Source organism: Lepidochelys kempii, chromosome 11, assembly GCF_965140285.1.
Source record: "Lepidochelys kempii isolate rLepKem1 chromosome 11, rLepKem1.hap1, whole genome shotgun sequence".
NCBI lineage: Eukaryota > Metazoa > Chordata > Testudines > Cheloniidae > Lepidochelys > Lepidochelys kempii.
The window spans coordinates 44,110,079-44,398,436 of record NC_136390.1 but is presented as its reverse complement, the minus strand read 5'-3'; the positions used below and the strand labels follow the sequence as shown (position 1 = coordinate 44,398,436).

The window sequence follows — 288,358 nt, the reverse complement described above, 5'->3', positions numbered from 1 at the left end:
ATTTTCTCTTATTTTATGAGAGGACTGTTTCCCTCTCAATAGTCTAACAAAATAATCCCTTTCTAGTCAGATATGCACAAAGCTGCATCTTTCTGTCACCTGCTTAGTCAACCTCGGTCTTTTAGAACTGATGAAGGAGACCGAATGCCAGCATTGCTTAAAAAATACAAACAGCATTCACATATTTTTATATGTTCTATCCTAATTTGACACTTGAGACCATTTCACTCATCCCAGTTCCTTTCAGAGGAGAAAAGCAAACTCGCATTTACATTAGAAGGGTATTAGCAATTCAGATTTTTTGAGATGTGGGAATTACTACATAATACTATAATCTATCCTTAATAACTCATTGCAGTCAATCTACACACTGGCCCAGCTCAAACCTGCACTTCCCTGACACTTTTCTTCTCTATTCAACATAATCATACTCCACTTGCCTCTCCCCAGGCCCTCACCCAGACTCTCTTCCTCTATTTCTATTGCTGCTTATGTCTCTTTCTTTCCCAGCAGTATCTCTGCAGGAGTTTTACTCCCTCTCTTAGGTCCACCGAATCATAGAAACACAGGGCTGGAAGACACCTTGAGAGATCATCTAGTCCAGTGCTACTCAAAGTGGTGGTCCACGGACCGGTGCCAGTCCGCGAGCCATTGGCTGCCAGTCTGTGCACACATTGGGAAAAAAAATTGCTGGTCCCTCATATCAGATAGCTTGAGAAGCACTGATCTAGTCCATCACCTGAGCTGAGGCAAGGCATGTCATGCACAAACAGAAGACATTTTGACTGAGTTTTATCTAGGGTGACCAGATGTCCTGATTTTATAGGGACAGTCCCAGTTTTTGGGTCTTTTTCTTATATAAGCTCCTATTACCACCACCACCCCCATCCCGATTTTTCACATTTGCTGTCTGGTCACCCTAGTTTTATCAGTTTTATTTTACTGCACTTTGTATCTGCTGGCCAGGAGAACAGAATTGGCTAACATTCAAACACTTCTGTGGGGGGAACACCTTTCACAAAACATCCTTCCTCCCTAATGTAAAAATAACATCTTTAATTTTTCAGAAATCAATTTTGTTTATCCGCCATGAAGCTATTTATTTCATTGTCCTCTGATTCATTGCAGTTCAAACGGGCTAGACAAGTAGACATGTAAAAGCTCACACATACTGTGTCTGATTTTACTGATATGGTGATAGTATTTATCACTGTAGCTCCTACTTGGATTCAAGGGATCTGCTTTTCCATCAAAGTCCTGGGATAAGGTTTTTTCAGAGGGCAAATAAATCCTCACTATACCCACTGCATTTTATGTTGAAACAAAAAGCCATATCTTCATGTTGACTATTATCTAATGAGGATAATAAAGAAGTAACCAGTATCTTCAGTGTATTCCATAGAATTACAACTGACTCAGTCACAGACAAAACAGTTGTAGAGAGAGCTTCATTAGAAAATATTACCTGATTTCTGTGTGTGACTTTATCCTTATCCAGGCAGCACATGCCTTTGTGTAACCTTCAGAGATAGCTACATTTAGACAGATACATGCCATTCTCAGGAGTTGCTACAGAGGGTGCTGTTAAGCCACAGTTTGCCATATAAACCACCACCCTGTTCTACCACAGGAGGTCAGCACTCTGACATTGGATCCGAATGCTGCAGTCTGCTAGGAAACCACTTCATGTGTGAAAGATGAGAGGTGCAGAGTGGAAGGAACAGCAGCTGCATTCACTAATGAAACACCGAAACAGAAAATTCCAACCACAAAATCATGAATAAGGGAGGAATGGGCTGGGCATATAAAATGTACATGATTCTGCAAGATGCTGCATTCCATCAACTGCCACTGGACCACAGTAGTTGAAAGTACACAACATTGCTCAGGGGAAGCTCAGCGCCTCCCAGGACTGGGCCCAAGCAGTGGATCTGTGAAATACAGTATTAACAATGAGATCAACAGGAACAAGAGAGAAACAAATGAATGGCTAATATTTAAACCGGACAGCCAGAGTGAAAGGGAGCTCAGCTCTCACGCTGCCAGCACAGAGCCTTTCCTCCAGATCCAGGCAAGAGTCACTCCCTCTCTCAACATTTGCCAGTCATTTTATATGAGGAGAAAAAACAATGAAGCCCAAAATGTTTGCATAAATGTAAAAAATAATGACACTGTCCCGCACAGGAGGGCTGTGCTCCTTCAGGACCAGGTTCTGCTTGCCTTTCTAGGGTACAGAGCAGGGGAAGGGGACAAGGAGTCTCAAATAAATTGGTTAGTCTCTAAGGTGCCACAAGTACTCCTTTTCTTCTTGCAGTGTGAGGCCCACATAAGGGCCTGACAGAATTGCAGACCCTGCATTCCAGGGAGCATAGTGGCCACCTCCTGGTGCTTTCTCAGGGTGATGCTGCTCTGCACTGCCTCTAAAGCGTATGCCTCTATGGCATGAGCTATATTCATGGTTAGATCAGAACTTTTCTGGTACATCAGTGCAAATTTGGAGTGACACCACTGATTTCATTGCTGTTACTCTGGATTTGCAGAGATTTAACTGTAATCTGCATTGAGTTAGAGGCATTGGTATGACACTCACTACCACAGTATCTGAGCACCTCACAAACATTAATGAATTAAAGTCTTACAACACCCCTGTAAAATAAGGAAGTACCTCTTATTTATACATGGGGAAATTGAGGCAGGGAGACAAGGTAAGAAGTTAGTGATAAAACTGAGAAGAGAATCCAGAGCTCCTATCTCAGTCCTGTGCTTTACCTACAAGAATATTAGCATGCTCCTGAGAGAGAATCACATGAATACTTTGGAGGATCTAACATGCAAATAACAAGAGTTAATAACTACAACACACACAATGGAAAATTAAGTTGTTATAGAAGCATTGGGCCTCTGAAAATGAAGCAGGAAGAGTTTTCGGCCTTTATGCTTACTCTTAGTCATGCTTAGTCCTGGACATGAAATACGGAGGTGCATGTTTGACCTTGTAAAATGCATGCAAGTTAGCATGAGTACTGTACTATATGGTTTTGTGAATTGCTGGTATAAAGCTGGGTATAGAAGGATTAAATAAAAAAGGAAAACAGTTTATTTCTTTTTGATAATCTCTCTGAGGCTTCAAGAAAAGGAGTACTTGTGGCACCTTAGAGACTAACCAATTTATTTGAGCATGAGCTACAGCTTACTTCATCGGATTCTCATTCATCGGATTCATCAGTTTCTCATTCTGGTCTCTTCTGCATGCCTAGAGAGGTGATCCTAATATTCAGTGTAAAATGTAAGAGATTTCCTAAAGAAAGCTCAAAAGAAATTCTCTGCTTCAAATTCAAACCTGATGGTACATATCACATCAGGGGATCCTTTTTATCAGCAGGATACTCAGAAGGGATGAATGATTTACTCACATAATCTCTTAAACCTTCTACTTGCAGATTCTAGTATAGAATTTATGGCATTTTTATCTTTTGGTCCTAACCCCTCCCCAGCAAAATTCTTCTATGAAATCTGAAACACTAGTCATCGATTTTCTAGCTGATGAAATTTCAAAGGCATGTGTTCTTCTGTGATAGAGTCACAGCAGGCCTCTGTCTTAGCTTTGGTGTTCCCTCCTGTTAGAAATCAGAGAAAGACTCCCTAGGGACGCATGTTAGATGGATACCTCCCATCTTTTGCATTTGGAAACACTAAGGATTTGTATTAACCTCCCATAATTTAAGACTGCATCAAGTTCTAGGGGATTTATTTCTCCAATATTCTTTTTTGTTTTTTCCAAATAGAGATAAATTTACATGGAAAGCCTAAACACCTAATGGCTTAATTTTGAGTTTTAACCTAAGTAACCAACTCTGAGTCAAGGATGAGGAGGATAGGAATTTATGTAGCCAACATTTGCCTTGTAAAATTATTCTGTGTACTGCAGGCAAACAGTATTAAAATGAAACCAAAACTGAGCTATCCGTGTTTTTATTTTCCTGTTTAAAGTTTTTAAATCCATCCGCGTTCTCTCTTACTTGATAAAATATATATTAGGGCCTGATTCTAAATTTTGCTTATGCTGGTTTTACACTGGTGAAACACTTTTTACTCTGGTGTAATTAATCCTGAATGATACTAGTGTAAATAAAATCAGAATGAGGCCTGTTGAGTTGAAACAAACTTTTTTTTTTTTTTTTTACTCTCTCCTAATTAGTTTCCTATCACTGTTTTTTGTTCTGTGTTTGTACAGCACCAAGCACGACAGGGTCAAGGTCAGTGACTGGGACTCCTACAAGCTGAAGCAATACAAATAATAAATACTACTGATATCCTGTTTCTTTGTTTGATCTTAAACTGTTAAATCCAGGAACAAATGTGCACAGCTAGAATGCTGATGAGCACAGTGTAATACCTAGAAAGACAAATCTGATTTTAGAAGACTTATATTCAGTTCTGATCTCATTGAACATGACCATAGTGGTGCCCTTAAAACAGGCATATCGTGTGACCTGCACTACAGTATGTCATTTCTAAAGAAAGCAGAGAATCAACTTTGGACTGTACAGTGTCTGATTGCCCCCTCACACCATTTTTACACAAGTATAATTCCACTTATCTCATGGCACAAATCCCGATTTACATGTAACATGACAGTAGAACCAGGCTTTAGGGTTCTAAAAAAGACATGGGAAGATCAGTTTATACAATCACAATAGCTCCATTTACATCAAGGGAGCTAAGCAGATTTCTGTCAGCTGAGGGTCTAGAGCCCAGGGCCATATCAAGAAAATATTTAATTGGCTCAATTACTCCCAAGAAATTCAGAGTACTTTGGATTTGTTCACCAGAGTATTTCCCTTTACTTAAAAAGTGGTCATTAATTTACTAAGACTGGGGAAAAAATACTGAACTAAAAAAACACAGCTCTAGGGGGAAATGTTTGACTCCTGTTTCTTAATCCCTGATAGTAAATACAGTCCTGAGTGTCTCTGGGCACTACCAGACAGCCAATAATAACTAGAAAGGGACAGATCCTTGTTTGGTCTAAATTAGTGCTTATTTACACCAGCTGGGGATCTGGCCCATGCACATCAAATAATTCTGACAACTTTATATAAATAGTAGTTAGCGCTTTGATTTCCTCTTATAATGTCACTACTTTCAGTAGATATAGAGAAGGGTTGGGGACCTTGCATGTGGGTTATCTAGTCCAGTGATTTTCAACCCGTGGTCCACAGACCCCTGGGACTCCACAGACTATTATCTAAGATTTCTAAAGGGGTCTGCATCTCCATTCAAAATTTGTTAGGGGTCTGCAAATTAAAAAGATTGAAAACCACTGATCTAGTGCATCCCTCTGCACTGATACAGGACAGTACAGGAAAGCTTATGCTATGCTGTCCAGTGAGCTATTATATATACACATTGTGACTTGCTTAATGACCGTTCTTCCACCTTCTTTAAAAAGACAATTTGTCCATAGCAAAAACTCACACAAAACTACTGTCTTTTCTAATGTTACCCACACTCTCCCCAAGGTAACAGAACAAACGTCTTCTTAGTAATCACATCAAACACCATTGCTGGTAGACTTAGACTGAGTCCAACAGACAATATGTGTCTGACCTGCACAGTGAAAAATAGTCTATCCCTTGAACCACAAACAATGAAATGTGACCTGAGAGTGCATCAGGATAGATGGAGCTATCAATGTGGGCGCCTCAATGGACATAAGGCAGGATCAGCCTGAGGAGTATCATTCTGGAAGGAATGGCCTCAATGGGAGCAGAGGATCTCTTTGCTATCAAGTTGGCCCTCTTTGGAGCAGGGGGTATCTGTGCCAGCAATGGCCTCAGCAGCTGCATGGGAGGATTAGAAAAGGACTGAGGAATCTCTCCAAGGATGGTGGGGTTCAGCTGGACTGGAAAAGATGTTCTGTAAGGCATCCAGCTGAACACTGAACTGGGAGCTGTGAGAGAGCCAAATTACCGATGTTCCCTCCATTGCTGTTTACATACAGAAGCTGATTTCATTCCATGACAAGGGGCTGAAGTGGGGTGAATTAATTGTGGCTTCATTGGATTTCTTCAAAAAGTCTGAGAAAATAATCCTTGATTTCTTAATTCAAAACTATCTGCTTCCCACTCTCCACTCCTTCTTTTACTCTCTCTTGGTATTTGTTTTTTTCCTGTTTCATTCACTCTGCTCCAGCTTTCACCCTATTTTTTGCTACTGATTTTTTTACTCTCCCCTTTTATTCACATTTTTATCAAAATGAAATCTGAACCCAGTGATAAAGATGAGTTATTGTCAAAATTTCAAACCCATGATACCTGAGTCAAAATGAGATGACATGAGTTCATTGCATTACTGATAAAACAATAAAAAGCAATGTAACATCCAGGTCTATACAACTGTGCACAACAAATGTAACAATGCCTGGCAGGAATGGAAATCCACACACACTAACACCCTTGCCCCGCACTTCCCCTGTAAACATACTGCTGGTTTTCAGTAATTCTTTCCATTTCTCAGGATATTAAGTTTGAGCACAAGAAAACCCAGATAGCATGTAATCTCACTGTGACATTATAGTGAAGTTAATAAAAGTCCACAAAACTTGCCAAAGCCTGAGAATTTTAAGAGGCATGTGTTTATGTTTGGGACCAGAGTGAGGTCCGGAGGGAGGGAGAGAGAGATCAGACCAAGAACCTGATTAGGGCAGGACCTTTTTGGGGAAATCCAAGTACTTTTAAAGAAGTGGTGGCCAAAGTTTGACTCTAGGCAGAATGTAACCCAGATTTCTATTGCACACCTTTAATATGGAGGCTCAGTTATACGAATGCCCCTGAGCAGAGGGTCTCCTTGGCTGGTGTACAACTTGGAGGAGGGCTCTGCAATGGTTAGGGAATGCACTGGAGGTTTGTTGAGGTATGTCTGTTCTGTGGTCAGAGAGCACTGCATTATAGCTCTCCTCTATGTTCCAGGAGCCATAGGGAACCATGGGAAGCAGAGTGAGAGTTAGAGTGGATGCTGAAGGTTAGGCAGGTGCCTGCATGGTCCCAGAGTACAGGGAGCACAAAAATGGCTTAAAACCATTTTAATGCCCTTCAAATCATTTCAGTCCCTGACCCAAACACAAGAATGGAATAACTGAGAATTAAGCCCCTAGTTTCCAAAGCGTAGGGGACAATTTCCTGGCGCAAGTGCTAGAGGAGCCAACTAGGGGGGGTGCTTTTCTTGACCTGCTGCTCACAAACCGGGTAGAATTAGTGGGGGAAGCAAAAGTGGATGGGAATCTGGGAGGCAGTGACCATGAGTTGGTTGAGTTCAGGATCCTGACGCAGGGAACAAAGGTAAGCAGCAGGATACGGACCCTGGACTTCAGGAAAGCAGACTTCGACTCCCTCAGGGAACGGATGGCCAGGATCCCCTGGGGGACTAACTTGAAGGGGAAAGGAGTCCAGGAGAGCTGGCTGTATTTCAAGGAATCCCTGTTGAGGTTACAGGGACAAACCATCCCGATGAGTCGAAAGAATAGTAAATATGGCAGGCAACCAACTTGGCTTAATGGTGAAATCCTAGCGGATCTTAAACATAAAAAAGAAGCTTACAAGAAGTGGAAGGTTGGACATATGACCAGGGAAGAGTATAAAAATATTGCTCGGGCATGTAGGAATGTTATCAGGAGGGCCAAATCGCACCTGGAGCTGCAGCTAGCCAGAGATGTCAAGAGTAACAAGAAGGGTTTCTTCAGGTATGTTGGCAACAAGAAGAAAGCCAAGGAATGTGTGGGCCCCTTACTGAATGAGGGAGGCAACCTAGTGACAGAGGATGTGGAAAAAGCTAATGTACTCAATGCTTTTTTTGCCTCTGTTTTCACTAACAAGGTCAGCTCCCAGACTGCTGCGCTGGGCATCACAAAATGCGGAAGAGATGGCCAGCCCTCTGTGGAGATAGAGGCGGTTAGGGACTATTTAGAAAAGCTGGACGTGCACAAGTCCATGGGGCCGGACGAGTTGCATCCGAGAGTGCTGAAGGAATTGGCGGCTGTGATTGCAGAGCCACTGGCCATTATCTTTGAAAACTCGTGGCGAACCGGGGAAGTCCCGGATGACTGGAAAAAGGCTAATGTAGTGCCAATCTTTAAAAAAGGGAAGAAGGAAGATCCTGGGAACTACAGGCCAGTCAGCCTCACCTCAGTCCCTGGAAAAATCATGGAGCAGGTCCTCAAAGAATCAATCCTGAAGCACTTGCATGAGAGGAAAGTGATCAGGAACAGCCAGCATGGATTCACCAAGGGAAGGTCATGCCTGACTAATCTAATCGCCTTTTATGATGAGATTACTGGTTCTGTGGATGAAGGGAAAGCAGTGGATGTATTGTTTCTTGACTTTAGCAAAGCTTTTGACACCGTCTCCCATAGTATTCTTGTCAGCAAGTTAAGGAAGTATGGGCTGGATGAATGCACTATAAGGTGGGTAGAAAGCTGGCTAAATTGTCGGGCTCAACGGGTAGTGATCAATGGCTCCATGTCTAGTTGGCAGCCGGTATCAAGTGGAGTGCCCCAAGGGTCGGTCCTGGGGCCGGTTTTATTCAATATCTTCATAAATGATCTGGAGGATGGTGTGGATTGCACTCTCAGCAAATTTGCGGATGATACTAAACTGGGAGGAGTGGTAGATACGCTGGAGGGGAGGGATAGGATACAGAAGGACCTAGACCAATTGGAAGATTGGGCCAAAAGGAATCTGATGAGGTTCAATAAGGATAAGTGCAGGGTCCTGCACTTAGGACGGAAGAACCCAATGCACAGCTACAGACTAGGGACCGAATGGCTAGGCAGCAGTTCTGCAGAAAAGGACCTAGGGGTGACAGTGGACGAGAAGCTGGATATGAGTCAGCAGTGTGCCCTTGTTGCCAAGAAGGCCAATGGCATTTTGGGATGTATAAGTAGGGGCATAGCGAGCAGATCGAGGGACGTGATCGTTCCCCTCTATTCGACATTGGTGAGGCCTCATCTGGAGTACTGTGTCCAGTTTTGGGCCCCACACTTCAAGAAGGATGTGGATAAATTGGAGAGAGTCCAGCGAAGGGCAACAAAAATGATTAGGGGACTGGAACACATGAGTTATGAGGAGAGGCTGAGGGAGCTGGGATTGTTTAGCCTGCAGAAGAGAAGAATGAGGGGGGATTTGATAGCTGCTTTCAACTACCTGAAAGGGGGTTCCAAAGAGGATGGCTCTAGACTGTTCTCAGTGGTAGCAGATGACAGAACGAGGAGTAATGGTCTCAAGTTGCAGTGAGGGAGGTTTAGATTGGATATTAGGAAAAACTTTTTCACTAAGAGGGTGGTGAAACACTGGAATGCGTTACCTAGGGAGGTGGTAGAATCTCCTTCCTTAGAGGTTTTTAAGGTCAGGCTTGACAAAGCCCTGGCTGGGATGATTTAACTGGGAATTGGTCCTGCTTTGAGCAGGGGGTTGGACTAGATGACCTTCTGGGGTCCCTTCCAACCCTGATATTCTATGATTCTATGATTCTATGAGTATGTATTTTAGAATGCAGTGTAGATGCTCAGATTAAGATAGAACAGCTCACTGCATGCTGGAATTTATAGCCTCTCTATATATTTATAGCCTCTCTGCTTATTAAGAATGCAGGAGTTTACAGGCTACTCCATTTAATGAAGCACCCATACACCTGGCAAGCTACCTCACTTTGGCAAAGATTGGATATTACTGTTTTAAATAGCTTCAATCTGCTATCTTCCCTTTAGTGTAGTGACTCTTCCTGTTTACATGGGTTGTAGATTTCAGAAATGATGTGTGAACAAGACAAGTTTTCCTTTCTAAAAGGTTTCAGCAATTCATTATTATTTTTCAGTATACCCTGTATAAGTCTAGGGAGTGGTGGGGCACCATGCTGCGGGATGAGGCGTTTTAGTCAAGGTTCTAATCCCGGCCATTCCAAAAAACTCACTATGTGACACGGGGCAGAGTACAATCTCTTGTTGCCTCAGTTTCCTCATTCTTAAAATGGGAATAATTATACCTACTCTCCTTTGTAAAGGGCTTTGCAATCTCTGCGTGGAAGGCACTAGATACAGTAAGTGCAAAGCACTACCATTATATGAAAGGGGACACAGAAATTTTTGTTGGCTTTAATGGGAGGTCTAAAAGCCTGTGCAGTGCTTTGAAATGTAGGGGAAAGATTCTACTCTGCTGTTAGGATTTTTTTTGTCCTTTGACCAGAAATTTTCTTCCTTCTTTGTGACACTTCTATTACACTGGAGGGTTATTTGGCTAACTGGACCATATGAAAAACACAACTCTGTATCAACCAAGGCAATATTGGCAGAGTGTCTACTTAAATGCAAGGACAAGAATAGAGACTTTGGTTTCGCTCATATAGAAGGGAAGCCCATGAAGTCATGACGGAACATACAATAGGTGTTTGCCTTAGAGTTATTGCCCAACATTTCCCCTCCCTTACTTCTGTGTATTGGAAGATTGCTGTCCTCTTCCCCAGAAATAGCTGCATTTTAGTAGTTTTAGCTATAGTGTTGTAAATAAAATAACCAGGAACTCCAGTTCTAATCCCACCTCTGCTATTGGCTCACTGCACCTATATATCATTGTTCCCCAGGCCAACAATTCTAATCTCTAAACCACCCCACTCAATTCCCAAAAATACACAAAATGCAAGACCAGCACCTAAAATGTCAATATACTGGTCAGCAGGAAGAACCAATCAGAAACAGCAAGCAGCTAGATCACTACAGATCTGTGCGTAGAATTAGCAGACTAACTTATCACAGGGAAATGTGCAAAACTAAGACAGACGCTTAATAAATACAGACCCACCAATGATCACACACTAGAGGAGAAAAAGTGCAAGTACAATCTAAACCCAGAGAGGAATGACTATGCACCTAGTGCACCAGAGGAGAAACTTAGCCAGAGATGCACTTGCTACACAAATGTCCCAAATATGAGGAAACCTAAGAACATTTCCTTAAATGATCAGGAATCATAAGAGACATCACATCAAATTGTTCTGAGGGAAGTTGTGTTTGACTGAGATAAAGGAAGGAGATGGTGTATCCATTGGACCAGGACTGGACAGTAATTTCAAACGGACAGATCAAACCACACAACACAGAGTCGGACCCTATCTGGGATGTGTCACACCTGCTCCTGATAGATACCTGAGGGGTTGTCCTTTTCTTAGACTTTGGCAACACACGTATAGCTTGTCATATCAATCAAGACTCACTGAAGTTAACTGAATTGTGTAGCCTTGGGAACATCTTGTGCCTTGTTTCTTTATCTGCTTAACGAGAATAGCTTTCATCACCAAGGTACACTTCCTGCCCTCATTTATACCCCCATGTAAGCTTGTTGATTACTATCAGGTTATGTGAGGTGTTTGGGCAGAATTTGAACCAAGGGCATTTGGGATATTAATGTTTTTAACAGCAAATATAACATCCCACAGAGGTGCTATGTATAATCATTCCTTGCTCATTTACAATAAATAAATCAGCTTTTTCTAACTTTCTATATAGTGAAACTGCAACTGCTGCAACCCATCACAAATAGCAATGTGTGTGCATGGACACACATGTGTCCGTCCATCCATCCTTGCAGAGTGAAAATTCCCTGTTTGGAGACAAACACTAATTTGCTATGTTTGATGGGAGAATTTGGCACGATGTGTATATTTCACCTCGGAATCATGACATCCTAAGATTTTAACAAGGAAACCTATTGACACACACAAGCGTTCAGGAGTTAAAAATGTTGTGGGGCATTTGACGATTTTACAGGGCTGCTGGCAGGGCTTGGAGTAAGGGGAATCCCACTGGTGATTTGTATTTTTGAAACAGGAGGACCTGAGCTGCCTCATTGCCAGGAATTTGATTTCTGGCAGCAGCTGTTTATTCCATCCTGGCACTGCTCCCCAAGCAATGCAAACCCAAGCCTTCTGCAGAGGCTGTACAGGCGCTGCTTATTTTTATCACAGCGCGGACCCTCCTCATGCTGCTTTGCTCTTTTTACATTTTTTTTATACTTGCCAATTCTCACACCTAGGAAATAAGACTTTCATCTCACTCTGCACTCAGCTTTCTCTTTTTAATTTGATTTCTCCCCTAGCAACTGAACTTACCCAAAAGTATTTCTCTGAGAAAAACTCCTCTTGTCTCAACAAACTAGAAAACCTTGGCTCTGCTTGATATACACCCTAGTTAAAACAAACAATAACATTCATATTTTCCTTCAGGCTGCACCAGAGCACTGGTCAACCATTCAGTAACTGGCTCATATTTCTTCTTTCAATTTATGGCCTCGTAGATGGACATTCGCTAATGTAATGTCCTAAGGTTTTGTGAGGGATGGTGCAGGGTGTATAATGGCTTTCTAGCTACCTACATTGAACCTCTTCATTGCAGATACACAGTTCAGTGATCTGTTAAGCACTTTTGAGATGATGCAGTGTGTAAAAAATACTACATGCTTGTAAATGTCAAGAGGAGTTACTGGTATTTATAGAAAAGTAACTGTTTTACTATTTCCAGTTCTGCAGAACAAATATGCTGTATACTTTAGGGTTCAGCTCTAGTAGCTCAGTGGTTCTGTGTGGTTACGATTTTTAAGGTCCTAAATAGATTAAGATGACCCAGGCAATCCAGCATTGTCTCTGGCCCTTTTAAAATACTAAAACCCCAGAAAAAAGCAAATGACTTTTGGGAGAAAATACAAAGAAATAGGAATGAGTAGCTTTGGAATATGAAATTTGAAGCCTTGTAATACTTTAGGTTGCATCTCACAAAGGGACTAATATTGCTCTGATTTGCAGTGAATGACTGGGTGCAAGAAAAATTCATCTTTAGAGCATGTTGTGGTCTGTAACTCAAAATAATTTGTTAGCTGAGTTTGCTAAACTCAGATTTGAGTCAAGGTGTTTTTTTTTTGTTTTTTTTTTTAAAAAGACCACATAGGCCACATCTGACAATAAACACAGAGTCTGCAAAGCAAGATTCCATAATTTAATGCACCATACAAAAAGCTTTGCATTTTAATCTATCCATTTATTTTTAATTGACCCAATTAATTATTCCCAGCTTGCCCTTTGGCAGGTAGGTCACTGTTCCTTTTCACAGTATTAATGAACTAATTCAGATTTTCCCCTCGTAATTAAGAGTGTGAGTTACAGAGACCACATTTATAAAATCAGTTTAGCGTGCAGTTAAATTCACTCTTTAATAAAGAAAATATACGACAACAGTTATTTCTCATTTCAAAAGGAATTTAGTTTCTATTGCATTATCCCCCTCTTTTTAGGCTGGCAATAAATAGGGATACAATTTAATTACAGACCAAATCCTAAATAGTGCCCAATGCCCACAAAATGTGGAATGCTCATTCCATTCCTACACCAAGCTTCTTAGTTGCTGCCATTCAGTTGATCCTAGTCTGCAAATTTAAAGGCAGCTGATAGATTCAAGTTGATTTAATTACATATTTTAACCAATGTTCTAAATTCTCCTCAAGGTCTTTCATGATTAGTTAAAAAAAAAATTTAGAGCACACTACTGTGGTAGTTTAAGGAAGATAAAGCTAATGGGACAATTGAAATGTATTTTTGTTTTCTTTTAGAGGAACATTAAAACTTCTGTGACTGTGTCCGTCCCAGGATATTACAGAGCTTGTCTCTTTCACCAACAGAAGTTGATCCAATAAAAGATATTACCTCACCAACCTTGTTTCTTTAGTGTAATCAACCCAGTAATTTAACTCTCTGGGGTAGACTTGTTTGTGGGTCTATAACACATTCAAAAGCTTGTCTGAATTCTTGTCTTGTCCTTCACATCACTGTATTTAAATGAGAGTTTTTATGTCTTTATGTACAATGCCAGCTGTTTTCCCAGAGAACGTGTGTGTGCCATCTGAGCTCTCTCTCTGGTGGCAATGATTGGAGATACAGGGGGCAGGGAGACAGGAATGGAATTGTTGGGGAGGAGAAGGAAGAGGCTAGGGAGATTTGTGCGGGAATAGAACTGGACAAATAATAAACAATTATCCATGGACATTCTTTTGCATGTAATTAATTAATTCACTTCAGCCAGGTTGAAGGCCCTTTTGTGTTTGCTTTCAATGAACCTCTAGGTGATGAATTTTGCTGCCAAAAATGTTCATGGAAAACAAATTTCAGAGTCACATGCATTTGTATTCATGGAATCCCATAGACTCTGGATTTTAAATTCACACATGCAAGTGCTGATGCTGGACATGCTTGTGCATGCGTCCAATCAGGGAACTGAAACAATCCCTTTTGACTTATCTGACCATTCATAACTAACCAATGCAACTCACATGTAAAGTGTTTAAGATCAAACTGCAGAGTAAAGCATTCCAAATGATATTCATCAAATGTATTTGAATAATGAAACAATAGCAGTAAGAAGGAATCTGCCCATGGGTGTTCCAGAAACTGAAAAACAGGCTAAATGCATTGAAAACGAATGTCATGTTGAATTATTTGCCTTACTTTAGTGGGAGAGATTGGATACCGGAGTGCTTAGATAGGAGGTGGTGGGCATAATAAAAAGGCCAAAGCTGATAGAGAAAAGGTAAGGTAACAGAGTTTAAAGGGATTTATGAGATTCAGGGGAGACAGATTAACAGTTGAACTGGGGACCCCTGAATCCTAATATTGGCCCTGGAAAATAGGGATCCTGTTGAGTAAATAGTTAGAGATTTCCCCCCTCCCTCCCCAAGTCTTAATGTGCCATATGCATTTGAGGCAAGGCTGTGGGGAACATTCCTGGGTTGATCTCTGTGGGTCTCACTTTCCACAAAGAAAGAATGGACAAACGCTGTATAAAAAGATGTTTGGAATGGCTCTCAGAGCATGAGAGTGATCTTAATTCAACAGGACTGTGAATAAAAACACAGCAATTGGTATTTCTAATTCCATTTCTCAGTGGAAAGCTTCCAGTAACAGCTAATAACTAAGTCATACTAATCAACTCAGTGACAAAACCGCTAAACTATGTAATATCACATAATTTTTTTTTAAAGGAACCTACATGTTACAATCTCCTACGCAACAGCTGTAAAATTTTATATTGTGCTCTTTTGTCTACTGAGAGTTCAGGTGTTTAACCACTGCTTTCTATCCAAAAAAATCCAAAGCAACAATAATGCTATCCATGTGCTATAATAAATGAATATTTCAACTTGGCTAGCAGTTATCGTTTTTAGACACACACCAGTCTAACTTCTGCTTTGAGTAACAGTGATGTAAATCCACAGTAACTTCACTAAAGTCAGTTGAGTCACTCCTGATTTACATCAATGTAGCTAAGAACAGAATTTGGCTCAGTTTGTATATGTGCAAGACTAAAAGGGCAGCTTTCTGTTCTTGTTTAATGTGTAGCAGGCACAACAGTGTTGGTGAGGAAAAGCATACATGCCTTGATTGTGGCTGACAGTGGTGTTACAGTATTCCATAGTCATATGGTTCTTAAAAGGGGTTGGAAGTTCGGTACCTTGCTCACTGTCTGTAGGACGGAGACATTTTACAGGATTTACATGTAAGTGACTTTTCAATTCAACCTTAGCCCACAGATAACTCTGGAAGGACAGCAGTGGAGGTGAAGAGGGACAGTGTATGTGAATTTGAAGGAATTAAAACTGTTGTGGGCCCTCCTAGTCAGAATGGCTTTGTCTATATGCTGTCTTGTGTTATGCTGGAACCTGGGTCTCTGGAAAGGGCAGTAATAAAAGACACAGCAGTTCAATGAAATAAGTTCTCCAGTCTTAAAAATCTAATGAAACTAGGGAGCCGCCTAAATTCATTACCAACCCTGACAGGCCTTAGTTCGCTGCAATGATAGAGATTCATTACAAATGACTGCAATTGAGTTTTCATATCTTACCCAATAAAAACAGTCCAGGGACCATTCCAGTAAGTTCAATCCCATTGGCCATAGGGAAATCATCACTTACAAAAGTTCTCTGCTTTCCCTTCAGTCTGGTTTTCCTTTTGGGCAGTAATAAAATGCAGCAGCAACAACAGCATTCATGGAGCTGTTCTGTATTATTGTGGTGCCTGCTAGTGCTGCTACAGTTAAAGATCTAGCAGTATTTTCAATAAAATAACCTATTTTCAGGGGTTTATTACTTGGTTATAAAAATTCATTCCAGGCTGAAACTTGGCACTCCAGGGTTCTGCCTGGAGCAAATCGGGCAAATCATTATCATCATAAAAAAAAAAAATCAGTTTGGCAATTTTGAGATTAGAGTGGGAGAGTGAAGAGGAAGAAAGCAGAGACAAGAGCAAGCTGCAAAGTGCAGATCCAATTTTGCAAGGTTCAGGGATCTGTTTTCTTGGTTCAATCGATGGCAAGGGTAAAAGCCAGCTGTGGAGCTGGACTTCCCTCCAAAACCGGGGGAATTTATATCTGTTGTAATTGTTTGGACCGATCTTACAGACATGCAAGTTTCTACAAGCAGTATTTTCATGGTGGTGAGGTGGGGTGGTTAATTACCCTAATTAAAAAATGATTCTTTTAAACAAAAACATTCTGGTTATTCCAACACAGGGACAGCCTGTGCCCTCTTGCTGATATATATATTTTAGATTTTTATTTCAAATTATTAGTATTATTTATTTGCTAAGCACCAGCAATGTGTAACATGAAGGCAGTCTCTGTACCATCAAGTTTACAGTCAAATAGACAAAATCCAGAGAAGGAAGAGAAGCCCTGGGAACTGGGGCGTGTACAAGGGAGGACAAGCAGGGGCATGGGCCCCCCCAAAGTTGGTGGGGACACAGAACTCCTCTGGCTCCCGGACCGCGGTAGGAGCTGACAGCTCCTCCGGCCCAGGGCTGCAGTGGGGCATGGATCATGAGCCTTCGAAAGCCATTAATTTTTATTCCTGAATTTGCCCCTGCCTGGGAAGCCCAGAGGAAACTTTATATTTGAGTTTTAACACACCCCCACCCACCCACCCACCCCCCATCTCTTCTTGTGGGCATCACCACAGAGTTAATGTTTCAGAGGGGCTTGAACACAGTGTCTTGGCAAACTGGTCTACAAATTGATATTTGAAAACAGAGCTCTATGTCGACATAACAACTCCCCCTTGTGCACACACATGCTCCATAGTGGTTTTCACCATCTGTTAGTGACTCTTAGTTGCTTCTGACACCAATGAAGATGTGAACAGCCAAAGTCTCTCTACCCCACTCTCAACAAAGAACACATGCAAGTGCACATGTACGTATATATGTACATACACCCTCTCCTGGGGTTTGCCTTTACTGTTAACTTGGACAACAACCACCCTTACCCAAAGTTTCCCCCAAACTTTCAAAGGAAATTTTGTTCCTTCTCCCTGGATCGAGTTCCTTTGCTTAAATGGTATTTTTCATTTGCAGATTTAATTGCACTTTACAAATGTGTTTTTAAACTGATTTAAATTAATTATACTGGTGCAAACTCCTGAGAGGACAGTCTTATTTTGGTTTAAGAGTGGCATATTTCAATTTAAACATATTCCTAATTGGCTTAAACTAAATCAAAATAGGTTTAAACCAGAATAAGAGAGCGTCCACAGAAGGGCTTGACCAGTTTAACTAAATCATTTCAAATTCACACCTTTAGTTAAATCAATACAACTTTTCAAATAGATAAGACTTGAGACAAAACTGAGCCAGTAATAAAACCTGGGCTCCTGGAAGGGAAAGGAGTTCTTCATTCCTAGAAAACAAAACAAAACCCTGTGTGGGCTGCCCTGCAAAGTCATATCAACAGGCAGAAAGTGAGGATGAGTGAATTGCCAGTTAAAGGATAATTAAACAGTCTAAGACAGGGATTCTCAAACTGGGGGTCATGAGGTTATTATGTGGGAGTTGCAAGCTGTCAGCTTCCACCCCCAAACCCCACTTCACTTCCAGCATTTATAATAGTGTTAAATATAAAAAATGTGTTTTAATGTATAAATGAGGTCACACTCAGAGGCTTCCTGTATGAAAGGGGTCACCAGTGCAAAAGTTTGAGAACCGCTGGTCTAAGATTTAACAAGAAAATATTCACATGTGCTCTGATTACAGGGATTCATAGAAAAAACAAACGTTAGGCCACAAGATTAATAAGAAAAAAAACAGAAGGTGTGTTGAGCTCCTTCAACTCCTGCAAAAGTCAACCTGAAAACACCATACAGGGCTGGGATCTTTAAACTGAGTGCTCCTGGGCTGATGGTTGGATGGCAGTTTAACAGTACCGCAGTGCACTGCTGTACAGAGAATCCGTGTTAGTTACATTTCCTCCTTAATAGCCACTACTTGGAATAGCTACTTTTAGAGCACACAAAAGGAGGGCCTACACTCTAGTTAGTCCAAAATAACTCAGTTAAAAGGTGGTCCAAGGAGAAACTATAGTTGATACTCTAAGTAATAGTGACCATAGTATAATAAAGTTCAACATCCATGGGAAGGAAATAATACCACTGTGACATTAAACTACTGAAAGGAAATTTTTTTTAAAAAATGTGGAAACCAGTAAAAACAGACCCTAAATTCAAAAGCAAGAAAATTAATATTTTTAGACTCCGCATGGAAGCTATTTAAGCAACTTTAATGTAGTCAAAGACGACACACATAACCCTAACCAACAAAGGGGGCGGGAAGGCCAGAGGGAAGCCAATATGGTTAAATGGGAAGATGCTATTCAAGCCAAACAGGTGTTCTTAAAAAAATGAAAATCCAGACCAACTGAAGCCAATAGAAAAAGAAAATATGCTATACCAAATAAAATGTCAGCTGATGCAAGTAAGGATGGCTCAGAGGGATTCTGAAAAGCCATTAATGGAAAATATAAAAACATAAGAAATTCTTTAGGAATATCAGAAGCAGGCCTGGAGGGAATTGGTAGCTCACCTGATTTGCCAGAGGGTAACAAGCAATTAAGAAGAAGAATTGGGGCATTGAATAGGAGCACATGATTTCTTTGTATCAGAGGGGTAGGGTGATCAGATGTCCCGTTTTTGGGGGCTTTTTCTTATATAGGTGCCTATTACCCCTCACCCACATCCCATTTTTTCACAGCTGCTATCTAGTAACCCTACAGAAGGGGGTTAGGGGATACCTATAGGGGATACCTATCGCACCTCTATTCTTTTCAGGTATTAATGTTGAGAAGCAGTCAGTGATTGAGGTGTCAGAAGAATATGTAATGGGACAAAGTGAAAAATTAAACAGAAGGGGACAATTCCCTCTAAGGGAAGGCAAATTATTGATAAAGCTTGTCTAACACATGCAGAGCCAAATTCACCTCTGCTGCACCAAAAATGAATATACGTTTGGTGGCTTGAACTAGAAGGGTCCCAGTGATGGTTTGTAGGTGAAATGATTCACAACAACACACTCATGGCAGCACTAAGTGCCCAGGCAAGAAGAATAATTTCCATCAAATGCTGATCCATCATATATACCCAAAAGTACACATCTCTCTTCTCATGCCCCATCTACTAGAGCTTCAGCAGGCAGCCCCTTGCAGCCCTTAAAATGTGACCAGAATAGTTTAAATGTTGTATCCCACCAATCACTACACTTAGTGCCAACTCAAAAAACAAATAAGCACAAGATCTCAGTTTCCAGTATAGACAACAAAGCTGGGTACTAGACATCTTACATTATAGTTTCATTTAATTGTCTACATACGTCTGGCAACATTTAGTTCATCTATGAATTCCTACCATGGTGAGTTCAGCCACCAAGTTGACTGCATTGTATAAGTTTTAATGTGCCTCATGTTTCCTTTAAACGGTCCAGTTATCAATTATATTAAGCAAAGCAATATGAATTCATAGATGAACTAAATATTGCCAGACACATGCAGACAGACATGCTTTATATCCACTGTCACACTGATTTAAAACAAGATGAAATGAGAGTAAAGGTGAAACAGACAGAACATTTGGTCGGTGTATTCGGAGCAAATAAGCCTTTCTGCATAATAACTTAAGTTCCTCAGACTTTCAGAGTTTGGAATGAGTTGTGGTGCCACAAGGTGTGATTCAATTTGTTTTTAAATTCAGTTTTGCTACACTGTAAATGCAGGCTCTATAAAAATCAAGAGTGAGTGAGTAGGTGGACAAGGGGGTAGAATATTCCCCTTGGAGCTATAAACGCAGGGATTGGATCCAAAAAGCATTACAGGAGAAAGCCATCTAAATAGAGACACCCCATGAAACTGCATGTAATATTTAAGAGTAGACAGCTCCTATGACCTAACTGTATCAACCTTAAGGCTAGCACAGAAAACAGAGGTCCAGAACCTCTCCTCTCTACTGGTAAAATTGTACAGCCTGATCCACAAATGTTCATCTTTGAAAACGGACTGAAGTGATGTCAGCTGTGGACTGAAATGCTTAGCTGAGGTATTTTGTGATTCTTCCACATGCTCAGCTAAGCTGAGCTCCTGGCCCATATGCCTGCCATGTTTCAGATGGTAGTGTAGAAAAAAGAGGTGGGTCAAAAAGAGGTTAGGCCAAAAAAGAGAGTGTTCATAGCTCATGTGTCAGATGTTAAATTCCAGAGATCACTTAACTGAAGTCCATTTCAGAAAGGCAAATTTATTCCATTCATTAGATGAAATTATCCTTTGCATCTTTTGCCGATGGGAGCTGGCTGGTCACTAGTATTTGCAGGAACAGATAATCAAATGTAAATATCCTACTGAAAAACCCTGCCATTAAAATCCTTATTTGTATCCTGGGGGAAGTAAAGAAACCAAAGGCCAGATTCTCTGCTAGCAAAGGGTCCTGAATCTACCAGAATATAAATCCAAAATACTTATATGCCAGTACGTGCATGCTTTCATCTTTAGTATGAGAATTTTAACTCTTGTGACTGTGGTCTCCCCATATTCTTTTAATGTGCTCATTAGTTTAAAACATACCTTAAACTACTCAAAAATAAATTTTAAACAGAAAGTACATTACTAAGAAACATCCATTTTTAAAGCAAGTGTTATTGGGACTTAATCATTTCTTACTCCTGTGGAAACTGTTTTCTGATTATAATATGCATTCACCAATGTATACAGAATGGGCCAAATTCTGCCCTCAGTTAAAACCATGTAGTTCCATTCAAGTCAAGTGAGGGCAGAATTTAATGTGTGTGTATATATCAAAGCAAACAAGAACGACACCCTTATTCTGAGATTGCTAAATTTTCTGTGCTAATGTGGTAACAGAAGAACAGTAACACTACATTAATGGAAAAGGATTCTCCAAAGACACATTCCTTCAGGAAAATAAATAAAGCATCATTCTGATGTACTTTAGAAGTTCTTTGTGAACGTGAAGTGTGTTATAAAATAGAGCCCTATTTCCCTCACTGCAGAATATCAGTAATCCAAATCAGTGGGTTTATCAGTATTTTGCAGCGGAAAAACAGGCTCAAACTTTTTTGTTGCTACAAATTCAAGGTTTTGTGGTTTATTCTGACTGGCCAATGCCTAGTTACCTCTAAGGTTATCTGGAAGCTACAAGTACTGAACGACTCAAGTGCAGTGGAGATAGTTTTAAGGGATCACCAAGCATGCAAGTAAATACACAAGACAAAGGAGTAGGTTTGGTCACTTAAATCCTTTCTGTCTGTTTTCCATCCAAAGGGCTTGATCTTGAAACACTTATTCAGGCAAAACTCACATTGCCATCAGTGGGAATTTTGTTTGGGTGAGGAGTTCAAGAGTGGACCTCTAGGATATTAGTGAGAAATCCATCATCTTCATGCACTGACCAGACTATGAGCAAACTAGTATTTGCCATCCTCTGTGGCAAGAGGTGTTAGCGGATGTGATTTAATTAAATATGTAATTAGGGTGCATACAGATTCTTGTGATGCACCTGACTATACTATTGTGAGGTCTTTCTCCTTTTCAAATAGTAGTTCAAGGTCTCACTTAACTAGGTGAGGGACCAACAATGACAGGATTCTGAGGGGCTAGGTCTCTTGTTGAAGTAGTTCTGGCTCAAAGGCTCTTGACATGGCACACACACACTAATCAAAGTAGTGGAGCATTATCAACCCCATTTTACAGAAGGGTATAATTTGCTCCTCTAAAATATAAACATCTGCAAAACCCAGAATGAATTAAGTGTACAGGGTTTATTTGGAGTATATGCTAATATGGGCCCACACATACACTCTGGATCTGCACAGCCCAAACTGTTCAATATGGGAAAGTCAAACATCACAGTTGTTCCCATATTTACTGTACTCCTGTACACAGGATGTAATTTAGCAGTTAGCTCCATGCAATCTGTTGTCTTAAGCAGCAGTGTTTGCAGAGGTGACACTGGCTCCTGAGAAACCATTCAGGCTCTGATTGCATGAAGTGTACCTGGAAAGCAAATTAAGCTTGGATTAACAGTACATTTTCTTTTTAAGTAGCTCAGAAAAACCTTTCAGCTATTTTAAAAGTATCACACATATACTGCAAGACTTAATGGAAAAGAATCAGATAAAGGAGATCTTGTCAAGCCTATGAACTCGAAGAATTGCCCAGGCACTCAAAGAGAAATCTGAGACAGCAGCATCTGTAAAATATGTGCATATAACTAGAAAATTCCTGAGATAAAGTGTCAGGCATGTCTTCAGGCTAACACATTGCCACTGGCACATGTGCATCTCAAGGAATCCAGTCAACTCATGCTGAGTGAGAGAGATCCGTTATAAAGTGTGTGCAAAGATGCTCAAGAAAGAACTCGGTTGTTGTAGAGCAGTTAACCAGCATTACAAGCTGCTAGTGGCAGACAGTGATTCAAACGGTACCAAAAGACTGGTGGAAAACTCATGTAACTGACTGGTCTCTCCCGTCCATAATGCACCATCACTGCCACTAGTGGCAGATTAGCCACTGGGCTGATGGGGCTTGTGCCTAGGGACCCTGGCCAACTGGAGGGCCCTGAAAAAAATCTACTGCCGGGTGCAGAAGCCCGGAGACCCATTCGCCGGACAGGAGAAGCCCCCGTGCCCCAACCCTGCTCCACTCCACTCAGACAGAAGTGCTGGGCGGGCAAAAGATGGCCCAGCGCCCAAACCCTAGCTGCAGCCCTAGGCCTGAAGGAGCTCTTGTTCCCTGCCATGGCCTCAGGCCTGGGGGAGCTCTCACTCCACGCTGTGGCCACGGTGGGGGGTGGGAAAGAGAGCTTCTCTGGTCTTTGGATGGCAGAAAGGAGCAAACGGGTTGTGGGGCTGCAGTGGGGGGGGGGAGGGAAGTGGGGCAGGGCCTGCAGGTGTAAGGGGTGGAATAGGGGCAGAACCGTAGGCAGAAGGGGTGGGGTGCCCGCCCCCACTTTTTCTGGTCCAGGGCCCCATGAAACCTTAATATGCCTCAGACTGCCACTCCCACTTGAAACATATAAAAATGACATTTCCAATCCATCTAGCTCCATTCTAATATTTTTGAGCATGGCATTCTCAATAGAAGCTGCTCTTATGCTAGATAGCTGTACTTTGGTAGATTCCATGCACAGTGTTAATAAGCCCTTGCTGATTTGTTAACTAATGCTGTACTTCCATCAGTCAATCCTGTTATGCAAAACCTTCTGGATTGGAACCTGCCAAATCACTACTACGTTCACATTTCAGATGCACATGATGCATTTATACCACTCATGAGACATGCTCTCCACTCCATTAATAACAACATTTGTAGTTATGCTAAAGTAGGGGTAATCAAATCTCATGCTTCGTGGTGTAAAATGATCATTAAGTGTAAGGAAGGAATTATTTCCCTCACTGCAGCATTGCAAAACATGTTCGTTCCTGACAGAGGCAGATTTGGTTTGAAAGATTAGCGGTCTGCTTCATTGCAAATTCTATACTCCTAACCTGCAAATCACTCAGCCCAGGGTAACCAAAATATAATCTCCCTTGTCTGGGTAATACCCAGCTCCAAACCTTGGAGGAATTGGGGATCTAAATCTGGGTCCAGATCCAATTTCTGCATCTGTATCTACTGCTAGAATGGGCTGAATCAACCTCCCACGCCCCCCATCCCTAATACTCCTCAGGTTTGAGAGTTTCCCAAATCTCAGTGTGAGTTTTGCTATTTGGGCTCATCTGAAACACTGTTATATTGAATCTAGAATCCTTTAATGCTCTCCATGACTGGTCCAAAAAAAAAAAAAAAAAAAAAAAAAGCTGTGAAACCAACTGCCTTTGGGCAATTTGAATTTGTATCACTGAGTTCATTTTCTATGGTCCATTGCTGCTACGATCACTTCCAGTGCAATTAATGCTGCAGAATGACCACCCCAGGAAATAGGCTAACACTATGATAATCTGGAGCTGTGGTGGGAGCAGATTGCTGACCCAAAGACACATTGTACACCTCACATAACCTTTGTTTAGTAATGATGGGTTTTATATATATATATATATATATATATATACACACACACACACACACACACACAGACAAGAGGATTCAAAGATTCTTTCCCAGTTGATGGAGATAGAAATTGTGTCGTTTCATTATTGCTGTCTCCGTAGTGTAGATGCTAGTTTTTGACTCCATTCCTGGATTAATGCTAGAGAGAGGCTGGCATTTTCAATGACTTGAGGATTATTATTGGTCTGACAGAATTTGAGCATGCTGTGTGGTCTCCCAATAGATTGGCATTTTTTGCAAACCTGCCACTCCAGGCCTGAGCCTGAGGAATTGCCCGACGACACTGTCATAATTATAAAAATTAAAATATATTGCTAATGCTTGAAAATGCTATCAGAGATGGCATTTTAAATTATCCTGGCTCTTCTTGCCTCAGTTGGCTGGTATTTCAAATCACCTTGGCCCCCAAACTCTGGCCTGGCTGGTGTTTCAAATCACTCTGGCATCAATAGGCTGGAAATGGCACTTTTAAATAAATGACCCCAGCACCAATAGTGGCATAAAATTGGACACTAAAATGTTTTCTTTTCAAGAAACAACTCAGCCTCATGCTCTCTGTTTCAGTGTCTCTCCCTTTCCTCCCTTGTCCCCGCTTTCTCGCTTCAGTGCCTTTCAGACTCTACTCAGAATTTTATTCACCACTTAATTTCTCCCTTCCACTTTGAGGTCCCATGTTGAGGAAGGCTGGCCAAGACTCCACAGAATCCATCATCGCTCCATACTCAACTGGAGAGGTAGTTGTCAAGCAACTTGAAGTCCTCCTTCCTCTCCTGAAGCAAGAATCTCAGACTGGGAAATGAACCCAGATGTCTGATATGCCAGCACAGAGCAATTTGAAAAGGTCTGGATCCCCAGACTAGTGTCATGAGCTCTCTTCAGAGAGGTCTTGTAAAGAACACCCAATCAGAGACTCATGGAAGACAGACAAGGCCCATGCCCTGATTCTCAGAGGTACTGAGCACCCTAGCACTACAAGTCCTCCAACCCAGCACCAAAGCCTCATTCAGCTACCAGCACGCCACCGGTCCCACTAATCCAACCAGTCCGACGCAGATTCCCAGCATCCCCTCACCATCCTCATTTTTCAAGCACTGAAAATCGTACCTTTGTTTCTTCCTGTGACTCAACGGGGTGGATTATGCCTGAAAACAGCATCCTTCTTTTTATAGACCACCTGTGACTGCAGATGATGGCAGCGCTCCTTCTTTCTTTATCTTTCCTCCTCTAATGAGGCCTTGCTAGTAGCCCTCATTGCTGTGGATCCAGGATGCCTGGACTAAGTCAGCTTCAGACCATATAGGTGTAGCACAGACACGGTGAAATGCTATGTGAGTTCTGTATGGAAGTTCCAGTGGTACTGGAGCCCAGAACATGCTGACTTCCAAAGGGACACACCTTCCAGCTTCTATTACTCCAGCCCAGTGCTGACTCACTTTTCTGGCATCCCGAAGAAATTGCTGGTGTGGGAAGGCCAAAAACTACTGCAGCTTCAGCTGACCATTAGAGAACAAAGTAAAAGAGAACTGAAGAAAAGGCCCCCTATCCAGACACAGTCAACAACAAAGGACACTTTGATTTGTGATTTAAATGAGTCTGACACAAACTGATAAGGTTGGATTATTTTTTTTGTGCTGGTGCTTCATTGTAATGCAAAACCTGAGCCCCTCCTGGCACATGTATAATATATATCAAACTATAATAAAAAAAACTACATTCAGGCATAATTATTTGCATGTTTCTTGCTTCTACTGGAAAGAAAATGGAGAATGGCATACCAGCTCTGTTGGCTCTCCTTCCAGCCCTGATTAAGACCCTTTCAACTGCTGGATGGCGGAAAATTTTTTAACTTTGGGCCAGTTCCTCAGCTGGTGTGAATCTGTGTAACTTCACTGAAATACCTGGAACTATGGCTGATTTACACCAGCTAAGGATCTAGCTCTTTGGGTCTATAACAGAAGTTCTATAACAAACTAGCATTCGGGATCAGCTTTGAGGACTAGAACACACTTAGCTTTAAAAGGACAAAGGAAAATATCAAAAAGGAACTGAGATCCCAGGAAGGCAAAGAAGCACAATGCAATGGTGCATGTTCAATTAGCAGACAGGGTCTGATGTCAAGAGTGTTCAAAGCCAACATAATTCATTAGCCAACACATTCCAATAGTCAACGCGATACACTGCTGACACAAACCAAAAAACTGATTGGAGGCAGTAGTTTTTAGTTTATGGACTATGTAAACCATTGGTGTTATGATTGCTACAATCTGTGGTGCATTTTAAACAAAGAAATATGATGAGCAGAAGCTCTGGGCTTTGAGGATCTGGTTTTGTCAGAAAGTTCCTGGGCTTCTGGGGTCTGGCTGGTTCTATCCTGCAGCAGGATCTGTTTAATCAGTTGCAGATTTAGCAAATCTTTTTGTCCTTAATCTAAGAATGTCTTTTATTAAAAGCTGTTTGTTAGCTCTGTGTTTCTGCAGAGCAGGTAGCTGAACATTGAGTCTTCGGAGGTCTGCCAAAAAAGGACATCACTGCCACCCCAAAACCAACATTTTCTCCTCCTCACTTTTTTATTGCTTCATCTCAAAAGAATAAATTCTGCAAACTGAAACTATAGCTGGCATTTAAATTGCAAGTTTAGCCTGACAGATAAGTATTAAATGTCAAGGGATAAGAGTCTTTGAGCTTTTAATTCTAGTTTTGTAATACAATGAATAAAGGCACTGAAAATGCTGAGTTTTAAAAGATTTTCTATTAATTTTAATCTATAAGTACTTGCAAATATTCCTTGATCCATCTGCAAATAATTTAATCAATTTCTTCTCTCCCAAAACACTCACTTCTGACTAGAACACCAAGAATCTTCAGTATTTCCCAGCCCAATTTGAAAATAAGCTAGTCAATAATAATTCTCAGCAACTTACAGTAGATAGTGCTTTTCAACCATAGTCTCAAAGACTTTTACAGGGTAGATTCAGTAAGTACCATTCTCCCCATTTTACAGATGAGGTAACTGAGGCACAGTGAAGTTAAGGGGCAGACACACTACAATGATAAAGACCTCGTAAGCATATGAACAAACAGAAGCTAGACAAAGGCCAACATTTTCAGATTGGGGTACCTCATGTAAGACACCTAATTCAATAGGTTTTCAGGGATGGTGAGTGCTTACATCTCCCATTGTCCTGCACGGAAACTGCAGGTGCTATGAAAATCCAGTCACTTATTTAGCTGCATACATATGGATTTAGGTATATAATTTCAGTCACCCAAGTGACTGAGAGAACTAGAATTAGAACCCAGGTCTCCTGACTCTGTAGCTATTGCTTAGCCCAAGACCATAGCAGCATTACTGCATGTTATGTGCTATGGTACAATAGGTAAGTCTTACACAGCAGTACAGTCTATCTACACTTTTAAAACTGCAACACTATCCTGTCAGCCCACCCACACTGGTCAGAGTCAGTAATTACACAAAATACCATTTGATTAATAGTTAAAGGAGTGAAAAATATAACATGTTCAACATATAAAACCATAATTCTGTGAGATTTACAACGTATCTGGTCAGGATGGGAGGCAAAAGTTTATTTCTTCTGTTGGAGGTACACCCTCCATTTTTAATTTTCCCTGTCATTTCACCCCAATATGCTCTCAGCCAATTCACAGGGAGCGAATTAAGCACAATCTCCATAGCAAACATTGCTAGAATGTCTGGAAATATTAAGACAAAGTTGGAGTATGTGCACACTTGACAGAACAAACACTGTAAATCTTTAATAAAATAGAGCCCTCTCTGGCACAGGCACCACTGGGACGGCTACAGGAAGTTTAGTGGATTAGAATGCCAGATGAGACGCTTGTTTCTCTTGTTGTTCTTAGGGAATTTAGTGAACAATTTCATTTCTTGGCGAGGGTTAGCAAAAAGGGTGGTTTCTGTTCACACAGATTCTGATCAACCTTAGTTGGAGGGATAGCTGTCACTGCACAGAGAGAATGTTTCATTCTAGTTGCGAGTTCACCAAAACCTGAAAACTCAAATTGAACTTTTGTGCTCAAAGGTGTTGACAAAGTGAGTTTTGTTTGGTTGTGAAACAGACAAAACTGGCTATAGTCTCTTCCACACATGCCACTGCTCCTCAACAGGTTTTCTCCTGCCTGAAGCCTTTAGTGTTCATGCAGTTAACAGTGTCTAGGGCAACCAACCAGACAGAAAATGTGAAAAATCAGGACGGGAGTGGGGGGTAATAGGAGCCTATATAAGAAAAAGACCCAAAAATCAGGACTGTCCCTATAAAATCAGGACATCTGGTCACCCCAACAGTCTCTCTCATTGCTACTTAGTTCAGGCCAGGATTCAACCCTATAGGCTCAGAAACCAAAAGGCAAATAAAAGGATTCCAAAACGTATTATTTTAAAAAGTGTCATGATTTTGGGGGGCCTGACTCAATGTTTGAATGCTTGGGCCTGGCAATATTGCAGACCTGGAAGTAGCACTACAGGCTGTGGCCCTCAGCGTGGCAGCCAGAGAGCCGGGATGAAATATCAGGTCTCAGCCTGGATACAACCACCTAACTGAAGCGATAGCCCCTTTTCTATATGGCACGTGTACACTTCATTGCTTTTAAGGGCATGAGGAGCACCACTCTACACTCCCAGAGGGTAACTACCAATAAAAATACTTACCTGAGGGTGAAACAGGATTGCCAGTAACCACATCACTCCCCCACAGCCAAACAAAAGTTCAGTGGCCACCTCCTAATGGTCCTGAGGGGTTGTAGGTTAGAAAATATGAAGAGCCAGCTTCCTCTGGGAAAAAAAACCAAACAGACGTGGGAGTAGAAGGCTTCCTTCCTCAGAAGCCAGCTAAAGAGAAGGAGGGAAAGTTCAGAGCTTTTCAAAGAGAGTGGGGCCCAAGAAGGTCCTGGCTTGGCCAGCCCAGCTGGAAAACAGATGGAACTTTACTAGTTTGGCGCCTAGTCTAAAACTTTCTTACATTTGCTAAAAAGTTATTGAAGATCAGTGAATGATGGGTTAATGACTAAAAATGAAGCCTCACATTTCCACTTACTTGACTTCCCCCTTCACATATAGACTTTAGCCATGAAAAAGCTTGACACAACATTTAACCTAACAAGTGAGCTTATATATACACTCACACTTGATTCATTAGGAGTAGGAGTTCGTTATTCTTCAGCTATTCCCAGTCTCCCTAGCTATGTTTCCAATGTCCGGGATTTCTCTTTATAACTATTACCTGGCAGCAGGAACAGGAGCAGAAGGCTTATTGATAGTTGCATCTTTTTCATGTGCATTCTCTCTGGAATTCATTTTTTCTGTGGGTTTGTGGTTACTGCTCTAATGTATGGGACAAAACTCGTGTGGCATTCTCAGAGAGCTGAAAGACATTTTCCCATTCATTTATATACAACACATTGAGCCAGAACCTCAGCTGGTATAAATTAGAATACTGTAGCTCCCATTCAGCCAATGGAGCGACACCAATTTACACTAGAAGATGACAACCTGGCCCATTGTCTGCAATAGAGACAAACAGGGGGACATAATACTACACAGAATATGTGGTGAAAGCCAAAACAGAACTTCAAGCACTTTCTAGTCAGTTCCTAGTGCCTGGGGCCACAGACAGTAGTAGAAAAAAGGAAAGCTAAATGTGTGACCAGCCTAAACTTTCTAAATATCAAAGCAAACCCTTATGGAGAATGGAAAGAGCAGAAGCCAACATTCCTTAAAAGGTTTCAGAGTAGCAGCCGTGTTAGTCTGTATTCGCAAAAAGAAAAGGAGTACTTGTGGCACCTTAGAGACTAACCAATTTATTTGAGCATAAGCTTTCATGAGCTACAGCTCACTTCATCGGATGCATAAAGTGGAAAATACAGTGAGGAGATTTATATACACACAGACCATGAAAAAATGGGTGTTTATCATACATATTGTAAGGACAGTGATCACTTAAGATGAGCTATTACCAGCAGGAGAGTGGGGTGAGTGGAGAGAAAACCTTTTGAAGTGATAATCAAGGTGGGCCATTTCCAGCACATTTCCAGGAGTTAACAAGAATGTCTGAGGAACAGTGGGGTGTGGGGGGGGGGGAATAAACAAGGGGAAATAGTTTTACTTTGTATAATGACTCAACCACTCCCAGTCTCTATTCAAGCCTAAGTTAATTGTAATTTCCAATTTGCAAATTAATTCCAATTCAGCAGTCTCTCGTTGGAGTCTGTTTTCAAAGTTTTTTTGTTGAAGAATAGTCACTTTTAGATCAAAAGTCGAGTGATCAGAGAGATTGAAGTGTTCTCCAACTGGTTTTTGAATGTTATAATTCTTGACATCTGATTTGTGTCCATTTATTCTTTTACATAGAGACTGTCCAGTTTGACCAATGTACATGGCAGAGGGGCACTGCTGGCACATGATGGCATATATCACATTGGTAGATGTGCAGGTGAACGAGCCTCTGATAGCGTGGCTGATGTGATTAGGCCCTATGATGGTGTCCCCTGAATAGATATGTGGGCACAGTTGGCAACAGGCTTTGTTGCAAGGATAGGTTCCTGGGTTAGTGGTTCTGTTGTGTGGTGTGTGGTTGCTGGTGAGTATGTGCTTCAGGTTGGGGGGCTGTCTGTAGGCAAGGACTGGCTTGTCTCCCAAGATTTGTGAGAGTGATGGGTCATCCTTCAGGATAGGTTGTAGATCCTTGATAATGCGTTGGAGAGGTTTTAGTTGGGGGCTGAAGGTGATGGCTAGTGTTGTTCTGTTATTTTCTTTGTTGGGCCTGTCCTGTAGTAGGTGACTTCTGGGTACTCTTCTGGCTCTGTCAATCTGTTTCTTCACTTCAGCAGGTGGGTATTGTAGTTGTAAGAATGCTTGATAGAGATCTTGTAAGTGTTTGTCTCTGTCTGAGGGGTTGGAGCTAACCCAGGAACTTATCCTTGCCACAAAGCCCGCTGCCAACTGTGCCCACATATCTATTCAGGGGACACCATCATAGGGCCTAATCACATCAGCCACACTATCAGAGGCTCGTTCACCTGCACATCTACCAATGTGATATAAATCTCCTCACTGTATTTTCCACTTTATGCATCCGATGAAGTGAGCTGTAGCTCACGAAAGCTTATGCTCAAATAAATTGATTAGTCTCTAACATTTCTTAAAAGGAATTAATGGCAAGAAATCTGCTGATATTAATAAACCTAAATAAGCAACAAAGTTACAATCAAAATGGTTCAGCCTTTAACATGGGGGAAAAACAACATTTATAATCAGAAATCAAACTACCAGAAACTCCATTCCAAAATTCCACAAGGCAAAGTCTGTAATACTTATCAGCCTGGCAGGATAGAGAAGGAAGCCAGCAAAAGTGATGGAACAGAAATAAAGCCAAATAGCAAACAAGCACACATTCAAGTGGTCAGGAAACAAAGCCACTGATCAAACCCTCACACCTTCCAGCCCATGAGTGCTCTGCTAGACACCCATTAACACTTCATAGCAGTAAATCTGCATGCAGAGAAGGAATTAGTATTCTATAAAAAACACCAAAACGTAATCAAAATAATCAGTGGAAATCAAACTCCATTCTTCTCCAAAAGGATGTGATCTGAAGTGGGAAAGCAAGCCCCAAGCATCTGAATGGCCACTATAATGTCAATGTATGGCTTCTCAAAGGTGTTCTAGATCTTCTGTAGCACAGGGCCAACCGTGAGCACAGCTGCTTCCCTGGGGTTCCCACTCTCAGGGGAATGTGGCGGGGGCAAGTTGTGTGGACTCTGCAGTTCACTGACTGGCATATCCATTTCTGGCAGTGGAACCAAAGTGTGTGGGAGAGAACAGAAAACAAATCAAAACCTGACCAGAGGCAAATGAAGAACTCAACATAAGATATCACTTCCCTCTGGCAGAGTTACCAGAAAGAGAGAAGCAACTCATGGCATGGCCTGATTCCTTCTTCCAGCAGCCTTGAGCCCAAGCTTGCATGTGTACATTCTTTGGCTGAACAAACTTCTCTATTTGTGAGAGGGTCCCTGCAGTCTCCAGGGTCCTCAATCTGGAACCTTGCAAGGCATTCAGTGCTTCCTGTCTTTTGCTAGAAAGCCACGCCAAGCTTATTTTCAACATGTCTTATGGAAAGAGCGTTTATGACAGTTCTTATTAAAATATCTAAGAACGATTTTCTCACCCTCCCCACCTTGTAAAATTTAAAGAGATCCACACAAGAACCCAACACAAGGTTTGTGCTTACTGCAGGGAATTGCTAATGGTATGTGAAGTTTTGCACCTCCATGCTGTCTGAATCTGGTCTAGGTCATTAGTGATTAGAGCTATACTTTAGCTGCAAAATTTGGATCTGGATTTTGAATGCCTGGTATTTGGAGCTGAGGTTTTGATTTAATCCACCATCGGAGATAAAGATCTGCAAGGTTGAGGATCAGACTGAATCTCCCTGCCTATCTCAGTGAGAGACCAAACTCTTTGCCCATATGATGGCTAGGCAGTGGCCTGCGGTTGCTAGTGGACAAGTGTCCACCTGACCTCTCAGACACTAACACCACTAATGAGCATCTTGCTGTCAGTGTCCACAGAGAGAGCAAAGGTTGTATGAACAAAATAGTTATTCTCTCTTCTTACCCGTAGAAGTGGTTTCTCCAGGTCAAAATCAAGGCATCGTGCACAATTGATCAAAACATTTTACCAACACAGACAGACCTTTCTAAGATACACTCTGTATTTAACACGAACATATGATGCAATCAACTTGTTTAGTTTCACATGTTATAACTACTGCTGTGCTCCTCAATACCAGAGGATGTATCATAAGGATTGTATTATATGCATACAGTAAGAAAACAGGCAAAAGGACTTTTTAAAACTTTACCTTTTTAAAAAGAGTAGTCTTTAAATTGTTGCAAATAAAGATCAGAAATTTATCAACCTTAACTTATTTGTGAACGGCGAAAGCTTTTAACACTCCTAATGCTCACATGGCTCCATGGTGGCGGCAAAATGTGGGAACAAATACTTCAAGGAGAACCCAAGCAAGTGTAAGTAAATACACTATCATGCTGGCTACTCTAATTAGTTTCTAAATACTTATCTTCTTAGCATTCAAGTCTACACCATCTGGCTCCGAAGTGCAAGTTAACTTTCTTCACAGTCATACGATAATCTTTTATCTAGAGTTATAATTGAGATTTACTGTATTTCCAGACAATTCTTGACTTGTTAAAAAAAAACAGAGGTGACAGATCCACTTGTCCAATGTGTCATTTTAAACATTGGAGGTAAGGAAAAAGCAGCAGCTTTATTTATCACTAAGCATTTTGCTTGAATGCAAGTAAATTGGATTTCTTACTCTGTCAATAAGCACTTTAAGTTTATATTCTACAAAACTTGGAGCTTTACATGGCGACTCAGGATGGAGACAGACCAAATTACAGGCTTGTGAAGTGCTTACAACAATGGTCACTTTTAGAAAAGTGACCAGAAACATCAGCTTAGTCCATTGTGCCAATCAGAAAATAACTATACATATGCACAATGAGGAGGGAGCAGAGTTTAGGATGACATGGGAAATTTAACACTGACTGCATTGGCTTATGGATCTGATCCCCAGTTCCTTAGACAGATGGTGTGCGTTGATCACTTCTGATCATGCTGATTAGATTGTCCCATAGTTACATTATACATGTTCCTTTTCCTCCTAAAAAAAGGGCAGTGAAATGGAGAGAGATCAAAAAGAAAGATGAGACCATAAGGTTTCTTAACCACTCTACAATAGATGTATACATTACCTAGCTAGCAGAGCTCACACCTTTTACTCTTGCTGAGCTCTGATCACCTCCCTTGTCTGAAAACACCTGCTCAATTTAACAGTAAATGTTTATCAACAGCACAGCTGTGTAGACATTTATCAGCATGATTTAAACAAACAACAACAACAAAATTAACACAAATAGCAGATGTGATTACTGGCAAGAATAAATTAGGTGAATTTACTTAAGTTATGAGTTGGGGTTTGCAGGTCAGAATTAAGTGAAAAGATTGTTCCCATTAGATACTTATTCACTTGTTAAGAACCCATCCCAGATGGTACTTGAATGGGGACTCTTCTAAATACAAAACCATAGTGCTAACTGTAGCACTAAGAGAGTCTCCTTAGTGAGTAGTAGAGCTGACCTGAGCTCATTTGAGATCCAAGTTCAGCTGTAGATATTTAGATCAGTTTTCCTCCCAAAGGTCATAAGGTCAAGGGGTTCTCAAATTATTTCACAGTATGGACCATGTCTTAATAGAGATTCTCTTTTGATTCACCTATCGTATTCATGATTGCCTGAGCCACATCTTCTCAGTCAATCACCTGGGCCAGTTCTCCTCCCATTCACATTTGCCTGAACCATGTCCTTCCCTATGTGTGACTGAGTAACATCTCTGCAACAGTATCACAACTTGCATGGAGGAGAGCATTTCATGTATTTTTAACTTCTTTTAATGGACAATTAATTTACCAATGGGAAACAAGTAAGAGACCCAGCATCACATGGCCAGCAACTCTACAAGCCACCAGCATGTACTCTTTGGAGTGCCAGTGGTCCACCCCTCTTGAGAATTGCCACTGTAGGGAATTTGTGAATTACTCTGCTGAATCCATTCAAAATGGGATAATTCTATTGAGAAATTGCAGTGAGATATACATGCCTGTTTGGTAGGGCCAATGCTACAAATGTAACCAAATAATGAACTCTGCTATGGGGTTGGTTTATTAAGTAGACCCCTTTAGATTATGTAGTTCAGATATCTCCATTGTCTCAATCATAATTGATTATTGAAACAACCCTGCGCACCCACCCTTCTTTCTGCATCCTGCACCATACGTTAGAAATTACCATTTCCAGTCTTAGATTTATTACATATTTTGGAATTACTTTGGCACATAGAACCAAATTCTGCCCAGCCTTGCCCACCTTGCAACCCCATTGGCTTCAGTACTACATTAACTTTGTAGCTGTAATTTACTATCAATGCAGCTCGAATGATACTAGCAACAGTGCAGATAAAACTCAGGCATTTTTACCACTGTGTTTCCAAACCCTTGGAGCTACACCTACAGTGGATTATGTCTATAAAGCTAGCGTAGGTTACATAAGGTCATTATTTTTGGGTAACACTTTATTTCCCTGAAATATGCAAAGCATATATTGAATATTAGCAGCCATCACTCCATCAATGCAACCTTAGCAAAACTTCAGTAGCCCATTTAATCTGGACAAGTAATTTATTTTTCATGGGCAAATGAAACCGTTTTCTCATCATGGCAGTTTGGACAATTGTGGTGCCTGTATATCTTCATGATGATGATTTTACTATGTATTTTGATGTAGACTAAACGAAAAATAATGCCGAGCCCAAAGTTCTGGGCTCCCTTGACAATCGTTAAGTATACAGTAATAAAGTTAATTTAACGACTCCCTCACTGACACCCAGATGGCATTTTGCTGGCAACAGCAAAAATTTAAACGAAGTTTACCCTCCTTCCCAGATAGTATCCCACACATCTTACAGCCCTCCTCCATTCTAAGATCTGACCGGGGGTGGTGAAATGGGCTTGCATATACAGGGCCTAGGATTGCAAGGGATGTGAAACAGGCCAGAATTTCATCCTGTGTGTCAAAGTAAATCTAGAAGATGGACTCTCCCTCTTTCCATACAGCCAGAGGGGAAAATGAACCTTGCAAGGCTATGCTAGACAGTACAATTTCTGAGTAATGTTCATGTTAGTTACACACATAATAAAGATTCAGGACTTGTTTTTCCTGCCCCCGCCCTTTAATTAGTCCAATTGAAATAAGCGAAACCATTCCCCCCATTAATTTTTCAAATTTTGCCAAATCACTGAAATCCCTCTTTGAATGAAATTAGGTGTGACAATCAGCCTGAGAATTTTTGTCCCACCTGAAAAATCAATGTTTTGTGGAGCTGTGCCAGTTCAAGTCCAACTTTAGTGGCACTAACTTCAAACTGCAGTAATGCTACCCAGACATCCTACACCATGTCTAGAACCAAAGGACCTGGCTCTGTCAGTGTATAGTATGCATTGGAACCCCAGGCAGGAGAGCTCTATATTACGACTTTACTCAGATTGGGGGGTGCCACTTCTGATGGCCTAACATCTTCTGTGAGGCCCCACATTCCCTGCTAGTGACTGCATTATAGGAATAGGGCCAGTCTGGATATTCATTTACCAAGAAGTGGAAAATAAATTAATGTGCACAAAAGCAACTCTAGTACCCATGCAGGTGACTAACATTACCAGCTGCTAGCAGTTTAAAAAACACACATGGTTTTCGAACAGTATCTCGGACTGAATTGTTCTCCAGGGATACTGCCATAAGAAGGGCAGAGGGAGATTCTGTTCTATTGCTTGCAACATGTGGGCCTGATCCTGTAAGATTAAGTCATCTTTGAAGGCAATGGGAAGGTGCTCAGCAGGTTGCAGGATTGGGCCCTCTGCTTCAAAAACAAAAGATGGAAAGCAGAAAACCAATCTCCTTTTTGTTAAAGTAAAGTGTGTGAATGGGACTACATGGGTTTGCTAAATTCAGATTTCTGGTCTGTGTAGGTTCTTATACTGCTCATCACAGTGGTATCTGAGCAGCTCCTTCTATTCATATTCATGACTAAAACGAGTTCCTTTTGGGCATAGGCAGAGGTGAAAGTGGGCCGGTATGGGCTGGTACTGGCCCGTACACAGCCGACATTAACGTCACTGCCCCCGTGGGGGGAGGGGCTCCTGCCCCAGGACCCAGCAATTTAAAAGGATCCAGCAGCGGCTGGAGGCCCGAGCCCTTTAAATTGCCACCAGAGCCCTGGGCGGCGCAGGCCAGGCAGCGTGGAAAGGCTAGCTGGGGAGGCTGACCCCCCCCCAACCCCACCCCTTCTGCCCGAGGCCCCACCCCTTCCAGGAGCCCAGAGCCAGGCCCCCATACCAGTAAGTCTTATCTTACTTTCACCCCGGGCTTAGACACATTCAGTGCTCACTTAAACAAACCTCCTCCCCCTCTACCTCCTACGGCCTTCTTCTTTCACTGCTCATTCAGTAGTCCAGAGAAATGTTATTTTACAGGACTTATCCATTACTTCATCATACAAAGAACATACAATATAGAAGGGTCTAGGCAGAAAAGGTCTCTCCCCTCCCTCCACAAAAGAAATAAAATTAATAACCAGACAAGCAACTTAGAATTGCAACTAAAAACAGTAACATGCCGGATCCTCAGCTGGTGTAAACTGGATTAGATCCATTGATTTATAAAGAGGCACTATTGCCTAGTGGAGAGAGCATTAAACTAGGACTCAGTAGACCCAGGTTCTAGCCCTGACTCTGCTACTGGCTGGCTGGATGACCTTGGGCAAGCCACTTCATTCCTCAGATCCCCCATCTGTAAAACGGGGAAGATAATGATACTGACCCCACTTTGAGATACACTGATGAAAAGCCCTACATAAAAGAGTAAGGTATTATTATTGTATAATGACATCATACAGTAGATCAAACAACTCCTCCGAGCCCTCACCAGAACAACCCTGAACCTTTGGCAGGTTTTAATCTATGAATATGCAGTGCATGCTGATTGTCACCAGTGTCCACAAATAATATCATCACCCTCCTACATATATTCTATTGACGGTGTGTGCGCGCTCACAGCTGGTAGATTTTTTTTATAGATGTATACAAGATCTGTAAAAATCTATTTATAACTGGGGTGGAAGGCAGTTACTTGCTATCGTGGTCATCTCTCACTTATGCAGGGAAAATGCAATGGGCTGGACTCTCTGGTTGCCTAAGACCACTTTGTATTACGTAAGCATAAGAAACACAAAGTAGTCTGAAAGGGAGCGGATAATTTTCCCTGAGCCAAAGAACTCTCCCCTGGCATAAATTTGATAGCAGTGGCTATGCTGCCTTCTGATCCAAGCAGCCTCTTATCCCTATATTATAGGGAAGAAGGGGGCATGCTGGGAGGTGGGAGTGGGGCATAGACAGGAGAGGGAAGGGAGGAGACATGGCTGAATAGAGTTTTGGGACTTTCCGCTGTAGTATAAGTTAGGACTGCACAGAGACATATTCCTAACTTGGGGTGCTGTTGGGCAGCTCTGAATTAGGGTGCTGCAACCAACACCCTGCACTGCCTCTTTCCACTATGGCTCATGTACCTCCCCCATGCCAACCCAAAAGCCAGTGGCATCACAAATACACAAACCACACTATTAGGAGAACACAGAAATGCTATTTCAGGAAATAGAACACAGTTAAACACACACAACTAACAAACAGCATAAAACATATAACATTATTAAATTGCAATTTTTATAAGTTCATTTATATTATCTCACTCTTTAAAATAAATCCAGGGGCCTAATTTACTATTAAAGTTTAATTTCATGTCTTGATTTCTGTTCTCTACTCTTAATTTATTCTACAGCCAGCCAGCCTTCCAAAAGGAAAAGAGTTAGAACAGCTGGAAAGTTTTACAGCAAGGCTATGTCTAAATTGCTATGGCTAAAAAATAAATTCAGTTGTAGCCTCTACTTTCAGGGAACTGCTTTATTCATTTTTAAAATATATTTACTGTTCTATGAAAAGCACAACATAACCATAGCAGAATCCAGTGATCATAATATTGGTATAATATTTTAAACAGGTCTTAACACAGATTTCCACCAGTCCTGGGTTTCGCAGGACTGTCCTACTTTGACCCCCACAAACCTCCTATCCCACTCAATGCAGATTTTCTGCATTCAGGGCTGCCCAGAAGTCTGGCCTGACCACCCCTCCCGCCTCCATCTAGGGAGGGACAGACAGGTCAAACCTGAGTGGCGCCACATCTCGCTTTAGCTACTCAAAATGCAGGGAGATATGGTAACACGTCGAGCAAAATTGGAAATCACAATTCTTTCGCTTACAGCTCCTTTTATCCATGGATCTAGACTTCTCTTAGAGCAGAAAAGGGGATAAATATTACTACCCTGGCTTTTCAGATGAGGAAACTGAGGCTTAGAGTGGATAAGTAATATAGCAAGCCGGTAGCAGAACTAGGAGTAGAATTTAGGTCTCCTAAATTAGCCCCATATGCTAAACACTAGATGGTGCTGCCTCCCGTGAACTTTATAGCAACCACCTAATAGGAATCTCCACACTGCTCCAGGTCCTTAATTACTTCAGAGTCATTAACATATTGGTAGGTATGATCATATTGGACTGTTAAAGCCTTAGCCTGAAGAAAATAGCCCCCATGGCTGCCAGTCATCAAAGCTCCTTGGGCTTCCTTGGCCATCCAGTTGTGTAAGCTGCTCCATATTTACAGAAGGTATTTCCTACTCAGAAGTACAGTAACTACGTAACAGCCTTACAAATGACATGTCTACACTACCACTTATATCAGCAAAACTTGTCTTTCAGGGGTGTGAAAAAACCACACCCCTGAGCAACATAAAAGTTTCAGCAGCATAAGTGGTAGTGTGCACAGCACTATGTTGGTGGGAGAGTCTTTCCCATGGGCATAGAGCAGCTACACGAACCATCTTACAGCCATGCAGCTGCTGCATCGGTGCAGCTGCTGCATCGGTACAGCTGTGCCACTGTAAACTCACTAGTGTAGACATGGCCACAAACCCCTAATTCTGCCACTTTTCCAGGGGCAGAGTCACAGACTTAACCCAGCTGTGCTATCATGTAATTATGGGAAGGAGGCTGGGAATGTTCAGTGTTGCCTACTGGGCCAGCACGTGGAAGGCTTGAATTCTTGTCTGGCTGATGGAAGAGTCTTTCCCACTCATCTATGCAGCTGAGGTGTGAGAGGCTCTTTCCAGTCCCCACACCAGGAGTGAGATCCCGATCCTATGGAAGTCAAGGGAACTTTTTTCCCATTAACTTCAGTAGGGACAGGAGTTCAACCCACGTACTTACCTCCTCCCACCAAGCAAACCAGTCCATCACCCCCCACTTCCCATCCCAGTAGAGCTGCAGATAGATAAGTATCCAGTAATTCCCACAGAGTATATAGTGTCACCAAGAGAAGGGGAGACACATGGGGAAAAGACCAAGAGAAAACAGAGTTGCAGAGCATACCAGGCGGGATATTTCCCAGAGGTTCTCCTCCTAACTGGTCTGCCACTGTCGGGCACAAAGAAAGTTTTGATGGGGGTGACTGTTGATCTGGAGAACACTAACCATTCCCTTGAGTATGCTGCCAATATCCTTAGCCTGTCCAGGTCAGAATGCTGCAGAAACTGTGTTTTATAGGGCTCCGAGTTTAAAGTGTGGTTTTAATCAGAAAAGTAAGTAAAAAAAGCAGCTTCTTACTCAATAAATCTCTTCTCCTTGTGTGTTCAGTCACATCTGCTCACTAGTGCCCAAACCAAGGTTTTCGTTTAATATTGCACAGCCCAGACAACTAAAAACAAGGAAGCGGAGATCTACTCCTTGTTTATGAATTCTGCTTACTTCTACTCCTATAAATAACTTCATGTGTTCCCATCAGTTACATGTTTCAAACTCACTGAAGCCAGAGGGTTGGCACAGCTGTTATGGAAGGCAGTGAAATGGGGGCAGAATGAGTCTTGCAGAACCTTTTATTTCTGGTTAATATTATTGTTTGTAGTGCCTAGGAATTGGGTACTGTAAACTTTCAGCCTGGTGTTGTCAGCAGGAAAAAGGGCCAGGTTCAATTTTCTAGGAAGTCCCTCTGAAAAATTAAGTTACATGGACTCAACAGAAACATAGGAAACTATATGTATGACCCTGGGTGCCCCTGACAGGGAATGCTTTCCACTCACAAGCAGTGACTCCAGGGGTTTGAAACAAAGAATTTTATCATGGGGGTAAAAAAGGGGACAACAGAATAAACTTGATAAAGCCACCAATTAAAATATTAGCAATCTCTATTAGATAAGACTCCACCCCCTGACCTCACCCCCTAACCCCACTCCTACTCCCCAGCATGCCTTAACAATAATCCCACCTTCAGTTCTCCTCTGGCAGAAGAGAGTGACTGATGGGTTCTGGCCACTTCCCACCTCCCCACTCACAGTTAGGTATCCTGAGTCAGTGGAGTCCAAGGATGCTGGCAGGTCAGTGCTGCCTGGAAGGCTCCGGGGCCTCTACCACCTGGTCTAGCTGAGATGGATTCAGCTTTGATTGCTGGGTAGGGAGGAGAGCACCAGAGTACCTCAGGTGAGCTGTCATTACCTGAGACTTCAGCTCAAGCCACCTCACTGCCAACACCAGTGTCAGTGCCACGTCTGTGCTGTCTGCCGCCTCAAAAGCGTCTCTGACCTGCACCATCCACTGTCTCAGCTCCACCGCTGTCTGACACGTGAGCTCTGCGCCATCTGCTATTTTGTAGCTGCCTTAGCTCAGCATTTTCAAGAGGGGTCAGTGGTCTACAGGACTCTTAACAGAGACCCAGCAGAAGGTAGAAGTCTCACTCTTCTTTTAAACCATGCAGCTTCCCCTACCAACTGTGCCTGACCATGGTCTTGGCAAGGGTGACCCCATGCATATTTTGTGTAGATCTCCTATCCATTAGGATCAATAGGATTTTATTGCCCCCAAGCTCAAAAACTGTAGTTTAGTCCAAATGTCCCCAACTGTCACCTGAAGAAGAGCTCTGTGAAAGCTCAAAAGCTTGTCTCTCACTACAACAGATGTTGGTCCAATAAAAGGCATTACCTCTCCCGCTTTATCCCACACATACTGTAAGTGAAATGCAAATAAGGCCTGGCTCATTCAGTCATTTCCTCTTGTCACCAACACATGCCAACAGAGAGCCTCATCCCCAGTGGAGTCCCTATCCACTTGGAGTTCTGTCAGTCAATCGGTCACTTCTTTCTTTTCACCAATAGGTGTCAGTAGTGAATTCCCTACTCTTTAGGGCTTCAGGCCACAGGGCTTAGGGTAGTATTCCTTTAAATAGTTTGGGAGCCCATGGGCATTCCTGTCCTCGATTGCAGAAGCCACCAGAACCCATTAAGAGCAAGGTATATGTATGTAATGAGGCCTTGTATGTTTGCATATAGTTAGTTAACAGTTATCTGGAACCCAACCAGGTCCCTGTGTTTGCCTCACATTATTAATGGTGGGTAGAGAGCAAAGACACAGCACCCTTTATACTGTGGTAGTTCATGAAGACAGAGGAAGATACTCCCTTATCCTGAAGGGCATAGAGAAGAAGGGAAGATCCCTTCATTGGTGTATTTCAGATTAAGTTAGCAGGTCTGGAAATACTGGGTGTGGGGTAGGATCTCTTTTCTTGTAATGAGAGCATTTTTTGTGGAGATTGCGACACAATCATGGAGCTTCACAATGCCATTTTTACAGAGTAGAACTGCACTTTAGAAAGCAGGACATGATGCTTAATGCCATAAACAGAAGTTGTGAATACTATTTGACTATCAATGTAACAGGCTATTTCTCTTCTGTTGAAAGCTCTTATTCAGGGCCTCTTCTAACCTGCCAAGTTTTTGAGAAGTTGGACTACAAGTATTTACTTTGCACCATATGGCAACCTCAGTGCACTGAATTTGGAGAGGGGGTGGAATAGAAAAGAGAACAGTTTTACCATTCCAAAGCAATAAAATGGAAAAATAAGCAAGCAAATATGAACCGTGCAACAATGACAATTGGGTTTGGCCCCTGTTATAGACTTCCCTTTCGGAGCTGAGAACAGTAGGTAAACTCAGTGACAGAACAGCTTCTTCAATATTTATTCATAGGAACATAGTAACAGAACCCTTCAAAGAGAAAAGGGTTAATATAACAAAAGGTCTACCAACATACGGGCTTAGCTAACGCTTTATACCCCCTCAAGACCTAGGTAGGTCCAACTTATCCTTGGTGCTCCTGCTGTTCTGGGGACTAAGGCTTTGTCTACACTAGCACTTTCTCAGTACAACTTTTGTCAGTCAGTGCTGTGAAAAAAAACACACACCCTTGACCGACATAAGTTTTACCAACAAAAGCACCGGTGCGGACAGCACTACATCAGTGGCAAATGCTCCGACTAACATAGCTATGGCCGCTTGTTGGGGGTGCTTTAATATGCCGGCGGGAGAGCTTTCTCCCATCTGCATAGAATGGCTACAAAGGAGGTCTTACAGAGGTGCAGCTGCAGCCATACAGCTGTGCTGCTGTAAGGTCTGTAGTGTAGAGACAGTCCATTTCCTGCAGACTCTGCCTCTGTCTCAGCTTCGGGGTTGAAGCATTTAATCCCTCCCAAAACCTTTGTTTCATTTTCTCTGCTTGGATTCCCCATGTCCAGGGTCACCAGACAGCCTATAGATCAGAGCATTGTGGCGATAAGAATTGACACCTGTATTGTTTCTTAAGCATCAACAGCCATTGACTTTGCAGACCTGAAGAAGGCAGCCAGGATTGAGTTAATGCATTGCACCCATGTACCCAATAGTAATCAGATAGACAGACAAAGGGACAATATTCATAAAAACACGGTACAGATCTCATTCCTTGCAGCTCCAAAAGTATCTGAGCACCTCACAATCTGGAATTTATTTACCCTCATAAACCCTCCAGTGAGGTAGAGCAGTGCTATCATTCCCATTTTACAAATGAGGCCCTGGAGACTAAGGGTATGTCTAACTACTGCAGTGGTGCATGTCCACACCACCCTGCGTGGGTCAGGGGTGCATCCTCACCAGGAGCACTTCCACTGACCTAAAAGGAGCAATGTGGGGAGCTGAGCTCCCAGTGGGCTGCCGCCCCCCACCTCGGCTCCCCATTCCCTGGTGGGAGTGGGGGGGGAAGCTGCCTGGGGCTTCTTGCCCTCAGGGAACAGGGCCCAGCCATCCAGGCTCCTCATCCCAGCTGGGAGAGAGGTCCATTCTTACCCCAGATCCCACCCAGGGGTGGGGTCCAGCCACCCAGCTCTCCAGTGGAGTGGGGGGCAGCTGGGCTCTAGCTGTGCAGCTTTCTTACCAATTTCACAAAGAGAGCTAACAACCGATTTAAGTCAGGCAGTGTCTACACAGACCCTGCGTCACCCTAACTACCCTGACAAACCTTATGCCTCTCGTCAGTTATGTCAGTGTAGCAGGGCACTTACATCGGCAGGACAAGGCTGTAGTGTAGACACTGACAAATTAGGTCGACCTGTGTAGTGTGTACACAGTACTCCAACTGAGGCCTTACCCATGCAGTTTAAAGCGGGACAATTACCTCCCATGTTTTACACAACACTGGTATTAATACATCCCAAAATAGTAGCCTTTTTTGCAACTGTGTTACATTGTTGACTCATTCAATTTTGTGATCCACTATGACCCCCAGATCCTTTTTACAAGTACTAACTTCTAGTCAGTTATTCCCCATTTTGTAGTTGTGCAGTTGATTTTTTCCTTCCTAAATGAAGCACTTTGCACTTATCTTTAGATGTATTCTTGTTGAAGTCAGACTAATTCTCCAATTTGTCAAGACTGTTTTAAATTCTAATCCAGTCCTCCAAAGTACTTCCAACCCCTCCCAGGCTGGTGTCATTATGCAAATTTTGTAAGCACACTCTCCATTCTATTATCCATGTCATTAATGAAAACATTGAACTGGAATATTGTCCAGTACTGACTTCTGCAGGAGTCCACAAGATACACCCCACTGGTTTGACAGCAAACCATTGATAACTATTCTTTGAGTATGGTTTTTCAACCAGTTGTGGACCAACTTTATAGTAATTTCATCTAGACCACATTTCCCTACTGTGCTCATGAGAATGTCATGTGGAACTCTGTCAAAAGCTTTCCTAAAATCAAGATATATTACATCTACTGCTTCCTCTCATCCACTAGGCCAGTCTCCCTGTCAAAGAAATCAGGTTGGTTTAGCACGAGTTGTTCTTGACAAATCCATGCTGACTATTTCTTTTAACCCTATTATCCTCTAGAAGCTTACAAATTGATTGATTAATAATTAGCCCCTGTATTTTTCATTGTTGATGATTGCAATGTGCGTGGTATGAATGTAGCCATGATTGCTTACACAAGAATCACACATACCACTTTGTTCACAGCCCCCAGCTTCAGCTAAAAATTGTGAAAATGGGTTAACTTTGCTGTGCATTATTCTGTGTGGGTAGCCCTTACACTGTTTAATACTATACAGCTTCAAAGCATTATAAAAATTTACTAACATTCTGTTTAACCCCAATGAATGCAATTCTTGCTTTAATATTGTAAATAACATTGGAGAAAGGAGGGCAGCGTGATAGGTGTTGCATGGAAGATCCTTGAGCTTGGCAGGATGGTTCAGAGGGCCAGGATACAAATGTGTTCAGCAGTTGTCATCACTTAGCGGTTTAAAGCTCAGGTGTGTAGCACATCCTTCCAAAATATACTGCAAAGGGCAAGAAATCACAGCAAATCATTAACTACCATGTCCAGGTAGCAGCATATTGTTCTACCCCTGAGGAGACATTCTGAGGCTTTAAAATAAGTACTAAATTTAAGGTAAGGCCGCAGACTTGTTGCCATCTTAAAAAGATTTCTCCATAGCAATCAAATTCCTACTGCCTGATGTTAGTTTCAGTGTAATTTAGCTGTAGTGTCAGGCATTATACCCTGCTGGCTTAAACTGGCCTTGCTCTGCTTCCTGGTCATTGGTTCACAAACAGTAACTGATGAAACAGAGCCAGGCATAGTTGTAGGACAGAAATCTCAAGCAATGCTCAGGCTCTAGAGTTTGAATGCCAGCAGCCTGTGCCCCTGTTTGCATTCCTGCCCCCTGGTGCCAATTCAATCTCTGTTGGAACCTGGCCTCCTTTTTCTAATGCCACTCAACATAGTAACAGGTTTCAGAGTAACAGCCGTGTTAGTCTGTATTCGCAAAAAGAAAAGGAGTACTTGTGGCACCTTAGAGACTAACCAGCAGGATAGTGAGTTTGTGTGTCTGGTTTTTGGGAGGGGGGTGAGGGGGTGAGAGAACCTGGATTTGTGCAGGAAATGGCCCAACTTTATTATCATGCACATTGTGTAAAGAGTTGTCACTTTGGATGGGCTATCACCAGCAGGAGAGTGAATCTGTGTGTGGGGGGGTGGAGGGTGAGAAAACCTGGATTTGTGCTGGAAATGGCCCACCTGGTGATCACTTTAGATAAGCTATTACCAGCTGGACAGTGGGGTGGGAGGAGGTATTTTTTCATATTCTCTGTGTATATATAAAGTCTGCTACAGTTTCCACGGCATGCATCCGATGAAGTGAGCTGTAGCTCACGAAAGCTCATGCTCAAATAAATTGGTTAGTCTCTAAGGTGCCACAAGTACTCCTTTTCTTTCAACATAGTAAGTTACTGTCACTCATACTGCTAGGCTTACCCATACTTTCAGGATACCTCCTGGCTTTTTTAAATATATCCATCTATCTCTATCGATCAGGCTAGCTGGGCATACATTCTTGGGGCAGTAGTACAGAGCTGGACATGTTAGTTGGGCCTCTGCATAACACTCAAAGCATTAAGTCTCTGTTCTTCCATGTTCTCGTGCAAGGGCTTGATGAAACTCCAGAACAGCACCTGAAGCAAGGGAAGCCCCACTGTCATTACAACCAAGTCAGGGAGTTGGTCATAAGCTTAAAAGCAGTAGTGTTGACAGGACCTAAACTGTCCCCATAGTATTATGTGGAGAATAAAGTAGTTTGATTTAAAAAAAAAAAACAAAAAACTAAACATTCACCTCGGTTTGCCTGTTTGATGTTACTCTGCCTGACTGCTTAGAGTTAATCAAAAGAAGCAAATATATGAAATAATCAGAGATAAGGCTCCTTAAATGAACAACAGGGGGAGCTATGAGTTGGGGAGTGCTTCTGCCTGATTCCATTCAGGCTAGCAAGGTTTACTATTCCCAGGTCTGAGCTTAGGATCAAAGGGGATACTAAACCTCAAGGGACCTGGCCTAGGGAAAAGAAGGGGTTGAGTGGGTTATCTGCAGCAGCTAGAAAGGAGTCTGAGACAAGCTGCAGCAAGCAAATGGTCATACCAGCTCAGAGAAGGAAGCAAGCAGGGTGACAGTTGCAAGGAAAGATGAAAGTTTAGGTAAGGGGAAATGTGCATACAGGTCATAATTGTTTTATCCCTTTACTCAGGGATAAGTAATGCGATGTACCTTCAAGTGAAAGAACACTGCTTTGTTTTGAAGAAACTGTTTTTGCAGTTTTAATTGGCTACTGGTCATAGGTCCCTAGGGGAAAAGGTTTACAGATGCCTAACAGCTGGGCAACAGGGGAGCTGCCACCAAGAGATTCAGTTCTAGAGTGATGGAACCAGGCATTTCAACCTTTGAGAGAGATGAAATCCAGGCCTATCACCTGAGGAATGGACTTACAAAAGACAGAAAGGGAAATAAAGCACACCTCACACTGTAACAGTGACGTATTCTGTATTATTGCCCAAGGCCTGACAGCAAGTGGCATTCTGAAGCCATGATTTTAATGTTTTTTCTTTTAAATAAGAAAGGCTGGAGTGAAGCGAATGTTAACTCTATTTCCTAACATTAGCCAGATTTGCTTTCTTAAATGAATGGCATTTATTCCCTGATCCTAATATTTATTTACCCAGCTGCTGTGTATTTTGACTTTCAGAACAGCCTTTAAAACCTTTGCCTGCAGGCAGTCAGTGGATTTCCTGGCCAGCAACTCTAATAGACTTTATGTCAGGAAATGGTGATGGCTTCTACCATTTGATAAAGGAATAAAGGTCAATCACTGTATTCGTCCCTTCTCGTTATTCCTATGTCCCTAGGGTTGCATCTATTCAGATTGATGACTTACTGGACAGCAAGGGCATTGTCCTATGTACACACACTAAGCTTTTGCATTTTCTTCAGCATTTACTAGGATAGTCAATCGAATCCATTACATCAGTATTACCATTACTATTGTTTTAGGTTTCCTATTTGTCTATTGCCACTGCCTTTATCCAACATTCAGCAGTAGTTTTAAAAACAGCTGACATTACCCATATCATTCAACAGTTTCATACATTATCAGGCCAGAAGGGAGTACTGTGATAATCTAAACTGACCTCTTACATAACAGACCATAAGACTTCCCTGAATTAACTCCTGTTGAACTACAGCATATCTTTTAGAAAAATATCCAGTCTTGATTTAAAAGTTAGTGACTGAGAATCCACCACAACCTTTATGATGTTCCAAAGTTAATTACTGTCCCTGTTAAAAAAACAAAACCTAAAAATCACCTTATTTCTAGTCTGAATTCGTCCAGGTTCATCTTCCAGCCCTTGGCTCTTGCAATACTGTTTGTTGTCTGCTAGACTGAAGAGCCCTCATCACATTTTTGTTCCTCATGCGAGTACTTATTGGCAAGTCACTCCTTAACCTTCTCTTTGTTAAACTAAAACCAGATTAAGCTCCTTAAGTCTATCACTAAAGATAGGTTTTCCAATCCTTGATTTATTCCTGTGGCTCCTCTCCCATACCTCTTCAAGAATGATGTTGATAAACTGGATTTTTGACACCAGAACTGGACACAGTATTCCAGCAGCAGTCACACAAGTGCCAAATAGAGAGGTAATACAACCTCACTACTTCTACTCATGAATCTCCTGTTTACACATCTCAGGATCACATTTGCCTTTTTGGCCACAGCATCACAGCTCATGGTCAGCTGATTATCCACCATGACCCTCAATTCCTTTCCAGAGTGTCTGCTTCTCAGTACAGAGGTTCCCATCCTGTAAGTATGTCCTACATTCTTTGTTCCTAGATCACTTTACATTAGCAGTATTAAAACACAGTTTGCTTGAGGCTAAGTTATTAGTAATCAAGATCAATCTGTATCAGTTACCTGTCATTATTTACCACTCCTCCAATCTGTGTTTTATCAGCAAGCTTTTAGTATAAATTTTCTTTTGTATTATTTATTCAAATTTTAAATAATAGGACTCCACTAGAAAGACAGTCAATGATTCCCCATTTACAATTACTTTAAGACCTACCAGTTAGCCAGTTTTTAATCCATTTACTGTGTTCCATCTTGATTTTGTATCATTCTAGTTTCTAATAAAAATGTCATGCAGTGTCATGTAAAATGCCTTACAGGAATCTATTACATTAACACTTACCTTTATCAACCAAACTTGTAATCACATCAAAAAATACACTATGGCAGGATTTATTTTCCATGAACACATGTTGATTGGCATTAATTATTATGTATAAATTGTCCATGCAGCTAATGCTGCATAACCCTTCTCCCAACAAAACTCTAGTGTCAGATGTATGGCAGAGAAGTCCAGGCTCTTCAGGTCTCTTCGTTTTATCATTGGTATTGCAGTAGCACGTAGAGCCCAGCCTCATTGTGGTAAGCAGTATAAAACTGAACTGCAAAACTTTAAAAAATTGTTTAACATCCTTGATCATTGAAGATGTAAGCTTCAAATACACATTTAAGTGTTAAAACAAGGGCAGTTTGAAAATCTGTGGTTTCATCTGAAGTGCTGGAAGAGTCAGATTATACTTTACAATCACAGTCTCAGGAGACAGCTTGTTTGAGTTGGTCTGATTTTTGTAGATATAAGTCTCGTTACTTGAATTAACAAATACTTTTATATAGTATCCTTAAAAGGGATGCCATGGGATGCTTTATGGCATTATGAAAAAAAGTTATTAAAAAGCAGTGGCATATCCACACACCCTTCGTGTTGAAGTAGTAGACTGGGTACTCCAAAACAGAATGAAGTCTACAGTTATGGAACATATCTCTTAAAGGCCCATCTCAAAGGTCCCTATGGTGTTAAGGTGTAACTTGAACAAACCAATGATTTGCCAATTCTGAGCTCAACAGAAGGTCTAGGATATTACACATTAATACATGTAATTATTCATTAAAATTTTAAATAGTGGGACTCTATTAGAAAAGATGGATTAGATATAAAAGACTGTAACCATTAATTCTCTTAAAATCAAGTAACAATTTCAAGTCCACATAGAATTTGATGGGAGCCAACATGGGAAGTAAAACATGGGTCATATTCTATCAACTGGGAACCTGTAAGGCATTTATCAGGCCCTCTGCCCATGGACTAGCCTATTTAATGTGTTTATCCAGCTGCAAAGATGGATTCAACTACTATAGAATGTATGCTTTCATTTAAAGTAAAATGAATGATGTTGGCTTTGATGGGAGTTGGATCAGGTCTTAGGAGAGCTATGAAGTGTCTTCTAGTATTTGCTTAATGTGGTATGTATTTAGATTTCAATTTAATGAAAACATTAATTTTTTCCAAGTAACTTAGAAGAATGGTATGCTTAATTTGCAGATTCAGTTTCCCCTCCCCAGGAGCAATCCTGGATGCAACTAAAGTTACTAATTAAAAGTGTACAGTGTTTACATAACAGTTTAAACAAATTAAACCATGTAATTTAGAAGCCTTTTCCATCTTTCCCACTAAAATTTTATAGTTTTAAAGTAATTTTTAACATGCACTCATAGAATTACATTAAAAATAGATCTTTCCTAAGCATCTTCCCAGCAAAGAATTTTTTGTATGATGTGTAAATCAGATTTTAACCTATTAAAGGGCCCACACCAAAACTTTACATGAGTGATACAAAGATCCTTTAGAAAATGAATTTGCTCAGGTGCACATATGGTTCATAACTGCATGTGCATGCCTTCAAATATAGGGGCACAAACAGTTTTGAGAATGTATCTCATCCGCACAAAGTAGCAAGGGACTGAACAGTACTCAGAACCTGTAAACAAAGGGAATACAGTTGGCATTTTGGAGTGACAAGGGACAGCTAGGAGAGAAAAGACTAGAGAAACAGAAGAATCCTTGTACCTTATTTTCCAGCAATGACTTTCAAGGGACTAATACTACAGTCAGTGAAAATGGTTCATCATCTACAAGAGGTGATGAAAACACCAGATAGTTTCCTGAAGAGCTTAAGCTGTTCACAGGAGCTGGCTGTTGCTTTGCCTATCTTCTCAAAACAGTGATTACAGAAGTGCTCTTCTGGTTCCTGGAATCCTACCTTATTTGAAATGCAAGGTAAAAGTGCAAAGCCTTCATTACTATATTTTCTTATTTTTCTGATTCAGCCTTAGAAATTTGCATCAGACGGAGGTCATTCTCGATAAATGTCTAAAGCATCTCAGCAAATTTGTGTCTCTAGAAAAAGGACAAAAGTTTAAAAAAGTGTTAATTTGAACAGCCTCATGAGAAAGAAAAAGCAGGATAGTTTAGGCCCATTTTCTTTTTATTAATAATATAAGTTCTATAATCTCTTAACATTACAACTGGAGTTTTACAGTTAATTTCACACTAAATGACACACACTGTTTGGCTTAATTAGCAGAAAGTTGAACCTTGAAAGATACTAATTTCAAAGACTGAGAAACAGTTTACGTTTTCTGGATTTCAGTATTTATGCATCCTTGCTCTTTTGATTAGGTTGGTTTCAGTTAATTAGCATTATTATGGAAGAACTATTTAACTTGGTCTCTGTTCACAGCTGTAAGGAAAAGGGGACATCTTTATATGTATCCTATCAAAATAAGCAACGTGCACAGTACTGACAAAGCCATGAAGAGACCCGATGTTCTTTCTGGCCTTCCAAGCCGTAAACCTGTACATGTTACTTCTTAAAAGAAGTTCCCTGTAATGACATTACACCCAAACTTCTGTAAGAGTGACTGAATGGTATATCCTAGTTGTAAAGAGATATAACAGTCAACACCCTCATTCTAGAGCTTTGAATTTTACTGAAAACCAGAGAAAACTAACAGTTTCTTTTAAATACAAGTGGTGACAAAGTTAGCTAAAACTGCTTGTTCTGTACTAGAAACATGGCCAAGGTACATCAAACAACGAAAAGTAATGCGCATTGCCAAGACTACACAGACGATCTGCATAGACCAAGCTCCATCTTTGAACAGACTGCAGCTACACTAAGTGAAGCCTGTGTGAAAGAAGAGAGAATAGGGGAGGAAAAATGTTGGAAGACTTAATTTAACATTAAAAATAGTCTTTTTTACAATTGGTTGTGCTTCCTTTTTGTACTTTTGTCTCCAGTAGACGTGTTACAAGAATATAACCAACACTTTTTATTTGGTATGCTGATTTTCAAAAAGTACTGAAACGCTGAATCTCTCACTTTTTGAACTACTAGAGTTATGTATATTTTACAGATGCAGGGTTTTAAATTAGGCTTTGAACAATCCATAAGACACTGTTTAAGAAAAGAAAATTAAGAAGAAACTAAGCAAAATGGCTGTAAGAAGTGTACTAATTAGAATTTGTTCATATTAATTTGCGATTTACCATTTTCTCAGGCCTGTCCACTGCTATTACTGCATGTAGGAGCTCCAAGTTATTTCACTTTATTACACAAGACAAGACTAACTGATGTAAATTTTTACTTTGTGATATCAACTTCACATCCGGTTATAATCACAGATTTATGGCTGCATAGACGACTGCATGAGAAGAGATTTACCTGTACAACTTCCATTAACATATAAAGGATGGGGAAACATGGTTAGGAAGGTAACACTGGGAGGGGAAACCGTAGCATTTGTAGTGCCAGATAGTACTTTAAATCAAATGAGCCAACAAGACTTTGGAGACAGCACAACTTGCTCATATTGAGTAAAACTGCCATAAGGAAACCCAGTCCTTCTTACTGTAATTCTACTTGTGTTGTCATATTCCAAAAAGAAAATGGTTTTCATGTATCCATTCATTCATAAATCTGATTCTTCATAGTTAGACATGCTGTGTATATTGAGGCACATATTTACTGACTTCTAGCAGAGTGATACTAGTAGTCAGCAGGATTCCAGCAGTAGACATGTAACCACCATTTGCACAGTATGCAAAATTGAGAAATCCTCAGCATAAAAAAGAAAGATTACAGATTCACCTTGTTGAAAAGTACATGCTGTACATGTTGAATAAGGAACACTTACCCATATAGTGCTGGAAGTCAGAGCTTTCTAACACTAACTATGATTGCAAATTTTTCGGTGCTGCTGAAACATGAACTCCATGGGCCAAAACTTTAAAAGTAAAATACAGGAAGGCTGGATTCACTTTTTAAACTAAAATGTCATGAAACACATTAAAAAAATTCTAGCTGCATTAAAAATACCACAGTAACTTCCTATTTTATGACTCAGACCATAATGAATTGTTTTAATTTGTTATCTTTTGAATTCATATATTTGAAAGTGCTATTTGGGTAGTCATGGTCTTTTAGGTGATTTTTAATCAGCTATTAAGAACATAAGAATGGCCACACTGGGTCAGATCAAAGGTCCATCCAGCCCAGTATCCTGTCTGCCGACAGTGGCCAATGCCAGGTGGCCCAAAGGGAGTGAACCTAACAGGTAAGGATCAAGTGATCTCTCTCCTGCCATCCATCTCCAGCCTCTGACAAACAGAGGCTAGGGACACCATTCCTTACCATCCTGGCTAATAGCCATTAATGGACTTAACCTCCATGAATTTATCAAGTTCTCTTTTAAACCCTATTGTTGTCCTAGCCTTCACAACCTCCTCAGGCAAGGAGTTCCACAGGCTGACTGTGCGCTGAGTGAAGAACTTCCTTTTCTTTGTTTTAAACCTGCTACCCATTAATTTCATTTGGTGGCCCCTACTTCTTATATTATGGGAACAAGTAAATAACTTTTCCTTATTCACTTTCTCCACACCACTCATGATTTTGTATACCTCTATCATATCCCCCTTTAGTCTCCTCTTTTCCAAGCTGAAAAGTCCTAACCTCTTTAATCTCTCCTCATTTGGGAACCGTTCCAAACCCCTAATCATTTTAGTTGCCCTTTTCTGAACCTTTTCTAATGCCAGTAAATCTTTTTTGAGATGACATCTGTAAGCAGTATTCAAGATGTGGGCGTACCATGGATTTACATAAGGGCAACAAGATATTCTCAGTCTTATTCTCTATCCCTTTTTTAAGGATTCCTAACATCCCATTTTCCTTTTTGACTGCTGCTGCACGCTGCATGGACATCTTCAGAGAACTATCCACGATGACTCCAAGATCTTTCTCCTGATTAGTTGTAGTTAAATTAGCCTCCATCATATTGTATGTATAGTTGGGGTTATTTTTTCCCAATGTGCATTACTTTACATTTATCCACATTAAATTTCATTTGCCATTTTGTTGCCCAGTCACTTAGTTTTGTGAGATCTTTTTGAAGTTCTTCACAGTCTGCTTTGGTCTTAACTATCTTGAGCAGTTTAATATCTGCAAACTTTGCCACCTCACTGTTTACCCCTTTCTCCAGATCATTTATGAAAAAGTTGAATAGGATTGGTCCTAGGACGGACCCTTGGGGAACACCACTAGTTACCCCTTTCCATTCTGAAAATTTACCATTTATTCCGACCCTTTGTTCCCCATCTTTTAACTAGGTCTCAATCCATGAAAGGATCTTCCCTCTTATCCCATGAGAGCTTAATTTACTAAGAGCCTTTGGTGAAGAACCTCGTCAAAAGGCTTTCCGGAAATCTAAGTACACTATGTCCACTGGATCCCCCTTGTCCACATGTTTGTTGACCCCCCGCAAAGAACTCTTAGATTAGTAAGACATGATCTCCCTTTACAGAAACCATGTTGACTTTTGCACAACAATTTATGTTCTATGTGTCTGACAATTTTATTCTTTACTATTATCTCAACTAGTTTGCCCGGTACTGACGTTAGACTTACCGGTCTGTAATTGCCAGAATCACCTCTAGAGCCCTTCTTAAACAATGGCGTTACATTAGATATCTTCCAGTCACTGGGTACAGTAGCTGATTTAAAGGAGAGGTTACAAACCATAGTTAACAGTTCCGCAATTTCACATTTGAGTTCTTTCAGAATTCTTGGGTGAATGCCATCTGGTCCCAGTTACTTGTTACTGTTAAGTTTCTTAATTCCAAAACCTCCGCTAGTGACACTTCAATCTGTGACAATTCTTCAGATATTCTAAATTAGTTATAAAATAGCTTCCAAGTTTTGGTTAGATATGCAGTATTTTTCAAGCAATAGGATGATAGAGTGTGGTCAATTTAAAATAAAATGAGTTTTAAATTATGTTGTCAGACTATGGTGTTATAATCTGTTAATTTATAGATTATAAAATTATAATCTTTAATGTTTTATTACTAAAATTGACAGCTAATTATTTTAAAATAGTTTAAAAACACAAATGCCTCGATTTTAAATTTAGGTTTTTCATGTGAAGGTTACTTCTATAAAGGTGTCCAAACTGCCCACATAGAGTTGTATAGCAGTTAGCTAATTAGACAGTATGTCCTCGTAAAGATAGTTTACATTTTGAGTTACTACCCTATATGATTAAATACTTTAAATATCAAAAGTTGGATTATTAGCTTTAAGAAAAGAATCCATGTCAAAATATGAATCATGAATATTGACAAACAGTTTTAAATTTTAATTTCACTTGTTTTAAGATCCTGGTTTTAATGTAAAATTGTTTCAGGACTGATACTGTTTTACAGATTGTTTAAGAAAATAAATTCCATATTTTTGATTATATGGAGGACTACATTTGCAGCTCCTAGTTACGTAAACCAGTAATTCAGAAAGGCCAATAAAGAAATTAAAATTGGAAACTTCATTTTCAGACAGTATATTCTCCATTTTAGATTAATAAAACTGTTTCAACCTTGAAACTGTTGAGACCTGTTTCAAGATACAGTGCTGGACAAAGTTTTATTTTAAAATAGCCAAAACATTTGCTATTGGGGAAAAAAGGATTATTTTGCATCTACACAAAAATAAAGTGAAACTAGACACATTAGGAATGCAGTGTTCATGAAGGCAATAATTTTATGTAACAAACCTGTTAATATACAATGAGAAATGTCTGCTGTTCTGTACAAAACTTATGACTGACTGACTAGCATATTAAAGAAGATTATCCCAGCAATGCAAATACAACTCAGGCTACACTTTAGTTAAGTGTTCTTCTCAAAGATTTTAAATTTTTCAATGCTGAAAGAGAGACCGACAAGCCAAACTTCCTACAGAACTATGTTGCATCTTTTAAACAGAAAGCCTACATTTATACTGCTACTTGCTTAACCCTTCAGCACACAGAAGTATTCCCTTAGTGTAATCCACCTCTCATGTGCTTCCCAGCAACTTTCCTCTAGCAAGAGGCTGAGTGAGCAGCTGTTTATGTAGACAACACCAACGTCAGTCTTTGTTCTTCTTGCAGGGGATGCTTTAATAAAGAACAGCTGGCTTCATCCAGCATGGAAACAACAATCATTGGCAGTACTGCTTAACCAAACTTGGAATGCTATATCTGCATTTGCAAGCTGGTATATACCTTGATGTGCCTCTGCCAGGTTGTGTTTTAAGAGAGGTTTAGGAGTAGAGTCAGTAAATCTGTGAATGTTAATAGTGAATGTTTACATTTTATTGGAGGAAAACCAATATAAGAAAGATATTAGCTTTTGAAGTTCAGTCCATGTTATATTTGATTACTGGGATAACAGTACAATGAGGCTAGAAATCGTAATTTTGAAATTTTCAGATAGTAAGGGTTTTATAAAAGGTTCCTGTTTCCAAAGATGTTATTGGGGTCCACATATTCTTTGACAGACTTAAGCATCCCCAAGCCAACGTCAGAGATACTCTCCTTCATCCACTGCTTTCGCAACTTGCCCACTGGAAAAACAAAAACAAAAATGCTTCAATATGTGGCATGATACTAGGAGCCAATCAATCTTACGACCATGAATGAATAAACACTGTGTGATAAATGCTTTTATTCAAAAATGAGAAATGTTTTGCTTTATTTGATTTATTGAGCCTACCAGACTATCAAGCTCATTAAGCTCAGTGTACTCCCAGAGGAAGCTTGTGTTCTACGCTGTCTACTTTCTTTGCAAACTATGAAATTTAGATGAAGTTTAGGTTGAAATCATGTGTCAGATTACAAATAGTGAAATGGTAATTGCATACATTTTTAAAAGAGCCCCAGATCCTCATCTTATTAAGAAATTTAAAAATGTTAGGAGAAAATAAATAAAAATAAAACATATCAAGAATTGTTCTGCTTAGCCTGTGCAGGAAACAGTAAGTTTTAACCACTAAGTAAATATGTTAAAAGTGACCTTCAGGTTTAAAATAGGATCAGCCTAAAAACCCATGGAAATCTCTAACGGAGAAATTAAAACTCGTAAAGTATAAAATGTAATATTCACTCACCTAAAAGTGGCATGTTTCAGTTTAGAAAAATCTCTACATAAAATACATTCTCGGTAGTTGTGAATATAAATTCACAATGTGGAAGCCTAATTTTCAGAGGTTTTTTAACGTAGAGTTTTTTCTAAATTATATATGACAGAAATTTACATTTGTTGGATAAAACAGCAATTTATCTCAACTTCTCTCACATAAACAAGTTATTTTAATGGTTAACTTAAATGGACACTTTATGGGAATGTTATTTATTAATTAACCAAGTAATCAACCCTGATTTAATAGGTCAATCAAAATAGGGGACATTCTTTCATTACAGGATAGCATTTAGCTTGCCAGCCTAAGATACAATCCATTTGTCAGGAGGAGGTGATATACTATAGTATCTGCCTCTTGGAAATCTTTAAGAGTATCTGAAGCTAAATTCCAACCATCTTTTGTGTCCCATTCTCAGGGTAGCCATCAAACTGTCATCAGAAAAATGAATGATGGGGACATCACTGGAGAACAGAATATTTTTGCTTATACCTTAAGGAATATAAACTAGCTACAGTGCTGACTGAAAGAAAGCAGTGTAAAATATTGCAAAACATGCTGAAAACCCAATCCTGAAATGTAGTAAAAATGACTATTTGTACATGTGTATTAAGTGTGTAGTAGAGATATTAAAATTCATATGCAATAAGAGTAACTGCCAGTCTTATTTCATAGTCTTCCCATAAGAAATCCCCCTCTATAATATCTTGTCATTATAATTCTATTGTCTCCTAAGCAAAGTGATATTTTTGCCTAGTTAAATTAATAAAAAACTATAAAGACGGTGGATATGGCTTGACCATCACTTCAAGCAATCTACACTTTGGCAGTTAGAGACAAGGAGTTGAACGCTCATTGCCATTTTCAACCGTTATCTGTAATATAGTTTCAGTGAATGTGTCCTGTGGTTACGGATGTAATTGTCCTGAAAAGACTGCAAACAACTGCTCCAACAAGATGGAGCACATTAGAACCACAGCAGGATGCCCAACAGCTAGCATGCCTGCCTCTTTTTACACCTCTAGTAATAATGCAATTCCATGAGGAACTGAACTACCGTCTGAGCAGACACCAAACAGCCATTGCATATTTAATGAAGTCACTCACCAAGTGCTAGAAAACAGAAGGTGCTTGGAGTGCATCATTAGTTCTGTCAGAGTGATAATTTACACATCTATCTTGTCAAATTTTCTATGGTTTATACTTTTACAATAATAAATCTAACATACATTTGATTAGTGAACTGGAAAGTAAAAAAGCTGTACAGAAGATATATCAGTGGTCCTCCATGAACATATCTGATAAAAGAATTTTAACCCCTTGGTAGCATTGGGCTGTGAGCTCCTGCTGTCCAGGGCTAATGAGTTTTACATAGTCTTGTCAGCTATTGCAATTAATTTTTTTATCTAGAGGTTAAAAACGGAAAGTTAAAGCAATTGTTTACTTAGCAAATTTAAATTGTTCTATTTACCATCTTACATGTAACTACAAGGGCATATAATTCAAGAAAAACGCTACACAAAATAATAAGACTTGTGTAGAAGATTCTGGTGTCATTCATACAGAAAGGCAGTACTAATTTTAGTATCTCACTAAGTTTGCTTCCACCTTGTGAATATTCCATTTGTTTTATCTACACAGGATACCCCATTACATATTAAAGAAATTAACCATCTTCATATATATTAAATATTCAAGGGCCTGGATCTCAGAAGTTTTTAGAGTCTGTGTAGATATATATTCATTCTTTCAAGGGCAGGAAAAAGGAACAAGATTCCTTGAAATGTTTTAGAGAAAAAAGTAATTAAGCTTCTTAAAATTACTGGAGCAGCTTAGAGAGACACACAGAGTTGTGAAAAAACTAACTACAAGACAACATGGATCTGAAAGAAAGACTACCTTCCAAAACAAAAAACAGATCCATTTTTGAGCCTAAACGATTAAGAATGACAATAGCTTACTTCTGAATAGAGGAAAATCTCCAGATATCAGGTTTCTGTATTTTAAAAGTTATATTTAAAAGCCACTAAAATTGAACTGACATGTGCATCTTTAGCTACATAGCAGCTGTTTATATATGCTTTTATATCTCACCACAATAGTCGTACTTTGGGGCTGCTACTCTTTTCCCTATTAGTCCTATCAGAATAAACTCTATTCGTGGGATCATGTTGCCTCACCACAATGCAACATCATAATATCCTTCATAAGACATTTGAGACTAATTATCCAAGGTGAAAAATATGGGACTGACTAAGATTTTAAAACTAATGGCAAATGCCCAATCCCAACAAACGTGCTAACAATTGATTATACTGGTGCATAAATAAGTAATCAAAACCAGTCATGTAATTTCAAGCACCATTAGAAACAGGAAAAAGAGATCCACTGTTTGCAAAATGGAACAGGACAAATTCAGCGAGAAAACAAACGTTATTTTTAAGATCCCTATATGTTATAGAAGAGATGAAAGCTGCCATGCAGCTCATTTAGGTCTATACATCTATGTGCAATCTTTATACTGCATTTTCCTCATAAATATGGTTAAGATCTATAAACTATGTGTATAAAATTTTAAAAGTGTATCCTAGGATTCTAACCCTTTAACTAGGTTATAAATAACCAAAGTACAATGAACTTCCAAGCAAATATGCACTTATTCTCTTCCTAAATGGACAGTGTACTGACACATTTGGACATTTCACTGATTTCAACTGAAATAGGATGAAAACAGAAGGATTTCTTAATAAATGAACTAGTGACTGGGAGGGGGCAAGGTGTGTCTTTTCCTGTTCAGTGATGCATGAAGAAAATGATTAAATTTTTTCATGAATTGGATTTTTTTTTAAATATGGGAAGGGAGATGTACATACATCAATTGGAAGTGCATATCCAACTTTTGCCAATATGATTCACATTCTCATCACATCAGATCCATTGCTAGAATGCCTCAAGCAACAGTACTTGTTCAGCTGTGATTGTTCATGCATCTTGACATAGTAATCCAGGTTCTTGAAACCTGAAGGCTAGATCACCATCATGTGCTCTATTTGGAACTCTGCCTCAAAAATACCTAGAAGCTTCAGCTAATGCAGTAGTCCAATCTCCAATGAGGCAAGTGGTTACCACATAATGCTGATGTTCCACATGGTATGCACTGACAACTCTTTTGGTCAAGAGAGTAGCTGAAAGTGTTGGTTATGGTCTATGGCAGGGGTCAGTAACCTTTCAGAAGTGGTGTGCCGAGTCTTCATTTATTCACTCTAATTTAAGGTTTCGCATGCCAGTAATACATTTTAATGTTTTCAGAAGGTCTCTTTTTGTAAGTCTATAATATATAACTAAACTATTGTTGTATGTAAAATAAATAAGATTTTTAAAATGTTTAAGCAGCTTCATTTAAAATTAAATTAAAATGCAGAGCCCTCTGGACTGGTGGCCAGGACCCAGGCAGTGTGAGTGCCACTGAAAATCAGCTTGCATGCCGCCTTTGGCGCGCGTCCCATAGGTTGCCTACCCCTCTTCTATGGGTATCCTAAATAGTTTGGAACCCACTTTTGTGTGACATTATCTCATGTTTTATCATGAGAGTTGTGATTTTATGGATCATTTTACTTTGTGCTTGGGGTGAAGCACTCCAGGACAGATGGGCAGGACACTCTCAATGGAGTGTCCATGCCTAGGGAACCTGCTCTCTGGTGATCCACCAAAGCTAAGGTTAGGCAAACTTCAGGTCAAAGACCTGTTTATTCAGGACCTTTGACTGACTTACTAATACCTACAATTCTGTTATTAAATGTATTCTGAAGAACTTTTGTTAATAGCCATTTTTGATGATGTAAGATGCCAGGTGTTATGCAGCAGATGGAATGACAAATTTCTGACTGTAAAGATAATGGGAAATGCTCACAATTTAGCATTTTTAATACAATGTAAATGATAAAGCTGGTGTTGCAGAACAATGAAAGTAAAAAATAATGAGTAGTTTAAAGAAGTGAGTCCTGAACAGTAAGTTTCTTAGACCAGAGATTCTCAAACTGTGGACCAAGCTCCATTCGGGTGGTTTGCAGATAGTTCCCTCTAAGGAATGGAGACCCAAGTTAAAACCCAGGGTACTGCATGAATTGGGGCTGGTGATGCAGCACTGTATTAACTCTGTAGCATGCTGTTATAAGACAATATTTCAACTGAGATACAGAACAGAGGCCTGACCACTGGTGGCTTTCAGAGGTGGCCTGACACTTAACAGGAGTAGGGATCCTTGTTCCTGTGGCCATCATGACGTTTGATCTTCAGCAATTTCACTCTACCTACTTAAGAATAAACCCCCCTGTTGCATCAACTGGATGAATAGATGGGTCTGTTCCTGTCCTGAAAACACTAGTGTGACACTCGTGATGTAGAATAGCTGCTCTATCCAAACCCAGAAGAGACTGATTTTCAAAGCTGTGTGAAATGATCCCTGTATTGTATACAGTACCCCACGTGTTCTGCATTTCTGCATGTGTGGAATTTTGCCAAACTGCCAAAAAATGCCGTATTTCGACTGTGAAATATGCCATTTTGTTGTAACCAGGCACCTAACATTGTGCTCCTTGCGCTACCAGCACTCGGCTGTAGCTTCTCCTTTGTGCTGCTTTCAGCAGAAGGAGGGGTGCATTACATAGGCAGCACAAGCCCTGTTGCCCAGTGGAACCAGACAGAGGGACAACAGCTCTCCTGGCCCATCAGGACCATCCTTAATACCTTTGAAGATATGTGACTGGGGGAGGAGCAGGTGTTGGTGAAATGTGGCAGCTGGCGTATAGTGAATAGGCAGAGCTTTGTCTCATTGGGGATGCAAAATGTGTGACTGGAGGGGTGAGGACGGGGACTGAGTGGGACTGCAGAGAAAAGGCTATGGTAGAGAGGCCAGGTGGTTGAGCAGTGGGTGCCAGGCATAAATCCATCCCACTGGACTGCTTTAAGTTAATCTAGGGACCCCAATGCCACTGCACTGTAGCCCTACTGTAGCCACACCTCTTCATTTGCGTGGTGTTGGATCTCCTACTCACTCAGAAAGCAAGGACAGCAATATGGGACCCATGGAGAAAGGAGCTTTCTCCAACTGTCACATACTCCTCCTAGCAGCTGGATGCTGTTTCTACAGGGACCTAAATATCTAGCCTTACTGGGAGTAATTTTTCCCATGAAACATATATCCTAGAGAAACAAGACACTGAACACTAAGATAAAAAGTAGGCCACTGGATAAAGTAAAAAGGACAGAGTGAAGTATACCATACATCTGCTAGGAACAGTCCAATATTTGTAGGTTACTTATGTGACTTTTTCTGTACCTTTACTGGAATGCCTTACAGTACCCAACAATAAGATAATCAGAGTCCAAAGCATGATATTCTACAACAGAGAAAAGGAGGCACTCTTTGGAACAGCCTCCCTACCTCAAATTCCTACTTCAGTTCAGCAGTGTGGTGTCTCACACTTAGTCCATTAAGAATTTCTCTCCACTTGGAGATATTTCTTATTCTAGAGATAGGCATATTTTAAGTAAAATAAAAATGATTTTTTTTTGTTTTGTTTTGCTCACACTGGTTGCGGAAGGAAACATTGTCTTGGGCTTTGTTTTAAACTTAAATTAAAATATTTGTAACATTACTTTTTATAACTTGAGTTTATCAAGATTTGAATTTTCACTGCAAGTGGTTGACTGTGTGATTTGGGTCCATACACAAGTTATAGCTATAAAGATTTTTAGTATAAACTTGTTTTATAACCTGACCAGTTCTTCCATTACAACAAGCACTATGAGGATTGAGTTAAGCAGGCTTTATATTTCCTATAGCCTCAAGTCCCAGACTACATCTGTTTTCTTTGATACACAAAACCAGAGTTAAAATAGCTCCATTTATCACAACATGATTGTAGGCAGACAAACCAGCCTGTCTGTTTCCAGATAGGGAAAGCAACCGTTATTAATCACAATTACAGGACAAACACTAAGAGAAATTGCATCAATATTCTCCCTTTCCCCACACAAGAACTCAAAAGCAGTGCTGAGAATGTCAAGACAAGGCCTGAAGGTCAGTAAATAAAATGGATACTGTTAGGCTAATTCTCAACAGTAAGTCTGTGTAGCACAAGAGACAAAAATCCCATCTTGCATATTATATAAAACACAATATTACATATATTACATAATACACCCCCCTCTGACAAGACAAAAATACTTAAAATTGAGTTGAGGTAGAGAAATATATATCAGTAATTCAGGAATTAATAAAACATTTCAGAGATGTTGTAATGAACCCAAAACTAAGCATTAGAAACCCAAGAAATTCAGAGTCAGTGTTAAAGTTAAAAGAAATACAAACAGACAAGGGTATGGAAATACAATTGAGGCACCCACTCACACAACCTTAGTCTGCTCAATAGTGATGCCATGCAATATTCACACAATTATGATTAAGGCATTTCAGTATTTGTTGTCCCAGATTAATGACACTTTTTTTTTTTTTAAAAAGGTGGTTTTTTTTCCATACTTTGTTTCCCCTCATTCTATAGCAGCCATGCTTCCCACATCCAAGGGCTCCTGTGTCCAGGCTGTGGAAAGCGCCCTTTGGAGCAGTGGGCAATCAACTACAACTTAGAGCAGCCCTGGAGTTAGCACGGGAATTTGGAGTGACTCCCAAAGATCAGGGAGCTATCAAGGTGGTGTAAACCCAACTTTGCACTCCCCCACACCTTATGTCTTTCAATTTTCACAAAGAGCTCAATTTCAACTTCAAAATTAAGAGTTTTCTTTTAGGTTATATTTCCCCTTTTCTTCATTCTGACTCAGTTTCTTGACAATCCCCCAAGAGAGTGGAGCTAGGGGAAGGGAAAGATAATGCAATTAAACAATTCATTTCAAAATCTGAACTCAAATCAAGAGCTAGAAACTTTAAAACAACTGCATTTCTATTCTAGGTGGTCTTGGAATTTAAAAAGAGCGGACATAGGGGAGAAACACATTTCTATCAAGTTTACATAGCTAAATTAACTTTACTCTACACACGTGGAAGGTTTGTCAGCAGGTTACACATATACATGATGGATCTTTGCTTCGACATGCATCTTCATTCACAAGGAGACTAAAAACTCATTAAAAGACTGAGAATCCATAACAAATTATTCCCCATTTCCTTATTCAGGATGTGAAGTGTCAAAATCAGCATACTGAGTGAGAGAGACATGTATACATAAAGTATACACAAAGATTTTATATGGATGTTTCTCATGTAGCAAATAAAGGATTTGTCCATTCCCAATGTCTATTGAATTCAGTTTTTCATCTTTACCAGAAATATATAAAATTCCACAAAAAAAGACTGTTAAAAGAACATTAAGATTGCAAAGTCAAGCACTCAAAAGTTTAGGAGATGCCAGAATTAAGGTTTCCTGTGAAGTGACTTACCTAAGATCACTTAAGAACTCAGTGGCAAAGGCAGAGAGAGAATCCATTTCTCTAGGGCAGCATTCAACTACCTTAACCATGAAACGGTCCTCTTCCTGCTATCCCGTGCCTCATTTTCTACACATCTTCTAGCTTCTGAAGAGATGAGGTAGGGGGTCCTTTAGACAACAGCCTCCTAATTCACAACCCTAATTCATCCCCAGAGCAGGTCCATCCTGTGCAGTGAATGAGGCAGGGATCTTGTGGAAAAAATAATGGGATCGTGTAATTTTAAGGACTACATCAAAATCTACAGAACTACAGAAAATCTAAAGAACTATCACCTGATCTGCATGCTTTTGCATATCTGTAAGTTGTTCAGTAAAACAACAACAAATCAACTGTCGCAAAACCTGGATGAACAGCAACCTAGAGAGCAGGCTGGCTTCCGAAGGAATTACAGCGCGATAGACCACATCTTCATTCTAAACCAACTATTAGAGCATTCAAGGGAATACAAGTTCCCTTTGTGCATTGCCTTCGTGGACTACGAGAAGGCGTTCAACAGTTTAGAGACTAACGCCGTGATTGAAGCTCAAGAAAGGTGTGAAACAAGGAGATACAGTTTCACCAAAATTATTCGCAGCCTGTCGTGAATTGGTTTTTCGACGAGCAGACTTGAAAGGAGGGATTAATATCAATGGCGAGCGGCTAAACCATCTCAGGTTTCCAAATGATATAGTGCTGATAGCCGAAAATACAGCCCAGCTTGAGAGAATGCTTAAAGAACTGAACGCGAAAAGCAGTCAAGTCGGATTAAAAATGAACAAGTCAAAAACGAAATACATGAGATCAGATGTTCTGCCAAGAACCCAAATAACTCTTGGAGGAGAGCAGATCCAAGAGGTTGATAAATACATTTATTTGGGCCAGGAAATCAACATGTGCCACAATCAGAAAGGCGAACTGTCACACAGAAAAAAAAGTGGGATGGTGCGCACTCAATGACATCAAGGACATCCTCCAAGGAAAGATCAGAGAAACAACTTGTGTGAATCTTTTTAACTCTACCGTGCTTCCAGGGATGTTATATGGCAGCGAAACATGGTCGCTGACAAAGATTGAACATCAACTGTCTGTTACACAGAGAGCGATGGAACGAACATTTTTGGGCATTTCGCTCCGTGATCACATCCCCAATGAAATAATTAGGCAGCAGTCTGGAGTGCGAGACGTTGTTGTTGAAAGTAGGCTCAGCAAAATGCGGTGCGCGGGACATGTGGCCCAACTCAGCGACAACAGATGGACCGCAGCTATATCCGAGTGGTATCTGCGAGAACAAAAATGGCCACGCAGTCGGCCTCCAAAGAGGTGGGATGATTTCCTAACAAGGAGATATGGACAAGCATGGCAAAAGATGGCCAGAGTGAGAGAAGACTGGAAGACTTGTTGTTATAGGCTCAGTTTCAACTGATGAAGGACCGACAGTCTGCATAGTCTATGCACATCATAATGCATAAGCATATGGGGTCCAAATTAAAGTTGTACAGGTGACCTTAATTCTGGCATTTCCAAACTTTTCAGTGCTTGACTTTGCAACCTTAATAATGTTCTTTCAACATTGTTTGTGTATAATCTCCTAGAAGTTTAAAAAAGTAAATTGTAAAAACAAAATTCCATCATGTGGCATCAAATTGACACGCATATGGTTCATCAGCGGGGTGGAACCTTTAGAACCACAGAACAGACCTCTGACACTTGAACTAACGGAGTAACTGATATCAGTAGTGAGTTGTCATCCTCTGTTGGACCAGCACTAGAGGGAGATGAGACATACTTTGTCAGTGGTTTCAGTGATTTTTGCTGACAGCAGAGGAATGGCAAGACTCAATTTTGGGTTTCATTCCAAGCTCTTGGGACACTGGGAGATTGTGCACTTGTGTGCAGACTTGTGTTTCCCCACAGGCTTGACCCCTTATGCCCTGTCCCTCTTCCCCAAGCTTGGCTCCTTGCCCCACTCCCATTCTCCTTGCTACCCCAGCTTGCTTACCCAATCAGTCTGTCTCCCTCCAGCGCCTCACTGTCAAAGTCCCAATCCTCTCCAATTCTCAGTATCATTCTTCCCACATCCACTCTCCTTGCCCAGGCAGTCCCACTTCCCCTCTTTCAGCTCCTCATCTGATCAGTCTCTTCTTCCAGTACTTGTCTCCTTCACTGGGCTCTTCATCCAATCTCAATCTTCCCTTCCCCATGGTTCTTTGTTCTAGTAATTTTGCCCAGCCAATCTCTGATTCTCTCCCTGCACCTTCTCAGGTGTCTCCCCTCTCTCCCCATGCTGCTTCTCAGCCCAGCCTCCTGGTCCAGCCAGACCCAGTCTTGCTCTCTCCCCTTAGCCCCTCATTCAATCTCACTGTCGACCCCAATCCCATGCTTCTATTGTTTCCTTCACAGGCTCCCAGTCTGAGTTTTCCTCCTCCCCACCCCAGCTCTCAGTTCCAGTCTCAGTCCTTTCCCCCCATGTCCAGTTCCAGGCTACTCTTTTCCCTCCTACCGGCCAGGCTCTTGTCCCCCTGCATTCAAAATCAGATTGCTTCCTCCTCCACGCTGCCTGGGCACCAGCAGGGGAAGGTCACTGAGAACACAGGAGAGACTCCCTGCTCTAAGATCTGGTGACCAGCCTCATCCCAGCCTGGAGCAGTTGAGAGTAGTCATTACAGACAAAAATCCAGCTTTGCTCTTGTAGCCCTGGGCTGGAGCGTGCCAGGTTGCACTATGGGAATGGCACGTGCACAGTCCAGTCACAGGCAGCAGGTGGGAGGGAATAAAACATGCTCAGTCGCTCCATGGGGATAGTGCATATGCAGTCTGGTCAGCATTAAGAGCTGTGAGAGGCTCAAAAATGCTCACCAAGGATAGAATCTTTGGAGACTTTAGCAAATAAAATCGAAGAAATCTCTACTAAGCATCCACAAACTGAGATTTCTAAGGCTTGTAACTTCAGCAAATTTGGGAGGTGTTTTATGAAGATACCAAAAGGCACATCTATGACACAAAGGACAACCCCCTGCCAAGTTTCAAATCCCTGTATCAAAGTATGTGGGCATTAGAGAATTTCAAAGTAAAAGTCTCCAGAATTTAACACTGGCAAAATATTTTTTTCTACCCTTGTTCTTAAGTGTCTTAACCATTTGGCTGAATTGTTAAAAAAAGAAAAAACCTCAAAAGCCTTTAGCTTGAAGAAGATGCCAGCCCAGAAAATTTCAACCCAAATGATTAAAATTTGGCAAAATTATAACCAACTGAATACAGGGTCTATTAGGTTGGGAAATATTGGGCAATCTTAATAATAGGGGGCACTATTAGTTCCACCAATAAGTAGAACGCCAAACAACATTAAATGTTTGAAACAGTTTAAGTGCTCTTAATAAATAAGAGTCCTGTTAAGCAGAAGAATTATTATATAAAGATACAAGTTGAGCAGGTTTTAAGATCTTATTATACCTAGAAAAAATGGTTACTAGCCTTCCATAACTGCTGTTCTTTGAGATATGTTGCACATGCCCATTCCAATATAGCTGTGTTTGTGCCCTGAGCATAGTCAGAGAATTTTCCCTCGGTGGTATCTGTTGCGTCAGCTCTGGTGCCCTCTGGTGCCACACACTGGTAATGCCGTTATAAAGGGGCTGGCCAACCCCAGGCCCATTCAGTTCCTTCTTTTTGGCCAACTCCGATAAGAGGGGTAACAAGGGCAGGTCTTGGAATGGACATGTGCAACATCTCGAAGAACAGTTATGGAAGGTTAGTAACCATTTTTTCTTCAAGTGATTGGACATGTCCATTCCAATGTAGGTGGCTCCCAACCAGTTAAATAAATGGGCTCAGAGTTCACAGACATGCTTGACCGCAACACAGCTCGACTAAATCTGGCATCATCCCTGGCCTGCTGGGCAATAGCATAATGAGAAGAGATTGCGTGCACCTATGATCAAGTTGCAGCTTTGTAAGTGTCCTGAATAGGAATCTGTGCCAGAAATGTCATTGAGGATGCCTGTACCCTCGTGGAGTGAGCAGCTGGGCTAGGTGAGGGTGGAACACCCGCTAGTTCACAACATGTGAAAATACTTGATGTGATCTATGAGGAAATTCTTTGAACAGACAGGGGAAAACCTTTCATCCTGTCTGCTACTGCTACAAATAGCTGGATGGACTTCCAGAACAGTTTGGTCCTTTCTATGTAGAATGCTAGCATATATTTAACATCCAATGAGTGAGGCTCTTACTCTTTCCTGTTTGCATGTGGCTTCTGATAGAAAACGGACAAGACGATAGCTTGATCGTTATGGAACTGAGAAACCACTTTCAGGAGGAATGTGCGGTGAGGACGCAACTGTACCTTATCTCTAAGGAAAAGAGTGTATGGCGGTTCTGAAGTGGGAGCCCAGATCTCTGGAATCTCTCCTAGTGGAAGTGATGGCCAGTAAGGCAGCCACTTTCCAGCAGAGAGATAGCAAGAAACATGATGCTATCAGCTCAAATGGTGGGCCCATAAGCTTTAATAAGACCAGATTGAGGTCCAAGGATGGATGGGCTCTCTTACTTGGGGGTACATCCTCTCTAGGCCCCTTAAAGAAACACAGACATCTCATGTGAGAACACAAAGGGCGAAACATGAGGGTGAAAAGCCAATTTTGCTGTCAGGTGAACCTGTTAGTCTCTGAGGTGCCACAAGTACTCCTTTTCTTTTTGCGGATACAGACTAACACGGCTGCTACTCTGAAACCTTGATTGAGGAGATATTCAAACCAAGCTGTTTCAGGTATAGTAGGTAGTCCAGAATAAGCTGCAGTGACGAAACTGTTGGCAAGACCGCCTGGCTGGGAAGACCAGAGGGAGAATCACTTCCATTTAGTGGGGTAAGCAGCCCTGGTATAGGGTTTCCTACTACCTAAGAGGATCTGTCAAATCTGCTCTGACCAGGCCCATGCTCCTGGTTTCAGCCATGAAGCTTTCAGGCCACCAGGTCAAGGGAGACAAGGTTTAGGTGGAGATCACCATGGTCCTGAGAGATCAGGTGCAGAGGAAGTGGGTTGCCATAGAGAGATCTAGCAGGGTGGCAAACCAATGCTGGTGGGGCCATGCTGGGCTATCAGGCTGACCCATACTCAGTCTCATTTGATCTTTAGCAGGACCTTATATATGACCGGAATAGGACAGAACACATAGTACAGGTGACCCTTCCACAAAAGAAGGAAGGCAGCTGTAAGCAACCCCAGGCTGTTACCTTGCAGCAAGCATAACTGATGATACTTCCTGTTGTACCAGGTCAAACAGTCTACTAGGCAAGTCCCCACTACTAGAAAGTGTCCTTCATGATATCCAGCAGAAGTGACCACTTGTGATGATCGAAGACCTGCTGAGGCGCTCCGCCAGCTTGTTCTGTGCTCCTGGTAGGAAGGAAGCCTCAAAATGAAATAGGCTATGCAAAATTCCCACAGCCAAACTACCTCTTGACTTGGTGTGCGGGGAAACAAGCCCCTCCCTGTTTGTTGATATAGAACATGGCTGTCCTGTTGTCTGTGAGATGGACACAAATCAGACGTCAAGAATTATAACATTCAAAAATCAGTTGGAGAACACTTCAATCTCTTTGGTCACTTGATTACAGACCTAAAAGTGGCAATTCTTCAACCAAAAAACTTCAAAAACAGACTCCAATGAGAGACTGCTGAATTGGAATTAATTTGCAAACTGGATACAATTAACCTAGGCTTGAATAAAGACTGGGAGTGGATGGGTCATTACACAAAGTAAAATTATTTCCCCATGTTTATTCCCACACCACCGTTCCTCATACGTTCTTGACAACTGCTGGAAATGGCCCACCTTGATTATCACTACAAAAGGTTCCCCCCCTATCCCCCGCTCTCCTGCTGGTAATAGCTCACCTTACCTGATCATAGAATCATAGAATATCAGGGTTGGAAGGGACCCCAGAAGGTCATCTAGTCCAACCCCCTGCTCGAAGCAGGACCAATTCCCAGTTAAATCATCCCAGCCAGGACTTTGTCAAGCCTGACCTTAAAAACCTCTAAGGAAGGAGATTCTACCACCTCCCTAGGTAACGCATTCCAGTGTTTCACCACCCTCTTAGTGAAAAAGTTTTTCCTAATATCCAATCTAAACCTCCCCCACTGCAACTTGAGACCATTACTCCTCGTTCTGTCATCTGCTACCATTGAGAACAGTCTAGAGCCATCCTCTTTGGAACCCCCTTTCAGGTAGTTGAAAGCAGCTATCAAATCCCCCCTCATTCTTCTCTTCTGCAGGCTAAACAATCCCAGCTCCCTCAGCCTCTCCTCATAACTCATGTGTTCCAGTCCCCTAATCATTTTTGTTGCCCTTCGCTGGACTCTCTCCAATTTATCCACATCCTTCTTGAAGTGTGGGGCCCAAAACTGGACACAGTACTCCAGATGAGGCCTCACCAATGTCGAATAGAGGGGAACGATCACGTCCCTCGATCTGCTCGCTATGCCCCTACTTATACATCCCAAAATGCCATTGGCCTTCTTGGCAACAAGGGCACACTGCTGACTCATATCCAGCTTCTCGTCCACTGTCACCCCTAGGTCCTTTTCCGCAGAACTGCTGCCTAGCCATTCGGTCCCTAGTCTGTAGCTGTGCATTGGGTTCTTCCGTCCTAAGTGCAGGACCCTGCACTTATCCTTATTGAACCTCATCAGATTTCTTTTGGCCCAATCCTCCAATTTGTCTAGGTCCTTCTGTATCCTATCCCTCCCCTCCAGCGTATCTACCAGTCCTCCCAGTTTAGTATCATCCGCAAATTTGCTGAGTGCGCAATCCACACCATCCTCCAGATCATTTATGAAGATATTGAACAAAACCGGCCCCAGGACCGACCCTTTGGGCACTCCACTTGATACCGGCTGCCAACTAGACATGGAGCCATTGATCCTGAGACCAAAGGCCACAGGTGAGCTCCCTAGCCTAGCACTGACACATTAGAGACCACAGAAAGTTATAGTTGGGGCCAAGAAAACAGGATGCCTGCACAGAGCAAGGGGAACAGTTCCATCAACCATCACAGGCAGTAAGAAGGAACTGAAGCAATGTGGGGTCAGCTGGCCCCTTTATAGTGTCGCTGAGCACTAGAGAGCACCAGACCTGATGGATACCACCGAGGGAAAAACTTCCGGCGATTGTGCTCTAGGTCTGCACACACCTACATTGGAATGGACATGTGCAATCACTTGAACCTATAACCTAAGCCTCATTTTCTTTCACTGTTACAATATACTATATACCCAAAGCAGAAAATATTTTCTACACTATAATCATAACTGTTCTAGCCATAAAAAGGTCTGCCAGTAAATTTGCCACCATCGACAAATATTCTAGGGGGATTTAGGACTCAACAGCATTAATGTAGATAACAAAAGCAAGAGGTTTTGTAATAGCTTTCAAGAAAAACAAATTATAATCTTACTACTTTATTTTGAGATTCTATGTACATGAACCTAAAAATCTTTACGTGTGCTTGATCAGCATAAGCCACTTACAAAAATACGGGCCAGTCAAATATGAATGTTATTCTCAATCATATGGGAAATCTCTTATCAAATGTTCTGGGTTCCCAAGAATGTACTGCATGTAAAATGTGTAGCACCATGGTCCAGCAGCAAGGCAGCCAAGACCAGCCAGGTTTCCCGTGGAACTCTTATAAAGGAGCAGGGTATGGCCTACAAGGAGGATTTTGTGGGATAATTTCAAGTAATGTCCCTGAAAAATTCTTCCAAGTTAAAAAATAAAAACTATCCAGAAAATATTTTGTATGGTTTATAATAAAATAGATAAACATTGAGAACTAGAAACAATACCTCCATGGTGATGTGACAGACTTCCTCCATTGGCAAGGATTTCCTCTCTAGCAGCTGTCTAAATTGAAGGAAACATTAAAAACGTTAGTTAAATGCAAAGTTTGGTACATTATATGATTCTGACAAGTATTGTATACTAATTATTAATATACGGTACACATAAGAGTGTCTTTTCCTGATTAAACTTAATCCACTTTTCCCCTAACTGGAAAAAGGCACTTGTATTCCAGACTAAGAATATCCAAATGGGGTTTATACAATATAGTTATTCTGGAATTTATTTTACATATTCTGGAATAGCTATTCTGGAGAAAAACTGAGCTATATTATGATAAATTTCCAAGTCTAGACAAGATTTTAGAGTCTTTGTATTATTCTCTACAGCTCAGCAACTGGAATGCAATTTTACTGATAGAGCAGGCAGACATATTATCTGGTAGTAGGGAACAGGAATACTAATAGATGGGAAGAAAACTCCAAGGCTAGGAAGGTGCCTTGCAAACAGTGCGAAGTAAGATCATAGTGCCTCCCTGCATGAGAAGCCAAGGAGCCAATTATCAGAGCCATAATACACTCTGCTAATCCTCTTATTCAAATTGGATTTAACACTTAAGATAAAAAATGAAGTTGTACATATGTACATTACCTCAATTTGTTCATAGACACGTATAGGGTCACTAATTCCCCTGTAGTTAAAGGCAAAATAGAAATAGACACATGCACCTGCGTCGTAAGTCTGTGTCACCCTGTTGAAGAAAAAATGCGTTGTAAGTAGTACAACACTGTCGTATAAGCAACCCAGCGTTTAATATTAGCTGATTCACAATATTACTCTAGATCTCACTAATTCCTATGCTAATTATTGAACAATGCTTTGTCTCATTTTTATATTTTTATTGGGAAGAATCTGGATCTATTAAAACTACCTTTGCCACCTCTGCCAAACAGATGGATGAGAAGGCATAAGGGAAAAGCTTACACTGTACAGTTTTAACCACTATTTCTAATTACATTTAATTTCCTCTCCCCTCCCTTTTTTTTAAAACCAAAACTACCAAAAATTTCTGTTGAGAAATAAATCCTTTACAATGCTTAATTTTGGCATTTTCACAGCACTTGCAGCAGTTCTTATATAACAATAAGACGACTTATTAGGTTCCTAGTTGGTGATGGCATTATGTTGGTACACAAGCATCAAATATGGAATGCCAATTTTTATTGTAAGCAGAAGACACTAATAAAAATCCATGTGCTAGAAACAAGTTTGTAGCCTGAAGAGTAAGGTTTCATTTCCTTTTCTTCAGGACAGATAACTCTATGCATCAACTAGCAAGTGAAATTCATCTAGTGACATTAGGGTTTATGCACTTAGGAAAAACATAGTAAGTGGACACTGCTAGATCCAAAACGGACAAAATCTATAGACTCAAGAAGAGCACATACTTTCCACAAAATTGAATGAAGGGCATAATTGAAATATCACATTCTCGGTAATGAATGAATGGTCAACAAACATGTAGTTTATACTGCATCTCCACCTAACTCATGGTATTCATCTAATGTACAAATTAGGAAAGCACTTAACTGACAAGTATGTCAAAGATCAAGGATATGGCTCTGGTTAAGGAGGATTTAATGTCCCCCTAGGTCAAGAATCTTTAATTGAAAAGAAGAGACTCTTAATTAATCAAATATGTAAGCCAGATAAAGTTCCAACAAACTATATTATAGCAAGCATGACACTAATGCAGAGGAAATACTTCTTAAACCATAAGACATAAATCAAGTCTAATCTAGAACAAATATTTTTCAAGCCAAATGGAAGGAATCTTGCAACAGAAGAGACAGACTATTTAAGTGTTTCATTTGGTCTTGTAACCACTTCTCAGGCATTCATTGCAAATATTAATTCATGCCCATTTTTAAAAAACGCAGAAGCACTATGATGGTGTGTCTACAATGCAAGTGTACATGGTTACATGTGTGTTGTTGTGCCATTACCCCCCCTACCGTCCTGAAGCACTTCCTGAGGGACAGTCTAATGTGAGAAAGCTAGCATTCATGAGGGGTGTGGGTATGTACATGCCTCCACTGTGGCATGGCTTTGTTCCTGTTGTACAGTGCAGCATAGACGGGGGCAAGGAGCGCACAGCAGGTCACAGTTATTGATAGCCTTCCAGGCCCATTTCCACAATGCATTGATCGCTTGGATGCCTGACCCTCACCCAAAATTATAAAAGGTCTCTGACTCACTGTTGCCAGAGGTACTAGCAGCGTGCATTGAGCACTTTCAATTCTCCTTTGAACTGTACTGATTAGCACCAGTGATCATGGAGCATGTTCCAAAAGCTGCCACGTGGTCTTTAGAGCACATCTGGGTGCTGAACACTGCATGTTCAGTGTACACTGTCCTCTATGACTTCACAAGTACCAGCAGAAACATTCCCCTCTACTGGGAGGTTTCATGGAGGCTGGAGAAGGCAAATTTTTATATTTTTATTGGGAAGAATCTGGATCTATTAAAACTACCTTTGCCACCTCTGCCAAACAGATGGATGAGAAGGCATAAGGGAAAAGCTTACACTGTACAGTTTTAACCACTATTTCTATGTCCCACTCTGATACAGGAGCCTGAGATCCTTCATGCACTCCTGGGACATAGAGCAGTTGGACTTCCTTAGGACAAGGGAGGACTGGGCTCTGAGGAAGGATGAGCCATTCCTGCAAACGGACAGACAACACAGGCAATGGAAGCATGCAAAAAGGGAAGGGGATCATGCACTCACTTAGTCCAACTGGTGGCAGAATGCTCTCTGCTATTCCTCTTTCAGAGCAGGCACCACCACCACCTCCCACTTCTCTTCCTTCAGCAGCTGGCCAAGTTGCTGCTGAGGCCCTGGATCCCCTTCACTCCTCCCCACTGCCAGGGAGGAGCATGCTCAACACCAGGCACAATATGCTCTGCCACCACCACTTGCAGGGGAACCCCTCCCTTCTCCATGCTCTGGGGAAGAGCCTCATCCTGTCCCTGTAGTTCAGCTTGAGCTCAACTCCCAAACCCCATGCAGAAGACATTCCGTTTGTCCCCCTGCACAATAATCCACAGCCATTCCCTCTCTCAGGGCAAGGGAATGGAGAGGAGACATTTCCACAGACTTTAATGTTTGCCCATTTCCCTGGTGGGAATTTTTTTTGTTCAGTTTTTCCTGTTAAAATTTTAGATTCTAGGTTCAATATATGTAAATAAAAGTTACTGTGCATTTCACTTGTGTGCACCTTGTTTCCTGAGTATGATCAATGTGATACTCCCTAGAGGTTTGGGATGGAGTAGGAAAAGTCTGATGCCATGGAAATGCAAACAATTTTATCTGTCCCATAAACCCATTCCTCCCACTACTTATGAATTTGCTGATTTTAAAAAAAAAAGGGGGTTCTTGACAATGAAGTAAGCCATGAAATAACTGTTGCCGTCCAAAGAAAAACAGAGGCTAATTTAACTGAAATATCTTTATGACTTTGTTAATAAGTGACAATACAGAGGAAGGAAACAAAAGTAAAACAATACTGAAGATATCTGACACTGACGGTGCTTTTACGACCCCCACTCCACCCGACCATTACCATTGGAGTGCTAATGCATAGCACTTGATAAGTGCTGTGAGCAACACTGCCAGAAAACATTGTGAGGAAGGAATATGTAAATTCCCTCCCAAAACTTTAGATTTTTAAAAAATTACTTTAACAATGCCTAAACGGGATCAAGTTGCATGTACAAGCTTGGGGAAGTAGTTCTGTCCTGTGCACACTTGCTGTGGAAGTATTCCCCTTTAACCTCACATGAACTATACAAAGCACTGCACACCATTTTAATCTGATTTGCATTAGCCACACTGGCATCCAGATGGGAAGGTGGCATTGTCAATGGGATTTCAGACACCAAATGCAGTCAACCACCATTGTGTAGTTGAATTCCCTTTTATGTGGTTTGGCAATGTTGGGGTAAGGCTTCACAAACTCTGGCAGGAGAGAACATGCAGGGTCCCCGCCACAGTTATGTCATCTTGGGGGAATAAAGTCCTTTCTTCCACCCGCCAACCTCCAACCTCTTGAGCACCCTGGCATCATGAACCAAACCCTGTGGTCCACTAAGCCCTGAAGAACAAGTGAATGGTAACCATTGCAGTTCATGTATTCATTGGCCCCTTTCAGTGGCTTAAGCATAGGGATGTGTGTTCCGTTGATGGCTCCGGCATCCTCTGAAATTCTGCTATCATTTCAGGGTCTTCGGTTATGGTAACCACCTGTTGGTAGATCTCAGTATTGATAACCTCACAAATCTGTACAACCACCACCCTGACAGTTGGCTTTCCAACCCTGAGCTGGATTGCAACTGACTGGCAGCTGTTGGGTCTTGGCAGCTTCCAAAGGGTAATAACCACCCACTTCTGTACCGGTATGGGTTTCTGAAAATGAGTGGTCTAGCACTGGAGCGTTGGTGCAAGCTCTTTGCAGAACTTGATTAACGTCTGCTTCCTCATTCCAAATTCTGCAACTATGGTTGTCATGCCAGGTTTCCAAGATGATTTTCCAGGACAAGAAGCAGCAGTCCACCCTGGGCATACTGTTGTGGTCCTGGCATCCAAAACACCTGTTCCAAGGGATCCAAGTGGATTTTCATTCCCCCTTCGGGCCAGCGATTTGCACCATCTGAAATCTCTCCACACCAATTCCATCCGGTATCTGGTACTGCGCTGCATGAATATTTGTCCAGCAAGTGATAGCATGAGCAGATCATCCTCATTATGGACGTGCTCCATGTCTCCAATGCAGTTTGGCAGAAGGGAGAGATGACAGGGAGCTGACATCATCAAACGTGTGATGGCAGCATACAGTTCCAGCAACATGCAGAAAGGCACTTTCTAGAGAGTGTTTCTTGTGATGCACAAGATTCTGGGATACTGCCCCAAAATGTTGTGTACCACCAACATCATGTAATGAAAAGGTGTAGTGTGGATGAAGGACTACGCCAGTGCACAGCATATATCCATGCTCAGCTCAGCATACGTGAACACTCACTGCAGGTACGGGGTACACACTCGAACTGTTCATGGACAAGTAACTGTGTTCACTCGCAAGTGTTGACATAGACTAAGTGTTTAATGTTGGACAAAGGTGGTCATGGTCTCAGCCCCAAGGAGGTCATAGTTTAAACTGGACAATACAATTAAGAGTCATTAATGACAGGAATTGGAAGGCCCACTCTCCAGGTGATGCAGATGTATAACTAAGTTTCTCTGATGGGTTACCGTTGTAGATGCCTTGTAAAAGGATTGTATTATGGAGGGACTGGCATGAAGAGATACTGAATGGTATCCTAGAATAGGCATAAGCAAGCATATTCTAAGCATAAGGGCAGCAGTAGAAAAGTAGGGTAATGATGCTTGGAGGAACGTTTGGCCATGTCAGGAAGAAGTGAGAAAGATTTGGGGGGAACTGAGCACATCAATAAAGCTTCTCTCTATCTAGGTTATTATGCCCAGTTTATCACCTTGGCTTAATCTGAATGCCTTGAATGTAAGGCAAAAGGAAGTCAGTAAAAGGATTTGAATAAGAGACTGACAGGAGCTCAACAGCAGTAGATAAAGATGACTGCAGTATCACAACTCTGGATGGACTCTAGGATAATAAAAAAATACATTCTAAAACTTAAAAATCATATAGGACAAGTTATGATTAACAGAATCAGAACTGAGGATCTTTGTTAATATTGAACCACCAGATGTGGAGCAGCTTTGGGTGGTTAAAATGAAAGTAAAGGCAAGGGGACAGGCTAAGCTGGTTTTTAAGATGTAGCTAGAATACCCAATACAGGCAATAATTATTACTACTGTTTACAAAGGATATACCAAGTTAACAAGGATGCACTGGTGACAAGAAAACGTGAAGGGTATAGGGTTAAAGCATAAAGTTTGTTGTCTGCTCTACATGAAGACAATACTAGGTCTCATTATCTTAGGAAAAGTCTAGAATGCAAGTCAGAAATGGGATAATGCCATTTTCTACTAAATTAACTAACTAATACATTTGATGTTTTGCTACCAGTTGTCCAGATTCAAGCTAACTTGGTCAACCTCTTCCATCCTTTTTTCAAAATTTAAGACCTAGTGTGTTTACTATAAAACTGAGTGCAATGTGGTTAATTACATCTTTACTTTACATGACCACAAGAAATGTGTAAGTTTTGAGACTTTCAGCACAGAAGCTAAATTAAATTCAGGGAGTGGTGAGGAACCCTCACAAATCCTCTTGGCTCTTTCTAGTTTGCTGAACATTTTGCAGGATGCAATGCGCGACATCAAGACAATGGGTTACAATGACACTTCTGGTATCACAGAACAATCAACTCTGCAATATTTTCAGCAAAATTGGGAAGTGACAAGAGGACTGCAATGATTCCCCCCCTTCAATTGTACTTGCTTCTGCACTAACTATCCCTCTTAACCTGGCTACTGGGGCAGTAAGCACAATCTGTGCTTAAGTCAATTTTCATTTCAGCTTTTCAATTCATGATTGTAGATTCACACTTGGCATACCTAGGAAAAGATGCAAAGACAATTAACTAGTTTCTCAACTTATTTTCCCAAAAGCCATCATATCTCATGAACATTGGGCCCAGCCCATGATTGATGGAATGTAATTAACTTATTATCTAGTTACTGAAATCAGGGCTGTAAGAATACGGTAAAAACACAGATTCCTGTATATGTAAGTCACAAGGTGCAAAAGAGTGGCTATATAAAAAACTGAGAAACAATCTTGCTTTTTAAACATCCACTTACAGGTAAATACTGGAGGCTGTCTGAACTGAGAACATTTACAAAAAAATCACCTGTGCTAACAGAAGGTCAGTGGAATCAACATTAGTACCTCTGGGAACCCTACTGAAGACAATACTCCCACAGACAAACCCATTTTAATTAGCTCAGTTGAAAGTTTAATAAAAACGGTTGAAAAAAACAAGTCTAACGACGTGAGCGTTGCATTCCTTTGTCATATTCCATGGGAACTAACAGTTATGAATTGTCCATGATAACTATAGAGAGATGGTTGATACGGCTATCAGAGTGCTACACAACATAGCCCTTTATTTCAGCCCCTTGATATTCTCAGGTTGCTAGCATTTTAGAAAGGATAGAACACTAACAATCTGCATATAATATGCAAACACTAAGCGTGGGCTGTATCACTTGCAGGTATTCACTTTAAATATATAATCTGCTTTACATCACTTCATTAAAAGCAGTTGAGACAAATGATTTAACAGAACAGTTCAAGTTAACATTTCCCCTTAGAAAAAATGTTTATCAGTTTTAAATACCTATTTTCATAGCTTGTTATCATTTTTAATTTTAAAGTAATTTAACTTCTTGTTCATTGAAATTTGTTTTCTCACACGATTTACATTCATTTCTAACAACTAGTCTTAAACATTTTGACCTGTCTTCTACTTATTCTTCATGTCAATCAATCTTATGACTATTAGAGAGTTTAAGGGCTCAAGTCTATCTGGTTATACCTAGCTGCCTGGTGGATATACAGAAAATATATGTCAGAAGACTAACCAAGTGCCACTATAAACTCTTGAAGTGATAACTCTAGTGAACAGGTTAGAGAGCAAGAGCAAGATCATTAGTGGACGCACTTTAAACTGTGCCACTTGGATAAACTAGTAGTAGGTTAAGTTATCTATTGTGTATGGAAGTATTGGTAAAAATATAGTACTAGTAAAATTTACTTCAGCTGCTAAAAAAACATCCCAGAACTATGAAAACAAAGTTGATGTGTCTCTCACCTGCAGGTGGAAAACGGAGCAAACTGGACACCTTTTTCTTTGCATTCTCTCACTATTCTTTCCTTTACATTCCTGCAGAGGTCTATAACCCTGTAACAGAATATATAGTTAAAAAAAATAAAACAAATTTAAAACATTTCCTATGCAGCACTCTATGCACTAATTTGCCTTCAACTAGCAATATTCCCTTTTTATTACATTTATGCCTCTAGTTTAAAACTCACATACAACTACAACAATCTTCCTCACTAGTCCAAAACAATACACTTTAAATGAAACCAAACCTAAACTGTGATTATTAAAAAAAAAAAGCATAAGAAAAAATAATGCCCATCAGACCTCTATAAAAATAGTACTATTCCTCTTCTGGGCATCTATTGGGTGACAAGTTTATAATTTTGATTGTACATGTTAGCTCCTGAGACTATTGTTTTTTCAGAGGACATAAGAGAGCACTGTACTATCAGTGAAGAGGAATGTGTTGGATATTTTCTTCTGAGCTGAAGTGGGGCAAAGGTGTTTGGCACAGTAGCTTAGAAAACAATTCAAAATAGAAGCATGTACATGTACACTATGCAATACAACATCCTTTTGATTTGAGCTAGAAGAAATTCCTCCAGATGTTGAAGATGTGTATTAATTTACCAGCTAGAATCTTATTAAAATTATAATTTGGCACTAAACTATTAAAATAAGTCATAAAACCAGTGATATTTATTTAATTTTATTATTGCATTTCTCTGGGACTAATCCAGGGGCATTCAAAACTTTGAAACACAGTTTGAAAGGTGGGTTTTTTCATTTAATTTAAACCACTCCAGGTAGGCTCTCACACAGAACTAGAGAAATGCTATTTAACAATTGTTTAAGTTTAGAAGTTTTATACAGATCTGTATTTGGAAAAAAACATTTGGATTTGGAGGGAGGAACATTTGAAATTAAAATAATTTTCCTCAAAATGTCTTATCAGCTAATCTACAGTGACATGCTGGTAGAGACTCTGAAGGAAGGTAAAGGCCCCAAAGCCAAATCCGGAAATGAGTTAGTAAGTGAGCAGAATGAGTGAAAAATAGGTTTGAATCAACAGGTGTAAAAACCTGTTCACTCTGCTCACCAAACTGTAAAGGGGAAAGTGAGAAAAATCTAACTCAAGTGACTGGATACTTTGACACTAGCTGAAAATTAAATTTCTATAAGGGAGATAATAATTAACTAAATTTCAGTTGTTTTAAAATCCTTCCACCGACACATTTTGGAGAAGGAAGCAGCAGCCTCTAAAACAAGGACTGAAACAGTGTTCTAGCAGCTGCTAAATCCAAGGGCCAGGACGCTGGGTTTGTTGGGATTCTGAACACACGCAAGTCATTTCAAACTTAATTTCCTATCAACTCTATAATCATAAGCTACCAGGGGACCAAAACTGATAAGAATCTGTTTAACGTGTGGGGTAAACAGGAATTTTAAAAAAAGAAAATGAACAGAGCAAATAGGTTACATAGCACTTGAGATCTCCAGAATTTGACCGATTTAAATATGTTTAGGACTTGATTCTCAGTTGTGGTGGAGAGCTGAGGTAAAGCTTAGAATAGAGAGATAATAATACTGGGGGCATCTGCACTGAGCTAAACCCCTGATGTAAATGTAATTTGAATCAGCTGCCCAAGGGGATATCTGGCAGCCAAGGATCAGCAGGGTCTAAGGACATCCTATCCATGCTCCCTGGTTGGGCTGTAGGAAGGGGTGCTCTCCCCTGTGCAGGGGAACTCCAGCTAGCCAAACTGGCTTCAAGGCCATTTTGCGCTGCCCCATTGCAGGGGAAGAGCTGGTATACAAACCTTAAACCACATGATTGTTTAAGATTAGGTAATACAAAATGAAGCCTACTTCCTTCCCCTGCTGGCTAGCTCACTTCTCTGCAAGCATCTTACTCACAATTCTGTCCCTGCTTAGCCAAGTACAACTTTAGAAAAGCAGCAAGCAAGAAGGGGAGATGCTGAGCATCTGCCTGCCACCGAGTGGCTGAGATAGCAGTTTTTCATGCTGGTTTTAAAATACGGGACATGTCCTCTCCAAATCTGGACTACCACCAGATATGTTGGCACTTTTCCACCACTCCCAACAAAGGGATCCATTCAGAGAGCAAGGTTTCATGATGCCTTAGATCAAGATATCTCGTGTGCTCCTGTGGGGAGCAGAGAAGAGGCATATACCTGGATGGCTATTCAAAGAGAACAAGTAGAGAAGTCAGGCAGCTAAAAAGAGTAAGCTACTACTGTGCTCATCAACTTCAACCCCTGCTAAGAATTGCTTCTGCAGTAAAGGCAGATGCACACCTGGTACTGTTGTACTGTACCATACCACAACCCCAGAAGAGATCTTACATCCACAGGAAGGGAGCTCACCCAACAAGTTGGGAAACATTTAGCTCCTTCAGGAATTCTTCACAACACTACATAGTTTTAATAATTTAAACTGTAAAATCATCAAGTGTCATCAGCTCATTCACTCAACCTCTTAAGAATGATTTTTCAAAGAGCAGTTTAAAGACCAGAATTGTCACATTGCAAACCCACAATAAAAAAAAGTTACAATCCTAAGCAAGCAACATAAGCATATTGTAAAGTATTTATTCTGCATGGAATGGTTATGTATATGAAGTTTGAAACAGAATATGGCTCTGATTCTACATTTTACTTTTAACATTTCATTAATTTTTCAAGCCCAGTGCCACTTCTAATTCAACAGTACCAAAAGGGACTACACTTCTGACCACAGAATTCATATAATTCATGCTTCACAATGGCTCAGAAGTACACATTAACATAGCTTGGCGTGTTTTCGTGCTTAAGTAAATATAACGGTTTATTCTTTATGTTTTATGTATACACACTTTCAAATTCCTATCAATGTCTCAAATTAAAGAAAAAAATACTCAAAGACAAACTGAATAGATATCCATTACAAGATAACCAAGTTTTAATAGAAGTTTTGAACAAAAGACTACTACAATTATTTTACCTATCCCAGGGAACAGAAGTCTCAAATGATTCTCCTATTACATAGTAATCCAGGCCCAGGTCCTATTAAAGAACGAAAAGAAAGGAAAGGACCAGTGAATTAGTGTCCTAATTAATGTACATCTTTAGCTTCAGGATTCCAATTTACTTTAGGCAGCTGCTAGACTGAGAATCACTGTTTTGTGTGATTTTTACCTCGAAGACAGATTTGGCAATCTACACTTATAAGATTTACATATCTCAAAAATCAAAGAATATATATACTGGGACCAAACCTAAGTTTTAAATATTAGGAAAAATGCTGAAAGGGACTGGTAGTGGGATGCAACGCTTTTCATTTTTCGGCAAATAGTACAAATCTGACCCTAACGGATAGCTACCAAACATTGTTACCACGGACGCATGTTTAATAATCTATGTTAAACACCTGGGGCATTGTTCCTGTCTCTTAGTGAAGAAGTATTTATATCACAAAAACTGCCGCTATTCACAAAAGCACACTTCTTGTCTGTCTCAACAGTGGCTGACTGAATGGGCATGGAAACAATCAGCCACCTTCCCCATGCTTAGAAATGGTTCCTTCAGTTTATAACTTCACAAAGTTGCCAGTACCTGTGCTGTATCTGTTTAGTGGTTAGAAGACTTCAGTTTTCCCAGACTATCAATCCAGCAGCTTTTATAGCATCATATTAAGTAAAACAGATTTTTAAAATAGTCATATGTATATCTGTCTACAATCATAACTTTCAAATGGGTTACTTGCAGTGTTATCAGGTAACATTGTTTTTGTAAACATTACATTTCAGCAACACTATTCAGATATGTTAGCAAACTTAAGTGATTACTCAATAACTCAAGGAGACTATTAACATGTTTAAAGTTAAGCACCAGCATAAATCTTTGGAGGATTGAGGCCTAACATTGGTTTTGATAGTGAAACTATCACACAAATATATGTATCAGTTCCCTAAAAATGACACCATACAGAAAAACAGGTTACAAACTACAATTTTGCAATGAACCTGAAATACCAAAAAAGCCACCAAAATTATATGCTAAGTAAAAAGATAGGCTTTTATGTACTCTTCGGAGAATAAAATAATGAATTCTGAGATAAAACACCATTGGAAACAAACAAGAAACTTTTCACAGTAATAAATCTAATGGCAAAATAACTGAGAAACAAGTAAAATATTTGAGTAATTTTAAAAGAATTTGAATCTTTAAGTGTGTTGAAAGCCATTAGGATATCTGAAAATAAGTTCACTGGTTCTTCAAATCAGATGTACTATATAATTTTGAACAGCCTGCATCTGAGACTTTAAGAGACCACAGGATGTAAAGAAAAAATGTGACTAGAGTATAAAAACATAATAAAAAAATCACAAATACATAGCACTCACTCACGGAATACAAAAATAAATCTGAATCAAGATTCAACGGAAGAAATATGATTTTATTAGATACCACCTTCCCTTTTTGCCCAAGACAAGAAAGTTAGCAACGAAGTGAACATAATGATAAAACTAAGTGATGCTACCATAGAATCAGACTAACAGTTGGACAACAATTGGCAAGGAAACAGTATTCCTTTAGTAGACTCAAATCAATACAAAAGTTTAGAGAGAGAAATCAAGTGGGCCAACTCCATGAGAGAAGGGCCTAGAAGGGAAATTGCCATAAAAATGAGAAAATACTACAGGAGTGGAGAAAAAGGGATAGCAATGCCTAGGAGATAAACAGTCAAGACGACTTAGAGGTCATAATTTAACATGTGGTTTAATGAAGTCCAAAAAAGCAAAAAACAAAACAAAAACCCACCAAACAAATAAGACAACCCCCAACCTGCCAGTTAGTAAAAAGAAATGATTACCTTCAAAAATTAAATGTGAAAAGTGGGATCAGGACTGAAAGTGATTGAAAGTATTACTGGAGAGATATAAAGAAAGCCAAGAGAAATATTCTCCAATTAGGTCTTTGAAAAAGGAAGACAGAATAGAAGCAAGAACTAGATAAAGAAGTGGGGAAGACAGAAGCAGCCCAACTGTGACTATTCTAAAAGCTTCAGAACATTTACCACCACAAAGATAGTCACAACACCTGTCCTATGAAGTTTAAGAGTTGTTATTGACTGGACAACAATGTGACAATGGGGCTCATTAAGTGTCATTATTCACCACATTATAAACAGAAGAAAGGACAAATGAAAGGATGAACTAAAATGCTGATAAAGTAAAAGTGGACTAAATTCATGTTGATTCAAGTATATATTATAGTATATATTGATATAAAGATTGCACATTTTATATTATGCACACCGAAACCAACATTATAAAATGCGCTTCTGCTTGCAGAAGGTTTAAGTCTACCATAAAGATTATGGGATACAATATCACAAATGGGAAACAATGTTACACGGTACAAGTGTGTTTGCAATTTTGAAACCATGGAATCATAATGTAAAGGAAAACTATTCCCAAAATGCTGGTGCAATTTACTAGCCATTTTGTGAAGAAGGCTCAGAGACTGCTCATAATTCTGAATGGGAAACTTGAGACACACGTATTTGAAACTTATTTTTTTAAATCTCTGAATCATTGTATTTTAGGCATTTCTACTAGAACCATGGCTGAGTATTTGAACACCCACAATATTTAGTATTTTGTCCAGCTGTATACCTCCAAACATATGCACAGCTCTAAGTAACAATAGCAGCTATACATGTGTATCCAAGGCCAGATACTGGCTCATCATATTGAATTATTGGCAATGTGAACAGAAAAAGAGGATTATAAAGTATCCTAATCTTTAAACATGGAGTATATCTTGTCTAAGGAGTTCTCTTGTGGCTTACAAAGAAGTTCCCTGCACTGTGTCACATGAACACACTGATTCCTGGTCTTATTCCCCAGCCCAGAGTTCTATCGAAGATAGGAACTTAACTGCTCAGAAGAGCACCATGCACTGCTTAAATGACTCCTTTGGAGAAACAAGAAGTGGCAGCAATAAGCCATGGAGAAAGTCCATCCTGTCATCCCAGCTGAAAGAATGCTGGCTATAACATGGGATCTTGAAGTCAAGTAGTTTATAGTGGAGGTAATGAGATAGATCTTCCAGGATGCAGATGACCTCATTGAGAAACGCAAACAAAAAAGTGCATTTCTATGGTGGAAAGGCCTGCCAAATTACTGGTGTGCATATACATCAAATAATTATTGCTGACTGGTTAGTATTACAGCAGCACCCAGAGGCTCCAACCAAGATTTGGGCCCCATTGTGCTAGGCACCGTACAAACAGTCCCTGCCTCTAAGAGCTTACCATTTAAACAAACAAGACAAAGGGTAGTAGAAAGGATGCATTTATCCCCATTTTATAGATGGAGAACTGAAGCACAGAGAAATTAAGTGACTTGCCCAAAGTCATACAGAAAGTCAGAAGCTTGAAACTGAACATAGAACTCTCTAGTCCCAATCCAGAGACTTAACCACACAAAGTCTTCCTTCCTTGCTGAATGATTGCCTTTTAAAACACGCTTAAGTCCTACAATTAAAAACAGCATTGAGTACTGAGTTTGTAGATTGGAGCCAGGAACTCCTGGGTGCTAATCCTGGTTCTGTCACTTACTCAGTTTGTGGCCTGGGGAAAGTCACTTATGGCCTGATTTTCAGAGGTAAAGAGCATCTGCATCTCCCAAAAGGTCAGTGGGACACCTGGATGTTTAGCACCTCTAAAGATCAGTCCATTAGGATTTACAATTCAATTTCTTTATCTGTCTGGAAAAAAACTTGCCATAAAAGGGGGTGCAAATTAATGTTTGTACAGTTTTTTAAAGGTGAAAATCACAAATAAATGCCAAATTTATGTACATGCAGTATTGTTGTAGCTGTGCTGGTCCTAAAATATTAGGAAGAGAGAGAAGGTGGGTGAGGTAATATCTTTTATGGGACCAACTTCTGTTGGTGAGAGAAGCTTTTGAGCTTACACAGGACTCTTCTTCAGGTCTTGGAAACTAACTGAAAGCGTCACTGCAAGGGCCCTACCAAATTCATGGCCATGAAAAACACGTCATGGACCATGAAATCTGGTCTCCCCCTGTGAAATCTGGTCTTGTGTGTGTTTTTACCTATACTACACAGATTTCACAGGGGAAAACAGCATTTCTCAAATTGGGGGTCCTGACCCAAAAGGGAGTTGCAGGGGAGGTTGCAGTATTGCCACCCTTACTTTTGCGCTGCTGCATTCAGAGCTGGGTGGCCGGAGAGTGGCAGCTGCTGACTGAGGGCCCAGCTCTGCAGGCAGCAGCACAGAAGTAAGGGTGTCAATACCATACCATGTCATCCTTACTTCTGTGCTGCTGCTGGTGGCGAGACTGCCTTCAGAGCTGGACTCCCAGCCAGCAGCTGCTGCTGCTCTCCAGCTGCCAAGCTCTGAAGGCAGAGCTGCCGCCAGCAGCAGTGCAGAAGTAAGGGTAGCAGTACCACAACCCCCTACAATAACCATGCAACACCTCAACACCTTTTTTTGGGTCAGGACCCCTACAATTACAACACCGTGAAATTTTAGATTTAAATAGCTGAAATAATGAAATTTACAATTTTAAAAATCCTATGACTGTTAAATTGACCAAAATGGACCGTGAATTTGGTAGGACCCTGGTCATTGCTAAATACAAGGTGGAACACATTTCAAGTAGTTAGCACATTTCAAGGGACCATTTAGGGTGAAGTTTCCCATGAACACACAGAGTCATAAGGAGGACAGGAAGGGGGTGGGGAACCAACCTGAGGGCGGGGGGTTGTTCGTGGGTTACAGATTGTTGTAATAAGCCCTAAATCCAGTGTCTCTATTCGTTCCATGATTTAAAAAGATAGGCCTGTGAGCTTAAATTCATTAAACTTTGGCAGCCATTAAAAAAGTGTTGTGCAGGTTTCCTTTGAGGAAGGGGACTGAGAGGTCAGATATGGAGTGATTGCTTTGTGAAAAAAAGAGTGTTCACTTACACATGATCAGATGTTTTTATCTTTTATCATGCTCCTGTGTGAATTCATTTGAGAGCGCAGTGATTGTCTGGTTTCATCCACATAGTTGCTCTTGGGACATTTAGTGCACTGGATGAGGTCCACTGCATGTTGTGATAGGCATGTGTCTAGCAAAACTTTGCCAGACAGTAAAAATCATGGATTTTTACCTTATTTAGTTAGCAGTGACATACTGAGTTAGTTTCCCAGAAGCTGAAGAAGAGCTCTGTATAAGCTCGAAAGCTTGTCTCTCTCATTAACAGAAGCTTGTCCAATAAAAGATTACCTCACTCAACTTCTCTCTAAATTTATGTACATGTAAAAAAAGGCACAGCCCCAACAGAGAGTTTTGATTAATCTTTTCAAGTCTAAAGAAAGTTTGCATAAAGAATTTGAAAAAAAATCTTTATGGTTTCTATATGATTCGTTGGGTACGGAAATAGTCATACCAGAGCAGCAGAGAATAAAAGAGTGACCTACCCGAAGGTAAGCGATGACAAATGTCAGCATGTAACCTCTCTGTCCATTATCTTCTCCAGCTGCCAGACCACTGCAATTGATGACAGTTAATTATTAACATGGATTTCAAGTGAACTGTTTTTCACAGCTTTCCAATAAAAATAATAAAATACTTTGGGTCAAGAAATTTATATGCAAATAGATCAGCAACAACTTCAACCTGAAATGGTTTCCAGTTTAAACCAGAGTTGAAATTTGTTTCAGGTCACCTAGCAGAAATCCTCCTATTTTTTAAAAACAATGTTTTATCCCTGGTTGTTGAAAGGCCCACACGAAGAAGGGGAACTGATCATACAGACCGGGTAAACAGTGAAACTCGCTATACATGGAATAGTTATGTACAAAATTAACAATCTGGGGCGGGGGTGGGGGGAGTATTTCTCAGTGATGCTAAGCATAGACATTACTTGTAAAAATCGTAGGTAAAAAATTCCATCAGAAGTGTGATTTTTTTTTAATGTGACTGAAGCTTTTAGAAGACAGTAAACTGCTAGTGTTAAAAATGTGTCCACTACACACTTTTAAATCTATTCTGTTTGTAAAACCCGAAATTTCATCTTATTTTAAGTTGGATACAGAATTTGGGTAATCAAGATGATAGTCTAAAAAGTTTAATATTAAAAATTATATATGTAAACCTAAAACTATCAAAAGGTATGTATTCTTACTAGATGTTTGTACAGGGTCTAGAACAATGGGGCCCACACCATCACTGGGGCCTCTAACTGCCACTATAATACAAGTTATTACTACTAATCATGCAATTGTCATGACTTCCAGATAAGGAGGTTTCAACCAGGAATTAAGGTTGAAAGACCCGATGATTAATTCAGGGTAACGTATTACAGAGATTGTGCAATTATCCCGAAGTCTAGCACTATAATCCCAGGAAATTCAGAGTTAAGATTAAACAAAAGAAATGCAAACATATAGGGAAGTGCACAGTTAGCACACCAGAACTCTGTCTCATAACAATACCATGTAATAAAACATAATTATGATTAGCGTGTACAATAGACTATATTAAGCAGATTTTAAAAGACAATAGGTTTTTTTTTTTCCTCATTTTTTCCACTCTTCATGTCACGAAGGCAGCACTAAAGTTGTTGGATGCCTTCATTGTGCATTTCCACATCTTAACATGTTTGTCTTTCAAATTAAGCTTAAACTCTGGATTTCCTGCATTTTCATAGATTTTTCAGGGCAGAAGGAACCATTACATCATATAGTCTGGCCCCCAAATTGTGTTTGACTGAAGTGCATCATCCAGAAAGCCTTCTAATCTTGATTTGAAGATATCATGAGATGGAGAATCCACCATTGCATTTAGTTGTTTGTTCCAAGTGTCATTCAACCTCACCATTAAAAATCTGTGCCTTATTTCTAATTGGAATTTATCTGGCTTTAGCTTCCAGCCATTGATTCTGGTTATGCCTTTCTCTGCTAGACTAAAGAGCCCTTGGGCATCTAGTATGTTCTCCCCACAAAATTAATGATACATTGTAATCAAGTAATCTCTCAATCTTCTATTTGACAAGATTAACAGACAGACCTCTATGTTTCTCACTGTAAGGCATTTTCTCCAACCTTCAAATAGTTTTTGTGGTTCTTTTCTGCACTCATTCCAATATTTTGACATCCTTTTAAAAATGTGGGAACCAGAACGGGACACAGCATTCTAGTGTATGTATCATCAGTGTAATATACAAAGGTAAAAACCACTTTCCTACTCCCCTGATTATACATCCAACTATTTCATTAGCCCTTTTAACCATAGCATTGCTCTGGGAGCTCTTGTCCATTATGTCCCCTAAATCCTTTTCAGAATCCGTGCTATCCAGGATGCATTACCCAATTATGTAAGCATGACCTTCCTTCTTTGTTCCTAGATGTAAGACTTCAAAATTTGGTTATTTTAAAATACATTTTGTTTGACTAGACCTAGCTTAACTAAGCAATCCAGATCACACTGTATGACTACCTTGTCCATAGTTATAATGCTTGTTGGGTTTTTTTGAATAATTACACCATTACCTTACCTTCAATTTAATATAATTTTATATCGAGGAATTTCTTTCTTTCTTCCTTTTTTTTTTTTTTTAAGATTAAAAACTACATACATGAGCAGTTAACAAAAAATGAAGAGAGAGCGTTACTATGTGATATTTATAATTATCTGAACACATGTAATATCAGTTTGAAATCTTTTTGGGCCAGATTCACCAGTGTGTTCTGCCTGCTTTACTCCAGTCTGGAGCAGCATAAAAGTCAGTTTCTACCAGCTCCTGTTCTCCCCCCCCCCCCCATACACACACAGTTTACCCCTCGATAAAATTCCATCCAAACTCTCCCAGTTTCCTCAGTTTGTGCCTGTCCTTCCCTTCCTTCCTGTTCTCCCTCTTGAATAGGTCTGGTGCAATGGACAGATTTGGAAAATAAACATTTAGGATTAATGGTTTTGCCATTCTTCGTAACTAAAAGTTTCTTCTCCAACAGGGGATTATGGACAACAATCTTCTACAAAGAATTCCAGTAAGAACTGTTTTCTTGAAAAATGGCTGCCCTCTCCTTTTATCATCAACTTAAATGGACCCAATTTTCAGAAAGTATTGAGCATCTGCCCTCTGAAAATCAAGCTCCTTTATTGTGTCTCAAAGTGAGCACACAAAAATGGAAGCACCCCATATTATTTGTATTACCATAGTGCCTAGGTCTAGAACCTCATTGTGTTAAGACTCTGCACAAACAGAACAAATAAACCACTGTCCCTGCCCCATTTGTTAGTTTTGAAAAGATAGGCCTGAGTGTAAGATGTTCCTGATTCCTTTTCAATATTTTCTCACCAGAGGTTTATTAACCCCAACTTTTTTTCTGTATCAGTGCTACAACCACCAGCTTTAAGAACTGAACAAGAAAACGTAGAATGAAACAAGTCATAACACTGAGCTGGAGATGAAACCGCTTAAATCTTCATGACTCCATTTAAAAAAAAAACTTCTACTTATCTATATTGTTCTTTAATAGACTCCACATGTGTCAAGAGAATATAAAAGGTTGACCATAGTTCCAAAGTTAAGAGGATTGCCATAAGAAGAGGTAAAAATTAAATGAAGTTAAGCTTTTCTTAGTAGATTCCACACAGTTCCTAGATAAAAAAAATCCTCTAAATCAATCACTGGTGTTTCTAAAATAATTCACATTGAAAATGGAGAGTTCAAAGAACATTTTCCTCAAAACTAAAGGAATGCAGCCGGAAAATCTCAGAACAGCTTGTAAAACTTTAGCCTACTCTCCATATGTTTGATTAAACTACTAAATTTGGCTTTGCCTCTCCCCTACAGTCAATGGGATAGTGTCCTCCTGAACACTCGCCTTGCTCTTCTCTCAATACACAAAAAGCATTCCATACAATCAGGAATATAAGGTAAGAGTTTTGGACAGGTGAACTTTGCTTTTCTGTTAATTTTAAGTTATTTTCCATAAGCAAGATTTATACTTCATTATATACTTTCTGCAGTCATGTAGTAAAAAGCTCATCAGTGTGAAGTAATGTGAAAAGCAAACAATCTCTCTAAACAGCATCAGTTAAAATAAAGATCTCTGCCTATTTGTTGTTGTTCACTTGGAGATTTAGTAAAAAGCTAGGAATGTGAGTCTCAGTGATCAAATATGATCAAAACAAATGTTAGTAGCTTAACATCAATATTTCTTCAAGTGATTAATGACTTGATTAGCCCATAGCTGAACAGACTATGAAGCGAAAATGAGATTTAAATTTTAAGCCCTGAATGTAAAAAGATGCTTGAATCAGGTGCTTGAATCAAACTGCATTTACAACAAAACCTGACTCATTACCATCACTGCAATGTCCTTGATGCTACGTACTTTTGCTTCCTTAGATGTGAATGGGACTTAATTCCTGGTTGTTTTTTCCTAGACAAAAATGGACAAGATTTAACTGATCTCATCTATGTTAATATTGAAATTTTAAGTGGTCATAGTTCTACGGGTTTTTTTTACATAATACTTCATTCAGCTCTGCTAGATCAATCAGTTTTTCATGATCAATCTTTCTATTAGATTTAGTTCAGATTGCATAACTCCCTAGTTTCAGTTTTGTATGAACCAAAAAACCTCAAATTCTGATTGGCTAAAAATTACTGGGTTTGACCATTACAAAACTGCTGAATCTTGGTGCTTTTGTAGCTAAATAGCTTAAGGTTGCTAGCGTAACAAAACAACACTGATTGCTAGTTTCAGGAAAACTTCTCCCTGATACCGAGAAAACAAAGATTCAGCAACAGGTTTATGGGAACCTTTTGACATATTAAACCTGAGAGTCAGAATAAAACCTGGCAACATTTGAGGTTTCTCAGGTTCTAGTTTTAGACTGAAGATTTCCTCTCGGAGAAAGACCATATCTGTGTGTGTTTTGGATAACACCGAATACTGTTTGTGTTTAACAAATTATTATAACATTCTTGAATCAGATCATGTTTGTTCAAGGGCTGTCAAGTGATTAAAAAAATTAATCACGATTAATCGCACTGTTAAATAGAATATCATTTATTTAAATATTTTTGGGTATTTTCTACATTTTCAAATATATTGATTTAAATTACAACAATACAAAGTGTACAGTGCTCACTTTTGCTTTTTACAGTGCAAATATTTGTAATAAAAAATATAAAGAAATAGTATTTTTCAATTCACCTAATAAAAAGGTTGCACTACAGTACTTGTCTCATGAAAGTTGAGCTTTTAAAAATAGAATTATGTACCAAAAAAACTGCATTCAAAAATAAAACAATGTAAAACTTTAGAGCTTACAAGTCCACTCAGTCCTACTTCAGCCAATCACTCGGACAAACAAGTTTGTTTACAATTTGCAGGAGATAATGCTGCCTGCTTCTTGTTTACAATGTCACCTGAAAGTGAGAAGAGGCATTCACATGGCACTATTGTAGCTGGTGTTGCAAGATATTTATGTGCCAGATGTGCTAAAAATTCATATGTCCCTTCATGCTTCAACCACCATTCCAAAGGACATTCATCCATGCTGACGATGGGTTCTGCTTGATAATGATCCAAAGCAGAACAGACCGACGCATGTTCATTTTCATCATTTGAGTCAGATGCCATCAGCAGAAGGTTGATTTTCTTTTTTGATGGTTCAGGTTCTGTAGTTTCTGCATCTGAGTGTTGCTCTTTTAACACTTCTGAAAGCATGCTCCACACCTCATCCCTCTTAGATTTTGGATGGTGCTTCAGTTTCTTAAAGCTTGTGTGAGTGCTGTAGCTACTTTTAGAAATCTTGTATGGTATCTTCTTTGCGTTTTACCTTCAAATTTTCTGTGAAAGTATTCTTAAAACAAACATGTGCAGGGTCATCATCCAAGACTGCTATAACATGAAATATATGGCAGAATGCGGGTAAAACAGAAAAGGAGACATACAATTCTCCCCAAGGAGTTCAGTCACAAATTTAAACTAACACATTTTGTTAACAGGTTTCAGAGTAGCAGCCGTGTTAGTCAGTATCCGCAAAAAGAACAGGAGTACTTGTGGCACCTTAGAGACTAACAAATTTATTTGAGCACAAGCTTTCGTGAATGCATCTGATGAAATGAGCTGTAGCTCACGAAAGCTTATGCTCAAATAAATTGGTTAGTCTCTAAAGTGCCACAAGTACTCCTTTTCTTTTAACTTACGGTTTCAGAGTCAAAGTAAACAAGTGCAATGGATTATGTCAACTGTACAAATGTGAAAAGAAAAGGAGTACTTGTGGCACCTTAGAGACTAACCAATTTATTTGAGCATAAGCTTTTGTGAGCTACAGCTCACTTCATCGGATGCATACTGTGGAAAGTGTAGAAGATCTTTTTATACACACAAAGCATGAAAAAATACCTCCCCCCACCCCACTCTCCTGCTGGTAATAGCTTATCTAAAGTGATCACTCTCCTTACAATGTGTATGATAATCAAGTTGGGCCATTTCCAGCACAAATCCAGGTTTTCTCCCACCCCCCACACAAACCTACTCTCCTGTTGGTAATAGCTTATCTAAAGTGATCACTCTCCTTACAGTGTGTATGATAATCAAGGTGGGATTATCTTATTAAACTGGAGTCTGTTTCTGAAGCTTTTCTGTTGCAAAATTGCCACCTTTAAGTCTGTTACTCAGTGACCAGAGAGGTTGAAGTGTTGTCCTACCGGTTTTTGAATGTTATGATTCCTGAGATCAGATTTGTGTCCATTTATTCTTTTGCGTAGAGACTGTCCGGTTTGGCCAATATACATGGCATTGTACAGGGGCATTGCTGGCACGATGGCATATATCACATTGGTAGATGTGCAGCATGTCATCTGGAATGCTGACCAAAGCATGAAGGGGCATATGAATGTTTAGCATATCTAGCTTGTAAATACCTTGCAATGCCAGCCACAAAAATACCATGCGAACGCCTTTTCTCATTTTCAGGTGACACTGTAAATAAGAAGCAGGCAGCAGTATTTCCCATAAATGTAAACAAACTTGTTTGTCTTAGTTATTGGCTGCACAAGTAGCAGCACTTAGTGGACTTGTAGGCTCTAAAGTTTTACACTGTTTTGTTTTTGAGTGCAGTTATGTAACAAAAAAGATCTACATTTGTAAGTTACACTTTCATGATAAAGAGATTGCACAACATTACTTGTATGGGATGAACTGAAAAATACTATTTCTTTTGTCATTTTTACAGTGCAAATATTTGTCATAAAATATAAAGTGAGCACTGTACACTTTGTATTCTGTGTTGTAACAGAAATCTATATTTGAATATTTAGAAAAACCAAAAATATTTAATAAATTTCAATTGGTATTCTATTGTTTAACAGTGCTATTAATCGCAATTAATTTTTTTAAGTTAATCGCATGAGTTAACTGTGATTAATTGAGAGCCTTAGTGTTTTTTTTTTGTTTGGTTGGTTTTTTTTAAGTCTTTTTACAAATAATTTCTACCATCAAATTACTACTATGGAAAAATAACTGAAAAGACCTGGACTGATTAACCACTGGTCTTAATGTTTTTTTTTTTTTTTTAATTATCTAAATATTTCCTAATTCTGAACTAATTAACTCACTCTCTCTCCACAGTTCTATTTCCATTTTAAAAATGAAAGTAAACTTCTAAGGAGTATTATTTAAACAAATATTTCAGCACATATATGTTTTTATGCAATGTGATATGATCCAAAATTATGAGAATTCCATCTTAGCTCTTCCACAAAGTTCTGAGAAAATAAGTAGTATGTGCAGGACATCTCAGCAGAATACAGATGTGTTCAAATATATGAAATTACACCATTCCACAGATATCTTAATAGTGGCTCCTTGAATTCATAACTAAGAGATATAGGTTGGATTTACATACTCTTGTATTCACCAGGTGAGCAAAACTGGAATGGCTCTAATAGTAGACTATTAAGTCGCAAAGGTGCTTTGGGCATGAGTGAGCAAAGACATTGGGGCCACTGAGAAGGCAAGAGATGGGGAGACTTGTATTGCTCAGCAGCAACACAAACCCACCAATAGAGGAACAGTGCTGAAAGAGGTGTCTTATTTTTCGTTGGCTTGAATCTTATGGCTGCAACAAAGGGCATCATAATTGTTTTAGTGGCATGAGACCTGAGGACTCTGGTCTAGAAAAGAAACCCCCCAATGAAGAGGGATAAAAATGAAAGTAATTTACAAATAAAAATGGAGCTAGAAGCTTAAACTGATCAAAATTAAGCCTCACTTTTATTACTATATGCAGAACGGGTAGCTCCACCTATAGGTAAGATTGCCTAATACTTTCCATTTATAACACCCTGTTTTCAATGCAGTGAATGAAACAGGGATCCTGTGGAAAAAGTCGTATGTGATCATGTTATTAAAGAGTTATTATATATACACACAGGGGGATGATTTATGGTTGCACTAGCAGCTTTAATTCTGGCGTTTGTTAACGTCTGAGTGCTTGTCTTTGCCACCTTATGTTCTTGTGTATTTTTATATGTAATAGAAAAAAAGCTAATAAAGTGCACTTAAAAAAAAAATCACGGGAATTTTATATATTCAAGAGTGACCAAAGGATACCATATTGTTTGTTAAACATGCTTTTCCGAACCACCTATGGAAAATTTGGTTTACAGTGCGAGTTCAAAAAGATGGTCTAGAAGCACAGAAAAACTTAATATGAATTTATAAAGTACAGCACTGACTGCTTAATTCAAAACATATGAAAAGTGAAACTGAGAATTAGAATTAAAAGTGTTAGTAAGGAGAGTAAATAATAGCAAAGAGTTTGTTTAAAAAGGAAATAAAAATGCAGTTCTGACAAATGAGATCTTCACCATGATTTTCATCAATCAGTCTTGTAATCAATCAAGCCAGATGGACAGAAACCACCCTATCATTACTCAGCCTGTTACTGAAGTGAAATGTTTTCTGTCCCTTTGTAACAGCACAACACAATCAGTGACAAGGGGTGGGATGCAGCTAATTCATCAAATTCCTTTGATTAAACACAATTTCCCCTTAAAACAAGCTTCCTTTTTTTATATGCTCTAGTCATTATTTCCAAATATTAACCTTATAATTTTGTCTCCCTCCTCTGTGCTTTAGGAAGGACGCTACTCTAGTGTCACAAAATAGCAGCCAGTTTCCAGGTCTACAAGTCTGAACACTATGACTAGCATGAAAGAAAGCTTTAACAACATTTCAGATTCTATATTTAGTCAGATACTGTAGTAAACTGTATATCTAACCTGCAGTTTCTCAAATTAAAATGTTAATCAGAAAATTAAATGGCTTTTAACTGTAAAGGGAACATTATATATTTAATTCTACAGATTTTCATTTTAACTTTATAAAATGGTTTAAGGACATAAAACACATAAAATTTCCATTTTGTTTTTGTCTTAAAAATGCAGTAGCCTAATTTTAATTGGGAAATTTAACAGACACTCCATATCAGAAATAAAATGCCTTGAAAATCATACCTAAATTTGGCAGCAATATCATAAACTTGCTTTTCATGCTGAAGAACCTTCTCTCTGTCACCCTCAAAGAGTAATGTAGCTACACACAGTTCGTTGGGATCAAATCCTTTAAACTGTGAAAAGAAAATATCTGTATCATGTTATAGTCCACATGGCAGAATCCAGGCTTAAGTAAATCTACTTTTTCCTTTTCCTTCAACTACACATAGGTACAATGTACTCAAAGTCACTTTGGGTTAGCAAGTATTCTTGTGGGATAGGAATAGAACAGTAACTAAAGAAAACAAGTTGCACAGAATGTTTCAGATATTTCCTAGTCTATTTTCAAGCACTCTTGACATCATTCATAGAAATTTTTGTGCACTATACTGAACAACTGAAGAAGAATACAGACATTTGAAATGTTATATGACAAATTACTAAGTGGAGGTGTTTTACACAGCACAGGAACAAGGGAATTTAATGTTCCTCTTAGAAATTCTTCCATATGAAAATTATGCCCTTAATGTTACTGCTTTCACCTCAACACCACTGGGAGGTGGCAGTGACGTGATCCCAGACAGTTTCATTCTACTGGACTTGCAGAGGGAAAGCTTCTGCACTGTTAAAGGCACTTTGAATAGAAGGGCAGAGAGGAAAGATGAACCTATCTGTTTGGAGTCTTGATTCTCCAAGCTGTTAGAAGGAAACATGTGAACCCTTCTGTTCCTACTTAATATTACTCTACAAAAATGATAAAGAAAAGCAACCAGAAGCATGAGTCACTATGCTGGTCAAGCACTGTTGCCAGAAGCATTATCATTCATGCAATCCTGGACCGGGGAGTGCACTATAAGGAAAGGAGGAAAATAAACAAGGAAGAAGAATTTAAAAAGTAGGGGAGGAGTATACCACAAGTGCAAAAGCAGAAGGGGAAGAAACTTCATCAAGGGGTTTGATATTATCTTGGACTGGAAGTGCATTTAGTCTCTTGTTCCAAGAATGAGAGTTTGGAGCTTTGGTAGGTGCAGGGTCAAAGATCAATGAAGATATTCCAAGAGAGGGACAGGCTTGCATATTGCTCTTTAATAGTCACTGAAAGCGTATTCACTGACTCCAGAAAGCTTTCACCAAGTAGAGAATTTTAGGAAAGGAGTGGGGAAGAATATAAAGTAGGAGGAGGTTGCAGAAGGCCCTTCCTATTGTCCAAGTGGAAAGGGTCAAAGAAATGGGTATCGACTAAGAAGTGTGTTGTATAAGGAAAAGAGAGAGCTAAGCACACAAACAGAAACAAAACGGGAACAAAAAGAGGTACATGAAAAGAGAATAACTTTACTGTCAGGGCAGAACTGATAAAAACAATCAAATTAATAATGGACTTTAGCTTAGGTATGCATATAAGAGATACATAAAAATATACATTATTACATACAAACCAACATGTTACCTAGGCGGTAAAGAAAGGCATCCAAAAGTTTGCAAATGCCAGAACTAAAGTTACCTGTGAAGTCTTAATTAAGCTCTCAAGTGCATGCATTAGGATACACTAACTACGTGATCATTACTATTTTTTCCACAGCACACTGCCTCGTTTACTGCATGGAATAAACAAGTTCACTGAATAAGCAGCTATTCAATATTTTGCTTTATGCTGATCGTTCAAGCTCCTAGGCCTTATATACTTCACACTGATCAAACCCTTATTTGGATACAAGATTACTAATTTCCTTATGGAAATTTCTATGGTGCTCACTGTAGCATCTGAATGTGTCACAAACATGAATTTATTTTCACAACATAGCTATGATGCAAGTTATTATTCCAGTTACATAGATGGGAAACTAAGATAGACATTTGTGATAGATGTATACTAATGCAAGAAGTATGGAGAATAAGCAAGAAGAACTCGAAATGGTAGTAAACAAAACACAACTATGACATACTTGGCATCACAGAGACTCGGTGGGATAATATGCATGACTGGAATATTGCTATAGAAGGGTATAGCTTTCTCACAAAGGACAAGAGGGAAAAAAGGAGGCGGTGGTGTCATATATATAAAAAAATGTATACACTTGGACTGAAGTTCAGATGGAAATAAGAGACAGCCTTGTTCAAGGTCTCTGGGTAAGGCTAAAAGGGCAAAAAACAAAGGTGATGTCATGGAAGGGGGTCTACTACAGACCACCTAACCAGGAGGAAGAGGTGGATGAGGCTTTTTTAAAGCAACTAACAAAATCATCCAAAGCACAAGACTTGGTAGTAATGGGGGACTTCAACTACCTAGACATCTGTTGAGAAAATAACATAGCAAAGCACAACAAATCCAACAAGTTCTTAGAATATATTGGAGACAATTTTTTATTTCAAAAGGTGGAGAAAGCTACTGGGGACAGGCTGTTCTAGATTTGATTTTAACAAATAGGGAGGAACTAGCTGAGATTTTGAAAGTGGAAGACACCAACTTTTTGGGTGAAAGTGATCATGAAATGGTAGAGTTCATGATTTTAAGGAACAGTAGGAGGGAGAATAGCGAAATAAAGACAATGGATTTCAAGAAGGCAGACTTTAGCAAACTCAGGGAGCTGGTAGGTAAGATCCCATGGGAAGCAAGTCTAAGGGGGAAAGGAATTGAAGACTGTTGGCAATTTTTCAAAGAGACATTATTACCGGCATATCCCACTGCGTAGGAAAGATAGGAAGTAGGGCAAGAGACCACCCTGGCTTACCCAGGAGATCGTCAATGATCGGAAACAAACAAACAAAAGTCCCACAAAAAGTGGAAACTAGGTCAAATTACAAAGGATGAATATAAACAACACAAGTATGTAGGGACAAAATTAGAAAAGCCAAGGCACAAAATGAGATCAAGAGACATAAAAGAGTAACAAGAAAACATTCTACAAATACATTAGAAGGAAGAGGAAGACTAAAGAAAGGGTAGGCCCGTTACTCATGGCGGCTTGGGGGTGGGGGAGGTAAACAATAACAAAAAATGTGGAAATGGCAGAGGTGCTTAATTACTTCTTTGTTTCGGTTTTCACCAAGAAGGTTAGCGGTGACTGGATGTCTAACATAGTGAACGCCAGTGAAAATGAGGTAGGATCAGAGGCTAAAATAGGGAAACAAATTAAAAATTACTTAGAAAAGTTAGATGTATTCAAATCACCAGGGCCTGATTAAATGTACCCTAGAATACTCAAGGAGCTGATTGAGGAGATATCTGAGCCATTAACAATTATGTTTGAAAAGTCATAGAAGATGGGAGAGATTCCAGAAGACTGGAAAAGGGCAAATATAGTGCCAATCTACAAAAAGGGAAATAAGGACAATCCAGGGAATTATAGACTAGCCATCTTAACTTTTATACCTGGAAAGATAATGGAGAAAATAATTATGCAATCAATTTGTAAGTAAGTCAGCATGGATTTGTCAAGAACAAATCATGTCAAACCAACCTGATAGCTTTCTTTGACAGAGTAACAGGCCTTGTGGATAGAGGGGGAAGTGGTAGACGTGGTATATCTTGACTTTACTAAAGCTTTTGATACTGTCGCGCACGACCTTCTCATAAACTAGGGAAAGGCAACCTAGATGGAGCTCCTATAAGGTGGGTGCATAACTGGTTGGAAAACCATTCCCAGAGAGTAGTTATTAGTGGTTCACAGTCATGCTGGAAGGGCAAAACGAATGGAGTCCCGCAAGGATCAGTTCTGGGTCCGGTTCTTTTCAATATCTTCATCAATGATTTAGATAATGGCATACAGAGTACACTTATAAAGTTTGCAGACGATAGCAATCTGGGAGGGGTTGCAAGTGTTTTGGAGGATAGGATTATAATTCTAAATGATCATTGTTAAAAAGTGCCAGGGGTGGGAGGGGAGAGAGACACAATAAGAAGGCATTTTCAGAACATAAACAGCCATACTGGGACAGACTAATGGTCCATCTAGCCCAGTATCCTGTCTTCTGACAGTGGCCAATGCCAGATGCTTCAGAGGGAATGAACAAAACAGGGCAATTATTGAGTGATCCATCCCCCATCATCCAACCCCAGCTTCTGGCAGTCAGAGGTTTAGAGACACCCAAAGCATGGGGTTGCATCCCTGACCATTCTAGCTAATAGCCATTGATGGAACTATCCTCCACGAATTTATCTAATCCTTTTTTGAACCCAGTTATATTTTTGGCCTTCTCAACATTCCCTGGCAAAGAGTTCCAAAAGTTGACTGGGAGAATGAAGTAGTACTTTTGTTTTAAATCTGCTGCCTATTAACTTCATTTTGTGACCTTTGTTCTTGTATTATGGGAATGGGTAAACGGCATTTCATTATTGACTCTCTCCACACCATTCATGATTTTATAGATGTCTATCATATCTGTCTCTTTTATAAACTGAACAGTCCCAGTCTCTTTAATCTCTCCTTTTATGGAACTGTTCTGCACCCTTAAATCATTTTTGTTGCGCTTCTCTGTACCTTTTCCAATTTGAATATATATTTTTTTGAGTTGGGGCAATTGAACTGCATGAAGTATTCAAGGTGTGGCATATCACGGATTTATATAGTGGCGTTATATTTTCTGTCAGTATCTATCCCTTTCCTAATGGTTCCTAACATTGTTAGCTTTTTTTCACTGCTGCACATTGAACAGCTGTTTTCAGAGAACTACCCAAGATCTTTCTCAAGTGGTAACAGCCAGTTTAGATCCCATCAGTTTGTATATATAGTTGGGATTATGTTTTCCAACACGCATGATGTTGCATTTATTGCTATAGAATTTCATCTGCCATTTTGTTGCCAAATCCCTCTGTTTTGTAAGTTCCCTTTTTAACTCTTTGCAGTCAGCTTTGGTCTTAATCATCCTGAGTAATTTTATATTGTCTGCCAATTTTGCCATTTCAGTGTTCACTCTTTTTTCCAGATCATTTATGAATATGTTGGAGAACAGGTCCCAGTACAGACCCTAGCAGGATCCTGCTATTTACCTCTCTCCATTCTGAAAACTGACTATTTTTTCCTACCCTTTGTTTCCCATCTTTTAACCAGTTCCTGATCCACGAGAGGACATTCCTACTTATGACTAGGGCCCTACCAAATTCACGGTCCATTTTGGTCAATTTCACAGTCATAGGATTTAAAAATAATAAAATTACATTATTTCAGCTATTTAAATCTGAAATTTCACGGTGTGGTAATTGTAGGGGTCCTGACTCAAAAAGAAGTTGTGAAGGATTTGCAAGGTTGTTGTGTGTGTGTGTGTGGGGGGGGGGGGGCGGGGTGTTGCGGTACTGCTACCCTTGTGCGCTGCTGCTCGCGGTGGCCCTGCCTTCAGAGCTGGGCAACTGGAGAGCAGCGCAGCTGGACAGCAGCAGCTGCTGGCCAAGAGCCCAGCTCTGAAGGCAGAGCTGCCACCAGCACAGTGCAAAAGTAAGGAGGGCATGGTATGGGATTGCTACCCTTACTTCTGCGCTGCTGCTGGAGGGGTGCTGCCTTCAGAGCTGGGCGTCCAGCCAACAGCCGCCACTCTCCAGCTACCTGGCTCTGAAATCAAAGCAGAAATAAAGGTGTCAATACCATAACCCCCCTAAAATAACCTTGCCCCCCCCCCGCAACTCCCTTTGGGTCAAGATCCCCAATTTGAGAAACACTAGTCTCCCCTGTAAAATCTGTATAGTATAGGGTAAAAGCACACAAAAGACCAGATTTCACGGTGGGAGATCAGATTTCAAGGTCCATGATGCATTTTTCATGGTCGTGAATATGGTAGAGCCCTACTTCAGACTCCTGACTTTTCTTAAGGGCCTTTGGTGAGAGACCATGTCAAAGGCTTTCAGAAAATCAATTACATTGACTAAGTCATCCTTGTCCACATGCTTGTTCAGACTCTCACATAACAGATTGGTGAGGCATGATTTCCCTTTACAAAACCATGCTGACTCTTCCCCAACATATTGTGTTCATCTAGGTGTCTGATAATTCTGTTCTTTACTACAGTTTCAACCAATTTGTCTTAAGTATATTAAAAGCAAATATAGTCTTAACGGTATTGGTCCATTAGTGGATGGAAATGGTAGATTTCTCAATAATGCAGAAGCATAAGAGTTCAATAAACATTTCTGTTCTGTTTTTGGGAAAAAACAGATGTAGTCTTATATGATAACATTCTTTCCATTCCACTGGTATCTCTGGAATTACCAAAAGTTAGGCATTTTAAAATCAGTATGTCTGGATAACTTGCATCCAAGAGTTTTAAAAGAGCTGGCAAAGGATCTTGCTGGACTGTTAATGTTGATTTTCATTAAGTCTTGCAACACTGGGTAAGTCCCAGAAGACTGAAAAAAAGCTTATATTGTGCCAGTATTAAAAATGGTAAACGGGACGACCTGGCTAATTATAGGCCTCTCACTCGGACATAGATTCCAGATAAGATAATGGAGCAGCTGATACATGACTCAATTAATCAAGAATAAAAGGGGGTAATAGAATTAATGCCAATCACACGGGTTTATGGAAAACAGATCCTGTCTAGCTTGGTATCTTTTTTTTTTTTTTTTTTTGAGATTACAAGTTTGGCTGATAAAAGGTAACAATGTTGATGTAATAGACTTCCGTAAAACATATGACTTGGTACTCTGAAACCTGTCATTTTGATGAAAAAACTAGAAAGATATAAAATTAACATGGCACATATAAAATGGATTAAAAGATGACTGATAGGTCTCAAAAGATAATTGTAAACAGTGAATCATCATCGAACAAGTGCGTTTCTAGTGAGGTCCCACATAATTCGGTTTTTGGTCCTACATTAACATTTTTATTCATGACTTGGAAGAAAACAAAATCACTGATAAGTTTGCAAATGACACAAAAAATTGAGAAATTGGTAAATGAAGAGGACAGGTCATTGATACAGAGCAATCTCGATCACTTTGTAAGCTGGGTGCAAGCAAACAATGTGTGTTTTAATATGGCTAAATATAAACATATACCACTAGGAACGAAGAACGTTATGTCACACTTACAGAATGAGGGACTCTATCCATCACAGCTCCCACATCTGTTGCAGTCACTGCTTCCCTGAATAATCTGCTGAACATGAGCTCCCAAGGTGACAATGTGGTCAAAAGGACTCATGTGACTCTTGGATGCATGAACAGGGGAATCTTGAGTAGAAATACAGAGGTTATTTTACCTCTGTATTTGGCACTGGCGTGACTGTTGCTGGAACACTGTGTCCAGTACTGGTGTCCACAGTTCAAGAAGGATGTTGATTAATTGGAGGGGGTTCAGACCAAAGCCATGAGAATGGCTAAAGGATTAGAAAATATGCCCTATAATGATTGAGCTCCTGGAGTCTATCTATTGAGGTTAACAAAGGGAAGATTAAAGGGTGACTTGATTACAACCTACAATTACCCATAGAGAACAAATATTTAATAACAAGCTCTTCAATCTATCAGGAAAAGGTACAGCATGATCAAAGGCCTGAAAGTTGAAGCTAGACTAATTCAGACAGGAAATAAAGCATACATTTTTAACAGTGAGAGTAATTACTCACTGAGGGGAAAACAATAACAAAACACGCAGCAATGGCTGAAGTGCTAAATGCCTTTTTTGTTTCAGTTTTCACCAAAAAAGTTAGCAGTGACTGGACAACTAACATAGTGAACATCAATGTAATGGGATAGAAGCTGAGGCTAATATACAAAAAGAATAAGTTAAGAATTACTTAGACAATCTAGATGTCTTCAAGTCAGCAGGGCCTAATGAAATAAATCGTAAAACACTTAAAGAACTGGCAGAAGAGATCTCAGAGCCATTATCTTTGCAAACTTGTGGAGAACAAGAACGGTCCCCATGGACTGGAAAAGGGCAAATACAGTACCTATCTATAAAATGGGAATAAGGACAACCAAGGAATTATAGTCTAGTCAGCTTAATATTGGTACCTGGAAAGATCATGAAGCAAACAATCAATTTGGAAGCACCTAGAGCAGAGATTGGCAACCTTTGGCACATGGCCCATCAGGGTTATCCACTGGTGGGCTGCGAGACATTTTGTTTACATTGACCATCTTCAGGCACAGCCCCCCGCAGCTCCCAGTGGCCGCAGTTCGCCATTCCCGGCCAATGGGAGTAACTTCAGGTTTTTGAGATAGCCGTTGAGAAGGCACGGGTCTAAAATGAGTCAGAGACCCCTATTGGCCTTTGGAATTAGGAAATATCAGTAGTAAACCCCCTTCTCTCTTAAATCCCAAGGAACCTCCTCCACGGCTAGGAGAAGAGCTTGCACCTGCTGGCCGAGAAGTTGCTTGTGAGAAGGCTTTCTGAAGAAGGATGGGGAAGGGAGGTGTGGAAATTAACTGGAGCGTATAACCCCTTTTCACAGCCTTCAGCAACCAGTGGTCTGGTGGTGATAAGAGACCAGGCCGAGCTGAAGTGAGATAGGCGGTCCAAAGACAAAGGAGGGACAGAAACCAGTGGCATGGGAATTGCTATAATGCTTTTGGGCATCCCATCAAAAAGTTCTGTTTGGCTACCTCCAAATATCTGTCTGGGCCAACCAGGAACTGAGGCAGATGGGGGCAGTTGTCAGCTGTCTAAATCCCTTCAAGGGGCCTCGATACCGCATGGGAATTTGGAACATGTTCCCTTTCTGCTCACCAGCACAGACACCACCAACTCTTGTATTCCCGGCAGCTGCGGTACCGAAAGCGCCAGCAAGTTAATGGTCGCAACAAATGCCTCTGGGGTAGACGCTACCATGATCCTGCTGGTGCCACACTGTCCTTCCGGTGCTGTAGGTTGGTCTGGGACCGGACTCAGAGCCTGCACACTGGATGGAGTCCGATGGTATTGCCGTCGGAACGAGGGCAGAAGAGTGGCCAGACTTAGGTCGCACTCTGCTGTGCTCCCAGTGCTTGGTTTTCTTTAGAGTTGGGGAACGCCCCCTCTCATCCAGCAGCTTCTTATGGTTTTTTCCTTGACACCAGTGAAGGGGAACAGGTCTGAGAGACTCTCAGAGCAGGAGGAGCACCCCGCACCAACGACAAGGTACTCAGTGCTGAGTCTGACCAGCCTGGCTCTGACACGGGTCAAGCACTGCCTCCATCAGAAAAGATTTCAACCTGGCCTCCTGGTCTTTCTTAGTATGGGACTTCAAGTCCCAGCAGATCTGGCAGAGATCCCAGATATGAGTCTCTCCCAGCACATCAGACAACTGGAGTGCAGGTTACGCTTGAAACCCAGAGACCGAGGCATTCCCCGACACCAGGAGTGGATGAAGACTGATAAAGTGAAACATGCCAACTAACAAATGTACATCAAATTGACAACAGTTCAAATGAGAAATAAAGAACCGGGGTGAAAGAAAGTAAACCAAGACCACTAAGAAGAGTTCGCCACAGCAAGAGGAGCAGTTCCAGCGACCGTCACAGGTAGTAAGAAGGAACAGAGGGTGGGGGTTTTGCTGGACCCCTTGTGCCAGTGTGTGGCACCGGGGTGGTGGTGCTGGGGCCAACCCAATGGATGTTACTGGGAGAAAAATTTCTGGTGACTGCAAGCAGCTCGTGCACACTTAACGTAAAATGGACACATAATAGCACTCGAAGAAGAAATATAGCCTACATGAACCTATTATAAGGTGCGTGCACAACTGGTTGGAAAAGTATACTCAGTAGTTATCAATGGTTCAAAATCAAGCTAGAAGGGCAAACCATGTAGGGTGCCACAGGGTTGTGTCCTAGGTCCGGTTCTATTCACTATCTTCATAAATGATTTGGATAATGGTATAGAAAATACACTTAAAGTTTGTGGACAATACAAAGCTGGGAGGGGTTGCAAATGCTTTGGAGACCAGGATTAGAATTCAAAATGATCTTGACAAATTGGAGACACGGTCTGAAATAAATAGGATGAAATTCAATAAGGACAAAATGTAAAGTACTACACTTAAGAAGGAATAATCAATTGCACAAATAGAAAATGAGAAATGACTGCCAACGAAGGAGTAGCACAGAAAAGGATAGGAGTTTTATCGTAGATCACAAACTAAATTTGAGTCAACAATGTAATACTGTTGCAAATAAAGCAAACATCATTCTGGGATGAATTAGCAGGAGTGTTGTGAGCAAGACATGAGAAGCACTACTCAGCATTGATAAGGCCTCAACTGGAGTCTGCATCTAAACTTCATTTGAAGAATTGGTGTTTTACCCATGAAAGCTTATGCCCAAATAAATCTGTTAGTCTTTAAGGTGCCATCAGACTCCTTGATGTTTTTGTGGATACAGACTAACACGGCTACCCCCGATACTTGACACCAACTGGAGTATTGTGTCTAGTTCTGGACATCACACTTCACGAACAATGTGGACAAACTGGAGAAAGTCCAGAGGAGAGCAACAAAAATTATTATGGTCTAGAGAAAACACGGCCTACAAGGAAAGATTGAAAAAAATTGGGCTGTTTATTCCAAAGAGAAGAGAAGACTGAGTGGGGACATGGTGATAATCTTCAAGTTCCTGAAAGGTTGGTATAAAAAGGGGGGCATGATAAATTGATCTAAACTACTGAGGACAGGATAAGAATTAAAGGGCTTAAATTGCAGCAAGGGATATTTAGGTTAGGCATTAGGAAAAACTCCCTAACTGTAAGAGTAGTTAAGCACTGGAAAATTGCCTAGGGAGGCTGTGGAATCTTCATCACTGGAAGTTTTAAAGAATACGGTAGACAAAAGACCTGTCATACTTAGTTCTGCCTCAGTGCAGGGGACTGGACTAGATGGCCTATTGAGGTTCCTTCTAGTCCTACATTTCTATGATTAACCGTTGTGACAACTAATAAAAGGGTCATGGTGGATTCCCCATCACTGACCATTTCTAAATCAAGCCTGGATGTTTTTCTAAAAGATATGCTCTGGGAATTATTTTGGGGGAAGTTCTATGGACTATGTAATAAAGTAGGTAAGACTAGATGATCACAATGGTCCCTTCTGGCCTTGGAAACCACGAATCTATGCATCTTATCCCATATTACACTGTGAGTAGTAGAAAGACAACACCTATTTCATATGGGAGTTATGAGGACTAGTTAATGTTTGTGCAAAACTGAACATAAAGTAGTGCAAGTATTTAGTTTTTATACTTTAAAATGAATATTATTGCACAGAAAAAGTCAATTTAATTTGCTGCAGTGTAGCATTCAGAATGGGAATCCTGATAGCAAAACAAGCTATCTCCACACCATTTCCTTGAGATCCTTGAACCATTATGTGAAATTTCTGCACTGTTACACTTGTTACATTTCGAGAGCACCTCAAATCATGAGACAATGTACTAGAAACTTTCTGAATCCTTAAACTGCTAAATAGCATTACATTAAATATTAAATACCTTTGTGATGTAGAATTTTTTCAGCCCATCCAAAAATGATGTAAAAATTGAAGCAACCTGTGGTTTAAGAGCATGCCCTTTGGGGGATGGGAAAAAGAGGAAACAATAAGTTAACAAGTCAATAATAGCAGCAAGATTTTCAGAATTCTGATCTTATTTCATCATGTAATGAACTCTGATAAGGGAATTTATAGGTAAAGCTCTGAGAAAGGACTTTGAACATTTTAGTTTTTGTAACCTAAAATTTAATAATGAAGAAATCTCCTTTATGAGATTTTAGAGAAATGTTTTTCATTAATTGTTATTCAAAAGGAATATGTGGCGAATAGCGTGTTAAATTTATCCCAATACCATATCTTCATTCAGACATGTAATTCTGATTAATCTTCGTTCAGGTCATCACAAGTATATGGCACACAGAAAGTTTAAACCACACTCCATTTTTTAATGGAACAGAAATTAGTCGTTGCTGGTTTTATTTCTTTTTTAAGTTATGCCAAACCATTGAAACAGATATCCAAAAATGAAGTAAAGTGTATAGAGTTTTTCCCCTTCTTGGTTATATCACTTGTGCAGATTTCTCTACATAAAACTAGTAATTGCTTCCTTAATCACATACACAGAATTAAAATTACCAGAATACATAAATGGCATCTTGGAGTCTGTTAAATTAACATCTATGCCTCAGGACTGGGTTGAATTGAGATGAAAGCCTTTTACTGTGCTTTCCATTGTTTTCAGTTACTAGCAATGTCTGAATTCCCACAACTGCTTCATTTTAATAGCCTTACATCTGGCTTACATGCTGTGAGCCCAATTCATAAAAAAGTTATGCACTATTACATGATATTTCCAAATACTTCCTTGTAAAATACTTCAAAGTATTTTCTCCTGAATAAAGCATGAACTTCAGTAATTCATTAGCCTTCTTTCCTCTTCACTAAAAAGAACAACTCTCCTTCGCATAGTAAGATAAGAACAAGTTGCAAAAAGTACACCTCTATATACATTTGATAAATGACAAATGTGCATGGAAAATTGACAAACACAAAAAGGCTGCATCAGTTAAGGCAATAAAGGACAATAATTTACTCAACCACAACCTTTAAAAGAAACTGGAAGATGTTTTGCATGCTTAAGAAATAGGTTCAGGGTTTATGTTTTTCCAGCAGCCATTAACTATCTCACAAACACTTAAAACAATGGAGAGAGCTGTTTAAAAGTACTTGAAGTTGATAAGAATAAGTGAAACAACCCTAAACTCAGGTCTAAGCCTGAGTGGAAGACCAGTTTTCAAATCATTTCAACTATGTTAGTAAATTTTAAATCTAAACTTGCAATTTCAAATTTTAAAAATGCATCTGTCCTTTGCTATAGGTACACATTCACTATAATAGAATACAGAAGATATCAAAGATCTAAGTCCTTAAGAACTATGTATTTCCCCTCCCCCCCATTCCTGTTATTGGGACTAGTCCATAGGTGGGCAAACTATGGACCGTGGGCCACATTCTGCCCGTGGGACCTTCCTGGCCCCTGAGCGCCTGGTCGGGGAGACTACCCCCCGGCCCCTTCCCCACTGTCCCCCATCCCCCGCAGCAACGCTGCTGCGCTGCCAGCACTCTGGCCAGCCACTCCTGCCGGGCAGCGTGGGTGGCGTGACTGGCTCTGGTGGGGCTGTGAGCTCCTGCTGCTCTGAGCAGCATGGTAACAGGGTGGAAAGGTTGAATAAGAGGCAGAGGGTCCCGGGGGTGGACAGGGAGCAGTTAGATGGGGTGGGGTCCTGGGAGGGGGAGGGAAATGGGAGGGGGGCGGAAGCCAGGCTGTTTGGGGAGGTGATTCTTCGCAACCCTGATGTGGCCCTCGGGCCAAAAAGTTTGCCCACCCCTGGACTAGTCATTACTACTCCCCCACTTCATTTACCCCTCAAAGCACTCTTCCTCAAAAACCTGGGAGGGACCGGCAGACCTTGCTACATACCCTAAAGTTCCACACACCCTGAGTTTGTTGGACTCAAGGATAAGTGACTTCCAGGACTTAAGTCCCTCACTGAAAGCATGTTGCCATCAGCATCCTCCTATTTAAATCGGGAGATTGATACCTTCATGATAGGTCTCAAGCTAACTGTCATGCTATCACTTCAATGAAAAATCTCAGGTAGTCAGCATCTAAACTAAGTCTTCATATGTCAATCACATTGCATTGATTCACATCCATAAACAAACAGTACCAAATGTAATGTGCTCTCTGCAAGATACCCTAGTACGCAAAGGGGCTGGTTTATTCTATAACCGTTTAATTTTCTGTATTGTGTTCAGAAACTGTCATAATACATTACAGAACTTCCATTTTGAAAAGGTAAAAATATGGGTTAGCTACAAAAAAAGACAGTAACTGAAGACTATTAAACACTGAAGTCTAGCACGCAAATCACAATGCATTCACTCATTTTCATTTCCTCACTACACAATGCATACACAACTCCATAAGGAATGCATATGCTTTTACTTTAACTGGAAATAGCTTTCTAGAGTAGATTTGCATACCAATGCCCATTGTCAAGGTTCCTTCCCCACTCTGAACTCTAGGGTACAGATGTGGGGACCTGCATGAAAAACCCCCTAAGCTTATTTTTACCAGCTTAAGTTAAAACTTCCCCAAGGTACAAACTATTTTACCTTTTGCCCTGGGACTTTATTGCTGCCACCACCAAGTGTCTAACAAAAACAACAAGGAAAGCGCCCACTTGGAAACGTCTTTCCCCCCCAAAATCCCCCCAAGCCCTACACCCCCTTTCCTGGGGAAGGCTTGATAAAAATCCTCACCAATTTGCATAGGTGAACACAGACCCAAACCCTTGGATCTTAAGAACAATGAAAAAGCAATCAGGTTCTTAAAAGAAGAATTTTAATTGAAGAAAAAGTAAAAAAATCACCTCCGTAAAATCAGGATGGTAAATACCTTACAGGGTAATCAGATTCAAAACAGAGAATCCCTTTAGGCAAAACCTTAAGTTACAAAAAGACACAAAAACAGGAATATACATTCCATTCAGCACAACTTATTTTATCAACCTTTTAAACAAAACAGAATCAAACGCATATCTAGCTAGATTACTTACTAAGTTCTAAGACTCCATTCCTTTTCTGTTCCCGGCAAAAGCATCACACAGATCGAGAGAACCTTTGCTTTTCCCACCTCCAGCTTTGAAAAGTATCTTGTCTCCTCATTGGTCATTTTGGTCAGGTGCCAGCAAGTTTATCCTAGCTTCTTAACCCCTTACAGGTGAAAGGGTTTTTCTTCTGGCCAGGAGGGATTTTAAAGGTGTTTACCCTTCCCTTTATATTTATGACACGCCCCCCAAATCACAGATAGGGTGAAACGCTGGCTGTGATTTCTTCCTGGAGCTCTAGGAGAAAACAGAGTAAATGCACCTCTTAATATACTACCAAGTATATAAAGACTAACAATATTTTCCACATCTCAAGGACGATTTTAACCAGTTGATTCTGGGAAACTTTCACGGGAGAGTGCATCAGCCACTTTGTTAGAACTTCCCAAGATGTGTTGGATGTCGAAATCAAAATCTTGGAGAGCTAAACTCCACCGAAGAAGTTTTTTGTTATTTCCCGTGGCGGTATGAAGCCACTGTAGCGCAGCATGGTTGGTTTGCAGGTGGAAACGCCGTCCCCAAACATATGGGCGTAGCTTTTCCAGAGCATAGACAATGGCGTAACATTCTTTTTCAGTGACTGACCAGTTGCTTTCTCTCTCAGACAGCTTCTTGCTGAGAAACACTACAGGATGGAATTCTTGATCAGGTCCTTCCTGTATTAAAACTGCTCCCACATCACGCTCGGACGCATCTGTGGTTACTAGGAACGGTTTGTCAAAGTCTGGGGCCCTTAGCACAGGGTCAGACATGAGTGTCGCTTTCAGCTGGTTAAAGGCCTTCTGACACTCTTCAGTCCACTGAACGGCATTTGGCTGTTTCTTTTTGGTTAGGTCTGTCAGTGGGGCAGCGATTTGGCTGTATTGTGGTACAAATCGCCTGTAATAACCGGCCAAGCCTAAGGAGGATTGGACCTGTTTCTTTGACTTTGGGACATGCCACTTTTGGATAGCATCCACTTTGGCCTGTAAGGGGTTGATAGTTCCTTGACCCACCTGGTGTCCAAGGTCAGTCACTCTGTTTAGGCCTATTTGACACTTCTTAGCCTTAACAGTTAGTCCTGCTTCCCTTATGCGCTCGAAGACTTTTTGTAGATGTTCCAGGTGTTCTGCCCAGGAATCCGAAAATATGGCCACGTCGTCAAGGTAGGCAACTGCATATTCTCCAAATCCTGCTCGGAGACCATCTACAAGGCTTTGGAAGGTGGCGGGTTCATTCCGCAGCCCGAAAGGGAGTACATTAAATTCATACAGCCCGACATGTGTGGTGAAGGCTGACCTTTCCTTGGGGATTAATCTAGCGGTACCTGCCAGTAACCCTTGGTTAAATCCACGGTAGAGATGAACTGGGCCCGTCCCAGTTTCTCTAATAGTTCATCTGTGCATGGCATTAGATAGTTGTCTGGATGAGTTACAGCATTTAGCTTACGGTAGTCCACGCAAAAACGTATCTCCCCATCTGGTTTGGGAACTAGAACCACTGGAGATGCCCATGCACTGCCAGAGGGGTGGATTACCCCCATCTGTAGCATATCCTGGATCTCCCGTTCTATAGCAGTTTTAGCTTGAGGAGACACCCGATAAGGTTGGACTTTAATTGGGTGAGCATTACCTGTGTCAATGGAGTGGTATGCCCCTTCAGTCAGTCCTGGGGTGGCTGAGAACGTCGGCGTGTAGCTAATGCACAGCTCCTTGATCTGCTGTCGCTGCATACGCCCAAGGGTCATGGAGAGGTTCACCTCTTCCACGCCACCAGCACGTTTCCCTTTGTAGTAGACACCTTCGGGCCACTCAGCGTCATCTCCTCCCTGGGCTGTAAACTGACAAACCTTTAATTCTCTGGAATAAAAGGGCTTTAGAGAATTAATATGGTACACCTTAGGCTTTCGGTTGGAGGTGGGGAATGCCGTGAGATAATTAACAGCTCCCAGGAGCTCCTGGACTGTGAATGGCCCTTCCCACGATGCTTCCATTTTATGGGCCTGGAGCGCCTTTAAGACCATGATCTGGTCCCCTAGTTTGAAGGAATGCTCTCTGGCATGTTTATCATACCAAGTTTTTTGCTCTTTTTGAGCATCCTTTAGGTTTTCTTTAGCAAGGGCTAAAGAGGTTCGGAGGGTGTTCTGTAGGTTGGGTGTTCTGGACTAACAAAGTCCAGAATGTTAGTTCCTGGAGAAGATGTAAACCCCTCCCATTGCTGCTTCACCAATTGTAATGGCCCCTTAACCTCACGGCCATATACAAATTCAAATGGTGAAAACCCTAAACTGGGATGTGGTACAGCTCTGTAGGCAAAGAGCAACTGCTGCAACACTAGGTCCCAATCATTGGAGTGCTCATTTACAAATTTAGGTACCATGGCCCCCAAAGTCCCATTAAATTTCTCCCCCAGGCCATTTGTTTGATGATGGTAAGGGGTGGCAACCAAGTGATTCACCCCATGAGCTTCCCAAAGGCTTTCCATAGTTCCTGCCAGGAAATTAGTTCCTGCATCTGTGAGGATATCGGAGGGCCAACCTACCCTGGCAAAAATGTCTGCTAGTGCCTGGCACACACTTTTAGCCAGGGTGTTGCTTAGAGCTACTGCTTCTGGCCATCGGGTGGCAAAATACATAAAAGTCAGTATGTACTGCTTTCCTCTGGGTGTCTTTTTCGGAAAAGGACCCAGAATATCCACAGCTACTCGCTGAAATGGAACTTCAATGATGGGGAGTGGCTGGAGGGAGGCTTTGACCTGGTCTTGGGGTTTTCCCACTCTTTGGCATACCTCACAAGACCGGACATAAGTAGAAACATCCTTGCCCATTCCCTCCCAGTGGAATGACCTCCCCAAACGGTCTTTGGTCCTGTGCACCCCAGCATGGCTACTAGGATGATCGTGGGCCAAGCTCAAGAGCTTTACCTGGGTACTTAGTTGAAACTACCAACTGTCTCTGAGGATGCCAGTCTTCCTGGTCTCCACCAGAAAGAGTTTCCTTGTATAAAAGTCCTCTTTCTACAACAAACCTGGATCGATTAGAAGAGCTGAGAGGCGGTGGGTTGCTCCGTGCCGCCGTCCAAGCTCTCTGGAGGCTTTCATCTGCTTCCTGTTTGGTCTGGAACTGTTCCCTTGATGTTGGAGACATCAGTTCCTCATTGGATTGTGGACCTAGGCTTGGTCCCTCTGGAAGTGATGTAGGGGATGGGGCTGTTTCCATTTACTGTGAACCACTCTCCGCTGGTGCACTATGTTGGGTTCAGGCTCTGGCTGAGCCTCTCGTGTAGGGTTATCGGCTGCTGCCGGTTCTGGTTCTGGGACTGGCTCTGTCTGGGTCTCTGGGACTGGATCCACTACTGCTGTTGTAGATGTTGGCATGGGGTCCGGGTCCATCACCTCTGACCAGTTCCTGGCAGAAGTTTCCAGAACAGAGCTAGGTGGGACGGCTTGTTTAACCAGGCTGAGGGTGACCATTCCCACCCTCTTGGCTAGCTTCACATGATTGGCCAAGTCTTCCTCCAACAGCATGGGGATGGGATAATCATCATAGACTGCAAAAGTCCACGTTCCTGACCAACCCTTGTACTGGACAGGCAACTTGGCTGTAGGCAAATTGAAAGAGTTGGACTTGAAGGGCTGAATTGTCACTTGCATCTCTGGGTCGATTAAATTGGGGTCCACTAAGGAAGCATGGATAGCCGACACCTGTGCTCCGGTGTCCCTCCACGCGGTGACCTTCTGCCCGCCCACACTCACAGTTTCCCTCCACTCTGAGGGTGTCTGGGAGGTATCTGGGCCTGAAGACCTCTGGTATGATTCTGGTGCAATGAACTGTAATCTGTTGGGGTTCTTGGGGCAGATGGCCTTCACATGCCCCGGCTCATTACATTTAAAACATCGTCCAGCTGATGGGTCACTGGGGCGAGGTGGGTTGCTGGAGAACAGTGTGGCAGGACGATAAGGTGTCTGGAGCATTCCTTGGTGTGTAGTTGGGGCCTTGGGCTGCCCCCGGTAGTAGGGGGTGGTCTGAGGGTGTCCCTTCTGGTATCCGCTCCAACTGCGACCAGGGTTGTTCCTCTCTCCTCCCTCCACCCATTTTGTTCCGGCTTGCCCCGCTTCTCTGGCCGTCTGGGACTGCTCGTATCGATCAGCATAAGCAGCAAGACTTTCTGCTGAGTCCATTTCCTTATCCCATAAACACTGTTTTATTTTCTCCATGGACATATTCAGGAATTGCTCCTGAGCTATCAAATCACACTTTCCGTCAAAACTAGTGACACCCCTTCCTTGGACCCATTTATCTAAAAGATCCTTCATCTGGTTTAGATAAGCCACATTACTTAGTCCAGGGCCTCTCTTAAGGGTTTGAAATTTTACTCTGTACGTTTCAGATGTAATTTGAAATTGCTTTAAAACCAAATCCTTGAACTGATTATAGTCAGAAGACTCATCAATAGGCATCTTATTGAATATGTCCAGAGCTCTTCCAGTCAATTTTGCAACCAATGTGGTCATCTTGTGAGCTTCAGGAATTTTATGGAGAGTGCACAGTCTCTCAAAGGTGAGAAAATATTCAGCAATATCACTGGATTTATCATACTGTGGACACAGTTGCTCCCATTTGTGGACTGTTGGGGAAGGATGGTTAGGGTTATCCAGTAGATTCCGCTCAGCCTTTGCCTTCTCCATCTCCACTGCCTTCTCTTCCTCTCTTTTTCTTTTTCCTCCATAGCTCTCCTGTGAGCAGCCTCTTGTTGTTTTTCTGTCTCTCTCACTGCCTCCAGTTCTCTCCTGTGGGCAGCCTCTTTGGCTGTTTCTGCCTTGGGCTCTGTCATGTTTGCCTCTCTGTTTTTAACTAACTTTACACCCGAGAGTTAGAACTAAAAACAAAACAAACAAAAAAACTTGGCTTCTCAAAACAAAAATAGGTTGTGCTGTACCGGATATATATGTTCTCTGATAGTGATTGTCAGCCTACAGAAAAATCCTTTAAAAAAAAAAAACAAAAAAAACCTAACACCTTTGTCTCCAGGCAAATAGACAGAAAACCTCTCTAGTTGCTCTTAGGTAAAAAACAACTTCAGGTCTGTGAAGACTTGTGAATTTCCCTGCAGGAGGTTAACCACCCTGCCTTTAGATAGAGAAAGCTCCAGCTCACAAAAGAAAATTACCTTTTGTCTCTGCTCTGGCCCCCAAGCAGAGACAAAAAAACCTCTAACTGCTTTCAGCTTAAAACCTGCTTTCCAGAGCCCAAAGGAAAAAAAATATTTCCTTTTAAAAACATCTGTGCTTCTGGTTCAAAAAAAAAATCTCAAAATGATTTCAAGTTAATCCCACCGCTCTGACACCATGTCAAGGTTCCTTCCTCACTCTGAACTCTAGGGTACAGATGTGGGGACCTGCATGAAAAACCCCCTAAGCTTATTTTTACCAGCTTAAGTTAAAACTTCCCCAAGGTACAAACTATTTTACCTTTTGCCCTGGGACTTTATTGCTGCCACCACCAAGCGTCTAACAAATATAGAACAGGGAAAGAGCCTGCTTGGAAATGTCTTTCCCCCCAAAATCCTCCCAAACCCTACACCCCCTTTCCTGGGGAAGGCTTGATAAAAATCCTCACCAATTTGCATAGGTGAACACAGACCCAAACCCTTGGATCTTAAGAACAATGAAAAAGCAATCAGGTTCTTAAAAGAAGAATTTTAATTGAAGAAAAAGTAAAAAAATCACCTCTGTAAAATCAGGATGGTAAATACCTTACAGGGTAATCAGATTCAAAACAGAGAATCCCTTTAGGCAAAACCTTAAGTTACAAAAAGACACAAAAACAGGAATATACATTCCATTCAGCACAACTTATTTTATCAACCTTTTAAACAAAACAGAATCAAACGCATATCTAGCTAGATTACTTACTAAGTTCTAAGACTCCATTCCTTTTCTGTTCCCGGCAAAAGCATCACACAGATCGAGAGAACCTTTGTTTTTCCCCCCTCCAGCTTTGAAAGTATCTAGTCTCCTCATTGGTCATTTTGGTCAGGTACCATCAAGTTTATCCTAGCTTCTTAACCCTTTACAGGTGAAAGGCTTTTTCCTCTGGCCAGGAGGGATTTTAAAGGTGTTTACCCTTCCCTTTATATTTATGACACCCATAGATTTATATACGATTAAAACTGACTGTAGTTATGTGCACATGTCCCTATACACTGAATTACGACTATATTCCTTAGCGCATAACTTACTAGGAAAGTGCTGTTGACAGCTTTGTGGACCAAGCAACAGTAATGATGATCTTTTCCTTATTCTTAAACTAATGCTGGCTATCATTTAATTACACCCCAAATTTAAATTTACATTAATAGTACGGGGCAGCAGGACCAATCCTATACTAACACTTTAATGTTTCTTGCCTGTGGAGAATAACATTGTTAGCTTATGTAGCTTCTGAGCACCACACTTCAGGAAAGATGTAGACAAACTGGAGAAAGTCCAGAGAAGAGCAACAAAAATGATTAGAGGTGTAGAAAACATGACCTATGATGGAAGATTGAAAAAATTGGGTTTGTTTAGTCTGGAAAAGAGAAGACAGAGGGGACGTGATAAGTTTTCAAGTATATAAAAGGTTGTGTGGTAAACCCAGGACTAACAGCTACGGGGGAGGGGGGGGTAGTAATTAGTCCCAGGGGATTAAAAGGCCCCTCCCTATCCATTGAGGAGTGATAACCACTGGGCAATAAGGTTCAGCTGGAAAAGGGGTTGCTAGGGAACCAATTAGGTTCAGCTGACTCCAACTGCGTGGGAACTTTTTAAATCCTCCCCTGAGTGGAAGGAGGGAGAGAGTGAGGGAGCGAGAGGAGCAGGGAAGCTGCCAGTAGGCGGTTTGCAGCAAGACACCAAGCCTTCCCAGTAGCGAAGCTGCACTCGCTCCCCAGAAGGGAAGGAAAACAAGCACAAGGGACTGACTGAGGAGAGGAGTAGAGTAGCAGGACCCTGTGCCACCTATAAGGATTCGTCTTGCCCCAAACCTGAGTCTCCAAGGCTAAAAAGGACTGAGCCTACTGAGGCGAACAAGGTATTTTGCCACAGTTGTTACAAGAAGGAGGGAGAATTGTTGTTAACCTCAACCTCCGAGGATAGGACAAGAAGCAATGGGCTTAAATTGCAGCAAGGGAGGTTTAGGTTGGACATTAGGAAAAACTATCAGGGTGGTTAAGCACTAGAATGAATTGCCTAGGGAGGCTGTGGAATCTCCATCACTGGAGATTTTTCAGAGCAGGTTAGATAAATACCTGACAGGGATGGTCTACTCTAGATAATACTTAGTCCTGCCATGAATGCAGGGGACTGGACTAGATGACCTCTCGAGGTCCCTGCGAGTCTTATGATTCTATGATACATTCAAAAGGGGATTCCACATCAGTTTTGAAGATTTTTTTAAAATCAAAATGTGTTAAAATAAAGCCAAAAGTTTTACCCTAAGATTCACACACGCAACTCCCATTACACAATGCATACCAGAGGGAAGAACTGGACCCCAAATCATTTGAATATATAATCCCAATAGCATGTTTTACCTATCAGACACCCACAAAATACCATTAAGTATCGCTTTAATACTGAGGGAACGTCTACACTTACTGTGAATCAACGCTGAGGCGATCGATCCACCATTGGGGTCGATTTAGCGCGTCTATTGAAGACCCGCTAAAGAAACCGCAGATCGTTCTCCTGTCAACTCTAGTACTCCACCGGAACAAAAAGCTTAAGGTAAGTCGGTGGGAGAAACTCGTAGACACCGCAAAAAGTCGACCTAAGCTAAGTCGACTCCAGCTACGTTATTCACGTAGCAGGAGTTGTATAACTTAGGTCAACTTAACCCTGTAGTGTAGACCTGCCCTGAGTGCATTACACAATCAGGACTGAGATGCACTGGCAGAAGTTCATGGACCATGCGGCTTCCCTGCACTATAGTCAGCTCTAGACATTATCATCAATCTCATTTTCATACTCATTGCCCCTTTACTTCCAAAGGGTATCAGTCACCATAAAATAAAAGCACATGTTGATATACTGCATAGAATATGCAACTTGTTCATTTCATTAGTCAATAAGCTTTATGAACTGTTACTGTTACAAGCACTGTACTCTAAAGTTGTCCACTAGCTACAGTAGCTATGTGAAATTTTGTAGGAATTATTTTCAGAACACACACCGATGCATTTCTATAAGGACTCCCAGAAGAAGTCCATCAAAAAGATTTGAACCTAGACTTTTAGCACCAAAGCATAAACTTCTACTGCTTAAGACAAAGGATAAACTCCATTATTTGATAGCAAGGAGTAGGAAGAGTAGCCTACTATAATAGTCACATTTCCTAAAAGGCAAAACGATTCAAACTAGAAATAAGACACAGACAAGCAGTCTGGATTTTAAGCCTGGATATGTCACTTCAGACAAGGCACTCTAAAAATAGAATATAAATACTAATTTTGGACACAATATTTGTGAACTTACCAAACTGAAATTGTGCATTGTCCACAAGGCGAATTGATGCAGGAGCACACCTCTAAAAAAGAAAAAAAAAAATCAATTTGTAAATAAAATTGTGCTGAAGTGGTTTAAACTATGAGAGTCATGTTTTCATATAAAAAACCCAGCATATATAAAAGGCGTTAGTACCCTATTTCTATTTCCTTTATCTTCAGCATATATTCACTGAAAGGATAGATATTAATGTGTACATTTGACAAATTCATAAATCTCAGATTTAATGTACATTAACTCTTCAGCATCAGGCCAAAATCTGGCTTTAGGCTTAATTGTGTTTATAAACAAACACGCATACATTAACATAGCCCAAAGAAATCCAGCATTATTTTAAGGTAATGTCCTGTGCTATAAACAAAGAACCCTCTGCAGAGAATTCCAAATGGAACTAATCTGCACTGGCAGGGACATATACAGGGCTGAGCTTTTCTAGTCTTAAAAATATGGTTATACTCCTTATGCTTGAGCTTTGCTCTGGAATGTTTTTCAATAGCTGTGGCTATAGAGGGCACGTGAAGACACACTGTATACTAGTTTAAAAGGGAAATTCAGGGTGAATAGTTTCTGCCCTATCCTTCTTCTCCTGAAGAGTGTTTTGTGAATTCTTAGAGGATCAACTCAAGCTAGTATCTGGCTCAACATATTTATTACACGTTTTAAGGGGAAAACGTATTTACCTGTATAGTAACTGTTGTTCAAGAGGTGATGCAGACATATATTCCACATAGGTGTGTGTGCACCCAGCGCACCAAAGCCAGAGAACTTTGTCTAGCAGTACTCATAGGGGCAGCATTCATGCCCTGTGGCCCTAACCCCTCCCTGGCTATATAAGGGCAACACCGCCCTGATCCCCCTCACTTTCTTTGCATTAAACGTCAAGAGCTACAGACTCTGAGGCAAAGGGGATGGAGGGTGGGTTGTGGAATACATATCTGCATTGCATCTTGAAGACCAATAGATGGAATAAGGGTAAGTAACTGTTTTTAATTTGAGTAGATTCAGCCCTGTATTCCATGTAGGTGACTCAAGCTGTACTCTCAGGAGGTGGAATTCAGAGAGTGTATTTAAACAAGGACTGCAGGATTGCCTTCCCAAAGTTTGCATCTGATCTGGATGCAGTAGTAATGGCATAGTGGTTGAAAACAAATGTACCTAGGACCAAGTGGCAGCCCTGCAAATGTCCAATATAGGAACATCTTTTAGAAATGTGATCAACACTGCCAGGGCCCTCGCAGAATGAGCTTGCACCCACTGATTAGGTGCAGTCTGGATGCTACTTTGTATGCGGTCATGATATTGGAAGTTATCCACCTCGAGATTGTCTGAAGAGGCTGCTTGCCCTTTCATTTTTTCTGCATCTGAAACAGATGAGATGAAGAACAGGAAGATTGAGCCCCACCTAGGTAAAAAGCCAAACATCGCTTGACATCCAACATGTGAGGATGCTACTCATCTGGGGTTGAATGTGGCTTAAGAACAAACACCAACAGATACATAACTTGGTTCAAATGAAACTGAGATGCCACTTTAGATAAAAACTTAGGGTGAGACTGCACGGTTACTTTGTCTTTGGAAGAGTGTGTGTAAGGAGGCTTTGCCATCAAAGCCTGCAACTTACACACACACTCCTTGCATGTTATTGCCACAAGGAGAGCAATTTTCTGACACAGAAGGGAGAAAAGTTGCCAGAAGCTCAAATGGATGTCTGATAAGAACTGCTCAGACCATATTAAGAACCCACAAGGGAACCAGTTCTTCCACCAGTGGTAGAGAAGAGTAACTCCTTTCCAGAGCCTCACTACCACAGAGCTCGGAAACACGGATGGACGGACGGATGGAATGCCAAAATTACCACCAGGTGCACTCTCAACTGAGTGCAGGACCAGAAGACTGTAGGTGTAACAGACAACCCATGACATCCTGGATACAAGTGATCGCTGGTTGAATTCTTTGGCCTAAAGACCACATTGAGAAACACTTCCATTTGGTCAAATAGGCTGCTCTAGAGGAGGGCTTTCTACTATTAAGAAAGATTTGCCGGACCACCTCCAAACATTGTTCTTCCTCCTCGTCCTCCAACCATGCAGCATCCACTCTATGAGATGCAGGGGAGCTGAGCACTGGATGCAAAATCTGACCATGATGCAGAGTCATGAGCTTGGGATGAAGAAGGAGAGATATGGGAAGACAAATCAACAATGCAAGAACGTCAAAGGACCAACGCGGTCTTGGCCACATTGGAGCAAAGAGAATGAGTGTGGCACAATCCCATTTCAGCTTGAGAATGACATGTCAGATGATTGCAATTGGAACAAAGGCATGCAAGAGTGCTGATTCGCAGCTCCGGTGAGAAGCATTGTCAGGGAGCCCAGATTGAGACACCTTCGAGAGCAAAACAGACAGCACTTCTTCTGTCTCCTGTGGCAAACAGGTCTATCATTAAAATGCTCCACACCACAAAGACGGACCAAATGATACCGGGCTTTAGAGACCATTCATGATTTGGGGAGAAATTTCTGCTGAGGTGATCCACCAGATGATTCTGGATCCCTTGTAGGAGATTGGCCAGAGGGGTAACACTTTCCCCAATGCAAACCTTCCAAAGTCGGATTACCTCACGACACTGAATATTGGAGTATGCGCCCTATCTGTTCCCATAATACATCAGTGGTATTTTCATTAAGGATGTGCACTGCTGAGTCCCTGATAAGATATGGAAAGGCCTTACTGGCATTGTAGATGGCATGGAACTCCAGGATACTGATATGCAAAAAAACTTCCAGTTCCAACCACAGGTCTTGAACTTTTAGTGAGCCCAGGTGTGCTCTGTAACCTATTAAGGAGGCATTGGTGACAATAGTCCTGGTTGGTGGGGACTAAGCAAAGCGAACACCCTGACACACATTGCCCTGAAACCATCCACCACCGTAAGTAGTCCTGGACTGGCAGAGGAAAGAGGACCAGTCTGTCCAAGGGATAACGATCTGAGACCAACTTCAGCCACTTGGGAAGAGGACAAAGGCACAACCTGGCAAACTAGAGTACCTTTGTGCATGCAGCCATATGGCCTATCAACCTCAGGCATACTCAGGCTGTGGTTGAGGGCTGAGACTGTAGTTCCAAACATAGGTGGCAAATTGCATGCAATTGGTCAGTCAGCAGAAACATTCTCAAACTTGTACAGTCTATTAGGGCCCCAATGAACTCAGTTCTTTGAGTTGGGACCACTGTTTAGGATAAGACGTAGACAAGTCAAAAGCATAGTGTGAACTGAACATGAAAGAAGTCTGCTTCTCTGGACTTCCCCTCAGTAACCACTCATGAGAAGATATGAATTCCCCTCTTCCTGAGGTATGCTGTCACTACAATCATGCATATGTTAAAAACTCAGGGAGCAGAAGACAGACTAAGAGGAAGCATGGTGTATTGATAGTGCCAGTCCGTCACAACAAACTGGAGAAAACGTCTGTGGCTTGGGAGAATTGCGATGTAGAAATAAGTGCCCTGAAGATCCAGGGCAGCAAACCGGTCTGCAAACCTCTGACATCTGGCGCTGGCCATTGTTGGAAGCCTGAATACTGGACTAGATGGACCATTGGTCTGACCCAGTATGGCCATTCTTATGTGATTTCATGAGGGGAGGTCAGTTCATAGGGTGACCATCTGGAATCCCCTGAATCTGGTGTATTTGTTGAGGTTGTGCCCGCCCTTCGATTTGGGAACCAAGAAATACTGGGAATAGAATCCCTGTCCCCAATGCTGCAGGAAAACTTCCTCTACAGCCCCCAGAGCCATTAGAGACTGAACTTGCTAGAGGAGCAGCGTCTAGTTAGAGGTGTCCCTGAAGAGGGACAGGGTACAGGAGTGGGGAGGAGGGATGGAGAGAACTGTATGACATAACTCAATCTGACGGTGCTTAGGATCCAGCTGTCCATAGTAATTGAGTCCTAAACACTGTAAAAATGAGCCAACCTGTAGCCAAACAGGGATGGAGAGGTCACCACCAGTTCACTACCCTGGACACACAAGTCAAGATGGATACTTGCTGGATGCTGATGGAGGAGGAGCTGGCTGGCTAAAATCTGGAACCAGAGGTCCTTCGTCTCGGGGATCTATGCCCCTTTCTGGGGTAGTGCCGCTGCCTTACAAGAGGCTGCCTGAAGAAATGCTGCGAGTGGCATTGCCATTGTTACAGCTGACTGCTATAGCAGTGTCTCTAAAGCCAGAGTATAAACTCCCAAGGAACACAAAATAGCTTGGGAATTATTAAAAAAAAAATAAAAAAATCCAAGGTTTCCTTTGTCTTTTCCAAAAACAATACCCAACCATAAGGTAAGTCCTCAATAGTCTGCTGCACACATTCAGGGTGTAATGCCTGAATTCTGCAGCAGTAAGGCCCTCAGAGTCACCGCTGATGCCATAATTCTGGCCAAAGCAACCACCACAGCCAGAGCCGACTGTAATGTAGTTTTGGTTACCAAACAGCCTTCTGCAATGAACACCTTAAATTCTTCCCTGAAGGCTTCTGGAAATTTGTCTGCAAACTTAGCCATGGCTGCCCAATTAAAGTTGTATTTATAGAGCAATGCCTGTTGGTTTGCAATGTAAATCTGCAGGGAAGAGAAGGTATAAATATTCCTCACCATCAAGTCCTCTTTTTGGGCTCTCTGTCGTTAGGCATAGGTTTTTAAATTCTCTGTCATGCATTGTCACTTGCTGCAGTTACCCCAAGACAGTTAGTGTCCAGGTGGGAGTAGAAACTCTCAAAACCCTGGATGGAGACAAAGTACCACTTCCCCACACACTTAGCCATGGGAGGTAATGAAGTGTGAGTATTCCAGGGGGTCAGGCCTTTCCAGGCTCCAAGAGAAACTCATTTATTGGGAAGGCTACTCTCCCTGGATCTGGTGGTCAGAGAATATCAAGCAGTTTATCCATATTCTCCTGCAGAAATTCAGTCTGGATGTCTAAGTAACAGCCACATGCCTCAGGAGGTCCTGATATGCCTTAAAGTCCTCAGGCACTGAGGGAGAGAAGGAGCCTGGCATGGCAGAGTCATCTGGAGAGGATGAAGAGGCAGTTTGTAGTGCCAACAATGGAGTCTGTTCTTGAACCACAGGATCCAGAGATTTTCCTTAGATCATCATTGCTATGGACATCAGCATCATTCCCACAGTAGGGATTCCCACCAATGCCATATCCTTTTGCCCAGTGGCCTCCTTGGGGTGCTCCTCAATTTTTGAGTTCCTGCTTTTCAACCTGCTCCAGAGCGAGATTATCAGTCCTGTAATTGGCTCTCATTCCCAAACCACCACAGCTATAAGCACCTGCTGAGCCTGTAGCCTCTGACCACTGGGAGCTGAGGAGCCGTCATCACAATTAGATCTCTGGCAGCATCAGAAGTATTCAGGGTGGAGTGTAGCTAACTCCTCCACCTGGCACACCTGCCCAGGGGAGTCACTGAGCGGCAGACTCGACAGTCCCTTCATGGGAACTGAAGTCAATGGCACCGACTCTTGCTTTCTGGGCACTGAGTGCTCCTTCATAGGACGCACTGCTGTTGCACCTTTTGGCTCAGCTGTCTTCAAGACCGGGGAATAATCCCTTTCAGTCTTCCTGTGCCGCTTGTGTGGCACTGGTGAATGAGAGCGGTGCAGGCTGCCTCTGCAATTTGCGGTGCTAGGGAGCACTGATGCAGAGGGTCTCTTAGGTCAGAGTCCTTCCTTGGCATCGTGTCACATACCGAGGCCGGGACACTCCATACGGATGCGCTCAGTGCTGGATCCTGACTGTCCGTGGCAGGCAGAGGACAAAGACAGGATTCCAATCAGGAGTGGTTTCAGACAATCTGTCTCCTTTCTGGTCCTAAGTTGGAAAGCTCTGCAGATCTTGCACCTCTCTGCTTGGTGCACTTCCCCCAGACACTTCAGACACATGTTGTGGGGGGTCGCCAGTTGGCATAGGCCAGCTGTAGGTTCCGCAGGGTTTAAACCTGTTGCTCAGAGGCATGCCCTGGAACCCAAGGGGAAGGTAAGGAGATTGGGGAAAAACCCCGCTCCCTAAACCTTATCAGCTATATACACAATATACACTAAACTAACTAACTAAGACTTAAACTACAAATACAACTAGAAAGAATGCTAAAGGAAGCATTTGCTAGGCAACGACCACAGTTCCAATGACAGTCACTGGCGGTAAGAAGGAACTGAGGAGGAGAAGTGTCAGCAGGGGCATACATCCAGTGCCGTGAAGGTGCCACTCCAGGGGGCTCCACAGCCAACCTGACGGGAGCTGCTACAGAACATTGATGACTGTGCACATGGCGCGCACACACCTAATCAGAATCGATATGAGCAATCACACGAAGAAGAAACAGTTTATTATTTTTCAAGTGCACAGAAGTGTGCTAGGTACCTAAAAAAACATTTTAAAAGTGACACACAGGGACTTGCAGTTTCACTCTATATTAGAGATTTTACTTTGTACATGGAAAGTAAATCAGTTTACTCACAGTCAGATCCAAATAGATATATAATTGTATTTCACTCACAATACAGTACAACCTGTGTAAAGCACTTAGTAGATTCCAAGGCCAGAAAGAACCATTGTGGTAATCTAGTTGGACTTTCTGTATAATGTAGGTCATAGACGTTCCCCCAAAATACTTCCTAAAGTGATTCTTTTTGATAAACATCTACCCTTGATTAAACAAGTCAGTGATGGAGAATTGCCCTTGGTAAATTGTTCCTATAGTTAATTACCCTCCCTCTTAAAAATTTGTGTCTTTATTTCCAGTCTGAATTTTTGTAGTTTCAACCAACAGGCATTGGATCGTGTTTTACTTTTCTACGCTAGACTGAAGAGCCAAATATAAAATATTTGTTCCCCATGTAAGTACAGACTAATCAAATCACCCCTTAACCTTCTGTTTATCAAGCTAAATACATTGAGCTCTTTCAGTCAATTTCTAAGGCATGTTTTCAATTCTTTAATCATTCTCATGACATCTCTGAACCTTCTCCAATTTTTTTTTGTATTTATTATTTAATTTTTCCTAAATACAACAAATATACCAAAATACCAGATACATCATAATACACTACGTAAACAAACAGTGAAGATAAAAGGAGTGGAGTGGAAGTGACATATATATCTTCGGGTCTCCATTAATCATAGACATCTAAGAAGTCAGCACAAACTGCTTTGCATTTTTTGGGCATTCCCTTTCTGCGACATGCCAGTCATTCGTTAGCTGTGAGGTCAGCCTTATATCACTGACCCAGACATCAATATTTGGTGAGGACTGACTTTTCCATTTTTGCAGGTTTAATTTTTTAGCGACCAAAGCTGCTCATACGAGCCACACTGCCTTGTTACGAGGTAGTCTCCAGGTATCAGGAATATATCCAAAAATGAAACTTAAGCAGGGGCTGGGGGGTGGGCTCCAACTTAGCATTCAATATCAAATTGGTCCTTTGACTCCCCTCATACCAGAAATTCTTGATACATAAGCACTACCCAAACATGAGCTAATGTAACTCCCTTGGTGATACATTTCCAATAGCAGTCAGCATTTATGAAGACCATTACCATTAGCCTATGTGGGGACCAGTATACTTGAAGTGTATTTTGGTGAATAAGCCGTAGTCTCAGGACTATAGTTGTTTAACATTACATACATTATATTCCATCGGGTCAGAGATAGTTATGTATCCAAATCTCTATTTCAAGCAACTCTGAAATTATCAATCTTTGGCAGAGTTTTTTGGGCCAGAAAATTGTAAAAGGATACTGCTGGCCAAGTAAATCCAGGAAATTGCCTCCAAAATAATAAAAGCTCTGGAGCTCCCAAAGAATCCGATCCAAATACGTTCATAAGGAAACACTTTAATATGAGATATTTCCATGCAGGGCAAACCAAATTGTTGCTGAAGATGTACAAATGGTTTAAATTTATCATTGTCAATTCGCTTCGACAGTCATAATTCCTCTGTCCATCCAATCCCTCCACATCCAGGTTTTGCCACCAAATTTAAGGATACAATTGCTCCATAGGACTGCCTCTACATGGAAGAATGGATGAAGAAGTTAACCAAGTTTGACCAAGCTTGCCTCACAGCTGTTATGTAGGAGCTTTGGAGCCACCAAATCTACAATAATTTGATCCTACAATGCCTGAAAGTGGGAGTGGGTATACCAATTCTTGTTCAATCTGAACCTAAGGTGGGGGTCTCTGTGGTCATGTGGAATAGCCAGAAAGATGCCTGGTTTAACAAAAAGGAGATATGATAATTTTCCAAATCCACCCCAGAGATACAGGGGATCTGTAATTTGCTCAGAGCCAGTCTAGGTTTCTTGCCAGCACCCCAAAGGAATATTTTAAAATGACTGAATTTCTAAAAACATATTTGAGGAACAGAAATAGGCAGACCTGCCAGGACATACAAAATTCTGAGAAGGACATTAATTTTAGTATATTAATTTTACCCCACAAACTGAGGGTTAAACTCTGTCTCCCCAAATTGTTACCCACTTGAGAAATAAGTGGTTCTGTATTTATCTTAGGCATGTTCTGAAAATTTTTGGGAATCAGTGTTCCTAAATATTTCATACAAGAGGATTGCCACTGAAGGTTCCAATTTGAGAAGAAGCTTTCCTGTGCATATTTTTTTTAATGCCTAAGATTTCTGATTTACCCCCAATGAATTATATATCCTGAGATGAGTCCAAACTTATTAATAGTGGCTAAAAGGTCAAGAATAGTATCCCCGTGCTTAGATACAAATACAAGAGCATCACCACAAACAGCATAATTTTGTGCTCTGTTTGGCCCATCCTGATACCATGAATATGTTGATTTGCTCATCTGACAATGACTGAATCTAAAAGAAAAGGAGAAAGGGGGCAGCCCTCCCACATATTTCTACCGCATTTTCATTAGAGAGAGGTAATACCCTTGGTAATTATTCAGTGAATTGGGTTAGAGTATAAAGGATTAATCCAAGCAATAAATTTTTATCAAACCCAAATTTTGCTATGATATGAAAAAGATAGTCCCAGGCTATGCAGGCAAAGGCCTTTTTGGCATCTAAAGAAATGTCAGCTAAGGATTTTTTAGAAGCTCTTGATCTGGCAATAATATCAGTTGACACATTATCTGAGTCATGTCCATTAAGAGGGACGCTTACCTGCTGTGAGTACAATGTCATAGAACTTTGTCTAGTATCACTGCAAGAGCTTTAGCTACAATTAGAGTGACCAGGTGTCTGTTTTTCTTGGGGGGGGGGGAGGCAGTGCCCATGGGTGAAAGCAGCACGCAAAGCCGCCTGTCTGCACCTTCGCCTAGGAGCCTGCTGTTGACCGCTTTCGGGGCGCAGCACAGAGTCAGGACAGGCAGGAACCCTGCTTTAGCCTCCTTGCTGTGCCGCAGACGGAGAGGTAAGCCTGTGCCCCAACCCCCTACCCAGAGTCCCCTCCCGCACCCCAACTCCCTGCCCCAGCACAGTGAAAGTGACTGAGGGTTGGAGGAGAGTGAGCCACCAAGGGAGGGGGAATGTAGTGAGTAGGGCCTCAGGAAAGGGACAGGGCTAGGGCGTTCAGTTTTGTACAGTTAGAAAGTTGCCAACCCTAGCTACAATCTTAGCATTACACCTGATTAAAGAAATTGTCCTGTAATTACCACAGTTCAAGTTTTTTCCCAGATTTAGAAATAACTGAAATTACAGCTTCTTGGAGTAGGTGGGAGAGTTTGCTCATTCTTGGCCTCACTGAACATGTTCAATAATCTAGGTGTTAAAGTTTGAGAACTTTTTGTAAAATTCAATTGAGAAATCATCTGAGACAGAAGTCTTTCGGACCTTCATTTCTTTTATAGCCTGAGTCAGGTCCATGATTTTAGAGAGGCACCTAAAAGTTCCTTTGGAGAGTCAGGGATCTGAGGCAGTTTAGAGACAATTCACTAAAAAAAGTTATCTAGGCATCTTTACAGATTTCCTTTTCAGCAAAATATGGTTTTGAATAAAACTGATGAAGTTGTTTATTAATATCTGTGTTGTGTATAATTTATTGCTTCTATTGCAAATTACAGCAATCTTGTTTGTTAGCCTTTTGGTTAAATCTATATGCCAACAGCCTGCGAGCTCTCTTGCCGGATGCCTGGTAGTTTCGTTTCAAAGTGAATAAAGCAATCTCAACCATTTGGGACAGAAGTTTGTTGATTTCATGTCTTAGATTGATAAGTGTTCTCAGTTTCTCTGGGTAGGGGGCAGAAGCAGAGTCTACATCCAAGGCTTTACTTTCCTTCAAAAGGAGGTCAATTCTATGTTCTCTCAATTTCTTTTTAAAGGTGGCATATGAGATGATACAGCTTCTGTTGAAGGCTTAAAAGACTTCCCAAAGCATAGAAGCAGATGAAGCGGTGGGGGTATTTGTTTTTAAAAATAAAAAAAAAAAGTCCTAACTCCTGCTGCACAAAGTTAACAAATGATGTATCCCCACATTTTCTGAGGGCCTAAGAGATATGTAGAGAAACATGGTCAGATATAACAATAGTACCAATGCCACAACAAGTGGTAGAATTGATCAAATCTAGAGACACTAAAAGAAATAATCCAATCTTGAATATGTTGAATGAGCTCCGGGGGGCGGGGGAGGAGGAGTTGCAGGGGAGGTGCCTGCGGATGGGGCAGACGCCTGGCAGCACCTTCATGTAGGAGCCGGAAGGGGGCATGCTGCTTGTTCCGGGAGCTGCTTGAGGTAAGCATCTGCCTGACTAAAAGCTGCCCTCACTGCAACCGCAACACATGCATAATCTTGAAAGAGCAGTATTTTAATTGCTGGTTCTTGCCGTAACAGCTCCTTCTCCTCCCCCTCTGGATTTCTGCAATATAAGCTCCTTAGTGGTAAACTTCAGGAACTTCACACTAATGCTCTAAGCTGACCTTCTGGAGCTGGTTTAGGGACAAGGGCCCAATCTGCCTGTTCTGTATCAAAACAAAAAAACAAACAAAAAATCTACCAGCAGATTCATCAATTCTGTAGTTTAGGGACAAATTCAGAGGATTTACCTTTCTCTATTCCCTCAGGAACATCTACAATCCTGACGTTACATTGTTATGAGTGGCCTTTTAGATGAATTAACATGGTCTTAGAGTCTTGATATGTAACTAATTTGTTCTCGTTCTTCATAAACTAATTTGTTCTCGTTGAAATCCCACTTCAGAAATTCTGTGTTCTGCTTCACTCATTCATCTGGATTTTGCTTGTAGTGCACTCTGAATTTCAGTCATGGTGGTCTGTAGGGTGGAAACTGTAGATTTAATTTCAACAGTATCTGTGGCCACCTGCTGCAGTAAAGCCATCTGCTGCGCTCCATAATGTGCAGGAACCATTCTGTTGAAGGCAGATCTCCTCTGTGTTTTCAGTGCTTTCAGATTTGGAAAGGAAGAAGCAGTGCTAGAGGGCATCTAGGGGGTTTCAGTAGTCGGGTGCTATATTCCTCGACATTGGATGGTGAGGTTTAGGAGACTATGTTTGGGGCTTCCCTGTGGGCTGCTTCAGAGCTCAAGCAACCTGCATCCATTTTGGTCATAGCACTCTCGGATGGCTCTCAACATCCTTCCCGAATGGAGGACACCAGAACTGGACACTGTATTCCAGCAGCAGTTCCACCAGTGCCAAATATAGAAGTAAAATAACTTCTCCACTTCTATGGGAAATTCCCCCTGTTTATACATCCCAGGATCACAATAGCTTTTTTGGCCATAGCATCACAGTGGGAGCTTACATTCAGCTGATTATCCACCATGACTCCCAAATCTTTTTTAGACTCACCGCTTCCCAAGATAGAGTCCTCCATCCTGTAAGTATGGCCTACATTCTTTGTTGCCAAATGTATACATTTAACCTTATTAAAATAATCTGCACTGTTTATCAAGCAATCCAGACTATTCTGAATCAGTGACTTGTCCTCTATGTTATTTACCACCACCACCCCCCAATTTTGGGTCGTCTGCAAACCTTATCAGTGATTATTTTGTTTTCTTCTGGGTCATTGAGTAAAATGTTAAATAGCATAGGATCCAGAACTGATCTCTGTGGAACCCCATTGGAAACACACTTGCTTGATGATGATTCCCTGTTTACTATTATATTTTGAGACCTATCACTTAGCCAGTTTTAATCCATTTAGTGTGTGCCATGTTAATTTTATATCATTTTAGTTTTTCAATCCAAATGCCATGTGGTACCAAGCCAAATGCCTTACAGAGGTCTAAGTATAGTAGGGCAACATTATTCCTTTTATCAACCAAACTTGTCATCTCATCAGAAAATATCACGTTAGTATGACAAGATTTATTTTCCATAAACCCATGTTGATTGGCCATTACACTTCTTGAATTCTTTAAAAAAATCAGGTCTCCTATCAGCCATTCCATTATCTTTCCTGGGATCATTGTCAGGCTGACAAGCTAATAATAATCATCCTGGCACATTAGCTTTCTTCCAGTTTTCTGGAACTTCTCCAGTTCTCCAAGACTTATTAAAAAAAAATCAACATTTACGTCCAGCAAGCTGCTCAGCAGCTATTTTAAAACTCCCGGATACAAGTTATCTGGATCTGCTGATTTAAAAATTCCTAACATTACTACCTTCTGTTTAACATCCTCCAGAGATACTAGTGGAATGCAAAGAGTTATCACCACCATATGATGAGACTCATCTGTTTTTTCCTCCAAATGCGGCACAAAAATATTAACTGAACTTCATTGCCTTTTCTGCATGTTGATTGATAATTCTACAATTTCCATCTAGTAATGGCCCAATACCATTGTCACTAATCTTTTTTTATTCCTAATATATTAAAAATGTATTGTCTTTATCTGTGCTGGTGATAGATTTCTCCTTATTTCCCTTTGCTTCCCTTATAGATTTCTCCTTATTTCCCTTTGCTTCCCTTATCCATTTTCTACAATTCCTAGCTTCGGATTCATTGCTATTAACTTCCCCTTTCTTCCATTTGTATGTGTGTGGTGCTTCAGTAGGGCCAATTTCACACAGCTGAAAACAACTGAGCCAAGTCAGCTGGGAGGAAGCAATTATATCTACATCTACCTGGTCTGACTTTATCCTGCTTGTACATTATAAATGTGATCAACTCATGATCATTACTTGTACCTAAGCTACCATTAATTTTTAGTTCTCTGATCAGTTTCTCTTTAGCTGTTAGGACAAATCTAACTGTGATGGCACCAACACTTTGAGTTAGGAAACTCATCTCTAACATTTAGAAATTTCAAACATGTTTCAGTACGGGAAGCATGAGACCTCCAAATTTAAGTACCCCATGATCTTGCTGGGCTTTTTTCCCAACACATTATAGATAGATGCATAAGAAGGTGGCCATCCTGTTCCCTATTGTGACTGGATGGTCAGTAGCAGACAACTTATACCATATCTTGTGATTTATCTATTAGGACATTGATCCATAAGCATTCAAGATCATTTTCTTCCAAGTTATCAGTGACTTGAAAACAGGTAATGCCATTTTTGAGAGTGTGCCAGGAAACCATAGATCCACACTATAATACTTCTGATCCACTATTATCCATCCATGCTACTTTTCTCACTGCAGATTTATTCTGACATTAAATTGTGCATAAAACAAGATGTAATTGACAGTTCAACACAAGAGAAGAGAAAGTATATCACAAGAAAAAGTTAAAATGGCTATTTCAGAGCTTCACCAAAAATAGTCTGTCATATGTATCTTATGCTATATTTACTGTGCAGCAGTAAGCTAGCTTTAGTGCAGGTTACAGTGAAGGTGATATCAACTCATTTACTATTTTTAAACAGTACTATAATACTTTTTTCTTATATAGTGCTTTTTCTTCGTAATGTATATTTAGAATCCACCCCATGAGAATTATCCATTATTAAGGGGTTTTTTGGAGGAATAATTTTTTTTATTTTTTTTTGCGCTGCTCCGATAAACATCCTAGGATTGTGAAGACCTTTGTGAAAACTAGCCTGGGAATGTGCATGCTGAACACTACCTTGAGAACTCTCCAGGCCGATACTACCAGCTACAGAACTTTCCAAGGAAAACTGAAACAGTCCCAGGGTAGCTATGGAGGATAAAGACCACTTCAACCTGTAGCACCCCAAATACTGCTAGCTACTGCCCCGCACTTTCTGGTAGACACATCTCTAGCAGATAGAAGAAAACAATTGATTCAGTTACTAAAAAGTGAACTATGGAGAGTTCACGTATCTTCCAAAACAGCACATGAGCGTATCACCATGCTGGCGCATATGAATAGCAAGTGCCACAAATGTGTACAACTCCCTTAGTCTACATAGGAACAACACAAAAATAAGTTTTATAAACTTTGCTAAAATCTGATTTGTAAATTACACTGAGGTTTCTAAGATGTTAAAATTGATACTGTCCCTTTAAGCCCACTTACCAACTACAAAAATATCCAGAGGCAAACCAGAGCATTACTGTGACACCTAATGTTGGAATACAGATACTACATGCATGAAACAAACAAGTGTAATAGAATTCAAAACCAAATTTTCTCCTTACCTGCTTTGCTATTTCTCTTAAACAGGCCACTCCTCGTTCAAAGTTAGGAAATACTACAGAGCCATACTTCTGGTATTCAGGGATTGGTCGGATTTTTATTGTAACTTCTGTAACCACGCCAAGGGTCCCTTTAAAAAGGAAAATGATCATCATTTCAATGTCACAAAAATCTCTTGCTTTCTGACTTAACATATATGATTTTGAGTATTTTCATACTATTCCATAAGTGAGATATCTTAAGAAAATTAAGTCACATTTGTTAAATGTATTTTAAAGCCTGGAGTAGCATTTTTATTGGGTATCATTTCACTAGAAATTTATTTTTTCTTTCTACATAAACCTCCAACTAGAAGTTGACAGTTAAGGCAACATTTCTCAAACCGTGGATCAGATTTTTTTCAGAAAATGATCAAAGCTCAAGATGTCTAAAAACTAATAGTTTTAATGCAGTATTCTGCAAAAGCTCAGCTGGTTTAGACAGGCTCTAAATAGAACTGTCAAGTAAGGAAAACAGGTTGCCATATCCAGCTGTGCAAGATAATGAGGTTTAAAAATGAATATTTTCCCCATTCTACGCAGTGATTTGTAGTGGGGGAGATCAGGGTGGGTTTTTTATTATTAAAAGATTTGGATTAGGAAAATTAGATTAGATTAGATTAAAGACAGTTTGAAAATCCTTTAACATTAGGACTCTAAACAATTTAGGACAGAAAAGATTTCTTCAGGTAACAAGTTAACTAGTTCAAATTACTGAAGTTAACCTGAAGATCATACAAGAGATACTGGAGGTCTGGTAGACTAGTAATGACATAACTTTTCAAGTCTTTAAACTGGTTATGGGGAAGCCATCACAGAGTGTGACTAACTGTTAATGGGGGGTTAGTCAATGTTAGAATGCCATGATAAAATGGCAATATGTGATGCTAAAATCTACTCAGACTAGTGTTGTAAGTATGGTTTTAGTGTCTTCAAACAAATTGAAAAAGTTTAAAAACCATGTAAGTGTATCTGCATCCAATGCACTTGAGTCAGAAACTTGTCAGCACATGTGCCTCAGCTATCTTTGTTCCTGGAGGCAAGGCCATAAAAGGGGTGTAACCACCGCCCCTCTCTCTCCATTTTTTTACACCATCTAATACCTCAAATAGTGGGGGAAGGTGGAATAGTCATGGAATGTATCTGCATACAATACATCACAAAGAACAAAAAAGTTACTGTACAGGTAAGTAACAGTTTTTCCCCTTTGAGTGATTGTGCACATATATATTCCACTGTGACTCACCAACAGTTTCCTTACAGGTGATGGGACTTTTGATTATTTGAAGAGACTGCAGTCAGAAGCACTGCTATACTGACTTGCTGAAGTTGGCACTGTCCCAGGAAGCTTGAGTAAATGCAGAGTGTCTGAAAAAGGTAGGTACTGGCAACTGCACTGTTGGTTTGCAAATGTCAACTATTGGTATGTTACTGATGAAACAAAATAGGTCCTAGTGGGCTGTTATTCTCACAGGAGGAGAAAATTTAGCTAGATTATAGCAGAGCTTAATGCACTCAAATACAGTGAGATATATATTGGGTTTAATGGGTTGCTCTTTAATCCTTTCAGCAAAGGCCATAAAAATTCTAGGAAATGATCTGAAAGACTTTGTGAAGTCCAGGTAAACGGACAGAGCCCTCTCAACATCCAAAGTATGAAGCTCCGCTAAAAAGAGGTTTTGGAAAAATACACCAGAAGGTGAGTTGTCTGAGGTGGAAACAGATACATAAACTTCAAGTGTGGCCTAAGAGAAACCTTGTCTTTGTGAAACATTGGGGGGGGAGAGGGGGGAAGGGTTGGGGGGGGGGGTTGGCTTACAGTGCCTGGAGCTCCAGTACCCTTCTTGCATAACTAATTGCTAGCAGAAATGCAGTTTTCATTCTTCTCGTCAGATATGGACCTTGCCATGCCAATTTGCTGCAGCCTCATCAGTGAAGTGCAGAGCCCTCAGACAACCACCAAATCTGGTCAGAGGGCAGTCATTAGTGATGTGAGACATGGGTCTTTGGCCACAGCTGCATGTGGGATCCTCTCATTGGCCCCAACGGTTGGAAGGCTGCCTGCACATTGACCCTGTTCTGGACTGGTCTGTTCAAAATCCCTTCAGAACAGCCCATAAATGGGGGAAATCAAAGCTGGGTACACACATGGTTGGGTCAATTATAAGCGACTGGTTTCTGATGTCAGCCGCAGATGGCCCAACGGTTGGAAGGCTGCCTGCACATTGACCCTGTTCTGGACTGGTCTGTTCAAAATCCCTTCAGAACAGCCCATAAATGGGGGAAATCAAAGCTGGGTACACACATGGTTGGGTCAATTATAAGCGACTGGTTTCTGATGTCAGCCGCAGATCATTCTTCACACCACATCAATACCTCAGAGAAATCTGGGTAGGGCAAGTGGGCCTACAACAGCATGCTTTTGGGTCGTTGAAGAGGTCTGTGTATAGTGATAGTGGTAGACTTGGGTTTGCCCTGATCTTTCCAACAATTCTGGCTGTAGCAACCAGAGGGCTGTGTGGAAGAGTGATGTGGCTTAACACAGGGAGCAACGTGTGTAATCACCCCAGTTATGATGTGCATGGTTGAGTGCAGTTGTGTGCCAACCACCTTTACATAAGACAGATGGAGTCAGACCAGAGCACAGTATTCTGCTGCAGAGTAAGAGAGGGCTAAACCAGATGATTGGCGATTTTGAGCATTTGCTCCCTATAAAGTGCTGGCCAATTTGCCTAAAAGGTTGTTACACCTCTTCACCTTAGTCACAGTTTTCCTCGGGTAGATAAGATAGGTGAGAAATCTATCAAGGGTTACTCCAAGGTAATCAGCAAACCGCATTCAAAGTGCTTTCTAGAGCTGAATCTTGGGTTGCCTGAAAACTGGCAATGCCAAACAGTAAGTTGATGGTGCCAATGCAGACTGCAGTGAAGATACAGGAAGAACTGATCACGTTTTGGTGGCAGGTGATGCAGACAATGCCGATGAAGCTGAGGCGGCTACAATTAGAATCAGACAACGCAGAGTGCGGCAAAGGCAGACAAATCCTTTGCTGCATGAAAGGCTTGTGGCATTGATGGCACTAACAATGGAGGTAAGTGTACAGCCACTGGAGATGGAACCAGATCCAATAATGCTGCTAGGGTTGAAGATCTCTCCAGTAAAGCAGAAGGCACGAGTCTCAACAACCCTGGCGGATGTGGAGTCTGAGTGTTGGTGCTTCTGACCAGACCTCACAGAATTAGATGACTTTTTAAGTGCTTTTTTGTGGGACGAGGAGCACGCTCTATCAATCTCAAACAGTTCTGAACACTGCAAGGAGGCCACACGACAGCAAGATTTCTCACCCAAAATTGTCTTTGGCGCCTTGGCAGCTGAACATGAACTACTCATGAAAACTTTCAGTCATGGTCAGCCTCTGAGGAGGCAGATGTTGCCATTTCGAGAAGATAAAATTTAAGACAAAACTTCTTATATTTCTTTGTCCTAGTGGGGAACAATCTACAGCTAGGACATATGTCCCTCACCTAAACAAATTAAGCAACTTTTATGCTTATCGGTGACAGGGATAACAGCCCTGCACATATCGTTTAAATCCAGGGGATTCTGCCATGGCAAAAAACCTACTAAAACAGTTCTTAGCTAGAATTGCAGTAAAGTGAACTATAACTATACAAAGGAGAAAATCTCTTTTCTGAGCTGGCTAACTGAAGCTCAAAGGCAACAGGGAGATCCAACTCTTGCTACAGGTGGTAAGAACAAATAGAGGGAGGCCACAGCCACTCCCATTTTATGCCTTCTGCTCCACACACGAGGATGGCAGAGGCCATGCCCTACCGAATGGTACTGATGTCAAAAGTCTCTGACTTGAGTACAGTAGCCGCACACACCTGTATAGTGTGAAATATATATGTGCACAGTTACTTGAAGGAGAAGTGGCTTTTAACCTGCAGTTTCAACAAATTTAGTAATTAATTAAATTGCAAACTCTTCAGGACAGCAACTATGTGTCTCTATATATTTGTGCAGTGCCTAGCACAGTAGGGATATAATTCTGATGGGGCCTTTTGGAGCAACTGCATGACAAATAATGAACAAACTGGAAAATGTGGAGCATGCAGTGACAAGTCTATGGTGTAAGCAGATGGCAAGTTTATCAAAATCCCACAAAAAGGTTAATAACTAGACTAAGTTTGAATGTTTTTGGAACTTCTCTCCACCCGATATGAGTAGCTTACATTCACCCTGATTAAGAGTTATAACAGACAAAGGGGATGATAGTGCACTTCTTACGACTTAAAAAGTAGTCAGTATGAACTTACATAAAGATGGAAACAGAAGTGATAGAGTTGGGGAACTTTTAGATCATGTATGGAATTTGAAGAAAGTGTGTTTTGTTCTAAGAACTTAAACCCTTCAGTTCTCAGAAATCCAAGCAGCTACAAGGAGTTCTAAAGACTATTATTTGAAACAGTCACCTCCTCTGTATAACATCTGAAAAAGATTCTCTTTCACTGTAACTTATGGCAATTTTTTTCTGTGCAAAAATTTAACAGCATTTGCAATAGGTGTTCCTCAGGAACTTTTAATTTAAAAAGCTTTTCAGAGTTTTTGGTTACCTACGGGACTAGTATGGACACCACCTCATGGAGGAAATCCTGCAGGAGTAATTAATATGTACCAACTTTACCTTATATTAGGCTGTTTAAAAGATTACTTTTTGAAAAACAAAAACAAGGAGAATAAATAAAAGGATACCGAACAGGAAAAGAATGCACTACTGGACAATTTTATTCATCTGCCGATGTGAACACTTCATTTTAAGTTAAATTTTTGAGTACAAATTTTTCTCTATGCACATGTGTAATATATTACTTACTTCCACTTATGCATGAAAATGGAAATTATTCAACACAGCAACCTGCTTGAACAAAGCCAACTAGAATGATTTAAATAATTATAAAGAGATACAAACCCAAAGGACACAACATATTAAGAACTTTTGGAAATGTATTGCATGAATTTGGCACCATGTTTCACTTAAATGTGTAAGCCAAAATTTAACTATGAACATTTGATTACTCCCAAGCAATTTTAAATATGAATAGAGTCAGTTACATCAAATTTCTTTAAAAAAAACAATACGTCCTGCATTAAGTAACATGGTAACAGCAGGTTAAAATAGAGATTTCATTACTGCATGACAAACACAAACAAGAAGATAAGCTCAGTATTGTAATGATTAACATTTTTTCAGATGTGTATCTGACAATGATTTGTAAACCTATTAGAATTTCCTAAAAGCTTGAGTTCAAAAATAAATTTATTATAGTTAGAGACACGAGGCTTGTTTTGAGCATGCTTTTTTGTGTGTTTGTGCAACACAACAATAAGGCTGTGACGAGAGCCACAAAGTGGTACCAAAATAAAGGAAGGTTCTTGCACAGTAGTACTTACTACCCATTAAGTGAAAAACAATGTTTTGAATAAATAAGATTGTTTTGAAAAACAATGTTTTAATAAATAAATCCCAAAGGCTTTCAAACCATTACAGAAACTGATGTAATCTCACAAACTGCATCTTAATATTACTTTTGTTTATACCTTCAGATCCCATAATGAAATGATGGATGTCAGGTCCTGTTGACATGCGAGGTACTTGACAGCTTTTTTCTATTATTCCTCTTGGGGTTACCATTTTTATATGAACCACCTGTTTAACACATTATATAGTGATGACTATACATTCATTCAGTATTTAACACTCAAGTAATTAACATATATTGATTAATATATTCATATTAAAATTTCCATTTACCACAAAATACAATTTAAACTTGATGTAATTATACTACAAAATTTGGAAATCCTATAAATCACCCCCTAGAAATTTTGTGACGTAACCTGCTAGCAACTAATAAATCTAATACAATTCAGTTAGCCAGTGAAAGCACAGATTCTTCTCATTTTTTGCCAAATCAAACTTTTCTCTTTTGTCCCTTGTGTATGCCACAGTAAATCTACAATTAAACATTTTGTTGGATTTCTCATGATATCCTAGCCTATATCTTCCTTTTGTTTATGTCTCATGATTGCATTGGTTAACTCTCACATATAAATACTTACTATATCACAGGAAAATAGTAGAGAGAATGAATTTTTAAATTTAGAATCCCAAAATCATTCTCCATCAGATATAGCAATTTTAACATAGTTAACTTTGGCTTACAGAGGAGAGTATCACCATAAAAAATTATTTCCAGTGGAAATGAAAAAAAAATCCACATTTATTGCAAATGCATTTTTACATAGCAGCTTGACTACAAAGCAGAAGAACTCCACTCCCTGTAAACATTTGAACACTTATTTTAAGTCTACCATGATAGCAGGAAATTGACAATCCAGATACAGTGCTAAAAATCCTCTTTAACCTCACTATATTTGTTTCTACTCTAATGTGTCCAGATTGCTTACTGTACACCTGTATTTTTTATATAAATTTTTTATTTCTTGCTATATCAGAATTAAATAATGGAGATAAATTTTTACTGTAAGAGTTTTCAAAGCCAATAAAATAGGAAATTTGAAAGCATCTTAAATTCAACAAACTGCATTGAAGCCTCAATGCAAATTTAAGACTCTTGAAATGTACGTGCGGCTCAACAATATAACCCGATGGCTTCTCCTGAGCTCTTCATAAGACCATGAAGACTGTTTCATAACATGCATATTTACATAGTAAACTGCACTTTTATTTAAGCAGTTTGTATAACACAGCAAAAACATTTAGATATTTAGATAGCTCAGAAACAGAAAATAGACTCAAAATGAAATTTATCTGAAGATTTCACTACATGCAAATAATACGTCATTATTAAATATTTGTTATGCAAAGTACCAAAAAAGTGATTAAGCCACATCAGCCAACTGGCTATTATTAAACATACCACATTCACCAATGTTTTAATGGACTACCAACCCAGCAGGTAGGTTGCAGGACCATCATCAAAAAAAGTTAAGAACTAATTGTTTACCATTTTTAAAGATAAGTACATAATTCAAATATCAAGTCAATATACATCTGCTGCTGAACTATATTTACATTTTAATGGATTAAAATGGATTTGAAAGTTATTCTTCCTCCTATGAAAGATGGTTTCACATGCCAAAGTTTAGCTTGATGCAAATTAAGGTCTAGAGATACCCAACCATTTGGCATAACCCTTCCCTGCACATGTAAGTTAAATAGAAGGACGCCTCAGTTACCAGGGCACAATCAGATGTCATATCTTGATAAAAAATCATCTTTGTTCGGATACCCTAGATGTTTCAGTCCTGTAAGGCACTACTAGACAAAAAATTTTGGCAGCTACAGACTATGTAAGCCATCAAAATATTTAACCTCATCTTGTACAAAACGTTTTTCCACCTCCACTCTCCCTGCCCCCATGCCTACCAAAATCCCAGTTAGTTACATATTGGTCCATTGGTATGAAAGATATTCTGTTCTAAAAGTGACTTTTTTAAAAAATAGGGCAAGGACTCTGGCCAGCTGAGATTGACAGGAACATATCCTTCTTTAAAAAAAAAAAAAGACAACCCCCTCTCCCCAAGAAAGCTGTTTTTCTTTCACAACACGTAACACAGCAGCAATGACAAAGAAATTCAATGAAGCTTCAAAACGGAAGGTGACAATACTTTTTATAAAGAGTTTAGTCTGCCTAATTTTTCTCTCCCTCACACACACATACACCCGTATATATAGCAGAGAGAGAGTGGGAGATGCATAGTAGTTTTTAAATTACCCTTATATTAAGGCTGCTTCAAATTTGAAATAAGGCACTTCCCTTTAGTAAGCAATGAAGCCATAATACGATTCTGGTGTCACTACTGTAAATGTTTACTAACATTTTATTTATGAGAAAATTTACAGTAATGATGACAGAATGATATTATAGTTCCACTGTTTGCTAAAAGGGAGTGCTTTATTACAAATGTTAAGCAGCCTTAATATAAAGGTAATTTAAAAGAACTGCTATACACACACCCCACTTTCTCTGTCCCAATTAGGACTAATTTACAGAAGCCAGAACCGAACGTTCCAAATTGGAGGGGAAATACTAGATAAAAGGAAATATTTATAAAAAATTACCAGATCTTCAATGTTTCCGTAGATGTTCTTTTTCATGCCTGATGCGCGTGTGGCCACCCATCCTCCAAGGGAGCTAAATTCCATAGAATCTGGTTCATGGCCTGTACAGTAACCACTCTCACCAAGCTAAAGATAGAAAGCAATACTCCACTGGTGTAAGATAATATGTTGATTACTAAACAAAAACAGACTAATTTTTTAAAACATTTTAGATTAAAAACCTACTAACGATAGGAAGAAAAAAAATAAGTACCTTGAACCAATATTATTCAGGTACAGAGAGCCAACTCTTTTGAGATTTAAGTATAAATTTGATACAATGAAGTGGTTCTGTTTCTACTGTGCATATGCTAAGCAGCATATCATACTATGAGGCCGGTTTTCTCATCAGCCCCCCTCACCCCCACACATTTTAAAACAAAGACCGCTATTGTTTGCAAAGATGTGATTCAAATACATGTGTAGAAAGATAACTAAGTAACTTCCAACTTCACTTAAACATTTCCAATAAATAAAGCACTTAATCTTTTGTTCTTTCTATCCTAATGTGATGTGCAGTAGAGGTCTGCAGAAGTTCTGAGCAAATTGCTTGTATTTAATTCTCTCACGAAGGAATGTGTTAATGCACAGCCATCTGGTTGGGCTTCCTGTATGCAACACCAATGACAAATCTGTAATGCAGATCATGCATTCCTGTACATTAAACAGTTACTTGTTTCTCATTTTTCTATATTAGCTTGGCTCTGCCATTTGTACAACACGTGAGTGTGATTGAATCCCCTTAAAAATGCAACACCAAAGCTGTCCCCCTGAAATAATGTAAAAAGCCAAGCAATCTTGTGTTGAATGGTACAGACCCCACCAACTGCATTTACTAGACTTGAGACCATCTATTTGTGTTGACCAATTTGATAATGATCCAGTTAAATGTTTGCCATTTTCAAGTATGCTATCTAGGCAACGGACAGCAGCTATATTTGTACACACATATGTGTGCATGTGCACACGCACATGCTTGTGCACACACACTATTCTGTTTGAAAACACTTTAAAAACATTAAGGTTGCAAAGTTAACCACTCAAAAGTGGCACTCAATGCCAGAATTTATTTTGCCTGCACAACCTTAATTTGACCTCCCCCTTGTGTGTATGCTTTATTTTAGTCTTTAATTACATGAACAAACTATTTTTCCCCCACAGGACTGCTGTCTCAATGCACAGCTGTTTGGACAGTGCTCAGTGAATGAGCAGCTATTCAATGGATGATATAGGAACTGAGGCAGAGAGAGATTAGGGTCAACTCTTAACACTAATTTTGGGTGCCCTATTTGAGACGCCAATGGCCTTATTTTTCAGAGAAATTAGCATTTTATAGCACATCATTTGTTCAGAGCACAGCTTTCAATGACTTTAGATGTGGTGCTGAGCACTCGGCACTGCAAGCCAGAACCTGTGTCAAGTTGGGAACTCCCAGAAGATGAGGAACACACTATTAGTGGTCATTAGTGAAAATTTTGGTTTAAGTGACTTGAGTACCGTCACACAGGAACTCTGTGGTGGAAGCAGAAGGCAGTTTTCCAAGGTGGCATTCAACTACCTTAACCACAGGACCATCCTCTCTCTTCCTCATATCCCCTGCCTCATTTCACTGCATACTTTCCAACTAATAAGATGAGGGTCCTTCAGACAAATAGCTTCCATCAACTGTACAACTAAATAAGGCAGAAGTCTTGGGAAAAAGTGTGATTATTCATTACGATGGCCTTTAATTACATATACGTGGAGTGGGTGGGGGAAGGGGCAAGTTAAGGTCAAAAAGCAACTTTAATTCTGGTATTTCCTAATTTTTGTTTACTTGAGTTTGCAATCTCAACGTTTTTTAATGTAGTTTATTGCATGTAGTCCAAGTTGTTTTTCAAAACCATAGTGAAAAAACAATCTATGTTTGTTCAACAAAGTTGGAACCTTTAAATCCATGAGCTCTGCCACTTGAGCCAACAGAGCAAGTAATAGCAGTAGTAGGTTGTCACCCACTAGAGGAAGGTAAGGCATGTTTTGCACTATGCTTCACAGCTATTTGTATATCCCTGTGGAATTTTTTTTAATAAATATAACAATTTTATTTTTCTGGAATTTCATGTTATTTTTCTGGAATTTTATTTGATCCAGCAAAGAGTGAGGGATGAGGGTGGGAGGGGAGAGAAGATGGTTCCTACACCCAGGGGAGAGTGGCGTGGCAGGCCCTGGGGGGGTGAGGGGATTGCAAACCAAATCCACCTCACATGATGGGGGTATGGGCAGGTCAAATCTGAGTGGTGCTGCAACCCTGCTATCTGGTCCTATTATCCCCTGAGGACAGGGATAATAGGACCAGATAGCAGGGTTGCAGCACCACACAGGTTTAACCTGCCCACACCCCCATCATGATGATGGGAAGGTGGCCAGGCCAAACTTGAGCAGTGCTGCAACTTCATGTGCCAGGTCACAACATCCGGTACGGGAAGCCAGGCCCAGCACCAAGCCACAGGAGCCACTGCTGAGGGGTGAATTTTTTTAATTAATTTTGTTTTATATTCTTCTTTTCTTTTTATTGAGTGTTGTTTTGTATTTGCTATAAAACCCAGGGCTCTAGCTATTGGCAGAGAAGCACTGAGACTCCAGAATCTTGGGTTCTATTCCAGGTTCTAAAGGGATCATAGGCTAATTGCTAAACCTTCTCTCTGACCCCCTTCAGCATGTCTTCCTCCCGATATTAGGAGGAGGGAAGGATGGTAACACCTCTCCATGCCTGGCTCCTCACCCCCCTCTTTATTTCATTCAAGTTGTTCCAATCCTCCTCCTCCTCACTGGGTGCCAGCAGGGGGTACTTTAAGCACACGGGAAAGTCTCCCTGCGCTCCGCTCCAGTGCCACATGGCTCCTGGGTACCTGGAGGTGCAATGGAAGGCACAGTCCTGCTGCGCCCATGCAGTCCTGGGATTGACCGTGCTCAGAGCGTGCTCAGCAAAAGTGGCAAAACAAACAGGTCTCTACTGAGTATGTGCAAACTGTCATTCAGCAACTCGTAACTTGGTCAAATTTGACCAACTCTGATGCAAGGAAAAACCCCTCACCAAATTTCAAGTCCCTGCTCCAAAGCAAGGAAGCTCCACAGCTTCTCAACAAAATGGTTAAGATTTTTTTTTAAATGGGCACAACAATGATTTTTTCCCTAACTTGTTCCGAGAAACAGATGAATCCTTTTTGCTGACATTTTCCAGAATAATTAAATTTCAGCCCAAACAGTTAAAAGTTTGGCAGAGTAATAAGCAACTGAGAACAGGGTCTTGTAATAGAAAGTGTTAGACAACTTAATATTTTAAGAAATCTGCCTTGCTCATTAACAGATCTGCTACAAAGCCAAAGTCATTTTAATGGATTATATAAAAATAATTTTAAAAAACCCTATAAAGTCACATCTTTCTATTCCAGCATTTGAGTTTCAATATTTTCAGTTTCAATACAGGTTTGACTTGGCACACAGGTTTTCAGCTCCATTCAGGTTTCTTCTGCCCTTATCTAGATAAGCATTGCCACATCTGTCAGCCTGTTCATTCTGGTTCTAAAGATTTTAGCTCTAAGCTAAAAATAATTAATTTAGGAATTAAGTTTGAAAAGTAGTTTCCTTTAAGAATGAAGCCATTCTAATATTCAAAAATTGTTATTCTGAAATGGCAGCTATTTAAGCCACACAACATTATGAATGCAAGTTAGCGACTTTTTTTTTTTTTTAAAGTATGACATATTCCAACTCCTCATTAATTAAAATCACAACCATGAAAATTGCATTATTAGACTCCAAAAAGGTACCTAACTTTCTCTTTTTATAGAGCCAAAAGGTAGCACTATTTCTAATACTTTTGCATAGAACTTTCAGGCAATTACGCATACAATCAAAAAGGGAAATTAAACTCAAAATTCTGACACTGTGGGTTTGGTGTACCCATTGCCACCCTTTGGGTGCACATCTGTGTATCAGACTCCTCTACCCTGATCATTTTTGAATATGCAGACCCTGTGGAAATTTTTCAAATGTGTTTAAGTTACTTAAGCATGTTAGAAAAATGTACCTCATGTCAAGCCATGGAAGACTCCAGACAAGGTTGAAAAAAAGGAGAGATGGTGCCGCACTACATTGTCCCTTCCACCCCCTCCAAGTCCAACAGCCACGAAGTGTAGATGGAAAGTGTGGATCTGTACTAAAACTCTATTTGAAGAGCTACAGTTCCCAGGTGAGTAACTTTGCTCCTTCAAATACAGATCTGCATTCTTGGGAGATTCCCATGTAGGTGTGGACTGAGCTGCAGGCAGAGCATTTCCATAAACTGGGACATTCTGAAGGCATGCCTTGGATCTAGCCAAGTATGCCATGTTTCTACCCAGGATTCTAAGCACTTGGACAAGCATTGGGAGGAAACAGCATGGCCCTCTGCCCACCATAACCATAAATAATCCAGGGGATTTATAGAATGTTTTGTCCTATTACGGCCCCTTTCAGCATCTAGCTTGCATAACCTGACTTCCCTAGCTGCCAATGCATCTTTAAGGAAGACTATTATAGATAATCTGATTCAGACAAAAGTCAGTGACCGCACTAGGGATTAATTTGGTGTCAGGTTGTACAGAACTAACGTACACTTAAAGAGGACTGTATAAGAAAGGTCAGCAAAGAAAGGATGGAGCTTGCTGGCTCTCCTAACTGAAGTTATTGTTTCAAGGAACAGTCTACAGACACAGGTGACAGAACAGTTTCCTAATGACCCAAGAGTCCCATCATTTGCCAATATCTCACCTGCTCTGCACCTCCAATCCCTCCATCTGTCCCCTTACCCCATTCCCTCTCAAGATCCTCTTTCACTCTTCTTCAGTCTCTGCTCTCGCTTCTTCCTTTCAAACTACAAGCAAGATCTAGTAGATACATCCTGAGAAAGGCCCTTGATTCCATCTTCAAGTATTGTCCCACATATCTTCTTTCATTCACTTTAAAATAATCAAACAGGCCATTTACAACTTCCAAGTTTCCCCTCCTCTAACTCAGTTTTGGATACACTCTAATCAAGCTTCTGTTCTCTCCACTCTACTGAAAATTCTCTCCAAGGTCTTCAATGATTTCTACCGAGCTAAATCTTAAGGCTTTACCCCACATTTGATCTTTTTGCTGTTTTTGATAACTGAACACTCCCTCCCTCCTAATTCTGTTGTTCTTTGGCACTATTTCTTTTACCCTCCTCTCACCACTTTCTCTTTCACCATCCATCTCCTTCTGCAGTTCCTCTTTAGGAGTCCCTCAAGGCTATCTCATCTGCTCACAAGGATTCAAGTTTCAGAGTGGTAGCTGTGTTAGTCTATCAGCAAAAACAAGTCCTTGTGGCACCTTAGAGACTAACAAATTTATTTGGGCATAAGCTTTCGTGGGCTAGAACCCACTTCATCAGATGCATGGAGTGGAAAATACAGTAGAAGGTGTCTCTCTCTCTCTCACACACACACACACACACACACACACACGAAAAGATGGGAGTTGCCTTACCAAATGGGGAGGGGGTCAGTGCTAATCAGAATACAATGAACAGTAGAATATCATGGGAGGGGGGAAAAAAATCACTTTTGTAATCATTCATACTGTTAATTGAATTTTTTTCCTGGGATGGCTCACTGGCATCTAAAGCATAACAAGAAATTATCTCCACTTTCCCCCATTCCTCTATTGCTGTTTACTCAACCAAGCCCTATAAACTGAGAGTCAAACTCCTCTCTCCCTTTCTCCCCACATATCTCAGCCATGACCACATATGCTGTTTTGCCTCCTCAAGAATCCAACCCTTTCTCTCTGGCTTGATAGGTAAGATGTTGATTGATTCTCTGGCCATCTCCTATATTGATTACTGCATCTTTTTTCCTCTCCATCCTCCTAAACCCCGATCAGTCACCCTCCAATTCATCCAAACTACAGCCAACTCTATTTTCCACTGCATGCATCCGATGAAGTGAACTGTAGCTCACGAAAGCTTATGCTCAAATAAATTTGTTAGTCTCTACGGTGCCACAAGTACTCCTTTTCTTTTTGTGGATACAGACTAACACGACTGCTACTCTGAAACCTAAAATTATATAGTCTTCACCCACTGTTCTAACACTCACCACCCCATGCTAAACTTGATTTCACCCACTGGTTCCACCTTGCACGCTGCATTACATTTGATCTTGTCTTTACTTTCCAGGACTTCACTGCAGCCTACATTTTCAGAACTTTTCACCAACTCTCAGATCTGCTACAGTAGAGATACCAGCTTTAACGCCTTTTAACGTTCATTTCCATCTCCCATCGTTTTTTCATGCTGCCCTTTTCATGTGGTTGCCATCCTACCATTTCCTAAAACTTCTGCCAAAGACTTACTTTCTGCAATGCTGAGTAGTAGTGAATAAAAACTCTGTTATTCCCTCCTCTGTGTTGCTCAGTGCTTCTTCCCCCACCCCACATCTGCCCTTCAGAGTGTAAGCTCTTGTGGGCATGGACTATTTATATATCGGGTACAATGCTGAGCACATTGTGCTTAAATTAAAAATAATCACAACCAGAACATCTTGGTTTTAGCGGTCTCCCCCTTTAGTATTTTCTGTTATTAACTTAATCACTGATATTTTAATAAGCATTTTTATTAAACAACTTGATTGCAAGTTTAACACATTGCCTAATTCTGTATTCCTTCATACCCTTGAAATCATAGTGAAGTCCCTAACATATATTTAATGTGCCCAAATATATTTAATGTGCTAAAACCTTACCACGAATACAAATTTATATTCAGCACTGACCAGATTGTCAGCCAGAGCCTTATATTACTGTGAGGAAAATTTCCATTGAAAGGTCAATTCAAAATTCCATTTCCTAGTCAAGAAGCAGCTCTGAAGGAAAAACTGCAAGAATTTTAAGTTTAATGTACTATTTCAATTTGGCAGCTGCAGCAGGAGAGGGATTATGATGCCATATTCTAGAAGGAGGAAAAATTGTATGGCATTTAAAGGATGGAATAGTTGGTGAAATATCAGAAGTTACTAGCCTAGAAAAATGTCATTTAAATTAAGGGAATATGCTCTGTGCATTTTAATTCTACCCTTTAAAAAAAACCCAGAGATTTGAAAAGGTTAAAATATTACATCAAGTGATAAAAGAGGATATAAAATAAGAGGCATGAAAGGCCAACTCTCTCACCAGCAACAGTTCTGTTGGTAAAGTCTGACACACATCTCTTTGGTAAAAGCTATAGTACCCTTTACCCCTTAATAAAAAGATGCTCTTCAATTAAATTATTAAATTCCTTTATCAGAAGTCTTATTGCTTCAGAATCTTTTCTTACAGGTGTACTGAAGAATGCATTTATGCCTTAAAAGGGTGGGTTTCTTAAGTCAGCAATTAGTCCATTCCATGGCATACCTGTAGTTCATTGCTCTCTTCCATGTTAGGAAGGTTCGGCAGCTAGCTTTGGACTCCCACTTGCTTTATCATTGGAAGTCAGAGTACCCCCAGAAGGTGTTAAGCAAACATCTACCACCAGCTGTACATAGTTGAACACAGAGCTTGAAGGGTGCTGCGGCTTCTCAGAAAACATTGCTACAGTTACATCTTTATTAAGATTAAGACCAACCTTCTGTTTAAACAGACTCTTAAATGCTCTAAAATCCACATGATTACTTGGATTGCCTTGAAATATGGTGTGCCTCGTGGGAGAATGGGACTTGACGACTGAGCAAATTTTGGAGCCATTTAACCTCCAGGTTCCCAAGATACAGCTGCCCCCCCCCCCCAAAAAAAAAAAAAAAAAAAAACCACACACCACCCTAGTTTTAAGTTGATACATTTTGGCAACTTTTTTCATGTATAGATAGAGATGAAGCCAGGACTGAGATTATTGCACCAGGGCAATATTGGAACATTATTTTTTGAAAAGAAAATAAATTACACCCGCAAATCCTCAGGGAGAGGGGTGGGTGATATGGTCGGGGGGCGCATCCGGTGATGGGCAGGACACCAGGAAGGGGGACATGGGGGTCTGTGTGATAGGGGGTACAGGGAAGGACAGGGGCCACTGTAAACCCCACATTCTCCCCTCTGGTGTGTGCCACAATATGGGAGCCTTCTGAGCCCTTCTCCCTGTGTGCACACACCAGAATCTCAGTGACCCCTGCCCATCTATTGGAGCCTGACCAGGTGTGGGCTAGGGCAGGGACTGCCTTTCAGCGGGTCCAAGATTCTCTTCCTACCCTTCCACTGTGATCTGGGAGCTGTGGATCCCTGCCCGTGGGGGTGCCTGAATCCCTCCCCATACCCGTCTCATGTGAGCAGAGATCTGTGGGCCTTATCTAGGGAGATCAGAACCCCACTTCCTGTGTGTACCAGGATCCAGATGGCCCCAGCCCATCTATTAGGGTCTACTGATCTACTTGAGATATAGTGAAGAAAAGCTGTATGTAAGAACTAGGTATTATCGCTACTTGTCCAAAGGAGCATCTGAACTGAGAGAAATGAGTTAACTTATAAAGCAAGGCCAAAACTCCACCCAGGAACAATATTACAATCTACCCCTGGAAAGAGTTCTCCACTTGCCCTATGACTACTTCAGAATCATTTCCAGACATTAGAATGAGGAAAACTTCTCTCCATTACAAGAGAGTGCAAAGACAACTAATTCCCAGACCCAGGATTAGTTTACTGGGATTAGTTAACTAATTCCCAGACCCAGGATTAGTTTACTGGGATTAGTTAACTAATTCCCAGACCCAGGATTAGTTTACTGGGATTAGTTAACTAATTCCCAGACCCAGGATTAGTTTACTGGGATTAGTTAACTAATTCCCAGACCCAGGATTAGTTTACTGGGATTAGTTAACTAATTCCCAGACCCAGGATTAGTTTACTGGGATTAGTTAACTAATTCCCAGACCCAGGATTAGTTGAGATTAAATCTAACCTTAAATTTGACAGCACATATCAGTAGCTTAAAGTTAAACATTCTTACAAGAAACTTAATTAGTAAGATCACCATTAAAAAGCCAAGAAGGGTAGAGTTTAGGTTAACTTTACAAGAAACTCAAATATCTGAAAATGTGTTTATCTTAACTATGTATTTCCAAACTACCTTAATTTTCTCCCTCAGAATCACCAAATCTCCCATCTACCTGGCTGGATATCAGAAATGTGTAATGCAGATTTATATATTTAGTTTCATACTTATATGTATTTGATACTAAGTGTGATGCTTTGCAACCACACTTTCGCTCAAATGGAAGCACATATTGCATGCTAAAAATTGACAGCTCACTTTTGGGATACTTCACATGGGATTTGCATCTAAGGTTAGTAAGGATTTTTCCAATTAAAATTTAACAAATATCCAGGGTTAGACACAGTCCATAACTTCAGATATAATTCTTACAAATTTGGTAAGCATAAATGGTAAGCAAAAGTGGGCATGAAAATTTGTGTAAGGATTAGAATACAATTCAATGACTTAGATCAGACACCTAAAACAACTTTAATTAGGTAGGAATAATCAACCTGAAACAAGAAATATTGCAAATTTAATAAGAAATTGAGAATACCTGTCTTTCCAAATCTTGTCCAATAATGCCAGCCTCTATATGAGCAGTTAAGTTCTTCTCATCTATCCAGAGAATTCGATTCTGTTGGTAAAAAAAAATAAATAAATAAATAAAATCAGATGTTAGAACACTACAGTTCTGGAATTTACTTATAAGTGACCGTGCTTCACAAAGGATGTTTATACATTAGCAAACTTGTAAGTTGTAATTTCCCAACAGTGTAGCTCCACCTATGGTGGCAGCAGCAGAAGCTGAGCAGACAAGACTCAGGCATTTTTACCTTCATGTCATGTAGTCTTGTCTACAATACTGTTTTCACGGTTGCTACTGTAAATGAAGATGCATCAGCGGTAAATTATGGCTGAAAAGTTTGCTTGTGTAGGCACAGCAATGTGAAGCAGAAAAACCAGAGAGAATGAGGTGTCACAAAATTCTGGAGGAAGAGGAGTGTCCAGGAGTTTCATATCTGGCATACAAGGATTTAATTATCTTGAACGATCTAAATTTCAGCACCTAAGAATAAAAAAAATTCTGGTGCAGCCCAGGATTAAAAAGCTAATTCAATTTGGAAGCTCAAATTTCATTCCTTCATGCCCCTGCCCTCTTGTATTTTACATCAAGACGACAAAACTATTTGTGAGGTATTTAACAAGGTAAGTTCAAGCCTAGCTCAGTTTAACTTAAATTTAAATATTTAAATCACTGAGCACTATAGTTACTACTTCAACTGGTGGACCATGCTCTACATTCACTCCAGAATGCACAAATGAACGTGAGAAGAAGAGAGAATGCCTCAGTACAAATTCATTAAACTCTAAACTAGCTAGTCTGACAAAAGAAAGGATTGGGAAAAAATAACCAGAGGTAAGAATCAGAAGTCTAGGCCAAGCCAGAAGAGTTGGTGGAGAAAAAACTGGATCAGCAAATTCAGTCAGACAGCCCCCCTTACAGGAGGAATGGTATCACAAGAGCTTTGCCCCTCCTCCCCCCCCCCGACCCTTCACCTAACAATACGAAATGTAAGCCCATTGTCCAGGATGGCAGAGAAAAACATATGAGGAGTAACATCATGAAGATGATTTGAAGACACAGAAAACGGTAATTTTTTTTAATCATTTGCTTCAAGATGTCAAATATACCGGTCTCTAGTACATTACAATACATGTAGATGACTTAATAGTTCAATAAAAATGAAAATAAAAATCTAAGTAGTAATTGTACTAAGTGTGTGTCTGTTGATCACCTGAATGAAATTAGATTGTTTCTGTAACTGAATATTTTAAGGATAGTAACATTGCATCTTTGCCATACACACAGGGAATATCTACCAGACTCTGTACCACACAGTGTCAATGTGTCATGGCCCGAAGCTTTATTATTTTTTTTTAATTTTTTTAGTTTTATGTAAAAATTAGTTCTGATGACCAAAAAATCAGATGTGGCCCAGAGGTTAAATCTATAGGCTTTCTTGGAGGTGTGGGGATCTCAGCACTGCTGAGCCCCAGGAATCCTCTGAAAACCAGTCCCTTTTTGAGCCAGCAAACCTTTGTAACAGAGGTAAAGGGGGCTGAACTGCCCCAGCCACCTCAAGCTCCTTCCACGAAACCCCACTTTCTACTGAAGTCAAACTCTAAGGAAAAGGGAAAGGTGATCAGACAGTGTGAATATGCAGAGAACACTCTTGAAGAACCAGTTGCTTACCATAGTAACTTTTCTCTCCCCAAGCTGGCTCTATGTATTCACACTTGTGGAAGTCTAGAGAGAATGACAGGCCTTAAGAAAGGTGGGCTGAGGAGTTCTCATTAAACAAGGACTGGGGAACTGCTCTCTCAAAAAAAGCATCAGATCCACCCAACTGTGTTGATTTGCAGCTTTCTATGGTAGAAACATTACTGAGGCAGGTCTTCAACATTGCTTTAGCTTTAAGACCATGAGGTACTTTGGCACTACAAGAAATTGCCATTTTTTAGACAGATACCCAAAGGCTACAAATATCTTGCTGACTTCTTGATTTCCTAAGTGCTTTGGTTTTATCCAGATAACTCAAAGCCTTTTTGACGTCTTCAATAAGGAACGTGGCACCCCAGGCCAGTAAGTTTTCTTCCAAAATCTGTGATTGTGAACACAGGGTTCGATTCACATGGGTCTCTCACCACTTTGAGAAAGACATTAAGCATGACAGGATAAGGACACAGTACTGCACCAGAATGTAGTTGCCCTGTATGTGGCTTTGGAACCTTCGAAGGGCTTCACCACTCTTATCTGCAAGAGGTTGATGCTGATTCCTTTCTATGCAGTTCTATGTGACCTGCACTGTTCGCTATTTCAGATATGCTCCCCACCTCATCAGGCTGCCTGAGTATGTCGGTCTGGAAGAGCTATAGGAAGACCCTTGTGGACATTCTCTGGGATCATCCACCATCCAAGGGAGTCCAGGACCTGGTTTGGGATCAGCATCTATCTTGCATACATTCCTGTTGTGGTTCCTCACCATGAGGAGAACCTTCTGGAGACGCTTGATATGGGATTTTGCCAGGGGGTCATTTCTATATATTAAACTAGGAAGCCCAGTGGCTGGAGATACTAAGCTGTGGATAGCTGTGTATTCCTTAACAGATATCAGGTTCTGGATTTTCTCTCATCTGTCCAGTGATGGGTAAACTTTGGCCACATATGCCTATATCCATCCCAGCTGAGCTATCTCTGTGGAAGGGATCAATGAGCTTTTCTTGGTGTTTATCACAAAGCAATGCAGTTGAAGCAGCTCCACTATCCATGTTGTGGCACTGTATGCTGCTTCTTTGGTGGGAGCTCTGTTCAAAATGTCATCCAGGAAAAGACTGAGGAGAGTGCTCAGAGATGCGAGTCTGGTCCTGACCAGACGAAAGGCCGAATGGCAGTATTTTATACAGGTAGTGGGCCATCCAATACGCAAATCTTCACGGACATTGGTGACATGGATGTATGAGGATATGTAGATCTGCTATGTCCACTGAGGCAAGGAATCACCTTGGATGGGGTGCTACTTGTTGAGGCTAGGATCTCCATGCTGAATCTGATCATTTTCATCCATTTGTTCAGTCATTAGACATTTAGGAGGGCTCTGACTCCTCCATCCCCGTGTATGTTTCTAGATGATGAATATGGAGTACAGCCCTAAAAACCTTTCTTCTGAGGATATCAATTCTGTTGCTCCTGTGTTTGCAAGTTGTGAGATCTTGTTTAGCACTAGTTTGCATTTGGTAGGGTTGCTTGAAATAGGTGATTGGATAAGGTGAGGTTCTTTACACATGCAGCTTAGTTAACTGATCCGAGGAGCTTAAGTTAATTGAATCATTCAGTGCCTCAGAAAACAGATCTTTATGCATGTTATATCATTGTTCCTCTACAGTGGTACTCTTTGAAACAAACAGTGTTTAAGTTCTCTTTAAATGGTGTTTATTGCAATGTGTCCTTACCAGGATAACAGGCACCTATTACATGTTCAGAGTAGGGCTGTCAAGCCATTAAAAAAATTAATCACAATTAATTGCACTGTTAAACAATAGAATACCATTTAAATATTTTTGGATGTTTTCTACATTTTCAAATATATGGATTTCAATTACAACACAGAATACTAAGTATACAGTGCTCACTTTATATTTTTGATTACAAGTATTTGCACTGTAAAAAAACAGTATTTTTCAATTCACCTCATGCCAGTACTGTAGTGCAATCTCTTTATTATGAAAGATAATCTCACAAACGTAGAATTATGTACAAAAAATAACTGCATTCAAAAATAAAACAATGTAAAACTTTAGAGCCTACAAGTCCACTCAGTTCTACTTCTTGTTCAGACACTCATTCAGACAAACAAGTTTGTTTACATTACATTACAGGAGATAATGCTGCCCGCTTGTTATTTACAAGGTCACCTGAAAGTGAGAACGGACGGTCACATGGCACTGTTGTAGCTGGCATTACAAGGTATTTACGTGCCAGATGCATTAAAGATTCATATGTCCCTTCGTCTTCAGCCACCATTCCAGAGGACATGCATCCATGCTGATGACTGGTTCTGCTCGATAACTATCCAAAGCAGTGCAGACTGACGCATGTTCACTTTCATCATCTGAGTCACATGCCACCAGCAGAAGGTTGATTTTCTTTTTTGATGGTTCGGGTTCTGTAGTTTCCACTTCGGAGTGTTGCTCTTTTAAGACTTCTGAAAGCATGCTCCACACCTCATCCCTCTCAGATTTTGAAAGGCACTTCAGATTCTTAAACCTTGGGTTGAATGCTGTTGCTATCTTTAGAAATCTCACATTGGTACCTTCTTTGTGTTTTGTCAAATCTGCAGTGAAAGTGGTCTTAAAATGAACAACATGTGCTGGATCATCATCCGAGACTGCTATAAAATGAATATATGGCAGAATGCAGGTAAAACAGAGCAGGAAACATACTATTTGCCCCTAGGGAGTTCAGTCAAAATGTAATTAACACATTTTTTTTTAACAAGCGTCATCAACATGGAATCATGTCCTCCAGAATGGTCGCCAAAGCATAAAGGGGCATATGAATGTTTAGCATATCTGGCATGTAAATACCTTGCAATGCCAGCTACAAAAATGCCATGCAAACACCTGTTCTCACTTTCAGGTGACATTGTAAATAAGAAGCCGGCAGCATTATCTCCTGTAAATGTAAATAAACTTGTTTGTCTTACCAATTGGCTGAATAAGAAGTAGGACTGAGTGGACTTGTAGGTTCTAAAGGTTTACATTGTTTTGTTTTTGAGTGCAGTTATGTAACAAAAAAAAATCTACATTTGTCAGTTGCACTTACACAATAAAGAGATTTCATTATGGTACATGTACGAGGTGAATTGAAAAATATTATTCCTTTTGTTTATCGTTTTATAGTGCAAATATTTGTAATAAAAATAAAGTGAGTACTGTACACTTTGTATTCTGTGTTGTAATTTAAATCAATATATTTAAAAATGTAGAAAACCATCCAAATAGTTAAATTTCAATTGGTATTCTACTGTTTAACAGTGCAATTAATAGTGATTAATGTTTTTAACCGTGATTAATTTTTGAGTTAATCGCGAGTTAACTGCGATTAATCGACAGCCCTAGTTCAGAGGGATGTCCAGTTTGTAGTTCAGACAACAATATTTTTCACCTTACTCTCCTGTTTCACTAATGATATCCGAGGTCTATATCAGATTTTCTATATTTTAAACAGATATGTTAACTAATCAAGTCACAGTAAATTCATTTACAACCTGTAGTTCTCATTTACTGTTAATGCAACTGGATGACTGAGAAGAGCATCATAGCACAATTATTGACTTAAAGTTGCTTTTTTTCCTTGACCAGAGGTTCCCAAACTGTGGGCCACAGATCACTTCTGGTCCGCGTACGTGAGCACTGCTGTCTCTGCTCCTCAATTCCACTCCATTCAGGATGCCTGTGAAAGCAAGGAGCAGCTGCCACTAGGAGCAGCTCTTTTAAAAGAGAAATTCTCTCAGCCAGGTTGAAAGAGAAAGCTGCAAGCTTCCCTGCCATCCGAAGTGTCATAGAAAAGGAGTCAAAACCCAGTCTTTGCTCCCAGGCCAATGAAGTGCTCTGAGGAGTGATGGAGAATGGAGAAGCAAGCCAACACAGCTTTGCAAAATGTTACAGAATACAATACTAGATTAAAAATAGGATGTCTTTTCTGAAAGGTAGCATTTGATTATTGAACATCCACAAAACTGTTTTTACAAGTGTACAATCCCTCCTACCAATGGAAAAGTAGTAAATACAGAAAACAAAGTTTCAATAGCACTAAGCATGTGACAAACTTGAAGTCTCCTTGTAATTCTGCAACATAGCATATAATACATACACTCACTGATTTAAAGGGACACTGTCAACTTGAAATCTAGTCAATTTAAAGATAGTTTAGTTCAAAGTACTACCACGGACCATGCCTGAGTCCTCCCCTCCCAACCTGTGTTTTGTAAATGTTACTGTGCAAAAAACACTGCAGTGAAACTGACTCTACGCAAAGTGCACTCAAATGCAAGTAGTAAACAATGAATATCTCCCTCTAATATTTCACTTACAATAATCTTGGTTTCAGAGTAACAGCTGTGTTAGTCTGTATTCGCAAAAAGAAAAGGAGTACTTGTGGCACCTTAGAGACTAACCAATTTATTTGAGCATAAGCTTTCGTGAGCTACAGCTCACTTCATTGGATGCATAAAAGTGGAAAATGCAGTGAGGATATTTTTATACACACAGACCATGAAAAAATGGGTGTTTATCACTTCAAAAGGTTTTCTCTCCCCTCACCCCACTCTCCTGCTGGTAATAGCTTATCTAAAGTGATCACACTCCTTACAATGTGTATGATAATCAAGGTGGGCCATTTCCCAATAATCTTGGGTGTTGTTACTGCAGCAAGCAAAAACTGTTGTCCCTTTAAGACCCCTGTAACTATGCTAAGAGTCTTAACACTTTTTTTTTGGCATTTGTCTATTTGTAACAAATTTATGTATACTGCTATTTTAAACAGTAACCTGCACATTCACATGTCATTAGCAAGAATACAAGAGGCATTCAATAGAAAAGAAAATGTACTGCTATTTTGTTAGGTTCCTTCACAATGGTCATCATGAAGTATACACTAACAAACACCAGCAACAGAACAATACTGGACCTCTCTCTCTGAACAGGGTGTGCTTCCAATGACCAGTAGTCTACGTCTATGATACAGCTTTTTAAAGTTGCATTCCACTTGCTTTTGGATATATAATAAAATATTGAAGCTATTTAAAAAAAATTGTGGGCAAACTTCTTTTCCCCCTTTTTCACTCTTGCAGCATCAGGTAACGACCAAATACTACAGCAATTTGTTAACTTTTAAAACATTCAGTACACTTAAACGTTGCATCCTCTGAGGTTTCCCCTAAAATTTGTATTACATACCATTTGTGACGTATCCAATGAAACAATAGTTCTTCTCTCATCTGCAGGACATTCAAGAGCACTAGAAACACTTGTTCCTCCTGCAAATGTTGGAGATATCAACTTAGATTGAAATAGTTTCCCTTGATCTTTGTTATCCACATTTAACTAAGACATACATTTTAGGTATGAGGTATGTGTCACTTTAAAAAGTTGCGTAACACTAACTGTTTCTGTGAGAGTGCATTACATTTGCACATTCACATTTGCGGGATGTTCCCCTGGCGTTTCAGAATTTCTTGAAAGTTCACAAAAGGAGTACCTGTTCAATTGCATAAATTTCACTTTGTCATGCCAAACATTCAGAGCACAGGCTAAAGGAGGCCATCAATTTCCCCAACCATTTCATTCCCTTCTTTTAAACCCCAGAATAGAAGTTTAAAGAGGGAAAAGGTGGGTGTGGTGCAAATATAGAGAAGCACCACCCTCAAAGAACCACAGTTACTGGTAAGTAAGCTTTCTTCCTTCAAGTGGCCTCTACATGTTCCCCCTCATGAGAGTCTTACTAGTAGTACAATGCCCCAGGAAAGTGGGCTGAGGAGTTTAGTTAAACAAGAATAGCAAAGCTGTCATCCTAAAGCAAGCATCAAATCTAGATGCCTAGTTGAGAGAGCAGAACTGCATGAGTGTGTGAATAAAACCAAAGGTCACACCTCTTTTGACCAAGATATCAATCTAAAGCACTTTTGTCATATACTGCATAGCAGCCAGCTCAAGACCTCAGACTTCTCAAAGGCTAGAGAGAGCACATAAGAACCTAGAGATGAGTATATGAAATACCTGTTGCGGAATCCGACCAGAGGTGGGGTAAAAGACAGGTTCTACAAATGGATGTAGCAAAGGAAGTTGAATCTGAAATTAAACCCTTTTGGAAGAGGCAGATATCTCAGCTACCCTTTTAATGGTTCTCTGATCCTCACGAAGTTGAGGAAGGTCTCTATTAATATGGCTACATTATTCACAGATTAAGTGAGGATAAGAAAAACGAGTCTGAATCAAGTTACTCCAGGGAATTGAGAGCAAGCTCTTCATGTAATGTTCACTCTTGGTAGGTGAAGTTGCCTTGTTCCTTGAGCTGTCCAGGTAAACCTGGAAGACCAAGCCAGTCAGCACATAGGCCAACCCAAATAGCACCAAAAAAAAAATTTTCAAATCAAGAGACTCTGGAATATCCTCTGATCAGGGGTTCTCAAAGTAGGGCCGCCATTTGTTCAGGAAACCCCCCCGGTGGGCCGGGCCAGTTTGTTTACCTGCTGAGTCTGCAGGTTCGGCCTATCACGGCTCCCACTGGCCACGGTTCACCGCTCCAGGCCAATGGGGGCTGTGGGAAGCGGCGTAGGCCGAGGGATGTGCTGGCTGCCCTTCCTGCAGCCCCCATTGGCCTGGAGCAGCGAACCGCGGCCAGTAGGAGCGGCGATCGGCCGAACCTGCGGATGCGGCAGGTAAACAAACCGGCCCGGCCTGCCAGGGGCTTTCCCTGAACAAGCAGTGGCCCTAGTTTGAGAACCACTGCTCTAGATCAGGGGTGGCTAACCTGTGGCTCCGGAGCCACATGCGGCTCTTCAGAAGTTAATAGGCGGCTCCTTGTATAGACACTGGCTCCAGGGCTGGAGCTACAGGTGCCAACTTTCCAACATGCCAGGGGGTGCTCACTGCTCAACCCCTGGCTCTGCCACAGGCCCTGCCCCCACTCCACCCCTCCCAAGCCTGCTGTGCCCTCGCTCCTCCCCACCCCCAGAGCCTCTTGCACACCACGAAACAGCTGATCAGGAGGTGCGGGGAGGGAAGGGGAGGTACTGATCCACAGGGCTGCCAATGGGTGGGAGGCTCTGGGAGCTGGCGGGGGGGGGGGGGGGGGAGGGAAGAGGTACTGCTGGCCCTTTGGAAATGTACACTGGTAAATTCTGGCTCCTTCTCAGGCTGGCCACTCCTGCTCTAGATCTATATATGGATCTCCACTAGATCATTCTGGCACAGAATGAGTCCTATGTTGAAAGACACAGGCTCACTGACAGTTGTCACCTACATGGTCACCAAAGAAGGGTGAAGTCTGATTGAATCCTCGAGTTCTGCAATAATTAAAGAGAGTCACCATTGGAATTAAGAGAGGCAGAAAAGGGGCTTCCAATCTGCCTACTGCACTCCCTGGATATGGGATAACTTTTCTCTTTTGTAATGGCACAGAATGCTCCAAGGCAGAGATTCTCTCCTAGCCCCATTTTCTTACCCTGATATGCTTAAGGGCAAAGAAGAGCACAACTGAGATCTCCAAAAACGTCAAGCCCAACCAAGACCCTGTTTCTCGGTTCTGTTTGGCATGAATAGAAGCAAGCTCAGCTAGAGGCTTCCACAGAGCTGAAAGACTTCAGAAATTGGGAGTCCGTACAAACACACTGACTCCCTTGAGGACAGAGGCACTTTTGAAGTCTCCAGCACTGAAAAACCTAGGCACCAGACAGATGATGATGGAAGTGGTTTCCTCAATGCCAGAACTGCCCTCCGGATACTGCCACTGCTCTGACTTGGAGCTTACAAAAGGTGTCAGTTCCAGAACTGGAAAGTCTTCTGTTTCCCCACACAGGACCTGAAAGGCCTCTCCATCTCTGTACTGAGGACAAATCTGAGGGGGTTGGGCCACAAGACCTTCCCTCATGAGAAATGTCAGGATCTGAATGTGCCTGTCCTTTTGAGCCTATTGTGTAAAAGGCCCAACGTGTAAAACGCTATACCAAGGAATGTTTTTCTCTGAGGCACATCAAATGCTTGGGCTCAGATGTCAGGAATCTGAACTGACTTGATGCTTCAGAAATGAGCCAAGAATATAACTGAGCAATGAACTATCTAAAGTTCACTGTCTAAAAAGCCTCAACAAGATTGATGAAATTACCAAGAGAAAAATATATGCCCACAGCTAACTGCCAAAAAAAGGAGGAACTGCCTGCATGTCTTCTTGTAACTTCTGCTCCCAATGTTTGGTGCTGCATGCTCATTCAGGCCCAAATGGAAACTGCTCTTCTAGAAGGTACCCAAAGTGCAGCAGTGCTAGTGGGAATATGCAGATGCCACCTCAAAGAATAAATTGCTCCTCTTGTATAGTGAAACATTCAAGTGCTGACAGATGTAAAAAGGCTTCCACTAGATTTCAGTGAACCAAGCACAGCAAATAAGATTATAAATTCTATGGGATCTATTTGTCTTCAAAATTAAATTAGTTATTAACCTTGCCAAAGTCTTGACATATGACTACTTCTTTAAACAGTACTTTATAAATATATACTCAACATCTCTAAACGCTCAAGACACACCTGTGTAGAGTTGGCAGATTTATTGGCATGACCTCATGCCACTAGCACTAGTCCCTTGAATTGAACTTAAAGAAATATGTAACTTTATAGTTTAAATTTACCCTGCCAAAATTTTTAAAGGTACAATACTCACCACCAAATGGTATTATGCAAAGATTATGTTTGCAGGCTAGTTCCACAATTTTAACTACGTCATCATGGCAACCTAATTAAGAATAAATAGATTCCAGTTAGAACAGGCTTTTGAACAGTTAGCTTCAATTTAAGCACACTTACTAGTTGCCTGCTAATTCTTTAGGGCTTGATTGGTACTTTCAAGCATTCTAGTAGTGCAGTAGCCCATTTTCAAAGTGAGAGCAGAGACATCCAAGAAGAATAAATGGGCTCAAATAGACAAAATTGAAGTGAAACAATACCACAAATATACTGAGGCTGTGGAGTTATTCCAGGCTGAAAACAATGTCAGGTTTAAATTATACAGAAAGCACAAGACTCCTGGCCTACCCAGGGATCATCAACAGCGGGAACTTCCAGAGCAAAAGAGACGGACAGACAATTCAAATTATTCATTGTGTAAACTTTACAGGTATATTTTTCAATTTAATTTTTAAATAGGTATCTCAACTACATCGAGCTGAAAACTAGATCCAATTTAACTGAGATGAAAAATAGCTGCAGTTTTGAAAGAGGGCAGTTCTTAGTGGATTTCTCTGAAGGAAAGGCTTTTTTTATGCCTCACACTCTGGAAAAAAGTTTTCAATTATTATAAGCCCAACTACTTCTTTTCAGAAGCTACCCTTTGTACCATGCCTCTGCAACAGAAAAGACAGGAGGGTGAAATTAGGGGCCATGTGTGAATGCGCAAGAGAATAGAAGGAATGCCAGAAAAAGGGTGAAACTAGGGTGGGTACACACAGTGTGGAGGACAAGGAGGGATTTGAGCATGCATATGGAGGGGAACGTAGGGAGGTGCAAAAAGGCAGGAGGAATTTGGAGAGCAGAAGACAGAGAAACGGGGGGTATGATTTCTGGATTGCAAAGCAGCTGTAAACCTAGTTAACTGGTCAGTAAGCTCTGGCTGCTTTCATGCTGCTCCAGAACAATAAAGCAGCCACAGCATACTTGTGAATAGGACCATAAAAAGTTAAAATAAAAGATTTAAATTGATACTTGGCATCATCAATTTAGAAATATTACATGGCATCATCCTCTTTTGGTTTCGTGTATATGGTTCACGCATGAAACTTTTAATTAAAAAAACACCTAGGAAATTCCCAGATAAATGGTGTTAAAATGGTATTAAGGTTGAGAGTACAGATCAGTAATTCAGGGATGTACTTAAATGAATTAAGATGCACACGCACACACTGTGCACGTGCATCTTCAAAACCTGTAAAAATGTTAGCAAAGACAAGCTAGCCAGGATTTGTTTTCCAGGAGTTATTTCTTTCCATCTTTAGATTCTAAGTTTTGCCAAAAATTAAAAATATACAAGCTCTATTTTCTTTTCTATTTTCTTTAATTCTTCCTTTTAGCTTTTTCTGTTTGTCACTTTCATAAGCATGCTTAGGACTCTTATTACCTCTATGACATTATAATTGGAACCTACTAATTCTCACTACAATTAGTTTCCAAGCCCTGTCCTCAATTTTCACATGCTCATCTTCTAGAAAATTTAGTGTATGGGCTGAAATTTTCCATGCTTGTTCCCCATGAAGATTAATTTTATTTTTGAGCAAAAGCTCCTTCAGCTGTTTTTGAGTACAGTGAGTGAAAAGTACAGTTGTTACAAGCATTTTGACCATACTGTTTTAGACACAGTAAAATAAAAATGACTGAAGCTTGAACTTTCGTCTGGATATAGTCTTTAAGGACTAGCACCTTTGCTTGGTTTCCAAGGGAAACAATTGGCTTTGATTAACCAGAAGTTCTGAGCATTTGAAAACGATGTGCTGAAGAGGTGTGTTAGATTTTTTCCATTAAGCCTGTATATGTGCACATGCATGCATAGCTAAATAGTAATACTTAGTGGTGTGTGACATAAAACATTCCTAGCTTTTAAAATGACTGAATTGGTTTCCTTCAAACTGGACTGGAATTCTGGATCTGTGAGATCTGCAAAACTATCCAAGTTTGACCAAGCCAAGACTATAACAGGGTTCAAAAAAGAACTAGATAAATTCATGGAGGATAGCTCCATCAATGGCTAATAGCCAGGATAGGCAGCGATGGTATCCCTAGCCTCTGTTTGGGAATGGGTGATGGGGGATAGATCATTTGATGATTACCTGTTCATTCCCTCTGAACCACCTGGCACTGGTCAGTGTCAGAAGACAGGATACTGGGCTAGATGGACCTTTGGTCTGACCCAGTATGGCCGTTCTTATGAATTACAGGAATGTTGTAATTATCCCCAAGCAAGTGCTGAAACCCCAGGAAATTCAGGAGAAACAGTATGCGTGATATGGGCTGGTCATCAGTACAAAAAGGCACACAGCACCAAGACAATGTTTAATCCTTTATTAAAAATTGAGAAGTTGTATATAATCAGTTGATTATAACTATGAGCATTAACCTTACAATGAAAGACCATTACTTAGAACTATTAACTGAAATTAAAGTCCTTAGGATAAATCTAACACTGCATTGAATACCCCATGGTAACATATAGAGATGAGAACATATAGATTGCAAAGTAAAAAAGTAAAAATGACTACTCTTAAAAGGCGAGACTGAAGCCATTTTTGATTCCTTGGTACTAACAATTTCAGTTTATTTATTGCAAACAAATGACAAAGTGAGAGATATCCAACTAGTGTGACAGGACTGCTTCCCAAACTACTACCTTTCATCAGTTGTCACGGGAAGCTACAGCCTCCAGAGCAAAGAAAAAAATAAATTTAAAAGTTTTTACCTGGCCATACAACTATATCAGGAATTCGTTTAAACATTCCTTCCCTTAGCACAAATATCTCGTGTAGGCAGTGACCTGAAGTACAAAAAAAATCAAGTTACAAGGATTTTTTAAAATCATATATACTTCTAAAAGTGTAATTACACATTGGACTTGATCTTACCATGAGCTCTGAACACCCTATCTTCTGCTTCCCGTGAATATGAAATTGTAGTGGCTCTAAGATCCTGAAGAAATTCTTCATTTACAATTGATGGGGGTACATCACTAGTATTTAAGAAAGCCTACAATAAAAGAAAAAAAAATCACTACTACTAGGGAGTCCCCTAAATCGTGCTGGTCTCTCATGACAACCCCAACTACCCAGATTAGAGTTAGCAGTTGATAAACTCAACAAAATATGGGTATTTGAATTTAACCCAATTAAAGTTGTCTTCATTATCATCCCTGGCCTCAATTCTAACTACACTACCTACGAGTCTCTTTTCATTCCTCCACTCAGTTGCATTCTCTTCTGTAGACTGGACCCCTCATTGATCCCTCTAACCCTTATTTTTCAGATAAATTGTTCAGTATGTCACGGTCAAAGCCAATGATCTGTTCAGTACAATAGTCCAGAGCTTCACAAAAACCATGCCAAGTCCTTTCCCATTTTGTATTTGTGCAACTGATTGTTCCTTCCTAAGTGGAGTACTTTGCTTTCCTCTTTATTGAATTTCATCCTATTTACTTCAGACCATCTCTCCAGAGATCTTTTCCAGATCATTTTGAATTTTAATCCTATCATTCAAAGTACCTGCAACCCCTCCCAGTTTGGTATCGTCCGCAAACTTTATTTGTGTACTCTCTACGGCATTAGTTAAATCACTGATGAAGATATTGAAGAAAACCAGAACCAGGACCAATCCCTGTGGGACCCCACTTGATATGCCCTTCTAGCTTGACTGTGAACCACTGATAACTACTCTCTGGGAACAGTTTTCCAACCAGTTATGCACCCACCTAAACATAGTCTTACTCCCAGGCACTGTGAGAATAAGGAAAGATCACAAAGCAGATAGCTGAAACAGGGCGAACTACAGGATTTAGCCCTTCACCAAAGACAAGACACAAAGAAAGATCTTTACAGACTAAGTGCAGTTCAACTCTGAAAAGAAACTAAAAATGGCAGTGGGGGTTCCATCTTCTGTTTTTCAATGATTGCTGAGCAATTTTGTTATGTTACAAGTAAAAAGTTACTTTCCAATAAACTGGGCTTTTCCCATTTTACACAAGTTTTAATAATTCTCCAAGCAAAACTATAACTTCACTTACAGGTGTATCCTAAAGAGGATCAATTTGATTGAATACTCAAAATTTCAGTCTTTAAACTTTTCTGAGCTATGATTGGCTGAAATTTCTAATCCTGATACTCCACAATTGACTTCCATTAAAAAAAAATCAAATGAGAAAGGAGGAAAACAGGAGGAAAAAAGATTTCCAATTGGAAGGATTTTTAGAAATATTAAAAAAATTAAGGATTGCTTGAATTTAAAAAAAATAAGGGAAAACTGTCAGTTTAAGACCCACATATATGTTTTGCTTTAAGAACTTTCACAAAACTTAACAGAACAGTTTCCACATGATTATTCCAAATTAAGTTAGTTTGGGTGTTAGTTTTCCCTGCTAGGTCTGCAACCCAAATGCAGGTACATCCTTACACTTTTATTTTAAGCTCTTCAGGGAAGGGACCATCTTTTTGTTACCTATCTGTATGGTGCCTAGCATATTCGGGCCTTTATCTGGCTCCCCAGGCACTCCTATCATACAAATAATAAATAATTGTGCATGTGAACTAAAGAGAAACACTTAATAGCTTCTTTGACTAGTCTATGCTCATTGTCCAAGTCACGTTCAAAAGTAAATAAAAAAAGTGTAAATGGTGAAAGGTGAATTTGATTTTAAAAATGGATTTAAAATTTTCAAAGTTGAATTTTTGTTAAGTGTTATAACACCAAATGATTTTAAACATTAATGTTCCATAAACTGAACGCAATTATTAGGTATGCTTTAGAACCCTAAAGATCTATTAAAGCTTTTGCTGCAACTTTCAAGAAAACATCAGTTTAATATCCTAGTTACCCTGGAAAGCCAAAATCTTCAGTGCATAGAGACACATGCAAATATTATACAATCTCAAACAGATTATATACATTGGCAATTTAACAAGTAGGTTCAATAGACACTGTCATTCTGCAGAAATTATTTAAAACTGTATGTAACAGTTTAACTATTATATTTTCTGTATTTTGCTTCTCATTGCAAATAGTAATTAAAATATTTACTCCGATGTGAAAGTTCTCTCCTTTCTGGGTAGGCTCCTCCATTCAGCAGTCTGTTTGAGACAATATATCACCATGCAAAAGTAACCCCAATATTCCCTGTACAAGTAGCTAATCTTTTGATTAAAGTAGTGTGACATTACAGCAATTTGGACTTTCAGTAATTTTAAGTCACCCAGCTTTTGATATACAATATAGTCTATAAGGAGGCATGACATTTCAAAATAAATATATTGTATTAATACTAAGGCACTCAACCATATGCAAGGGCATACTGAGGGTAACAGCATGAGTCATGTCTAATAGATGAATGGTTATGTCATCATGAGCGTAATATGTTTGAAGGAACTGCCTTTTCAGCTATTTACTTACTCTAGAGGTAATTTTGTGCTCCAGACTTGCTCCTAAGGTTTTTTCCATCCATTCCTTCAAAACAGGTAACACCATACCACTCAACCTGTACCTGAAACAAAGTCTATATTACATGGGTTCTTCTTAATATGAAATATTATGTAAATCAGATAAATGTCTTAGTTATTTGTACTTATGCAGAACAAGGGAAAAATTTATTAGATTTAAATTCATATCCAGGTCTGCAAAATTATGCATATTTAGTGTTAAATATAAAACAATTATACAGAAATGTTAAGACTGTGCATCTTAAAAATGGATTCAATTGTATGTAATGGAAATGTCAATATTTCCACCTACACACGTGTAATTTTTGAATCCTACTAGTTTTTGACCTTAATGATATTTTGTGCCAATGAGTTCCATGTGGTAACTATGTAATGTGCAAAAATGTATTTCCTTTGACCAATTTAAAATTTATCTTTCATTTCTCTTGAATGTTATCTTTTGTATTATGGGAAATAGCACTCATTTTCACTGGGCTGGGGCAGGGAGTTGGAGCATGGGAGGGGGTGAGAGCTCCAGATAGCACTTACCTCAGGCAGCTCCCAAAAACGGCCAGCATGTCCCTGTGCCCCCTAGGCAGAGATGCAGTCAGGTGACTCTGAGCACTGCCATGCCGGACGCAGGCGCCGCCCTTGCAACTCCCACTGGCCATGGTTCCCAGCCAATGGGAGCTGCAGAGCCAGCACTCGGGACAGGGGCAGCGCACAGAGCCTCCTTGGACGCCCTTGTGCCTAGAGGCTGCAGGGACATACCAGTCACTTCTGGGAGCCGGGCAGAGCCAGAGCAGGGAGCCTGCCTTAGCCCCGCTGTGCTACTAACCAGACTTTTAATGGCCCGGTTAGTGGTGCTGACTGGAGTCACCACAGTCCTTTTTCAAGCAGGCATTCCAGTCGAAAAACAGACGCCTGACAACCCTAATTGGGTACTTATATTGCCCCCTCCCTCTCATTACAGCAGTATCTGGGCATCTCACAATCTAATGTATTTATCCTCACCACAACCCTGATCCAAGAAACGTTTTATGATCACCAATGGAAGTTCTATACATGAATACAGGTTTCCTCATAAAAGACAAACTGGCATTTAACTAATCAGTAAAATTACATGCTTGTTCTCGCATGAGATTCTTAGAACCGAAGAATACTCAAGAATGCTGCATACTGACCAAACCTTAGATAAATGAGTGTTATAATGGAGACTCAAGATCAAGTTAAATCGTGAGCAGGGTGACTACTTGGAATTATGGGGAAGACTAATTTTGCTTAAGTTGTCCTATATCATTTTAAGCTTTTAATAAGGCATGCAATGAATTAACCCTCAGTGAAGGTTTATTTTACTATCCACACTAGTAAAGTACTATTTTATAACTCAGTAAAGTTGTTAAAAATGCAGACAGAACATTTTAAGCTTATTCTAGAGGATGTGCCAAAAAAGCAATCATCTTTCATATAGACTGTGTAGTGTTTTAAATCAAATACAGATTCTCAAAAATAAAATACTTAAAAACAAGAAACTTCATAATATTAGCTACACAGTGATGCCAGAAATTTCATTTACCTTTTCCCTGTGAATTCTGCTTGTCCCTTCTTATTAAATATAAATTTGGAGTCATTGTATCCCCATCCATTCCACTTCAGAATTTCTTGCCTAAAAGGGAAAAAAGTTTTTAATACAAGTTAGTAGATTGTTGACTTCCATTGTTTTGGCTTTTGCAACAATTTTAAGATTAACTCTACTCTCTCCCTCCACTAGTTCAGAATTTGAAGAGTCAAATGCATAGCATAAAGATATATTTCTAGTTGTGTAGAATTCTATTTAGCTTCACAAATGTTATACCTTCCATATAAAAGAAAATAGTACAACAAAGCTAGTATATGAAAGATAATTATGTGAACAAAAACCAGCCTACAGCAGACAGATCTTTTATGCATACAGTATATGGTGCCAGCAATCAAGAAAAATGTAAAATTTGTAAGATTTTCTGTGTTAAATTTAAGATAGTTTGTTATTTAACAATTTAGCATCAGTATTTAAATCTGTGAACTTAATTTTCCAAAGTAAAGATTTTCACCAAAGAAAGTGAAAAACCAATGATTGTTTAATCATTAGTCCCAGATAAAAATAAACTTAACTCCAGTATAATATAGTTAACAGCACATACAGTAATTTAAGAGTAAAACAGGATGACAACCTTCTTCTAATGCTGTAGCCCAAATCAGTCCAAACAAAGAAAATTCAGAATAAAGGTTAAATGTAAAGAAAATCAAACAGGCTCAGGCATGGAAATCAGTTAAGGTGCCCAAAGAACTTGAACTCTGCCTTGTAGTATTGACACTATGTAGCTGAGGGGTAGCAGGGGGGGGGAAGAGAAAAAACCTGTCATGTTTCCTCTAAAATGGAACCACAAAACTATAATACCTCAATTGTAACTGAAGGGTATCCCCACAGGGCAAAATTTCTTTTGATGCCTTAATACATTTAATGTATTTAAAATGAAACACAATACACAAGAATGTCTCAGAAATCTACCTAGTGATACTACATATCTTCAACTAATTACAAGTAACCAACCTTAACTATTTTTCAATTTTAAAGGGCAAATTTACTGATATACTCTGGCTGCTCTGCACCATTCAGCTGGTACTAGCTCACGTGTGCACCATGCACTAAACAGCCATCCACCAGACCAAATCGCCACAGTGCAGCTCACTAAGATGGTGTCCCTGTACAATATGTTGTAGCCTAGTGAACAAAGATCCGCAAACCCAAAGACCAAGAGTGCAAGTCTCCTCCCTTTGCTATCTCTTGTTAATATTCATGTACACCTGACAGGGCCTAAAAGTTTGTAGCTAAGTAACTGCGGTTGCACACAGTCAAATCAGGCAGATCTGGAATTAGAATCCAGGTTTCTGGTAAGGCAGGCTCTCGCATTCACTGAGCCATGCTGCCTTTTGAGCAACAAGCCCTTCTTTCGAAAGGCATGTGCCAAATGAAATCAGGCACAACATCAGTGTAGTGATTAGAGCAGGACAGGAATTTTCCTGTTAAATTATTTTTGGCAGAAAATCCAATTACCCCAAACCAAAAGTTTTCATGAGAACATCTCAGTTTCACAACTTTCATCAAGAAGGTTTCTCAGATTCAGGATGGACTTTTTGGCCAAAGCCAGAAAGGAACCCACTGACTGTGTAGGGCAAAAGATAACCACTATGCTAATGAGATGGACTAGGGATGCAGAAGATCTGGGTTCCGTTCAAGGTTCAGACTGCAGATGGATGGTCTTATGGTTAATGGAATGGCCTGTGTCTCAGACACTGGTTCTATTGCTGACTGTGCGACCTCCCAAATTGCTTAATTGTTTTTAAAAAAAGCCTCTGTCTCCCCAGATGTCGGGTATTTGGCCTCTACAAGGGCCTAACGAATCTATTTTGGTTTGCAAAGAACTTGGGCAAATTCTGGCTGATTTGGTGCTGAGAAGCTTTGAGACTTAGGGAAAGGGGGCAGGTGGAAAAATCAACATCCAATCACACCTTCCTGGAAGGGGAAAAGGGAGCCAAAAGGAGGAGATGTAAGAGGGATGTTTGGGGAAGTAGCAGGCCTGGAGCCAGTGTTATGCTTGCTGTGAAATATTTATAGATTGTACCTGAACTTCTTATGGCAGGAGCAGGCACTAAGGAACCTCACAATCCCATGCCACCCACCCTAATTGAGGACTTCCTATGGCACACACATTACTCAGACCAAGGTGAGCTAAGCACAGGAAAACTTACTGCATGTCACAAGCACAGAGAGAGTGGAGGAATTGATCAGGAAGAATCTCATCGATTACTCTTCAGTTTCCGGGGATTCCTCATTCTGTATTACCGTATCTTGCTTACGGGGGACATCAGGAGACAGAACTGATGTTTTGGAAGGCTACAAAAGCCCAGGGGCCAGTTTTTATAATGCAGTTGTGATCCTCCTCAGCAGTAGGAAAGGGGGAGCCTGCAATCCCACCCTCCTGCCCTCCCCCCTCAAATAGGAAACTCCCCAAGCTTGTACTTAGTGCTTGATGGGAGAATCAGAGAGCTCTGCATGCCACAGACAGAGCTGAGAACAGAGCACATGAAAATTCTGCATACCACAAGCATGAATTCCTGAGTTGGCCCTCAACCTGGTCCCTCTGCTACCCCAACCTTCTCAAACAAGAGAAAAGGAGTACTTGTGGCACCTTAGAGACTAACCAATTTATTTGAGCATGAGCTGTAGCTCACGAAAGCTCATGCTCAAATAAATTGGTTAGTCTCTAAGGTGCCACAAGTACTCCTTTTCTTTTTGCGAATACAGACTAACACGGCTGTTACTCTGAAATCAAACAAGAGAAGCTCACAAGCAAAATCTTTAAGGTGAAGTTAAGATTGTAGGCTTTCAGAACTGCCCTTTGCTTCTTCCAGAACATGAGAATTTAATTTCTGGAACTGAAAATTGGAAAACCGGGAAATAGAGTGTTGACATTTCCCAGTCATCCAATCTACACTACCTAACTCTGCCCTTCCTTCCCCTCCCATATGTGGATGGCAATAGAAATTGGGAATATGACAATATTTTATCTTTCCCCTAACCAAATCTCTCATGTTCTCTATGCCAACCTAAACTCCAGTTCAGGACTTCTATTAATACAGATCTTCAGATCCTCACTGGCCTCTATACAGCACCACTGATCTATTTACTACTGGTTGGCAGACACAGAGGGACATATGGTACTGTAATCTCCCCAAAGGAATTCTTAGGGCAGGAATCAAAGGGGACAGAATTAAGATTATGTGGAAAGCTTCTCCTTAAAATTCTGTGCATTTCCTGATTTACCAAAGTTTAACTTTTGAGAATTAAACTCATTTTCTGAAAGGGTACGAATAGCACAAGGTCATGCCTATCACCAATCATTTTAACTTCAGGTTAAAGTTTTTTGGACACAAATATGTAAAGCCTCTTTAAGAGGAAAAATAGATCTCATGCAGCCTTAATTTGAGCTGCAACTACGATCTTCATAATACCCAGGTACTGTAGTACGAGTTATATACAGGTAGGGTGACCAGATATCCTGTTTTTAATTGGACAGTCCCGTATTTAAGGCCTCCAACAGGTGTCCTGACTTTTTCTTAAAAATGGGCAAATTGTCCCATATTTTCTGCTTTCCCTCCCCCCAGTCAGTACCAGCAGGTCCTGCTGCTGGCTGGATTCCTGCTCACCAACTGCCCACCCACCAGTAGTGAGTGGGGGATCCAGTGGCAGACAATGAGGGTGGGGGTGCAAGACTGGTGGCAGGGTGAAGTTGCAGCATGCGGGGCCAGCTGCTCCTCTTGCCAGTCTATCAGCGCAGCCCCCTCTGAGTGCTGGCTCGGGTGGGGGGGGGGGGAAGCAGGCTCCACAGCAGCCCCCCCGGGCAGGGGCTTAAGCACCCTCTTCACCCACCCCATCCTCCACAGCTCTGGGTCCTGCTCCCAGGGAGTGCAGAGCTGCTCCGCCCCTAGGCGCCCTCTCCCGCTGAGCCACCTCACTGGCCAGGCTCTGTGGCCGCTGAAGCCCCTGCAGTCAGGTTCCCTGGACCATGGTGCACAATGTGTCCCTAGAGCTTAACCCCTTCCTGCCCGCGCAGTAGCCGGGAGACAGGAGGCAGACAGGTTATGTCAGTGGCCAGCTGCTTTTCCGCACGGTGTGGGCAGGAAGGGATGAACTCTGCAAAGACATAGGCCAGGTCATCCCTTCCCCCATTTCTCCTCCCCCACGGCTGGAAGCAGTTCCCATCCCTTCCCTCCCACAAAAGGGTAATGCTGGCCATGTTCTGGTGTGACTCTTGTGTATTTTTTAAAAAGCATTCTGCTCTTCAGTGCAGATGAAATTCTGAATTCAAGAGATAGCATGCTCTTGGATATGTATAAGAATATTGCCTGAAGAGAAAACATCTGGAAAGAAACCAAGTTACTATGACAACACTGACAACAGGGACTAGAGTTCTGAAAATAGCATAGTAAATAGGGTCTTAAGTAATTTTAAATATTTTACTTTCATTGACATGATATAAAATTCAAGTTTTTAAAAGCTATACTGCAGTCAGAGATGCCAAACTTATTCTGAGACTTTTAGGAATGTTTATGAAAAAAAATCCTGAGGAATTAAAGAGTGTGCTTGGACCTCCTGTCTCTGCCCCTAGAAACCAGAGTCTTTTCTTCCCTCCCTTCTGTTGTCTATGGCGAAGAGGAGAGGGCTTGGGCTCTCCCCTGCCCATTATGCCCCTGAACCCCACTCCCAAACTAGGAGATGGAAAAGACTTGCCCTAGGAAAGCTGCCCTCCTAGGCCCAAGGTGGCATTTAATTACCTTGGCCAGTCCGAGGCCTGGACATCATTCCCAGGATGATCCTCCTCTTCTCCCACCTGTGTTGCATTTCCCCCCCACTTCCTCCATCACCACAGTCTCCTCCTCCACCGATTGCCCAGTGAAAGTCTAGTGGAGTCAAGCCATGGCAATTGTTAGTGGGGTTTGGAGTGCTGCTGGATTCAATGCCCAAGTTACAGGCTGCGCGTTGTGCTCTAAATACAACATGCAGCCTGTGGCTTGGGCACTGATTCCAGCAGTGTTGCACAACCAATTCAAAATTGCTGTGGCTTACCTCCTATCAGGCCCCCTCTGTGCAGTCTGGGCATGTCCCATAGAAGTGATGGAGAAGAACGCCCCCATGGCTGTGCCATTATTTGCTGTATTCATCGGACCCGAGTGGTGGAGAGACAAACCGTATGTGTGTGCATGCACACACTTGCAAAATTAGTAGATTTAAGCCTGAATTAGTAATTTTGTAATTATGTGTAAAAACCAGAATTATGGAAAATTAGGGAGGGTTGGCATCTCTGTTGGAACTACCATTTCTTTCAAAGTCAAAGACTGTATTTTTATATCTTGCTGAAAAAACAAACAAAACCCCCCAAAGAAATAGGTTCTCTCCTCTCCCCATGGAGCTACTTGCTATCGAATGATGGCAGCCATTCAGATTATAGCACAAAATGCAGTAGAGTGCCCTAGAAATGTTACAAGAGAAAATGGTGTCTCAAAATTGCAAGACATGCCCACAAGGTGGCAGTAGTCCACCACCACAGTAAAACAACTTCATAGCCCTTTATTAAGAAATGTGAGCTTTTCTTAGGAGGGTGCCATGTATATTAGAGTAAAACAGAAGTGACTTACGCTTCTGGTTCATTTGCTTGGTACAGTAAATTTCAAAAAAAAATCTTATAATAATCCACAAATAAAACGGACCTCAAAATGTATTCTTAAATAGCAGTTATCAAAGCAAAGTACACTTTTACTGCTAGAGTAACAAGATTATTTCTAGGTGTAGTTACAGTGCATCAGTCTTAAAATCTCACACTCCGGTATTAGGGTAATGGGCAACAGTATAAAACCTTAAGAAATTGACTTCCACAGTTTCATGGAGAACAGATTTACCAGCTTTCATCGCAAGAACTATAGCTTTCTGAATTATGATTTTCAATTCTCTTAGGTTAAAGATTTAAAGGTACAGCTCATGAAACCAGATACAAAATATTCCTAAGCAAGAAAAATTAAGTTCTTATTTTCCCAAAGAAACAATACTACTCCACCCCACCAGCATGCACAACAACTTTCTTATAGTAATTGGTGTTACAGACTTCCGATATAAATGGTTATACAGCACTTTACATTTTCCACACTGTACAAATTGATTAAACCTCAACACCTGAAGTACTAACTTTTTCCACCTGTAAAATGGGGTAAGTAACTTCCAAAAATGCTCAGTGAAGAAGCTGAAACATGACTGGAATTCCTTCACTGCTTATTCCACTATCACCAAGCTGCATATCAAGAGGAGAAGAATGTCAGTGTTAAGTCAGCTAACTTTCTTCATTATAAATTTATCCACGGCTTAATCTAAGCAAGTGTATTACAACATCAATAAGGTTTTCAAAGCATCTTGTATCCTGAAGAGACACTGCACACAAGACTAAAGCAAAAACAGTTCTCTCCAAAGCATAAATGTGTAATGTATTGGTTATTAAACACACATTAACAAGTATACTTTCAAAGGGATTCTTTGCACATCAGCAAAATTTACTTAATTTCCCATATTTAAAGAATTTAAGACTGATTTTCTAACACCTAACTAGTCCTCAAAACATTAGCATTTATACCCAAAAACTAGCAAACCCCAGAATGAACACTGATTAAACACATCTTTAAAATACAATTAAAGAGAGACCCATGAGATTTTTTTTTTAAACCCACAAGTTTTCATTTTATTTTTCAATAATTTGGGGGTATTGCATTTTATCTGGCCCCAGAGGGGTGGGGAAGATTCTTCCCCCACGGTAGTCGGGTTGCAGAGCAAGTGTGGCCTGCACTCACCCAGCAGTAGAGGGACAGGAACTATCACTTGGGACGCTGACCTGCAACACAAGGTTTGCACTCTAAGCCCTCGTCTACACTGAGATTAGGTCGAATTTAGCAGCGTTAGGTCGATTTTATAAGCAATGCGCCTACATAACCAACCCCATTCCGTCGACCTAAAGGGCTCTTAAAAATTGACTGCTGTACTCCTCCCCAACGAGGGGAGTAGCCCCAAAATCGACCTTCTGGGGTCGAATTTGGGGTAGTGCAGGCACAGCGTTGTGCAATTCGACGGTATTGGCCTCCAGGTGCTAATCCAGAGTGCTCCAACGTGACCGCTCTGGACAGCGCTTTCAACTCTGATACTCTAGCCAGGTACAGAGGAAAAGCCCCGGGAACTTTTGAATTTCATTTCCTGTTTGGTCAGCGTGGTGAGCTCAGCAGCACAGATGACCATGCAGTCCCAGAATTGCAAACAAGCTCCAGCATGGAGCGAACGGGAGACTCTGGATCTGACTGCTGTATGGGGAGAAGAATCTGTGCAGGCAGAACTATCAAAAAGAAGAAATGCTAATATATATGCCAAAAATCGCACAGGGCTTGGTGGAGAGAGGCTACACCAGGGACACGCAGCAGTGCCACGTGAAAGTTAAGTAGCTCAGGCAAGCCTACTACAGACAAAGGAGGCAAACGGTCGCTCCAGGTCAGAGCCTCAGACATGCCACTTCTATAATCAGCTGCATGCAATTTTGGGGGGGACCCTACCAGAACCCCACTGCTGTCCATGGACACCTGCAAGGGGGGAGTCTCAGGCAACACGGAGGAGGATTTTGTGGATGAGGAGGAGGAGAATGTGCAGCAGGCAAGCAGAAAATTCATTCTCCCTGGAAGCCAGGACCTTATCACCACCCTGGAGCCAATGTGGAATCTTATTTTATGGGGGAAATGTATGGAAAATAGGATGACTATTTCCTCCACTACAACTTCTCTTTCCTGGCAGAGACTTTAGCACTCTGTGATGAATTTATGATTCAGCTGCTTCAAAGTAGCACCTTCCAGTTTTTCAATTGTACTGTTCGCAACATATTCCCAAAGCATGCATCACCAAGATTTGGAGCATCTCATCTACTGGCCGTGTAAGCCAAATGATATCAAGATATTCTGAGAGGCAAAAATGGGCATCTCTGTCTCCATCTCAAGAAATAATCAACAGGCAGAGGCATATTATATTGTGTTTTTTCCATCAGACTCATTCATTTTCTGAAAGTTCCCTGTGAGAAGGGAAAAACAGAATCTGTGTTAGAAAAAATGTTTAATATGCAATAGAAACATATCTGCACATTTAAAACCCATAGTCTTCTCCTTTTAGAACAGTCTTTCCATTTAAGAACATCTAGTTATTCTAGATCAACAATTCAGCTGAATACTTCTGATATGATCAGCAGTGAAATTCTACACTAACATTTAAAGTTGTCCTAATGGGTTTTTTGGAGTAATAATGAAATGAATGGGCAGCTCACATTTCTCACTGCACTAGTGTGGTGCCCATCTACATCAGTAAATTCAGCACAGGTTACCGCAATGGCTGTGCATAAACTAGTACTGAAAACAGTTAAGTGCTAGTGTGGCCAGATTAAACCGTTTTAAACATCCTCCTATGAAGGCTTGCTCTGAGAAAATGGCAGTGTTAAATGATTTAGTCCTGCCCACATTACCACTTGTTTAATATCATTTTAATAGGTTAGTGTGGAAAATAAAGTGTTTTTAATCTAAAATTTCACAAATAGGGAGTTAAGCATAATAATCAACCGTAACAAACATTTTATCAACTTTTTATAAACTTAAAACTGAATAAACTGTTACCAAGTTGCATGGCTCCTATTGGCAAATACTTGTGTATAGGCACCCATACAGGAACATGTTCTCACGTTTTGGAGATATACCTGAACCTTACTTTCTCCTCGCAACGAATGTATTTATTATAGTTCATAGCTCTATAGTATTGAGAAAAAAAAATGCTAACAATCTAAGTATTCAAGTCTTTAATAAAAACGTTCTCTTCTAGTTTACACCTAACTTCCCCTGGCAACAAATGCCTTCCTTCACCCCATACAAAACACCAATAACCCAGTTCTGGTCCACCACCAATCTTGCAGGACTTTGCCACATCCCTACAATGACTTGGAGACCTCAATTTCAGCAAACTCCCAGTAACAGTCACCGTACTTCACACTTCTGCAATTCTTCTCCCCTCCCACACCCTACTTACCACCCTCCAACTTCCAAATAATAGGCAATACTGAAACGTAAATAGTGATCCTGGGGGACTCAGCCTACCCCCGCTTATTAAGCAGTACACTGACCACCTCAACAGCACTAGGGAAAGTTTCATTTATTGGCTCTGAAAGTGCATGACGACTGTTGAATGTGTTTTTGGCAGACTGGGATGTTTACTCACTAGACTGAATCGGTGAGAAAAATATCCCAGTGGTTATAGCTGCTTGATGTGTCCTACATAATATCTGTGAGGCAGAGGGGGAGCGGCTGTCTGCTGATTTTGACCAGCCAGACACAAGAGGTATTACAAGAGCCCAACATTGATCTGTGGGGTTGAGGGAGGCTTTGAAAAACCATTTTAACAATCAACCACAGTTGAACTGAGCACTGCGTGTTGAATGTTTTAATATAGGACTGGGTGTTTTCCTGAACTTACAAATTATGTTGCACTTGCATTAACAAGTATTGTTTGCTTTGACTAGCGCTATGCATTCTCCAGTAGTTGTTGTGAACTAATAAAGAGGATGATTTGTTCCTCCAGAAATAGAACTTTATTGACTGGAAGGAAGGAAACAGTGCAGAAAAACCAATTTCATACAAATTTTTTAACATAACTTAACAGGGGTAAAGCTTTAAAATTAGAAAGGAAAAAATATTTATGCCCATTTGAGAACACAAATGTAGTTCATTGTGGCTACACATACGCCAGCCATGGTTCTCACAGCTCAGTGTGTGAAAAGCTGTGGTTTTTCTTGTTATCCCCTGGCACAGATTGGTAGAGGTAATGAAGCATCCTGTGATGCTACACATGGTATGTTGGGGGTGTAGGAAGAAGCAACCATGTAATTCTCCAAGAACTGCGAAGGTTAAAGAGTCTGGGATTTTTGGACCTGTAGGTCAACCGGAGTCTGCAGCATTTGGGTTTGCTGCTTGAGAAGACCCATTATATCCTGGTGTATTTCCTTCTCTTGTCCTGAGATTCTTGGGCCTTTTTCCTGTCCTCTGTCTTTCTCCATACTGTCATATAGGCCCTTCAAGCCCTTTGTTCATGGTCCAATGCAGCACTCACTTGTAGGATCTCACAGAAGTAGTCCACCCTAGTCTTCGTCTTCCTCATCAGGGTCAGGCATTCTGAGGGCATGGAGACAACGTCCTCAAGGTTGGAATGCCAGAAGCTGCTGTTAAAAACAGACAGATGTATCATTGGACTTAGTGTCACAGGGGAAAGGGAAAAATTTCAAAATTCCCTCCCCTTACTCCCATAGACACTTAAAGGCTTATTGACATTTCAGCTTCATAGCACTTCAGGCTGGAGAGTGGTGTTGTGCTGTCATGGTGAGTACAGCCCACCATGAGCAAGCAGGGAAACAATTTTCTGTTGCACAAGGCTTTAAAATTTCAATCCCTATTTGCTGCTACTGGCATCCTGAAGCTTTCCCCCACATGTTGATAGCCTGTTTATTGCATGGTGCCAACCAAACTCATTGGAAAGTGGCATGGGAAAGTGACCCACTTGGAGGAAGTAATAAGGCAGCCATCCCTAAAAGCCTTTGGGAGAGGATTGTAGAATATCTCAAAGAAAGTTTCATCAAGATCTCAGGAGGAGAATAGGGCCATACCTATGCACATGAAGCACTCAGCATCCCCTCCATCCCCCAACACTTCTAACTCAACAGCGAACCAAAAGCAGATGCCAACTCTGCCTCTGTTTGGAGTACCTCTACCTCTCCCCATATGACTAAAAAAAATGAAGATACTTGTATCTTGTTAACTTGGGATGGGCTGGGTTCCATCTTTAAATTTAAAAACTGTAAGCAAAAAATGCATGCACACACTTACCCAAGGTCCCTTCCCTTTCTTCAGGCTCATCTGCGTTTGCCTAGCAGGATGGGCTAGACTGTAGAGAAGTCTCAAACAGGCCTTGGCTTGCTGAGTCCCTTGATGCCTCTTCCCTTCCCCCCTCCTCGCTGTTCATGGCAGGGGTCTTGGTCTCAGGCTCCTCCGAGGTATGGAAAGTGGTCTGCAGGGTCTTGGTGCAGTCTCTGCCAAGTATGGCATTCAGTTCCTTGCAGAAGCAGCAGGAATCAGATTCAGTACCAGATCTATTGTTGCACCCCCGGCCTTGTGGTATCCCTGGTGAAGTTCCTTCGCTTTCATGCGGCACTATTGCTGATGCCTATCATACCACTTTGCCTGCATCCCCCTTGCAATCTGCTCTTAGATGTCCATGCTTCTATGACTTGTTCATAGCTGTGCTTGCAGCCTCTTCTCCCCATAGGCTCAGGAGATCAAATGCAGCTCTGCCTGAAGTAGGCAGGAAGTATGTAGTACCTCTGTATGTAGAGCCTGGGCAGTTGTACACAACAAGGGTGAACTGGTGGGTGTTCTTGCTAAGTGGGCAATTAGGAAAAGGCATTTCAAAAACATGTGGGAGGGTTTTAAAGGCGAGGGTGGCTTCTGGTCTCTGTGACCCCTGGGCCATGGAGTTTAAAATTGTGACCAGAGCAGGCACGGTCACCAGGAATAGGGTACTGTGCAATAGCTGCTGGAGGACTGTTATGGTCGACACTGGTCGTCCAGTGTCTCCACTCATACTGAGTCTGCAGATCTGTCACTGCACCAGTTAACCTTCAAAATGTGAATCCAGTTTAAGTTGGCAACTACAAGGGATAATGAATAGTTTTTAATGAAATGTTAGATTCTGAAACACAAGATGGGAAGTTCTGGCTTGCTGAATACTGGCCTATCACAAGCTGGCCCAATTCAATCCCTGCCCTGTTCTGCCTGAGAATTCCAGCATTTCTCTTAACTAAAGGCAACTGACTATATCCTGGGGGCAGGGAGGGAAGAAAAAAAAAAAAACAGTCTACAGAATTCATAAGTTCTACACTTTCAGACTGCAAACTCCATTTTGGATGTGGACTTTTTTTTATCTTCTCTGTTGTCCAGTTGCTCCATGTTGGACTGAAATTTTAAAATCTGGTGGCAAAGGGCCAACAATAGGAGGGTCATTGACTTAAGTGCTCTCCCACTGAGGGCTGGTCTACACTATGGGGCGTGGAGGGGGTGGATATTGATCTAAGTTACACAACTTCAGCTACATGAACAACATAGCTGAAGTCAACACACTTAGATCTACTTACTGCAGCGTCTTAACTGCAGGGTGTTGATGGGATACATTCTCCCATAGATTCCCCTTGCGCTTCTCGTTGAGGTGAAATATCGGAGTCAATGCTGGAGCGATCAGCAGTCGATTTATCGTGTCTATACTAGACACGATAATCGACCCCGCTGGATTGATCGCTGCCCATCAATCTAGTCAGTAGTGTAGACAAGCCCTGAGTCAGCTCTAAACAAAAGGCTGTCTCCTACTCAGGAGAACTGGCTTATCAGGGGAGAGGTTGCCTAGCAATGAAGTCATGTAGTAGGGGTCTGGGATCACTTGAAAAAATTGATCTAGGAGTCACCAGGCAGAGAAACTGGAAGGTTTTAAGATGACTCTTGGGGGAGACAGAGGATATATCTGTACTGCATTTTAAAAACACGTGGTAGCGAGTCTGAGCCTGGGGGCTGTGGGTTTTAAAGTCCAGTGTAGACATACCTAGAAACACACAGAGGGGAGAGGAGACCAGAGTGGACTGATTTAAATCAAGGCAATTTAAAACAGATTTTAATAATTTAAATGAGCAAGCAGAAAACCTTGATTTAAAATCAACTTACATCTTATTTTGCATTTGTACTTTAGTTACTTTCCTAAAGAAAGGTTCATTCTCATTGGTTGGTTACCATTAAAATGTGTTGATTTTCAATTAAATATAGCTTTTACAATATATTTGGTGCTTCTTTCTTCCAACCAAGAGGATACAGTGTATCTATACATGTTTATTTAAGCAATTATATAGGTTAACATACATCTAAATCAGATTTTTAATTTTTACATTTTAAATACATTCCACCCTGCTATTAACATTACTACATTGTATAGGCTATGAAGTTAGGTACACTGGATCTCCCAACGTAAATGTGCACTTCATTTCTTTCACTGCATACACAAGGATCAGAGAGAAAGGCGCACGCACATACACACACACAGAAAGTTGTAGATTATAGTTTTCTAACAAGTATTATTGCACCCACCATGAGGTAACTACTTTGTACCTCTTTATGATGGATAAAGATGAAGAAAGCATTGGACTGGACAACTATGGTTGTTCAGGGAACAGTGACCATGAAGTGATTACACTGAATATGGGGAAAGAGAAGACAGTTCCAACAGTAATATGTACACTTGGTGCTTCAAAAGAAGCATTTTCCCAAAGTTAAAGAAAATTATGAGCTAAACTGATTGGGGGAGAAAACATACAGGAAAAAAATTGGGAGAGTTAATAAAAAGAAGAATTTATTAGGTGGCCTACAAGCCACGAGTCCACAATCAAGAATTAAGACAACTTTGGCTAAAAGTAAAGGCAGCAATTAAAAATAAAAAAGCAACATATGGGAAATAGATAGTCAACAAATTAGAAGTTATGAAGTGTAGAAAATTCGTAAGGGAATCTAAAGATATGGAAAAATCCATGACTAGCAGGGCTAAGGACAATCAGATGTAGATTTAATGTCTATTAAGAACAAAAGAAACCCTAGCAAGAATATAAACACATTGGTAAATTAATATGGTAATAGCATTTATGATGCATGAAAGCAAGAGTGTTAAATATTTCTGTTCTGTATCTGGAAAGAAAGATGGTGTATTTGTCAAGCTGCCTGGAGTGTCAGCCAACCTCAGGGCAGACTGTTAGGAAACAGGACATGAACCCCAAACTTGTGTTTTATAATTAAAATTTCACCAAGTAACAAGTGTGAACTCATAAAGCACTATAAACAGCCTTAAACTGGAGTCAAGAACTGTACTATTTGGCACTCTAGTCTCTCTTGCCACCCAGGCAAGCCTGCCTTTGAGAGAGACGGTCCCTTACACTGGAATTCTCAGTCTTTTTCTCTCCAAGCCGACTCTCCCCCACAATAGGCTATAAAAACCTGTGCCACAACAACTGTTTTTCTTCATATAAAAGTCAGGGTCAGCATTAGTGGGTAGCAAGCAGGGCAACTGCCTGTGGCCCCACGAAGCACACAGGACCCCTGCTGGTGCTGGGGGAGGGAGGATTGGTGGGGCTGGCAGGGGCTTTCTACCAGCTCCATGTCCCTGCAGCTCCTAGGCAACAGATGCAGGGGCCAGGGCAGAGGCTCCACTGCTCCCACTACAAGCCACAGCTTCTATTGGCCGGGAACCGCAGCCAACGGGAGCTGCAGGGGTGAGACCTGCTAGAACAAGCAGCGCAGAGACCCCAGCCTCTCCGCCGCCTAGAAGCTGCAGGGGGGCCATGCCAGTGGGAGACCCCCATCCCAAGGTAAGCACCCCCACTTCCCAACCTCCTGCCCTTAAGCCCCCTCCCACATGCCCAAACTTCTGCTGCTCAGAAAGGGCAGCCTCTGAGCCAGCATCAGCCGCTGTAGAAGTCATGGTGGTCACGGAATCCATGACTTCCTTGACAGACTCGCAGCCTTACTTATAACGAATATCTTTGTTAACAATACTAACAGAGGTGAGCCAGACTGGTTTCTAGTTAAGCATTGTCAAAGTTCAGTGAGGGCCACGGGCCTTGGCATGGACTGGCATCTGGTCTGCCAGGATCACAGTATTCATATCACATTAGGACGACAAAGTATTTCAGAACCCATTAGCAGGCCCAGATAAAATTTGCAGCAAGATTTCTGGCCTACCAATGTTAATTTGACACAAGCACAAATAGATATCAACTAGCCATCAACAAGTGTAGGCTTGAAATTAGATGGTTTCTAACCATCAGAGAAGTGAATTTCTGGAATAACCTTCCTACGGGAGCAGTGGGAGCAAAAAACCTAACTTGTATCAAGCTCAGTCTTGGAATGTTTATGGAGGAGACAGTATGATGAGATGGGCCTTTTACCATTGTAGACAATCTGCTAATAGCAAAAATCGCCAATAGTCAGAGATGGGGCGGGCTTTGAGTTACTACAGAGAATTCTTTTGCAGAGGCCTGGCTGGTGGATTTCCAAGACACACTCAGGGTTCAACTGATCACCATATTTGGAGTCAGGAAGGAATTTTCCCCCAGGTCAGATTGGCAGAGACCCTGGGGGGTTTGCCTTCCTCTGCAGCATGGGACATGGGTCACTTGCTCATTTAAACTAGAGTAAATGGTGAATTCTCTGTAACTTGAAGACTTTAGATCATGGTTTGAGGACTTCAATAACTCAGCCAGAAGTTACAGGTCTATTACAGGAAGGGGTGGGTGAAGCTTATGGCCGGAAACCTGCAGGAAGTCAGACAGGGTGATCACAATGGTCCCTTCTGGCCTTAGAGTCTACGAGGGTCTTATATACAAGTCCTTAGGAATGCTTAAATGTAGGCAACACCAATGATCAGCAACAATTGCTCAATTAAAATATCAAACAGCAACTTAACTTACAGGTTTCAGAGTAGCAGCCGTGTTAGTCTGTATTCGCAAAAAGAAAAGGAGTACTTGTGGCACCTTAGAGACTAACAAATTTATTTGAGCACAAGCTTTCTTGAATGCATCTGATGAAATGAGCTGTAACTCACGAAAGCTTATGCTCAAATAAATTTGTTAGTCGCTAAAGTGCCACAAGTACTCCTTTTCTTTTAACTTACGGTTTCAGAGTCAAAGTAAACAAGTGCAATGGATTATGTCAACTGTACAAATGTGGTGACTAAGGCTACCATTTGGTGCAGAGGTCAATGTGTTCACAGTAATCATGAATTTGAATAACGTCTGTGACCACCACATTGGCAGCTCCTTTCCCCTGCGGGTGTTGCAGCACCACTCAGGTTTTGCGCATCCAGCTCTGTGTAGATACAGGGGCAGAGGGCCAAGTTTGACTGGCACTGTGACCCAGTGGACTAGGTCATAACACCAATCAAGTCTACTCCTTTCCCTCCACCTACAGAAGAGCAGACACACCACACCTGACTGGTGTTACAGCCACAGGAACCAAGTCAGAACAATCAGAGCCACCCCCACCCCCAAAAGACAAGAGCCCATGCTACACAACTTCCTCCTCCACATGCACACAGCCCCCTCCCCCCCCTTTCCATGGCACATCCTTATTTTCCCACATCTCTTCCATGACATTTACTGGAATTTTCTATGAAAAAAGTCATACCTTTAATGAAAAGGAGTATTTGTGGCACCTTAGAGACTAACCAATTTATTTGAGCATGAGCTTTCGTGAGCTACAGCTCACTTCATCGGATGCATACCGTGGAAACTGCAGCAGACTTTATATACACACAGAGAATATGAACCAATACCTCCTCCCACCCCACTGTCCTGCTGGTAATAGCTTACCTAAAGTGATCATCAGGTTGGGCCATTTCCAGCACAAATCCAGGTTTTCTCACCCTCCACCCCCCCACACACAAATTCACTCTCCTGCTGGTGATTGTGTAAAGAGTTGTCACTTTGGATGGGCTATCACCAGCAGGAGAGTGAATTTGTGGGGGGGGGGTGGGGGTGGGGGGTGAGAAAACCTGGATTTGTGCTGGAAATGGCCCAACCTGATGATCACTTTAGATAAGCTATTACCAGCAGGACAGTGGGGTGGGAGGAGGTATTGTTTCATATTCTCTGTGTGTATATAAAGTCTGCTGCAGTTTCCACGGTATGCATCCGATGAAGTGAGCTGTAGCTCACGAAAGCTCATGCTCAAATAAATTGGTTAGTCTCTAAGGTGCCACAAGTACTCCTTTTCTTTTTGCAAATACAGACTAACACGGCTGTTACTCTGAAACCATACCTTTAATGGTGACCCACGCCTCCTCTTACTTATTACATATCCAGTTAGGTTTGATCACAAAAAAACACAAAAGTTTGATTCTCAACTTCTGTATTTCCAGCAATTTCTGTGCATGGTAGAAAGTTGAAAGAAAACCTGATGCATTTTGACTGTTACACCAAGTACTGAATTGCACCTTTTCAAATATCATTCACTGACCATTTGGAAACTGAAATGCCTCCACCCAATACTACTGGTATGACTTTTATAACAATTTAGTCACATTATGGTGATGTTTTTGGAAAACGGTAACCTTACACTATTTTTTAAGTTGTTCTTGAAATAAAGAACTCAAAACCACATATAAAGAACCAACTTCAGCCTCATGGCAAAGCTATTAACTCCAGAAGCCCATAGTTTAGTGCCAGTATATGAAAACAAGTTTCTTCTATAGTATCTACATCAGGTATAAACTGCAAATAACTCAGAACTGGACAGTGAAAAACTCATAGGAAGAAACAAAACTGAGGCTTGTACTACCACTTATGTCCGTATAACTTACATCACACAGGATGTGACTAAGCCACCTCCCTGAACTACACAAGTTGCACTGACCTAAGTGTTGGTGTGGACAGCGCTATGACAGCAGAAGAGGTGGTTTTATTACACTGACAGGTGAGCTCTCTCCAGTCAGCACAGAGCGTCTTCAGCAGACAACCTGTGGAACTCTTTGCCAGTGGATGTTGTGAAGGCCAAAACTATAATAGTGATAGTGTCCCTAGCTTCCATTTGCTGAAGCTAGGAATAGGAGACAGGGAATGGATCACTTAATGATTACCTGTTCAGTTCATTCCCTCTGGGGCACCTGGCATTGGCCACTGTCGGTAGACAGGATACTGGACCAGATAGACCTTTGGTCTGACCCAGTAGGGCCATTCTTATGTTATTACATGCTGCATCAGTGCAGCTGTAACATTTCTAACATAGACTAGTCCTAAGTTTTCACACACACACACACTGCACTTTCCACCAGATTTAACTGTTTTACCAACATCAAGGATCTGCTCCCTTGGCCAATCTGATAAACACACTCAGATTCTACATTGAATAACTACATAAGTATTCCACTTACTAGCGGAATAGAGATGAGAAAGAGAGAAAATTAGGCCCTTTGATTTCCTACAGCCCATGGCCCCAGCAAGCAGAGAAAATCCTTACGGTTCCTTCATTCATTCCAAGCTTCCTCCAGAACGACAGGGCTCCTCTCGCCTCTAACCCAGCATTTTCCCCGCCTCAGGTTAACCCTACGCCCCCTCCCCGAGGGGACCACCCTAATTAACTCCTTCATCAATTCACCTGGACACATGAATCCTCCAAATACCCCGCGTCTACCCACTGCCCCTCCCAGGCAGCCTTTATCTCCACACGGGCGACAAACCGAGATACCCAGTACACCCCCGACACGGGCGCCGCTCCCCAGGGCCACTGTTCTCCGCCAACACCTCCCGCCCTCGCCGGCCTGCCAAGAGGCGCCTTCCCCGGGGCCCCGCCCCACTCACCGTTTCTTAGGGATGGTGGATGCGACCGGCCGCTCAGCTGCGCCCCCCGCCCCGCACTGGCTCGGGGAGAGGAGCCGCTCAGCCTCGGGCGCCCGGCTCGCCGGCGAGCCCTGCAGGTGGCCAGAGAGGATGCGCAGCCTCCGCTGGGCAGCGGGCTGGGACCCCGGGCCGCCTGCCTCGGCTGCCGCCGCCATCGCACTTCCGCGTTGCGCCGCCGGGTAAGAGGTCACACGCGAGAGGGGAGGAAAGCGCTGCGAGCGCTTGTCGGTACTCCCGGCATGCACCTCTTTCCCAGCCCTCCCGCCCGCGGAGGCAGGGCCCCGCCCCTCGCACCTGTGCGGCGGGCAGCGCCTCGCCCCCTCCCCAGCCAGGGCTCCCCAGCCAGGGCGGCGTTCTCTCGCTGCCCAGCCCGCCCCTTGCCGTGTGGAGCCCGGGCCCAGCAGGAGAGCTGAGCCTCCGCCCCCTCCCCCCATCGCTCCATGGCAAAGGAAACCCGCTCATCCATTCCCTCCATCCCTGCGCCAAGGCACTCAGCGGCGGGAGTGGAGCCTCCCGGTTCTGAACCCTCCGCCCCGTCAACAGAGGCTGCACCCCCCTCGGCCCAGCCCGCTGTCACCCTGTTCACAAACTGTGGGATGGGTGGTGTTTGTCCAGCAGCCCCAGCGTCTGCACTCCTGCACTTGAGCTGTCACCTTGGAAAAGCCCTGGTACAGGTCTGCCCTGTGGTTAGGAAGACGGGCCTGAAAACGTGAGCTGACTCTACCCTACAGGCACAGAGGCTGGAACGGGGGGGCGGGGGCCAGCTTGAAGGGGTTACCATCATATACAGGATGTATGGTTTGGTTCAATGGCTCTCAGCACCCCCTACTATACAAATGGTTGCAGTATCCCTGCCTACAGGCTCAAAAACCAAATGGTAAATCAAAGGCCCTGAAATGGATTATGGTTTTCAAACCTCACATTTTACAAACCAATTGGAAGAATTTAGGGAGCCTGACTCAAGAGTTTGAACACTGCCATCCTACCATTCTGAACAGGGATTAGAGCAGGGGTTGGCAAACTTTTTGACCCAAAAAAGTCTAGGTATGATCTAGGTATGGAAATTGTATGGCGGGCCATGAATGCTCATGAAATTGGGGTTGGGGGTCAAGAGGGGGTGAGGGCTCTGGCTGGGGGTGGGGGCTCTGGGGTGGGGCCAGAAATGAAGAGTTCAGGGTGCAGGAGGGGGCTCCAGGCTGGGGCAGGAGGTTGGGGTATTGGGGGGTGAGGGCTCTGGGGTGGGGCTGGGGATGAGGGGGTTGGGATGCAGGAGGGGGCTCTGGGCTGGGATCAGAGGGTGGGAGGGGGATCAGGGCTGGGACAAGGGGTTGGGGTGCGGGAGGGGCTCAGGGGTGCAGGCTCCTGGTGGTGCTACCTCAAGCAGCTCCCGGAAGCAGCAACATGCCCCCCTCCGGCTCTTACATGGAGGCATGGCCAGGCGTCTGCCCCGTCCGCAGGTGCCGCCCCTGCAGCTCCCATTGGAAGCAGTTCCCGGCCAATGGGACGGGAGCTACAAGGGCAGCGGTTGGGGCGGGGGCAGTGCACGAAGCCCCCTGGCTGGCCCTAAACATAGGAGCCGGAGGGCAGACATGCCGCTGCTTCCAGGAGCTGTGCGGAGTTGCGGCATGCGCGTGCAGAGCGGCCCCCGACCCCGCTCACTGGCTGGAGCACAGGAGTGGGACATGCCCCAGACCCTGCTCCCCAGCAGGAGCTCAAGGGCCAGATTAAATCAGCTGGTGGGCCGGATGTGGCCTGCGGGCCGTAGTTTGCCCACCACTGGATTAGAGCCTCCTAAACCATCTGAGCACCACCTGGTGTTTTTATCCCTTGTCTCATTCTTCCTTACATTCAGTGCAGACACCTGGGTTCCTCCTGATGAATATATTCAGGTACCTGCAACATAATCCACAATTTAGTGGACATTAGAGGATTCAGAGAAATTCAGTGAAAATTATTGCTCTTAGCTGTTCCTAAACATGGCAATACATGTATATAACTCCATTTTCTTGTTTGGCCCTGGCCTTGCCTATTCCTAATTAATTCTAATCTGATAGTCTGAATACATAATAATATGACTATTACTAGTATTTTAACATCAATTAGTGCTACTTATTTTTACACAATAATAGTTCCTTGTAGAGGAGAATAAGAAGTTACCGAGTACCAATATATATAAAACAGCTAGCTTCTGAACCTAGCCTAGTTTCAGGGCTTTGGGGCCAGTTACAGCAGAAGAATAGGTCACAGCAGCTTTGGGTTGGTGCTGTCAAGTAGAGGGGCAGGTATATAAAACAGGGAATCATAACTGGGTTACATGTGTAAAACATGTACACATGTGTACATAGAAACAAAATAGCACCATCAAAAATAATCTAATATACAAAGAGGGCCTAAATCTTCTTAGTCATGTTACCAGAACATTTTAAACTTTTACTGCCCGCACTCATAAATTAATGTGGAACCCTGCCCAGTTTAGGAGACTAGATATCTCTGCTAACTTAATCCCTCCTAGTGCATGGAGTGACTATGCTATATCTCATTCATCCTTACAGCACAGCCACTGCACCCACTCTTAAGAGATGAGAGCATCCTTCTAAACTCACCCAGCCTGTATAAGAACCAAAGTTTAAAGGACACATAATAATTCAGAAATATGTAGTTTAAATTACAATTATTAATTGGTAATATACATTGGCATATTTGTGTGGCTGAGTTATTTTGACTGGTTTTGTGCTCTTGTGGGAAGGCAAGAGAGAACCTGCTCTTCACATTACAGTATTAATCCCTTTTGATACAAATGGCATGGTCAGCTGATATTAAATTTTCTATAGTGAATCCTCTCCTGACTCTTCATCTTCTTTTAGGAAATGTAATCAAGGAGTGGGAGTGAAGATACCTCCTTAAAGGAGTTATAATGCTAAGGATTTAAAGCCGAGAAAATATTGCTCAAACAGGAAAATCCTATAGTTGAAATTTGCCTTTAACTATTAAAAAGGGAACAGAAAATATTAGGAATGCACAATTACTGGTTTATAGTCAATAGCAATAAATATCTGCAGCATTAGAGATTGCTCAGAGCTTAGCTACAGCAGAAAAAAATACCTATTGCTGACAATGGACGTCAGTAATGAGTGCCACTGAACTGATGCTGGATACAGTTTAGCTGTAAGTATAGATAAAGATAAACCATATTCAATGCCATTTCAGCAACTCCTGTTGATACCCACGTGCAATTTGAATAATGTGGAAAAGCCAATGGAAAAAAGTTAGCCCTTAACCCAACTTCCTTCAAATCCCTTCTAAATTCTCCTGAGATAAAGCCAATAACACCTGGAATCCCAACTCTGGTGAAGAATTCATTCACTAAAATCTTTGCTATTGGGTAAGCTGCAGGCCATTATGTGAAACAGTCCATATCAGCAAATATTGATTGCCAGTCTCTGTCTCAGGCAGAGCAAATCAACAGTAATGCACTCCTTTGGTGCCTCAATGAGATGCTGCCACATATGGGCTCTCCCAGTCTTAGAGAGACCCTTTTTTGCTACACAAGCATCATATTTCCTGCACTAATTTTCTATATCCTGCTTGCATTTCACCCAGTAGAAGTTCACTTAGCTTCTCCTTAGATGGTTCAATTTTGGATCACCTATTGATTCCTTAGCCTTTTTAGCACGTTTGGTTTAACAACTTGTGTTTGAGCCAGTGTCCACTATTCCCACACATTTCACAGATCCTATTACATATTCAATTACCAAATTCTCATTACTGTTGTTTTATGGCCCAGATCTAAAACAACTGTAGGGCTGATTCTTGGACCTCCACGCTTTGTCCCTTCAGTTTAGGTTCCCCTCACTTCCCAAACTGGGAGAGGGGTTTTCACTAGGGAATTGTGATACTTTGTCCTGGCCAGCCTTATATTTATAATAATCCTCCTTTCTGTTCTCAATTTTTTCACAGTTCCAGCAGTACCATTTAACTGAATTGCTTCCCTTAATTTTTGAATTATTGCTGATTTCCCTTGTTTTACAAACTGAATTTATCACTTTTTCTAATTGTTCAAAAATTTCATAAACCAGATTGGAATCCCCTTTTCTATCATACATATTCGATACACATCTGTACTTGCAGAATTCATGCCAATCAGCTTCCATCTTCCTCACTAGTGACTTCCTCTTCTGGTATACAGCTGCATGGAAAGATTCAAGTTCTATGGTTGATTCCGTAGCTTCCTCTAGTGTCTTTGGTCTCCCTCACTGATCTTGATTTGCAAGCACAAGTCTAGCTGAGTGTTTACAAATTGGTCCATTGCCAATATATCCAGTCCTCATTGGTATCTGGATATGCCAGTTACACAGGTGTCTGCAAGCCCTCTGCCAATTCAGATGAAGTCTCTTCTTTCCCTGTCCTTCTAGCCCTTAGCTGGAGCCTTGGCCAGCTCAAAATTGATTGCTGGCCCCAGACATGTCAAGAGCTTCTACCAGGTGTGGATAACTCTTGTCTCTTTTCTGGGGGTAGATATCAGAGATGGACCATTCATGTTGGCTTCTAATCCATCCCCCCTTCCTCTTCCCAGACATTCATGTGGGTTTTGATGTTGAACTGAGCCAGAAAAGCCTCCCTGGGAGTTTTCCCCTGAAAGATAGTGGGGTTTTATATCACATGAATTGAGACAATCCAACTCTCCCCTTTGGGCCTCTGTAGGTTACAAATTGAGAAGAAAAGTACTAGCTCATAATTTCTCTCCTTGAAAACTAGATCCCACCTCTAGCACCAGTATTGACTCTTTTCGACCTGAGTGGCTAGCAAAAATTCACAATCTGGTGGGTTGTTTCAGTTAGGAGGAGAAATAGATGATGGAGACAGGTATTTCTTTGTTGCAATCCTGTTTATTTACAAACACTGTACAAAGTCCTGTTTCCTCATGCACAGGAGGAGACAAACAGGATATTTTCTTTGCTCACAGTTCCTAGCCTACGTCAAGTAGCACTCAGCCCCAAATCTCTCCCTAGGCTTTTTCTCAGGGTCAAGTTCCCAGTGGGGACAGTGTCTTGTTCCAAAGTCCTGGACAGGAACACAAATATTCCCAGGATATTAAATCTGCTTACTGAGAACAACAACAAAAAAAGTACCATTATTTCCCCTTAGAATTGAGGAAGGCAGAGCATCAAGGTTGAGGGGGAAAGGAAAAGATACAAGCTTGTCAGGCATCTTAGCAAACATATGCTTTCAAGAAGAATTTCTCAAATCTGCTCTTCTTAGAAATGGTCATGCCCTTGCTGTCTTTGGAACTCTCTCTTCCCTACTTAGGAAGAACCCAGATTAAAGTCCAGAAATGAGTTTCCACTTGCAAGAGTGTTTATGAATATTCTCATGGGATTAGGGGGTGCTCCCCTGCAGAGACGATTGGGGATTCCAGCTTCAAACCATCCAACACTCTGCAATCAGGTGGCATTGCCTACACGGCTTGACGGAATGCCAAATTAGAGAGAATTAATTAGAATGAATCCAAGACTGCCAAATTTGCCACAAGACACCACTGCACCTCTCAAGAAAACTAATACAAATTCTTGATAAGTAGATAAGAGTTTGTTTACATTAAAAGGAATAAATGACTAAACTCAGAGTTAGTGGGTATGCTGGTTTGGATTATTTACACGCAGCATATAAAAATGTACTCTGCATTGCCTGTATCAAACTCCCAGCCCTCAGACCAAATCAGAACAATGGCCCAATACAGCCTATCTCCTTTTTGTTGGAGCTGCTTTAAGACTCCATCTCTGAGCAGCTGCCAAACTGAAGTGGCAGGAATGATACAGGCCCCCCTATTCATTAATGTGGGGGTGAGGAGGTGTCAAATCGTAAAAATGTAGGGGTGGAAGGAACCTCAAGTCTATCCTCCTACACTGAGGCAGGACCAAGTATACCTAGACCACCCTGAAAGGCGTTTGTCCAACCTGTTCTTAAAAACCACCGATGAAGGGAATTCCACAAATTGGGCAATATGCTCCAGAACTTAACTATCCTTATAGTTAGAAAGCTTTGCCTAATATCCAACCTAAATCTCCCTTGCTGCAGGTTAAGCCCATTACTTCTTGTCCTACTTTCAGTGGACATGAAGAACAAATGATCACAGTCCTCTTTATAACAGCCCTTAACATATTTGAAGGCTGTTATCAGTTCTCCCCTTAGCCTTCTTTTCTCAGGAGTACACATGCTCAGTTTTTTTAACCTTTCCTCCTAGATCAGATTACCTAAACCTTTTATCATTTTTGTTGCTCTTCTCTGGACACTATCCAGTTTTTCCACATCTTTCTTAAAGTATGGTGTCCAAAACTTGACACAACACACCAGCTGAGGCCTCACTAGTGCTGAGTACAGCAAAACAATTACCTCCCTTCTCTTACATGCAACACTTCTATTAATACACTACAGAATTATATTTGCTTTTTTCACCATGTCCAATTGTTGACTCATATTCAATTTCTGATCCATGATAATCCCCCGATCCTTTTCTGCAGTACTACTACCTAGCCAGTTATCCCCCGTTTTGTGTTTGTGCGTTTGATGTTTCCTTCCTAAGTGTAGTAGTTTGTACTGTGTCACTGAATTTCATTTTGTTGATTTCAGACCAATTCTTCAATTATCACGGTCATTTTGAATTCTAATCCTATCCTCCAGAATGCTTGACACCAAGCTGGGAGGGGTTCCAATTTTATGAGCATATTCTCCACTCTAATATCCAAGTCATTAATTAAAATATTCACTAGTACCAGACCCAGGACAGATCTGGGACCTCACTAGATATGTCTTCCCAGTTTGACAGTGAACCATTGATAGGCCCAGTCACAAGCCAACTGAAGTGAGTTTGAATACATTCCCATTAATATAAAATGGGGGCAGGATGGGGCCCAGAACATCTACAGAAATAAATATGAGCAGGATTGGGACCACAGTTATCCACAATAAAACTTCTATTTTTTGCAGCAATAGAACTTATATTTTTTAAATATAGCTGGCACATGAGTTTTCAAGGAGAGTTAGAATGATTTGTAACAACCCATTTTTGAAATAGAAGGAGACAAAGAAATGTTAGACGAAAACACCATTTTGAATCAGGGTTGTTTGTTTGTTATGTTTAAAAAAACTTCTGTTTTGGAGTTACAGGTTCTGAAAACATTCTTCATTGTGTTAGAGTAAATTAGCAATTTTCAGGCCAAACCAATTTTTCATCCAAACCTATCAGGCTTTATAAAGGAAGCTGATTGCAATCTCAAGTAGGGAGATGGGGTCAACTTTCCATAATTGTGAGAATTAATTACTTTTTTGTGTCCTGAGCATGGGATATACAGTTTTTATATTTTATAAACCAAACTACTTAAATAAATAAAATTAGGAGGAAAAGAGGTTGAATTAACATGTGATCAGATTGCTTAATCAGTTAATGCTTAGAGCTCTAGACCAATAGGATTGGGCAGTTTAAAGAGAATCACACACTCACCACACGAATGATAACTGTCAGGACTGAAAACAGCATTAATCCCTTACTTCATAAACAACTTCTACTCCTGAAGTGCTGCCTGTATTCCACAATTGTTAAGATTGGTCTCAAAAGAGAAAATGGAATTAAAAATAAACATACACAGTTGGACTAAAATCCGATTAAAATGTCAAAATGTTTTTTGAACATGGACTTGGAGTTAAATAGAAAAGAGACTCAGATTCTTCATTCTCAAAAGCTGAAGATTTCAAGTACTAAGAAGTGTAGCTAAGAAACTGTTGCCAGTTTCTCCACATCTCTGTGTGTATGATGTAAGCCCTGACGGGTTGTGTTTTCTGAAGTACTGCTGGGACTTACTGTGATTTCTCAGGAAAGATTTTTAAGTTATGCCAAAGCATACTCTAAAAAGTCTTTCATCCGATTGATCCTCTGAAGCTTTATTCTTTGCTGGAGTCTTTGTATCACAATCCATGTATAAGCAGTAATAATTCCAGAACTGAATTTAGTTGATTCCTAGTCATGGTAGTCCCTAGATTAAAATAAGGTAGAAGATGACTGTAGAGTGCTGGCTTATCCCCAGCCCATGAGGGACCCACTGCCACACTCAGCAACTCTTTTCCAGACAGTTTTATTTCACAAAAATAGGCAAAACCCAACAAACAGTTCCTCAGCCCATCTGGGCTATAGCTCTTTTGTCTTTCTCAATTCCTCCTGCTTTGGGGCCTACTGCAGCATTCTCCTATGCTCTCTCAACTGAGCACAGCTCTCCCTAGAAACCCTTTTCTCCTTGCAGCTTCCCAATACCTGCCATCTTAAGGGACTATCAGCCAGTCCCAGGAAACTTTTTGTTGCTTCTTCTCCCACTACCCAGGTCTCCAGGCTTTCAGCCTGTTCCTGTTCCCAAGGAGCAGGCGCTGAGAACCCCAGCCATCACTGCCTGCCTGCTTCTTAACTGACTAAATGACTCTCAGACCAGACCATCCTCCCTTCCTCTGGTACCTTCTCTCATAGCCAAACTGGAGGTCCCCTGCTCTGTCATGGGGGCACTGGCGTCATCACTCTTAAAGGGCTACTGCCGCCCTGGGACAATGATTAACAGCTGATAAGCAAAGTTTATCACCTAAGGTTCCAATCCTACAGACACACATTTGGTTAACTTTAAGCAGGAGGGTGGTTCCATTCACATTGTTAATGTTAATTATATGCATATATGCAGAATAGGACCCTACCTGATTAATATCTGTACTGAAAATAAACACTGGCAAACAAATGAACTTGTAATGTACAATAATTGTAACAAAAGGGAGAGCTCATACAATTTCCAATGAAGAATCTAGCAGATCTACAAACTGGTAGTTTGACGTATCACAAGCTGTTGTCAGGTCAAGACTAAAATATTCTTTCAGTGCACATGATCCCTTTCTCCAACACACCTCGAGGTCTATTTATAAAAGTGGGATGTTGTTTTTAGAGTGTGATGCCAGCTCATTGGTTTGACTTGTATAAAGTCAACAGAGATGTGCATTTTTAGCGTTTTGCAAGTTAAAAATTTCAAAGCACATAATCAAAATAAAAGAGTTCATATTCTAAACAAAAACAAATAAAGCTTTACTTTTCTTAGGGAAGCATCCACAATAAAATCTCTGAGGGCTCTATTACTTCGTACACACCCAGGAGAGTAGAAGGAATAGTTCCTCCATTCCACTGTGTGCAAGTAATACAGCTATACCTACCCCATGCCCAGGGTTTGCAAAGAAAAGGCTACTTACATCCTCCCCTAATTTTCACACCTTCATAAATGCCAGGTACAATGTGACTCTAAATGATTTACATATGAAATTCTTGAAGGGATTTATGAACATTAACTAATTTAGCATCATGATCCTTGAGATGTAAGTATGAAATATGCAGAATCACATCACCCACTGTTGAAATGCAGCTGGCCCTGGGGTGGAATGAGTGCACAGCAATGATACAAACATTTAGAGCTGGATGTGAAGAATGTTTTATTCAAATGAAACTGCAGGAAGGATTTAGAAAAGCCTCCACTGGAATTTGGCCAATACTTGGTGCAGTTTATGGCTGTGTCCAGTCGACAACAGCAGGGACTTGCTCACATTATAATGCAGGCCTGGGCTGTTTCCTGGCTGAGTGAACATCAGGAAAGAATTTTTGAAGGAAATCAGTCCAAGGTTACCAGACTCCCTAGCTCACCTCACTGTTTCAGAGGTCAGCAAGGGAGCAACAATATGATGATGGGAAGGAATAAACAGAGGAACCCCAAGAACTCTTTGCTTTCTAGAGGAATAGGACAAATTGGGTCTCAAAGGCAAGCAAGCATCTATGGTCTTTCTAGGGCTGTGATTCTCAGAAAACTGCAGAAATATATGCTGGATCAAATCTTTAGTTTTAATTTACCAAGTGTTCAGCAGACCCACAATAGAGAACTTGGAGTAACAGAACTATCCAGTCTTTCGCTGATACTTTAGATGTGGAAACCCAGTGTAATAGCAATGAGTATGTTTTCGGGGAAGACATCTTCTTGTATAGCAACAGCCATTGATCTCCTGCATCGTGCTGTAGAGAAGGCAGAGTCCACCTCTAAATGAAGAGAGTGTATATTTGGAATGTAAAAGTTTTTCAAAATTAGTAGCTTGGACAAATAGACAACGTAACTTAAAATACAAGCAGTGAAAGGAAAAAAAACCCTAATGTACAAACATAGAAATGGAAAACACAAAAGATATGAACCACCTAGAGAATATTAACATTGTATAATATTAATAATAGGTGGCACAGATACATGCCTAATTCCCAATGGGACCTAAATAGCTTTGAAGTTGTAGGCCTAAGTGTCTGCATCACAAGCATCATCATTCCAAGTGGCTGCTTCATTGGCAGCCTCAGCTGAGAGGCCAAGTATGGAACTATTCTCTCCTCCTTTACAGGAAATCTCTTTAGATGTGAGCAGGGACACATTTGTGAGTGAATTTACCCCCATGCAACTGTTAAATTTGTCCATAAGGGGTGAGATTTACAAGTTTCCAGTAAAGCAACTGGTTTAGCGCACTGTTGGAAATAAGATACTGGGCTAGATGGACAACCAGTCTGCTCTGGCATAGCAACCATATGCTTGTTCAGCCACTAATGACATATCTGTCATGAATAAAACAGAGGATTTCTTTCTCTAGCACTGTCAAGCCGACAGCTTTCACCAACACTATACTACTATTATTAGAAAAGAAACATATTGTTTACAATAGGGCAATGTAGAGATAACATACAAGAGATAACAATGGCAGCTCCCTTTTGAAGAATGCTGGTCTCATCTGAAAAAGCTGCCAACAGTTTAGACAGCAGCTTGCTCTTTCAGCTGAAAACATAGGAAATGTAGCGGCACAAATGAGTGAACTACTTGACTTTCCAAAATATTTGCAAGATAATTAATCTATACCACTTTTCCTTGTTTGATAGCAGGCTATCTTACTGCTCCATTACATGCACTGATATCCCTATAGAAGACAGACATTTTCAAATGAGTGAGACCAAAAAAAAGTAATTTAATTTGTCTTGAACACATTCTTTGTATGTTGCCAAAATGATTGTCCCTCTTTGTGTGCAATGTTCCTCAGCACTGCAAGTACAGGCATGAAAACAGACTGTGAGGATGAGGAAAGGAAGTGTCAGACTCCAAAGAGGGTTGAGGGAAGAAGAGCTACTGCAGACATCCTGAATGACTGGGAGTAAAAAGAATTGCACTGGTATTCTTTAGGTTCATATGCTTTGAGAGCAGGGGTGGCCAACCTGTGGCTCTGGAGCCACATGTGGCTCTTCAGAAGACAATATGCAGCTCCCGCTAGGAGCCAATGGTGGGTGCTCAGGAACCACTGGCAACCCTGCCCTCCCTTCCATGTGTCTCCTGCCTGCTGTGATCAGCTGTTTTGCAGCATTCAGGAGGCTCTGGGGGGGAAGGGCAGAGGAGTAAGTATCTGGCATGCAGCCCCCCTCCCTCCCCTAGTGCCTCCCACCCACCGCGATTAGCTGTTTTGCAGTGTTGAGGAGGCTCTGGGGGGAGAGGGGAGGAGAGAGGACATGGTGCACAGCCTCACCCCTCCCTCCCCCAGTGCCGCCTCCTCCCTCCCTGTGCTTCCCACCCGCTGCGATCAGCTGTTTTGCAATGTGCAGGAGGCTCGGCGTGGGGGAGGGGCGGAGCGAGGACACAGCTCAATCAGGGGAGGAAAGAGGCGAGGTGGGGGTGTGGACTTGGGGGAAGGGGTTGAGTGGGGGTTGGGGCCTGGGACATAGCCAGGGGTCCAGCACAAGACACCATAAAGGGGCCTGATTTTCAGGGAGTGAGTGTTCAGCACTTTCTGAAAATCAAATTAAGCACCCAAAAATTGGGGCACCCAATATCACTTAGTCATTTGAACAAAATCTTCTCTTGGTTCCCTGCCCAGAAGAGTTTAGTCTATATATGTAGCTGTGTGGATCTTTAAAATCACTAAAATAAGATCAACACATCCCTCATCTTTTCAGTGCTCTCTCTTGCCTCATTAGTACAGTATCATAAATGATTTCTCTTTAAAATCATCGTTGTAATAAAATGGTTAATTGGTCTTATCCTGCTTGAAAAACAAAACATATTTGAAATGAGGGCAGATCATTGTACAAAGCCCTGAATACCTGCACTGTTAAAGATGGTACAACATAAGATCTGCCTCTAAAAGTGCTATCAGTTTGTTTGTACTAAAATGTCCAGTAGAGGTACTACCATTCGGTCAACCTGAACAGTCTTTCTGCTTCATTTCTTTATTCTCTAATTCCTTGTCCATTAGCAAATTATCTCTGCTTCACTTTACTTCCTGCCAAGAGGTAGTACTGTTCTCTTTAGTAGCCATCTTTAATGCTAATCTATAGATTTGGCCAGCAGAGTGTCCTCAGATACCAGTGGAGCCAGCATTCTTTCCCTGGAGACTTTAGTATGCTTGCCCCATGATGCAGTTGGTCTCCAGTGACCTTGGGAATGATTGCCACAAGGTTCCTCTCATATAGGGGTGGCCAACCTGAGCCTGAGAGAGAGCCAGAATTTACCAATGTACATTGCCAAAGAGCCACAATAATATGTAATGATTTTATATATATATATATGCATGCACACATAATTATATAAGTTGATAATGTATATTTATTATACATTTATAATGTATAGTTAACAATAATAACAACTTAATCTTTTACTTAGACTTCTGGCAATCTTTGCTTTCAACCATTCCCTTGAAGTTTGGTTTGTGTTCAGTTGTGCTCACATGCAGCAGTTCTTTTAAATGGCTGTCTGTCAAAACGGATCAGTGCTTGGATTTAATGTTTGAGTGTTGAGAAAACAGACTCTAACAAAGATAGGTCGAGGCAAACATCGAGATTAATTTAGGGCTGCACTTCTGATTTTGGGGTATTTATCCTTTGGTACAGATTTCTAGAAAGTAAGGGTCCCCTCTGTCTTCTGAACAGATTTAAGTCTGTCATCTTCCAAAAGTTTTATTATTTCCATTTAGGATGTTGCTTCATCAGTGACTAAAGGGGGCTTTAGACAATTGGCTTCAGCACTAAAAGGGTCAATCAGAAATCTGATCTGAGGTCTTTTCTGCTGTAAATCTTGGAATCTTTCCTCAAAACTATCCTTAAGATCTTTAATCATGCTCACATACCTAATTGTGCTCCATTTTAGGGGTTCTGTCACTTCTTCTTTTGATCTGGCTTGAAGTTGTGATATTGAGGGAAAGTGTGTCAGCTCTCCCTCAAGCATTTGTCTGTGAAACAACTGCAGTTTGTTCATGAACACAAATACAGCTTGCACTAGATCAGACAGCAACCAGAATTTTCCTTGTAAGTCCATGTTTAGTTTATCCAAATGCAGCAGCATGTCTGCAAGAAATGCCAAGTCAAGAACCCATCCAGGATCTGTAAGCTCGGGGTGTATTCTGTGCTTCTCCTCCATAAACAACTTTACCGGTTCCAGTAGCTCAAAAAATGGGAAATAACTTTACCTCTCGAGAGTCATTGAACTTCACAGTGAAATGGCAAATCGTCAGGGGAGTCATCTTCATCCAGTTCTTCAATTAGATTTTGAAATTGTCTCTGATTGAGTGCATTTGAGAGAATGAGTTTCATAATGTACAAGACAGGTTTCATGACGTGATCAAATTTGAGATTTTTAGATACCAGTTGCTCCCGATGAATAATACAGTGAAATGTCCAAAATTCGGGAAAGCTCTCATCAGACTTACAAAGCCCTACTAATCCATTCACAAATCCCCACATGGACGAAGCCCATCCATTGCAATGGCAGTGAGCTTCGTAAAGGCAAATGGCTTTTCACAACTACCAACATCAACGCTTCCTTTAGATCTCATCCATGAGTTCTGTCCTTTAGTGACATGATATCGAGTTCTTCCCTTACAACACAGTCGTCAGACACAGTGTGGACAAATACCGATAATAAGGTTTATTCTATGCATGGCATGACTCATCCAAAGTGATGCTCAAATACTCACACAGCTGAAGTTGTGAGTGCAGTTGCAATTCGATGTCACTGTTCAGGTCGGAGATTCTGCATTCTATTGTGTGGCGTGAAAGCTGCAGGCCAGAAATTTTCTTCTCTAGATTCTCGTTCTATGGTGACAGGATTGAAACCACATCAGTGAGGCACATTTTTATAGGCTCTCCTTCAGAGTAGAGCTTTTTCACATAGGCTATGTGCCAGGCCACATAATAGGAGGCTAACGTTACAGTCTGCGATCGGTTGGCAAATGTGGTGAAGAACTGGGCTTCTACAGCTGTTCTTTTTTTCAAAGTTTTCAGTTTCAAAGTGCAAAGTTCAGAACCTTGTGGGAATTCTTGATCCATTGGTGCATGGCTAGAAGTGAAATGACACTGCAAGTTTGAAGATTTGAACTGAGAGATACACGTCTGGCAAAGAAAACACATGGCCCTATTTACATTCAACGAAAAAGTACTTATTCTTCCACTCCTGTTGGAAGCCTCAATTTTCATCTGTGTATTTTCTTTTCTGTTTGCACTTGCCTTCCATTGTTAGATGGTGTAAGAAAATTGTTGATTAAAAATTTCCACACCAGCTAGTCACCGTGTGCTTTATTCAAGGAGACACTGGTCATTTAAAAAAAATCTTCATCTCTATTTTCATCTGTATGATAAAAGGTCGTGCACATTTACAGTGCTGTGTAACAAGTACTACAGCCAGATATACCTCTGCCTATCACAGAAGATTGTATTAGGCCACAAACATACTAAAATGCATGGATTTGGGAGAGCATGAAAACTGATGTACACAATATTCCTGGTTATATAAGCAAATATGCAGATTACTAGATCAGACTAAGGAGGGGCAATTGCTTGCTAAAATCCAAAGATTTGGCCAACCCCCACTCCTTGCCACAAAAGTAAAGTAAAATTTAAGTGAACATACTCTAGCCCTTTTCATATGCTGAACAACCCATATGCTGAACAATCCTAGAAGAGAGGTACTGCATCCATCATCCAGCCCTCCATGTGGTACTCAGACTTCCCTGTAAGAGAAGCCTTATTGAAAGTGCTGCAGTCCCACTCTGGATTTGACTGCTTCAGCAGAAATTTCTATGATCCAAGAGCAGGAATTCAGCGACCCAGCACTTTCCTTCAATAGGAAGCTCCTTTTATCCATCTTTACATAGTCAACTCAAAGGTGTTTGTTTACAAGGTTGCTTCTAAACATGTTCATTATTAGGGAATGAAATCAATAAAGTTATTTGCCTCACAATTCTGTTTCCCTGATGATATCCACACTCCTTGGTTTAGTGCCTCTCACATTAGTCATTGGAAAATACCATTAGCTCTTAAGAACCTGTAGGTAGTATATGCTCTAAACTCGAGTTCTTCCACTGCAGGAAGTTACTTTTTGACTGCAGGCAGTGAAGAAGCTCTCCAACCGTTCTAATCACCACAACTTTAGCTCCAACTGTAGTGACCCATGAGGGGCTAGACTTGCTTTTTCTGTTGAGTCCCAACTTCCACTCAGTCCTATTTTGTATACTGAGTGCAAAGAGACTCCAAGCCCTGTGGGATAGTGCAACACTTTTCATATGGGTCAGCAGTAGCGAAGCCCAGTGGTCTTCTAGGTACATGGAATGCTGACTTTTGAAGAGTCCCCTCCAAATGAGGCATCTACCCAGGTAAGGCTCATGAGACATCACCCCTTCCTCTGCAAATGATCCAGGTATTTTTCTCAAGGATCAATGCCTTTTCTAGCACCAAGTTCAGCTCCAGCACCGCACTCTTCAGGAGACAGTGGAGTACAGAGGACATTTTCCTGCAGATGCCTATGCATTGAGGAGCCCCCACCCCCACCCCCGATATGCTCTAATACCAAGGAAGACCAGAAGCTCCACAATGCTGAGGAGATGCCAAGCACCCTCATTTAGCATAGCACTCAAGGGGAGTGGGCAGCAGGCTCTGGTGCTCTCTACTGGTGCAAATGTCTCATGTGGTAGCATGAGTTGAGGCTGCACCCCACAGTTTGGGACTAATCTGTTCATCTGTCTCAACGTTAGTGAGGAAATGGTGAGAACCTCCATAGACAGTATCTTTAAAGATATATAGTTTAAGTCCCACTCAACAAGCTGTGATCCTGTGAGATCTTACAAGCTAAACAAGGCTGGATAGCAACTTGGAAAAAATCTGAGAAGTCACAGACCAGTTTTGTGATATGAAACCATATGAACACATCACCTGCTAAGAACTGTAGTGCTGTATTTGTGAGCCTGGCTTCCAAAAGCAGCAAAGCACAGCTCTTCCTTTACCAAGCAGATGGCTGACTGTTCCTGGTAACAGAAAATAAAACCGAAGCAGAGACTTCTTGGCTAACAGCTTATAGTTCTGCACCTGGGCATGCTGAGAGGAAAGACAGCTTTGTTTCAAAAACCTCTACTAATTTAAAATTCAAAGCCTAGGTTTTTTTTGTACTCAGGGAAGGATCTCCCTCCCTTAGGGACAACTCTCTTTAAGTAGTAAATACAAACAAGGCCACTGGTAACGGTAGTGTGTGTCCTACAGATGAGTCTTGCCTCCCTCCGAAGAAATGAGAGAGGATACTGGACTGTAACAAACAAACTTAAAATCTTGAACTCCGTAACATTAAAACGTCTCAGAATATTACATTCTATGAAAAAGGGGCAAGAATCATCAACTTTCTTGAAGTTACAGCTCTGAGTCCCCATCTCATTGTGTCAGGGTCAAGGTCCATGCAGCTGGGTGGGAATTTAGCAGGAGTCTCTAGTAGAGAGAGCCTCCTTGGGAATTTTGGGTTTATTTCTAGGTTTTCTGCAGCAGTTAGAACAAACTAGTAGGGTTTCTGGCCATTTTGCCTCCATGAAACTCAACAATCTCAAAGCACAAAACTAGAGATTTCACTGTCCACCACTCCCTGTTTTAGCTTCTTCTCAGAAATCTGCTTTTGGCTTCTAAGGGCTCTAAAAGGCCTAGCTATAGGGTGACCAAATAGCAAGTGTGAAAAAGCAGGATGGGGTGGGGGGGTAATAGTTTACATATAAGAAAAAGCACAGAATATCAGGAATGTCCCTTTAAAATCGAGACATCTAGTCATCCTACCTAGCTAGGTTCTCCTGCATTTGCTTCCCTCAACTCAGGAAGGGACTTCCAGATGGAAGTCTGAATATCTGGTCTGCAACTAGGAATTTACCCCTACAACCAATCCCTCTGGATCAGCTGGACCGCCCTTTATTTAAGGGGAATGCTGAGATAGGGCACGTCAATCAAACAGCTACAAAGGGATACAGTCAAAGTAGAAATCGCATTTGTCTAAATTTCTTTCCTACCTTAGTTACAAGTATCACCCTGAGATTACTATAGTTAAGGAGCTCAGAGAAAAAGTTTCCTGCTCTTTCAATGTCTTTATTTGGTGCACCGGACAGCACTTTTTGTGTAGTAATTTTACTGTTTCCACAATACAATCAGTCAGCTTTTCCTGTGTGGGCGGGCCTTTCATATGACAACATAGGAAAGAATGTTAAAAAAATGAAATGTGATTGCAAAACTACAAAAACTGACAGGAGAGCTTAAAGCCAGGTATAGTTACTGAAGGAGCATTTAAACATTTCTTTGAAACTGCCCAGATTTCAAGCTGACAGTGCCCCTTTAAACAAGCTTTTTGCATTATATAAACACTATTTGCAATGTGTTGTGCAAAGGGTGCTTGCAACACTTTTGCTCTCTACTAAACCAAAAGATAATGCCATATGTGCCTTACCTTCTGAAGACAAATATTTTGCTGTTCTGTATACAAGACCTCCTAGTGCACTTGGGGGAACAAACTTAAAATAAAACCAACTTCAATCCAATTCGCACATGAATCTGGAATTACAGTTCTATACAATAGTTCTTATTACCTGGACAAAGAATACTTTAGAATATCACTATTTATTGGTTAGACCATTCAGAAAAAGTTATATAAACTGTATGAACATAACATACACTATATATATTATGCATTTTGGTCATAAAGGGTGAAATTCAGGGGTGACAAACAATGGTCTAACTTACACACTCAGAAATTGATGTGAGCTAGGAAATACCAAGGGGATAGAATGTTGAGGTTGTGACAGATAAAGCAACTAGCCAGATTTGTATGTACGAGGAAGCGAGAGAGGGCCTGCTTCTGTCCTCAGCCTTCCGTTAGTTGCTTTCTACAACCCTCTCCTCCTACCTCAGCATTTATTACATGAACACATGCTTACACTGCCTCCTGCCCTTTCCCTATGGCTCCCTTATCTTCTACAAAGCTTCCTCCTCTACCTGTTTCCTTTCATAGATTCATAGAATATCAGGGTTGGAAGGGACCCCAGGAGGTCATCTAGTCCAACCCCCTGCTCCTTTGGATCCCTTCTCCCTCTCACATTTGGGCCTGTTCCAGGCATCAAAGGGGAGCATGGAAGAAGTCTGCTATTTTTAGACCACTTGATCATATCTATTCAAATCCCTCCCACAACACTTATATCACAGCTTTTCCATAATTCCCCTCTGTGACGGTTTATGCCCTTAGGGTCAGGGCAGCGTGGCCTAACCGCCAGAGTCTATCAAGTAGCCCTTAGGTGCGGGGCAGTGGGGCCTAGAGGCCAGAGTCTATGGGGGTGGGGCACCCACCAAGGGGTGTGGCAGCCCCGGTAAGGGGGTCCAGGCCCACCCAACTCCACCAGGCCCCTACCCTGGGCCCTAATGGTGGCATAGCAACTTGCCACTGACTCAGCGGGGGGTCCTACCAAAACACGCTGAGGTTTCCTGGGTGGGAGGTACCACTCCATCACCTTCCCTGAGTCACTTCCTACCAGTGTCTGTGTTGGGGTCTCCCATGAGATTTCGGATTCTCTGTGGTCAGCTGGGCCCGTCACCTCCTGTGGCTCCTCCAGTCGCCAGAGTTCAAACAGACCCGGGGAGGCTCTGATTCCTGGTGTAGTCAGGTGCTGTGGCTGGCCCTTTATACTGGCTTCCCTTTATACTGCTAGAGCATTTGGAGCATGCCCAGTCCCGCCGGGAAGGTGGGACTTCCACTGTCAATAATATGGGCTTAACCCTGTCTGGGCTAGTGCGATGTAAGCAGACTCCATCACACCCCCAAAGAAAGAAACTGAAATTAATAAAAAGTTAAGTATTTATAAAGTGGGACTTACAAGAAATATGCAAAACAAAACAGCTTCTATTGATCTGTTCACCATGCAGATCAATACATTCATACATTCCCACAGGAAGAGCAATCCATCCCAGTCCTTACTGCTCTCGCCACGCAGATGTGCTATTGTTTTTGTTGTGTTTTCAATCCAGTTTAGATTGTAAAAACCACAGAAGCCCTCTTCTTTCTTTAGCGCAGAGTCTCTCTTCTTTCATTCCTGTGCTAGAACTATGTTCTAGCTACAGTTGCCCCCAAGGGAGCCATCTGCTAGCCAAGAATAACCAGACTGCAGTGCACTACAATTAGGTCTCATAGACTTTAAGGTCAGAAGGGACTATTATGATCATGTAGTCTGACCTCCTGCACAACGCAGGCCATAGAATCTCACCTACCCACTCCTGACCTATGTCTGAGCTACTGAAGTCCTCAACTCAAGGTTTAAAGACTTCAAGGTGCAGAGAATCCTGCAGCAAGTGACCCATGCCCCACGCTGCAGAGGAAGGCAAAAAACTCCCAGGGCCTCTGCCAATCTCCCCTGGAAGAAAATTCCTTCCCGACTCCAAATATGGCAATCAGCTAAACCCTGAGCATGTGGGCAAGACTTACCAGCAAGATGACATCACACTGGGAGGGACTGCAAGCCCTTTGAAGGACAGGATTAGAATTCAAAATGATCTTGACAAATTGAAGAATTAGTCTGAAATCAGTAAGATGAAACTCAGCAAAGACAAGTGCAAAGTACTGCATTTAGGAAGGAAAAAAAATACAAAATGGAGAATACTACTGCCCAGCCAGTTACTACAGAAAAGGATCTGGGGGTTATAGAGTAGCACAAACTGAATGAGTCAACATTGTGATGCTGTTGCATACATGACAAATGTCATTCAGGGATGTATTAACTGGAGTATTGTATGTAAGTCACAGGAGATAAATGTTCTGCTGTACTTGGCACTGGTGAGGCATCAGCTGGATTATTGTGTCCAATGTATATGAAAGTGTATTCTCTTTATCATTAAAGTGTTAAATAATTGCACTCAAAAACGAAATAATGAAAATCTTTATTAAAGTCCACTTAGTCCACTTAAAGTCCACTCAGTCCTACACTTCTTGTTCAGCCAATTGCTAATACAAACAAGTTTGTTTACATTTATGGGAGATAATGCTGCCCACTTATTATTTGCAATGTCACCTGAAAGTGAGAACAGGCGTTCGCATGGCACTTTTGTAGCTGGCATTGCAAGGTATTTATGTGCCAGATATGCTAAACATTTGTATGCCCTTCATGCTTCGGCCACCATTCCAGAGGACATGCTTCCATGCTGATGATGCTCATTAAAAAAATAATGCATTAATTAAATTTGTGACTGAACTCCTTGGGGGAGAGTTGTATGTCTCCTGCTCTGTTTTACCTGCATTCTGACATATATTTCATGTTATAGCAGTCTTGGATGATGAAACAGCACATGTTGTTCATTTTAAGAACACTTTCACTGCAGATTTGACAACATGCAAAGAAGTTACCAATGTGAAATTTCTAAAGATACAGCACTCAACCCAAGGTTTAGGAATCTGAAGCGCCTTCCAAAATTTGAGAGGGATGAGGTGTGGAGCATGCTTTCAGAAGTCTTAAAAGAGCAACACTCTGATGTGGAAACTACAGAACCTGAACCACCAAAAAAGAAAATCAGCTGTCTGCTGGTGGCATCTGACTCAAATGATGAAAATGAACATGCATCAGTTCGTACTGCTTTGGATCATTATTGAGCAAAACCTGTCATCAGCATGGACACATGTCCTCTGGACTGGGGGTTGAAGCATGAAGGGACATATGAATCTTTATTGCATCTGGCATGTAAATATCTTGCGAAGCTGGATACAACAGTGCCATGCGAATGCCTGTTCTGACTTTCAGGTGATACTGTAAACAAGAAGCAGGCATTATCTCCTACAAATGTGAACACACTTGTTTCTCTGAGTGATTGGCTGAACAAGAAATAGGACTGAGTGAACTTGTATGCGCTACAGTTTTACATTGTTTTGTTTTCGAATGAAGGTATTTTTGTACATAATTCTGCATTTGTAAGTTCAACTTTCATGATTAAGAGATTGCACTACAGTACTTCTAATGGGGCAATTGAAAAATACAATTTCGTTTGTTTTTTACAGTGCAAATATTTGTAATAAAAATAAATATAAAGTGAGCACTGTACACTTTGTATTCTGTGTTGTAACTGAAATCAATATATTTGAAAATGTAGAAAACATCCAAAAATATTTAAATAAAAGGTATTCTATTATTAACAGCACAATTAATCGCACAATTAATATTTTTAATCACACGATTAATCGTGATTAATTTTTTTAATCACTTGACAACCCTAGTAATTGACAAATCTATGTTGGCTGTTACTTATCACCTTATTATCCTCTACATTTGAACAAACTGATTATTTAATAATTTGTTCCAGTAACTTTCTGATGATGTTCAGCTGATTGGTCTATAATTCCCAAGGTCCTCCTTTTTTCCCCTTGTTGAAAATAGGTACTATTTCTTCTCCAGTCCTATGGGACTTTATCCATTCTCTATCAGTTCTTGCAGATAATCACTAATGGTTCAGAGATTGCTTTGGTTTTATACATGTATTATGGTGAAGTCAGATATCTACCTACTCCTCTTATTCATACACAGCAGAAAGTATTTATTCAGTCATATTTTTATCTGAACAAGCAACAATTATATTGGAAATAAACCAAGAAATTCTTGTCATCAGCGGAAATCAGTGTAGTTTGCCAATATATTAATACTGCATGAACAAGTATTAGGTAAAGCTTTAACTCAAACCTTTACGACACATAACAGCACTCTAGAGAGACAAGCAGCCCCTTATGGGACTCATCAACAGCAGTAATAAGAGGGCATCCATCCCTTTATAAAACAGCTTAACTTGGCCCACTCACAAGAATTTCAGAATAAATTGGCTGCTGAAGAAAAGAACATAAAGGAAGTTGGCAACCTAAAATATTTAAAGAGCTCAGGACCCTCAGAGGACCAATGCAGGCTGCTGGAATGGAACTGACTGAGCAGTATCTAAAATTGAACAGGTGCCTGTCGGCCTTGATATGAGAAATTGGACATGGATGAGGCCTCATTTCTTGGGAGCCACAATTAGGGAGGTAAATGGAGCAGCATGCTGGAAACAGAATGCCTGTACTAGCTAAGATAAGGGTTCCCTTTACAAAGATAAGAGTTGTCCTTTACAATGGACAAGATAACAATGGATAAAATAAGCCTGGAATGTAAGACAAGGTAATGAGTAAGTCATGCATGGATAGTGCATGGACAGAGCATGTTCTACACAGATGGGTTCTTATAAAGTGACCAAGCCAATCCCAGTACTTGTGATGCAATGTATAGGAAATGCAATGTAATGTGTAAATGTATATAAATGAAGAGGTTTGCTGTGTAACTTTGGATGTGTGGTATGTCCTGGACCCACTCCCTACACTTGAGCCTCATCAACTCAAGTATAGTTTGACTCTATGCCAATAAAGAAACCTCAGTGACAAGTTTGGAGTTGAGCTGAGTTTTTGGGAACCAAATGGAAAAAGTCTCAGAGGTTACTGAGTGGATAAGGTCTCAGAAGCCACCGCAACAGCCTTTTTATGAAAAAATAAAGTGGACAACTATTTGGCATAGCAACTTAGAGGGGGGAAAAAAATCCTTCAAGAACCATCAAACCTGAGGATGGATCCCTGACTCAGGAGCAAATCACTTGAACTGAGATTAGGGAATCAGACCTTTCTATGTATTTCTTCAGAGAACACATAGTTGAAGTCTTTTTAGGTACGTGTATCCTATGGCTTTAATTGTGAGAGCAACCCCTTTTTAAAACTACTCCCAATGCCCCTTTTCTGAGCCAAGTTCAGTGCAGGCAGAACTAGACAACTGTCATTGACTGCAGTGGGAATTGTGCTTGCTCACAGTGGGTTGAATTTTATCCTGGATGTCTTACTGAACTAAATCTTACAATATGGTTGTACAAACACAGCCTTATTTGAATGATATTATTATATATCATAGTAAGCCCTCAGAAAAGTAAGAGTACGACAGAGTACAGAAGCACCCTGGCTAATGACTAGCCATTGAGGATTTTTAATGCTGAAACAATTCCAATCAGCTCTGCTTTTTCCCTAGGTAGTGCTTAGGCAATCCACTCAGTACCTTCCATCTAAACCCATGCTAGTAGCAGACCAATCAATACTGATTTGGTGTTATGCCAACAATGCTTATTCTAACACTGTCTCAAAAGCTCCAAATTCAATGCAAGGGGTTCACCATTTCTGAATATAGCTCATACTGTACATAGGTGTTTTAAATCATATTATTATATTTTATAACAGTCCCATCAGCGAGGTGAAATAAAATTATTTGTTCTTTTCTCCAGAAGGATTAATGATATGCTTCCTTTTCTACTGCACTGGAAAACTTAGAATTTCTAAGATCATATGTAAGCATTTCACAGAGCCCTGGAGAGGGCTTTTAGATGGTAGGTGAAAGCATACATGTTGGTCCCTGAACCTTCCTTTCTTGCAGTCGTTAGCCTTGTGTCAAAATACAGTCCTTGTTCCCAATCCCTGAAACATTGTCACTCAGATGAAAAATTGTGGGTTTTTCTGTGACATCACTTTTCTACCATTACTTTGATTGCTGCTTGTTACTAGCCTTATGTTCCAGTGCATAAATCACTGGTTCTGCTCCAGGTTTTCTCTTTTTGAATTTGCACAGTGATTGTATTTGGAATTGATTCAAACCAATTAACTCAAATATTTTTTGCTAGTGCCTGATATTTAAGCTGAGCTGGGTGTGTGGGTCTGGATTCAGGGCTAAAACAAAATGCCTTATTTATCAGTTTGTCATTTGTTATATTTGTCATAGTAGATTACAGAAAGTGCTATATGTACAGAATTATGCATGTGCTACTCAGCTGTCTAATATGGAGGATAGATTGGACATGTTGTGGTTCTATGCAATAATTTATATTCAATACAAACCAGAGATGTACCCAAGCCAAAACCCTAGATCTAAACCATCTTGAAATCTGGATCTGAATTAGAACTTCACAGCTGGTCACTAATGAGTTGAACCAAAGTTCCAGATCTGAGCATTCTCAAGCTCTGGGGAAATTTAGATCAGGATTTGAATCTCAAACTGGGGACCTTACATATTGAATAATACCTCTTTGCCTCAGTTTCCCCACCTAGAAAATACATACTTTAATCACAGATGTGTTGTGAGGTTCATTAATTCAAGGCTTCCTAAACATTTTCATAAAGTGGACTGTCTGTTAGTAGTGAGGCTATTCTCATGAGCCACCTTCTCTTATGGCCTTTCAATCAAACTTAGATTTGGAATTGTACATTAACCGCTGAAATTTGTATGAATTCTGTTAATGTGAATAAATATTAGAGTGGAGTGACTTTCACCATTTGGAAAAAAAATTATCCCTTCTTACTACTCCTATGTGTTTTTCTCCTCCTGTCTGTCCATGCTTTCATTCCTTTCCTCTTCCCCTTCCACTCAAAATCAGATGACCTCTCAAAGTCAATGGTCAGCCCAAATGTACAATCAAGCTCCCTCCTTAGGCAAAATCAGTCCTTCTTACTGCCCAATTCAAAATCAGTTCAAACCCACCCATCCACCTCAGCACATTTATAACTGATATCTCCACAATCAAAATCAATTCCTGTCCCCAATCAAATTTTTTCACAAATCAGCTTCACAAATGGATTTCATCAGTCTCCACAATCAAAAGCAATTGCCCGCCCATTCAGCTAAACTCTTCTCCCACCATATATTAAATTCCACCTACACTTGGCAAATTCAGGAAGTAACTGGTACTAGAACAAAAACTGAACTTTATGGATGTTAGCTTTTTCATCCTAAAGTTGTTTTTTTTTAATCTTTCCTTTATTTTTTCCTGGATGAGGCCTTATAGTGTAAGGACTGGATCCGTTCTGTTCGTTTGTGGGGACTACCAGTCTGACAGAGATTGGTCTATAGCAGCTGGAAAGGATCTGCAACCTTCTACCACCTTCTGGAGCAGGGAGACCTATATAAGGTCAGCCTGGGTTGCTCAGGTCAGAGAGTGACTGGTGGGAACAGAAGATGCTGGGGGCAGCTGTTACAGCTGATAGTCCCCACAAAAAAATGTGAAGTGGGATGTTGCGAGACTCCTAAAAGTTGATCTTTTTAATAAAAAGGGGACATCTGAGAAATTAAAAGGCAACAAATTTAAAACTAATAAAAAGCAATACACAATCTGTGAAACTCACTGCCACAAGGTATCATTGAGCTCAAGTGCTTAATAAGATTTTTAAAAAGTTGTGCATTTATACGAATAATGAATGAGAAGATCCCCAATTAGTTTAGTCCACATAAAATTTCATAACGGATACAAACCTTCACAATTCAGGGCATAAATCAACCACCAATCTGAAATTAGGAAGTAACTTCCTCTACAGGCATGTTATTACATAATTGTTCATTATGGGTTTTTTGACAATTTCCTCTGAAGTATCTGGTAACGGCTATTGTCAGATCACTGGTCGATCTGGTATCGCAGTTCATATTAGTAATATGATTTATTAATTGTTTTTTTGTGATTTAAGTTTACTCATATTTATTTATTGGACCCTATTCTCTATTATTGCAACTCTTTCCCCTTTCATCATGATGACCTTAGTGAAGTTTACTCTTTTCTAATCATAAACCCTCCTGAACTTTAAACAACTTTTTATTTTCCAGGAAACTAAGGTTATGCCTACACTACGAAATTAGGTCGATCTTATAGAAGTCAATTTTTAGAAATCGATTTTATACAGTTGATTGTGTATGTCCACACTAAGCGCATTAAGTCGGTGGAGTTCGTTCACAGTACCGTGGCTCGCGTCGACTTTCGGAGCGTTGCACTGTGGGTAGCTATCCCACAGTTCCCGCAGTCTCCGCTGCCCATTGGAATTCTGGGTTGAGCTTCCAATGCCTGATGGGGCAAAAACATTGTCACGGGTGGTTTTGGGTACATGTTGTCAGTCGTCCCTCCCTCTATGAAAGCAACGGCAGACAATTGTTTCGCACCTTTTTTCCATGCAGACACCATACTGCTGTCAGCAGACGGCGCAGTAGGACTGCTAACCATCGTCGTCATCCACCGCTTCCGCTGCGACTCTTCTCTCCTGCTCTCCTGGTGCCATGAATCCACCTCTCAGGTCCTCTCATCGTTCTGTAGAAACATCTATTCTTGTGGCATCTGTCGTCATCCTCCGCTTCCGCTGCAACTCTGCTCTCCTGCAGACGCCATACCACAGCAAGTATGGAGCCCGCTCAGCTCACTACTACTGTTGTGAGCATTGCAAACACCTCACGCATTATCTTGCAGTATGTGCAGAACCTGCAAAAGTAGGTGAGGAGGTGACAATAGCGTGATCACAATAGTGATGAGGACATGGACACAGATTTCTCTCAAAGCCCGGGCCATCATGGTGGTAATGGGGCAGGTTCATGCCATGGAACGCCAATTCTGGGCCCAGAAAACAAGCATAGACTGGTGGGATCGCATAGTGTTGCAGGTCTGGGATGATTCCCAGTGGCTGCAAAACTTTCACATGCGTAAGGGCACTTTCATGCAGCTTTGTGACTTGCTTTCCCCTGCCCTGAAGCACAAGAATACCAAGATGAGAGCAGCCCTCATAGTTGAGAAGCGAGTGGCGATAGCCCTCTGGAAGTTTGCAACACCAGACAGCTACCGGTCAGTTGGGAATCAATTTGGAGTGGGTAAATCTACTGTGGGGGCTGCTGTGATCCAAGTACCCAAGGCAATCACTGAGCTGCTGCTATCAAGGGCAGCGACTCTTGGAAATGTGCAGGTCATAGTGGATGGCTTTGCTGCAACGGGGTTCCCTAACTGTGGTGGGGCGATAGATGGAACGCATATCCCTATCTTGGGACCGGACCACCTTGGCAGCCAGTACGTAAACCACAAGGCGTACTTTTCAGTGGTGCTGAAAGCAATGGTGGGTCACAAGGGATGTTTCACCAACATCAACGTGGGATGGCCAGGAAAGGTGCATGACACTCATATCTTCAGGAACTCTGGTCTGTTTGAACAGCTGCAGGAAGGAACTTACTTCCCAGACCAGAAAATTACCGTTGGGGATGTTGAAATGCCTTTAGTTATCCTTGGGGACCCAGCCTATCCCTTAATGCCATGGCTCATGAAGCCATACACAGGCACCCTAGACAGTAGTAAGAAGCAGTTCAACTATAGGCTGAGCAAGTGCATTTGGACATTTAAAAGCTCGCTGGCACAGTTTACTGACTAGGTTAGACCTCAGCGAAACCAATATTCCCATTGTTATTCCTGGTTGCTGTGTGCTCCACAATATCTGTGAGAGTAAGGGGGAGACATTTATGCCGGGGTGGGAGGTTGAGGCAAATAGCCTGGTGGCCGATTATGCACAGCCAGACACCAGGGTGATTAGAAGAGCACAGCTGGGTGCCCTGCGCATCAGAGAAGCTTTGAAAACCAGTTTCATGACTGGCCAGGCTATGGTGTGACAGTTCTGTTTGTTTCTCCTTGATGAAAACCTGCCTCCTTGGTTGACTCTACTTCCCTGTGAGCCAACCGACCTCCCCCCTTCGATCAACACTTTCAGAGGCAATAAAGTCATTATTGTTTCAAAATCATGCATTCTTTATTAATTCATCACACAAATAGGGGGAAAACTCACAAGGTAGCCCAGGAGGCGTGGGTGAGGAGGGAAGCACCGGGTGAGGTGGTGGATGAGGGGAGGAGGGAAGGTCAAGGCGACACTACAGTTCAAAACTTATTGAATGCCAGCCTTCTGTTGCTTGGGCAGTCCTCTGGGGTGGAGTGGCTGGGTGCCCGTAGCCTCCGCCCCACCCCCACCCCCGGTGTTCTTGGGCATCTGGATGAGGAGGTTATGGAACCTGGGGAGGAGGACAGGCGGGTTATACAGGAGCTGCAGCAACCGTGTGTGCTCCTGCTGCCTTTCCTGAAGCTCCACCAGATGCCTGAGCATGTCAGTTTGCTCCCCCATTAGACTCAGCATTGCATCCTGCCTCTTTTCATCGTGCTCCTTCCTCCTCTCATCACATTCATTTAAGGCTTTCCTGGTATCTGCCATTGTTTGCCTCCACGCATTCTGCGGAGCTCTTTCAGTGCGGAAGGACTGCATGAGCTCTGAGAACATTTAATCACGAGTGCATTTTTTTCGCCTTCTACTCTGTGCTAGCCTCTGGGACGGAGACGATAGGGGGAGCATAGAAACATTTGCAGCTGTGGGAGGAAAAAAAGGGAGAGTAGTATTTAAAAAGATACATTTTAGAGAACAAAGGGAAGACTATTTCACACTGAATCAAGTGATTCACATTACATAGCACATGTGCTTTTGGTACAAGGTCATATTTTACCTCTTTATATTGAGTGCCTGCCAGTTTGGTGTGAGACATCACACACGCTCGGCTGGGCAACAGAATTCAGCTTGCAGGTAGCCATGGTAAGGCAAAGGGTTTTGGCTTCTTCAACCTTCATAACATGTGGGAACGGTTTCAAACAGCAGTGCCCTCCTTTCCCATACCAAGCAAAGCCCGTTGGGTTGGCCATTTAAAAGGAGCGGCTGTGGTTTTAGGGTGAATGTGCAGCACAACTCAACCGCACCGCCCCCATTCTCTGGGATGATTGCTTCACACACACACCACGTGGCTAGTATCACGGATCCCTGTCAGCCAAATGCAAACAGCTCAGCATGAACAGGCCTCCCCGCACAGCGTGGCTAACAGCGGGGATGATTTCTTTTCAGCCAAAGGCAAAGCCCAGCAGGAACGGGCACCTCTGAATGTCCCCTTAAACAAATTTACCATGTTTGAACCAGGTGACCATGAAGGATATCAATGAATTCCTGAGGCTAACACAAAGAGATAAAGAATGGATGTTGCTTGAATGCCACCAAAGTCCAGGCCCATTCGCTGCAATACTTTGTTCTGCAATGATTCCAGACTACTTGCTACTGGCTTGGCATGGTAAAAGTGTCCTACCATGGAGGACGGAATAAGGCTGATCTCCCCAGAAACCTTCTGAAAAGGCTTTTAGAGTACCTCCAGGAGAGCTTCATGGAGATGTCCCTGGAGGATTTCTGCTCCATCCGAAATACGTTAATAGACTTTTCCAGTAGCTATACTGGCCATAAACGCATCCCAAGTCTTCAGGGCAAATTAATCATTAAACATGCTTGCTTTTAAACCCTGTATTATATTTACAAAGGTACACTCACCAGAGGTGCCTTCTCCGGCTTCACGGTCCAGGAGCCCGCCTTGGGAGAGTTGGGATGATGATGATGGCTCCAGGGTGATGAAGAGTTCCTGGCTGCCAGGGATAAGGGATTCTCCGCTTGCCTGCTGTGCACTATCCTCAGCCTCCTCCTCCTCCTCTTCCTCCTCCACAAAATCCTCCTCCCTGTTGCGTGAGACTCCCCCTTTGCAGGTGTCCACTGACAGTGGTGCAGTAATGGTAGGGGGGATCCCTAAAATTGCATTCAGCTCATCATAGAAGCAGCATGTATGGGGCTCTGACCTGGAGCAACCATTTGCATCCTTTGTTTTTTGGTAGGCTTGCCTCAGCTCCTTAACTTTCATGTGGCACTGCTGTGTGTCCCTGTTGTAGCCTCTGTCCATCATGCCCTTGGAGATTTTGGTAAATATATTGGCATTTCATCTTTTGGAACGGAGTTCTGCCTGCACGGATTCTTCTCCCCATACAGCAATCAGATCCAATGTCTCCCGTTCGCTCCATGCTGGAGCTTGTTTGCGATTCTGGGACTGCATGGTCACCTGTGCTGATGAGCTCTGCATGGTCACCTGTGCTGATCAGCTCGCCACACTGGCCAAACAGGAAATGAAATTCAAAAGTTCCCGGGGCTTTTCCTGTCTACTTGGCCAGTGCATCTGAGTTGACAGTGCTGTCCAGAGCAGTCACAATGGAGCACTCTGGGATAGCTCCCGGAGGCCAATATCGGGGGAGGAATTGCGTCCACACTACCCCAAATTCGACCCAGCGAGGTCAATTTTAGCACTACTCCCCTCTCCGGGGAGGAGTACAGAAATCGATTTTAAGAGCCCTTTAAGTTGACAAAACAGGCTTGGTTGTGTGGATGGGTGAAGGGTTAAATCGACCTAACACTGCTAAATTCAACCTAAACTCGTAGTGTAGATCAGGCTAAGTTTGCGGAGTAAAAACTGCTATGTTAACTGAAGGAAACAGCTCAGATTTTCAACAGAGATTAGTGATTTTAAGTGTGCACATTAAACTACTTTGAGATACTTATTTGTTTAGTTGCAGGGCCCCCAAATGTGTCTGCTTTCAGCAACCAGCCTGCTACAGGATTGCTTGTTCAATTCACAATATGTTCACTAATGTCCAATTCAGTACAGTACAACATCAGGAAAACAATTACCACTTCACGTTCCCATGAGCCTGCTTTTGTCAGGCAATATATCTTCAACTTCCATCATTGACAGGCAGTTTGTAACCCAAGAAAATACATCATAAGTAGTCACTTTAGTAAACCAGGGCATATTTACTTAGTAAATGTAATATCAGTTTTCAAAAGAAAGCAAAAAGAACAATGCTGACCATTAGGGTCATAAGAAGTCTAACTTCTACACCTGGTAAAATAATACAGCTATCATTGAGAGATAATCACTCAACACTTTGATGATAGTGGAAGCATGAGCAATAAGCACTATGAATTTATGACGAATAAATCTTGTCACACAAACTTGATTGCTCTTTTTTGACAGATTTATAAACATGATGGATGAAGGGAAGGCTGTAGATGTAATATACTAGGGTTTTGGAAAGGATTCATACTATTTCTTATGAAAACTGGCTTTATAGGAATACTATGACTGCCCCCACTGCAGGGTGTTGCAGTGGTACACCAGTCCCCTAAATGTCTGGCAGTGTGCTCCGTGTCCCAGAGGCAAACGCTGTACGTGCATTAAGCACTAGGCTCTAGCCCGCCGTGGGTCAACATTAACATTGGTCAGAGTCTGGGGAAGTAACAGGATTATTTTACTGGAGTTGACAGAAATAAATGGGCCAATTACTGTAGACACGTTAATCAACCCAGTGGTAGCTAACCCAGTCCTTGGCGCAGCCCAGTAGTGGGGTATAGAAGTAACCAGTGGGTCCTGCAAACAACACATGGAATTGTGTCATGTATCCTACTTCCAAGTATCCTCCTTCTGCTACTAATAGTGCTCTGCCAGCAAACTATTTCGCTGCCTGCAAGCCAGCCTTCCTTACACTGTCAACTCCCAGACTGCTGCTTCTGTTTACACATGGCCTCGCTCTCTCTCTGGCCTTGTCTACACTATGGGGGGTAAGTCGACCTAAATTATGAAACTCCAGCTATGTAAATAACATAGCTGGAGTCAATGTAACTTAGGTCGACTTATTGCAGTATCTACGCGGCACTGGGTCAACGGGAGACACTCTTCCATCAACTAGACTCTTCACTAGATCCACTAAATCGACCGCCAGTGCATCGATCCCCATAAGTGTAGACATGCCCTCTCTCTCTCTGACTGGCCCCTCTGAGCTCAGGAGGCTGTTACTTCCTTTTCCTATACTCTCTACAGGCAGTATATTGAATGGAGTAACATAGTGCCATCTAATGGCTAGATCCCTAGTTCTGCCAGCATGGGGGAGAGATACCCAGTAATGAGCTAGCACTGCAGGTTCATTACAATGCCCTAATATACATTGAAAACTGTCTGAAAGACTGTAAACAAATGCACTGAGTTAGGAGAGGTATTTAATAGGGTACTGCAGGATTTGGTGGCAGGTCTGTTTGTTTGTTTGTTAACATCTTCATCAATAATCTGGAAGGGGGAGTAAATTGCATCAGGTCACTGACCTTTATAGATAACAGTAAATTGCAAAGAGCTGCAAATGATAGTGAGGACAGAGAAATTTTAAATGAGATTTAAAGAGTTTACTAAAATATACAGAAAATAACAAAATGAGAGTTAACATGGAATTATGCAAATTGATAAATCTAAAGACTAATAATCCAAAGCAGTTAGTTAATGCAAGGGAGTAACCTGGAAAGCAGTAATGCCAAAAGAGACCTAGGTGTGAAAGAGACAGCAGGCCAGACATGAGTTTGCAATATGATATGGCTGGGAAAAAAGGCCAGTGCAGTTTAGCTCTGTATATGGAAAGGTATCACAGCATGGAGTAGGAAGGTCAAACTCCTTCTCTTTGTGACCCTGGATTTAAGCATTCAACTGTGGTCACCATATTTTCAGAAGGACATTGACAAATGGAAGGAAATTCAAAGAGCCAAAAAAAAATAATCAGCAGGCTGGATGGACTGATTTATAAGGAAAATGTTAAAAAGTTAAATTCATATAACTACCCATTTTCATATAGACCTTTCCCCTTTCTTAGCCCAGGCTCTGAGAATAAGAGAGTGGGCACCCAAGGGACTTACATTCTGCTCACTGAAAAGGAAGACACCTTTGCTTATTCCTTGTGCCAAAACACAGTCTTTACTCATGCTTATGTTTGAGCAAAATATCCTTGCACTCCTTGCTGAGCAGCACTACACAGGAATTTGCAGGGTCCAAGCCAATAACTGTCTACAGATATTTCATGGGTGTGTAAACCAGGCATCAAGTGGAATTATTTAGGATGGGACTAGGGGATGTAAATTAGAAGTAAACAGTTAAATTAAAAGGAAAATTCAGATTGAATATCAAGAGAAATTTCCTGACAGTGAGATCCTTTATAGGCTGTGGAACAAGGGAAGCAGATAAAACCCCATCACTTTAGACACAGAAAACTAGACTAGACAAAACATTAGGGGAAAAGCACAGACATGGAGATGGCTGGGCCTGGATGACTTAACAGGGATTTTTTTTAATCTCTGACTGATTATTGATACCCCTGTACAGGATACAGAGGTATCAATAATCAGGGGTTGCAATACACTTTAAACATGCTGATCAATGCTTGGGTAGCAGAACAGTTAAAATACATTGGAGGGAGGTGTAATGACCGGGGCCTGGGCACTCAGAACAGAGGGTCAAAACCAAAGCCAGCATCAGGTTCCAAGCCGAAGGTCAGAGCCAGAAGGAGGGGGAGAAGAATCAGGTGCCAAGCCAGGGACAACATCAAGTACTAAGCCGGGGTCAGAGCCAGAGACAAAGTCAGGGGTAAGGTGAAGAAGCAGGGGCCTGGAAGAGGGAAGGACAGCAACGACTGGGAGTAGACAGGAGTATGGAATGAGAGGACAGGAACCAGGAGCAGGCAGGGAAGGAAGTCTCAGGAGTCTGGGAAGCAAGAAGGGTCCATGCTAGCAGTCAGCCAAAGATTCCTCTAGCTGCTCAGACAACTTCCTGTTGTTACTTCCTGGTTTACTTCCTGTAGTACTCCTTAGCCAATTGGGAGTCTGAATGGTTCCCCCAGTCGGGAGCTTTGGAGGCGGGGCCCTCTGAAAGCTAAATGTTACTCAGGTGAGCTGTTGGGTGGCAGTCATGGCCCAAGTGCTACCTGAGGACCTGTGGATCTGGGTTCAAGGCCTGTGAGCCCTCACAGGAGGAGGGATAGACATATGTTGTATTCCCACACCATGAAGACACCAGAAGGAAATTCTCATAAATGAAGAGCTGCTGGTCATGTTAGCAGCCATCCCCCCAGCGCCTCCACCCTCACCAGCAGCCCTGCTGATCAACTTCTCCCCCTCCTGCCCGCTGCAGATCAGCTGTTCCGCAGCATGCAGGACGCGCTGGAAGGGAGGAGGAGAAGCGGGGACGGGGAGAGGGCGTAGAAGAGATGTGGTGGGAATAGGTGGGGCAGGGGGCTTGGAGGAAGGGGTGGACTGTGGGCGGAGCTTGTCAAGCACCCCCCCCAGGTAGAGAGGAAGTTGGAGCCTATGGCAGCCATATCCTCTTCTTTCTCCCAATAGGTCAAATAAGAAACAGCATGGGTTTTCCTGCTTGTTGTGCAATCTTTTCATGATTTGGGGTGAATATGGGGTAGGGAAGTTTAGGAAGAAGCTAAGGAGGGGTGATGAATATATAGTAGATAATCTGACACACATGCACACATTTATTTAAGCACCTGTGACACCCTCGGATACTTGAATAGGAGAAGTGTTCCAGCACATGCTTTGTCTTGTGTCTGATATCAGCGAATGAAAGGCCACAATTACCTTGACAACAGGACCATACTGTTGCTGCTCCCCCCGCCCTCCCCACACACCATTTGTATGCTCTGTGCAAAGTCCAGGAATAATTGCAGTCTCTGGGCTAATGCAGAAACTAGTCTCTGTCTGAGTCCCTGGGAGCACTCATCACCCCCAAATGGAGTGGGAAGGGCAGACAGAGTTTGGGTCAGGACACCTATACTATAATTGGATTTAAATTCCTAAAGGACAGCAGTGCAACTCAATGCCATATTGAGCATGGAGTTGTGACTACTAGGCATGTGCTAGCCCCCAAACTATTGTATAATATTTTTCCTTACAGATATATAACTCCTTGAGTCATAAGGTGCACTAGTCTAGGAGACATGGCTAAATATTTTAAAGATGTTTCCTATATAGTCAGTAAATTGCAGATTGAGCACCACTGGGGAGGGGGAAGGAGAGGGTTGGTGCAAACAGCCAATAAGCACAGTGGAGAGAGAAAGTGCAGAGAGACTAACATTAATGTGGATTAAGGTATAGTGTAAGTTTAAATAAAGCACAATCGCTATTTCTGAATAACTCTCTATCTAGATACTCTTATTTGAAAATAAGAGTGCCTTGTTCCTGTTTAGCTTAATCCACTTTCAGAGTGGGTTAAACTAAACAGGAACAAGGCATGCTTATTCTGGAATAAGTGTCTAAACGCACAGAGTTATTCAGGATTAGAACTATTCCATGTTTAGACAATCAGGTCATAAATCCTCAAACATACTGATGCTGTCTAATATATGCCCTAGGTCACCTTAAGTAAAACAAGAATTAGGATTCCAGTCAGGTAAAGAGTGCAGATTAGATCATTTATTACCTGCAGATGCCAGGACATTAAAACACTCAAGCATTTCCTCAGAAAGCAGTGAATGAGGCAGTTCCTTAATACAATTACCTCTGTATAATTGGAAACTAAATCAATGATGACTGTATGATTGGAATATTACTTTAAATAATTTCATTTTTATTACACTATTTTGTTGGTACATTCTACCACCAAATAGGTTATTCATTTTCCTGTTGATTTTGATTTGTGTGTGCATATTAAAAAAAACACAAATTTTCAACCTTTCTAATTTTCTAGAGTACATTGTGCATTGCTGTAATTACTTAATCTGAATTATATTAAAACGAAAGATACTTGCTGCATAACTGTGTGGACAGCAGAGCTCCTTGGCAGCTAAGAGGCAAACAAGAACTTTCTCCCCATCTCTAGACTGCAATCTTATCAGGGGAGCCTTGCTCCTCCTTCCAGAGATGGGGAGGCTGCCAGTGGCCTCCTTCACCTTCTCCTGAAAACAGCAGTTTCAATGTTGTGCCTGGGTAGAAATACAAAAATGTTGAAAGTGAATACAGCAAATTTGACATGACTTGTTTTTTAAACTCAGCATGATTTTGTGCTTTGTGGAAGTCAGGGACAGTTCAATAACAGAGAAACAAACGCCCTTTTACTTATTACAATGTTATCAAGTTAACTCCTTGGCAGCAGGAGCAGAATTTTTCTTGTATAATGTCCACTGCTGGCAAAAACTGCATGGAAAAGGCAGTTTAAAAGAATTACAAGCAAATTCTTTTCAAAACGAAAACTAGTCCATTGAGCAGAAGAGTTTGTTTGTGCCAGGGACAATCACAGCCGATGGATATAGCCATAGCACCAGTCATTTTTCAGTGTGAATAAAGAAAGGGACAGTGCAGTGTTCCTCTTGTGGCTTCTAAAATTCTATCACAAAGCAGCTGAATTGTCCTCACAAATCCTTTTAGTGATTTCAAATATGCTAGCCTCAGGAAAGACAATTCTTGTCTTGAAGGGGTTTTAAAATCTAAGGTTTAAAGTACACAACATTTAAATAAGAAAGAAATCCTTAGGGTCACAAATCCAAAAAATCCCAGTTCTGGTCCCAGGGCTACAAAGTGGGTGGGACCAGCTAGGAAGGGCCTGGGCCCAGGGCCTGTAAAAAATGCATTGTTTCTGACTCTGCTGGGCAGAATTTAAAGCTGCTCTCCCTGATGGAGAATGGCAGCAGCTACATGCTCCTGTGGGAGAGTAGGAATGGCCCACCATCATACTGATAGATGTGAATAAAGTCCTACCTCTTTTCTGTTATAAAATTAGTGCCATCATGGTGCCACACTTTGTAAGAAATCCTGTCCTGTGCTAACAAACTAGGAGAAAGAGAGATCACATGGATATGCTTGCTCTCCCATTAATAGCAGAATACAGTCTTTCTCAAGAGGTTAAGAAAAGGAAGTACCTATTGCATCTTGGCCTCATGAGGGCATGGTCTGTCAGCTATGGAGCACATCAAGCTACACTGTGGTCAGCAGCTCATTTGCCACATCTGTGTGATCCTGCCTTGACACAGCAAGGTGGCTTTTGTATCATATATGTGGTTGGCCTCACTCTCCCAACCTCCTGTCTTGTCCAGATCCCTCAATTAAAGATAGAACTTTGCCTCATAGTGGAGTTTATATAAATCTTTTTACATTGAACCCCTTTCTCCCCACCAATATTTTCCCAGTGGTGTTATGGTGATCAATTTGAAAGTTAAGAGTTGTTAAAAATACAACATCAGTAAGCATTTCCAACACAAAATCACAGATCTCAAATTAACCAAGGGCAAAAGTGCTCAGTCAGTTCTCAAGCAAGACTCTCATTAACTTCAATTAGAGTTTTACCCCAGTAAGGATTTCAGAATCTATCTCAAGCATCTTTCAGTAGCTTGAAATAATTTTAAGCAAAGTTAATTTCTTCTATTTTTTTTATTTGAAAATATACAAACTTGCAAGTCTTTTTTAGTTGTATGTTTTAAGCAGTAGGTGGCACTGGTGGTTTCTACCTTCACAATAATATTGTTTCTATATTGTAATAATTGTGAATGGTTACACAGGCTCTTTAGAAAACAGAGTTTCTCCAAAGCCCTCTTATGCTATAACTTTAACCCAGAAATATCCCAAAACAAATGTTTTATAATTGCTAATCTTGTCTTTAAAAAATCAGAGACATTATCTGCAAACACATTCCAATCAACAGAATAAAGTATTTTATTTAAAACAATGCTGCTCAAATTGAAAAAAAAATATCATTTTTTTTAATTGAAACTCTACATGGTTGGGAAAGATTTAATGCCAGAACAAAAATATAGAGAATGACTAAAAGGAGACAATGGAGAAAATGTAATTTTTTAATATATTATGTATTTTTTATAAATACTTGATAAAAAAAACCCTGCATAAGCTATCATACATTTAGTGAGCCTGAGTCTTCCGTAGGGCATCAACTTACATGGCCCTTGTGCACATGCTTGTTAGTACACAAACACATCTGCTGCAAATTTTCTAGCAGTAACATCTATTTACTGATCTGCGTTTTTAGAAGCTCATCACTGAGGTATAAGAACTAGGTGTACAGCTCAAAAATGAATATCAGCATGTGTAGGTATTGGAATTTATACATGCAGATTGTATTAGCTACATGCATAGCTATGCATCGAAATGTGAGGGGTGGAAAAGTGCATGTACATTCATGTGCATCAACAAAATTTAATATCTAGAAGTGGAGGCCAAAAGTCTTATATTCAGGCCCTGTATGTATCTGCTTCTATAGAGATATGTTCTTTTATCACAAAAAAGGCTGAATGCTCCTCAAGGATTCTTTCTGGGATTGAAGAAGTATTGGGTAGAAACACTTTCTTTAAAAAGTTTTAATTTGAAGAACAGAAAAATGCTAAGGGTTAAGTAACAAGCAAATCAGTAGAACTTCATGTCAAAATGCCTCAGACTATTTAGTCTAATCAAATGAAAATAACAGCAATAATTTTAATAAAGTTACAGCTCACATTTCATACAGCTTCTTTTACTGAGAAAGATCCTAATATACTTTCCCATGGTATAGGGAGAATAGTGTAGTGTGATATGACAGTTAAATTAAAATGAGATTGGGATGGTTGCATTACTTGTAAGTGGTGAAGGCCAAAGGGTTCCTGCGCTGAGGGTGTGAAGACAAGGAGAGGAAGAAAAAATAAATTAACAAGGAACACAAACTAAAATATATATTCAATGCTCCTTTATCTGGCCTGGCCAGAAAGTATGCTTCCCCTTTTATCCTCCCCACACTCGCCAAGCAAACTGTTTGCCATGGTATTTCTATACTGTGATACAATATATATACTCACTCTAATGGCTCATATTTGCTTCTTTTCACTATTTGTACAACTTTCCATTCGATGGATCATATGGAAAGGACATCTATGCAATTTTTCATGCACAGACACTTTGTATTATTTGTTTTGTGCTAATGTTCCGTGTCTTCCTGGTGCTGTTCTTTTATGATACTGAAAAACTCAATAAATGGTATTCAATAAAACTATCATGTTCAAGGAGACAGTCTGGAACTGTGAGCACTTGGAATCAAAAGGTTTTTTAACTACTGACAGGCCTTTTCCCTTTTTAAAGCTCTGTTTCTCCAGGGTTTCCAACATTCAATCTGGTTTTAGCAGCCAGTGGGGTCATTCTTGGATCAGAGCAAACTGGAATTGACCAGTGAAAGAAAAAAAAGTGACATAACTTTTTTGCTCCTGGTCCTCCATCACAATTGCTGTGGTGCTGTCATGCAATATTTCTCCTTGAAATCAAGGACATAGCATAACCAGAATGCTTTGTGTATTCTGCTCGAAAGCTTGTCTTTCTCACCACATACAGTTGGTCCAATAAAAGGTATTACCTCACATACACTGTCTCTCTAATACCCTGGCACTGACACGGCTACCATAACACTGCATAGACATACCCAGTACATTCAGTGATAGAACGTATGTATTCTCCTTATACATACCGAATATGTCCAGTGACACTGCAGCATGTTCTACCTGAATTACAAGAGCAGAGCAGGTGTATTCTAGATAAAGGTACCTGGTATATTTAACAAAGGAGAGTCATGTAATTAAGGCATTCTGATTATAGTTTGCATTCTTCAATTGGATGTATAAGATGTATATAACTACACTGAAGGCTTTCTATTTTTGTAATAAACATATATCAGAGACATGCTAGTGAAAGAAACAAGGGAAATATGAAATTCTATTTTCTGGAGTGATTACAGTGACAAATGTGTGATGATGATGATGATGATGATAATAATGACAGGAGTGGTGTAAATATACCAAGTACTATAATATTAAAGAGACATAAGATCAAATTCCTGCAGTTTATATAAGCCTCATATTAAACAATGGGAATATTCAGGTTTGTGGTGAGAAACTTTAAACTTTCCACTGGTGTGGCTCACCCTGGTTTTTCAAACCAGGGAAGCTGCATCAGCATACTGGGACAGCACATCTGTGTTAGACATTTGCACAGCTGCAAATCCTCCAGTTAGAAGAAGACCTTAGTTAATGCTTGTAAAGTACTTTGCAGACGAAATTAACTATATAAATGCTATATATAATTCACGTAGAATCTTATTTTAAAATATAAAATAGGATATTTTCAGCTGTTCCAGATTTAAATGACAAACAGGAAATTCAATCTCTTTTCTCTGTCCATGGTTTCAAATCTATAAACCTGACACTATGTACATTTGTTTGTATATTTTGTCCCAAAAGAGCAACATCCTTTATTAGACATGAGAGTATTAAATAACACAGTGACCTATATCACTTAGAACAGGTATATGCACAGTAGTGAAGCCACATTTTCAGCAGTGGCAGAGCAAGGATGGGTGATGGGTCATTAGTGGTGCCACCTTCAATTATATTTACTGGCTTTAAAAGGAACCACACATACACCTAAAGGCTGCCATTAGCTCCACCACCGTGTACGCATTATGGATACTGATCTTGACCTGTTATAACTTTATAACAAATAACAACATCTTGCTTTCTTATAGTGACTTTCACCCCCAAAAGATCACAAATTTAACAAGATTTACTTTCACCCACTACTGAAATGCACAAACTTCTAGTGATACATATCAGCTGTTTAACAAAATACAGCAACATTTGAGGTCAAGAAGTGAAGAATACTGTCTCAGATTTAAATTTCAGGGGGAATTAAAGCAGGAAGAATGTAATTACCTTAGTTGGAAATTAGCCAGTGCACCAGGATTAATGCTTCTATTCTTCTGAAAAGTGCTGTGGGATCTTTAATTATCAAAAGTGGTCAGGACCCCATTTGAAAGATGGCACCTGTGCCAAAACAGCTTCCGGTGCTGGGGCACTGCTTTAGGACTAGTAACAGTGCTACCTACTAAATCTACAAATACTTTCAGAACTCTGGGGTTTCTCCTAGAGGCCTCTCTTCCAAGAACTGAACGTGCATAAATTGTGAGACCTGGTCGTACAACTGCAGGGCCAGCATAACAGAACATCTCCCAGGGTAATGTCCTCAAACCCAAAGCTATGGATTTAACTCAGACTGAGTTTACCTTTACCTTCCAATACCTTCTGTGAAAACAGGCAGCAAAATTGCACCATGCACACTTCTTCATGGATGTAGATCCATATATGCCTTGATGTACAGCTTCATATTGCAAGCTACAGCACTGTTCCACAGCTAAACAGCACAGGATTTCTAGGAGTAGGAATAAAATAACGTTGTAAAGTAATAATCCTTTGGTGGGTTGCAAGGAACTAAGCAAAGTTACTTAGAGCTGTGGGGAAGGATCTAGGAGAGTAATTCGGAGCACTCCTCTCCTATGAGTGTCTCAGGAGATCCCACGATGGTTATAAGTTTATATTAAGAGTTTTGAGAAATGTGTTGGAATTTCTATAGATCCCTGTTCTCCTATTATCATGCCTGGTGCTTCCATGGCAGCTGCCATATTAGTTAACAACTGTGGGGTGAGATCTGGTGGGAGTGACAGATTCCTTTTCCTCTCCAATTCTATTAGATACTCCTGTGAGGGTTGCTAAATTAGCTCAGAGATGTGGGGACGGATCTGATGGGACATGGAAGGATCTAGTGGGGTGTGATGGTGAAGAGATCTGGTGGGAATGGTGGGGAAGGACCTAGTATGATCTGTTAAGGAGCTGATCAGTTGGGGTGTGGCAGGATCAGTTGGGAAGGTATCCAGTGAATCTGCTGGGTTGTGATATATTGGGATTGGGGAAATGGATTTGGTACATTGGAATCTGCTGAGATTAGGCAGGCAAGGATCTGTCCGATCTGGTGGAAATGGGATGAGTTAAGGTAAACTGGGAAAGGTTTGATAAATTGTGGCAGGATCTGGTGGGGATAGGTTTATAAAGGACCTGGATGGGGAAGCAATGTGGTAGACATGGAGAGGGACCTGGTGAGTTGGAATAGGTTGAGGAGAGATATGTTGGAATGGGGAGGGATCTGGGAATCACTTGATGTTTGTGTCAGGGATGGGATCTGATGGGGGTGGGTGGTTCTGGGGAGAGATGTGAGAGGATGGGGGCCAGGTGTGTGTGTGTGTGTGGCAGTGATGGGAGGAGAGAGGAGGGGCCCGGACGCGCTGCTTTGTAGCAGGGCTCTGGGGGGACAGGCAGGTTTAGGGCAGGGAGGGACTCGGATGGGGTCAGGGTGGTTTGTGACAGGACAGGGATGTGAGGATGGGCGGGGCGGGGCGCGGCCGGGCCGAGTCAGCATGGCCTGCCACCCCCGCGCTGCTCCGTGTGGCCGCTGTTGCCAGGATAAGGGCCGCCTCTCCGGCTCCCGCGCCCGTGAGTGGCTGGGGTGAAGGCGGGGCGGAACGGGAGGCGGCTCGCTGTCCCAGCCGCCCGCGTCCGGGGCCGCTCGCTTCACTCCCCCCAGCAGCGTCGGAGCGAGCAGCGGGACGGTGAGCGAGGGTCGCCGCGCCGGGGGTGGCTGTGCCCGCTGCCGCCAGCATGATGGAGCTCGAGGTGCCGCCCGCCCCGCAGGTGAGAGCCGGGGTCTGGACCCCGGGCCCCTCTGCCGGGAAGGAAATGCTCCCGGGCGGGAGCCCGGGGTGCCGCTGGCGCGTGCCGCCCCCAACGCAGCCCCCGCTGCCCTGAACTGGGGGGCGGTCCCGGCCGGGTGGTGACACGCCGGGTCACGGGGGGCTGCTGGATGTCAGGCGAAGGGGGGTGGTGTAAGAGCGGCGTCCCCGCCCCTGCACACAGGGCCTGTCCGGTTTCCCCCGGCTCCGGGAACGTGATGAGTCACTGGGGCCGGCTAGGGGGCAGGCTGGTGCCCGCTGGGTCCTGGGCAAGGCGGGCGGGCAGAGCACGGTACCTTCTGGGCCAAGGGAGTAGCCTGGCACGGAGTCCCCTGTGCTCCTGGGAAACTGGCGCGTCAGGGCGGTGGGTGCCCAAAACTAGCAGCTGCTTCTTATCTTGTGAGAGCTTAGGACTTACCCTTTTGTGACTCAGTTTCCCCATCTGCACCATGTTTCCCCTTGGAAGAGGCCTGAAATGTGGGTCAGGCAACGCCAGTAACAGCCACCTGTGGTGCCAACAAATCTTATACAGGGGCCGTCCCTCAGTGCAAGGAGCTGTGGGAGGGTCAAGAGTGGACCCTCCGCACCCTCCCACTTCTAGTCAGCCTCACCTCCCAGAGATGTAGATCAGGAAATCAAGAGCATCTGAAAAATCTATTGACTGAGGAAGCTAGGGTGAGATCAAAATGCCCTGTGAGTGAAAATAGGTTGCAAAGCTTTCAGTTTTAGCTGTAAGGGATAGAAGCCATAGCAAGCATTATTTTCAAAGAAAGTCTCTTTACCCGCAACAGATTTAACTAAATCTAAAAGATTATTTCTTTTACTATGTCCCCACTTCCCCCAGCATGCACTGTAACAGCTGACTCCTTTCCAAATTTTACTACAGCCTTGAAAATCTTAACTACATCACTTTAGTACCTGGTAACATTCAGGATAGCTAGTATGGGTAAGAGAGATTGCAATGCTGATTCTGGGCAGTGGCCTTCTGAGATGCTGGAACTGGCTTGAAGTCGTTTCCATCATATACAGGGTTTACAGTTTGGTTCAATAGCTCTCAACATCTCCATTACACAAATTGTTCTGGCACCCTTTTGGCCCTCAAGACTCCATGGATCTGTGTGATATTTAGTCTGCATAAAATATAAAACATATGTCACTGCACTTGAATTTTGAAGGCCCTGCATCTCTTATTCCTTATTTAGGTGAATTATCTTAGTGTGGGTGGCTTTTGGCTTTAGTTGAAAGTTGATTGTCGTCTGTCACAATTTCCCTAAATGGGCCCTTAGCGTGCGATCTTTAGTGCGCTGAGCCAGGAACAAGTTGGAGCTGTTGCACAATCATTTAGTTCCCCAGGGCTGTTATGTTTTTGGAACTAGCCTTTCAAGTGCAGCTTCAAAATGTGTAAACCAGCATATATAGTTCTGTGTTGCCTTAGCTAATTTAAAGGGTGGTGGGTATAATCTCTGTTGTGTTATCTGAATATGAGTTTTAAATATTAAAAATTGTCTTTCAACTATTTTATGCTAGCTTCTTTATCTGATGTTTGTGCATAAAATAAATGTAGAGTTGAGTAGTTTCACTCCATAACAAGTTTCTTCAGGGGCATAAAATGACATTCTGTTTCATGATCTTGTGCTACCAAATGTATCAATTGTCTAAATGCAGAAAAAATTAATCGAAGTTATTTCACTCCTTTATGGAAAACTAGTTTTTAAAGGGTGGAGAGAATAGTTGAAAAGTAAACCAATTTATTCTCCAGTTTCCGTTTACAGATGTCTTGTGTTCATTTTTTCCCCTCTTGTTTATAGGGAAATATGTGGAATAAATTCAGGAGTAAAAAGTGTGTATTCTAAATTTTATGTCCTGTGTTTAGGTTCATTCTAATCTTGGTCACGTGAACTGTGCTTGTACAAACATATAGATATCACAGTGGTGAGCATATATATGTTTCTCAGGCGCTAGGTATCCTACACGCTTTCTTTAGGGCAGTGGTTCTCAACCAGGGATATGTGTACCTCCTGGGGGTACACAGAGGTCTTACAGCTGGTACATCAACTCATCTAGATACAGTATTTGCCTAGTTTTACAACCGGCTACATGAAAAGCACGAAGTCAGTACAAACTAAAATTTTGTACAATTACTTGTTCATATTGCTCTATATACAAAACACTGAAATGTAAGTACAAGATTTATATTCCAATTGATTTATAATGTAAAAATGAGAAAGTAAGCAATTTTTCAGTAATAGTATGCTGTGACACATCTGTATTTTTATATCTGATTTTGTAATCAAGTCTTTTTTAAGTGAGGTGAAACTTGTGGGTATGCAAGACAAATAAGACTCCTAAAAGGGGTACGGTAGTCTGGAAAGGTTGAGAGCCACTGTTTTAGGGGATAGCATCCATTCACAAAGTTTCAGCTACACCTTTATGCCACCTTAGAGACTAACAAATTTATTAGAGCATAAGCTTTCATGGGCTACCGCCCACTTCATCGGATTCATAGAATGGAACATATAGTAAGAGATATATACACGCACACACACATACACAGAGAAGGTGGAAGTTGCCATACAAACTGTAAGAGGCTAATTAATGAAGATGAGCTATTATCAGCAGGAGAAAAAAACTTTTGTAGTGATAATCAAGATGGCCCATTTAGACAGTTGACAAGAAGGTGTGAGGATACTTAACATAGGGAAATAGATTCAATATGTGTAATGACCCAGCCACGCCCAGTCCCTATTCAAACCCAAGATAATAGTATCTAGTTTGCATATTAATTCAAGCTCAGCAGTTTCTCATTGGAGTCTGTTTTTGAAGCTTTTCTGTTGCAAAATTGCCACAGAATAGAGACTCTTACAGTTTGTATGGCAACTTCCGCCTTCTGTGTGTGTATGTATGTATATATATATATATACCTATCTTCTTACTATATGTTCCATTCTATGCATCCGATGCAGTGGGCTGTAGCCCACGAAAGCTTATGCTCTAATAAATTTGTTAGCCTCTAAGGTGCCACAAGTACTCCTGTTCTTTTTGCGGATATGGACTAACGCGGCTGCTACTCTGAAACCTTTATGCCAGTATCACACAAATCTACCTCCCCACTCTTGACCTGTCTCCTTCTATCCAACACTGCTTCTTTTCTCTCTGTTCATATCATTAAAAGTTCCACCTGGGCCTTCATCATCTCTTAACTTCGCTACTACAACTGCCTTGTGTCTGGCCTCGTTCTTGGTTGATACCTATCAATTCCTTGCAAAATGTTGCTACTAAGGTCAATTTCTTGGCTTATTTTGACTGTCAGGCCCCCTCTGAATGCCTCCTGGTACCACCTTCTGTACTGCATCAAATTCAAGGTTTTTTTTTGTTCTCATCTTTAAGGCCTTTAGCAACTATAGGGCTTGTCTACACTTACAGCACTGCAGTGGCACACCTACCTATGCCAATGGGAGAGCTTGTCCCATTGGCGTAGGACTCTACCTCCCCAAGAGGAGGTAGCTGTGTTGACAGGAGAAGCTCTCTGGTCAACACAACGCTGTCTACATCAGGATTAAATTGGTGTAACTATGTTGCTCCAGGAGTGGATTTTCCATAACCCTGAGCAACAGTTATATCGACGTAAGTTTGTAGTGTAGACCAGGGCTATGCCTCCCCCTACTTATCTACTCTTTTATCTTCTTTGCTCTGTCAGTAATGCTAGCTTTCATTGCCTTCTTGCCCACTTATATAAGTGTCTTCATCCTTTGTTCCATGCAGCCCCTTAAACATGTAATACCTTTCCCGAGCTGGTCTGCAGAGCCACAAATCCTCTCTTCCTGAACACCCACTCTTTGTTTAGCTATTCTAATACATTGTCATATTTTATGGTGTAATAAAACTAATGCTTAAATTTATTACATGGAAAATTCTAATCTTCTATAAAATATTTAAATTTATAACAAGGGATGGGGAAGGTATATTAAAACACAGTTAGTTTAACCTCTTGATTTCTGTGAGTCAGCAGAACCTGAGGTGTGGGCCCTCAAAGCAATATGCCCACTTGTTTGGGGAGGGACAGGGCAGATGTCCAAGCAGCCAGCAATCCCCCTGCTCCATAAAGGGCCTGACATAGGTCTAAAAAGTGAATGTGAGAGACCCAGGAGGGAATGGGACCAGGATGGAGCCCCAAATAAAATTTTAAGTTGCTTTCTTTTGATACAAACCCCAAGAGAGGGAATGACAGTAGCCCTCTCTGCATGGTTCTTGGGGTAAATTTTACTTGTGTGTAGGAAGGTGAAAATGGCTTTTTTTTTTCTATTAAACACTAACAGGTGATTGAATATGCTTACTGTAGATATGCGCTACTAGGATGATCTGAGGAATGGAAAACCTGTCTTTTATGAAAGGAGACTCAAGGAGCTTGGCTTGTTTAGCCTAACTAAAAGAAGGTTGAGGGGAGATATGATTGCTCTCTATAAATATGTCAGAGGGATAAATACCGGAGAGGAATTATTTAAGCTCAGTACCAATGTGGACACAAGAACAAATGGATATAAACTGGCCACCAGGAAGTTTAGACTTGAAATTAGACGAAGGTTTCTAACCATCAGAGGAGTGAAGTTTTGGAATAGCCTTCCAAGGAAAGCAGTGGGGGCAAAAGACCTATCTGGCTTTAAGATTAAACTCGATAAGTTTATGGAGGGGATGGTATGATGGGATAACATGATTCTGGTAATTAATTGATCTTTAAATATTCATGGTAAATGGGCCCAATGGCCTGTGATAGGATGTTAGATGGGGTGGGATCTGAGTTACTATAGAAAATTCTTTCCTGGGTATCTGGCTGGTGAATCTTGCCCATATGCTCAGGGTTTAGCTGATCACCATATTTGGGGTCGGGAAGGAATTTTCCTCCAGGGCAGATTGGAAGAGGCCCTGGAGGTTTTTCGCCTTCCTCTGTAGCATGGGGCACGGGTCACTTGCTTGAGGATTCTCTGCTCCTTGAAGTCTTTAAACCACGATTTGAGGACTTCAATAGCTCAGACACAGGTGAGGTTTTTCACAGGAGTGGGTGGGTGAGATTCTGTGGCCTGCGTTGTGCAGGAGGTTAGACTAGTTTATCATAATGGTCCCTTCTGACCTTAGTATCTATGAATCTAAGAGTACAATGAAATAAGTGTTAAGTGCTTCACTTCTGAAAGGTAAGATAAAGGAAGATTGTAAGATTTGTGATGGGCCTCCATTTAAAGGTCTTGTTGGATGACGGATAACATTGAATTAAATGGAGAGATAGTGGTGTATACCTCTTGTAGCTTTGTAAGGTATCCAAGTGAACTTAAGAAATGTTACTGACTTGTAAGTTTTGAGCATCTTGATGGGAAGAGTGGAAAATGAGTATCTTCCCAATATGATTAAAGTTGTGAAGAAGGGAGAGCTATGTAGTTAAGAGTTTAGACTGGAGTGAGACCAATAGTAAAAACTGGTAAATCGTCTCCTAAAATATTAGAGTATCTGCATAGGGGAATCTGTTAGGTTTTTTTCCCTGGCAAAGTATCCTGAAGAATATGAATCTGCTGTCATGCTATCTGTAGTACAGAAAGTGTTTACCAAGTTTTTACTAAGCAAATTACTTGTTAAACTGTTGGATTTTAACTAAATTGCCAACTAAATGAATGTATTTCTGTCTCATATCTTCATGCTAGATCACCTTCCTATAAGTAGGGCCCTACCAAATTTGTGGTCCATTTTGGTCAATTTCACAGTCATAGGATTTTAAAAATAGTAAATTTAATTATTTCAGCTATTTAAATTTGAAATTTCACAGTGTTATAATTGTAGGGGTCCTGACCTGAAAAAGAGTTGGAGTGGGGGGAGGGTTTTGCAAGGTTATTATGTGGGGGTTGTGGTACTGCTACCTTTACTTCTGCACTGCTGCTGGCAGCAGCGCTGCCTTCAGAGCTGGGCAGCTGGAGAGAGGCAGTTGCTGGCTGGGAGCCCAGCTCTGAAGACAGCGCCACCGTCAGCACAGTGTAGAAGTAAGGATGGCGTGGTATGGTATTGCCACCCTTACTTCTGCGCTGCTGTCTGCAGAGCTGGGCCTTTAGTCAGCAGCTGCCACTCTCTGGCTACCCAGCTCTTAAGGCAGCAGTGCAGAAGTAAGGGTGGAATGGTATGGTATGGTGTGCTGCTTTCAGAGCTGGGTGCCCAGCCAACTGCTGATGCTGTCTGGCCGCCCAGTTCTGAAAGCAGCGTCGATGTAAGGGTGACAATACCATGACCCCCTAAAGTAACCTTGTAACCCCCTTGCAACTCCCTTTTGGATCAGGATCCCCAATTTGAGAAACGCTGGTCTCCCCCATGAAATCTGTATAGTATTGGGTAAAAGCACACAAAAGACCAGATTTCATGGCCCATGACATGCTTTTCATGGCCATGAATTTGGAAGGGCCTTACATATAAGAGAGGGACTTCAGGAGAAGACAAAAATATATATCCTGCAGCCATTTATGACATTCATCAACAGATGCTAGTGAGCATTCCTTCCTAGCCATCCAGTAGGATCGCTATGAGGGGAGTCCAAGCTTCTGTGCTCTGGATCCCCACAGTGTTTCAGGCTCCTGAAATCCAAATGGAGTCCAGCCACTGCCCCAATGTCTGGGTACCTGGGTGCATACTCAAGGTGCAGACCTTCTCTGGCACCCCCCTCCGAGTGTCAGAACCTGCTATCCAGCTACTGTGTTCCTCTGGACACAGTACTGGCCCTTCAGACTCACCAGTATTTAAACACACCCTTCTGCCAGAATTTCACCCATAAGGTGTGAAGCTTCTGGTTTATAATTTAACACTCAGCAGCATGCAGCAGTTGTGAAGCAGTCTGTACACTCATTTTGTTCAGTCTTGTATTTATGCTCTTTATATTTAATTATGAAAAGCACAGGAAAATATAGATCATACCCAAAACAATAAAACATTCTAAATGCAATGTCCCTCACTAGCTCACCCTCCCTTGAAAGTCCTGGGGAGATTATCTGTGTTCGTTAGGCAGGATCCTTCACCCCTCTGCTTTCCTTGCCCCTGCAGCAGCCTCTGTCGTCATAATCTGGTGCAAAGTGGCTCTACCCCAGCTCCACAGCCTGCATCTGTGCTGGCCCTCAGAGCAAGGCCCTAGGGAGCTGGGGACTTGCTGTCTCAAACTGAGCCACTCAACTTCTTTCTTCTCTTATCCCAGAAAGACCACTTCTACCCCTCTGACCCTTTTCTGCCCTTGCCATCCCCTTGCTTCCCTTTCAGTCACCCACTCCTTGACCATCATCCTCCCAACTGCCTCTTCCCTGTCATCTGAAGAGGCAGATGAGTGCCATGCCCAGCCTGTTACCATGGGGTGGGTGCTCCTGGCAGGCAGCTCTGATTCCCCTGTCATCTCACTGTGTACTCTGTCCTTCATATTTGTTTGGAACAAAAGGGGAGCAGGAACTTATCACATAAATGTGTTTTCCCATCCAATGCTTTCCCCTCCCTTGGCGTGCCTGGGCTGCATTGTGATTATGGGGTTGCTCAGCAGTGCTGGGGCTGTGCAGGCTATCCACACTGGTTTGTTATTGTAGGGTTACTTGTACTCAATGGTTTATTATTGTAGGGTTGCACAGGAGTGTTGAGTTCCTGGCAATTTTATTTTTCTTTGAATAGAGAAAAGAAAAGGATTAAAGCCTTTGATTTGGGGAAAAACTGACCCAGATTCCCAGGGGCAGTTGTTTTGGAGGAAAAGATGGAGAGGCTCCATGCTGGTGCTATGTACAGAGGTGGATCCAGGCCCTGCCCAGGAGGCACAGAGCAGATCATGTGCAGAACACCGCAAATCCTTGAGCAGGTGCTGTTGTCTCCAAGAACTGGCTTGCTGGATGCTGTGCCCCTAATCTGGTGCCCCTTAGAGGGAAAAGGCTTCATGTCCCATTCCCCATCTTGGGGCTGTATTGGATCTGATGCTCCCTAGTGTGGGAAGCCATTTGTCCCATTCTTTGTGCCTTCCCCTCCTCCCCCAACTTCACAGTAATGGGACAGTTCTATTTCCTCTCATTCTCTTGTGCTGGGTTTTTTTGTTCCAGAATGTTTGTGTCTGCAGCTCTGGGCTTCAGAGACTGCACATAGACATTTGGGGTGTTATGTGCTGATCCTTCCCTTTCCCCCCACTGGGAGACTGAGGAGTGGCTTCTCATCAGCCCAGGGTCCTATTGTCATTGTTCAGTATTTGTGACTACTCTCCAAAACAATGTGCCGGGTGCTGGGGTGTGGGCCCTTTTTACTGCAGCTTTCCACAGATTCTCCCGACTGTCTGTTCGAGGGAGGTGGGGTTGGGGAGGGAGTCCCATGCTGGTTCCAAATGGGCAGACACTGGTCTTGTTGCAACTCAGCTCAGCCTGGTGCAGAAAGGCCTAGAGGAGACACCTGTTCTCTGTGTGCAAGTGTTATATATGTCTGTGTGTGTGTGTGAGAGAGGGAGGGTAAGCTCATGCATGGGTTGTATTGCTGAAGGGGGGGGTTCCATATGGGGTGTATGATTGGTTGGGGTTGTCTTTGTGTGTGGGGAGGGGGAGAGTCTATAGGATTGTGTGTTCTGCCCTGTGAGCTCCTTTATAGACTTCTCCTCTCCTTCTTTTATTCTGCCCAAAACACACTCCTTTCAGACAGGAGGAGGAAGCTTCTTCTCCCAGGTAGAGCAAATCTATTGTCTCAAAGTGTTTTACTTTGAATAGATGATCATTGAGTGCTGATCATTCACCATAGTCTCTGGCCTGGCAGAGACATGAAACAACCCTGGTAACTCATAGGGGATTCATCATACATGACAGTAATTTCATGATACAGTTTCAGAAGTGGTACAGACAGAACCCCCATTTGTCACACTAACGGAGAACTTTTGAGTCAGTGAAAAAGGGCCTCACTGTTATCCCTTGACAGTGGAATTTTGCAGCTCTATGTCATGTGAGGATAAGTGTTAAAATCTGAATAAAGCCAGCTCTCTAAGAATAAGGACAAAATTTAACAGAGGAGTAGAGGAGGAAAGAAAACACAATCTCTTTAAAAAAAAAAAAAAATTGGTACCCAAACTTTAGAAAGCATCCATTAGTTGTGGGTGTCCCCATTTTAGTGTGCTCAACTTGAGACGTAGCTCTTGTCTACACTAAGAAAATTTACAAAGCAAACAAAAACTCACTCCTTCAGTGAAACCAGTAGAAGCTGTAGTGTAGACAAGGCTCCAGGAGTCTCTGATGTATTTAACTGTTTGTATGGATCTAGGTATAATGGTGGTAAAATACCAGAATTTGCTGTAGTGTTGATAAAGCTCTAACTGCCACCATTTCAAATAGGGAGGATTTTTTTTTGTAAATATCTAAAATGTGCACTTAATCCTGTGTCCTGCTGAGAATCTACAATTACAATTGAAATAAGTAGAAGTGTGAGTGCCAGCACCTCTTAAAATCTAGTCCTAAAGAACTCAAGTTTAGCACCTAAAGTTAGAGATGTTTGGCCTAAAATTTGAAAAATGTTTTCAAGAGACCAAACCGGGAGGAAAAGAAAACATTCAGTGTAGGCAGGGAGCAGCTGGATTATCTCACAGGCATGGAAGAACTACAGCCATTTTTATGGTACTGTGTGGGAGGTTTGTGTACATTTCCCACCAATGTTTCAGGGGGAAAAATAACTCTGGCTCCTTATCCCCACCTTTTCTGAAAAAGGGGGAAAGTTTACATTGGCTCTCAATCAACAATGGAATATTCCTTGCTCAACCATAAATGCCAAAATATGTAACCGAAAATGAATGACTGATCAAAATAAAATACTTACAAACTGTACCATTTCCCATACCCAAAATCTGTTCTGTTCTTTTCTGTTGGGTCATTTCCCTTTAGAACTCACCAAAAACAGAGTATTTACTGTTCGGAAGATAGTGCTGCCATTGTGGTCCTGATCAAAATCAATTTAGTAAGCCAGGGCGGGGAAGGGTATTAATTTTCTTAAATTCCATGGAACCTCTGTGGAATAGATAGGACTACCTGGTTTGAGAAACACTAGAAGTGGAAGAAGAAAATTCTAATCGACACCTTGATCTATCGGTCCTTCAGCCTTCATATAGATTGCACCGATCACAACACATCTTCCATTCTTCTCATATCCTGGCCTTCAGTCTCCATATGCGGCCATGTCTTTTCACAATAAATTCTTCCCATCTCTTTGGAGATCGGCTGAGCGGTCGTTCAGTTCCCGTGGGTACCACTCGGTGACAGCTGCAGTCCATCAATTGTCAATGAGCCTCGCTATATGCCCGGCCCATTGTAGTTTACTATGCCTGCTCTCAATGATGACATCCTGCACTCCACTCTGTCTGATCACTTCACTGGGGACTCAGTCACAGACTGAAATTCCCAGAATTCTTTTTTCCATCGCCCTCTCTGTGACAGACCGTTACTGCTCCTTTGTCTTTGTCAGCGCCCATGTTTCGCTGCTGTACAACATTGCTGGCAGTACTGTTGAGTTGAAGAGGCTTGCGCATGTTGCTTTGTTTTTTTTTTTCTTTTTTTTCTTTTTTTCCCCCTTGGAGGACATCCTTGATAGAAATGAATGCGCACCAACCTGCTTTCTTTCTTCGCGAGAGTTCACCTTCCTGATCGTGTGGCAGGTTAATTTCTTGGCCCAAATGGACATATTGCTCAACTTCTTCTATTTGTTCTCCCTTGATTGTTGTTCTGACTTTTGGCAAGGAATCAGACTGCCTAAATTTCGTTTTGAAGTGGTTAATTTTCAGTCTGACTTGGCTGCTTTTTGTGTTTAGTTCTCGCAGCATTTTCTGTAGTTTGATAGTATTTTCAGCGATCAACACACTATCATCTGTGAATTTGAGATGGTTTAACTGCTCTCCGTTGATGTTGATTTCACCCTTCCAATTCATCCACCTCATTACCATTTCGAGGAAGAGTTTTGGTGAAACTGTGTCTCCTTGTTTCACACCTTTCTTAACTGGGATGTGAAGGGGAGTATCAAATGAAGTTATATCTGTAGTGCAGTCAAAATGTGCTTCATTTAATAATTTGAAATAGTTTGGGTTGATACCCTGCTTGAGCTTTCAACACTGCATTGATCTCTATGCTGTCGAATGCTTTTCCATAATTGACTAAGGCAATATGTAAAGGGAATTTGTATTCCCTTTAGCATACCAATAGCTGGTTTATAGTGGAAAATATGGTCCATTGTGCTGAAATTCCTTCGAAAGCCTGCCTGCTCTCTCGGCTGCTGCTCATCCAGACTCTGTGAGAGTCATTTTATTATTATTTTGGTGAACAGCTTGTAGACATGTGAGAGTAGACATATTGGACGATAGTTCTTTAGATCTTCACAGTCGCCCTTGTACAGCAGAATGGTATTGGATTCCTTCCAGCTAGATGGTATCTTCTGCATTTCCAAGTAATGGCTAAACCTCTGAGCAAAGGTTTCCCAGAGGTCTTAGCCTCCAGCTCTTATAATTTTGATTGTCAGTCCATCTTTACCTGGGGCTTTTCCTTCCTTCATTTGGTGAACTGCATGTCAAACTTCGCTGACAAGGACTGGGCGTACGTGCTCATTGGTCTGTTGAAGTGTTGGTACTGGGACATTGAACTGTTTGTGTCTCAGATAAATGTAGAAATGTTTGAAGACCGCTTCCATCCCTGTTCTGTCAATTACTGGTTTTCCATCCTTGTTCTTCAGTGTCATTATTGTTGACCTGTACAGTGTCAGTTCCCTTTTGCATTTTTTGAGGCTTCTGTGATCTTCAGCCATCTTTTAGAGCCTTTCATTTCTGTACTTCTCAAAGTCCTCCTTTAGTCTTCTTCTTATCAACTTGCAGAGGATGGGGTACTCAAGTTTGTCACCATCATTTTGCTTCATATTTCTCCGCTTCTCTAGCAAGTTCCTAGTTTCCTCCGAGATCCTTCCCGTCACTCTTTTCAGTCTTTCTTCCTTGGTTAATTTCACACATTGCCTCAATTTATTAGTGACTTTATAATCGTCATCACAGTTATCTATAAGACTCCAGTCTTCCTTGGAAATGTTTGCTTTCAAGATTGCCTCGTCAAATATTTTTGGCCGCTGTCTCTGATTTGCCATCTGTAGCACTTGCTTCTTCACCTTTTTGTTGAAGTTGAGCCGTGCTCTGAGCAAGCGATGGTCACTACCGGTGTTAAATGATGGTACTACTAAGATGTCTTGTACAATGCACCACTTACCAATCAAAATATAGTCAATCTCATTCTTGTTCTTCGCATTGGGCACAATCCATGTCCACCTCCTCTCAACCTTCTTCTTAAACCAAGTGTTACCAGTGAACATTTCTTTTGTCTCCACCAGAGTTGCCAGTCACTCTCCTCATGGATTTCGTTTGCCAATGCCATACCTTCCAATGAACTTTTCACTTTCTTTCCTGCTTCCAACTCCGGCATTGAAATCTTCCCATCATGGTCGTATATGTGGATTTTTGAGCGAGGGTTTCCTCGAACTCTTGATAGATTTCCTCCATATTGGCATCTTTGCTTGTGGGAGCATAGAGCTGAATAATCTTGAAGATGCTGTTCTTGTTCAGTTGGAGGTGTAGCACTCGATGCACGATGACTTGAACTTGCAGGAGATGACTTATGAAAACCATTCCTTGTTGATGATGAGGCAGATTCCTCCAACGGTTCTCATGGCTTCTCCTTTTCCCAACATGATGGTGTTTTTGTGTCTCTACTTAACTTCCATCTCCTTTCTTCGCCGTGTTTCACAGAGACCAAAGATGTCCGTCCCAAGCTGTCCTTGCCTTCTCCTCCATTTGATGGTTGATCGAATCGTCTCTCGTCAGTATCCTGCAGTTATAGAGGGCAGTCCTTTTTCTGGCCCCTGAGATTCTTAACAGCCTCTCATCGACTGAACTCCCCACCAACGTCATAGAACAGATTGAGGCGTGCACGGGGAGTTGGGGCCCATTTATTCATGCTGTTTTAGCCATTTTTTCATCCACCCGCTGGCTATGCTGTTAGTGGTGCATTTACCTCCTCAACTTACATAGCACCCAGCCTCAAGACAGAGGACAGCTGTCCTCTCCCTGGGTTGGAAGTCTGACACCTTAATACAGGGGCAGGCAAACTTTTTGGCCTGATGGCTGCATCGGGTTTCTGAAATTGTATAGAGAGTCGGTAGGGGTGGCTGTGCCTCCCCAAACAGCCAGGCATGGACAAGCCTCTGCTTCTTGCCCCCTGACGCGCCCCCCCCCCCCCAGGACTCCTGCCCCATCCACCCCTCCTGCTCTTGGTCCCCTGACTGCCCCCGGACCCTCCACACCCTCCACCCCCCAAACTCCCCTGTCCTCTATCCCACCCCACCCACAACCCCCCCGCACTGCTCCCTGCCCCCTTACCACGCTGCCTGGAGCACTGGTGGCTGGCAGTGCGGCTGCACCAGGACAGGCAGCCATGCCGTGCTGAGCACTGGGTCAGGCTGGGCTCTGCAGCCCCGCCGTTCAGAGTATTGCGCCGCATGGCTGTGGGGGACAAGGGACAGCCTCCTGGGCCAGGAGCTCAGGGGCCGGGCAGGACGGTCCCGCAGGCCAGATGTGGCCTGTGGGCCGTAGTTTGTCCACCTCTGCCTTAATAGCATGGTTGAACCTACTGAAGAATACACTCCTCTATCCTCGCTGTCAGACAAGCCAGGGTAACTGCTGCGCCACGTTGAGGTAGGATTTTGCAGCAGCTAATGAACACATGACATTTCATTTATCTACTTCTGAATTATACCATTGTTCTATTGATAATTACCAAACTTAATATTAACTTTGGTCCTTCAACAAGAAGCTGTAGAAGCTTCTCAAAAGCATCAAAAAAGTATTGATACGAGACTGTCTTAATAAAACAACGCTAGTCTGTGGATACAGAAACATGGTAAACTGACATACATAAGAAGGAAATATGCATTTTCTTATTATAACGTCAGAGCTGTGCAATTTTTTTTAATGGAAAGGAAGGGAATAAAGATATTTCATTTTAACTACTCTGTAGCAAGATTGTTGCCTGTCTTGACTATAGAATGGTACCATACAATGCAGTTTCTAATCAGTGTTATTTATTAACAAACATTCACACATCTTTCTGCATCTGTATATTAAACCAAAGAAACTAGGGGTGTCAGGAAAGGTTTAGTTATGTAAAAATGACTTTGGGCTGGGTGAAGGTAGGGTTTTAATTTGCTTTTGTATCTGCCACATTTGCTTTTTTTCCCTTTCTCTTTGAAATGATGCAAAGATAAGTTTAGTATTGTTAAACCACTGAGTATAAATGTGCCAGCTTGTGAAGGTGTGGTGTATTTACAATAATTGTATTGACTGAGGCTTAGTGGAGCACAAGTCTCAACAGTAACCCTGTTGGCATGAATTAAATATTAATCCCTTGCTGCTGTGTTTGAATTGCAACCAGCAAAAAGTCCTCCAAAGTCACCAGGTTAATCACCTACTTAAAGTTTGTTTTGGACTCAAAAAGCTTCACTTTCCAACCCTAAATAATGTATTTCTTTACTTCAACAGGTTCTTAAAAAAACAGAAACATTTTGTTTTAAAAATCTATTTCTTTTTTTGATAACTTTCTCTGCCACATCCTGTATACACAATCTTTAAAGTTTGACAAAGAGCAAATTTAGGTAAATGGAAAGTCACAACGAATTGTACAGATTCTTTTTCTTTGTAGTAATCTAGTTTAACAGGTTTTGGAAAAAGTCCATCTACTGCTTATGCAACCTTTTTACTGAAAGCAAAACGTCAGGTAAGAGTAGTTGAAAACATGAAATTGTAAACTTGGCATTTTCAAAAGCGGACTGATTTACAGTAGAAATTTAATACTGATCAGCAGTAATCTACCTACTAGCTTAGTGAAACAAATGTGTAATAAGGCTAAGCAATTAAATCAACCAATAAGAAATGTAGCCAATAGAACTATCGGTGATATATAAACATATAACTACATTAAAACATGAAAGCCTCATCTGAAGATAAAATGAGCAAAGGAATTTGGAGTTAAAGTACTCAATGTGTTTTAATCTTTTTATACTTAGAGTTGGAGTTTGGACAGGAAAAAGAAATGGTAGCAACAGTCACTCCTTAATTGTTGGTAATATGTTTACTAACCATAAACTTAGGTATTGCTGAAGTCCTGAGAATAGTAGGTTACTGTACACCAGGGATCGGCAACCTTTGGCACACGGTCCGTCAGGGAAATCCGCTGGTGAGCCGGGATGGTTTGTTTACCTGCAGCATCTGCAAGTTCGGCCGATCGCAGCTCCCACTGGCTACGGTTCGCCGTCCCAGGCCAATGGGGCTGCGGGAAGTGGTACGGGCCGAAGGATGTGCTGGCCGCCACTTCCCACAGCCCCATCAGCCTGGGACGGTGAACCACAGCCAGTGGGAGCTGCGATCGGCCAAACCTGCGGATGCTGCGGGTAAACAAACAGTCCCGGCCTGCCAGCGGATTTCCCTGACTGGCCGTGTGCCAAAGGTTGCCGATTCCTGCTGTACACAATCTACTAGTAAAGCATGTGCAGTGAACACCTTAACTCTGGATTTTTTTAAAATTAAGCTTTAGAATTTTTATAAAGAGAAAAGTCAAATGAAAAAATATTAGAACAAGAGGAAAGTATGCATTCTGCAAAGGAGTGCACTGTTTTACTTTCAGCTTGTATCCTTGTGACCCAAGAGTACATGTTTTAAACAAAGCCCTTTCCAAGCACGCAACTGTCTGAAGCCCTAACTAGGGCTGTGAATTTGGTTTATAAAGTTATTTGGATAACTGAGAAATCTGTCGGCAAATGTGGAGAAAAATGGTGGTGTAGTTATGAACAGCTTTTGGAGATGAACAGTTTTGTTTTTTTTATGAAGCTCTTCTGTTTATAGTCTCCAGCCATTTTGAATTCTTTCTAAAATATTTGCTCAGATTTTGTAACAGACATTTTATTGTAGCCCTAGCACCGATAAACCAAAACAGTGATTAAATACATGTTTTTATGTCTGCATATTGTCTTACGTTCACTTTATAACAATTAACACAAAAATGACAATTTGATGCATCAGAGCCATAGTATGGAAATGTTAATAAGTGGGCCTCATAATAAAGGTTTAAAATAAGCTTATTTTTGGTAACAGTATAACTGCTCCCTCTCAATCAATTATTTTTTTTTTAATACCTAGCACAGATATTAATGTGACCCTGAGTAAAATTCAGAGGTTATACGTAGGTTGGGGTCATTTATATGCTGCAGAGCCAGATGAAGATGCAAATTAGACTAATTGGTTCAGTGTAAAGTTAGCTGTGCTGTTGGAATGTATATTAAAGGTTTTTTTAGAAATGTTACTGTGCAAATACAATAATGGCTATATCCCTTAGTAGTGTCGCTTTAAAAAGCCCTCCCCCCTTGACCAAACGTACAGTATTTGTTGCTTTATTTGAAAAAATGCCCCTGTGATAATAGGAGGCAAAATGCTAGTCCTCCAAAACAAGTGAATCCTAGATCAGTAGCTGAATGGCCCTCCAACAAGAAATACAACAGCCATGAGAGTATTGACCGACTTCATTCTTTTGAGTGGGCAGGGTATAAAAACTGATATGAAATCTACTTTCTGAGGCCCTCTGGGAGCAGGCCTTTTCTGAATGTCCGTCCCCGATACCTCGCAGGCATGGGGAAGCAGGTGGAACAGTACGATGAAACGATGGCCAGGTGCACACTGTCAGATACGGTAAATTCGTGTCCTGTGCTCATACACCTACAATTCTGGGATTGTAGCAGTGTTGCAACTTTTGCTTAGGAGACTCACCACATATACAATCTTGTGAAGATCATGAGGTCTTTCTACACTGATTATATACCTTTTTAATTTCTGCTAAGCCCAGTTTTTAACTTGACATTCATCCGCATCAAACAACCACACCTGGTGCTATTTGGGAATATTGTCAGCAGTCTTAAAAGGGTCAGTACTGAAATAAGCTCTTTTGTCTTGACGTGGTCCCTTCAGGGAAGCCTGCACTGTCCAACCATTTCTGTACCTATGTTATAGACAGAGGACATCACTCTCCAAGACAAACTTTTTTTTTATTAGCAATAAAACTAAAGAGGCGGGGTAAAGAAATATCAGTTGAATTTAATGGCATCCCAGTATTTCAGCCCCAGGTGGTATACAGTCAGACTGAAAATGTCAAATTTCCAGGATTTAAAATTGGAACTGAAAATTAAATTTAAATTATTTCAAACCTTTTAAGGAAGGGCCTTCTTTGTTGCTGTATGACATTGAAAAAAGTCACCCACCTGCAGTTTAAAAATTAGTACTGTTTATTGTATTGGTATTGCATGCTATATTTTGTAAGTATGATATAATCCAGGCAGAGCCTCTTGCAAAACATGGTTTACATACTTGACAAGTTGACTGTGCTTGTGTGTTAATCTGTCAAGACACGTTTTTTAAAAAAAATCAGTTTTGTTTTACTCTTGAGGGCTTGCCTATTTGCTGCATTTGAGATTAATATCCCATTATGATACTTTGAAAAAATCTTCACATAACTCATCTAAAGAAAAGTTGTTATGACTAAATGGAGCTATTCAATATTTTCATGGCTGCTTGGTCATAACAAGCTAAGAGGAAATTCCTTTTATTTTTTTTTAAATGCTTGTGACTAAGAGTGGTACTTGCCTGCTTGCCACTGCAATTAGAATGGAACAGTGATTGTGCCACTGGAATGGATGTTTGAAGTATCCTGCTCAAAACTTACAAGCAGCATGGCATCAAATGGTCAGGATTTTCTACCTGCCCCTAGCTGCTTTTGGCATTTCACACCTCTATATGTTGGATCTTCAGTCCCTTTATCTTCTGGCAGTTTCCCAGAGTGATAGATACCCTGCTGGGCAAGATGCTTGGGGACACTGTTATAAAACAGGATATTCCAAATTAGGTTCAGTTGCACCTAAATCATCTCATGACTTCACATTAACAAGTGCCCCAATTTCTGCTTTGGGCCAGCTTGCAACATTTTCACAGGCTGGCTTCTTCAGAGCTGTACTCCAAAAGCTGCTTTGTAACATAGTAATCTCGAAGAAGGAGTTGTGGGTTAGAGAGTTATGTGCATCATGATCTAAAGGTTGGTGCAGCTCACTTTCTACAAGTGGCAGGATTCTGGGAGAGCTTGGTCTCAGGCAAACTTAACTAGAGAGGCCACCCAAGGAGTGACTGGTATATTCTGAAACAGTGGTAAGTGGACTAATTGTTCCTTTGCAGCTAGTGCTTGTCATCTACACTGATGTTGCACTGGTAGAGATTGACATAGTGGTGGATGATACGGTGGTTAGACTTCTTTAGAGCAAATGTAGTTTAGTCAGTGGTGTGATCATCTGTGTGTGCACTGTTTGAAATTCTGTATTGTCACATATCTTAAAATCCATTATGGGGTCCATGCATTGCATGTTAAAATTGACTAGGGTAGATAAGGCCATAAGCAAAGTAACTCTGAATCCAGGAATTTAGAAGCTCTGCTCAGCTTCTGAGTTTCTGTTAGTCAAACATCTTCAGTTCAAGGAATTTCCACTGGTACTTTTAACATCTTTGAGCAAAATAGCTGTTTATACATCAGGCTATGCAGATTTTCAACAGGAATTCTGCAGAGGAATGGTTATGCACTCAGAAGTTAGTAAGAGGTTTAAATTTACAGCCTCAAGTGTTGTATCACTAGTCAAATGCAGTATGCAGCGGAAACAAATGCACTTGTTTTTATTGAAAAGTATAAATGATCTTGATGCCGATGGTGATTTTTTTTAGATTCCGAAGTAGATTCCCATATCATCATTATCGTTAAGACTGAAAGCAGAAGTACTTTTAAAAATAATCTCATTACAGTGTTGTAACTTGAAAAAAGTTGTTTACAAGTTAGGAAGTTCAGAATCAAACTTCTGACTGTTGGATTCTGAATTTCTAATTTGACCATTTGGGCTACAAACCTTGCATGTAGAAATAGTGTGTTCTTATGTTATGCCAGCATAAGACACGTAACGACAGACATCTTTACAGAAAGGAACACACAACAGTTTCTCTCTTGCTTTCTATAACCCTCTCAAATTCTATTTGGGAATATAATTTAAATGTAGGAACCTTGGGTCAGTTCCTCAGCTGGTGTAAATTGGTATAGCTCAACTGAATTCATTGGAACTACACAGATGTACGCCAGATGAAGTTCTGGCCCCTTTCCATCTGTTGCATTAGGAACTTGGCCTTTCCAGTCCACACTGGGGAATCGTTGCTCCCCTTTTAGCAATTCTGGATGTCTACAGATAACCCTCTATATTTAGTTTGCTGGTAAAAGGAAAAATGGCAGCCATTTAAGTAATTAAGTTGTTGGTAGGAATCTCTAAATATAGTCCAGATCATTCTGTAAGATCTTTGTATTGTTTACATCAGAAACATAGAATTATTGTAAGTGCAAATAGATGTGGTACTCTGAAAAATAAGCTTTTAATAAATTGTGTGTGTTGTGGCAGAATATTAAAAAATCCTTATGACATGTGACCATACTTTAATATTAGACTCTAGCAGAGATCTATTTTAAAATATGTTTAAAAGATTAGTAATCTTTTATAATGTGAATTCACTGTGTTGCCCAGAATATTTTAGCTCATATTTTTAATTACAACCTATTTTTAATCTAATTTTCCTACTATTCACTTTGGGACAAGGAGGTCAAGTAACTTGCCCAAGGGGACAAAATGATTCAGCCAGTATTAGAATATGGGATCCTCCTTCTACTGTATTTTCCTGAAGCCATGACCTATATGTTAGTATTCTGTTCCTTTGCCTAACAAGTTGCTTCTAATTTTAGACAAGAAGTTAAATCTCTGCCTTCTTCCATAGTATCTTCCTTTGGAAAATTAACACACGAACTTATAGAAGTGATCTAATAAATAAAAGGTTATCTTGTTGACTTGAGACATTCAGCACACAAACCGTAATTTGTCAGCAGATATTCAGGATAACTGTGCTGCTTCTGTTTTGTACATCAGTAAATTGCCATCCTTCAGCTCTTGAATAATATGCCCCAGCATTCACTGTGCTGTTGCTGTTGGTAAGGTTGCCACACCTTTCAAGGAATGCAAGCTTTCTACCAAGGAAGCAAGAGAAGTATGTTTTTCTCCTTCTTCTGCCCCCAAAGTGCTTTTTTGTAAAGTTCTTTCGCTCTGTTCTAACAGTGGTATCAACCTTAACACCACCACGAGAGTCGTCCGGAGGTGGCAGCCAGCGCGGGTTATCTCACACCCCCACCTATATAACATAGCACACAGAGGGTGAGGCAGCAGAGATCAGATCATTCAGGTGAACCACAGAGTAGGAAAGAGATGGACAGAGCAAGGAGAACAAGCCAAGGGTGCTGTATCTGGGGTTAACCTTCTTTTATTTCCTGGATTTACCAACCTAGCCTATTTCTTCACCGAACTCTGTGATGACAGAGAGCTTGACCCTTTGTAGGGAAATAAAGACTTCTTAGCTGAGCTAAGGGTGGTATTGATGAATTCCCAAAGGAATTCCATCTAACTTTCTTCAACCAAAGACAGTTGTTGTGATAAGAGGTAGAGGGGAAAGGCTGTATAAAATAGACTGTGGTTCTGAGCTATAACGAAAACCGGTTTTATCTTCAAATGCCATTCTTTCACTCTTAGAGCAAAAAAAGACTTGTCATCTCTGTCCTATAGCATATAGAATAACATTGAAAACTTACAAAGCTACGCAATACTGGTTTGGGGAAGAACTAGACTTTCTTAATCCTACAGGCAGCCTGTATTCTCTATCATAGTTCAACATTGAGTATGACCTCCCTTATAGAATGCACATTGGAGCATCTTATCGAACTGTAGCCAGCAGTTGTGGGAGATAACTTGTTGCAGCCCTAGCAAATGTTTAAAGTGTGCAGAAATGCCCTCTTACATTGTTTGTTTGGGGCATTCAGCCAGCATTTGATTTTAAGGTTGTACCTTAAAACAAAGCTGCAGGTCACCTTTAACATATTTATACAATAAATATGTGGATTATAAATGTATGCGCAATCAGTTTCTGCTAAGATAATAGATACAGTTATTACATAAAACGAATAAATGTTTAACAGACCCTGCATTGAGTGGCCTTGGGTTTAGTCTCATGATTTCCTTACCTGTTTCAACAGTTTATTTCAGCAATGAGTATTTGTAAAACATCTTCTTGTAAATAGAACAGATCTACATCTTGGGGGGGTAAGAAAGATGTAATGATATTCATATTTGCCAACCATTTTGTTTTGGCCAGCATAGCTCTATGGGGCCTGACTCATTCAATACTTCAGCCCCTTTTTCGGGGGAGGCAGGGAGCAGAGCAGTCCCAGAGTTACGAGTTGTTTTGTAGGAAGGGGTAGCAGTGTGAGCAGATAGCTTAGCTATAGGAGGAGCTAGGAGGCAGAAAATCTCCCAGGCACACTAGGGAGTAGTAAGGGTGGCCGCAGGAGAGGAGCCTTGCAAAGAGGTAGGGGACAAAATCTGTTGAGGGGCAGCCTTTTTTTTGGTAAGGGTAAAGAATTGTTTGATTTCATTTGGTGAATGGTGTAAGAATAAGTTGTACTGGAACAATAGGGTAAAATCTTAGTAGGATGGACTCATTCCTTCCTCATTCCAAAGTAATAAACTGAGTATTATGCCTTTAAGAACCTTTAAGAAGTGAGGACATAAAGACCCATCATTTTATAAAGTGCAGTTATGTGCAATAATGGGCCTATATTTTCCTGCACAGCTGCCATGATTGTGTGCACTGGTGAAGTATCTGCATTTGCACTATGACTTTTGACTTGTTGTCAACTATGTATCATTAATATTTGGTTCTTTTGTCTTGGTGGTTTTAACCGTATAATACCTCTAAGTGGGAGTGGGAACAGCAAAGATGGCAAAGGTTATGGTTACATAACTGTTTCCTTTCCAAATCCTTCTTTTCATCACTCATAGCTTTCTGAAACTTTCAATTTAGAGGCAGAAGATGTAAAACAATTGGTGTCATGAAAGACCTGATTAACTTTGGAAAGTTTAATGATCAGTTTCTGACCATGAAAAGAATAAACAAAATATACTCTTTCCCTGTTACAGTGAAAAACGCTCTTGTGATTTCCACTCCTCCTGCCCCTCCCTTTAGTATGGTTATATCAATGTCTGTAGGTATGAGGTTGAATTTTGGAATGGAAAAGAGCCATCAGTGAGAAGTGCCATTTCAATTAAAACAACTTTGCCAGATCAAAACATGACTGACTGGAGGAAAAAACTGCACGTCAAGCAAGTGTAGTAAGGATTTGATCCTGCTCCCATTTAAATCAATGACTTCACTGGGTGCAGGATTGAACCATGATTGATAATGCCAACATGGGGCTGGTGAAGTGACGCTAAAGAAGGTTGGGCTATGTGTGATTGAATGGCTAAGTTGCTCCATGGAGGGGTGTGTTTTGTGAGGTAAAACTGGTACAATGCCAAATACGTTCAGGATTGGGGCTCCCTGCTGCAGGCCTGCTAAGGTCTCTTGACTAAGGCATTCCAGAGGTGCCTATCCAAATAGCTCCATGCTGTGGATTTTTCTTTTTTCATAGAAAACAAAACTGTGATAAGAGCATATTAAGGCTGCATTGTTAAGGACTGCTATGAATGACAGTAAAGGTTGGTACACAATCCTGAACTCTGCTCTTGTGCGTCTGCATTATGGGCTGGCTCAAATACACAAATGCACACTATTTCTCAAATACAATATCATACATTTTTTCTATAACCTTGGGTACTACAAATGCATACTTTCAAGTATTGCGTACTACTGTGTATTCTGGGCATTCATAACGAAGACTCATGGATTATGAAAAGTACACAGTAAACTCTAAGTATGGTACAGGATAAGTATAACTGACTAATAATGAAAGTTTTCCCATCTGTTACAGCTATCTCTGTAGGTAACTGTGTCATCTGCACCTAAGGAAGGCTTCTATATAGGTGCTTATCCTAGAAAATTCACTTTGTAGCTCATTGACTCATGTGGATTGCACCTAAGGAAAGCTGTGCTGTTGAGAAGAAAATGTGCAGCGTCAACATGAGTGTCAACAAAATTAAGTATCCTGGGGAGATGTTCCATGTGAATTTAAGATGATAAATGTTATGATGTACTAATTGAGAAATAATGCACGATCATGTCTTTTTAAAGCAGGGGTGCTGGAATTATTTTTATTATGGGGATGCTGAGAGACATTGACCCAAACTATAAACCCTGTAGACAATGGAAACCACTTCAAGCCAGGGTATGTGGCAGCACCCCTACTTCCAGCACCTCTGGGTTTCAGATTGGGGTGAAAATAAGTGGTGGTTCGCCCTCCAGAGGTAACTTCCCATTTAAGCGATTGGCAACAATTCTCTTCTATTAATTCTATTACTTCAGGCTGTTTGAAGCCTCAGGATAACAGTGCATCATGTTACATTTAACATTTTGAAGGTTGTCTTTTTAACAATTAGGGATAGGGATTTTTTTAATGTGTCCATTTTTTTAAATGGAACCTAAGTTTCTGGCGTACAGGTTGACAGCCACTAGGAAAAAGTGTCAACTTGCTAGGATGTTGAGAACTGTTTTAATCCTTCCCTGGATGTAAACTGAATATTGTAATGCATGAGTGGATAGAGTTAAGGCTGCCACAAACATAACTTTATCTTAAGCTCTCTTTTGCTCCTAGATTGGCTGTGTGTATATGTGATGGGCTCTAGTGACCATGAACCTGCAGTAATGGTCCACCCAGTTAGGAAACACAGTAGAACTGGTTCACATTGGAACTGGATTCAACTTTGCGGAATGGATTCCCATGCCTAAGAACAGGGGCTGATGGGGTAAACTTCTGTGTGCTAGTGCAACATCTAGGAAACCGCACGGCTTATCTGACTTGCGTAGAAGACATTTAACTTGTTCAGAGGACCGTCATTTCAGCGCTTTTCTAGTTAAAATTCCCCTATGGTACAAAAAACAAGGGATGAGAGAGAGTCTAGTGATAGATGCTGCTTTTACTACTAGAACGCCCCACTTTCATCCCCTACAGCAAGGTATAACTGTAGCAACCATCTACTGTCTCTCTCTGACATGGACAACTATCACTGGAGAGGGATTAAATTGAGGCTCAAATAATATAAGTAGTAATTTTATACTAGATGGGTGTTTGTTTAGACATAATTTTTTCATACATTTATTTAGAATCTCTGTAAGGACAGATGTGTTCTTATGTTTGGGTCAAAACAGGAAAATTTGGATAATCCTGGTGAAACCACAATAGTGACAAATAGCCAGTTCTTTGCAGTTCATTAGATTCTTTATCTGGTTATATGTTCATCCATTTTACATCCAGTAAAACAAATCTAGAAGGACAAAAAGTGTTATGTAAACTGGCTGAACCATGCTTCCCAGATGACTGCACCATTATCATAAAAACCTCCTACATAAATCAGTCTGTAGTTTGTGGCACTGTCCACACGTAGTACGTGCATGGCTAGGTATAGCAGGATAGATAGAAGACATCATTTAACAGGTAATTATTTTCCAAGTAATGTAGATTCAGTGTCTAAAATGGATTGACATACAAACAAGTGCTTCTGTGTAGCTATGGTTGAGATAGCAGCAATTCTTTAGATGCTGGTGAATTAAAATGTGTGTTTTAATGGTGGTTGTCTGCTTTTTATGTACCTAAGTTTTTATGTACCTAAATAAAGTTGGCATTTATTGAATTTAGTATAATGTAGGCTTGTACTGAGTTTAACTTGGAAAGAAAACTGTATTAATACTTGCTTTCCTGAAGTACAGTAGGTCTCCCACTGAGATGGCTGCTATTCAAACACCTTTCAAAATGGAGCTGTGCACTGTATATAGTGATTAGACAGCAGTTACAAAAGGGAGCTACAACAGAACCGCTCAGTCCACTTGCTGTTGCAGCAGTGCAGATTTTTGTTGCTGTACCAAACATGTAAAAACTAATGAAGCCCAACCCACTCCTTAACAGATCCTTTTGCCTGACCCACCCAATTTCCTTAGGCAGCTTGTGTAATCTAGTGTAACTCTATATACACTAGTTCTGTCAGCTAGTTGACAGAATCATGTTGTAATACTGCCAATAAAACACAGTATAGAAAAAACAAGACACTGTTTTGTTTAGCTGAAAGAGGGATTCTGAATTTGGCTTAAGTTTTTAAAAATGTATTTGAACGTTAGATTTGTTTGTGTATATGTGTACACATATAAATGTGCGTGTATATATGTATAATTTGACCAAAGATCTATATTTGACCAAAAGGAGGCTGGACTCAGTGTTGATATTGTTTGGAAATAATGTTAATTCACTAAGGCCTGCTCTAGATTTAAAAATTATACCAACATAGCTATGCTGGTATAAGCCCTTGTGCATATATACTTATACTGGCATAAAAGCACTTTTGCTGGTATAGCTTAAGGCAGAAGCACTTGTATGCCAATATAAGATACAGCTACATTAGGAGGATTGTGGACAAGGCCCAATTCTTTTATGAAAATAGAGACCAGAGAAGGTTTTTTTGGACTAGTTACGGGGATATGAATAATTTTTGTGCATAGTGGGTGGATCTCAGATTAACCTGAATAAGCAATATAATTAAGATTTAAAGATGAAGTATGATCACCATCTCCTGCCTTACATTGAAACTCTAAGGAAGTGAAAATGTGTAGGACTGTATATAATTTGGTTACTGATCGCCTGGAAATCAACTTGGGACTTTGTGATTTAGGACAGTAGTTTCAAGAATTTGGGAGGCAGTGGTGACCAGCCAGGAGTAGGACACTTAACCTGGATTTGTTCAAGGGGGAAGTCCGCTTTTACTCACAGATTAAATCAAGACTCCCAATGGCTTCCTTTGGCCTAGAAGTTAAGGGGTAGAAAGGGGGAAGTTGACAGCATGAGACAATTATGGCAATGAATGCTAGGACTGACCTTTGAAAAATCAGATAATTGCAATCACTGTTTATTCTACTAGTAAAGTAGGGGCATGTCCGCATCCTTCAAGGCACAGAAATGAGAGGGGCTGATATTTTTTCCCCTCTGGATTGATTAGAAGGTGTTGTGGGAAGATAATTCTAGGAATTGTCATTTTGCTTGGCTCTTTGAAATTCCATGCTATATGGTAGGACTTGGTAGAACAGAAGTCCATTTAAAAACTATTACTAGATACAAATTCACTAAACTTATGAAGACAAATATTCAGAATGTGCTTGATAAGAATCATTATAGCAAAATGCCAAGGAATCTGCTCGAAAAATCTGGAGAAACTCAAATTTTCCTACATGTATGCATTAGCTTCACCAACTGTATTTAATTCTTGTATGGTTCTCAGGAAGTGCAACAACTGGTATGAGAAATAAACCTTTTAAACTAGTATGTAATGCTGAGTGGAAATGCAAATGTCTACAGCGTAGGCAGCAGCTGGTGGGGTGTGTTGGGGATCTGAATTTTGGACATGGGCACTTAAAATGGCAGTTAGGTGCCTAAATCCCTCTATGGATCTAACTCTTGGTGTTCTGAACAGCCTTAGCAGACAATAATGACAATCAGATAATTACACTACTTTCTAGCAAAGAGTGCTAATGAGGCAATATACTCCGCTCCAGGCATGCAAGCAATTTTTAAGGAGCAACAATGAAATGGGAATTTGTATCTATTTTGCACACAAGAAAGATGGCGACTACAATGTAGTACTGTGTTTAAAATATATCTGTGAGAAAGAGGAGAAAGGAAGCACCCTTTTTGTCCCTTTCTTGCTTACTGACTGTGGTCCTGTCTTGTGGTTGGCATTAGGTGTCTGCAGCTATTAGTACAAGAATGAAACTGGACCTGCACATCAGATTGCTTTATCATCCTAGAATGGCTATTCTTTGTGGTCAGTCTTACGCATTTTACATTCTTTAAGTTTTGGGAGACATGTCAGTAAAATGACAGCCAGCTAGTGGCTGGGCATGGCACAGCAGGCTCTCCTCTTGCCAAATGCTGCTCCAGCCACAACTTCCTCACAGTGACAGAAGGGGTTTTTCCATCACTGTGGTAAATCCATCTCCTCAAGAGGCAGTAGCTAGGCTGATGGAAGAATGCCTCCATTGACTTAGCTGCATCTACTACTCCTGGGGGAGTTCTGCGCTACTGCACATGTGCAGAATGTATATCCCCCACAGATTTCTTTGCTTCCCCAGAGAAAAATGACTTTCTGACGGGGAAGCAAAGAAAAGCCACGAGAGCAGTCATGCGACCTTCCCCAGCAATATGTTTTAGGTGCCCAGGGCAGCTGGCAGGGAGGTAAATCACTGCGGGGTAGGGAACAGGACTGGGGAAGACCCTGTTGGTGGCTCCTACCCTGCACTGGGCTCAGCTGCTAGTCCTGGCTGGGCTGGGGAGGGCGGGACTTCCTCTTCCCCTGCATGGCATCCAGGGCCATGTCAGACCCACCCCCAGATTTCTCCCCGAGCTGCAGGAAGCTCTGCACACTCCTCCCTTCCTCCCTCCCCCCACCCACCCCCACACTTCCTGCACCCATCTCTCTTCAGCTGCAGGGGAAGGGATCCCTGTACAGAGAGCTGCTCCCCCATCTGCCTGCCCATTCCCCATGTGTCCAGACCCCCTCATTCCCAGATCCTCCCATCAAGCCTCATCCGCCGCACTCTGAATCCCCCCCAATGAGCCCCACTCCACCTGCACCACCCCAACAAGCCACCCCCACACCCAGATTCCGACCCCAACCAGCTGCACCTGGATCCCCACCGCACTTGAGCCCCACTCTCCCAGCATCTGGACCCCACACCCAGACCCTCCTTCCAAGCTCTATCCTCCCCACACCCAGATCCCCTGCTTAGCCTCAACCACCTTCACCCCCCAGCAGAGTCCCATTACCGTTGCACTCAGAATCCCCCACCAAGCCCCTATGCATCCAGATCCGCACCTGGATCCCCCCACTGATCCACCTGCACCCAGAACCCTCTCAACTGACACCTGGATCCCCACACTAGGATACTGCCTGCCCACACCTGGTGCACCTGCCACGGAGGGGAGAGGCACTGGGGTGTTTCTGGGGCAGGCCCAGTCCTTGTGCTGTGTCAGGGTTGTGTGCAGCCTCACTGCTGAGTCCGTGTTCTGTGGGGCGGAGGAGGAGCTGCACAGTGATCTCCCACCTGTGGGCAGCTAGCGGTCTGTGCTCCCCAGTGCCATGCTGGAGCCTCCACATTTATTTGACAAATAAAATTTGTAGAATTTTGCAGAATTAAAATATTCTTAATTTTTAATTTTTTGGTGCAGAATGTTTAAATTTTTGGCACAGGATGCCCTCAGGAATAATCTACAGTGCTGGTTAGTGACCTATGTTGCACAAGGTATGAAGTTTTTCACAACCCTGAGCGATGTAGCTAGGTCAACTAAGTTTTAGGTGTAGACGAGACCTCGGCCCTCCAGCCAGATCACTTTAAAGTCTCTTCCGCCTCTGGAGCAATGAAGTCCCACCAAAACCAGCCCCACGACCTTACATGTTTTAGGCTTTGAACTGTGGACCCTATGGTACTTAATGTCAGGACTTTCAAAAGACTTTATCCCCTTATATCAGGGGTTTTCATGCCACCTTCCCCGGTGGCAGCTAGGGAAACCCAGGCTCTCCCTCTTCTCTGGGTTCCAACCCAAGAACCTAATAGTGAGCAGGCAAGGTCTGTCTATTTAGACCCACCTCTTGCTATTTCCCTGGGCTTCCTTCCACCTCAGCCTGTCAGCAGGCCTTTCTCCACATCTTCCTCAAGCCACTGTGTACCGGAATCCACAGCTTCTCTAGGGTCACCCGTTTCAGTTCAGGAGGTTGGAGGGATCCCTCTGGAGTCCTCTTAAAAAAATCCCAGGTGAAGTTATAAAGTTACACCAAATTCTGCATTCCTGTGCTTGACCTTCCATTCCTCTCTTGAACACCTCCTGGGGTCTCTCAGGAAGTCCAGATCTTTTAATCCGACTGGAGCATGCTCCATGTCTTTCCTGATCTTTTGCCAGAGCTTCTTTTGAAGAGAGGATCCCATGGTCTGTTCTCCCCCAGGCTTCCTGAAGCCCCTCCTTTATAGTAGCTCTCCAGCTTCTCCCCAGCTGTGTCTCATCCTAAATTGATTTTAGCTCATCATCCAGAAGCACTAACTCAGTTCTCCAGCTCTCCTTAACCCTGTCCATCACACTGCCCTACCGCCTTTTGGGGTCTGTGAAATGTTGCTTGTTTCTAGTGCTTTTGTTTTGTAAATATGGAAACCTATGAGGATCCCTCTATATTGTTGGGCATGATAGAGACTATTGTATGTTGTTGTTGGGGAAGAGTATCAAATTGTGAGGAGCAAGTGAGTACAGTTCTCCCACACACACCTTGAATGAGTTGAAACTGTTCCAGGAAGATTAATTTCAGACAAAATATATTAATCATTCACTTTTTAAAATTGAAATTCCTGGAGTAGTGATGTTGATAGGGAGGATTTTAGTGGAGTATTTCACCCAAAGGATAAAATCAACTAATCAATATGTCTTTCTCCTCCCATGCATATTTAGAATAGCCCAAGATAACATTCCTAGCAAATTTTATTTAACACTGGGCAATCCAGACAAGATAACTTTGTGTTTATAACAGAGCATACTGGTAACTGTGTATTTATATTAGAACATACTGGTGTACAACAAGAGCTACAGTGTGTTGAATATAGTGATTATACTTATACAAATAGTATGAGCCTACATTCACAGGTGCATGATGGTATCTGGGAGGTTCTAGATTCAGTGCATCAGATTATAACTGTTTTAGCTGGCACAAGCTTAAATAAGTGTCTAGATAACAGTGGTAACTTGACAAACTGTGGAATAAAAGATTTTTCTCTCCCAATGTCAAACTTAAGTTTGTTTCTAAACAAACATTGAAATGTGAAGGGATGAGCCTATCTCCACCCTCTGGACTGGGGATGAAGTATGTGTTGGGACCTGTGGCCAATATTGCAGCAGGAATAGCCACCTGGACAGAGAATGGAATTTACCTAATAGAGATAAAGAGGAACATCCTTTCTGTAAAACCAGGGGTGGTTCAGGCACACTGGGGGACCCCTCTCATGTAATATTTCACCCTCCCCACCCCCCATGCTTAAAATTATTTTTTGAGAGGATGTACTGGCAGTGACAGATACAGTGGAGTCCAGAAGGAATAAAAGGTGATCCAGAAGTCTATGCAGGCAATGGTCAAAGGGTGTTGATTCATCCTCAGTCAAATCATCTTCAATAATTGGGTCATTAAGACAAGTATGACTGACAGAGAGGAGAGGCCTCTGACCTCCCAACCGACACCAATATCCCCACTTACCTGGTGTTATGTCTTGGCTCACAATGTGGGCCAGCAGCCAGGTCCATAATGGCTGGGCTGGGTCGGGGTTTGGCCTCCCTACTGTTCATGAGGCACAGCTTGCTCTACTTATTCTTCATGTGGTCTGGAATCAGATTACTTGAACTGCTATGCCCCCAAATCCATGCCTGTTTCATTGACTCTGCCACCTCTTCATTCTTCCAAAAATAAATTACTTCTGCTCTCCCAGTCAATTCTTGTGCCCAATTACATTTTTGTCATTTTTCACCACCATCAAACAATCCTCTTTCCCTCCACCTCCACTATTGCCAACCTCAAATGTTTAAAAATCATGAGTCAGGCTCCCAAAAATTATGAGATGGTCTTAAAAATCAAGATTTTTTTTTAAATGAACTTAACATTTTCTTTATCTGCTTTCTGGGCCTTTGGGGTTGTCTGGGGTCATTTTTTCAAGCTTTTCTCTGTAACCATGAGGGCTAGAAATGTGTTTTTAACAAAAGATGAGAATTTATCCTAATCATAAGATTCCAGGGTCTAAGTATTTTAAAAATAAAACCAAACAACCAAATATTGAGTCTTGTGATAAAATCATGAGACTTGACAGTGTGGTTCCCACAGTGCCCAAACAAATCAGTCCTGCCCTGCAAAGTGTGGTGGGCTGGGGCTCAGCCACTGCTGTTGTTACCCCTCCTGTTCCCCTTTTCTGAATAAGCAAAAGGCTTCCAGCTCCTTCTCTTGCACTTGGCCCTGTGCTCTTCCTCCCGCCTAGTATGTGGAGTAGTAGCTCAGAACCTACTCTGTTCTCACTTCCCTTCCTCTCTTGTGAACACAGCTGCAGCTCTAGATGCTCCCTGTCCACTCCTCTCACTTCCTGAAAAACAACTAGCAATGCCTAAGCTGCTTTTCCCACTCCTCTCCTGTTGAAGGGAGCATCACTTCTCTCCCCTTATTTGAATGCTGCCAAAGCTGGGGCTGCCTTCCCTCTGCTGAATTCATAACCTCTGTAAACCATCCCTTCATCCGTTGCTCCAACCTTTACTTATTTGTGTGTATGTGAAATTTTATCTTGACTTCTTTTTCTTTTTTTTCCCCCACATGTGACATCCCATCATTCTTTGCTATATCGCTTCTATTAACATTCCATTTGGGATCTCTGTTGCTAAAGCTGTTCCAATTTGTGTAGGGTTCTTTGTCAAAGGATGTGACTCTACTTAAAATAACAGCATTAATGTGCCCTTTCAGAAGGGATTAGATAATAATGGTTTGTGAAAATTCCATTTGGGATGGTGGATTGTTTTCCAGGGTGACACTTATGCCATCAGATGTTTGAATTTTATCATCTCTACCTGTAAATGTCTTGTGCTCCAAAAATTGAATTAAAAACCTCAAATCCAACACAATGAGCAGTTTTTAAAATTACTGTTTTGACCACAAAAACTTGCTAGTCCATGAAAATAACAAATACAACATGGATATATATTTAGAATCCCTCTCCTTTGTTTACCCTATTGCAAATATGTTTGCTTAAAAGCAATAAGAGTTTATAGTCAAACTTTGCAATCCAGAGTTTCACATAAAATGTATAACAGAGTACCCAGATGGCAAATGCTGATATGTAAATCTAAAACATGAAAATTTCCACTGGGGGCCAGATGGTGGCTTAATGTGAACTGTTTAACATTTTATGCTTATCTTATTAAAACTGCCTTTACAAGACTAAAGCTGTAGTAGTTAGCAGCGTGGTTTGGAAAAGACTCTGGAACAGCCTATCACTAAATGAACAAAAAAGCAAACACTGAGCAGAAGGCAACATTTGCTGCATGGACCACGGGAGAGAAAAGCAGATCCATGTCTGATTGGAGAGGTGGTTCTTCCTCCATTTATACATAGGTAAAGAAAAATCCCCCAAAATCATTGTTAGCCTTATTTTCAAAGGTACTGTGCACACACCGCTCCATTTGAAGCATGAAATACTTGGACTATGATACTGAGGGATGTGACATACACATTCAATAACCTAATGCTTTGTATTTTCCATTAAAACATATTTTTTGAGGTGTGGGAATTTACTTTTTATATATTTTTTTAAAAGACCTAATCCTTTACCCTTAAAATCAGTGGGAGTTTTGCCCTTGACTTCAATGAGAGCAGGATTGAACTATTAGCCTAAACTAGGGAAAAATATCCCTGATGGAAAAACTAGTTCAGATAACAGATTATTTTCCGAATACTGAGATGGCCCAGCTTCTTCCTTCGGCATTCCTCTTTTTAGCTTTTGCCCAAACAATTATTTCCTCTGATATGATGCAAGAGCTTACACAACTGAGGAGAGAACAAACGGCCACTTGTGAAGTAAGTCACATGGTGAACCATTAGAGCCCTTACAGTAAATGCCTTCTGTATTAAGGATGTGGTAAGCAGGGCTCTAAAAAGGAGCAGTGACGTGTGTGTACACGTATCATTTATAAATCTGATATGGAATTCTTAATGCATTTAATTTAGTTTGGACATGAATGTGCACCTGCTGTTCCCATCAGCACTTCCACTTGAACCTTTCTGGCTTAACATATCACACACACACATTTGTAGAAAATATATGTTCATTAGAAAATAACTGTTAAGAGTCAGATACGTATATTAAAATAGTTTTAATCAAACCACTTCAGAGTAGACTGTTAAGGGTTTCCTATATTTTGACCTGATGCTTTGGAATAATGCACAAAATTCTGTACATTTTGTTGAGTATTATTGCCATTATCAAATTATTGGCTTACAATGTTAAAATACATATAGCATATTTAAATATCTTGCTAGTGGAAATTTGACATCTAAAATAATATCTTGAGTAGAACATGACCCTCCCCCAGGAACCAAATTTGCTTGAATTTTTACTAGTGTTAAAGTTTTATGACAGGTTTCAGAGTAACTGCCGTGTTAGTCTGTATTCGCAAAAAGAAAAGGAGTACTTGTGGTACCTTAGAGACTAACCAATTTATTTGAGCATAAGCTTTCGTGAGCTAACAGCTCACTTCATCGTTCCAGTGAACTCCAAAGCCCTTTTCTTTTATAGACTACATAGAATTAATTTTGTCTATTGAAACACCTCAAGCACTTTTTAGGATAGGTGCAGCTTGTGTAAGTAAAGTATTTTCTGAAAAAAAGCAGTCACCTCCTGAGGGGAACACAGCAACTGTGTAACAAAATATAGCAATGCTGCACAACAGTTTTAGATAGAGAGAATTCAGATGTGCAGAGTGTAACTAACAGTTTTGGAATGCAGTCAGGACACTGGGACTAACCATCCTCTTATGAAAAGTGGGAGATGCTTAGTGACCTCAGATGGTCAGTACTCTAACTTACTTGTCCAAAAGACAGCACAACTGAACCTCTATTATTATGATCCTGCATTCCTTCTAAATGATTCAGAAGATTGCTTACTGAGATGCCTAAACTGCTTCTTTGAGCAGCTGGAGTTTATTTGGAGGTCTCCCATTGGAGGTCTCCCACCCAAGTACTGATCCAGATCAGCACTGCTCATTTTGAGATTAGAAGCCCACAGCCTGAAGTGGCTTGGCTGATGGCTTTAGGACAGTGGTTTTCAACTTGTGGTCCATGGACCCCTGGGGGTCTGCAGACTATGTCTAAGAAGTCCATGAAAGGTGAAAATAAATATGAAAATAAAGTTTCAGATCCCAGAAAAGGCATTCTGTTTTTCTGATCAATCAAAACTATGTGAATACCCCCTCCTACAGGTCAGAACCTGGAAGTGATGTTACCATAGAAGCCCACAGTTTAGCACCCTTTCTCCTGCTGCCAAGCATGTGCAACATTTATAGCTGAATTCTGTTCAGTTGCTTTTCAGTCTAAGACCTCTATGGTAGGGGACCGCGGACCACAGGTTGAATTTCCAAAGGGGTCCACACCTCTATTTGAAATGTTTTGGGGGTCCTCAAATGAAGAAAAGTTGAAAACCACTACTTTAGGAGATGCATTTTCATATTTAAGCTATGGGTTTCTCCTCTAAAGAGAACAAAGTGTACCTCCCACATTCTCTCTTTCTGATCAGTTTTGTTGAAATTTAAACTGAAACTGATTAACAGTTCTGTAGTTCCAATGGCCTAGTCTGTTGGAGACCAGGGAGAAATAGAGCTCTGTTGATTTATCTCATGCCCACACATCATGAAAAATGTTTTGAGTCACAAATTGTCATGGTGCCTTGTAAATCAATAATTCAGAAACGTGCCCTAAAATCCAGATCCTGCAGGTTTGTCCAGAACATATTGCAAATGCTCTGACACTAAAAAGGAGTTTCAAATCTGCTACAAGAAAAGAAGATGAGCAGCTGGTAAACTACTGGCCCTTAATGAAGCCATACCATATTACAATATCTTCATTTACTGCACAATTTAGTTAGGTTTACCCTGCCAATCTGGAGAGACCAAACCACTGCCTTGGACAGCCACTCTAATTTCAGCTTCTTCACTGCTGGCCATAAAGCAGAATTTAGTCTCTCACAGTTAGGTATATCAAATACGTATGTAAATATGTACTAATGCATATATTCTGTATTACAAGCAGGTATCCTAAATATACCAATTAATTAAAAACAATCAGTTCCTTAATAATCGTTAGAAATCATAATTCCTTCTAACCCTAAGTATTGCTACTAATGGTACAGAGAAGATTTCAGTGAAGAAATCAAAGATTATTGAACTTATCTGTGGTTCAAAATGGACTTTCATTAAAATGTTGGCCTTAAACTTGTGCCCTAGTTGAAGCTAGTTTATAAAGTTAAGAAAAGTTATTGGTTTACTATTTTGGCAAGGTAAATTATCCCAAGTTCTGGGATTGCTATCTGAACTGGAACAATTTTGATTTAATTAAGTGAATGTTGGTGTAATATTACTGTTGTATTAACGTGATGCAAATGCTCAGGACTAAGCAGTGAGTTTGCATGTGTCTACGATTGAAGTGTAGTTTACTCCTTTTTTTTTTTCCTGAAGCATACAGTTGCCTTATCTTTTCCATTCATAAATTAGTCTTTTTTTTTATTATATCACAGACATTAGCACTATATGTCCATAAACTATGTTCCATCATCTTAATTAATTTCTTGGTTGATGATCTCTTGGGATGTTTGATTTTGTTCACACTAAAATATACCCAAAATTTCAGCCTCTAAAAATTCTGAATATTTGAACACTAGAAAATGCATATTGATATAATTTTCATTAACTAAAAAGGGAAAGTATATAACCAAACAAAATTCATTGATCAAATGGCATTTTCTAAATGGTGGAACTTACTTTAGTTATATCCTGAGACATCACAGAGTTGCACTTTCCAAATTAAATATATATGGGGATTCTGACTTCAAAGGTTGTTGCCTCTTTATAAGCTCTCTCTATTAAGTGATGAGCCCGAACCACAATTGTCAGATTTGGCACCTACTGATTTATACAAACTGTGCTAATCCATCTCTGGAACACTTTTGGTATGGTTGACCTGGTTTAACCTTTAAACTACAAATCTGTAATTATTATTATTAATAATTGTGTGTTTAGTGAAAATTCCTCCAGGTACAATGGTAGTAAGATTGGTGACTTTGAAATTCTGTAGCCTCTAATGAATATTCATTTTTAATAGTATGAAGGAACAGAACTTTTTTTTTAACTTATATTTTACAATATATAGATAGTGATTAATTGTCATTACTCAACATCTTACAATATATTTTTAGTCAACTTTGAAATTTTATGCAATACATACAGAAACAATTCACCCAGCTGATATTAAGTCACATGTCTCTTAATTCTTCCTCTATCTTCATGCTTTCTAATAGCTAATTAAGTAGGAAGGATTTCTTTATGCCCTTCTGGCTGGCTGACAAATGACCACATCTCACAAATTGTATGCATTACAGTAACCAACTGTAATGTGTTGATTATTGATGCGCTTTATGAGGAAACATTTTTTGTGTGTGTGTGCATACAAGCACAATGAGAAAACAGCCTATTCACGTTTTTTATATAAAACTGGGAGCTGTTTTAGAAAGAGAACAAAATCCATGCTTGGAATTAGAAATAAACATACATTTTGCTTAGGTGATTTGGTAGGCCTGAAAACCTCAGATAGTTACACAAGTTTAACTGTTTAGTACAGAATTACTATGCTTTAACTTTTTAAACAAATTTTGCTGTAGAGGCGTCTGTCCTTTTAAAAAATTATCATCTTTCCTATCCACAGGACATGAACTTGATTGACATTCTTTGGAGGCAAGATATAGACCTTGGGGCAAGACGTGAAGTTTTTGATTTTAGTCAAAGACAGAAGGAATATGAACTCGAAAAGCAGAAGAAACTTGAAAAGGAGAGACAAGAACAGCTCCAAAAAGAGCAAGAAAAAGCTTTACTGGCTCAGCTGCAGCTGGATGAAGAAACAGGTGAATTTATTCCCATTCAGCCTGCCCAGCACATTGAGTCAGACAACACAGGCATGCCAACCAATTTTTCAAAGGTAAAAAACAGTATTTTTTTCTCTTATGCTGATATATATCATGTATATGTGTCTTCATTATTCCTCCTTGTGAATAAGATGATAAAACTGCTGGTTACCTAAACTTAGTTTGTATTTGTAGAGGGAGGAATCTTCACAGTCATCCAAAAATAAACTTAATACATTTTTTCCATATCTTTCCTATGTAGACTACGCATATTTCAAAACCAGAAGCAGATGCCTTGTCCTTTGATGACTGCATGCAGCTTTTGGCAGAAACATTCTCGTATGTAGATGATGATGAGGTAAAATATCAACCTAATGCTTAGTATAGTTGGAGGGGTTTTGCGGGGGGGAGGCAATGATAACACATCTGCTCTTGCACAACTTTATTCTCAAGTTTTTTTTTTTACTTCTGTTATTATGATGAGTCTTTTAATGGAATATTTTCACATTATTGTACTATATTAGGCAAAATACAGTGATTTATATGTATCTAATACTCTTTCAAGGGACACGTGTGGATCTGTTATATGGGAATAATACAGAGAGCACCAAGAATTACTTTTTCTTGATGCCTTACCAAGTTATGTATATTTATAAAATTCCAGGTTTCTTCGGCTGCATTTCAAGTGTTGGTACCTGCTCATGTAGATAGCGATGCAATCTTCATTACTACTAATCAGACTCAGCCACCTGAATCATCAGTCCTTCAATCTTCTGTTGCTGAAGTAGATAATATGCAAAACATAGAGCAAGTCTGGGAAGAATTACTGTCCATTCCAGAACTACAGGTAAGGGTTAATGTAAGCAGCAGCTGAAAGAATCCCAGAGTATTCTGGGACAATGTCTCCAAAGAATTCAGAACAATAACAGTGCAGTCATTCTTAAGGAATGGTAACAAGCCCATCAGGCTAGTAGCTGCAGAGTTTTTGTAAATTAGTGTTTGCTTTAATAAGAAATACATTGAGCATCTAAACTATAATTAATCAAAAGCAGTGTAAGAGGGGAGACTTCAAGAGAAGAGGGTTATTTACCTAATACTGTGTGAAAATTATATTCTGTCTTCCTGGCCATAATGTTTCTATTTTTACTGATACTTGAGCTGGCTCTGTGTTAAATACAGAAACCTGTTACTGCACTGTCATGTTTGAAATTTTACCTGCAGAAATGTGAGGAACCTCTAAATTATGGTTCCTACAGCAACCATTAGTCTATCCCCAGATACTACTCTAAAAGTATTTGTGGTATAATGTTTAACTTTATATTATTTACATTATTATATTACAGTATATATAAAATACAAAACAGAATATTGCATATGCGGTGGGGGTTATAACTTGGCATTTCTTGATTGTCTTTGCAATTAGAAACTTTGAAGTTGTTTTTATTTAGATTTTGCATTTACCTTCCACCGTGGGAGAAAAAAGCTTTTAAAAGAATAGTATTGGTATATTCGAGACTAATTATGGCTGCTTGTTCTATGAAAACATTATTTGTATTTCAGTTGCAGTCAAACTCTGTTAGGTGCTGTACATGCGGTGAATATGTCAAGCTAAAAATCAATTTGCTCTTTTACTAATCTGAGCATTTCAGAGACTAGCTTATTTATTTAATCACCTCTGCTGTGTTTTTACTTGAACTTCACCCAAATTGGACTGTAAAATTAGACTAGTTTATTTTTCATTATTTATTTTAATGTTTTTCACAAGCACAAAGCTGCTGTTTTTTTGGATTGCAAACTGATCAAAGGAATGCTTAAAAGGACACTGTCAATGTGAAAGCAAGTCCATTTAACAAAACTTAGTTAGAAAGTAACATCAGGTACTACATCTGCTCTGACCCTATCGCTAATTTTTGTGTTTTTCACAATTAATTTTTCTGTGGTGGTTGGTTGTTTTTTTTTTTTTGGTGTGGGTTTTTTTTTTTCCCCCCAATCTTCCCTTTTGTTTGTGTGAAAGACCCACACAACCAAAACAGGGAATTGAGTGACTATACAGGGGCAACAATGAAACTGACAATACAAAAAGTAAACCAAAAAAAGAAAAAACCCTTAAATGTCACTATTATAATTCTGAAGTTGAACAAATTTTCTGGGAGAAGACAGAGATTTAAATTGAGGGTATCCCCTTTAAAGGATTAGTTTAATGAGTAAAGAAAAACCCAAAAGATTTCGTATCTGGTAAATCCTAGTTTAGGTATGATTTTTATTTGTGTTTAAACAATCCGTGTGTGGCCCTCTTTAAGAGGACCAGAATTATTTTTGTAATTGCCTAATTCTGAAAGGACAGAAGGCATACTTTGATACCAGCTTCCTTCCATAAATGTTAAGATTGCTACCCTGTTGGAAAGAATGTTGTTTTTGTAGCCAATAAAGCCCATCAAAATAATAGTCTTCAACACTTACACTAATGTTAACCAGCTTAACTAAAAGTATGTGGGTTGAATTAATGTTTGTAAAGCCCCATGTTAGTACTGTTTATTACATAGTAAATTAAATTTCTCTGCACCAAACAGCTGCTTCATTGAGTACCACCTAAAAGACCAAAGATCTCGTAAAAATCTTTTCCATAGTTTGACATTTAAGGGATAGTTGTTTGCTAATATCATTCAGTAAATCGTATGCTGTGACTTTAAGTTGCTGTATTAATGTTAAATCTATTTGTATTATAGTGTTGCTTAAGGCGTATTCAGATTCGGCAGCACCAGGATCCATATTGGCAATTTACCAGAGCAGGAGGGATGCATCTAGCTTCCATATAATGGGAGCATATTGCAGCAAGTCTTTATTTTGGTTTATTGGTATGATTTTGGGACACTACAGGTGCCAGAATGCTATATTATCTACCTGGTGACTCTGCTGAGAACAAAAAGATTCATCCTCTGCTAGGACTTGCAGTCCCCAGAGACTGACCCTTTGTAATAAAATAAGCACAGCAGTGGGCAGTGCTATGACCACCCAAGTTATATAGCAATGCTTTAATGGCCATTTTATGTGTACTGTGTATTGATCTCAGAAGGGCAATATTAAATTTGTGGATATAGATATCAAAATATGTTGTGAATTTATTATTGATAAACTTCTCTTTGTAACATTTCTTCATATAGTGTCTTAACATTGAAAATGATAACCTGGCTGAAGTAACCACTATTGCAAACCCAGAAACCAAGCCATCAGAGATTCACAGCAACTTCTACAGCTCATCATCCATTACTGTTAATTGCAATTCAGATTTCCTCAACACTTTTGAGGATTCCTTTTCTAGCATCCAACCACCAGAAGACCTCAGTCAGCTGGGACTGGACTCTTTAGATACCACTTCATGTTTAAGCTCCAACTTTTCTGAAGATTTCTACTCCACCTTCGTTGATCCAAAGGTGAATGGTGACACAGCAGCACCACATGTTGTCAGTGAGTCATTTGCTGAAATTCCATATGAACCTATTGATATTTCTGATTTCTCACTGTGTAAAGCTTTTAATGGTGACCATCAAGGAAATGCACCAGAATGTAATGATTCTGACTCTGGTATTTCATTGAACGCACATTCCAGTACTGCATCACCTGAACATTCTGTTGAATCATCTGTCTTTGGAGATGCAGCTTTTGGATACAGTGATTCTGAAATGGAAGAAATGGAGAGTGCTCCTGGAAGTCTGCAACAGAGCAATGCTCAAATGTATTCATTGCAGTTCCATGATCCAGTCTCTCCTTCCCTGGGGCCAAGCACTCAAAAGTCCGATCTGCAATGTGTAAATACACCAAAGAGAGAACTACCTGCTAGTCCAGGCCACCCCAAAGCTCCATTTACAAGAGATAAACCTTCACGCTACCTTGAAGCTCATTTCACAAGAGATGAGCAAAGAGCAAAAGCTCTGCATATCCCTTTCTCTGTAGAAAAAATCATCAACCTTCCTGTGGATGACTTCAATGAAATGATGTCTAAGGAGCAGTTCAATGAGGCCCAGCTTGCACTTATTCGAGATATACGCAGGAGAGGCAAGAATAAAGTGGCTGCTCAAAACTGCCGTAAAAGGAAACTGGAAAACATAGTGGAACTGGAGCAAGACTTGGGTCGTTTAAAGGATGAAAAAGAGAAATTGCTTAAAGAAAAAGGAGAGAATGACAAAAGCATCCGTCTAATGAAAAAGCAGCTTACCAACTTGTATCTTGAGGTCTTCAGCATGCTACATGATGAAAATGGAAAGCCTTACTCTCCCAGTGAATACTCACTGCAGCAAACAAAAGATGGCAGCATCTTCCTTGTTCCTAAAAGCAAGAAGCCAGAGACTAAATTTTGACAGGCAAGGAAGCTAACTGGCTTTGACAGAGCTGGTATTTTTATTCTAATAGCTTTTACTGTGATGTGAAATGCAGAATTGTTATATTTTAAAGTGATTCTATGCAAATATATATCTAAAGTTAATAACTAGTAGATTAAATACACAAGTTAAAAAACTCTAATGCATATGTATGCAAAATGTGTAATCTCCTTTTTCTAACAGTCAATATTTCCTTCTTTATAGCACCACTTTGGCTAGTTTCTGTATGAGTGTAAATATTTAAAGACATCTTATTTATATACTGTTCTATCTCATCTGTTATATTCATAGATTTATATGAAATAAATATATATATATATGATTTTAGCTGGCTAAATACAATTGGTCTTGCAACAGATTATGACTTCAGACATTTTTATAAATATAAATTGAATAATGTTTGCCACTTTTCTTATATATTTTTATTTGCTTTACATTTAAAATAAAAGCTTTACTTTAGTATACAAGTTGATAAAGTATATTATTTTGATTTGTCTTAATAATTTGTGAAATCTTTTTTTTAACTGCACACCATTCATGTTTACTTCCCCTAAATAGGTTATTCACTAACTTACAAACTTTCACTTTTTTTTACAAAGATGAGCCATCATATAAACAAGCTATATAATTATTAACTTGAAATGCAGTATACAACATTGTCAGCATTACTAAGGCCAGGTCTACACTACAGACCTATATTTGTATAACTGCGTTGCTCAGGGGCATGAAAAATCCACCCCCCTCCCCGAGCAACGTAATTATACTGATCGAAACGCACATCCTCCCCCCCCCCCACCATCACACACACACAAACACACACACACACACCCCCATGTAGAGAGCGCTATGTTGGCAGAAGAGGTGCTCCTGCCGACATACCTACCACCTCTTGGGGTAGTGGATTAACTACACTGACAAGAGAAGTCGGCAGTGCAGTCTGTACCAGTGTAACGTTTTATGTGTTAACTTGACTTACACTTCATATAAATTTTAACTACCTTTTTAAAGAGGTACTGTCACCTTTAATGTAAAAATCTCAAGTCTAACACTAATGCTTTTTGTTTATTTTTTTGCACTTTGCTAGGCTTAATGAAACTAGTCTGGTTAGTTTCACTTTCTAGTTCTGATGCTGTAGCACAAAGCTGCAGTGTTTTGTTTCACTACTGTAGAGAAATGTCAAGAGGCCAATGTGCTTGTTAAATTCCACCCCCTACAAACACTCATTCATATTAGATATTGTTTATTCTTTCCTGCCCATCCTCCCCACCATTATGGACTCCCCTTATTCTCTCCCTGTATCACACGGATATCATTTTTAAAAACTAAGCTTAGTGCATTTAAACTGCAGAAGTGCTGTCAAGGCTAATTCCCCACTCTGGCACTTCACATACAGAAGGTGAGGGCCTGCAAGGATTCTAAAAATTAATACTGGCCACTCCAGGCTTGTATTAAACTCCCAAGGTTACAGCTTTTCTCTGACCTGGGATTGGTAGATACTGTTAGCACCCAAGTGCAGAACCCCTTTGAGAGCCCAGGACGGTGCACTTGGGAATTCTTTCCGTGGGGTATCCTCAAGCCCTTTCACCAACATCCCCATTCCCAGGAAGAGCTGCGGGGGGGAGGGGGGGGGAGAATCAGCTGTTGCCACCAGCTAATTAAACAACGTGCACAAACCTCTTAAGACACACAAATCCAATTCTCTTCTTAAAAAAGGTAAATTTTATTAATTTAAAAAAAAAGAAAGAAAATACATCTGGGAACTCAGGCTACTGCTAGATTTTAAAAGAGCAACCATAAGAATTAAGCACTAAGAATAGCTTTCTTGAGGTCCAGCTTTAAAGGTTGCAAGCAAAAGAAAAACCTCTTGGGTTAGCCTAGAGGAATCTACAAGCCATAACTAATAAAAGGGATAAACCTAATTGCGCCTTCCTATATATTTCCTGATCTACTTACACGTCTGGGATTTTAAATGAGTAGTTTCTAGGTATGATGCTGATGATTTTTCATAGCTGGCCCAAGCTTCTTATAGCATAATTGCCTCTCCTAGGGTGACCAGATGTCCCAGTTTTATAGGGACAGTCCTGATTTTTGGGACTTTTTCTTATATAGGCTCCTATTACCCCCACCCCCGTCCCGATTTTTCACATTTGCTGTCTGGTCACCCTAGCCTCTCCCTGGGAGAACAACACAGATAGACAAAAAGGGAGTCTTGTTTCAAATTTTAAAAGTTCTAGCTTTTTTGGCCAGGTGCCCACTCATTTCCTTTTACCTATGTACAGCAGTGAGACTTCTCAACCCTTTACAGGTAGAGCAATTAGAGATCAGCTACTAAGACGGATTTTATAGCTTCTGGATGGCTGGGTGTCCATTAAAGGGATCTATCCCTCTCCCCCCTTTGTTTATCACAAGCACTGTTCCCTCTAAGCTGTGCATGTGTGCGTGCACACACAGATCCTAAACCCTGCGCACACGGCGAAACACCATGCACACAAAAATTTGCACAGAAGCACAACAATGTGCACAGAAGAATTTTTTTGCGCACACGGCCTGTCAAAAATTAGAGGGAACACTGATGGCAACTGTCCTTTAAAATTTAGCTTAAACTTTTTCTTTAAAAATCAACATTCCATGTTTACACCATTATTTTGTCTTTGAGAATTACTTATTAAACAAATTATTGTAATTATAGGTATTTTTAATCCATTTAATTAAAACTTTGTCTACATTACAAAGTTTTCAGTCCAGAAATTCTGTAAGATTTACAATGCTTGTTCAATTACTATGTTGTACATTTCCTGACTCTTCAGTCAATAAACATCATTTGTCACTGCTGTTAATTCATACTTCATAGAAAACTGTAGCACGCTGATCACTTACATTACAGCTGCCAAATGCATTCACTACTTGGGACTTATTGCTCTATTAAATAGAGAGCACTGTAGAATTTGAAAGTATGACTTATAAAGAATTGGGGCAAATAAGGAATATTGTTCAATTATACATCAACGCTTACGGATGGGACTCAGATCACAGTGGTAAATATACAAAATACATCATCTGAATTTTGAAACACATCTATACTATTCCTTTACAGTGACAACTGTTCAGACCTATACTTATCTGTTATCAGTTATTCTGCATCTTTGGGAGGGAAAATCCATTTTTTATTTAGTCTGATTGTAAAGTGGTGCTGGTGCATTAACCTTTTGAAGGTAATCTTTGCACAGATTCAGGTTTTTAACTATACTTGAGTCACGTGTCATACTAAACATTTGTCATTCAGCACTTTTCATAAAATGCAAAATACCAACTTGTTGTTGGCACCATAATCTAAATCCTCATAAAGTCAACTTCTTTATGGATTTTGTGATTGTTTTTAATGTTCCAGACTCCTTTTATATATAGATACCAAAAAAGTGAAAGGCCAGGGGGATGCTGTTGCATGACCTCATGGTCTCTTTCTTGTGGTTTAGCACAAGTTGGCAGAGTCCTTGGAATAATGATAGTGGCACAAGCTCAATAATATAACACATGTATATTACTGGAAGAGTGTGTAGAGGCAGCTCTCCTCTTGCTGCTGGTGTTGCTCACTCCACCTTGCAGTGTTACTTCCAATCCTATGTCCCCTCAGAGGTTGTCTAGGGGTGTAAACCCCCCATCCCCCCATACACACACAGACTGAGCTAGCATGGTAACCCAGAACGCAAACCATTCTTGCTAAACTCAAGCAATCAAAAATAATGAGACTGGCCAAAAAATCCTGAGTGCTCTTTAAGCAAAGACTACTGTGGGTTTGTGTGTGTGTGTGTGCGTTCGCTCTCTCAGATTCATTGGGTAAGGTGATTTTGGCCCCCAATGCAGGAGCTCCCACCTCCACATCTGCCCATCTCTTGACCAGCAATTAATCCTGTAGCCCCATCTCCAAACCACATCTGTCTCCTAGTCAACCCATCAGCCCACCTCCTACAACTACCTTGACCACTCTGCCATCCGTTCAGCCCCCCAGCCTCACCTCTGCTTCTACTAAGTTTTTTACACACACCCCAGGCCTGGGGGTCGGCAGTGGGGCCTCCTCTCCCACAACCAGGCAAGGGGGCCAGCCTCTAGGGCTGCCCCTGTGCAGGCCAGGTTCTGTGGGGAGAGGAGCAGAGGAACTCTCCTGTTGCTCACAGGAAAGGAGCGGGAGCGGAGGACGCCTTAGCCCCGCCAGAGAAGGCTTCAGGTTGCTCAGGGGGGAGGGGGAGAGTAAGCCCGTGCACTCTTCTTGCAGCAGTTCTGATTGGCTGCTTGGTGCCAGGAGTAGGGCAAGCGGGGCAGCCAGTCAATTGGGGGCGGTGGGGCTTCCGCCAACCCCCAGCAGGGCTCAGCTCCCTGGCAGACTGGGCTCCGGCTGTGTTACCAGCTCTCGCAATTTTCGCTGTTCTGGGTTTTTCTTTTCCGTCCCACGAACACATGATGACAGGTGACAACTCATTAATTTTCCCTTATTCAAAATGGCCACCATCTCCTATTATTGTCAATGGGGTGAAGCCACCAAAATGGCTGCCCTTCATTAAAAAAAGGAAATCAGCTGTTGCCACCAGCTAATTAAACAACCTGTGCACAAAGCTCTTAAGAGACAGAAATCCAGTTCTCTTCTTTAAAAAGGTAAATGGCTGCCTTTCATAAAGTTGGCTTCCACCTCCCACCCATTTTCAGAAAGATTGAACCCGTCCCACAGGCAGGGGGGGCTAGAGAGGACAATAGGGGCTGTGAGGAGCAGCAGAGGCACTGTGAAAGGTGAAGGGGGAGCAGGAGGTAGTTTTAGGGGTTGCAGGGGTTTAGGAGAAGTGTGTGTGCAGTTTGGGGAAAGGGCAGGGAAGTGTTGCTTCTTGCAAAATACTAAACCAATCCCATGTTGTTTTTACGGTGACATCATTGTTTATATGAATGATTGATATGTTTAAAGTTATTTTATATGTGTATCTGTAACTCATCAACCCTAAAAAGTAATGAAAGTTCTGTGTGAGAGTGTGAATCATGATGCATTAATTAGGTCAGTGGTTCTCAAACTATCTCCCATCCAGTTCTTCTTTTATTAAAGGAAAAAAACTCAGAGGGGGGAGAGTTAAGACAGTAATAGGAAATGGAATTCCCCTATCTTAGGGTTCAGGAGAAGATAAATGGAGTTTATAACTGAGCAACCAGGCTACAGTGACGAGACAGCAAGTATGAAAAATCGAGACAGGGAGGGGGGGTAATAGGCGCCTATATAAGACAAAGCCCCAAATATCGGGACTGTCCCTAAAAAATCAGGACATCTGGTCACCCTAAACCAGGCAGAGGTGTGGATTTCTGTGTGCATTAAAGGTTGACTTTCCAATCTATTCTTCTGCCAATGTGTGCGATATTTTTAGACGGTAGAGTCACCATATTTGAACATTCAAAAAAGAGGACACTCCACAGGGGGAGTATTTGCTCATGTGCCCCTGGCCTTGCCCCAACTCCTCCCCTTCTCCACCCCCATTCCAACCCCTTCCCCAAAGTCCCCGCCCCAATTCTGCCCCCTCCCTGCCCCATTGGACCCCTTCCCCAAATCCCCGCCCCAGCCCCGCCTCCTCCCCTGAGCGCGCCTTGTTTCCCCTCCTTCCCCCCCTTCCAGCCATGCAAAACAGCTGTTTCGTGGTGCAAGCGCTGGGAGCTAGGGGGGAAAAGCGGGCACTCTCTTGAGTGATCAGCATTCACTTTCTTTCTCAAATGATCAGCATTCAGTCTCTTTCGTGAATGATCAACTCTTCTTTGGGGAAGAATAATAATGGCAAAATCCTGGATGTTTTTAGATATTTAAAAACTCCTCCCAGATGGCGATTTAAGAACCAAAAAGCCAGACATGTTCGGGAAAATACGGACATATGGTAACCCTAATAGACGGGAATTAAAAAGTCAACAGAAAAGAGTAAATAACATGGTTTGATTTTTTTTTAATAATCTGATGATTTTTGATTGCTTGAAGTTGGCAATACGGCCTCAGACAACGTAAACTTGGGATAGTTGGCAACATTGCAAAACTTTATTCTTGGTGAATACTATGATTGGGCACTATAGAAAATCTCAAGATAGAATGCAAAGGACTGACACGTTCAGGATATAATATCAAGCACTCAGGCAGCCTGTATCTATTTAAAGTATACGCTCCTTGGACCTAGGCATTTTCTGTATGTTTGTAAAGCATTGAGCACACTTTTTACGTATCATAAATAACAAAGACTCTCACTTTTTAGGAGATACAGCACAGAAATAGTGTAATTTCCCTCCCCACAAAAAAACAAAAACAAAGAATCCTAGGTTGTGACGGTGATTTTAGGACACCTTTGTGCCCTCTTGATTCTAGGCTGCTCCCAGGGCTGGAGAGGCGCAGGTGTAACTTAAACAGCCACAGGGTCCTAAGTAATGGTAGCCATCCCAGGCTGCCCCAATAGGCCAGAGAGCTGTCTGTAATCTCCATGGTGCTGTTGGCCATGCCTCTATCCCAGCACGCCTTCTACACTAGGGGTTCTCAACCTCTTTCTTTCTGAGGCCCCCCAACATGCTATAAAAATTCCATAACCCACCAGTGCCATAACAACTGTTTTTCTGCATATCAAGTAGATTCAAAGCCAGGGTCAGTGCTGAGGGTAACAAGATGGGCAATTTAGGCAATTCATAGCCTTTTATGATGAGATTACTGGTTCTGTGGATGAAGGGAAAGCAGTGGATGTATTGTTTCTTGACTTTAGCAAAGCTTTTGACACGGTCTCCCATAGTATTCTTGTCAGCAAGTTAAGGAAGTATGGGCTGGATGAATGCACTACAAGGTGGGTAGAAAGCTGGCTAGATTGTCGGGCTCAACGGGTAGTGATCAATGGCTCCATATCTAGTTGGCAGCCGGTATCAAGTGGAGTACCCCAAGGGTCGGTCCTGGGGCCAGTTTTGTTCAATATCTTCATAAATGATCTGGAGGATGGTGTGGATTGCACTCTCAGCAAATTTGCGGATGATACTAAACTGGGAGGAGTGGTAGATACGCTGGAGGGGAGGGGTAGGATACAGAAAGACCTAGACAAATTGGAGGATTGGGCCAAAAGAAATCTGATGAGGTTCAATAAGGATAAGTGCAGGGTCCTGCACTTAGGACGGAAGAACCCAATGCACAGCTACAGACTAGGGACCAAATGGCTAGGCAGCACTTCTGCGGAAAAGGACCTAGGGGTGACAGTGGACGAGAAGCTGGATATGAGTCAGCAGTGTGCCCTTGTTGCCAAGAAGGCCAATGGCATTTTGGGATGTATAAGTAGGGGCATAGCTAGCAGATCGAGGGACGTGATTGTTCCCCTTTATTCGACATTGGTGAGGCCTCATCTGGAGTACTGTGTCCAGTTTTGGGCCCCACACTTCAAGAAGGATGTGGATAAATTGGAGAGAGTCCAGCGAAGGGCAACAAAAATGATTAGGGGGGTGGAACACATGAGTTATGAGGAGAGGCTGAGGGAGCTGGGATTGTTTAGCCTGCAGAAGAGAAGAATGAGGGGGGATTTGATAGCTGCTTTCAACTACCTGAAAGGGGGTTCCAAAGAGGATGGCTCTAGACTGTTCTCAATGGTAGCAGATGACAGAACGAGGAGTAATGGTCTCAAGTTGCAGTGGGGGAGGTTTAGATTGGATATTAGGAAAAACTTTTTCACTAAGGGGGTGGTGAAACACTGGAATGCGTTACCTAGGGAGGTGGTAGAATCTCCTTCCTTAGAGGTTTTTAAGGTCAGGCTTGACAAAGCCCTGGCTGGGATGATTTAACTGGGAATTGGTCCTGCTTTGAGCAGGGGGTGGACTAGATGACCTTCTGGGGTCCCTTCCAACCCTGATATTCTATGATTCTATGAATTGCCCAAGGCCCTATACCACAGGGGGCCCCGTGAAGTTAAGTTTCTTGCGCTTCGCCTTTCAGTCCTGGGTGGTGGGGTTTGGGCTTCAGCTTTTTGCCCTGGGCCCCGAGTCTAATGCCGGCCTTGCTCTCTGGTTTATCTTGGTGGACCCCCTGAAATATGCTCATGGCCCCTTAGGGGTCCCCAGACCACTGGTTGTGAACCACTGTTCTACACAACAGCTTGCAAGGTGTCCATGAAAGGCAGCCTTATGGCTCGCTCTTCAGTGCCCGTTCTGGGAGAATCTTCCCCTGTCTGGAACTGGAGATTTTATGGCCCTTTGTGCTATGTCTAGGGTGATCAGATGTTCTGATTTTATAGGGACAGTCCTGATTTTTGGGTCTTTTTCTTATATAGCCTCCTATTATCCCCCACCCACTGTCCCGATTTTTCATATTTGCTGTCTGGTCACCCTAGCTACGTCAGCTTTTACTTAGCTTAAAAGAGCCAGAGCAGGAGTGAGGATCTCAGTGTTCACGTCTTTCAGACAAGTTATTCATTGAACAGGACCAAAGTCAAGCATGCAAAAATCATAAATCAGCTCTTCCCTTCCCCCTCCACCCCCAAATTACAGGACTTTTAATAATACATTTTGGGTTAATTTTACTTGCCTTCTGGTTTCTAAGCTGTTGGAATACATTCAAGTTACATTTTCAAACTTTTCTCTGCAACCATGAGGGCTAGAAACTTACTTTATTCATGTTTCAGAGTAACAGCCCTGTTAGTCTGTATTCGCAAAAAGAAGAGGAGTACTTGTGGCACATTAGAGACTAACCAATTTATTTGAGCATAAGCTTTTGTGAGCTACAGCTCACTTCATCAGAACTGTGCTGAAAAGAACCACCAAATATCGTGAGACTTGACAACACTGTTCATAAGCTTAGCATAACTTGGTCCATGGGTCAGGACTGTGAGAACCATACATTGTTATGGTTGTTGAGAAAACAATAAGTGCACCTCAAGCTTCAGCTTTTGGTATGTAAACCATATTAGGAGCAGTTTTCTTATGGGAATGCTGATTCCCTTATGACAACTGAGATTGATGCAATCAGAACTGTGGCCCTAAGAGAACCCTTAGGGCAAGAACTGGGGTTTTCACCCCCAGAATAACCCCTCTCTGCTGCAGGATATGGTACATTCTTTAAAGCACCACTGGATGATTCACTATTAAATTTCTGATTTAAAGGCCAGAAGGGACCACTATAATCATGAAGTCTGACCTCCTGCATAACACAGGCCAAAGAACATCACTCCATAACTCCAGCAGTGGAGGGAATTATTCTTCTCTCCCATGTAAGTGAATACTGTCAAGCCCAATAGCTCTTGTATTTGTATTACATAGTTTTGCAGTCTTGCCCAGTCTCTCTGTGGCATGATGCTGCCTTGTTTAATGTATGGGTTTTACTTGTGATAAGGGGCCCAGGTGCCTTTGGACATGTGTTGTGGAGAAAGTAAAATAAAGGGATATATTTTCCCCTCAAACTACACAGCTGTTTGGGGGAGTAAGGCCAGTGGGTATGTTCACATGATTTTTTTTACCTTAAGACAAACCTATTGTGGCTCCAGGTGTGGAAGAACAAGGTCTGTATGCATCATATCCCCCCCCCGCCCCCCCCCCGTTGTCCACTGTGAGCAAATGGAGCAGAGTGGGTACACCACAGAGCTGGCTGGGGGGTAGAGTGTGCCCTGAAAAGGGCTATACTAAAGTACTCCCTGTCCTGAAGTAAGAGGGGAGCAGGGAAGGAGTTTTACTGGGCCACATGCCCTGGATTGCTCCCTACACCACTTCCAAGGGTTATCCTCAGATACAAAGCAGCATGAGGGGAATCAAAGAATTCAGGAAGTCCTGGGTTGAGAAGTCAGTGACCAGAGAAATGTGTTGATTATAGGTGGAGGTATGCAGATTTCCTTGATTTGATTACCTGCTGCAGCCGATCAATTTGCCTGCATTTCCATCATGTCTCCAGTATGTCTGGTGCAGAGAGAATAATACAAACCCTGCCTGTGCTGTGTGGAGTCTTTTTTATATCCTAGCAAGTAATGAGTCATTTTTGGAAGCATGGTGGGGATAGCACAAGGAAGCTTATTTCTGGTCTATGTGTTTTTAGGGGTGTCATCAGTTCCACTCACAGTTTGGGACAGCCTCTTTCCAGCTTGCGAATGAGGTGTTTCTGCTGCTAAAGGGTGGCTTAAATGTTATTCCCACAAAGTTATCTGTCGGGACTATGGCCTCATTGATCTGCAGGAAACATTTCTGCTGCACTTCCAAGTGGGGTAGTGGTGCAGCAATTGAGGACATAGCACAGTAGTTTTCAACCTCTGGTCTGTGAACCTCTGGGGATCCACAGACTATGTCTAAGGGAGTCCGCAGAAAGTAATTATGAAAATAAAGTTTCAGATCCTAGAAAAGGCATTTTGTTTTTCTGATCAATCAAAACTATGTGAATACTCCCACCTACAGGTCAAAACCCAGGTCAAAATTGTCATTACCATAGAAGCCCATAGTTTAGTGCCGTTTCTCATGCTATATCAAATGCCAGGCCAAGCATGGGTGCAACATTTATAGTCCTTGCTTGTGGCCTCACTCCCCTTCAGAACGGTGGGGGGAGGAGGGAGGGCTAGTTTGAAAGGACAACTCTTTGAAGAAGTTATGTGCTAGCCTTGCTGAGGCGTAAACTTAATCCTAAAATTTCTTCAGCGGTAGCTTGGTCCCAAGATTTAGCAAAGATGCCAGCCTTGTTCTGACACTTCTAGGGTTGCTTAGGAGAAAAACAAAAGAGGTTGCTAGACCCCCACCCTCAGAAAATAGGACATCTCTCCTCTGTCTGTGGAGAAGGGGGCCTGCCCTTCCCTTCACCCCAGAGTTCCCCCTCCCCCCAAACAGGGAGAAGGGATGAATTGACCCTAGGAAAGCTACCCTCCTATGCTGCCTAGGGCCCTTAATTACCCTAGCTAGGCTCAAACCTGGATCTCCTTTCTGCTGTCATATTCCCTCTCCAGATCCTCCTCCACTGCAGAGAGCAGTGAGGGTCTGATAAGTGGAAAGCCAGATTGTCAGGGGGTTTGAAATGCTGGATTCATCGCTCAAGACACAGGCTGCACATTGTGTTCTGCCTCCTGTGGATCTTCCTAGCACGGTCTAGATCGGTGTGGCCAATCTGTGGCTCCAAAGCCACATGCGGCTCCATGTATAGGCACCAACCCCAGGGCTGGAGCTACAGATGCCAACTTTCCAATGTGCTCACTGCTCAACCCCTGGCTCTGCCCCCACTCCACCCCTTCCCGCCCCCTCCCCGTAGTGTGCTGTGCCCTCCCTCCTCTCCCTTCCCCCCAAGAGGTGTGGGGAGGGAGGGGAAGGTGCTGATGGGCAGGGCTGCTGGTGGGTGGGAGGCCTTGGGAGCAGGGCGGGGGGGGGGGGGGGGCAGAGAAAGGAAGCTGACAGTATTACTTCTGGCTCTTTGGCAACAATACATTGGTAAATTCTAGCTCCTTCTCCAGCTCAGGTTGGCCACTCCTACTCTAGATACTAAAGAGTGCATTAACATAGCACAGCAGGGTCCGGGGGAGAGAGGGTGGTAGAGCACAACATACAGTCTGTGGCTTGGGTGGTGAATCCAGCAGCACCTCAACCCACTCAAAGTTGCTGCAGCTTGCCTCCTCAGGCCCTCACTACAGTCTAAAACTGTCATCCCCTGCAGCTGCAGTGCTGATTACTATATTAACTAGACCTGAGTGATAGTGAGACATATAAATGTATGTACACAAAACCAGACAGAGCGGTCAGACCAATGGTCCATCTAGCCCTGTATCCGGTCTTCTGAGTGTGGCCTATGACAGGTGCTTCAGAGGCAAAGAAAAGAACATGCAATTATTGAGTGATCCACTCTATCATCCACTCCCAGCTTCTGGCAATCAGCAGTTAGGGACACCAAGATCACCTTTTTTTTTTTTTTGAACCTCATAGTTTTGGCCTTCACAACATTGCTGGCAACGAATTCTACAGGTTGACTGTGCATGGTGTGAAGTACTTCCCTTTGTTTTATACCTACTGTCCAAGTTCATTGGGTGACCCCTGGTTTTTGTTATGTGAAGGAGTAAAGAACATTTCCTCATTCACTTTCTCCATACCAGTCCCAATTTTATAGGCCTTGTAAAGTTAGTAGATGTAAGCCTGAATTAGTAATTTTATGTTTAAAAAAAATTGAGGAAAATTGAGGGTTGGTATTTCTGAGTGTAGTTAATTAAACTATAGGAAGAAAGTTTAAGAGTTTACAGCATAGATAACTGAATTAAAAATAGGTTCTTAAAGAAATTTAGTGTTGTCAGAACTCATCTTGAATTATTTAAACTATCAGAAAGTTCTATAAGGATAGGGGAAATATGCTGTGACTTCCCAGACATAAGATGTTAAACTAATGCTTTACAGTGCTAGAGTTCTTTTGCATATGATTGACACCTCCATAACAAATAACTTGTTTTAACTTTTACCTTGAATTTTATTTGATCCTTCTCTTACCCCTAACAGTATGGGGTGGGGGCACACAAGTAACACACCAAGTTTGTCCCTTTGTACTGCCACTGCCTACATTTCTTCAGCCTAAACAGGGAATGCATATACTATGACAGAGGTTGGAATAGTGATCATACTATGGTGAATGCAGTAAGCTATTATCAGATGATTTAGCATGGTAGAAGCAGAACAGCACTGCCTTCTGAAATAGTTGACTAGTAGTGTCTTTATGAAATATTGTTCTAGCACTGTTGTTCCCAGCATGTTAGAGGCAAAAACATATTACCTCACCTATCTTGTATTGGACCAATTGCTACTGGAGAGAGCTTCTGAGCTTACACAGAGCTCTTGTTCAGGTCTGGGAAATATACTTGCACTGTGTCAGCTAAATGCAAGGTGAAGCAGATTAAGCGTAAGTAGTAACAATTCAAGGGACCACTCAAGGTGAAGCAGCCAGTTAGCCCCTCTCCAGTTATTGGTGGTGGGAGTTAAGGGTTACAGATGGTAGTAAGATAAATCAAGTGTCTGTTCTGTCCATGCTGTTTAGTGTCTAGCAGAGTAATGAATTTAAGCTCTCAGGCTCATAGGTGGAAGGTGTTGTGCAGGTTTCCTTTGAGGATGAGGACTGACAAATCAAATATAGAATGACTGGTTTGTGCAAAAGCATTCACTCACAGGTGATATGTTGTGGTTGTCATGTTTCTGAGAGTTTATTCAAGAACATAGTGCTTGTCTCATTTCACCCATAGTAGTCCCTGTTAGAATGTGCACCACCTACTTATGCTAAACAGTCTATTCAATCTAGTCTTTTAGCTGTGACAGTACCTTTTCACAGACCTGAAGAGCTCTGGGTAGCTCAAAAGCTTGTTCTCACCAACAGTTTTGTCCAGTAAGATATTACTCACCCACCTCTCTTTGTAATATCCTGGGACTAACATGGCTACAACACCTCTGCATACAAAAGGAAAAGGCACCTTACCTGGAAGACATTCTCCTGGGTGCATTTTAGAAGCCCAATGCAAACAGAGATATGAGAAGTCACAAAAGACTTAGAATAGAAAGTGTTAGGCAACTAAAACAATTAAGGACCATTTTATAAATGGTAAAGTTGATTATCTTGTAACTCTAGTTTGCTTCCAGTGCTACATTCACCCAAAATTCATTATAAACACTACTAAATTAGCATTTTTGTGAAGAAACAAAACAGCTTCAGATATGGAATCTGTACTTTAAGAGTTTAAGGATATTTGATGTAATATTTACTACTACATAAATTGTGCTAGTTACAACTGTAACTACACCAAGAGAGCGTACTATTCCTGTGTAGGCTGCTTTGAGGGACCATAACATATATGTTCATTCTCTCAGCACTTAAGCCCTCACATCTATCAAAGCTCTCTGAACTTGTGCAGAAAAGATGGTCCTTCCTTACTTCCCACAAAGTTACAATTGTATCCACAGCTGCTTGGCACTGGACCAGCATTTAAATGGTGGTAATTATTCTCCCCTCCCCAAGTATGGTCATCATTTGTCCTATTATCAATTGGCTAGCACAGTGGTTCTCAAACTTGTGTACTGGTGACCCTTTTCACATAGCAAGTGTGACCCCCCTCCTTATAATTTTTTTAAATATATATTTAACACTATTACAAATACTGGAGGCAAAGTGGGGTTTCGGGGAGAGGCTGACAGCTCGCAACCTCCCACATAACCTCATGACCCTCTAAGGGGTCTCGACCCACAGTTTGAGAACCCCAGGGCTAACAGATGGTTATGCCAAGACGTGGTAGAGGAGTGGGGAGAATCACATGCTCAATCCCCGGAAGAAATCTGGGGGGAGGGTTTCTAGCAAGTTAGGTTTAACACAAGACCTTAACAAGTCCTACCTCATCTCTCCTAAAAAACATTAAGAGCTGAGCTCAGAGAGCCACAAAACCGCCACATGCACAGCTTTCCAGTTTAAAGGGTGATTTCAGCACACATGAAAATACTAGATAGCCTAAGAACACAAAGCCTTTTCTTCCCAAGGTGCGAGTCTGGGGAATACAAGTTACAAGGGCAGTGGCAGT

At 41.2% G+C, this 288,358-nt stretch overlaps 2 protein-coding genes and 1 long non-coding RNA gene across 15 annotated transcripts; 1 reads left to right on the top strand and 2 right to left on the bottom strand.

Annotated features, from left to right (window-relative positions):
* Positions 1-54,283: 54,283 nt before the first annotated feature.
* On the bottom strand, positions 54,284-190,318 carry AGPS (alkylglycerone phosphate synthase). 6 transcript variants are annotated; one of them, XM_078847975.1, is made up of 23 exons: positions 190,065-190,153; positions 179,501-179,666; positions 177,762-177,863; positions 171,557-171,646; positions 169,955-170,045; positions 167,425-167,545; positions 167,262-167,336; positions 164,481-164,552; positions 161,004-161,083; positions 154,039-154,119; positions 144,401-144,526; positions 141,853-141,961; positions 136,216-136,343; positions 121,590-121,641; positions 109,928-110,004; positions 98,554-98,666; positions 93,413-93,460; positions 89,489-89,558; positions 83,991-84,052; positions 80,973-81,062; positions 73,767-73,866; positions 73,121-73,178; positions 54,284-57,215 (listed from the first exon to the last, which is right to left on the bottom strand). In XM_078847975.1, the coding sequence occupies exons 5-23, from the start codon at positions 170,027-170,029 to the stop codon at positions 57,094-57,096; spliced, it is 1,659 nt and encodes a 552-aa protein (XP_078704101.1). In that variant the 5' UTR covers positions 170,030-170,045; positions 171,557-171,646; positions 177,762-177,863; positions 179,501-179,666; positions 190,065-190,153; the 3' UTR covers positions 54,284-57,093. The 6 variants fall into 6 exon arrangements, with proteins under 6 accessions (XP_078704101.1, XP_073162079.1, XP_073162080.1 ...); XM_073305978.2 differs by lacking the exon at positions 179,501-179,666 and having other exon boundaries at positions 190,065-190,143; XM_073305979.2 differs by lacking the exons at positions 179,501-179,666; positions 190,065-190,153 and having other exon boundaries at positions 177,749-177,863.
* A 34,981-nt stretch (positions 190,319-225,299) lies between these two features.
* LOC144929122 (uncharacterized) lies at positions 225,300-233,646 on the bottom strand. Of its 5 annotated transcripts, none has more exons than XR_013634414.1 (4): positions 233,493-233,646; positions 231,078-231,223; positions 229,488-229,564; positions 225,300-225,975 (listed from the first exon to the last, which is right to left on the bottom strand). It is a non-coding gene; the product is annotated as an uncharacterized LOC144929122 (long non-coding RNA). The 5 variants fall into 5 exon arrangements; XR_013634415.1 differs by having other exon boundaries at positions 231,084-231,223; positions 233,493-233,645; XR_013634418.1 differs by lacking the exons at positions 229,488-229,564; positions 233,493-233,646 and adding an exon at positions 232,993-233,171 and having other exon boundaries at positions 225,311-225,975; positions 231,094-231,223.
* On the top strand, positions 232,237-276,673 carry NFE2L2 (NFE2 like bZIP transcription factor 2). 4 transcript variants are annotated; one of them, XM_073305985.2, is made up of 6 exons: positions 232,237-232,536; positions 264,740-264,914; positions 269,271-269,540; positions 269,729-269,824; positions 270,131-270,313; positions 272,628-276,673. In XM_073305985.2, exons 3-6 carry the CDS (start codon positions 269,274-269,276, stop codon positions 273,819-273,821), a joined length of 1,740 nt encoding a protein of 579 aa, XP_073162086.1. In that variant the 5' UTR covers positions 232,237-232,536; positions 264,740-264,914; positions 269,271-269,273; the 3' UTR covers positions 273,822-276,673. The 4 variants fall into 4 exon arrangements, with proteins under 4 accessions (XP_073162086.1, XP_073162084.1, XP_073162085.1 ...); XM_073305983.2 differs by lacking the exon at positions 264,740-264,914 and adding an exon at positions 240,246-240,426; XM_073305984.2 differs by lacking the exon at positions 264,740-264,914 and having other exon boundaries at positions 232,238-232,536.
* The last annotated feature ends 11,685 nt before the right edge of the window (positions 276,674-288,358 follow it).

Coding starts and splice junctions, on each gene's coding strand:
- NFE2L2 (XM_073305983.2), top strand. CDS start 240,325: ATGGAGAGGCTCCATGCTGGTGCTATGTACAGAGGTGGATCCAGGCCC. Junction 269,541..269,728: donor TGCCAACCAATTTTTCAAAG/GTAAAAAACAGT, acceptor TTTCCTATGTAG/ACTACGCATATTTCAAAACC. Junction 269,825..270,130: donor CGTATGTAGATGATGATGAG/GTAAAATATCAA, acceptor ATAAAATTCCAG/GTTTCTTCGGCTGCATTTCA.
- AGPS (XM_073305967.2), bottom strand. CDS start 190,258: ATGGCGGCGGCAGCCGAGGCAGGCGGCCCGGGGTCCCAGCCCGCTGCC. Junction 144,527..154,038: donor GACAAGATTTGGAAAGACAG/GTATTCTCAATT, acceptor TTCTATCTTTAG/CTTGGTGAGAGTGGTTACTG. Junction 73,179..73,766: donor GTGTCTATGAACAAATTGAG/GTAATGTACATA, acceptor CCTTCAATTTAG/ACAGCTGCTAGAGAGGAAAT.